This window comes from Gopherus evgoodei, chromosome 1 (assembly GCF_007399415.2).
Source record: "Gopherus evgoodei ecotype Sinaloan lineage chromosome 1, rGopEvg1_v1.p, whole genome shotgun sequence".
Classification (NCBI taxonomy): Eukaryota; Metazoa; Chordata; order Testudines; family Testudinidae; genus Gopherus; species Gopherus evgoodei.
The window spans coordinates 295,201,714-295,490,071 of NC_044322.1; the positions used below are offsets into that span (position 1 = coordinate 295,201,714).

At 42.6% G+C, this 288,358-nt stretch overlaps 2 protein-coding genes and 1 long non-coding RNA gene across 17 annotated transcripts; 2 read left to right on the forward strand and 1 right to left on the reverse strand.

The window, feature by feature from the left end:
• The first annotated feature begins 25,924 nt into the window (after positions 1–25,924).
• OSBPL8 (oxysterol binding protein like 8) lies at positions 25,925–231,164 on the forward strand. 13 transcript variants are annotated; one of them, XM_030548675.1, is made up of 26 exons: positions 25,926–26,116; positions 34,562–34,622; positions 37,481–37,619; positions 92,047–92,155; positions 117,945–117,981; positions 125,885–126,022; positions 165,253–165,323; positions 173,537–173,617; positions 175,691–175,792; positions 177,427–177,630; positions 186,123–186,207; positions 189,338–189,509; positions 196,855–197,092; positions 198,796–198,980; positions 207,557–207,638; positions 208,309–208,407; positions 209,898–209,994; positions 210,569–210,667; positions 212,353–212,450; positions 213,134–213,223; positions 216,535–216,671; positions 217,108–217,293; positions 218,929–219,016; positions 219,419–219,524; positions 220,194–220,299; positions 226,059–231,164. In XM_030548675.1, exons 4-26 carry the CDS (start codon positions 92,114–92,116, stop codon positions 226,192–226,194), a joined length of 2,679 nt encoding a protein of 892 aa, XP_030404535.1. In that variant the 5' UTR covers positions 25,926–26,116; positions 34,562–34,622; positions 37,481–37,619; positions 92,047–92,113; the 3' UTR covers positions 226,195–231,164. The 13 variants fall into 13 exon arrangements, with proteins under 13 accessions (XP_030404542.1, XP_030404535.1, XP_030404539.1 ...); XM_030548679.1 differs by having other exon boundaries at positions 25,926–26,101; XM_030548683.1 differs by lacking the exon at positions 117,945–117,981.
• Positions 165,613–184,641, reverse strand: LOC115644402. Its single transcript, XR_003998490.1, has 3 exons — positions 184,561–184,641; positions 165,709–165,715; positions 165,613–165,622 (listed from the first exon to the last, which is right to left on the reverse strand). It is a non-coding gene; the product is annotated as an uncharacterized LOC115644402 (long non-coding RNA).
• Positions 231,165–233,744: 2,580 nt separating the features above from the next.
• On the forward strand, positions 233,745–238,215 carry BBS10 (Bardet-Biedl syndrome 10). Of its 3 annotated transcripts, none has more exons than XM_030548687.1 (2): positions 233,745–234,039; positions 236,003–238,215. In XM_030548687.1, exon 2 carries the CDS (start codon positions 236,004–236,006, stop codon positions 238,041–238,043), a length of 2,040 nt encoding a protein of 679 aa, XP_030404547.1. In that variant the 5' UTR covers positions 233,745–234,039; position 236,003; the 3' UTR covers positions 238,044–238,215. The 3 variants fall into 3 exon arrangements, with proteins under 3 accessions (XP_030404547.1, XP_030404546.1, XP_030404548.1); XM_030548686.1 differs by lacking the exon at positions 233,745–234,039 and adding an exon at positions 234,605–234,845; XM_030548688.1 differs by lacking the exon at positions 233,745–234,039 and adding an exon at positions 234,605–234,845 and having other exon boundaries at positions 236,504–238,215.
• The last annotated feature ends 50,143 nt before the right edge of the window (positions 238,216–288,358 follow it).

A 288,358-nucleotide genomic window follows, 5' to 3' on the forward strand; every position in this document is an offset into this window, starting at 1 on the left:
GTACAAAGCGCCAATGAAGAGGGTCTCCGTCCTTTTTAGGAGGCTTTTTGACAGGCAGTATAGGGGTGTTACAGGGAGTGCGCTGAGGGCGGACTAGCTTTTGTGCAATGAATCCCTCGATAATGGGGCGGATGCCCTCCCGGGCTTCCAGCGACAGGGGGTATTGAGGGACTGACGAGGGGGTTAAGGAAGGCTTTACCTGAATCCTTACGGGCTCTGCCGAAAGGAGCAGGCCAACATCAGTGTCAGAAATTCCCCAGAGGGTTGGAGGCAAGTTAGTGAGGTCAGGGGAGAGAGAGGGGGGTGTTTCCCAATTACCCTGAGTAGGGGCCGAATCTCCTAACACTGTCATCAATAATCCTACCCCTTCAGGAGTGCAGGTTAAAGTAGCCTCAAGCTTACAGAGTAAATCCCGGCCCATCAAAGGGATCGGACAAGCTGGGGAAAAAAGAAAACGGTGAGGAAAACATTTATCAGCATAAATAACATTCAAAGGCAAAGTGAGTCCCAGAGACTGTGGGTTGCCCTCCACCCCAGTTGCAGTTTTAATCTCAGAGGATAGCCAGGGAGAGGGGGCATGATTTAAAAGAGAGAAAGTAGCCCCAGTATCAATGAGGAAAGAGACAGGCAGTCCCTGGACTGAAAGGGTTAAACGAGGCTCTTTGCTGGGAGGGGAGAAAGTGAGAAAGAAGCCGGCTAAAGACATTAAGGAAATAAGACCATCACATTGTTTGCCTTCGCCCCCGGGGTACCGTCATTGAGGAGGCTGAGTTTGCTGCGGCTGCTGCCCGTAGTTGATCCAGGCCTGGGGAATGGGCTGAGCTGGTGGTGCAGGGGTGTATTCCTCACTTGTGTAAGCATCTGCGGATGCAACCAGACCCTCTGGGCGTCCCCAGGGGCATTCACGTTTAAAGTGACCGGGCTGTCCGCACTGAAAACAATTTCCTGATGGCTGGGGTCGCCAGGACCCTCTTCCCCGAGCACCCTGGAATCCCCTGCCACGGCCACGGCCTTTGCCTCGAACACCGCCGTGAAAAGCTAAAGCCATCAGCTTATATTCTTCCTTTTTCTCTTTCTTTTTACTACTTTCCCTTTCTTTCTCCCAGGCAAAATCAGCTACGTCCAACACTGAAGTGACTGACTCACCTCCCCAACCAGGGCGAAACTTTAAGAAGTAATCCCTTACAGGGGGCACCGACTGATTCACAAAAAACGAAATAAGAGTAGGGTGGTCTGCTTCTCTCTCAGGATCCATCTGAGTGAACATTCGGGCCCCCTCCAATAGCCTCGACCAGAACTTTCTGGGCGGCTCATCAGATTCCTGCTGAATCTGCATGAACTTAGCCTGATTAGGCGAGCGGCGAGCCATTTCCTTGAGTCTCTCTAACAATCGCTCTCGATCTGTTCGCAGCTGAGTCAGCCTTGGCTGAGTCCAGTCTAGGGGATTCCAGCCAGTGGCCAGATCCCGCCTATCCATCCAAGTAAGATTAACTGCATTGCTATCTCCCCATGTCCTTTCTGCCATCCACAATCTACTACGTTCCTCTCCGGTCAAAACTCTATTTAACAACTGATCCACATCCGTATAAGTAGGATTATAACTTAAAAACAATCTTTCTAGAAGTTCTATGATCTTTCGGGGATTTTCCCCAAAAGACCCTGACAACCGTCCCCACTCTTTCAAATCCCATTCTAGCCATCCTTTATATTCCACAATATTAGCATGTTGTAACCGTCCATCATTGCCCATATAAGGTTGATCGTGCACCTGTAAAGGCATCTCTCTAACTATACTTTTATTACTCGCAAGAGATTTGACGGGGACATCCTCTGGGCTATCCTCGGGGGGGGGCATGCACCCTGCTGTATCTGCTTGGACATTAGCCTAGTAACTACTCCTCCCGAGGTTTGCCCCTCCATTTCCTCCTCATCCTTCTGCAGAAATTTCAATCTGGCATCCTGCAGATTCCCCTCTGCTACATGGAGAGAGTCCCCCTGCGGAGGAATAGGGGCAGGTGCAGAGGGGACCAGCTGACGAGTCAAAACACGCCGTGGTCTACACCCTTCATCGAAATAACCTGGAGGGGGTTCACTCTCGGGAGAGTACCTGACTGCCATAATTTTTAAAGATTTCCACAGCTCTGCTGCTGTGTCCCAACAAAACCAGTAACATAACTGTCCCGGATGGTCTTTTTCGATCTGGCTCTTTACTCCTCTTAAGGCAGCCTGTTCGAAAGAGCCATACGAAGGCCACCTCATCTCCGGGTCGGCCAATACCGCGGTATACCCAGTCCAATTCCTTACACATAGTGTGTACAACTTTTTCCTAGACATTCCTGTCTGTACTGGGAGTTTCCCTTCATTCCATAACTTATTTACAATCCCCAACGGACTCTCAAGAGGCACGCTAGTCCCTTGACCCATGGTGTCTGACAGGAGCCCTCCAACTGGCGTTTACCCTGCTGTCCAACACACGACCCCTCAATATTGAATTGGCAATTCATATATGAGTGGTCTGACCACTGGACAGAGGTACCGCACCAGAAGGTATCCCGGACGAGCCCCCAAATTGTTAGGTAAATAAAGCAAGTCCTCACTCACCTCTCCAGCACCCGAGTTCGTGCGGAGTTGGTATGGGGCACACAATTCTGTCAGAGACCAGACACCAATGCGTTGATCAACGGGCTCACGCTATCCTTAGCTCTAAAAGCTTTAGATTAAGTGTGGCACCTTTATTAGGGGTGAGCATCAGTATTTATACACAGAAGTAAACAAAGTGATTAACAAAAGATAATGGTCATGCATAATCAATTAAGATTTTACAGGAAAAGCAAGTTAACAAGTAAGTGCATAGAGATAAAGGCTAATGGCTACTTGAGAAAGGGGGTGTCATGAGTAGTTTGCAGGTCAGTGTTTTGTTCAAAACGGTTCAGGAAGGATTATGCAGAGACAGCCAGTCTGGGTGTGTTTTGGCTCCCCAAAGTTCACCAAAAGTTTAGACCCAACACCCACTAAACTTTACCTCCCCAAAACAACCACTAAACTAAGCAGGCCAGATAGGAACAATCCATCAAGGAAATGTATTGAAACAGTATCAAGTTCCTAATTATCCTAATTTCAGAGATGCACTATAACATTCTATTTGTCTTCTCCTCTATTGCTGCTGGAATATCAGTTGACAGGAGGGATGAGGAGTTCATTTCACCATCTCTAAATGGTAGATAAATGAGCCTTTTAAAACATTTTGGTTCTAAACCTGGGGATGCCTCTATTTCTCCTAATAACATTAGTTACCGGAGCCACTTTAGCAAGAAGGGTATTTATCTAGTCTACCAGGCCTCCCGACTCCAATTCAACATCCGAAAGCATCATTCTTTTTGTTTGTTTGTTTGTTTGTTTGTTTGTTTGTTTCCAAGATGATTTCACTGTGAACCCCTGTGTATTACAGTTCGTATTTGGTGAAGCTGCCCAATTCAAATTAAGCAACATTTTCAAGCTATGTGCCTAATCTTGCAAGGTGCTAAGTAGCCTCGATTGCTTAAAAGCAAGCATAAATCCCAGCCCAGCATACTAGCCGTAAAAAAATTATTCCAACTGTGCATTTTATTTGAGGTAGTTAGTTTCTTCCAATATGTTTAGTGACAGAAGAAAGTATAAAAGTAAGTAAGAGCCATCACAACTGGCAACTTTCATGGTAGTCTCAGTAGAGGCCAAGGAATGAATGAATGAATAGCAAAGAGACATACAGTACAAAGTTCCTACTGTTGTGAAACTTGCCCTCAATGCAGATGTTTGATGTCCTGTATTAACTCTGGCAACACTTCTATATGGACATTTGTATAAAGTTGTTGATATGGAGACCAATCTATCCTTGCCCCCCTAGAGATGCCTGTTGGTTAGGAATGAGGCACACTACTGGGGCAGTTTGGGGAAATGTGTATGTTCACTGCTTGTGCTGTAGCTATTCTATTTTGTGACTCTGGCAACTTTCATGACATCTATATTCACACAAATAAAAATTAAAAAGGAAATAAAGGCCAGATATTTCCTGTGATACAAGTTGTGATGCTCATTTGAATGCCCTGGCAGATTTGTATATGAGCAACAACACCCAGACAACTTCAAACTAGAGCTACAGAACACAGGAATGCAACATAGAGGAATGACAAAAAGTCCCCTGTAGCCAGGCACACTGGAAACTGCGTGCATCATCTATTATCTGTGCTATTCACACCTATTAAGCATGTGCCAAAATAAAAGAAATACTTTTCAATCTGTCAAGGTTGTGAAACTAGATTTTAACATGTGTGACAAAGACCCAAAATAAGAGGCAGAATGAAAAATAACAGAGAAAGGACCTCAAAATTACATGGATTGAATGTATTTAATATGCATGAAGTTTTCTGCAAATTCAGCATCAATAATCAGACTTCTTAATGTCAGTAGTCTCAGTAATAAATGGTCAGATAACACTGGATCTCTGTGGAATAAAGGTAAAAATAGAGGAAACTTGAATAAGTTGTCTTTCAGTAATTTGAAATTGTTTCATACCCTTGTGACAGGCTGGAGACCACATAATCATGTGTAGGTGGGCAGGGCCATCCCTTTGCATCTGAGGGGGGCTGCGCCTCCTTGCAATTTGGGTATGCTAAAGCCTTCTCTAAGAAGAACAAGCGTGGGGGGATTAGTGATTCAAAAAGGGGTCCATCCTTCAAGCGGGGCAGGCCACACGCAGTCTGGGCTCTGGCTGATGACCAGGGCAGGGTGCAGCTATCTATTCATCCAGCCTTTAGGCAGGGCAGGGCAGCCACAGGTTAAGGCTCTGGCCTGTAATCAGGAAGAGCTGTCGTACCAGTCAAGTACAGGGGCTTAGATAGGGGGTTGAGCACCATACAGTCTCGGGGGCTCAGATATGGGGTGAGTGCCCCATGCAGTCTATTGGGGTTAAGCAAGGGGTTGAGCTGAAGAGCACAGGCCTCCTGGCCTACAGAGGGAGAGTACAGAGGGAGGGTTGGGTGGCAGGGGGGATGCAGGCCCGCTCAACTCCACCATGTCTCAACCCAGGGCCCTATCAGTGGCAGAGCAGTCCACCACTAGGTCAGCGTGGATCTGTTCGCAACACATTGACCTGGTTTCAGGCTCACTCTTCACCAGACTACTGCCTGGTTCCCCTCGGTTGCTTCCTTCTCTCCCCCTCGGGCTTACCTGGATGCAGGAGTCATCCTCAATATCCTCTGAGTAGACTGCCAAGGTTAGAGGTAACAGCTTCTCTGCCTCAAAAGCGTTGGGGCTCCCTGGAAGCTCACACTGGTCCCTGGGGCAACAGCAGTTCTCTTTGGTGCTTGCCTCCAACATCAAGGAACACATCTATCACTTTCAGTGGCTTCTTCCCAAATGAGCAGCTGGGCCAGCCTTTTATATTTCGGCTTCCTGTCCCACCCCTCCGCTTCTGGTGCGTGGGTCATGACCCTCCTGGCTCCTCTCACCTGGTGGCCTTTGGCATTCGCCACACAGATGACATGCCCTTGCAAAAGTGGGTGGAATCCTAATTTGACTCCTCAGAGCAAAATAAAGATTTCACCAGAACTGTGAAAGGAGCTTTTATCTTCATCTGAATTTAGGGTGACCAGATGTCCCGATTTTATCGGGACTGTCCTGATATTTGCTTGTTTGTCCTGCATCCTGACCGATGTTCGGTGGGACACTGGACAAACAAGCAATTTTGCCCTCTGCTCCCGCGGAGAGGAGGAGCCCGGAGGGTCTCTCGCCCCCCCAACTCTGCCCCGTCCTTCCCCCATTGGATCCCTCCCCAAAACCCTGCCCTGGCCCCACCCCCAGACCCGCCCACTCGCAGCCCCATTGGATCCCTCCGCAAATCCCTGCCTCCTCCCCAAGCACACTGCATTCCTCCTCCCTCCCAGGCTTGTGCTGATCAGCTGTATGGCGGCACAGGCGCTGGAATGAGGCCCGGGGAATGCAGCGGAGTGCAGGGTGAGTGAGTCTGGCCTGGCCCTGAGCTCAGGCAGGAGGGCGGGGTGGTACCTAAAGGGGCAGCCCCGGGTCCAGCCTGGGGAACCAGCTCCCTTTATGCGCCCATGGGTGGGGGTGGGGGAGCAGCAGCTGCCCACGCGGGGACTCCAACGAGGCTTCACCTCCCGCCACGTGGAGGCAGCAGCAGCCCTGTTGGTTCCCCTGTGGGACCCGAGCAGGATAGGGGGGCTAGGGCCTGCTGCCCCCACTCCGGGGCCGCCCGTGGTGCTCTGCGAGACAGCTGGGCTTGGGCTGGGCCCGGGCACACTCAGGGTGACAGGATTGTGCCGCTCTGCAGGGCAGGCTGTAGGGAAACCCCCACCCCGGGGCGGAGGCAGCAGCAGCCCCATTCATTCTCCTGCAGGACCCGAGTGGGACTGGGGGGCTGGGGCCTGTTGCCCCCACTCCAGGGCCGCCCGTGGGATTGCACCAGCTGGGCACCTTCCCCTACGGGGGGAGGTGGAGATGAGGCGAGCTGGTGTGGAAGGAGGGCTCTCTGGCGGCTTTTTTTTTCCTCCACCGTGCGCCCCAATCCCCCTCCACGTCCCTATATTTCAGTTTTGTCATCTGGTCACCCTATCTGAATTAATGGAAAAACATCTGTGAAATCAAATCAAATATGACACCAGACTATTTATTACAAAATCCCCACGGCATTAAACGGATAACAACACTGAACAGAGACATTTGTTTGATGTTCTGTTTTCAGTAATTATTTGCCCCAGGCCAAGCAACTACAGGATAAGTGTACTTCACTCTACTTTCCAAGGAAGTACGAAGGGTTTTCTTAAAATAGCAACATAGGAATTGGAGGTTTCGCTCTCTTATCAAAGGCTCCCTCTGGTAAAGAACTTTGATTAATTACTTGGCATGATTCTTTTTGACCTCTGTAATGGTTTGGGCGGGAAATATGTCTGTATACAACTTACAAATTCCATTTTGGTTTTATAAACAACCTGTTTTCTTACAACTTATGACTGTCTTCTTCCCGTGCTTCTTGTGTTAAGTAAACAGGGGAGTGGTCCCAACATATCAATCTATGAATAAGTCAATCATTAAGGACTATCAGCATCTGAACAGCTCTTATCTAGGAAGATCAAAGGCGTGACTGCATCCTAGAAAAAAGCCAATAAAAGGTATTACTTTACAGACCTTGTATCTGTTTTCTTCTAAGGCTATGTCTATGCTAGAGAGTTTACAGCTGTACTGTACTGATGCCACCAGTGGTTTCCCCAGGAATTGAAATTGGGGGGGGGGTGTTCGCATTTACGGGGGGGTGTCAGGACCAATGAGATAAATAAAAGAGAGATGAATAAAGTAAATGTTTTGTTAGGATTATGCACATTTAACATAAGAATAATGCAAGTTACACCAAACACATAACAGGGCTAAATTTCTAAAAAAATATACATTTAAAAAAAAGGATTTAATTTAAATTGACTTTTGAAAAGTAAGCCATCATGGGGTAAGAGGAAAGTCCTCTCATGGATCAGTAACTGGTTAAAAGATGGGAAACAAAGGATAGGAATAAATTATCCGTTGTCAGAATGGAGAGAGATAAATAGTGGTATCCCTGAGGGGTCGGTACTGGGACCATTACTGTTCAACATACTCATAAATGATCTGGAAAAATGGGTAAACAGTGAGGTGGCAAAATTTGCAGATGATACAAAACTATTCAAGATAGTTAAGGCCCAGGCAGACTGCAAAGAATTACAAAGGGATCTCATAAAACTGGGTGACTGGGCAACAAAAATGGCAGATGAAATTTAATGTTGATAAATGCAAAGTAATGCACATTGGAAAGCAATCTCAACTATACATACAAAATGATGGCATCTGAATTAGCTGTTAACACTCATGAAAGATCTTTGAGTCGTTGTGGATAGTTCTCTGAAAACATCCACTCAATGTGCAGCAGCAGTCACAAAAGCAAACAATGTTGGGAATCATTAAGAAAGGGATAGATAATAAGACAGAAAATATCATATTGCCTCTATATAAATCCATGGTACGTGCACACCTTGAATAGTGTGTGCAGATCTGGTCACCCGTCCTAAAAATATATATATTGGAATTGGAAAAGGTACAGAGGTGGGCAACTAAAATAATCAGGTATGAAACAGGAGGAGAGATTAAAATGACTGGGAATTTTCAGCTTAGAAAAGAGATGACTAATGGGGATATGATAGAGATCTACAAAATCTTGACTGGTGCAAAGAAAGTGAATGAGGAAATTTTATTTAATCCTTCACATAACAGAAGAACTAGCAGTCACCCAATGAAATTAATAGGCAGCAGGTTTTAAAAAAACAAAAGGAAGTACTTCTTCACACAATATAAAGTCAACCCAGGGAACTCTTTGCCAGGGGATGCTGTGAAGACCAAAACTATAACAGGATTATAAAAAGAACTAGATAAATTCCTGGAGAACAGGTCCATCTATGGCTATTAGCCAGGATGGGGAGGGATGCAACACCATGTTCTGAGTCTCCCTAGTCTGTTTGCCAGAAGCTGGGAATGGGCAACAGGGGATGGTCACTTGATGATTCCTGTTCTGTTCATTCCCTCTGAAGCACCTGGCCTTGACCACTGTTGTAAGACAGGGTACTGGGCTATATGGACCATTGGTCTGACCCAGTGTGAGCATTCTTATGTAAAAATTAATAATAATAAAAATGTTTAGTACAGAAACTTCCCAACATAATGACCTCCCAAGATAACAACAATGTGAGATAACAACCTTGGCAAATAATGCATTTAAAAAATCTTGGCCTACTAGGAAACATTTATTTAAGTTTCCATTCCTAGTCACAAATCTAGCATTCTGGAGCAAAGTGACTAAAATATAGTCCAACAAACAAATGTTTATTTAACATGCTCCTCACTTTTCCCTCCACTGCACTCCACCCACCAGTGTTGTCCTTGGTCAGCGGAGATTCAGAATTTGGAGGTCCTTTCAAGTGAGTACACCTGCCAGGTGGGGGACAAGAAGGCACCTTGCTTGTTCCTCCAGCTACTCACTGTTCGATCTGGCCACGTCTGTTCGTTGTGCCACCGTTCACTCCACCACTCTGTTGCCAATGGCCCTGCGCAGTCACCTTCGGCTGCCACCTGCCACTGTGACCTCTGCGAGTTGGGCTCTTGAGGTTCCACCAGCTCTCAGTGATTTCAGCTGAGCTCTCAGTGTGGGAACCTCGCTCGCTGCTAGTGCAGTCTGGGCTGTCTCTTACACAAAAACACTGTCCCCAGAGGAACACTGTCCCCACAAGAGGACTAAGCACTTAGACCTGATTGTCAGTGATTTCAGCTGCAGTGGTCACTTAACAGAACAAAAGACTCTCTATGGAGCCTAATCAGCTCTGTCTTTAAACAATGGAGAGGGACAGATCCCCACCCTCTCTCTTGATGCCTTCAAATCACCACAGGCTAAGTACAGTTCTACTGCCCTTTACTCATACAATAAGAACAACATTTCATCCCCCATTCCCCTCACATTTAAGTGGTTTGTAACCCAACCCCAGCCAAAATCTATCACTTGGACAACACAGCGCTGTTTGCTGGATACCTAGGTAGATTATGTTTGAATGTAAATATAATCTGGCCCTGAAGCCTTTCCCAACAGCCCCAGCTCATCACTAGCTGTCAGGGAGAGCTCATTTAGACTTTGCTTACAAATCATCATTTGAAATTATTAGGTTGGCCAATATCACCAAAATGAATGCACTGACATCATAAAAAACAACAGCTGTATAAGGAAGCAAGGAAGCTAGTCTATGTTCATACTTTTAAAATCTATTATACTTTTTCAGATACACATTTTATCATACACTCTATAAGCTTTTAAAGTGTGTATTAATGTTTCAGTTTAAATTCAGATTTCCAAACAGTCACTAAATTGGTATGTAACTAGCTCACAAAACTTGGGGGGGGGCGTATACCCCCCCTGGGAGGGGTGTAGGGAAATCACTATGTGCCACTGTAAGATCTCTCGTGTAGCTGCTCTCTGCTGACAAGAGAGAGCTCTCCTGTTAATGTGACTAATCCACCCTCAACAAGCAGTGGTAGCTATGTCAGTGGGAGAAGCTGTGCACACTACCACTTATGCCGGCATAATTTATGTCACTCAGGAGGGGTTGATTATTCACACTCCTGAATGACATACATTTTGCCGACAAGAGTAGTAGTGTAGATATAGCCTAAAGTCATTAATAAAAGCAGAAGGCTAAGAACTGATCCCTCTAGAAATACTGTTCAATGATAATTCTAAATTTACAGTTACATTTTTATACCTGTTAATTAGCCAGATTTTAATCCACTGAATGTGTGCCATGTTAGTTTTATAATATTCTGTTTTTTTAATCAAAATGTCATCTGGTACCAAGAAATCTAACTATGTTACCTTAACACTCTTACCTTTATGAACCAAACTTGTGATCTCATCAAAAAAAGATATCTGGTTAGTTTGGCAGGGTCTGTTTTCCATGAACAATTGTTGATTGGCATTAATTATATTATGCTCCTTTGATTCTTTATTAATTGAGTCCCACATCAGCCATTACGTTATCTTGCCTAGGACTGATGTCAGATTGACAGGCGTGTATACCTATCCCATTCACCCTTTTTAAATATTGGCACAATAGTTTTTTTCCAGTCTTCTGGAACTTCCCCAAGGTTCCAATATTTTAAAATGGCTAAAATAAGTTACTTCTGTTTAACATCTTCCTGAGATACTAGTGGAATAGAATGAGTGCTATCCTCAGCATGTGATGAGACTATGTCGTTTTTTTCCATAAGATAGAAATATTTATTGAACACTTATGCCTCTTCTACTTTAATATTGATTATTCTACTATTTATATCTAGTAATGGACCAGTACCATTGTCAGGATTCTTTTTGTTCCTAAAATACTTAAAGGAAACTTTTTCTTATTGTCCTTATCTCTGCTGGCCATAGATTTCTCTTTATGATCTTTGCTTCCCTTATCAGTTTCTATAATTCCTAGCTTCCGATTTATAGTACTACCAACTTCTTTTTCTTCCTTTATTTTTTTATATATAATTATTTTTGTAGCTGTCTGCACTTCCCTTCTAAACCAGATTGTTTTTTTTTTAACCAATGTGGCCTTCTTACTTAATTGTGGGATTGTGGCTGTTCGGGCATTTAGTAAAATGTTCTTAAACAATTCCCAATTATGATTCACATTTTTCTGATTAAATTATTCCTCCTAGCTGATTTGGCTCATCGTTTTCAGCCTTGTGAAACTGCCAGACCTGACTAGACCAGCGGACCATCTAGTCCAGTGTTCTATCTCTGACAATTCCACTTTATTCTGAAACATCGGGTACTGGCAAGAGTTATGAAACAACCTGACTATATGGATTGTTTTTTCTACTTCTTGGTAGTTAAAAGTTGGTGTATGGTCTGAAACATGATTGTTTATATCCCTTATAAATGTTTTATCTTATTCTCTATAACTGAGCATGTTCTCATAATCCATTTGCCCACACAACAAACACTAATACAAGGAATTCTGAGAAAGTGGGCTATCCAGATATGCAGTCCAACAACCAAGCAACAGGAGGTGCAGGTGCACTCAGTATCTCTGTTGCCGAACACTTCCTCTCAGCAGGATTATCTAATTAAATACCTACTGGAACAGCTAAATATAATCTGACAAAGTGCAGTCAACTATACATGAGAAATTTGAAGCTCTGCACACAAAAATGGGGGCTTTTGCTACAAAAGCTAATCGCACTTGACAAGAAAATGGGGGCAACAGAGAAACATGTGGAGATGAAAATTGTCTCCCAGGACAACGTGGCAGTTGACAAAGTGGATATTAAAAAGTAGTTGTCAGACAGGAGCAAACTGCAGATTGCAGAAAGGAACAAGCTCAGGCATAAGAATATCTTAATGCAGAGAGTGCCTGACAATAAAGACCTATTCGACCTGGTATGTGTTTGAATCCCAAATTCCATCATATCCTAGATAATCAAAAATGATGCCATGGAGTAGGGATGCCGCATTAGACACAAGGAAAACCAGAGCCAGATGAAGGGGGAATGCTGTTTTACAGCATTCTCAGATGCTGATGCCTGCAATAGACGATGTTAGCAACTGAGCTGTCTGTAGAATAAAAAGTGACCTAGTGTGGAGGAATTTTCCGTATTCATTTTCTTGCATCTTAGGCTATGTCTGTACTAGAGATCTTACAGCAGCACAGCTGTACTGATACAGATGCACCCCTGTAAGATCTCCCGGGTAGCCACTGTATGCCTGTGGGAGAGAGCTCTCCCATGAACATAATTAAATCACTCCAACAAGCAGCAGTAGCTATGTTGGGAGAGTGTCTGCCGCTGACATACTGCTGTACACACCAATGCATCTGCCGGTGTAATTTTTGTTGCACGGGGTGTGTGCGTGTGTGTTTTTTTCACACCCCTGAGTGACATAAGTTATACCAACAAAAGTGCTAGTGTAGACATAGCCTCTGACAACACACAGGAGAAAACAATTAAATATTCCAAAAAACAATTCCATAAAGATAACACTATAAGTCAGGAGAAATAGAAGATAATGGCATTACTTGTGATTCACATGGGTGGAAATTAGAAAAGACTCAGACCTAGTGTCTGCAACTCACCTTTCTGGACCAAATTCTACTTTCAATTACTCCCATACAAACATACTGACTTAGATCAGAATTTGGCCCAGAGTTTCTCATGAAGATTATCCCTTAAGCATGAGTTATGTACATGGAATCACATTATACACTGGTCCATGATGTCAGAACTGAGCAAATCTTTTCTGAACAGAACACAACTCAGCGGGGCACTACTGGCAACCCTAACCCTCCTTTTGTTATTACTTACTATCATAGCACCTAGGAGCCCCAGTCATGGGCCAGGACCCCTTTGCGCTAGGCACTGTACAAATAGAAATAGGATAGAACCTAGGAAGCCTAAGTCCCAACATAGTCTACTGCTGTCAATAAAATAGTAATATTAACCATTCACAGAACATGTTAGCTCATGGGGAGAGGTCTGTGGTATGGCTCAGAATACTACAGTGATGAGCATCCTACAAAAGCTTGTAATCACTAGACATTTTTTCAAATAATACTTTAGATAGCCAATAAAAGTAATAATTCTGGAAGTAATATGTGCTTTAATTAAAACCTGTAATTCTGCAGATAAGAATACCTCTCTTTGATTAGTTAAAGCACATGGTAGGAATCAAATGTATCATTGATGTAAGGTGGGTGCAGTTCCATGGGCTTCAATCAGAACCTGCCCACTTATGCCAGCTGTGAATTTGTCACTAGATACGTAATGTCATAGTGAGCAGTTGTCACTACTACACCAACATTTATCAGATACAATTATTACATTTACATCTTTCATTGGGCATAATTGAAAAAGTACAGACTCAGTCCTGCAAGGTGCTGCATAAGTCTTACCGAGGACTCAAATGCATTCAGCACCTGCAAGAAATGTTCAGCATCTTCAGGATTGAAACGTAAGTAATTATAAAAGAACATTGTCAAAGGATCAATATTTCCTACTCTGAAAATAAACTTGCCAGCTCTAGGTGATTACATTTCTCATAGTTTCCTCTGCTTTGCCTCAATTATGTAGCAGTAGCTTTAGGAGACTATTATGCTGTGTTAATGTTCCATTGACATTATCTCTAATTCTGTTGCTTAAATAATAAAAGTTGAAAGTCTGAATTTTCTTTCCTCAATACTTGTTTCTTATAAATATGTTTTTGAAAAAACCCTAAAATGTATTCCTGAGTACAGAAGATTTCTTCTTCTTCTCAACAATCAGAACTGAAATGCTAATCAGCTACTTAGAATATTTTTTCATATTTAGAAAGAATAGATTTTAAATGTCTTTTAATAAAGCTTCCCTTAATTAAGCAATGGTTCTCACCATAAGATGTCCACAAAGGGAGATAATTCACTTTGACAAGAGTTATATACCAGGGCTTTCTCAATGTAGAGCTTTAATCTGTAAGGTCACCTGCAGTCTAGTGGATTAAGGGTAGCTCTGGGAAGCAGGAGACCTGGATTCTATTGGTGACTCACTGTTGCCTTGCTTTGAGACACTAGACAAATCACTTGCAGCCATATTTTCTAGGATATCACCCTGCTTCAGTCTGAGGTGTTCAGAAAACTGTGGAACTTTTAAACTCATGTATTGAGCACCCATGGATCCTGAAAACATGGTCACATATCTAAATGTGCAAGACAAGTGGGTGCCAAAGACATTGCAGACCATCTAGGTACAAACTTGTCTAATGGACACACTCATATTTATCCATGCCACATTTGTTCCCTCTTCCTAAATGTCACAAATAAGCCCCTGATACCCTTACAGCACTCTCCTAGCACTCCAGTACCCCACATATGTGGACACCTGTGGTAGAAGGGGACAGCACACAGAGCCCAATATCACCAACCATGGCCAGAAATCCTAATAATAAGTGAGGCGGTGTAGACGTCAGTTCATATGGTATGATGAGGTGATGAAATATTAAAGCTGGTTTTCATAGTTTTTGCCATAATTTTGAAAACCTGGAATGTGCAACAAAAGATATTATGATAAAGAGGCTCCCATATGGCAAGGGGAAGAGACCAGAATACTGTTATATTTTAAGTGTATACTCTCACCATATTGTGCCTGACATTCTTGCCTACAGATTTGAGACCCCAGAACATTCTGATATAGGATAGGTAGGGCCTTCCCCCTCTTATCAGTGTGAGGTGCAGAAAGATGGGCAAAATATTAATAGAGGCCTCCATGGCAGCATTTCCTTGTTCCATGCTCACTGTGGCATAGATACATACCAGAAGGACTGGGACATACCTCCAGACCCTACAGTTCTAATCCAACCAGCCATAATAATGTGTGATCCCCATATAGGATGTTCATTGGGTCTACTGAGAACTGTGCCTATGTCACTGATCTGCAGGGTCTGTGCTACACCCCAGATTTTAAACAGTCTCTTGGAGTGACCCTGTTAAGTGCGTGTAGCAGGGTGGTCACCCGCTCCGGCCCTGAAGAGGTTAAAACAGCCCTGGGACAGGGCTGCCACGGGGAGTCAATATGCTAGGCTGATTGGGGAGGCAGTCACAGCTGGGGATACACCCCATTCAGGCCACAGCTGGCCCTATAAAAGGGCTGCTAGTGAGGTGCTCAGGTAGACTTTCTCTCTAGCCTTGGAGGGAGAAGGACCGGCCTGCCTGGGAGCTTAGGGTACAGGGATTGGAGCAGGGCTAGGGAAAGGCAGAAGGAGCTGGGGAGCTCCAGCCTGGCAACTCCCTAGGCCAGGGATCCCCAACATGGTGCCTGCCAGGGCATCTATGTGTGCCTACCTACTGGCCGCCGTACAAACAGCTGCCAAAATGCCATTGATTTTCGGTGGCATTTTGATGGCGACACCTCTTGATAACGCTACTTCTCGGCAGCATTTTGGTGGCAATGCTTCTTGGCGTTGCTGCTTCTCACCGGCATTTCAGCGACTGCTTGACTGGCAGCTACGCTCCTTGGTGGCTAGTTGTCTGGTGCCCACCACACGGAAAGCCAGAACTGGTCTGGTTGGTCTGGTCAAGCTAGAGTCATTCACCAGCCAAGCTATAGCAAACTCTGTTTTCAGGATCTGTCTCTCTCTGACCTCAGTCAGTCCCTGCAGAGAGGCAGCTTCTTCCAGAAATTATCGCTTTTTTCTAGTCACCTCCCAAGTCCTTTGTTCTCCAGGTAGGGCCAAGCTGAGTGCACAATCCCTGCTAAGGCAGGAAAAAACTCCTTCTGGGTCATTGGTTACTAGGGATCAATGTACTGGTGATGAAGGCTTTCCGTTTTCTTCTTGGGTTTTCCTTTGATATAGGTGAGCGTTGACCAGTCCTTTTAATGACCCATTTAGTGTGCTCAGATAGCTATGCAGCACACATACACCTATGGCTTTTGGTCTGCCCTTAGAGCAGACTTCATCCTGTTTTCCCCACTAAGTAGCAATGCAAAGTACAGGTGGAAACTGAAGCATAACAGGCTTCATAAACATATTACAAAACATTCCCACTTTGTTACAGCCTGTGACTGGATGTACATGTCTGCCAGTTCCTTGATTATTTGCAGTGTTGTTGTAGCTATGTTAGTCATAGGATACGCTGCTCTACAGCCAAAATGCTTCTGAAATAAATGTAGTCCAACTTTACTAATTCTGGGTCACTAAGAACAAAAATGATGCTTAAAATTGTTGATTGGCTCTAGTTTTCAAGATATGCTATTGAGTCAGTATATACAACCCTTGACTTGGGAATGGAGGAGGATAAGTGAGCTATAAAGGGAAGGGATTTCAATTTAAACCAGAAATGATTAAAATACATCTTTGACTGGATCTATGAATAAATCTATGACTGGGTTTGGACAGCACTTGCTTTTTAGGCAAAACAATGAATGATGCAATCTGAAGCTGGTATTGCATCATACATGATATGAATTGCATCATGTTATTCCTAGAAGTTATGGATGATGCAATCATAACGAAGCTTACATCACTCTGCTGAACAAATTGCCCTATATCAGCTCTAGAAATCATACAGTGTCCTGCTCTCTTATTTGTCAGTGTTTGATTTTGCAAAGGGACACATTTCTGTTTAGCCAAAGTGAGCAGCGATGCCTCGGACTTGTGTGAACAGTGCAGATAACTTCTGCTATGTTTGTGGTGAAGTGACTTTTGCATTACAAAAGTGCAGTCTAACCACTATGATTAAGAAAGCCTATCACCTTTATTTTGGCTGCAAAATTGGAGATCAGGACAAGAGGTGGGCCCCACACATATGCTGCAACACTTGTGCAACAAATCTTCGCCAGTGGTTGAACAGGAAAAGGAAATCTATGCCTTTTGCAGTGCCAATGATTTGGAGAGAGCCAACAGATCATACCAGCAATTGTTACTTCTGCATGGTGCCTCCAGTTGGGAAAGGTGTGTCAAAGAAGAAAAAGTGGACTGTGCATTATCCAAACATTCCATCAGCTATACGCCCAGTACCCCACGGAGAAGGACTGCCGGTTCCTGATGCACCAGAATCATTCTCACTTGAGTCAGACAAGGAAGAGGAAGAGGATGAAACTTCTGGCCCTGAACCATCAATGTCACAGGACCCACATTTTCTCCCATCCTCCTCCTCTGAAGCACACCTCATAACACAAGGTGAACTGAATGACCTTGTCAGGGATTTGGAACTACCCAAGAGTAAGGCAGAGCTGTTGGGCTCCAGACTACAGCAGTGGAATCTCCTGGCAGGCTATCAGGGCAAATGGAGCCCATTAATGCTTGCAGACTATTGCTGGACAGTGACAAGAGATGCTCCATTGAATGAATACAAGAGACAAGCCAAGAAGCGCCGAGTAGACACTGAATAGGACTAAATTATATACATAATAGTTTTTTGCCTTTTGTTTCATAATAAATTTTATTTATCTAACCCTTTTGCTGATTTTTAAAGTGTTACATAAACAGGACAGGTGAAATATTATCATGTGAAGCAACCATAAACACATGAAAAGACCTAGGTTTACAATTTATGATTAAAACTCTACTATCTACACAATATACATAGACATAAAATGTAAAAACTTAAATATCTTAGAAACAGTAGCTAAACAGTTGTGTTAATTATCATATTTGAATTCAGCACATCAAAATACATAATAAATATCCCATTTTATCTCTGAAACAGACGACTTCTCAAAAATTGTAGACCAGCGATATCAGAGAGACAAGGTGGGTGAGATACGGCAGCGTCCAAGGAGGCAGTACCACCTCCACCCACTGACCTTCCTCAGCAGACCACCCAGGCTGTTTGGGTTGTGAGTGGTGGGGGTTCAGCTCAAAAATTTTGAAAACTGCTCTTGGTACAGGGAGTACTTAGAGCTCTGTGTGTGTGTGGGTGGTAACTCAGGGTAGAATGAGGGGGTAGCCAGAGCTGGTTCTAGAGTTTTCGCTGCCCCAAGCAGTGCACCGAATTGTCGCCACGGGCGGGGGGCAGTCCGTGTGCCCTTAGGGAGGCAGACGTGTTTCTGCAGTGGCAGCAATTTGGCAGCAGCTTCTATGTTTAGCTGAAGCCACCGTGGACAGCTAAACATAGAAGCTGCCACAGAATTGCCGCCACTGCGGAAATGCACCTGCCACCCTAAGGGAACACGGACTGCCCCCCGCTCATGGCGGCAATTCGGCGCGCTGCTTGGGGGCAAAACAACAGGGACTGCCGTCTCTTACAGATTGCCGCCCCAATCACCAGCTTGGAATGCTGGTGCTTGGAGCCGGCCCTGGGGGTAGCTAGGGGCTGTGTGCAGGTAGGGGGGTATCTCAGGGTGTAGGGGGTAGCTAGTTGCTGTGTACAGGCAGGGGGTATCTCTGGATGCTGGGAGGGGGTACCTAAGGGGCTGTGTGCAGACAGGGGGGTATCTCAGGGTTCAGGGAGAGAGTAGCTAGGGGCTGTGCAGCAGGAGGGCTCTCCTGAGGTCACTGCTCCCCAAGGACTCTGCCAGTCCCAGAACCAGGTCCACCTGCCTGGGCAGCTCTTACCAGCTGTCTGAGCTGAGGAAGAGCCACAACCCTGGGCACCAGCAGCAGGAGATGGAACAACATGGCTGCCCACTCCATGGCACAAGCCAGAGCAGCAGCTGCCTGGACTGCCCAACTCCAGCTTCCTGTCTCTGACCTGGCCAAGGAATGAGACCTCAGGGGCAGGGAGAGGACGAAGTGGGGGCATGTGGAGCTGCCCTTGGGACTGTTCTGCTCTGGCACTGCTGGGATGGGGGCAACCAATGCTCAGGGCTTCAGCCCCGAGGCTCCCCTCTTCACCCCCACAGTGTGGGAGACCAGGACGCCCGGCTTCAGCCCCATGGTGGGAGGGCCCCGGGGCTTCGAGCTTCAGTGTTGGGGCTCAGGGTGTCAGTCCCGTGGCCAGGGAGGCAGCAAGGCTCAGGATCTGGGTTCCAGCTGCAGGGTCCCACAGCTCCCCTGAAAAGGCTCGAGGCACCCCCAGAGGGCCACAGACCCCCAGTTGAGAACTGCTGGTTTATTGGACCAATTTCTGTTGGTGAAAGAGACAAGCTATTGAGCTTACACAGAGCTCTTCAGGTTCCAGGACTAGCTGCTCCAAGAAGCAGTCATTTAAGGTGTCAAGAAACTTTATTCCTGCATCCCATCCTGAGGTGACATGTACCCACTCAATATGGGGATAGTTGAAATCCCCCATTACTATTGAGTTTTTTATTTTAATAGCTCCTCAAATCTCCCTGAGCATTTTACCGTCACTATCACCATCCTGGTCAGGTGGCCTCTCCCTGACCCAGCCCAGCCCAGGCCCTCCAGAATTGCTGCGTCCTTGGTTGCCAGGGAAAGAGTTAGTGTCATCTGCGAACTTGCTGAGGGTGCAATTCATCCCATCATCCAGATCATTATAAAGATGTTAAACAAATTTGGCCCCAGGATCGACCCTTAGGGTACTCCCCTTGATACTGGCTGCCAGCTAGACATTGAGCCATTAATCACTACCCATTGAGCCCAGCAATCTAGTCAGCTTTCTATCCACCTTATAGTCCATTCATCCAATCCATACTTTAAATTGCTGGCAAGAATACTATGAGAGACCATACCAAAAGCTTTGCTAAAGTCAAGATATATCACATTCACCGCTTTCCTCATTAATTGTCACCTCAGGATGGGATGCAGGAATAAAGTTTCTTGACACCTTAAATGACTGAGGTAGATAGGCTGGAGAATAGGAATAGGGTCCAGAGTGACCTAGACAAGTTGGAGGATTGGGCCAAAAGAAATCTGATGAAGTTCAAAAAGGACAAGTGCAGATTCCTGCACTTAGGAAAGAAGAATCCCATGCACTGCTACAGGCTGGGAACCGACTGGCTAAGCAGCAGTTCTGCAGAAAAGGACCTAGGGATTACAGTGGATGAGAAGCTGGATATGAGTCAGCAGTGTGCCCTAGTTGCCAAGAAGGCTAATGGCATATTGGGCTGCATTAGTAGGAGCATTGCTATCAGATGGAGAGAAGTGATTATTCCCCTCTACTTGGCACTGGTGAGGCCATACCTGGAGTATTGTGTCCAGTTTTGGTCCTTCCAGTACAGAAGGGATGTGGACAAATTGGAGAGAGTCCAGCAGAGGGCAACGAAAATGATTAGAGGGCTGGGGCACATGACTTATGAAGAGAGGCTGAGGAACTGGGGTTATTTAGTCTGCAGAAGAGAAGAGTGAGGGGGGATTTTTTTAGCAGCCTTCAATTACCTGAAGGGGTGTTCCAAAGCAGATGGAGCTAGGCTGTTCTCAGTGGTGGCTGATGACAGAACAAGAAGCAATGGTCTCAAGTTGCAGTTGGGGAGGTCTAGGTTGGATATTAGGAAACACTATTTCACTAGGAGGGCGGTGAAGCACTGGAATGGGGTACCTAGGGAGGTGGTGGAATCTCCATCCTTAGAGGTTTTTAAGGCCTGGCTTGACAAAGCTGTGGCTGGAACGATTTAGTTGGTGTTGGTCCTGCTTTGAGCAGGAGATTGGACTAGATGACCTCCTGAGGTCTCTTCCAACCCTAATATTCTATGATTCTGTGATTCTATGGTGGGGTATAATTGGTTAAAGGATTGTTTTACAATATGTTAGGATTGGTTAGAAAATTGCTCAGTAATATTTTAGTAAAATGAATGGTTAAGGTACAGCTCAGCAAGACTCAAGTTTCACTGTATAAACTGAGGTCCAAAAGGAAGTTCCTTGGAACCAACTCCAGGACACAGCCCCAAGATCAGAGCTGCCAGACCGCAACACTCTGCTAATGACACAGTGAAGAAGCTGGAGCCCCCCAGATGACCTGATCCTGACTGGCCATCAAGGAAAGTTCACTTGTCTTATTGGGAGTGGTAAGCATAGTATGCTTAGCGTGTGCAGTCTGTTTTGAAGATTGTTAATAAATAGAGGTTAAGTAGGACATTACAGTGTAAGGCTTTTTCACTGGTAAAAGACCCTGCAAACCCACAGAGTGTAAGGTTACACCTGAGCCCTAGGAACAGGGCGAGCATGGGTGCCTAAATTAACCAGGTTACACCTTGAGCCCTATGAACTGGGTAAAGATGTGTGCCCATAGCGTCTGTGAGTAACAGAGAATTTATGCGGGTAACACATTCTGAGAGGCAACATAGCTGAGTGGGCAGGATTTGTATCTGCTGTAACGGAAACCTGGTTTCTAGTCCCAGAGCTTACTTTATTTGTGAAATGGATGGAATCATAGTTATCAGTCCCAAGGGTGGAATATGAGGCCATGGTCAATAATAAGGGCTTTGAGTTGCACCAAAATATTAACAGTTGCCAGTAGACGATGACTTAAACTCATGCTCTGTCCTCCTGGTTCTTAGACTACTGTACTTTAGATTAAAGCAGAGGTCTCAAACATGCGGCCCGTGGGTCGCATGCAGCCCATGGAGTTATTTTCTGTGGGTCACCGTAGGCACTGACTCCACCAGCAACCAGGCTCCCCTCACCCCTTACCCCCTTTCTTTCCCTCCCCTCAAGCGTGCCATGTCCCCAATCCTCTGCCTACCTCCCAGCACTTCCCGCTGCCAAACAGCTGTTTAGTGGCACTTACGACTTTCCCGGAGGGAGGAGCAGGGACCCGGCGAGCTCAGGGGAGAAGGCACGGCTGGGGTAGGGTTTTGGGGAAAGAATAGGAATAGGGGCAGAGAGGAGGTGGAGTTAGGGGGGACTTTGGGGAAGGGATTGGAATGGGGGTGGGGAAGAGGTGGGGCAGGGGCAGGGCCTCATGGACTAGATGAGCAGTCTGAGATATGAAGTTCAGCATGTATGATTCTTTGCTGTGAGTTGTTGGGAAGAATGTTTGTTAAAAGTGGTTATGTATTTTGTATGAATAGTTACTTTAAAAAGTTCCTGCTATTACAGCTATGTTGATAGCTGTTAGTGTAGGTCATCATCAGTGTTACTGATCACATAAGGAATAGTTACAGGTATTTATATTTTATTAAAACTCCTCTTCACATTACAGTTTTTAAAAAGTTCATATATTGACTTTTAATAGCATACTGCATTACTCTTCACTTTTTTCATTTTTGACTATACTTTTGTATCATTGTATGAAAAGGTTTCAGTGATGCAGCTCTCGGGACAATGTACTAGTTCTCTTGTGGTCCTCATGGTGATCTGAGTTTGAGATCCCAGGGTTAAAGGGTATTTTGTGAGAGATGTGGTCAGGCTCTCTTATTTAGAGGAGTGTGTGCTGGGCTGTAGCTAGGTGGCGGGTGGAGCTGTGAGAGCCCAAGGGGTGTGTGCAGGGCTGTAGTTGGGAATGTTATGGCTACAGGAGCCTGTGGGGTGTGTGCTAGGCTGTAGCTGGGGATATTGTGGCTGCGGGAGCCTCAGGGGTATGTGCAGGATGTAGCTTGGGTCAGTGCTGGATTAAGGTATAAACTGACTAAACTACAGTTTAGGGCCTCGGAATATGAGGGACCTCTAAAACATAAAAAAATGACTCCATTTTAAATTTTATCATAATCAATTGATAAATAAAGGAGATATGCGAAAAAGAAGATTCTCTCTAAATACAGGCATTTTTGTCCAAATATCACAAAAATATACACATCTGGCTACACAAATACCCTAACCCTACCCTTCCCCTTCACTAATTATTCATTACTGAAAGGAGGGATGCCAGGGCTTAGAAGAAAATGACAATTGAACTTGTAGAATTAGATTTCTACGAGTAAGTCTGCTATCAGTCTGTGAAAGCAGCTTTTTGTTGGCCAGCTGCTACTGGTAAAATTCTGACCACGCCTTCATAATTTATTTAAAGAAATGCATAATCTCACTGCCGATAAAATTGTAAAAAATGTGAGGTTGGAGATCGCAGTGTCATGAAACAATCCTGTCAAGCTCATACTTGTATGTTAGTGTGGTCTTTCTTATTTTGATCTGTACACACGTACAATTGTGTATTTTAGGGCACACTCTGCTTTCTGCTTTGTGCACTATCTATGCTTTATATGACTTAGTTTGCAATTAATCGTCTTATGGCCTTGAGTCAAGTGGATCTTGAGGAGGATAAATTTGTGTTGGCTTCCCTATGTCAGTTTTGGGAACCTTCACAGTAAATATCAGAGAGTGCTGAAGAAAGGATAAATAGAGGTTTTGAGAGATGTGAAGGCAGATATACATAGGTATAAAATATTTCTGAATACTTGTTGAGCAAACTATTTCAAACTATGTGCATATATGATTTATAGGCTATTAAAGACTAGAATATTCATTATACTGCTTGAATATGGGCTAGTGTTTCTCACTTTCTCAATGCTTCTCTAGAGATTACCATTTTTTTCTGGTAAATTCTTTCTCTCTCTTTCGTACATATAGCCTGTTGTCACTCTGTGTGTCTGAGGTGTTTACTCAGATTAATTAGTGGTTCTGGGGGAGACAGAAGAGAAACGAAGGCAAAGAGAGATGTCTAGAAAAAAGCCTGGGATTTTCTGCTCGGTGGGTTTGGAGCACGCAAGATATTATTTTATTATAGGTAGTATGCTATGTAAAAATTCTTATATAGACTTATAAATCACAAATCATATGCATAATACATTGTATTTTTATAGTATGAGAAAGAAAAATCCCAACAATTCATTGTTTCGTAGAGAAAATTAAATCAGAATAAACATTTGTAAATATATTTTATATATAGTCTGGATAAACTTTGTATTTCCCTAACAAAATTAATCAAATGTTTTTTCATTTATTCATATGAAAAGAAGGATCACTTTCTTTATTCATGGTGTAAAAACAAAAGATATATCCTCTCTTGTTTTCATGTGAGAACATAGACAAAATAGCACTAACTTTCACACAAACATCCTGGTAAAATAACACAGGTTTTTGGCAGACATATATATTAATAAAAATATTATTATTGTATAGATATATAAATCTCAGTATTTTTTTAACTGGTTTCAATTAAAACTTTCTGCTATTAATTTTAGTACCAATATTAGGTAATTCAGCATAACCTTCTATAAGAACAAAACAGATCAATTTATTGGAAAAATACAAGCTGCATACAATTTTCTGACGGTTTGCTTATTACCTCAGTGTAATTTATATTAATATAACTAATAGCTGAGCTTTAAGCTTGTGGGTTATCCGCATCCTATATCTTATATTGCCTCTTGTATCCTCTATTGCCATCTTATATCCTCTTAAGAGTCTCATTGCGTATTAAGACAAGGAATTCCACAATTTAGATGCCCCAACAGAGAAGAAATATTTCCTGAGAACTCTTCTAGTAAATTGTATTATTTACTGTATTTTTTTATTTTGTATTTTTTTATATTGTATTCTTTACTTCTATGTTACTTACATACAAAATTAGTTCAAAGAATTGGTCTAAAATTCATTTTTGCTTTGTCATCCTTACAGAGGGCTGCTGGAAATGAAGATTATTATTCTATTTTTACAAGTTGATCTTTGTATATATGCAAATATAAAGCTTTTGTGTTTATATATTCAGTGTCCTTTCTGTGAAAATAATAAATTCATTTTTTTTTATGGAATAGGGCCTCTTACACTTGACATAGTTAGGGCCTCTGAATGTCATAATCTGGTGCTGGCTGGAGATGTGAGAGTGTGGAGCTGTGAGAGCCCAAGGGGTGTGTGCCAGGCTGTAGCTGGTGGTGTTGTGTTATGGGAACTGGAGGGGTGTGTACCAGGCTGTAGCAGAGTGGAAAGGCTGCAGGAGCCCGAGGAGTGTATGCAAGGCTATAGGAGGGTGGAGGGGCTGCAGGAACCTGAGGGCTGTGTGCAGGGCTGGAGCTGGGATAGAGGGAGACGGAGGGGTGTGTGCCAGGCTGTAGCAGGGGGAAGGGGCTGCAGGAACCCAAGGCGTGTGAGCAGGGCTATAGCTGGGGGTGTTGTATTCTGGGAACTGGAGGGGTGTGTGCCAGGCTGTAGCAGGCGGAGGGGCTGCGGGAGCCCGAGGATGCATGCAGGGCTGTAGCGGGGGGTGTTGTGTTCTGGGAACTGGAGGGGTGTGTGCCAGGCTGTAGCAGGCGGAGGGGCTGCGGGAGCCCAAGGGGTGCATGCAGCCGGGCTGTAGCGGGGGGTGTCGTGGTTGCCGGGCCGCGTGCCGGGCTGTAACAGGATGTTGTGGCTGCCGGAGGTGCGTGTAGGGCTGTAGCGGGGAGTGTTGTGTTCTGGGAACTGGAGCGGTGTGTGCCAGGCTGTAGCAGGCGGAGGGGCTGCGGGAGCCCGAGGGTGCATGCAGGGCTGTAGCGGGGGGTGTTGTGTTCTGGGAACTGGAGCGGTGTGTGCCAGGCTGTAGCAGGCGGAGGGGCTGCGGGAGCCCGAGGGTGCATGCAGGGCTGTAGCGGGGGGTGTTGTGTTCTGGGAACTGGAGCGGTGTGTGCCAGGCTGTAGCAGGCGGAGGGGCTGCGGGAGCCCGAGGGGTGCATGCAGGGCTATAGCAGGTGCGTGTAGGGCTGTAGCGGGGTGTTGTGGCTGCCAGGGGCGCGTGCCGGGCTGTGTGTGGAGGGGTGTTGCGGCTCGGGAGGCCGAGGGGCGCGAGCCGGGCTGCAGGCAGGCGCTGGCTGCCGGGTGGGGGTGGGTGCGCTGCTGTCCTAGGGAAGCGCAGGCGGAGGAGGGGACCGGGGCTAACGGATCTGCTCGGGCGGGGCGAGAAGCCTCCTCCGGAGCTGGCCTCAGGCCGCGGACCTGTCAAACCCGCACCCCGCCCTCCCCGACTCTGCGCCAATGAGTCCGGGCAGGACCCGTCACGTGCCCAGAAGGGGCGTGGCTGCGCATGGGCCCCGCCCAGCTGGTCTGGGGCGAGGGCGAGGGCGGCGCGGCTGGTGAGAGAATCAAACAGCGACGCTGCGCCGCGGCGGGGTGCGGGGACAGGAGCCGGAGCGGGGTAGAAGGCGTCCCGGGCACGACCTTCTAAGCCGGCCAGGGCCGCGCTTGTCTTTTCGCCGCACGCGGGTAACGGCCGGACGCTCCCAGGTGCCGCGCGGGGAGGTGAGCGCCGCGGTCTGGGACGGGCTGCCCGCCGGGGGCGGTAACTGGGGTGGTGCCGGGGTGCCCAGCCTGTGGCCGCGGCTGCGGCGACTCTGCTGCGGCTTCCCCCAGAGGCTGGAGTCCGCCCCGGTGCTGCTGGGCTGCGAGCGAGCCGGCCCCGGGCTGCTGCTGCTCAGACCCCCCCGCTGCCATGGCGGAGCCCGGCGCTGCCCGCACTGCGGGGGTCCCTCCTGGCCGGCGCGGCCCCCATCCCCACCGTGTCGCTGAGGGGTCCGGGAGGAGGCAACGCGGCCCCCGTTAACTGCCTTCATCCCCGCTCAGCCGCGAGAGCCCGGCCAGGGTCGCGCTGCGGCCAGAGAAGCGTTCGCCTCTGCTGCAGCCCGTCCCTGCGGGCTTTCACCCACCGCGCCTTTGTGTGGCTGTTGCTTGTTCGCAAACACTGGCCGATCTTAACTTCAGACTGTTTTATCTGCCAAGGACGTCAGAATAACCAACTGGGTGGGTAAAATTGTTGGGATTGGGAGGGATGATGTAGCTGGGGTTGTGGAATTACGCTTTTGGCAGGAGGACTGGGTGGGTAAATCACTAAAAACTGGAACACTTTACTTGTTGAATCGCATGTAGAAGGTGGTTAGACCTGTGGGGAAAATAGTTGAGGGTTATGTGACTTTGCAGGTGGTATCATCAGGGGTGGTTGTCCCTTGAAACTTAGTATGGTGCCTCATTCAGTTTTAGGTTAATGTATCCGCTCAAATACATTAAGATCTGATAATCAGGCTAAGAAAATATTTTGCATGTTTAGAGAAAATGAAGAGCAGTGAATTGTCATGCAGGATGCATCATCATCCCAGACTTAATGAGCAAGGCATATTTAAGCTGAAACTAGGAGTCAAGATAATGTAGTAATATGCCCTTTTAAAAATACATAACACAGTTTTTTAAAAACCTAGTTTTCTCTGTTGTCAGTAATCTCCTTTCCTTAGTACTGGTCAAAGAGTCACCCTATTAACTGTTTAATTCCCCCAGTGGAACAAAACTTAAATTTCCCAAGCATTATAAACTGTTGTATGTCACCACTGACCCTCCTGTATATCTATTAGAAATGTGAGTCCATTCTTCTTGAAAATCAGTCTTTCAAACAGACAAGTATGTTTAATACTTAGTAGCTTAATGAAATACTGTTAATCTTTTAATTCTCAGTCCAGTTTGCAGTAGCCTTGTAATATTTGTTTTAAAATTATCTGTGTAAATCAGTGTCCAGGAAAACTGCAAAAAACAAACACCCCCCGAAACGTCAACACCCACGCAAACAGACAAATAAACCTTCCAAAACCAGTGTTCTCTAAACGTAGATTTAAAAAAACAAACCTTAAATGGGTTGAACCTGTCTCTTTTTATTAGAAAGTCATCTGCTTATGCACCTCTACCTCGGTATAATGCTGTCCTTGGGAGCCAAAACAATCTTACTGTGTTATAGGTGAAACCATGTATATTGAATTTGCTTTGATCCGTGGGAGTGTGCAACCCCGTGCCCCGGAGCACTGCTTTACTGTGTTATATCTGAATTCGTGTTATATCAGGTTATGTTATATCGAGGTAGAGGTGTATGTGGACTAATATGTGGTATTTAAAACAAAACATAAAGCAGTAAAAAATCTCAAAGCATAATTTTTCATGAGAGGGCTCTTTTGGCTGAAAGCTTAGATGTTTTAGTTTAATCCCTGGAGATAAATTAGAATGGAAATTAACACTTGGCATATCAAAACCTGATTTGTATGGTTGGGTCCCAACTAAAACTCACTGTGATGTTAACCTCATTTTTATTCTTGTTAGTCTATCAGATCTTTGAAATAAGGGCTGTAACAGTTTTTAAAAACATCAGCTGTTGGACAGTTGTCTGCTCACTACAAATGTTGTGGTGAGGATGTATTTAGTTCCATTCCTTTGCTTTCCTTGCCAACTCAGTTCTGGTGAGCTGGCAGGAATCTGAAACTGATAGCCTTGCTTCCTTAAGCACAGGGCTTAAACCAAAAACAAACACACGTTCACTTCAGTGACCTGTCACAGCTTTAGAAAATACTATAGGAGCTTCTCTGAATCCAATGCAATCACCTGGAGATGTGCTTTCAGCCATGCACTAATTTTCCTAAAAACTTTTTAGCTTCTGCTGTAAACTGGTTTGCCACATGCCTATCTGATATGTACTGTGCAGTATTTTAGTCTTTAAAACGTACAGTAGCACTTGACAAGCAGGATTCTCGTCCATCTTAATTCATTGCCTATTAAAAATGCTTCTAGCTGGGGAGACGGGAAGTGTTGCAAAAGGATGTTGGATGCTTATTACCATCTGTGGTTATGGTCACTTGTGAGCTGCTAGGCTTTAAGTCAGTGATACTCAGACTGGGGCTTGGGAGCTGCAAATGGCTCTTTGCAGCATGTAATATATTAAAACACTGTGATTGGTTAATAATTAAATCAGGATGCTTTTACAGTAAAAGCTTTGTTATCCAGCGTGTTGGGGGAATGGAGGTGCAGGTAAGTCAAAAGTTCCGGTTGATTAAGAATTATACTTACCAATGGAAAGAGGGGAATGTGGTGCGCAGGCTCTGGGAGGGAGTTTGGGTGCCGGAGAGGGCTTAGGGCAGGGGGATGGTGCTCACCTCAGGCGACTCACCACAAATGGCGACATGTCCCTGCTGCTTCTAGGCAGAGACATGGCCAGGTGGTTCTGCATGCTGCTTCTACCCCTGCAGTTTCCATTGGCCATGGTTCCTGGCCAACGGGAGCTCTGGGGGCAGCGCACAGAGCCCCATAGCCATTTCTCCACCTAGGAGCAGCAGGGATATGTTGCCAGGTAGGGAGCCTGCTGGCCCCTGTGCCAACCGGACTCGTAACGGATATCAGAAATGCTAGTTTCTAGAACTTTCTGGTTGTTAAAGTGCAGATCAACACAGCTTTTACTGTACTGTGTTGTTAACCAGTTGTAGTTGATAAAATAATACTTGGTCAGAATAACCAAGAAAATAAATTAAGAAATATATATAAAAAGTAGTAAATGAAACAGTGAATTCACGCTATTGTGACTCTCTTGGGTAATGTTGATTGCTAATTTGGCTCCTGAACAACTGAGGTCTGAGTATCACTGCTTTAGGTAGTTAAGATGTGACAGAATTCTTTTGGAGAAAAGAAAAGCTAACTGAGAGCTGTAAATAAAAAGATGCTTAGACAGCTAGATCCAAATGACAGCAGCAAATGGACCATTTTTCCTGCTTTTAACCATGGGTTGCAGGGAGACTTTCTTAAATTGGGAATGAAATATCTCAATTTTTTTGGTATGTTTAAAAGCTTTTCTGTCTTCTAACTTTCAAAGAGTGTCCAAGGAAACATTTTCCCACCGCATACTATTTATTTGTCAAGGATCCTTTCACTTTTTTAGCAACTCTGAAACTAAGAACTTTTAAACAAAAGTTAAGGAAAATACTATGCATAAAACCTAAAATCCTTTTCTCTTTTTTGGTGAAGGTTAACTGGAGAAAAAGTTCATGCTCTTCTTATATAACAAAGGCCCAATGAATATGTTTTTTTAATCTTGCTTGTTTTTAACATATTCAGGTCTTGTCTTCTCTGGAAGGCTCTCTGACTCTTGGAGTAGTTGAAACTATGAAATCCCTAGAGTCAAGAGGGTGAAGGCTGAGTAACAGAGGATTTTTAAATCTTCTTTTGCACGTAATGTTCTCTGTGTGTGTTGTGCTGTTTAATTTCTATGCTTTAAAGACATGATCCAACTCCCGTTGACTTCAGTGGGAAAGATTGATCAGGCTGAAAGTCTGGCATAAAGTGCAGCCAGTTTGACTATTGTGCACCTAACCATGTTGTTGCTATTTTATACACTATTTCTGTAGGATGTGAGTCTCCAGGGAAGTGATGATACTAATGTTTTGAACCACATATTGACAAAATGTGATTAAGAGCAAGCCACATTATGCAGGATTTACATATCTTGGCATTCAGACTCTCTCTGCAAGAAACCTTTCCCCCTCATGTCTAAAAATTAGCTGTAGTTATTGATAGAAGAATACAGGTCTTCCTGCTCTCAGTTTTAAACTAAAGTTTACAAATACAGCAGACCAATTGTGTTTTTCATGATGGTCCATGCACCAGATATAAACACACATGTGTATATATATATGAAAAACATTTACTACAACAGAAATGCCTCCGAGAACTTCTGTACTGTGTATTCTGGGAAACAGCACTCCTAAAATGTTAATCCTTGACAAAAACTTGTGATTACTGATTCTTGGGTGAGATGCTACTGAAGTGTTCAGTACTCTGAATATATTAGGAAGGGCTTGAAAAGAGATTATGAGCTTGATCGCTAGTTTGACAATCTCTGACTTTTTCACCTTCACTTTGTTTCTCTGTTTCCCCAGCTGTGATTTCTTTCTATCTTGTGCAGTGTATGTGGCTGTCACTTTAGGCTAGAAGTCACAAGGGCTTTCTAATTCAGGCCCTGTACTCTCCTGCTTTTGAACAGGGAAAAGTCTTGATAAAGAAGGTAGATATCACTATTTGTAAAATGTGTGCTAACGTGCTGCTTTGCTGTGGCAGTAGACTTGTTGTATGAACCGGAATAGCCTTCACGTAATATGATTGGTCATTATTTTAACGTAATGGCTCTCTCAGCGTCAGAGGTAGAGAAGATTTAAAAATAAATGAGCTAGGCATCATGAAAGGAGACAAGCAGAAGGGAACTGTTGTCTTAAGAAAACAAGAATGAATAATTTTCTGTAAAATACAGTATTTATATTGGTTAAGTGTTGCAGTAGTTTTCCGGGAATACCCACAAAGTACTTGATGCTGTGCAAACATAAAATATAGTGTTCCTTCCCCCAAAGAGCCAAAAATTCAATAGTAAGTTTTCTACTTCATTAATTACTTATCAGAAAACATTAAGTTTCTGCAAATAGTCTCTTTAAGAAGTGCTGAGAGAGAGAGCTGTATCTGGAACTCATTAAAAGGTATATTTGCATGGCTCCTATGTTTACAGGAAATAAAAAATTAGAGGCTTTGCAATTGTGCAGTTGCAGGCAGTCAGTGAGATGAGGTGTGGGGGATGTGCAGAGTGTTTGCTTTTCTAAATGTCAAGCTGAACAGTTTCTTTATTGAGTAGTACTAAATTTATTTTCTGCATTCTGTGCACAGATTTGCTCGTGTTAAATCAATAAAGTTTTTAAGTTTTAGTCCACTCTAACACATTTCTAGTCTGATTATTTTTAACAGAAATGGTGTATGTATACCTTACAGTGTAAACAGTATTGGAAGATTAGGAGTTGGAGTTGCCAGAGGCCAAGGGCAAGATTAGTCCTGGTGTACAACCCAGAGTCTCACTTCCACATAAATAGTGTGTGGGAAGGCGGCACGCTTTAGGATTCCTACTTGAGAACTGTCTTTGTATCCTGCTTGGTTAATTCATCTCTTGTAGCAGTCTTTGGCTAATTAATATTAGGTAGAAGCCCTTTTTGCTCACCTCCAACTGTTTAAAGAGGATGTGGTTTCACTCTGCCCTCAAAACCCTAGAACTTCCTGGGTGGTGAAGGGAAAAGGAAGAACCCAGAAAAGGCTGATGGAAGGGCAAAGGAGGAAGCCACCCTCAGCTGAGAGGCTGCAAGATGGCCTCTGCTGCTCATCCCTTCTTCCTCCCTATAACCACACCCACAGCCAGGAAGCTCTGGGGTTTTGGGGGCAGAGTGAGACCCATGAGTAACTCCTGTGCCCGCCTCTGTTGGATAACTTTTCTAACTACTGGTAGAGTGAAATTGACAGTTGTGATCAGTAGCAATGAAAATGACTATATTTGTTTTGTTTTGCTGCTTACTGAGAAAGGGGTATGCAACTGCTGAAGCACTGGAGCTGTCTTCTTGTAAATCTTTTAAACAGACAGCACTGCATCATGGTGACGCTAGAAGATTTTCTTTACAACTGTAAGAAATCAGAACTAAGGCCCAGATTCTCAAAGGTAATTAGGCTCAGATCCTCAAAGGCAGGCACCTGTGCTGCTTTTTAAAATGCAAGACTTAGTTATGTAGAAACCAATTGCTTTAGGCCCTTTCTGTTCTTGTCCCCTCTCAGTTCGGGGCGAGGGGGAGGGATTCTTGCTGCTGGAGAGTAGACTTTTTTTTCAAATTGAGGGCAAAAATCTTTGCCTCTTATTGGAGAGAGAATACCACCAGTGTTAAGCCTTGCTTAGTTTTATGAATGACACAAAGCATAACCTTTTGGACAGTGAAGTAATCTCTTCAATCATACGATTTCATCAGTGAAGACTGAGTAGAAGAAACTTCAGTTATCAGCATTTAAAGCAAATACTTGGTCAGCTCATGGTAACAGCATGTTAAATACTTTTCCAGCAACTTGGTACATGTTAATTTAGACCTCATCCACATTTAATTGTAGATTGACCTAGCAATGTCAATCAGCGTGTGAAAAATTCACACTCCTGAGTACCATAGTTAAGATGACTGAGCCCCGGTGTAGACATGGCTAAGTTGATGAAACAAGTCTTCTGATGACCTAGCCGCCATCTTTTGGGGAGTTGGATTACTTACATCGACCAAAAAACCTCTTCCATCAACATAGGAGGCATCTCTGCTATCAGTGCTACAGCGGCATAGCTGCTGCTATACCACCCATAATGTAGCTGTGCCCTTAGCCTTGTAGCTTTATACCGACAACCAGAGTCTTGCTAGTGCACTTTGGTGTAGTAGATCAGTGACTTTGAACTCTTCAGTAAAGGAGTACGGTATAGATAGGACCGTACCAAATTCATGGTCCATTTTGGTCAGTTTCACAGTCATAGGATTTTAAAAATCATAAATGTTATGATTTCAGCTATTTAAATCTGAAGTTTCATGGTGTTGTAATTGTAGGGTTCCTGATGCAATAAGGAGTTGTGGGGGGAGTTGCCTGGTTATTGTGGGGGAGGTTGTGATACTGCTACCCTTGCAGTATCACCCAGGTCTGAAGGCAGAGCTGCCGCCAGCAGCAGCAGCACAGAAGTAGGGTGGCAATACTATACCATGCCATCCTTTGCTGTGCTGCTCTCTTCAGAACTAGGCCGTCACTCAGCAGCTGCCACTGTCCGGCTGCCCAGCTCGGAAGGCAACAGTGCAGAAGTAAGGGTGGCATGGTATAGTATTGCCCTCCTTCTGTGCTGCTGCTGGTGGCAGGGTGCTGCCTTCAGAACTGGGTGCCCGGCTAACAGCTGCCGTTCTCTGGCTGCCCAGCTCTGAAGAAAGCACGGAAGTAAGGGTGGCAATACCATTACCCTCCTAAAATAACATTGTGACACCCCCCCCCCACAACTCCCTTTTGGGTCAGGACTCCTAATTTGAGAAACGTTGGTCTCCCCTGTGAAATCCTATAGGATAGGGTAAAAGCACACACAGGACCAAATTTCTCCAGTGGGGGAGACCAGATGATGTGTTTTTCATGGCTGTGAATTTGGCAAGGCCATAATTATAGAAGCTCTTGGGGTGGAGAAGAGGGAACAACTAGTAGTGGTTCACAGCTAGTTTTTGATGTAGAGTGCCTGGGAAAGTGAGGAATCAGTCCTGGCTTTTGGCAATGAGGAGGCAGCTTGGATTCTGGTTCTGGATGGTAAAGAAATCTTTGTTTCTTCTTACCTCTAACTAGGTGGGAATGTGGGTTTTATTTTGCAGTAAACTTCTTACTGCAGTCTACAGCAATTGCTCCTACATGTAATAAAAAAGACACTTCTGTTTTATTCCCCCTGACATTTTTAGCAGGGAAATAATTATAATTTTTGGTATCTAAACTGTGCAGCACGTAACCTGTGTAACTGATCTTGCATTTGTTACCTTCACCTCATCCCCTATTCCCTCCATTTTTAATTGGATTCATAAGCCATTGGATTCATAAGCCTTTGAGGGTAGTGACTGTTACTGTTTGTGGTTGTACAGTCCCTCGCACAATGATCCTGAGCGGTGTCTCAGAGTGGTACTTCAATACAAATGCTAGTTAATTATATATGAATAGGAGCAATTTTTATTTTTCTTTTCCAGACCTGTTCATTCTGCCTGCAGACATGTGCAGATGCTACGGCATTGGTTGGCTTACATTGTGAAGGTTATTTTATGGTGTTATGGAATAGGTTTTTTTGTTTGGTTTTTTAAAGAATCTTAGATTTAGGTGCACAATTATGTTTCTGTTTATGTAGCTGCATAGCTGCATGAAACAGAACCCTAGGGTACTGTTTCCATTCTAACTTCACTCACTGACTTTTAACTTCCTCAGACAAGTTACCTCTGGGTTGAAATTTATTTGCTTGATCTTGGAGCAAAGGTGAATCTTATATTGGAAAGATTTTTAACAATCAATACAGCCACTCTTAAATTATAGGAGTACTTTTCCTATATATTACAGGAGATGTCTTCATGGTCACATAACTAGAATTGGAGAAGGGACAACTTCCTAGCTGGTTGAAGTAAGTACTTCAGATTTGAAGAAAACAGGCTTAGTGTTTAAACTACATATATTTAAAGCTGACTAGAAGCTGACATACCTTCCCCAACCAATGTATAATAAAGCCCAAACTATAGTTCTGTCCAAATCTCTTTTTCTAAGGACTAGCTGTGCTAACTTGGAGAAGATTCAAAAATAGGATCAAAGTAACACAAAACACTCAACAACCAAGTGAGGTTTTTACAGCATTTAGCGCATGGGCAGAGTAGAAGCACCCTTCCCCTGAGTAGATTCTCAAGTAGATTCTCTTGATGCCTTTTTGATGTCCTTTCAAGCCCTCATGAAGGGTTTTACTTGAACATTCATTACTTCAGGGGGAATTTTGCAGCACTGTGCATGCATAGAATTCACGTGCTGCTCAGAATTTTTTTTTCTCAGCAGAAAATATTCTGCCAAGAAGTGCTGCAGTTATGCCTTTTGCCCACCAAGGGCACCAGGACAGTGAGCAGCTGCTCCCAAGCAGGAGCAGCCCCAGCTACAGATAGGGAAGAGAAGAGGCCGTATTCCTCAAAGCACCCTGCCCATGGAGCCAGGTCAGGATGCAGGGGATATGGGAGGATGGACAGCATGGGGCTGCAGGGTGTGTGCGTGTGTGTGTGTGACAAACTGGGGTTCAGAATGGCTAGTGAGGGGGATGACAGGGGCAGGTGCTGAATGGAGTTGCAGAGACATGGGGATGGGGTGGATATTCCTGACTGAATGAGAGAGGCTGGGGTCTGCATCGGGGAGGCTCCCTAACAATCCCTCCTACCCCCTCTCCCTCCTCCCCCAAAAAAACAGCCAACCTTTTCCATACTTCTCCCACTGACACCCAGCAGCCCTTCAAACCCCAGGCACCTTCACAGCAATTACTCCCCTCTCCCTCAGCTCCTCTGTTACCCTTGACTCTCCCAAGTTTCAGAAGCAGTGCAAAGAGGGATGGGAAATATGTTTGTATTGTAGTTTAAATAAATTATTATTCAGAGTTCTGTATTAATATGCCTTGTAAGGAATCCGTGTCAAAAAACATTTCCTCAATCTTTTTTTGTTGCCTGTATTGTTACAGACATGCTTGCTGACAGGTATTTTGAAATAAATTACCAAAATAATTGAAACTGGCATGATTATATTGTTATTTTTACAAATAAAATATAATATATATTTTTTGTGTGTGTGTGTGCAGAATTCTCCCCAGGAGTAATTCATCTACCCTCCAACTGAGCTGAGACTAGTCCTTATGTATTTCTCAAAGGCAGTTGCCTGATTCTGTGGTCTCATGATTGATAGACTCATTTCCTTCTTGGCAACTAAATTTCCCAGAAGGCCTATTCTGAAAGGGCCCAAGCACCTAAATGTGTGTGATACAGGGCCTTGTTACACTGATCTCTTTTGTGTATGTATATTAAGAGATGCTGTTTCTTTTTTTAGTATATAAATGTACTCCTCAACAAAAGTAGTTCTTTTTTCTTAAAATGTAGGAAACTAAAACAAAATAGTGATGCAGAACCATGAGCTCAAGTTAGGAAATTTGAAGAGTTAGTGCAGCAAGAACTATTAACTTGTCCACATTGTGCTTTTGTAGTGACTTCCTTGTTTTTGTTTTGTTCAGTCTAAACTGTAATTATTGCTATATTTATTCTGTGCCATAACTTGGTCCCATTGTACTTCCTGTATATTTTTACATTCAGGTAAATATTGTAATACTTAGAAGCTACCAAAACCTGTGCTTGATTTCTCAACCTGAACACTATCTTAATGCTGTTTCCCTTTAAATAATAAATTTCACGTGTGTGATACTTCAAATAAGGAAGCTAAAAAGGCCTTTTATTTAGACACTAGTTGACTCTAAATTAATACCTGCCTTCTAACACTCATAAAGTGACTAAATGATCTTTTGTGCTTTGAAGAGGTTCTGTTACATCCAACTTGGGTACAAATCTTGTTAAGAACTTAATCCTAAAAAATCGAAGATCAATAGAAACTACTTTCACAAAACTTGTGAAAACCTATTCTAATGGGAAGCTTTTATTAACAAATGTTTCCTGCACTGTCAGCAACTTGACAAAAATTGTGTGGGGGGCATGAAACTAGAAAATGGAACTTGTCTTTTTTTTGTTTATAGATAATTAGCTTATTTTCCTTGCCAGAGCTCAGAGAAATGTGAGAATAAATCTACTGAAAAATAATCAAAATTTCAATATTTTAAATATCTTTGATGTAGTAATACTGTTACGGGGAACGTCTTACCTTAATGAGCATTCATTCCGATACTAACATCTTAATTCAGCTTATTGCTCAAATTCAGTTTTTTGTATTACATTTATTTATCTTTTTATCTGAATTGAGTCCTCTAAAAGCAATGTATGACTCTGCTTATAGTGATCAGAAGATGGCAAACAGAGCCAATTGCACTTAGAACAATCTCTGAGAATTGTATAGTGAAGCCTATAAGTCAGTCTGTTGTCTTATTACTTGTTGGAAAGATACTTGGCTGAATTCCAAGGAGAAATATAGTTAATTTTGATAAGAGTCATTATAAAGCAATTAGTTGTGGAGGAAGTTGTGATTGGTTTTGTTTACAGAGTGATCACATACTTCACATATTTAAACAAAACTTCCACATATGGACTAAAAAGTTTATCTATAACAGAACTTCATCCATAAGTTAAGAATGGCACTATTTTAGTTTCACTGACAAGATAAATATTTTTATGGAGAAAACATGGACAATGTTTGGTGAAGTGACCTCATATTTTGATGAATATACCGAAGTAATCTGTCCAAATAGTCTTCACCAGTCTGCAAGAGTTTTGATGATTTGTGTGTTTGGATTCACATCAGGATATTCGAAAGTCAGCTTCCAAAGACCACCAAACTTGGAAATGCCTGTGTACTGGTATGCAGATCCTTCATAAGCCTGTCCTTGTTCCACACTTGGAGTAGACCTCAAGGAGGGGAGCAGAGGAACATCTAAGTCAAAGTGACGATACATAGTGACATATAACTGTGTTTTAGGGCTGAATGTCTATTTTGTTTTTCATGGGTGAATATTAAAGATTTAATTGATATAAGATTTCTTTCTGTCACTGAAAATGGTATATATCACTAGCCTGCCATAACCACTGAATGTTAGCCATAAAAACCTGTTTTACCACTATTTTCCACTCCAGGGAAAAGCCTGTAAATTATCTTTCAAGGCTTTGTCTACACTGGCACTTCATCGGAAAACCTTCTGTCTTTCAGGGGAGTGGAAGTTTTTTGTCGCAGCTGCACTGCGTGGCTTTTAGCAGTGTGGCTATAGTGGCACAGGCGTGTTGCTAAAACTGGGTAGTGTATCCATACCCTTAGCCAGTGCCTGCTTGTGTCCCCACTTTGCACCCATCCACTAATCTAGTACAATCTTCCTTCATAACCTGTGCTCAATTAACATGTTTACTCTCTCTGTCTCTCTTTCCTGTCTTCTGCTTTTGTTACTCTTTTTCCCTCCGCATCTTGTTTTTACTGTTTATTATTGCCCCCCCTTTTGTTTTGTTTGCTTTTCCCCCTGCCTGTTCCATTGCTCATCAGAAGCCGATATGGTGTTGGGATAGGTTAGGGAGTCCACTGATCACTCTAGCACCAGGACATGAGCTCTCTTAAGAGAGTTTGTTACAAGACAGATATGCATCTACTCTTACAAACCTGAACTGCAGTTGGAACGGAAGGTGGCTTTCAAGAAGCTGCATTCTCTTACCCACAGCATGCGTTCAGTGAGAAGTTTAGTGAACCATAAGAATCATGTGACCGCCTCCCCCCCACCCCCCGCCAACTATCGCTTTGCTCCTCTGCCTAATACCCATACCGCTCCTGTCCACAGCCCGTTTCTCCTTGAACTGGTGTGTCCTTGCCCTGAGTGCCCAGATTACAGGTTGAGGAAATGTGGCTTTAACTGACGGTGCTTGAGGGAAAATTAAGGGAAAAATATAGCCAGCTCTTCTTATTTTTGGTTTTGATATGACTTGGTGTCTGAGCCATTTTAAAATCACTTAGTGATATGAGGCAGTCTGGCCTTAATAGATGGAATTTTACTGAGAGGTGTACCTTGGTACTTCATAAGAACAAGTAATTTGCTTTTTAATGTGGACAAAATAGTGATGATGCTACTTGGACATTAAGTATAAGGGGGTAGCTGTGTTAGTCTGTATCCACAAAAACAATAAGGAGTCCAGTGGCACCTTAAAGATTAACAGACTTATTTGGGCATAAGCTTTCGTGGGTAAAAAACCCACTTCTTCAGATTCTTTCAGGTGCCACTGGACTCCTTGGACATTAAGGTTCTGAATCTCTGTAAACTGCAGTTTTGTTCCACAGCTGTGGAAATTGAAAATGCCTGATGTGCTGTACTGCTGAATGGTGCTGTGAGAATGAGTTCAGCATTGTTTTTTTCTCTAGAGAGCTGTTCCTGCAGATAAATAGTGTAGCCTGAAAATAAATACTTAATATGTCTAGAAACTCTCTAGTCTTTGTGTCTGAAAGGCTGCATGTCAGCCTTTTTGTAGTAAGAGAACAGTCTCCTCATAATGAGTGATGTAAGTGCCCTGCTTTCTAATCTGTACAGTGAAAAGCAACCACAAAACCAGGATTATTTGTGGTACTCTTCAAATTGAAGGAAGATCCTTTCCATAGCTGCGTTTTAACTGAAACACTTTTAATAACTTATCAGTTAACAAGAGTGCAGTATGATGTATATTATTGAAGCATTCTGCTGTGAGTCAGGACTGATTTTTTTTTTTTAATCTATTCCTTGTTTTTGTATCAGTGGTCACATTTGACCGGAGTGACCTTTTCAGTTTGAAGTCAAGGGAACATAAATATATCTGCCCCTACCATCTTTTGGGATATCTACCATCAGTGCAGCTCCAGCTAATGTAGATGAGGCGCAGGTGTTTTTACTGTTTCTTGTCTAATGAGATAACACAATGGTGATGCTTTTGCCCTGTACATATCTCCTAAAAAGCATCAGAATCTATTTATGCTGAACAGCACCTACTGCACCAGGTTTCCTACAGAAAAAAAGTAGCTTGACCAGGCTATTTTTAAATTAAATGCTAAAATATGGATTTCAGAGCCTAACTGCAGGTACTTAGCTTTGGAAGTTTATGCCATTAATCATTATTTACAAAGGTCTTTTTAAAATTAATTGCCAATCAAGTTACTTTTTTTCTGTAGAAAACTTGATGGAATGGATGCTGTTCGGCATGATTGTCACTCTAATGCTCTTACAATTGCCAACTTGCATCAACAGAATTAGTTTAAACGAAAAGGACAAGTTGCTGTGATTCAAGGATTGTTGAAATTATTCTTGTTAAAAATAGAAGATGTGAAGCTAGAAGTTAGTGAGCCAACATTGATATGTCAGATAGTAGGCATAATCGATGGACAAAATAGTGAGGGGTTTGGCTATTCCACCCAATCACTCAAAAGAACAGATGGAGGCTACTGAAGCAAGTTTCATCATCATGGCTGCCATCTCCACCTTTTTCTCTGACCCCAGGCCTCCTTCATCCTGATCTTGAAAAATCTCCTTACTAGACCAGGCCAGAGAGAGGGAGCAGGATGACATCACCACCGTACCAGCTCCAGCTGAATCCTAACCACCACCTGGGATGAAATGACTTTAACATCAGCAGTAATAAAAAAAACTGATGCCATCTAAGAGACTGTCAGACAAGAGTTTTCCCCTTCTAAAACTCTCTAAAGCTAGAATGAGAGGAAACAAATGTTAAAATGAAAGCCTTATTTAACACTTTACATTTCAAATGCTTTAACTGTATCTTTAATAGGCTTAAAGGGTTTTTATTGGTGTGTTTGCAAGGTACTAAGCAGGCAGAGATCTCTGTACCAAACCACATATCTTGTTTAAAACTAATGTTGGACATAGGCTGGGTTATGTTAACAACATTTGCCCACTTATTTCACCTACATTAAAATATTATTCCCATACTTTTATCTTCTAAATGCTCTGGGTTTCAGGAAAACTCACTCAACCCCCATCACATGCACATGCACAAAACTGCTCTTTATATTCAATAGCCAAATCCTCCAAAGTCTCAAAATACTGTGGTGTACATTTACACAAATATTATGTTTTAATAAAATTAAAACTAAGCAGTTGTTAAAATACAGTGTACTGATATGTTATCCGTGCTTTTTTATTGTTTACTTGCTAATAGGAAAAATTCTGTAATCCACAGCTTCCCACTAGGACCTAGAGGCTCTACTATAATTTTAGAACAATAACTTCCAAAGTAGGTGGCAAAATATGGTGGTATTGGGACTTTTCTTTTCTTATCCCAAATAACTATGAAGAGGCATATTCAAGAGCCTTTGGGCTACCAACTGTGGTGATACGTTGTGGAAGGAAGAACAAAATATATTCCATTCCCTCCCCCTTTTACCATCCCCTCCCCGTTAAAGGGTATCCACACACCGATCCATTTAAACAAGTTTCTTGTGAAACACAAAGAGTAACTTTACTTAATATATAAACCAGGTGTTTACATTGAGCAAAAAAGTACCAAGATACACAAAAATAAGCCAGTACTGCAAAATGGTGCACCTCATTTATTGAATAGCTAGGCTGAATTATTAATCCTGATCTTAACAGAATTTGCTGCAATATTTCACATACTGAAACCAACCATTTTAAGAGCTCTCCACTTCAGAGTCCACTAATTAGTAATGTTCTACCATAATATCAAACTAGAATGTTTTTTTTGACTAGAACAACCTCCACTTCAGGGAATGATTTGCCTTGATTGGAAAGGCTCTTTGTGGTAGGTTAGTTTCCTTGATGTAAACTAACCTAAATGGACCATAATGCCTTTTTTGCTAAATGTGCTTAAAAATAACTTTATCTATGCTTTTTTTAATTATATAAGCGCTGAGCGATTACCAGAAGGCATCTCATGATAAATTAAAGACTACAAGAGTGCTAGTCAGGGAGAGCTGTCTTATTGTTGGTTTTACCTGGACTAAAGATAAATAATTTAATTCATACTTCTATTTTATACACAATTGTAGAGAATTACAATAAAAATCAAATATTTATGAAGCATGCTGTAGAAAAAATAATTCGGCACACAGACGTCTTTGTAAATATACATACTCAAGTCTTTTCTTTGGATCCCTGAATTCCAACCCTGGTAAAATTTAGACCTGTGAGCTGAAATAAGCTGTATAATATTACTGAATTTTTGTTCGCACCAATGCAGCTGCACAGTTGCTAATAAATGGGTACAAAGTGGGCTAATGTAAAACAGCATAATTAAGATTTGTCTACGTGCTAGTTCAGGGTGTTCTTATATCACAGCTGCTGTTACAGACAACTTAAATAAGACCTCTGCCCTGAGGACCACAGACTAGTTTAAACAAATACTTAGTTTAAGGGATGTGAACAATCTAATGACAAGACACACAGAAACAGGTTTAAGAAAGTAGGACTTTGTCCACACTCAAAATCTGTACCATTTTTAACTACACTGGCACAACTGCCCTAGTGAGGACACAACTGTGTGGACCCAGGTATACTGGCGTAGGCACTTCTATACCAGTATAATTGCACCCACAGTAAGTGTTGTACCAGAATAATTATTTTGTTTAAATAACAAAAAGTCACGCCAACTGAAATAGTTGCAACACTTTAGTCAAGAAATCAGCTGATCAAATTTAACCAGCAAGTGAGCTGTAAATACCAAATATACAAGGCTGTTAAAACAAGAGTAAATGCTTTCAGAAATGTCAGGATAAAAATTCTAGGAAGACACATTTGATATATTTTTAACTGCATGATGCTAGAGGTGTTAACTAAGTTGCTGTTGATATCACATCCAACTGGATCATTCTACAAAATATGAAATCCAGTGCTTACAAGTTAGCATAAAACAGAACATCTGAACTGTTATCGGAATTACTTTAGGGCCTTATCCTTGTTCGCTGGAGTCGCTGAAAATTGTTATTTCAGTGGGACCAGGATTTAGCCATTAGAATGCATATGTCCATCTTAGAGTTTCAGACTGTCGCTGTCAAGGTATGAAACCCCACTCTGAACCTTAGCATCCAAAAGATGGGGTACCTGCATGAACCCCCCTAAGCTTAATTACTAGCTTAGAAATGGTAGAGCTGCCACCACCCAAAAATATAGTGTTTTGGGGCACTTTCTGACCCCCAAACCCTTCCCTGGGGACCCCAAGACCCAAAGCCCCTTGGGTCTCAAAACAAAGGGAAATTAACCATTCCTCTCTTCTCTTCCTCCCAGATCCTCCCTTCCCTGGGTTACACTAGGAGATCGCTGTGATTCAACTCCTTGAATCTTAAAACAGAGAGGAAATCCACCTTCCCTCCCTTCTTCACTCCCTCTCCCAGACTCTCCCTGAGAGAGAGTGAGTGATACTAACAGAGAGAAATCAGGTTTTTCCTCCCCCCCCCTTCTCTCCTTTCTCCCATCAATTCCCTGGTGAGTGCAGACTCCCTCCCCATGGGTCTTACACAAGATTAAGAAAACAATCAGGTTCGTAAAAAGGAAAACTTTTAATAAAAGAAAGAAAAAAGTAAAAATTGTCTCTGTAAAATCAAGATGGAAAATGTTACAGGGTCTTTCAGCTTATAGACACTAGAGAGAATCCTCCCCCCAGCACAAATACAAATTGCAGCAAACAGAGATACAATTCTTTCAGCAAAATACACATCTGCAAAATAAGAAAACAATTAAAAGCCTAAACTGCCTTTCTAACTGGTACTTACTACATTGAACAGAAGAGGCTGTTTCAGAAACTTGGAGATATCTGCTTACATGTCTGGTCCCTCTCGGAACCCAGAGAGAACAAAGAAAAAACCCAGAATGCACAAACAAAGGCTTCCCTCCACCGAGATTTGAAAGTATCTTGTCTCCTGATTGGTCCTCTGGTCAGGTGTTCCAGGTTTACGGCTAGTTAACCCTTTACAGGAAAAAGAGACATTAACTCTTAACCATCTGTTTATGACAGTTGCCCATCACTATAGCATCCAAGCATCTTCCACATTAAATTAATAGTAATAGCTGAAGTCCCTAGTAGATTTTATGGAGTCTATGGTGGTTCTTTCTTTTTCAGGAGTACAGGCTCTGGTTTTGGTTTTGGTTTTGGTTTTTGGGGGCAGACGGCGGTTGTCAGTCTTGCTATAAAGGAAAGGCTTTCTTGAAAAGCAAAGTTTTGCACAATATTTCCTAGAGATACTGTCAGATGCTAGAGTTGCCTTATCTCCTTCGGAGCTTCCTTCCACACCCAGATCCTTTCTGAGAATCCCTTGTCACAAACTTTATCCTGGGCTTTTTGACCTGCATTCTCTCAGTTTGGTCTTTAGCACTTCTGTGGCTCAATCCATTATTTATTCTAAAGGTTAGGACCAGTGCCTTAAACTGACAGCAGAAATCCAGTAGAAATCAGCAGAGGGAATAAAGCACAGGCCTGAAGAGCTTATGACAGCCTAAGCAGCGAAGCAATGAGCAAAATGCAGTCTAGTCAATCACTTCTTCAAAATCGAGCCTACTATATGTGGGAAACACAAATACACTTAAGTCCATAGGTACCCTAAAAGCTTTCTCTAATACAATTACTATTACATTGTTCAGGTCTACTGTTCAGTTTTAGTACAGATTGAAGAGCTTCAGATTTCTATTGCATTCTAATTCTTCTCTGATCTAGCAACAGCTATCTGTGGAAGTTTTTGTAATCCATTTCCCATTACTTGCAGTACTGTAAGTTGGAGCAATATGTATTTTCAACATGGTACACCACATAGAATTTATTAAATTTGCAAAAACAACTGATTTTATAGGGTTGCTCTAATATGTTTTATAAGATTGCTTTGATGCAATGTAATGTGGTGCAGTGAACAGATGAATTTTTGTGGGCACTAATGCCTCTCCACACATTTTCAGTTAATTTTAATTGAAGATGTATAGCTACATCCTCTGAACTGTCTTGAAATCTCAGATATAATTTCACATCCCCATGGTTCCTTAACATTTGAAAAGGCTTGACATTATGTTGCATTATAACATCTATGAATGGGAATCTGTCAGGAAAATCATAAAAACTAAAATGGAGCCATGCTATTCAATAATGGAAATCTTCTGTTCCCAGACCTTTCAAAACTACTCAAGATAAACATGGGATTGCTTCTGTTTAGAGCTGACTTTTTCATCTTAAGCTTTCCCATCCTTTTTCCTGCAGTTGCAGTAATAGAAATAAGTAGCTAATTTTCCTCTGACTAGAATGACAGGAAAGGTTTTTTGCTTTTTCGTATTAGAGGAAGTGATCTTTACAGATAACATTACATCAGACCTAGTTTCCAAATTACCTGATCATGTTTTGTTCGTTTAAAATAGTTTGATGCAAGTTGTTTGTTTCTCTTTCATACCTTTCCCCATCAACATTTGTTGTTAGAGGTCATTGTAACATCTTCTCAGCTTTATGAACATCCATAGCACAATTAAACATCCCCTTGGCCCATGCCAGCTGACTCAAGCTATACACAGGCTTTTAATTGCAGTGTAGATGTACCCTAAGACTGTAAGATCTAAGGCCTGGTCTACGCTACGCGTTTATACCGAATTTAGCAGCATTAAACCGATTTAACCCTGCACTTGTCCACACAACAAAGCCCTTTACATTGATATAAAGGGCTTTTAAAACTGATTTCTGTACTCCTCCCCGACGAGGGGAGTAGCGCTGAAATTGGTATTGCCATGTCGGATTAGGGTTAGTGTGGCCGCAATTCGACGGTATTGGCCTCTGGGTGGTATCCCACAGTACACCATTGTGACCGCTCTGGAAAGCCATCTGAACTTGGATGCACTGGCCAGGTAGACAGGAAAAGCCCCGCGAACTTTTGAATTTCATTTCCTGTTTGCCCAGCGTGGAGCGCTGATCAGCATGGACTGTACGAAAGATACTGGATCTGATTGCTTTGTGGGGAGACAAATCTGTTCTATCCGAGCTCCGTTCCAGAAGACGAAATGCCAAAGCATTTGAAAAAATGTTCAGACAGAGGCCACAGCAGGGACTCAACGCAGTGCTGCGTGACAAGTGTAACGGAAAGCCAAAGAATCAAATGGACACTCATGGAGGGAGAGAGGGGGGACTGAGGACTGCAGCTATCCCACAGTCCCCGCAGTCTCCGAAAAGCATTTGCATTTTTGGCTGAGCTCCCAGTGCCTGAAGGGTCAAAAACATTGTCCCGGGTGGTTCAGGGTATATCTCGTCAATTTACCACCCTCCCCCCCCCCCATGAAAGAAAAGGGGAAAAAATCGTTTCTTGCCTTTTTTCAGTGTCATCGTATGTCTCCTGCATGCTGCTGGTAGACGCGGTGCTGTGATGCTGAACAGCAGCATCCCCTCCCCTTCCTTTCCTGATGGCAGACGGTGCAAAATGGTGGAAAACCATCCTCCTCATCCGGTGAGTGCTCCTGGCTGGCCTCGGTGAGGTCGGCCGGGGGTGCCTGGGCAACAATGGGAATGACTCCTGGTCATTCCTGGTAGACGGTGCAAAAGGATTGAAAACCGTCCTCCATCATAGCAACTGGGGGCTGAGCTCCATCACCCCCCCCCTTTCATGTCTAATGAAGAATCTGAACTGCCTGGATTATCATAGCAGCAGGAGGCTGCCTCCCCATCATGTTATCTCATTAAAAACTCAGTGTTTCTTATTCCTGCATTCTTTATTACTTCATCACACAAATGGGGGGGACACTGCCATGGTAGCCCAGGAGGGTGGGGGAAGGAGGGAAGCAACGGGTGGGGTTGTCGCAGGGGCAGCCCCTAGAATGTCATCATCATTTCTGCGGGATTTCTGGGGCTCTGACCCGGATCGGCTGTGCTCCCTGGTTCTCTAGTACACTTGCCCCATAATTCTAGGCAGGACTGACTCTATTTTTAGACAAAACATAAAGAAGGGAATGACCTGGGGAGTCATTCCCATTTTTGTCCATGTGCTTGCGGCCCACCTCAGCGAGGCCAGCCAGGAGCATCCATGACAGCAGCAGACCGTACAAAAGGACTGATAACCGTCATCGCCAATTTCCAATTGTGAATGGTGCAAAATGACTGATAAACGTCATCGCCAATTTCCAATTGCAGACGGTGCGATAGCTGGTAACCATCTCTGCTACCTTACAAAGGCAAATGAATGCTGCTGTGTAGCACTGCAGTACCGCGTCTGTCAGCAGCATCCAGTACACACATGGTGACAGTGACAAAAGGCTGAAGAGGCTGCATGGTTGCCATGCTATGGCGTCTGCCAGGGCAATCCAGGGAAAAAGAGTGCGAAATGATTGTCTGCTGTTCCTTTCACGGAGGAAGGATTGAGTGACGACATTTACCCAGAATCACCCGCGACACTGCTTTTGCATTGGGATCTCAACCCAGAATTCCAATGGGCAGAGGAGACTGCAGGAACTATGGGATAGCTACGGGATAGCTACCCACAGTGCAGTGCTCCGGAAATCGACGCTATCCTCGGTACATGGATGCACACCGCCGAAATATGTGCTCAGTGTGGTCGCATGCACTCAACTTTATACAATCTGTTTTAAAAAACCGGTTTATGTAAAATCAGAATAATACCCTAAATTGCATATCAGATTTCGGGATTCAGGAGTAGCGTTTAGGCCTAGTCACTCTTCAGAATTCTCATGTGAAGTCCACGGCAGCAGTTTACAAAAACAAACCCTAAGGAGCCACGTTACCATCATTTATTGCTGCTCCTACAGCGGAGAGACTAGGATTTCCTGCCCTTTCATCTATGGATTTTTTTTTTTCTTCCCTCTTAAGTAGCACTATGGAAATTCCTTCTTTGGAAGGTTCTAAAAACCTACCCTCAATAAACAGGTACGGTTAGCAGTAAGGCTGTAAAAGAACTGCCTTGATTCAGGTAGAATGTACATTTACCATGTTGCTGGATAGTCAGTGTTTTAATCTGAGGCACTAAGTGGGGGATGGTGGGAGACAGACACAATCTGTTGTCACAGGACAGAGAAAAGTACTTAATTGAAAAAAGTGATGTAACTTTTCAGCTGAGAAATGGTTTGAACTTCAATTAGAGTATGCTTTCATGTCGAAGTTGATGTCCTTCACCCTTCTCCCCCCACATCATCATTATTGAGCCTTTTTTATGGCCCTCTACTTGCTGTTGTGCATTGAATAATAAAGTTGGAAGTGCTCATCTCCTCCTGATTTCTATCTGTTTTGCCTGGAATGAGTCATTAGCTGAGTTTCCCCAGTTGTTCCCTTTTTTCAGGCCTTTAACAAGTTAAATCAGTGTACATGTAATTTCCTGGCTCTGCTGTTTTGGCTGGCAGGGGCATCTGACTCTCGTTGCTGTATCGGTCTTCAGAAGAGTGGGAGTGATCCAGACTCTGCGTTTTTCTACTGTGTACTTTCTCCAACCAGCAGCTCAGACTCAGCATTGTTTGGGACTAACATGTCTTCCTTCTAAAGGGTGGCATGTTTGCACCGAGGTACTTCTTTTGAACACCTGGTGCTTTTCTGAAGTGTAGTTTGGTCTCTTTAATCTTTTCACCATTGTATGATAGATATCTGCCTCATAGAAGGAGTTCCAAGGCACTGCTGAGGAGAGAGGTTGGATGTATTCATTGACTTGACAAAAAAATAATAATTTTTATGGGGATAAAGGGAAGTAGTGTGAATGGAACAACTGATGTAAACTACCAGTTAGCATTTCCTAATTTAACATAGTCCGAACTGTGTTCAGATTAATGTACCTTGCTGATTTTTGAAGGGTTTTAAATTACATGTTATTTGCAGAAGCTCATTAGAAGGAGTTTTCACAAGATTGGGCAGCGCAACTGCATATCAGTGTTTACAGTGGAAATTATTTTCTATAAACCTTTAAGTTAGTTTGCGCTCTATTTTGGAATCTAACTTAGAGGCGATCCGTATTTAAGTATCTATATTGTGAGCGGCGCACAGAACAGGAAATTAGGATAGCTCGTTTTGAACAAAAGTTTGAACCTCAAAAGCTTCCAAACTAAACTAAATTAAGGTTTTGCTATATTGTCTATTATGCCTCTGCCACGTTGCATCCCTGGTGTTTCAGCTCTTAGGGTTTTGAGTCTCACAATATTTTGGGTCTTTCTGATAGCCCCAATTACTGTAGTCATGTGAATAAATCAGAATCTCTGCTTTCAATTAAAAAACATTCTGGACCTCAAGACTGCAGAGAGAAGCTGGAAAACATGGATCCTAAAGGCTCAAATACCAGAAGGCACATAAAAGGACATGAAAAGTTGTCTTTTAGAAGTGTTATGACTATTTTTTAGGGATTGACTTGTGATTTTTATTTATTTATTTATTTATTGGTATACTTGACGTTGGCAACACTGCTTTGCATAGTTATCAGGAATTACAATTTTTTGACATGCCATTTAGTAAGGTGGAAGCTGAAATTACGTAATTTGATCTGAAATGTCCATAGACCCTCAGTTTGTGCTACATTGGTGGGTGGAGTGGGGAGTGTTGGCTGATTTTTCTTTTGCTGGTAGACAGCCCATAGGACTAAATTGTTGATGAGCATGTATCTTTCCCAACATGCTGTATAAGTGCACTCTAGGTATTATGTAAAATGCAAACCTCTCTCCTTTTACATGGTCTGGTGTTGTTGACTTTAAGATAACACACAAGATCAGATGAAACCTTCTCTCTAAATTAGGCTGCTTGTAGAGTCCCTCTGTTAGGTCTGCTCATCCCAGATCCTTGATGGTGTAACAAGTCATCTGCCTCAATGGGTCAGGAAAAAAAAAACACTCCATGCTTTCCTAGCAAGTTGAATACCTGCTATGCAGATGGAAAGTCCCTGGCAAACACTGCCAAGCTGTAACAAGGGCTTTCCTTATCTTGTACTTTGAAGATACAGAAATGAGCTCTGTTTATCAGTAGTCATATGAGCTGCAAAACAAGAAATGAAACCAAATAGAGTGTTCAAATAAGGCAAATATCAGCAATCTATTCACATAATCTTTTCGTTACTCAGTTCTGTGAATACTTCCCAGCATTGCTAGGAGAGAAACAAATCCCTTCTCATTATAAAAGAGGAAAAATAAATACAGATGTTCAGTACTAATATCCTAACTAAATTCAATATAATAAAACATACTTGCCAACAGAAAACTAAAAAGAAATGCATAGCTATTGTTGAAATTGTCTTCCTTATTCATTCTGTAATTATAGGTGCATTTTTTTTCTGTGTCCTTTTTCGCGAGTCTGTTATGTCCTAACTGTGTAGTTCACAGTATATAGTAAAGCCCATTTTACCCTTAGTTCATGTCTTCTGGTTTAGTGCCTCCTTAAAAGTAACTTGCCATGATACACACCAGCCTGTTTGTTCTCATTCAAACTGTATTCAAAACATGGGAAAAAGTGTATGAAGAAAAAATAGCTGTCTAGTATGCTACCTCATCCAAACATTGTTTGTGCAACAGCACTGAAAAATGCTCTAATCCCAGCTGTATCGATATTGTGCATCAGGTTGCTGCTGCTGATCCAATAAAAGGAATGTTAAAATATTGTATGTGGTTCACCCCCAGCCATTAGAAGTTGTTCCTTGATTCCACGGATCAAGGTGTCTGCCCACGCCCCCCCCTCCTCCAAACATACACACACTTCAGTGAGTGGGCATGGCTCTTTGGGTAAGTAAATGATGGAATAGTTCTTTTCCTTGGTGAATAGTCATCTACAATTTGAGTAGATAATGAACAAGTCACTTATTGCAGTGTAGTTTAGTGTTAAGAGCAGAAGATGTCGGATTTCCTGGGATCTGTTCATCTGATATCTCTTTCGCTGATTCACTCTCAGATTAAGCTTGATTCATCTACCTCAGTTTTCTGTTTCTCTTTCATGCATGGGTATTGAGGGCTGAACTGTATCTGTGAAATGGCTGTTTCCTCTAATGAGAGCCATCAATTGCAGAGTACAGTCTGAGTGGGTGGCCTGCTCAGCCCACTTATTAATGGATTGCCAGTCACAGAGAGGAGAAACTGAATGGACATGGAAACTGAACTAAATTCACCCTTGGAACATGATCCACAGAGAACAATTGAAATTCACTTGTGAAACATGGTATGAGTTTGCACTGTTGGTGATCCAGCTATTTTATGGATTAAAAAGACTACTTCAGTCTAAGTGCTATGAAACAAGAATGACTTATAAGCGCTTAGTTTAGTATCAGCTGCTGTAGATATTTAGCATATGGATGGCTTTTCCATCTGGTTATACAAATTTTATTTAAAACTGTGGAATTAAGAACCTTTGCTATGCAAGAGGCAATTTAAGGTAAGTGCCATATATCTGTTTCAATATTGCCATTCACTTCCAAACTTTCATGGGAGAAAAGTAAGCCAACCAGAATATTTGTGTTATTCCAAAAAATAAGATGTTCACTTCCTGAAGGATAGCATCAATGTAGTGTATTCAGTTTATAGAGAATCATTGATGACAATGATATTTGGATTCCTCTTTAACCAAGTTCTTGTGACTACTACTCTGTCAAAAAGAAATTGCTCTCACAAAATAGCAGCTAGTATTCTTAATACTGTAACTTGATCTAAATTGATCTTCTGCAAGCTGCATTCTGTGCTTCAAAATAAAACAGTTCAGATGGCAGGAATTTGAGAGTATTGAAAAACAGTTTCTAACATAAATTCTAGACTTCTGTGATGCAAACTCAATAGGAGTCTACCCTTTCATTGAGAAAAGGGGGTTAGTAAAACTGCAAGGTAAAACGTAACTTAATCCTACCTATCAAGTCATCCTTTTGTCAAACCTGTAAAGTTCAAGAAAAGATTGAAGCTTTGGGAGAGGATTTTGGTTCATAAAGGTTTAGTAAAATATCTATTATTGCCACTTCAGCCTAGTTCAGGCTTTCCTCATAGAAAGCATTAGTGTAATGCCATCCAGAATGAATATCAGGTACTGAAAGACTTTTGCTACTGCTTTGGCTCCAGGAGGCTCACTCTGTCCACCTTCCAATAATAGATATGAACATTCCTTCTTTAATAGATCACTGATAATGCTTCTCAGTAACTTTGTTTGAAAATCCAAAATATAACTGTTACCCTATTAAATGTAGACATACTGTAAGAATCTTAAATGCAAAAAAATAGCATTAGTAACTTTATTGTTTAGAAGCAGTTTTTTAAATTATTTTTTAAATTGTGGGATTCTGACTATCCTTTAGGAAACCGAGGGTGTGATGCTAGTTATGTGGATCTCTGGTGTGGAAAACATACAGAAATTTTGTGCTACTCATAATAAGCTGAAAGTTTTTAAACAGGTCTCCATCAAAAGTGGTCTAGGAGGTTTCCTCCCAGTGAAATGGTTTTGAAATATTTGATGATTTGGGCATTTAATATATTTCAGTGGAAAAAATAATTGATGTTCAGGAGTACTTTTTAGAACTGCACTAAGTCTCTCATACCGGAGATGACAAGCAGTATCCCAAGACGGTAAAATTATCCCAAAACTTTCTTCAGTTTGTTAGTGGAATTTTAAGGGGTCCCTCAAAAGCCCCATCAGCATACATCTGTCACCACTTAAGATGCATAATATATGATTGAAAGGTACACACTTCATAAAATTTTCAAACTTTCTTGAAAGAAGATAATAAATCTCTCCTCCTCTCAGCATCTTCCGTTGTGACCTTACTTTCCATGTTGATGCTCCACCAACTTATTAGCTGCTGGCTTGATCTTATTTTCAAGCAAAATTGCTCTCTTGGGTTCCTTCTATCTCATTTAATGTCACTGACCTTAGCCCAGTGGTAGGCAACCTATGGCACATGTGCCAAAGGTGGCACGTGAGCTGATTTTCAGTAGCACTCATGCTGCCTGGGTCCTGTCCGGGGGGCACTGCATTTTAATTTAATTTTAAATAAAGTTTCTTAAAAATTTAAAAAACCTAATTTACTTTACATACAACAATAGTTTAGTTATAAATTAGACTTATAGAAAGAGACCTTCTAAAAACATTAAAATGTATTACTGGCAAAACCTTAAATTAGAGTGAACAAATGAAGACTCGGCACACCACTTCTGAAAGGTTGCTGACCCCTGCCTTACCCTTTCATAATGTCCAGTCTATCAGCGTCCATGATTTCTTTGTCACTCAGTTCTCTCTTCATAGATTTCCCGTCAGTCACTTGAGTAGACTCAGTTGTCCACCACCCCTTTTTCTTCCACCTTTGACTCTGTCCCCTACTGTAAAGTCTGTCCTATTAACCTGCAGACCTGGCTTTTGTCCAGTATCTGATCTCTGTTTCTGCTTCTGTTTGCTGCCGAACATCTCTTGGGTAATCCAATGACCATGCTGACTTACTCCATTACAGGTTGGTTCTCTCCACCTTCCAAACTCCTATCACCCTGACCAAAACATACTATTTCTTTCTTGTTGAATCCCTCGGCCATAATCTTATTTGCAGCCTTGATTTCTAATGCTCTTGCAGCCTCCTTTCACTGGGCAGGATCTTGTGACTTCATAGCAAAGACAAGCATTCTCCCTTTAACACGTGCTCCTTTCTTACCACCCAACCATGTGATCTCCTACTTTCTCTGGCAAATTGCAAATTTACTCTCATTATCAAAATGTGGACATGCCCATATGACACCTTAAATAACTAGCATATGAACAAACCAAACTAGATTATCTAGGCCTTTTTTGGTAGGTGCTTTGACAGTTTTGAAAATGTCTGTCACCTTATGAATTTCATTTTATTTTGTATCACTTGTATCAACCTGCATCGATTAGGGACCCCATTTTGTACTTGATCATACTTTGTTCTGTGTTGAGAGCCAGTTTGATCTGCTATATGTATAGCTTGTTTGTGCTATATAATAGTAAAGCAGGAGAAGGAGAGGGCATTTCTCATCTTGTGAAATGCTAATGCAGGAGGACTCATCCAGATTGCTCGCTCCAAGAACTACTCGCTTGAAGCTGATGTGCTTTATCACATGAAACAAAGGTATTGTGCATGTGAAGACTTGATTGTGGTGGCCTCTCATGCAGCTCCAGAACACTGGACATGCTGCACAAAGGATGCCATTTTTAAGAACATGCTGCTGTGCACTCATTGGCATGACTCCACCCAGATTCAGTGGGCTTGAAATTATGGGAGCAGAGGTTGAGTCCATTACACCAAACTGGCGACTGTCCACAAGGAAGGACACAGCTGAGGCTTTAATAAGTGTGGGGTACCATTAGAGAAGGCTGTCTTGATTTTAGTTAGCTAAAGACTTAAATTAGCCTGGTCATGCACAGATCGTCACAACTGAAAGATAGATCTCCCATCTTTTTAATGCTAAGCTCATACAATAAACATCAGAACATTTCTTTATATTTTAATTTCTTTTCAAATATCCTGTTTCCCTTCTCAGATGAAGTGATTTGTATTAATTTAAATCTACTAGCCCAGTTTTTATGGTTGATCAGGTATGGTTGTACATCTGTTGGTCTAATGTGATTCTCTGTTTCCTTGGCAGTAAATAAGATGACATGATTAAGACTTTGTTCTCTTAATCTAAGCCATTATGTTATTTACTTCTCTGAATATTTTAGCTGAAGACTTGCTTTTTCAGTTCTGAACATAATTGTTATATCTAACTCTGGGTTAAGATAAGAACATGACTTGTAGAAAGTGAAGAACTGAACACGGCATTTGGCGTGCCCTGTGTGATAGTTGTTTGTTAGGAATTAAGTGTATGAAATCAGCGAGAGGCCTCCTTGAAACATTACAAGGTGAGCATTTTCAAAAAGAGTTAACTATCAAGCCTGTCACAGTAAGTGAACAAATGTATTCAGCCAGTAAACACTGCCAGAAAAAAAGCTCTCACGTCATGCCGGTTCATTATGAAATAGAAATAATTGCCTGTGAAACGTCGGAGAACTAACTAAATTACAAATTATTTAAACAGAGTTCACTATGTTTGACCTTCAGTCAAATTGCAAAAGCTGAGGAGCAAACTAATGCCAAGGTAGTGTAAGAATGTTGAAAGTAAAATTCTAATTTTAGTCTAAAAAATTAGTTTTTTTAATTTGCCATCTTAAAATAACTTACAAATGGGTTCATGGTCATTGCACAGGGGAAAAAGTAGAGACTCTGCTGTCTTGTTTCTGAATGTTCAGCCTTGAGGAAGGAAATGTTATTACTTTGTTTTCAGTACAAATGCTGCAAATATCTTCAAACTTGAGATCTGGTGTCATGTGAAATAATCATGATTAGTTATTGTGTGAAAGGATTGATACATTAATTACAAAAATTGTTCAGAAATCTTTTGTCATTGTGACACCCTCCTGTGTTGAAATTGTAATGAAGAGACATTTGGATGAGGAAGGAGAGAGAGTTCACTGCGTCTCCTGCTCTCTGGGCTCACTCTAATGGCTCTGAGAATTCCAATCACTTCTTATATTTAACCAGCTTTGCCTAAAACATAAATATTTTAATGGGAATGTCCATCCTGAAGTGGAGGATTAGAGTAAGGGTGGAGATAGGTGCTCAGGAATAGATTTTGTTTTTTTTTGCACCAAATGGAAGAGTGTGCTTAATCTTTAGCTATGTTCACAGTGTTTGAATTTGATGTTTAAGCAGCTCCTGGTTGGAATTCATATGTCATGAAGGGTTTTTACAAGTGGTTAGCAGCAAAACTCATCAAACATCATGAGGAGTCTACTACTCTTCTGCAAGGGTAGACTATTAAGTTGATATTTTCCATTACTTAGAGGGATAATAGTTGAACAGTATACTAAATGTCCCAGCTGCAGAAAAAATATCCAGTTGCAAGATAGATTTGTAACTACTTGCCAGAATCTTCCACATATGTGAAGAACTTGACAGTAGGTCAGGTTTTTTTATATTTTGTGAGTAAGGTTGTGTAACTGGCTCAGAGTCTGAAGCATAGGTGACAAAATGAAGAATTTGTATTCTTGGAGAAGCAAAAACAAAACTCAGAGCAAATGACGAATATCCAATAAATAGCATTTGAACATTACGTGAAACTTTTCAGTATAACAACAGTTGGCATACCAGGAGTTTCACAGCTCACCCTTGGGCCTACATAATCTTCTCCAAGTAAACTGTGCCACTAGTGAAGCATCTCTAAAGTTGTACTTAAGAATCAAAGGGCACTTGATTTTGGGAATTTATTTCCAGAGTGCACTGGTCTCTCTGAGTCTCCATATTATAAGTAGCAACAATACCTATAGCTCCATTAGAATTACTCCACTGTGATCCATTAGAGAAGAGGATGGAAAGAGGCCAACTAGAAAAGACAGGGAGTTCAGCTCTCACCAACATGTTTAGTTCATTGTCCTGTTAACATATGTAGTATAGAAAAACAACCTCTTACAGCAGCATGAGTTTTCTGAACACTTTTGTTCTTGGAAGCCATAGCTATCTGTGAAGGAAAGAGGAGAAGGAACCTCCTGCTCTACAAAGTCATCTTCAGAGACCCTTAAAACAAAACGGTGTAAACACCTTTAGAAAGTGCCAGTGGCTGTATCACAAATATATATTTATGAAAACTAAGTAGTTCATGTTATGCCCTCCAACTTGTTAGGTAATAACTAGAAGAGGCATGTAACCCTTCATAAATGTTACAAGCTCGCTATATTAGTCTCTGCAAAGTGTGCTTCAGTTCTGTTTGATGTGTGCTGTCCCAGGTGATGAAAAGAATATTTACTACAAACACCCACAAATCCCCAGTGATGTGTATGGAAGGTAAGACTTGAATTTCTGCTCTTCAGTTGATCTTCTGCTAAATTCAGAAGCCCTTTTTCTTTAGGTCCAATTGATATAGACCAGTGGTTTTAAAACTGTTTTTCTGGCAACCCAGTTGAAGAAAATTAATGCCTGGAACCCAGTGGAGCTGGGAATGAGGGGTGTGACTACAAATTTGTTTTTGTTTGTAAGCAGTTTGTTGACAATACTCCATTCTGAAAAATAATATCACAGGAATGTAGTATCTTGCTGTCATAAACAGATAGTTAAGGGTTAATGTCTCTTTTACCGGTAAAGGGTTAACAAACAGTGAACCTGAAACACCTGACCAGAGGACCAATCAGGAGACAATTTCAAATCTCGGTGGATGGAAGCCTTTGTTTGTGTTTTTTGGGTTTTGCTTTGTTCTCTCTGGGTCCTGAAAGGGACCAGACATGCAACCAGGTTTCTTGCCAATCTCCCTGCTACAGTCTCTTATATATTCAGAATAGTGAGTATTAAGTAGAAAAGGCGGTTGTAGTCTTTTGATTGTTTTCTGTATTTGCAAATGTGTAGTTTGCTGGACGGATTTTGATTGGTATTTGTGCTGGGGGGAGACTTCTTTTTAGTGTGTTTAAGCTGAAAGACCCTGTAATATTCCATCTTGATTTTACAGAAATTTCTTACTTTTTTTCTTTCTTTTATTAAAAGCTTTTCTTTTTAAAAGACCTGTTTAAATTTTTTCCCTTGTTAAGGCTCAAAGGAACTGAGTCTGTACTCACCAGGGAATTGGTGGGAGAAGGGAAAGGGGAGTGGGGAAGGAAAGGTGAATTTCCTCTGCGTTTTAGATTCACGGAGCTTGAATCTGTCTCTCTCTCCAGGATAGCCCAGGGAGGGAAAGCCTGGGAGGGGGAGAGAAGGGGGAGAAAAAAACCTGATTTCTCTGTGTTGTGATTCAAGGAGTTTGAATCACGGTGATCTCCTAGTGTACCCAGGGGGGGAAAGATCTGGGAGGAAGAAAGGAGGGGGAGGGGAAGTGGTTTATTCCCCTTCGTTGTGAGACTCAATAAAAGAAAGGAAAAAAAAGTAAGAAATTTCTGTAAAATCAAGATGGAATTATTACAGGGTCTTTCAGCTTAAACACCCTAGAAAGAAGTCTCCCCCCAGCACAAATACCAATCAAAATCCGTCCAGCAAACTACACATTTGCAAATACAGAAAACAATCAAAAGACTACAACCGCCTTTTCTACTTAATACTCACTATTCTGAATATATGAGACTGGCAAGAAACCTGGTTGCATGTCTAGTCTCTTTCAGGACCCAGAGAGAACAAAGCAAAACCCAAAAAACACAAACAAAGGCTTCCATCCACCGAGATTTGAAAGTATCTTGTCTCCTGATTGGTCCTCTGGTCAGGTGTTTCAGGTTCACTGTTTGTTAACCCTTTACCGGTAAAAGAGACATTAACCCTTAACTATCTGTTTATGACACTTGCCTCTAGTAGTGACCATTTCACAGAGAAGTGAACGTTCCTCTCTATCCCTGTTTAGTGCAAATAATCAAATATGCAATTATATTTATTGCTCAGGTGATATAGTGTATGCTATGAATCATGAGACTTGATTACTCTTCTCTGAGCTTACAGATTTATAAAAGTTAATGATGAAAGCTAGATAACTTTGACCAAGTACAGCTGGTTAAGTACATAGGTTGCTGACATTTCCTTTTTTAATCACTAAATTTAGTGTCCAGAAACATCACTGAATTATCATTGGCCCTGTCTTCTGGGACAGAACCAAAAGGAGTTCTGTCGCAGGGGAAGTGCACCCTGTCCCCTTTTGGGGCGGGATGAGGGTTATTTCCCCACAACTGAGTCAATGTGATCACCCCTTGCCCCTGGCCTAGGGGCTAAAGTCAATATGACTCCCCACTCTCAGGGCTGAGTGACCCAATATGCAGAGTCAATTTACCTGCCCTCTTCAGCAGGGCTGTGCGACTTAAGGGCCCCAGTCAGTAAGTCTGCGTGACCTAGTGACCAGAGTCAATATAGCTGCCTTTTTCAGCAGTGCTGTGTGGCCTAGAGACTGGTTGGGGGAGTGGGCCACTATCTAGGGGTGTGGGGCGGTCAGGACCTATCACTGCTCCACTGGGTCCCAGCTCAGGGCCTTGGCAGTGGCAAGTGCGTTTGCCACTGGGTTAGAGGGGGATTCATCTGAAACACGCTGACACCACCTGGCACACTGAATAATTCCTCCCGAGCTACTTCCTACCCTGGCCTTGGCGTAGTGGTCATGGCATCTCTGAAGTCTTCGTTCTTCTCCACTTGTGCAGCTTTCAACAGCTTCATCTCTCATTGGGTGTCTGCAGAAGCTTGGGCATTTGCCTGGGTCTCAATGTCTCTGGCTTCTGCCATCCGGGGCCTCAGCAGTTTCCAGGCTGACTGCGGAGGAGGGAGGATGCATGCTGGGCGCTCCAGCCTAGAGTGAGCTGAGCTGCCCCCTTTATGCCTGGTCTCCAGCTGGAGCATGCCCAGCAGAGCCGAAGGAGTGTGATCTCTTTGGCCCAAAGGGTGAGGTTAACCCTTGCAGTACCATTGCAGGGCAAGCATGCCCTGTCACAGACTCTTATTTTTACCCCTTTATTCCTGATATTTTTATTAGTCAAAGTTCTTCAGTGAAAAGCTTTTACAATCTAATTTTTTGAGGTATGGAAGGGAGAAAATGGTTGAGACTTATAAATCTCAACCAGTAATCCTAGGATTTTTTCAGTTTCTTACGTGCAAATCCTGCTGTGTCACTATTTTGGCTGCCTTTCTCTGGACCATATCACAGCTATTGTAATTTGTGCAGGGTGAACATAATTGAAATCCTTATTTCAGAAAATCCAACAACCTCAAGATAGTAAATCCTCTCATTTCACAGATTTGTTTATCCATGAAGTGATTTCAGTTCTTGCTGTAAGATTAAAAGGGATGCTATTACGTTAAATATTTTTGTGTGATCTTTATTCCATGTTATTGACTCTAGTTAAATAAGATCCGGTAGGAGTCAAATTACTTTCCTTAGAGTCTCAAATGACTGCTCAGAATTTGTTAAAGAAGGATAGAATAGAATGATAAAATACTACATTTAAATTGGGATGCATTTCCTATGGAATATGTTTTAGAAAAAATCCATCTTGGGCTAAGAATTTGACAGTGAACTGCATTATGGTAAAGAACAAGTTAATCATGGATGCAATAGGAGTAATGGAAGCCATTATATTAACATTTGAAAATATGACAACATTATGTATTTTGGCATGATTGGTCAATCAACTCAATTTCACTCAGGGCTGCAAAACTAACAAAAAACAAACACAAAATCCACAAACCCTGGGTTTCACATGTTTACGTTTAATAGATTATTTTGATAGCTCATGGTCTGCTATTTTTTTTCAAGTGGTGCTCAGCTCCAGTAGTTTCCAGTGAGGTTAATATACCTTAACTTCAGTGTACAGAGAATAGTTTAAAGGCCGTGTCAGTTGAGAGTGTGTGGTTTGTTTGTTTTTTGTACCTCAAAATCTGGCCCTAAAATTTTACAAAGTCGTCATGGAAGAGCTTATGTTCTAAAGGTTCATGGTCACGCTGCCTATACTCATTGCATTTAAAAAATGAACAAACTTGAACTGGATACAAAATGTCAGGATTAACTTTACTGGCCTACATTTTCAAAAGTGACTACTGATACTTTGGGTTTCCAATATAGACATCTTAAAAGGAGTCTTAATTTCAGAGCATGGGTGCTCAAACTCCTGGAAAATCAGGCCCCTATAAGGTATCTCAGATTGGACACCCAAAAGAAGTGGTTGCCTTTGGAAGATCTAGAACACTGTATTTTTGTGCTTTCTAAGTCTGATTTACTTACTATGGTCCCTAATCACTAGATTCTATGCATTCATAGCGCAACTGAGAAGAGAGGAGGACTAATAGAACACATTAGACATGTGGCATGTGAGATTTGCCAAATTGAGTAAGAGATGTAATATGCACAAGGATAGAAATGCTTGGTATAGCACAGTTTGAAAACCCATGGTCCTAGCAATCCACTCATTGGATTTAGAAGCATGTTGAAGATGTTGCTACTGATACCAGAGTTGAACGGTTGTTAACTTCCACGCCTTACTGTAAAGGACTGATACACTTTACTTGATCTCTAAATGCCAGATTTTAAAATCAAAATGCAAATTATGATGTATGTAAATGAAAGCATAAAATCATGACACACTTAGTAGCTATGGTATCAATACTAGTCACATAAAGTAACTTTAAGCTAGTATCTAATTTATGCAGTAAATACAAAAAGGGAGTGTTATCTTTTAAGTTTAACAAAATCTAGGAATTTCTCTCTGTTTGTAACTCAGATTATTGTAGAGGAATGTGACAGTGGTATAAGTAAAGGAAGAAATAACAGTTCTTTTATGAATGCTTAAAAACGTCTGTCAAAGAAGGCTAAAAACTGCACAATTTGTCTGACAATTGGAAGAGGCTCCTTTTAGACCTGTTCTTGCCTCATAATTATATAATGCTACATTTCACTGGGGAAAAACAAACTTTTGTGCTATGCCTGGGGCTCCATGGTCTTCATGTAGATTTGTCACATTTAAAAATAATAATAATAATAAAAAATGTTGCACAATTTCCCAAACTTGCAAAGCCAAGGTCTCAAAAGTTAGGAAATGTCAAAGGTTCTCATGCAACTTTATACCCTCTTATATGTTTGCATTTTGCTAGTCTTCCATTCAGTGATCATGTTACTGTTTTTTTTTTGTTTTTCCTCCTCCATGAATGTTCAGCCGGTTGTGAGCAGAGGATCTTCAGATTCAGAGCACACGCTTTTCCACTTGAGCTAAATGATTAACTGGTAACAGAAATGTAGACTATTATCCTCTGTATCAGTCCCTAGAAGGGGATCTTAAATACGCATTGCCCATGAATTGTGGAATGCTTTGGTATTGGGATTCTTGGCCTCCATTCCATAGATTCCAACACCAGAAGGAACTATTGTGATCATCTAGTCTGACTTCTGTATAACACAGGCCATGGAACTTCCCCAAAATAATTTCTTTGGAACTGGAATATATCTAATTCTAGGCTTTGGGAGCAGAGTGTTTCCCAGTGGTTACAGAAGATAGCTAAAGTTCATAGCCTTTTGGAATGAAAGAGCCACGCAGATTTGGCACAAACTTTGTTCTGATCTTTTAGAGGCCTGAGTCTTTTCCCAGTTCTGCCTAAAATTATCTTTTGAGCAATCTCTGATAATTTTTTATATAAAAAAAGAGTAACTGCTTTTCTCCTAGAGGTAGGGATATGAACACTTGGCCTATAACTTGGACCCTACCAAATTCTCGTTCGTGAAATACACATCATGAACCGTGAAATCTGGTCTCCTCCTCTGTGAAAACTGGTCTTTTGTGTGCTTTTACCCTGTACTATACTGGTCTCCATGAAATCTGTGTTTCTCAAATTGGGGGTACTGACCCAAAAGGGAGTTGCAGGGGGCTCACAAAGTTATTTGAGGGAGGTCATGGTATTGCCACCCTTACTTCTGCACTGCCTTCAGAGCTAGGCCTGGATGGTGGTGGCTGCTGACTGCTGGTAAGTGCAGAGGTAAGGGTGGCAATACTATACTATGCCATTCTTACTTCTGCACTGCTGCCTTCAGAGCTGGGGGGCTGGAAAGTGCCGGCTGCTGACTGAGGGCCCAGCTCTGCTGGCAGCAGTGCAGAAATAAATGTGGCAATACCATACCATGACATTCTTACTTCTGTGCTGTTGCTGGCAGAGCTGGGCTCCTGGCCAGCAGCCGCCGCTGCTCTCCAGTTGCCCAGCTTTGAAGGCCATGCTGCCACAAGCAGCAGTGCACAGGGAAAGGTAGCAGTGCCGCAACCGCATCTTCAACATCTTTGTGATCTGCCCACAACTCCTACAACACTGTGAAAACACTGTGAAAATCCAATGACGGTGAAATTGACCAAAATGGACCATGTACTTCGTAGGGCCCTATCTATAATATTTCTGTGCAGTTCGCAACCCTGACCACTAGTCATTGGAAGAGGTGTGACCAAAACCATAGTGTCTTGGCTCAGAGACCAGAATACCTTCTTATGTGCCAAAAGGGGTTTGTGTATAACTCTTACCCAGTGGAAATGTGGAGCAGGCTGCCCCAATGTGTGTGTGTGTCATATGAGGACTCTCGGGAGGCCTTCATTACAATAATATTTATGACTACTTCAATTGGACAAATGAAAGTGAAACATTCTTGATTCAACCTCTTAAATTTAAAGACTGAATTGCATAGGATACAGCATGACTCAACACACAGACGTGAAATTCCTATGATTCTTTGGCATATTGGTTCTACAAAGGATGATGCAGCAGCCTTAAAAAGGACAGGCTTGGATAATTCATGCTAAAAATGTAGGTCTTGTTAAATCTTTACAAATCTTAACTTTTAAAAAGTCTGTAAACACTTCTATTTGAATCACAAACAGTGGAGCACTGTGCTAGTATACAAGAACCTAGAAGTGAAATTTTAACTAGGCAAGCAAAGTAAGTGTAACTGTAAATTTAGCAAAAATGGTGGAAATTACACTTTCTAAATCTTTTGATTTAATAATCCATGATGCTAAAGGCTGGCAAGGTCACTTTATGTTTGTAACTGTTAGTCCATTTAAGTAACATTTTCTTGTTTTTTTTTTCCCTATTACACCGCTACCCCACTCTAAAGCAGCTATGAGGAGCCAAAAATCCCTACCACGTTATAGCTGAAACCCTGTTATATTGGGGTAGGGGCGGCAGGGCTCTGGCCGCTGCGGGGAGCCCCAGGCCCTTTAAAACGCTGTCCAAGCCCCGCTGCCGCAGTCCCAGGGTAGTGGTGTCAAGGCTGCAGCGGTGATTTAAAGGGCCCAGGGCTCCCAGCAGCAGCCAGAGCCCCGGACCCTTTAAAGCGTCGCCGGAGCCCCATTGCTATTGCTCTATACGCGAACCTGTGTTATATCGGGTTGCGTTAGCCACGTACTTTTAGGGGCGAAAGAAAAATGCAGACCTGTTATTTACCAGGCTGCACGTGGCAATAGACTGTATAGGTAAGGGATGCAAGGAGGATATGGGTCACGATGCAAACTGCAGGCATGCACACAACTAAAATTAATTAATTTAAAGTTTTATTAGGGATAGTTACAAGGGGTAGGGGAGCAGCGTATGATTAGCTAATAGGGTTAATGGAACTTAAAACATACAATGGCTAAAGTATTTACTATCAAACAATATTTATAAACAAAGATGTAGTAAACCATATTTATAAACACAGATGCAGCATTTAGTAATAACCAATACTTACGAATACAAACCAACTCATAACGACCGGCCAACGTAGAAACTCTGCTTGAAACACGTGAGCTGAGAGAGGCTTCGAGGTGATCAGGCTCGGTTATGGGTGTGCACAAGGTCCACAGGATTCGTTTTTCTTTCTCCTCTTCTGCCTGCACATGGCAGATCAGCCTAAAATACCCACTATGACATCATAGAAGTGTCATAGGGGACGGGGCCCAAAAACTGTGTGTGTTCGTTTCTGATTGGTACAAGCAAAGTTTACACCAAGTAGGGGAGCAGCTGCCTGAAAGTCTGGCTTCGCCCCCAAAAGGTGAGGAAATGCATATAGTTCAGAATGCGTTTAACACTGAATGACAAAGGAAGAGGCCAGGGCAATATCGGTATGGGCAAGTTTTTTAGGATGCAGACAGGGACTTATCTTAACAGGCGGCAGAGCTCTGGCTGCTGCGGGGAGCCCCAGGCCCTTTAAAGCGCTGTCCAAGCCCCGCTGCTGCAGTCCCAGGGTAGTGGTGTCAGCGCTCCAGCGGTGATTTAAAGGGCCCAGGGCTCCCAGCAGCAGCCAGAGCCCCGGACCCTTTAAAGCGTCGCCGGAGCCGCACTGTTACCGCTCTATACGCGAACCTGTGTTATATCGGGTCGCGTTATAGTGGGGTAGAGGTGTATACTTTTATGGTATTTGATTTCTGTTTTTTCCCCTCTACTGTGGGAATCTATTTTTGTTCTGAAAGTCCTAGAAGATAATTTCCACAATATTTGCAGATAAATTCAACTTCAAAGTCTGCTATTTCTCACTTCATCATATTTTTTAATCTACAACAGGAAGAAGCTGCTGAATTGCACACATTAAAGACAAACTTTAATGGGTCTATATGATCACAATGTTTCCTTCTGGCTATGTAATCTATGAATTCCCAACTAAATTGTATTTTATTGCAAAGTCAGTATGCTGCTAACATGTAGTGTTGTTTGTTTTTTAAATCCCATGGTTAATATGCATTCATAGATTAAATCAGGTAAATTTTAGATTTCTAAGCCTTTCTGTGTGGTTTTGAACTTGCATTATCTTCCCATCCTAAATAACTTCAGTTACAGCAAGCTGTGCATGATGTTGTTGGCTGCATGTGTGTGTTCTCTTGGTGTGCTGTTCCAACTCTGGCCAGGTAGCCAGCTCAGCAGACCTTGGTTGAATTGTCCAGAAAGACCAGAGACTCGGTTCAGTGGTGAAAATGCTTGGCCAGGTTTACTGATGACAAAGCATTGCACTTGCACCTGGCAGACTCTAGAGGCATGCTCGTGATAATGGACTCAGCTTAGTGAGCTACAGGATCTTCCGCTTCCCCCCTAGGCTGGACAAAGACACTCATTTTGCGACCCCTCTTTTATGCACTGTTACAAACAAGTTACAAATGCCCCCTCTGACTTGATTGGTTACCACCCTTTACATTGTGCCTGTTGATTTGATCAAAATATCTCTATCCATCACCCTGTCATCCTAACCTTAACTGTGAGGGGTCAGTGTGTCCCTATATCATCGTCAGGAAGTATATTTATACAGTAACTTTGTATTGAGGTGTTTTGGTACCACCCTTCTAAGAATGTGTTTACATGAATGCTTAGTGCCTAGGAGTGCTTGCGTTTTTGCAATGCCAGCTCTGTTCTTGCCAAATCCATATACTGACTCTTGCTATCTTTGCTTTATATCAGCAGGGCCTGACTTTAGTTTGGGCCTTAGGCCTTGTACCAGGCCCCATGCTTCAGGCTCTCTTTCTACTACACATGATAAAGAGAAATTGGGAACATCTTTACTGGTAAACTGAAATTTTGGCAACACTTATACGCTATTAATGCAGTGATGTCCTTCTGAGGGCTGGTCTACACTACAGCTGTAAGTCAACCTAAGTTTTATGCTACTTTAGTAGTGATTGCTTTGTGAAAGTGTTCACCCATAGGTAATTGGCCTTTTATCATTTTCGTGTGAGAGTTCATTTGAGAGCGTAAGTGCTCATCTGATTTTACCCACACAGTTTCTATTGGGGCATTTAATGCATTGTGTGAGGTATGCCAGGTGTTGAATAGGCATAGGTATGACTCCTGGATCTTGAAACGTGTGTTGTGTGGGTTTTGATCTTTTGTAGCAGTGGAGATATGTCTACTGGTTTGCATTTGTTCTGGCAGATGTTTTGACACAGTGTCGTAATTGGGAACATTGTCTACTAGTTCATTAAAAGCTATTAAATTGTTTTCTCTGTGTCCTTTTTCTCAGATATTTTTTCATTTTAGTGAATTGAATCTGATACTAGTACTGTTACAGGCATCTATTCCCAGGCTTAAAATAGTAAAAGCGCTGCCTCTTTCCTTTTATGCTTTCACTCTACATTCCACAGCAATGTCAGTCAAAGGAGAAGGGAAAAAAAGTCTTCGTTTTAAAAGAACAGGATTGGTTTTGTTTTGGTAAATGTTACATGCAAAGGAAATTCAAATCTGTATTTAGTATCTCTTCTTAGAACTGCTCATTCCACTCTGACATTAGAAATGGAAAGAACCTATTCTTGCACCTATCCATCCTGTCTGTGGAAACACCATTGTTAACTTAACTTCCTTTGTTTGAGGAGTTTGGCCAAAACATCTATATTTTCTTCTGTTCGGCTTGTCCCCTTAGTTGCATTAGCTTCTCATCAGTGCTTTTATTACTTACAGACAGCTCACAAACCTATCATGATAAGAACCAAAGGAAATATTAATTGGTCTTTATCCATCAAAATACAGATCATTTTCTTGCCTTGAGATATTGACAAGAACCTCTTAATTTCTCATGCTAATCATTGTCTAGGTGAAAATGAATTAACTAGGTAGAGAAACTTTCTTATTTACTTATTTATTTTAGTTATACTATATAAGAATTGGGAAAGAAATTTCAAAGTGCTGCTGGCGTCAAATGAAGGCTCCTCTTTTGAATGAAAATTGTGTCACCCACTTATCATAGATATAGAACCTTTACCACAAATTGTTGCTACCTGTCACATCATTAGAATTTTCCCAGTTTCAAAGTCTTATTTAAAAATAACTAAGAATGGAAAAAGTGTGTGACTCTAAATCAGGACATAGTCCCAGTGTTCCAGAGTGGAGTTCCGGGGGCGGGGGCAGGACTTTTTTGAACATTTGTTAGCCGTTGAAGGAAGGAACATCAAGGTAATCACTTTTTTCCAAAGAGCCTGTATGAAAGTTAACTTGTATATGAAGTACTAGCATTACAAGATATTAATATCTATTGTAGGTTCCACTCAGTGCCTGCCTAAACGTTTGATGCAGACAAGGTACTATCATTCTTCCATTACACTGTTTAATTCTTTCCACAAGATAAGCTTGAATGACATTGTAAACCTATACTGGTTTAAGATCCCCAAGCAAGGAAGTTACTGCAGTCCATGATTATAATCAAAGGAACACATAGTCCTGCAGATATGTAGCTTTCTAGAAAATCCTTCCTATGTCTAGAAAAAAAATAACCACAGATAATAAGATTTTACTAAATGTGCATTTTGAATGTAAAAACAAAGAATTAGCCCCATATGCAGCTTCATCTGCATGTCGCTTCAAAAAATTACTGGCTTCATCTGGTTTGGAAAATGCAAGGAGATGCCCCCAGAACTTATACAGTAATGGTTAGGAATTTCCTGTAAGGTACACTTGTTATAATAGCAGGCATCTGCTTTTCTTGAATTTAAGTAAAAATAACTTCACTCAGTTTTCAGTCCATTTTAAAGGGATCTTCTCAAGCCAGTTTGAATTGATGTATCTCAGACTTTCCAAGAATTGCATTGGTGCCAAGGTATATTGCATGTACTATTTTCCCTTGTATGCTGAACTTACAAATCTGATAACTAAATTTGCTATGATGGGTTGCTTTATAAACTCTTGATGGCTATTGCTAAAAGTTCCATTATTCTTTAGATATTCAGATTATGGGCCACATTTTGTTAGAGAAATAAGATAGGTTTACTGATGAGTCAATGCTAGCATCACTGACTGCATTTTAAAAATAGAGTAGGGAGCAAAAGTAATACCATTCCCTGGTACCGCTATGGGTATTGATAAAAATTAAAGATGGTAGATGTGAAGTAACTAAACTACATATTTTAATGTTTTCTAAGTATCAGTGGATTCTTGTCAACAGTTACATTTATACATTTTTCATGGTCTCTTAATTTTAATGCTGCTTATCTTAGTTTTTTTTTTTATAGTGCTGCCCTTTACTGTAGCCCCTGAGCATCTTCCATATAAAATCAATAGCAGTGGATTTCATGGAGTCTCTGGTACTTCATTCTTTTCATGTCGGAATTCTGTTTGGGATAGTCTTTTTTTTTTTTTTTTTTTTGTGGGGGCGGGACAAGGAAGAAAGAGGCAGAGTTAGGGTCTTGGGAATAAATAGGGCATTTGAACTCTGTCACTAAGGGCAGTAATTACTGTGGTGGCTGATGTCCACATTACCCTCCTTCTGTCCGTGGAGTGTGTCCTTACCAGGAGTGCTTTCACCGAATGAAGAGGGGCAGTGTGGGGGCTGACAGCTGGGGCTTTCAGCTCCGTGCAGCTCCCCGCTGGGAGGCCAGTTGCCCTCTGGGCTTCTCACCTTCCTGCTCCCAGCTGCCCAGGTCGTCTTGTCTCCAGAGGGGAGATCTGCTCCAGAATCTGGTCGGCTGCCATGCCTGGCTCCTCCCCAGCCTGGAGAAGCTGGGAACAGTCATTAGAGGGGAAGTCTGGCTTCACCCCTGTAGCCCTTGACTGAAGCATATGCAGTCAGTCTAGTATCTCATAGGAGCTAAGAGGCTCAGGCATGCTTAGTGAGGCTATATTGTCAGCAATTTTAGCTGTTAAGCTTTAACAAGTCTCTACTGAGCATGTGCAAACTTGTAACTTGGGCAGATATTCACAGGTTTGGCAAATGGACCGTCCCTGACATTAAGGTAAAATTTCAAGTCCTTGCTCCAAAGAATGTTGGCAGTGCTATATCTTTTTAAAGAACAGGTCACTGGAACTTTAACACTTAAATGCATTTTTTTTTCTCTAGCCTGTGTTCCTGGAAATGGCTGAACTATTTGGGCTGAGTTTTTTTCCAAACCAATTCTGCCTGAGCCAAATAAGCTGACATGGAAAAATTCAGCCTGAATGGTTAGAGTTTGCCAAACTGATAAGCAGCTGAAAACAAGGTCTTACAATAGGAGGTGTGGGGCAACCTTAATAGGTGGTGCTACCAGCTCCATCTACAATATGTTTTGCATTACCCAGAACGCTGACAGTGTTAATTGACTCTGTTCTGGTTTGGTTTGTTCCCCACTGTTCTATTTCTAGTATAGATTTACTTCTGATATTTGAGCTTTCCTCCCAACCACACTTCTTCTAAAAGCTACTTTGATAACTCCTAATTCCTTGTTACTTTTTAGGTTGATAAATCACACCGTGAATATTATAGAAACTAAATTTAACTAGTAAGTAGAAGGTACTTTACCTAAAAGTAAAGATTTTATTTCTGCATTTGGTTATGATGGGTTTCTTCACAGCTTGGGTTTTTAATATTGCTTTATGTTGCACCTAGCTTGTTAGATATAATTTTACAAAATTTGCTGACTTAGAATATAATCTTGTACTGAAGTATTCCATGAATTTGTTAATTATGTTGACCTCGGGTAGCTTGTGGTTACTAGCCATCTCTATTGTTCATGTTATAATTCTTATCTTTAAGTAGATGATTCGAGAAGACTTCTCTTGTGGTTGTATTCTTTACTTTCTGGATATGAAATTGCCTCTTTCATAATTTAGAAAACCTATTGATCCATTTTTAGCTGCATATTTTATCAAGTAGCTGTCTGAGTTTGAGCTCTCAGAGTTTGTACAGAAACTTTTCATGACATTTAATTTCACTCTTGGAGAAGAGGGTATGGGGTCTGTTGCAGTTCTTCTTCGAGTGCTTGCTCATATCCATTCCAGTTAGGTGTGCGCGCGCTGCATGCACGTTCGTTGGAGATTTTTACCCTAGCAACACTCGGTAGGCCGGCAGGGCGCCCCCTGGAGTGGCGCCGCTATGGTGCCGAATATATACCCCTGCCGGCCCCTCCGCTCCTCAGTTCCTTCTTACTGCCCGTGTTGGTCGTTGGAACAGTGGAGCGCAGCTTAGCTGATCACCACCACCACCCTAGCAATTCGCTCGTTTCTGTTGTATTTGTGTGTATAGTTCGATTTCTATCAGTATAGTTAGTGTTTAGTTGTTAGTTCTGTAGTAGTTATTGTAGATAGTTAAGAGGGATCGGGGTCTAGCCCCTTTTTCCCTCCCCCGGTACCGGGGCCCATGCCCGGTTCACCGGGCTTCAAACCGTGCTCGGCCTGTCATAGGCCAGTGCCCACAGGAGACCCTCACGACTCCTGTCTTAAGTGCCTGGGTGAATCCCACCTGACGGACAAGTGCCGCATCTGTAAGGCATTCAAACCACGGACTGAAAAAGAACGGGACATTCGCCCAAAACAACTACTGATAGAGGCAGCGTTGACTCCCCAGTCCTCGGCACCGTCAGCGGGACCGGGAGCAAGTGCCTCCTCGGCACCGGAGCACACTCCAACAGCGAAGGCTCCTCGACATCAGCCATCACCGGCTCAAGCTTCTACCCGGCACCGTTCGCTCTTACCACGGAGCAAGAAGCACAAGCCTCCTGCGGCTGCTATATTTACACCGCAGTCTGAGCACTTAGCCAAGTCGGACCACCCGGCACCGTCAACTGCTGCGGCACCGACGTCCTCCGCACTATTGATTCCAGCCTTGCTGGAGCCGTCGAGTCCGGCGCTCACCAGCTCCCTGGCACGCGCCATGGTTGAGCTTGTCATGCCCTCCACTCGGGAGACGTTTTCCACGGCACAGGACTTGATTGCCTTGATGGACCCTGAGCTGCCTCAACCCCCGGCGCCGCTGGTGCGGGTTCCTCAGTCTATAGGCAAGCCGGCTCTCATGAGACCTTCTTCGCCCGGTACCACAGAATGTCGCTGGTCCCGACCAGGTACCGCAGGCATTCCCGGTCCCGCCATCAATCCCAGTCCTGCGGCCGCTCGCAGTCCCAGTACTGTTCCCCATTGAGGTACTGGTTGTACTCGGGGCACCGCTCGAGGTCTCAGTCGCTGTCCAGATACTACCGGCACCGCTCCAGATCTCGGCACCACTCACGGCACCGGACTTCTCGCAGCCGATCTCGGCTCGGTGATTCCAGGCACTGGTCGACCTCCCGGCACCGCGCTGGTCGCAGGTCCCAGTCCCACCCCCGGCACAATCACCACTCTCGGTACTGTTCTCCAGCACCGCGTAGAGATGGTTCGAGTGGACGCAGTGACCTACATCAAACGGTCTCCGCTCCCCCGTGGCCGTCTCGTCATCCGTCGATCTCCTCCCATGCAGACGCTGCATCATACGGGGATTCGGATAACCACCGGGGACCTCATCAGTGGCCCTTTTGGACTCCTTGGGCCTACCACCAAACCCAAGGTGATCCGCATATACCATCGCGGTCCGGCCCTTCTGAACATTGAGTGCCAGAGACCACAGTGAGCAGACCTCTCCCACCGGCTATGGAGGAATCTCCAACACACGTGCCAGACCCTCAAGATCTGCTGCCTCAGGACATCCCCCAAGACCAGGAGTCAATCCAAGACCCACTGGTTCCCGGGGTTTCATCCTCTTCCTCCCCGGATGAAGCGGTGGTGGGGACGTCTACATCTGGACCGCCCCCAATCGAGCTCAGGTCACACCAGGACATTCTGCGCCGCGTTGCCCTCAATATCAACTTGCCTGTAGAGGAAGTTCCTGAGGTGAACGACCCGGTTGTCAGTATACTGTCGGCGGAGGCTCCAACCATGGTGGCCCTCCCCTTCATCCGCTCGATACAGTCTAGAGCGGATACCATCTGGCAATCCCCGGCATCCATACCGCCCACAGCCAGAAGGGTTGAACGTAAATACATGGTGCCCTCCAAGGGGTACGAGTACCTGTATGTTCACCCCCATCCTTGTTCATTGGTTGTTCAATCTGTCAATGAACGGGAGCGCCATGGCCAGCAAGCCCCTGCTCCTAAATCAAGAGAGGTCAGGCGAATGGATTTGTTGGGGAGAAAGATCTATTCCGCAGGAGGCCTCCAGCTCAGGGTGGCGAACCAGCAAGCCCTCCTGAGTAGGTACAGTTACAACACCTGGGAGGCAGTAGGGAAGTTTGTAGAGCTCGTCCCGCAGGACTCCCGCCAAGAATTCACAGCTCTCCTGGAGGAAGGGGAAAAAAGTTGCGCGGACCTCCCTCCAGGCCTCGCTGGATGCCGCCGACTCGGCAGCTAGAACCGTCGCCTCTGGGATTGCCATGCGGCGCATATTGTGGCTGCGAGTGTCAGGCCTGCCACCTGAGCTCCAGTACACGATACAGGACCTACCCTTTGATGGCCAGGACCTCTTCTCCCAGAAGACGGACCCTCGCCTACAGAATCTGAAGGACAATCGCGTAATCATGCGTTTGCTGGGAATGCATACGCCACAGACTCAGAGACGATCTTTCTGGTCGCAACCTCAGCGCCCCTACCCCCCACCTCCGCCAAGGCAAGGCTTCACCAGAAGGTGAGGTCGTACCTCTCGCAGATGACAGTCTGGACGTCAGGGGGGTAACAATGCTGGTCCCACCAAGCCAAACTTGGGCCCAAAGCCAAACTTTTGAGGGTGCACCCGAGAGCACTGTACCAATGACCTCCCAGGATCCCTTTCAGTTCACCAACTGCCTTGCCGCATTCCTCCCTGTGTGGTCCCAGCTGACTTCGGACCGTTGGGTCCTCCGCACGGTGGAGTCTGGCTACCGCCTTCAGTTTATTTCAACCCCTCCTCCCCACCCTCCCTCCTCGTCCCTCTTCAGGGACCCCTCTCACGAGCAACTCCTTCTGCAGAAGGTTTCGAGGCTCCTTGCGTTGGGAGCTATAGAGGAGGTTTTGGAGGAATTAAGGGGCAAGGGGTTCTATTCCAGATATTTCCTAATTCCCAAGGCAAAAGGGGGCCTCCGGCCTATCCTGGACCTGTGAGGACTGAACAAATTCATGAGAAAGTTCAAGTTCCGCATGGTGTCCCTGGGGACCATCATCCCTCCCCTGGATCCCGGAGATTGGTACACTGCTCTCGACATGGAGGACGCATATTTCCACGTCGTGATTTACCCTCCGCACAGAAGGTACCTACGCTTTATGGTAAATCGTCAACGTTACCAATTTGCGGTCCTCCCCTTTGGCCTCTCTTCGGCCCCTCGGGTATTCACGAAGTGTATGGCAGTAGTCGCCGCCTCCCTCCGCTGTCGTTGAATACACGTCTTCCCATACCTCGACGACTGGCTTATTCGAGGGACCTCCGAGGCTCAGGTCACCGCTCATGTAAACGTCATCAAGGGCCTTTTCACCCATCTAGGCCTGATTATCAACCTGGACAAATCCGTTCTGCTACCTACGCAGAGGATAGAATTCATAGGGGCCATGCTGGACTCCAATCGTGCATTGGCCAGCTTGCCCCCACAGCGCTTTCAGACTATAGTCTCACTTATACAGCGACTGAAAAGCTTCCCAACAACTTCTGTCCGCACCTGCTTTGGCCTCCTCGGTCACATGGCTGCGTGCACCTTTGTTACGAAGCACGCGAGACTGCGCATGCGTCCTCTCCAGACTTGGCTCACCTCAGTCTACCGTCCACGCAGGGATGCCATAGACATGATAATCACGGTTCCACCAAACGTTCTGGGCTCCCTCGACTGGTGGATGATGTCCTCCCTGGTGTGTGCCGGTCATCCGTTCCATCCGCCACAGTCCTTGGTGTCTCTGACAACAGATGCTTCTTCTCTCGGCTGGGGTGCTCACTTAGGGCACCTCTGCACCCAGGGTCTTTGGTCCTTTCAGGAGCTGGCGCTTCATATCAATGTCCGCGAACTGAGAGCAGTCTGACTGGTGTGCCAGACCTTCCAGCATCACTTGCAAGGCCGTTGTGTTACAGTTTTCACAGACAACACAACGGCCATGTATTACATAAACAAGCAGGGAGGGACGCGATCTTGCCCCCTTTGTCGAGAGGCGATGCGACTGTGGGACTTCTGCATAGCCCACTCGATAGACCTGGTAGCCTCCTTTCTCCCGGGAGTCCGGAACACTCTAGCGGACCACCTGAGCAGGTCCTTCCTGTCCCATGAGTGGTCCCTCCGTCCGGACATCTTTCTTTCAGTATTCCCGAAGTGGGGCTTTCCCCAGATAGATCTCTTTGCATCCCGAGAGAACAGGAAATGCCAGGTGTTCTGCTCCCTGCAGGGTCGCTCCCCAGGCTCCCTCTCTGGCGTGTTCCTAATTCCCTGGGAAGGGCGTCTTCTTTATGCCTTTCCACCCTTTACCCTAGTCCACAGAGTCCTGCTCAAGCTCTGCAGGGACAGGGACAAGCTAATCCTGATCACTCCTGCGTGGCCGAGGCAGCACTGGTACACCATGCTGCTCGACCTATCTCTGGCGAACCCGATACCTCTGCCATTCTACCCGGACTGGATAACGCAGGACTTCGGCAGGCTTCGCCACCCGGACCTGCAGTCCCTCCACCTGACAGCATGGCTGCTGTCTGGCTAAACCAATCCGAATTGCGCTGTTCCGCCCCGGTGCAACAGGTCCTCCTGGGAAGCAGAAAGCCTTCCATGCGGGCGACATATATTGCCAAGTGGAAGCGCTTCTCCCATTGGTGCACCCAGCGTAACCTTACTCCCGCAGGCATATCGGTCCCCATTATCTTAGACTACTTATGGTACCTCAAGGAGCAGGGCCTGGCGCTCTCTTCGGTAAGGGTACATCTGGCCGCGATTTCCACCTTCCATCCTGGGGAATCCAGCAGTTCGATCTTCTCTCACCCTGTAGTTTCCAGGTTCCTTAAGGGCTTGGAGCGACTCTACCCTCCGGTTAAGCGCCCTTCCCCTACCTGGGACCCCAACCTTGTACTAGCTAGGCTCACGGGCCCTCCCTTTGAGCCGTTAGCCACATGCTCGCTGCTGTACCTCTCCTGGAAGACGGCCTTCCTCGTCGCTATCACCTCGGCCAGACGAGTATCGGAGCTTCATGATTTGATGGTAGACCCCCCGTATACGATCTTCCACAAGGCCAAGGTACAGCTGCGACCGTGCCCGGCTTTCTTTCCCAAGGTGGTCTCTGCCTTCCACATTAATCAAGACATTTTCCTACCAGTCTTCTTCCTGAAGCCGCATACATCGCGCTGGGAACAACAACTACATACCCTGGATGTCGGCCGGGCCCTCACCTTTTACGTTCAGAGGACCAAACCCTTCAGACGCTCGCCTCAGCTATTTGTAGCAGTCGCAGAGCGCATGAAAGGCATGCCTATCTCTTCCCAGAGACTGTCATCCTGGGTGACTTCCTGTATCCGGACATGCTACGACTTGGCCCGCGTTCTGACTGGCCATCTCACCGCCCACTCTACTTGGGCTCAAGCCTCGTCTGCCACTTTCCTGGCCCTCGTTCCCATTCTGGAAATACGTCGCGCAGCTACCTTGTCTTCCATCCATACTTTTGCATCCCACTATGCACTGGTCGAGCAGTCTAGAGACGATGTCGCCTTTGGCTCAGCGGTCTTACATTCCGCAACGTCTCGCTCCGACCCCACCGCCTAGGTAAGGCTTGGGAATCACCTAACTGGAATGGATATGAGCAAGCACTCGAAGAAGAAAAGACGGTTACTCACCTTTGTAACTGTCGTTTTTCGAGATGTGTTGCTCATATCCATTCCAGACCCGCCCTCCTTCCCCACTGTCGGAGTAGCCGGCAAGAAGGAACTGAGGAGCGGAGGGAATGGCAGGGGTATATATCCGGCACCATAGCGGCGCCACTCCAGGGGGCGCCCTTCCAGCCCACTGAGTGTTGCTAGGGTAAAAATCTCTGACGAACGTGCACGTGGCACGCACACACCTAACTGGAATGGATTTGAGCAACACATCTCGAAGAACAACAATTACAAAGGTGAGTAACCGTCTTTTTTTGTTTTTTTTTGTTTGTGTTCAGCCTCAAGTTTTAGCGCCCATCATATTAACATATGTTAACTACACAGTTAACACACCAAGTACAATGCACTCTAGTACTTTTGAGATCCTTTGATGGGAGGCTCTGGAATTTCTAATACTAATGAATTAAACCTCACAAGCTACTTTTGTCCAGTAAATCGTAATTGATGTGGCCCTCAAAGTAGTCTTGAGAAGAGAAATCAGTTTAACATTAATCTCTTATCAGTTGTATGAATCTATACCTGTAAAAAGCTAAGCCTGTGGATGAAATCAGCGAAGTTTTGTAACTTACATTTGCTGAGAGTACTTGGGAACTGCAGTATTGACAATTCTCACTATTTTTATCAATCTCTGAAAGTTGAATAGTTTTTTTTAGTGCCAGCTCCTGTAGAGGGGCAATTACATGAGGTTGCTTTTATTTTAAGGAAAGTTGGTTTGTTTCTTGTCCTTGTGGTTTTTGAGAAAAGCTTGAAAATGTGAACTCTAAAGTTTTAAGAACCAGAATGCCAATAAGAATGCAAAACTTAAAAAAAATTAATCCAACTCTTGAATGCATATGGTGTCAGTACTGAAACTGACATATCTCAAGTGACTCCAGGATGTTTAACAGAAGCTACTAAAATTAGATATTTTAAAACCAGCCGGTCCAGATAAATTGAATCCAACAGTTTAAAAAAGCTGGCTGAGAAGCTCAGTGGACTGTTGTTGGCTTTTTTCTTTTATTTCCAATAACTTTTAGAACACTGGAAAAATTCCAGAAGACTAGAAGGAAGGTAATCTGGCACCATTATTTAAAAAGGGTAAATGGTTTAATCATAGGGCTGTCAGCCTGACATCCATGATAATAGAATGGCTGATATGGGCCTTGATTAATCAAGAATTAAACGTGGCATTAGTTATATTATCCAATCAATATAGACTTATGGAAAATAAATCTTGTCAAACTAACTGAAATCTTTTTTTGGATGAGATCACAAGTCTGATGAAGGCCAATGTGTTGATGTAATATACATAGACCTCTGTAAAGCATTTGACTTGGTACTGCAGGATTATAGTTTAAAAACTGTAATACAAAATCAATGTGACATGTTAAGTGTATTAAAAACTGATTAACAGACCAGATCTCAGAGTGTTTGTAAACAGGGAATCATCAAACAGGTGTATTTCTAGTGGTGTCTCAGAGCGATAGGTTCTTGGCCCAATGCTATTTAATGTTATGGAAGAAAACATATAATATCACTTCTGATAACATTTGCAGATGATACAAAGCTTGGGGGAGTCGTGGCTGGAGGGAGGGAGAAGTCATCTTTGGTTTACTCTTTGTGTGCAGGCTTACCTATCAAGATTGATATGGAACAGTTTTTATTTGTGCTGGTAAGTCTACAGACTTTCTTTATTGCTCCTGTTCTCCAAGATTTGAAATAAAGTGATCCTGAACACTTCTGTACAAACTATTAGGGAGCTCAAAAGCAGACATCTGCTTGCTAAAATATGCAGCTAAAAATGGATCAGTGAGCTTTCTAAGTTTCAAAAGAGACTTTTTTTTTTAATTCAGAAAATAAAGAATATAACTACAGGAGAAGTCATCCTGAACCTACTTCTTACAAGATAAAAACGAAAACATGGATAATAGAGATGGCTGGCAACCACAAGCTGCCTGAGGTCAATGTAATTAGGAAGAAGTTCATGGAATACATCAGTGCAAGATTATATTTCGAGTCAGCAAATTTTGGAAAGTGGAATCTAGCTAACTACGTACAGTAGAACACAGTATTAAACTCCAAAACAGTGAAGAGCTGAAAACTCAAGGTATCCTAATCAATTGTAGAAATAAGGTATTAGATTTAAATATGAAGGCCAGATCCTAACTGTTTTAAAGCAGACTTAGTTTTCTCTATCTCCTCATTAACAAAGCAGCAGAACTCCTTTTGAACTCAGACCATGCTCTATAAAGTCTAACAAGTGCCCTTTTGTTTGTTCTCAAATATGCAAAAACCATGAGAAAATTTATGTCACTATTCAAAAGTTATTCTGGGCCCTAATTAAAATTATACTGCGGAGGTAGAGTTGGGCAATGAACCTTTCCTTTGAATTAGACTTTCATTTGAGAAGGGGTTTGGATTGGCAGGAAAGCCCATGTACTTGCCAAAAAAACAACGTAAGACAGCTCCCAGAAATAGGTTTGCAGGCTGAGACCTTTAGTCTTGCCTTTAAGTGGACTTGGTAGTCCTGGGATGCTTTAAGTCGTACATCCACAGGGGGAAGGCCTTCAGTAGGTTTGGATTATATTGGCTGCTTCATTGTTCCTCCTTCAAGCAACCTATCCTGGTAGAAATGTAGGAGATCTCGCTTAGAGTAAAAGTTTAATAAAGTAGCAGCTACTTGTCCAAAAGATCATAGTGCTTTTCTGCACTTGCTGGTTACTTGCCATTTGCAAAGGGCTGAGTGAATTATCTAGACCATGCAGGGTCGGATTAACCTTTTATGGGCCCCAGTGCCAAACATATTTGTGGTCCCCCATGTAGTCATTGTGGGCTCCGAGTGTGGGCCTGGAGCAGCAGTGCCATTGGTGTTATGGTATACCCGGTACTGAATTTCAGAGACATTTTTCATTTTGATCACACACCTCTGCATGATTATATGCATTGCCATACACAGCTCCCTGAGCCCCCAGTTATTCTCACTGAGCTGTATGCCCATGTGGGTTTATCAGTGGCCACAGTGAGCAGAACTTTCATAGTGATCAGGGGAAACTCCCCACAGGTTTATCTCCTTTCTCATTCAGACCTTCTATAGCCATGTCTCCAGTACCACCTGTAACGTGCTTAGATGCTCTGTAAGAACGAGGCCCACACACACTGTGAGTTATTTGGCTTTAATGAAGGTAAAGTGACACATTCGCAATGGGGACCTCGGGTGTTGCTGTCACTTTGGCGAGGAACCCAGCACCGAAGCTCAGCTCGTCCTGGGTTGGAGTCCAAAGGCGGGACCGGGAGCATACAGCTATATAGACACAATACAAAAGCAACTCATACATATGCAAAAAGGGACTTCCCACAGGCTATGTCTGTCCCTTGGCCAAAGGCCAGGGACTGTCCATGGGCGGTGTACGCCCTTTGGCCTAAGGCCACACAAGCTAGTTTCATCCAGTTAAAAGCAAGTTATAACTGACATGCCGAGTCCTACAACGACTGGCCACTTAGCAAGCAGGGGCTTTCCACAAGGCCGCCGAGAAAGCGAAAATACCCTAGCTAGGCCGTGACACAGTCTTCCGCAGTCCCCTACACCACCCTATGTCACCGTTACTGTATGTGGTTCTGGTCTCAGCTAATAAAGTTCCACAGCCAGCAGATACTTGTTCAGTTCTGACAGATGCCTTCATCAGCATCCATCCTGCTATTTTAGTAAGCCATTTGCAAACACGATTTCCCCAAAGAGAGGACTTAGCCACTGGGAACCTGAAGTCACTAGCCTTTCTTCCTCTGCTCCCATCTACATGCTCATCTACTACCTGGTCACCACCACCTCTCCCCATGGCTGTTTCCCTTCTCCCCTGCAAGCCTGACCTGCTTCCCTTGACATTCCTTTCCTACAGGTGACCTCTGTTCCTTGAAGTTAACTCCGGTTTCTTTATCTGCTCCTATCTTAGCGGCGCCCATAGTCATAGAGCCACCTGCAGCTTCTCTGGCTACAGCCATGGGGCCAATTGCCAGAGGCCAGCCTTAGTCTTATTTCCTTTTTTATGTTAGAAAATTGTGAATGAATAATTCATTTCTTACTAGATAATTAACTTGTGATTTGTGTCAAACTCCCTTTGGATAGAAATTTAAAGTCAATGCACAAAAACAGCACTTAATTTTTAAAATTTGTCCTGTATTTATTCAACACATCAAAAATGTATCAATCATGTTTTGCATTTATTAAACAAAGGAAATATTACCTGCTTAGTGAATTGAACTGGTTGTTTGTGCTCACCATGCCTGTCAAGGTATTAGAACTAGTAAATCTCATTGTCTCATACCTAGTTTTTATTAATAGATCGGAAGAGGAAAACAACCAGAGGTGAAAGTAAGCCAATCTTGCCGGTATGCCATACTGCACTGGCTTCCCCAGGCTGATGATTTAAAGGGCCTGGGGCGCCCGGCAGCGGCTGGAGCCCAGGGCCCTTTAAATTGCCACCAGAGCCCCTGGGTAGCTGTAGCTACTAGTCTAAGGAGGGGTGGCAATTCCAAGGTTGAGCATTCTTGAAACTTGCAATGACAGCACTGTGGACTCTCAATCATCAGCGCTGGCCCTAGGCAGCTGCAGACTCTGCAGTTAGGTACTTCCTTCCTTGAGGTATGTAAGTTTATTTAAATCACAGGTACCTTTTAGTGGGAATTGTTTAGCTGGATTATTACACATGCAAAAATTCCAAGTTTCTAAATATTTGCAGGTTCTGGGACCATAATGTACATACATGTAATATGCTGGGGTACCCTTAAAGCGTGAGAGGGAATGCTTAGACTGTCTCTCACCAATTTTCCAATCACACAGGGAGGGTATCCTGTCTGCTAGCAGCTCATAAACTAAGGGTCTCACCCCCCAGGGCACTCTCACAGGAGAGATGAACGAGGATGGCCACGACCCTTCTACACCTCCCTTCAGCAAAGAGCATTGGCTAGTCTCAGAGAGACGGCGCCGCTTACTCTTATTACTTCCAGTGAGATGGTGAGATCAGTCGGTGGCTCATACAGAGAGGAAAAAGGGGAGGGAAGATGGGTTCACGCTCTCCTAGATCCAGGCAAGCCCCTCGCTTGACGATGCCAGGCAGAGACAGCCCACCTTGGGTCAGAACTTTTTACCGATCCCCTAGGTGGAGTTACCTGACTTGCTTTAGAGCAGGGGTCGGCAGCCTTTCAGCAGTGGTGTGCCGAGTCTTCATTTATTCACTTGAATTTAATTTTAAATTTTCGCGTGCCAGTAATACATTTTAGCATTTTTAGAAGGTCTCTTTCTATAAGTCCTATAATATATAACTAAACTATTGTTGTTTGTAAGTAAAGTAAATAAGGTTTTTAAAATGCTTAAGAAGCTTCATTTAAAATTAAATTAAAATGCGGAGACCCCCGGACTGGTGGCCAGGACCTGGGCAGTGTGAGAGCCACTGAAAATCAGCTTGTGTGCCAACTTTGGCACGCATGTCATAGGTTGCCTGCCCCTGCTTTAGAGTATTTCTGGTCACAAGTCTATGACTTTGCAGAATACTTTGGGTGTCTTCCGGCAACTCTCATTCACAGTGGTGTACATACACACACCAAGGCCTTTGTTTTTAAATACCATGATGCATCAGTGTTTTTTAAATTATTATTTTTTTAACCTGAGGGTGTCACCACAACCCCTCTGTCCGGACTGAACACACCTGTGTTTTTGAGGGTGTTACTACAACCCCTCTGCACCTGTGCATTAACCTTGTGTGTTTCCCTTATGCATTAACCTTGTTGGGGGCAGCCAAACTATAGTCCTCAGTACCGCATACAACTACCTTATTGAGTGTGGCAAACTAAGTCCTCAGTACCACTTCCAACTAACCGTATTGAGGGTGGCAAAACAGTTCCCCAGTACTGCTCTGCATCTGATCTCGCTGCACAGTCAATAAGATACTACAACAAATCCACCCAACACAATTTTTATGCATAAGCTTCAAAAATTATAAACTGACTGCCAACTATTCCCTGCTGTCTCTCAACCTAACTCTCCTTAACTAAGGAGTAGGGGTATGTGGAAGGTAGTATAAGATCCTAAATCATTAACATATGCAGGGTCATAAATTCAGGTTTTGTCAGAATAAGTAAACTGCCTAGTAAAAATATAGTGTATTGCATTTTGTGTCTAAGGTACATGTGTTAATGATATGAAATTGCAATCTGTGCTTTTAGAAACCAAATAATTTCTACATAGCAAAATCTTGAGTGGCGTCACAATGCAGTATTATTTTGTTAGCCTTTATCTTTCTGAGACCTTATTTCATCAGCAAGAGTTTGATGTACCCATATTTCATTGCTTGTACGTTTTGAAGACTAAAAGCAATAAACAAACTCCTTAAAACGTAAAGGAGTCATTCTAGGGTTGAAATTTATGTGGAGGGTTCTGTGTAATGTGATTATGCAGCTGCCAGTTTTCTTTTTCTTGTAAAATTGGGCTAAATGAAAGCTTAGGATTTTGTAGCATAAGTCTATAGCCCTTGCAGTTGTGAAGGTAACCCAACAGTGCACAGTGTAAACCAATGCTGTGTTACTTGCAAATAGCTTAGAACAGTAGGTCTGGGTGTCGTGACAGAGCTACTTATCTCCATTGGATACTGGCTCCAAATTCCAACCAAGGATACTTCAAACGTTGACATTGCTTCTTTGATCTTGGCAGAAACGTCAGGCTAATACTTCACCATTGTTGGATGTAAGCTAGTTGCTGTCAGGGTCTTGCTGGTGTGGAGAATGAAGAATTCTCTATCTCGTTTTGCATAGAAGTGGAGCAAGTGATACGTTGCTTCTCTCCAGGGTACCAAATTCCAAATGCCTTTTGGTTCCCAGAAAACAGAACCACCACCTACACCTTTCTCGCTGTCCAAAGCCCCATCTGCCAAAACCTCAGTCTTCCCACTTAAAGCCTCTGCAATGCTATTGTGTTTTAATACAGAAATGACAGTTGGGGTGAGGTAAGGTGGTGTAGTGCAAAATGAAATTAAACTTAAATTTAATATTAACAAGAAAAACTACACATTGCACCATACTGGAAAGGAGCAGCAGCAGTGGGAGAGGGCTTATGGGAAGAGAGTCACCTAATGTAGAGGTCCCCGACACACACAACACAGATCTAAATTACATTGTCAATACATATATCTGCCGGTCCCACAGTTTTATTACACCCTAGTAACTTGGGGGAAATTGGAGAGTCCAACTGTAACTGAGATGTGTTGGGCTCCTGACCAAATAGTCACAACTAACTGTGGCAATTTTCAGTTTTAATAGTTTTCAGAATAATAGTTGAGCCTCTTTGGAGTGTGAGAATGCAAATTTTACTTATACAAGAAATAATTCAAATGTTTCTTATAACTGAAATAACTTTTTTTTTTACCTAATAGTTAATATTTAATAGTCTCTTGCATAAGGACCTCATTGTCATTGTGATTAGCAACAGGTCATTCCCAAAAGGGTACTGAAAATGCTGTTTACCTTGTGTGCTCAAGGTCTTGTCAGTGATGAATACTGTACGTTCTGAGTCAGACATCCACTATTGTTGGATAACGAAATATTTTTACAAATTTATGAATATGAAAAGACTGCTTTAAACATATATGTAATCTGGAAAATAATGTTTTGTATCACTTTAAACATTTTAGTGTTTTAGCAAATATCTTCAGATAGCTTAGTACTGATGAGTAATACAATAACAGCATAAAATGGTAGCTGGAGATAGAGATAAAAGTGTTAAAGAACAAAATTGTCTTCATGTTTCTAAAGAGTTGTTGGGGGGAAATGGCAATTCATTTTTCAAAAATGAAATTTTGGTATTTTGTTAATCTGAATTCCCTGTATACTGTGTTTGAGAGCGCTTCAGCACAGATGTAACTTCTGGAACTGAAGCTGCTGAAAGATGCTTCATTTGTCAATGAGTTGTTTTTCACCTCAAGTAATTTAGGATGAGTTTTTATTTCTGTTAATCTTTTAAAAATATTTTTTTGCCTTCTGCATCACCTTGAGTTGATTCCTTGTGACCTTTCTGTGTGTTGGGAAATATGAACAGTGTGCCTTTTTAAAGGAAAAGTTTTTAACCAAGTACTTCATATAGATTTTCAATACTTCAAACAATAACATTAAAACATGAAGTTGCCACACTGTCTTGAGTAATCCAGCTATATGGCATATCACTGCATCATTTTTGTAAGATCATCCTTAATCCTGTGATTCTCTAATAAAGAGCATTAGTCTTGCAATTTCTAGCCACAATAGAAGCTATAAGAGTACAATGGCAATAGTAACCCATGACTTCATTACTTTTAAAATTTTCTCTGTTTAATATTGTGATGGATTTATTAAAATAACTGAGTTTTTTACACGATTCCTATAGGAATTTTAACTAATGCATACTGTAGTTTTATATAACTTTAAAACAAAAGAACTTTACGGAATGTTCTGATACTGCCTAATAATTGTTCATGTTGGAATTTCTGTCCTTATGTATAGATGTGCTGATACTGTCTCAGATTACATAATCTTGTACACTATCTCTCTCTCCCTCACACTTGGCCTCAATTTCTTACATACATTAAACAGTGAATGGGGGTCCAGAGCAGTGTTCCCTCTAGTTTTTTGCACCCCTGTGCGGAATGAATTTTGTTATGTGCACCAATACGGAGGTGATGTGTGACACGTCACCTCCATATTGATGCACATAACAAAATTCATTTGGTGGGGGTGAGGCCGGAGGGGTTTCGAGTGTGGAAGGAGGCTCAGGCCTGGGGCAGAGGATTGAGTACAGGGATGTAAGGGCTCTGACAAGGGGTGCGGACTCTGCAGTGGGGCTGGGGATGAGGGTTTGGGGTGCAGGAGGGTGCTCCAGGGTTACGGCAGGAATAGAGAACTCTTCCCAGCACGCTTGCTCTCTTTCTCCTCCCCGCCCCCAGAGCAGCACCTGGGCTTAGGGGAAGAGGTGCCTCTTTCCTCCATGGCAGCACCTGGCCTGGGGCTGCAGGATAGGTACCCCTTCCACGGCCCCAGCAGATCCAGGCCAGGGCCGGATTTAGGTCAGGGAAGGGGTGCCCCAGCCGTGCCTGGGGCCGGGTTGCACTGCGCCTGGGGCCGGGTTGGCAGAGGGGCACCTTAGCCATGGCAGGTCACCGGGTGGGTTCCCTGAGCACCTGCGCAGAGTTAAATAGGCTACTGCATGGCTCCATGGCCACGCAGCTTACAGGGAACTTAGGTCCAGAGCAATTCATGTCTGTTCTTCTTCGAGTGATTGCTCATATCAATTCTAGTTAGGTGTGTGTGTGTGCCGTGTGCCCGGATGTCGGAAACTTTTTCCCTAGCAGCTACCTGTCGGGCCGGCTGAGGAGTCCCCAGGAGTGGCGCCAATATGGCATTCTATATAAGACCCTGCCGGCTCTACCCCCCTTCAGTTCCTTCTTATCGTCTGTGACGGTTGTTGGAATAGTGGTCTCTTGTCTCATCAAGTGCTCCATTTATCCCTAGCTTCTCTTATCTTGATTGTCAATTAATTGCTATTAGTTAGCGTTAAGTGTTTCCTATAGTATTAAGAGTAGTTTAGTAGTTGAGAGCAGTCCCCTCAACAACTTCCCTGCTGGGCTCTGGGGCATGCCGTCCCAAGGCTTCAAGCCTTGTAACCCTTGGAACAAGCCCAAGCCTATGGGTGACCTCCACGATTCCTGTTTCAGGTGTCTGGGGGAACGCCATCAGGCAGACAAATGTAGAATCTGTAAGGCGTTCAAGCCTCAGATGTGAAAAGAGAGGGAGATTTGACTCAAGCAACTCCTCGTGGAGTCCGCTTTGCGGCTCTCTCAAGACTCGGGCCCAAGTGCTTTGGAGTGGAGTGCCCCTCCTGCAGTACCGTTTTCGGCACCACGGAAGATCCTGCGCTCATCTCGGGACTGGCGATCTCCCAGGCCCCAAAAATGCCCATGTTGGCACCGCGCTCATTCCCTGGTTACTGGGAAAAAAGCAAGCCTTGGAAGGACTCCCTGTTAGGGTCGAAGCAGTTTTCTCAATCCTGACCCAGCAAGACTCTAACCAGGCCTCTAAGCAGGACAAGGCCGCCAGGCCCAGATCTGCTCATCCCAGCCCTGGGACGGTGAACAAGGGACAGTACAAGTGGAAGAGATCACATTTACGTTTCACACTGGATACCTTCAAGGCCACCAGAGGGCTCATCGAAATGACAGCTCTGGTGCCTCCAGCCCCAGCACCGGCTCCTGAGTCCGATACCGTCCAAGGGTAAACCGGTGATGTTCGGAGTGGCAGCCCTCAGACCAGCATCTCCACGCCGTTCCAAGTCCCAGCACCGCCACAGATACTGGTCTGACTCACAGCACCAGTTAGACTCGCAGTGTTGATCCTCGGAGCCGTTCCCGCTCGAGGTCGCTATCAACTGCTGGGTCATAGTCCCGCTCCAGATCCGGGTCATGATCGGTGACCTTGCGGCACCGTTTGGACCAATGCAGTGTGGAACTCTGATCCCCATGTCGACTGTTGCACTGGCCCCCGGCCTGCCACCATGCTTCATCATGGCATTGGTCGCCAGAGCGCCGCTGCTCTATTGCCTGGCACCAGTCGCAATCAGCCTCCTGGCACTGATCCCCATATGACCCGCGCCTACCAAGGGACTCAGTGTCACCTTTGCTTCACTCGCGCACTGCTCCTCCTTGGCCGTCATGATCTTGTTCCCCTTCTGGCAGGTCGGAGAGAGCTTCAGAGTTCTCGGACATTCCCCAGTCAGGCCCGGGGAGCCTTAGATCCCTTAGCACCCAACTGTCAGCCCCAGTGGCAATTTTGGACCCTCTGGGCATATCACCAGGCCCAGGGCGCCTCCTCAGATGCCTGGCCACCATCAGGATTGAGCGCCCAGCCCTCTGAGGCAACTCTCAGCCGCCCTCCTTGTCGTAGTAGAATTCCCAATTCTGGACCTTAGTGTCCAAAATATGGGTACTAGCATGAGTTTCCCTAAGCTTAATTACCAGCTTAGGTCTGATACGCTGCCACCAATCAGGAATTTTCCAGGGCCTGATACCCTCTTGTCCCCCCAAAACCTTCCCTGGGGACCCCAAGACCCAGATTCCCTGAGTCTCACAACAAAGGGGAATAAACCATTCCCTTCCCCCTCTCTTCTTCCTCTCCATCTTCCAGCTGACTGGTCACTGGGTCGAGGTGGGTTACTGGTGAGGTGGAAGAATAGGGCGTCTGTGGCTTTCCTTGTGCTGTAGGTGGGGTCTTTGGCTGCCCTCAGTTGTAGGGTTTATTGTCGGTGTGCCCCCTGGGGTATTCGCTCCCCTTGACAATAGCTTTTTTCTTTTCTGCCACTTCCATCCATTTGGCTCCAATCTCCCCCGCCTCGATTACCGTTTTTGGTTTCCCATCTAGGATGTACCTCTCTGTTTCCTCAGGAATACCATCTAAGAACTGCTCCATTTGTATTAGGAGGTGCAGCTCGTCCAGATTGTTAACCTTTGTTCCTGATAGCCAGGCTTCATAATTCTTTGCAATGTGGTAGGCGTGTCGGGGGAATGACACATCTGGTTTCTATTTTTGGTTTCTGAACCGCTGACGGGCATGTTCAGGTGTTATTCCCATTCTGTATCTGGCCTTGGTTTGAAAAAGTTTATAATCATTCATGTTTTCCTTAGGCATTTCAGCCGCCACCTCTGCTAAGGGTCCACTGAGCTGTGGCCTCAGTTCTACCATGTACTGGTCTTCAGAGATGCTGTACCCAAAGCAGGCCCTTTCAAAATTTTCTAAGAAGGCCTCAGTGTCATCATCTGCCTTGTAGGTGGGAAATTTCTTGTGATGTGGAACAATCATTGGCACAGGGTTGTTAGGACTGGCGGGAGCATCCTGCCTGGCCTGCGCCAAGTCCATTTCATGCTTTCTCTCTTTTTCCCTCTCTTCACTCTGTTTTTGTTGTTTTTCCAGTTCTCGTTGGTGGGCTGCATCTTTGGCTTCTTGTTCTCTTTTATGGGCTGCCAGTTTGATGTTTTCTTCCCTTTCTTTCAGCTCCACCTCTTTTTCCCATTTGTTGCCTGTGGTCTGCTGCTTTGATTTGTTTCTCTGCCTCCATTTTTGCCTTGGAAGTCATGGTTCCTGTTTTCTTGTGTTGGGGTGCCCTCTGCTGGTTTACTGTCTGAATTACTGTTCCTCTGCTGCCTGCTCTGTTGCTAAGCAACAGAGTGTTTCTAACAAGCCTTCCTGAATAAAACTAGAACAAAAGGAAAACCCTCATTTGCATGTGTGTTCTGCTGGTGTAGTTGACTCACAGCTGGAGTTCTATTGTCTAACAAAAGACCCCTGTTAAATTTAATGGCCCTTGCCTGAGGCCATTTCTATGCACAGCCAGACCGAAGCAAGGAAAAAAAAATCACTGGCTGTAGGTTTAAAAAAAACAAACCCTTCTCTCTGCTTACAAGCAGCTAACAAAGAAAAGAAAATTAATAATTTTACTGGCTTTTGGATTCTACTATCCCAACCGCTGCCAACATGTCATAGTATAATTCCCAATTCTGGACCTTAGCGTCCAAAATATGGGTGCTAGCATGAGTTTTCCTAAGCTTAATTACCAGCTTAGGTCTGATACTCTGCCACCAATCAGGAATTTTCCAGGGCCTGATACCCTCTGGTCCCCCCAAAACCTTCCCTGGGGACCCCAAGACCCAGATTCCCTGAGTCTCACAACAAAGGGGAATAAACCATTCCCTTCCCCCTCTCTTCTTCCTCCCAGCTCCTTCCCGCCCTGGGAACACTAGGAGATCGCCTGATTCAACTTCTTCAATCACCACACGGAGAGGACTGTTACCTTCCTCCTCACCCAGAGGCCGTACAGATTCAAGCTGCGTGAATCTAACACAAAGAGAAAATTTATTGTTTCCTTCTTCGCACCAATTCCCTTGAACCTTAACTAGGAGAAAAAATTTACAGGTCTTACAAGCAAAACTTTTAATAAAAAAGAAAAAAAAAGGAAAAGGTTTATCTCTGCACTTTAGATGGTAAACAGTTACAGGGTCTTTCAACTTATAAACAATAGAAAGAAACTTTCTCCAGCAGAAACACAATTTAAGCTACTTCCAGTAAGTACACATATGCAAATGCAAAAAAAAACAAATTAAAAGACCGCCTTTTCTTACTCACAATTCTGAATAGATAAAAGACTGTAGCAGGGAGATTGGCAGAAACCTGGTTGCACCTCTAGCCCCATCCAGGACCCAGAGAGAACAAAGCCAAGCCCCAAACCCACAAACAAAGGCTTCCCTCCACGAGATTTGAAAGTATCTTGTCTCCTGATTGGTCCTCTGGTCAGGTGTTTTCAGGTCACTGTTTGTTAACCCTTTATAGGTGAAAGAGACATTAACCCTTAGCTATCTGTTTATGACACTCCTCCAGACCCAGACCAACCTGCGGAGCCAGCACCTGTGGTGCCAGGCGCCCAGGAGGAACCACCCGTGCCCTACCAGGAAACTATCTCCGCACCCCTTCCAGTGGAGTTGTTTTCATCCTCCCCGATGAGTCTGTGGCTGGCACGACCACATCTGGTCCATCCCCGAAGGACTTTAGTTCTTTAAGGACCCTATTGAGGCATGTGTCCCTCAGTATGAACCTCCAAATTGAGGAGGCTGTGGAGGAGGAGGAGGACTCTATGATGGACATTCTAGGCCTGGAGGGGCCTTCCAAGGTGGCTCTCCCAATGAATAAAACCATCCAGAACAATGTCAAGTCTCTCTGGCAAACCCTGGCCTCCATCCCTCCCACAGCTAAGGGGGTAGAAAGAAAGTACTTTGTCCCCACCAAGTGTTATGAATACCTTTTTACTTACTCTGCCCCATACTTGCTTGTGAACGTGGTGAATGCCAAGGCAAGGCAGGGCCAACAAGGACTTGCTCCCAAGTCAATGGAAGCTAAGCAGCTGGACCTTTTTGGGAGAAAAAATTATTCTACTGGGGATCTCTTGCTGCAGATCACTAATCAACTAGTAGATGTCATTCTGGTAGCTCCTGCTTGGCTGCATCAGTGTTAGTACCTGTTCCTGCTGGACCTGTCAGTCCCGGCTCCCCTGCATCTCCCTCTCAGTGCTGACCTCATCTCTTAGAACCACCGTTGTCTCCTGCACCCATACTTTCAGTCGCTCCACCTCACGGCCTGGAGGATCTGTGGCTAAACCAGGCTGAACGCGCCTGTTTGGACTTGGTAAGGCGGGATGTTTCTCAAAAGTTGCAAGCCGTCAACCAGGCTTACCTACGAAACTAAGTGGAAAAGGTTTTCCAGCTGGTGCGCTCAGCGGCAGGTGCCCCCGCTTCAGGCTCCAATTCCGTGCATCTTGGACTACCTGATATTCCTAAAGGACCAGCACCTAGCCTTTGGATCCCTTAAGGTCCACCTCGCGGCCATCTCTGCGTTTCACCCAGGTGTGGCCGGGTGCTCCGTGTTTTGCACACCTGGTTGTGTGGCGTTTCCTCAAAGGCCTGGAGAAAATCCATCCTCTGACGAAGCCACCCGTGCCTGCATGGGACCTTAACTTGGTCCTCTCTTGCCTTATGGGCCTTCCCTTTGAGCCGCTGGCCTCCTCTTCCCTTCTCTGTCTCTCCTGGAAGGTCGCCTTCCTAGTGGCCATCACTTCTGCATGTCGGTGTCCTAACTACGGGCTCTCACATGTGAGCCGCCCTGTAGTGTCTTTCATAAAGATAAAGTTCAACTAAGACCTCACCCGACCTTCCTACCAAAAGTGGTGTCCCGCTTCCATCTGAGCCAGGATATCGTCCTACCCGTTTTCTACCCAAAACCACATGCTGACCTTCGTGAACAACATCTCCATTCTCTTGATGTTCAAAGGGGACTCACCTTCTATAGAGACCGGACAAAGCCCTTTCGTAAAACAACCCAGTTGTTTGTCGCCATTGTGGAGTGGATGAAAGGCGCCCCGGTTTCCTCTCAGCAAATATCTTTGTGGATCACCAGGTGCATTCATGCTTGCTATAACCTGGCAAATGTCCCTCCGCCTGCTGTTATGGCTTACTCCACAAGAGCTCAGGCGTCATCAGCTGCCTTCCTGGCACACGTTCCTCTCCAGGAAATCTGTAGGGCTGCCATGTGGACACCTTCACGTCCCACTGTGCCATTGTCCAGCACTCTCAGGATGATGCAGCCTTTGGCAGAGTGATCCTCCAGTCTGCGGTTCCTTGACTCTGAGCCCATCTCTGAGGTAAGGCTTGGGAGTCACCTAACTGGAACTGATATGAGCAATCACTCTAGGAAGAGAAAACAGTTACTCACCTTTCTGTAACTGTTCTTTGAGATGTGTTGCTCATATCTATTCCATTCCCACCCACCTTCCCCTCTGTCAGAGTAGCCGGCAAGAAGGAACTGAAAGGGGTTCGGGCCAGCAGGGTCTTATATAGAAGGCCATATTGGCGCCGCTCCAGGGGCCTCCCCAGCTGCCCGACGGGTAGCTGCTAGGGAAGAAGTTTCCGACATCCGTGCATGCGGTGTGCGCACACACCTAACTGGAATTGATATGAGCAATCACTCAAAGAACAACAACAGTTACAGAAAGGTGAGTAACCGTGGTTCTGGGTTTTTTGGTTTTTTTTGGTGTGGGTTTTTTTTGTTGTTTGTTTGTTTGTTTGAGGGTTATACTGTGGTGTGAGCTAGCCTGGTATCGTAGCACCCTTTCCCTGTTCCATACAAAACATTGCATCATATATGGGGAATAAGGCAGTGGTCCTGAGGAAGGGGATGGAATGATCCTGTGTGTCTTTTGACTGGAACCTAAAAAAACATGAATCCAGTCGCCAGGTCGTCCAAAAATAGCACCGTAAGTGGCAAAGTCGCTTAGTCTGTGCCTCAGGTCTGTTTAGGCTACTGCTTAAACTGTAGTGGAGATTTTAAAAATTCATAAAAATTTCTGACTAAATTGAGTGCTACAGAAAAGCTTATAAAAGAAAACCGTTCCTTGTTCACTGTAGGGTTTAGATGTTGCTCAGTAATTGAGGCCTGGAGCTATACATTGAACTAAGAGGATGTAAAAAGATACAGAAGAATCTAGTTTTTGCTTACTGACTGTTGTTTATTCACTGGCTTTTGGCAGCTTTATACCTTGAATGAGTGTGATCCTGTGGGGAAAATGACGTTATATTTTAAGACCATCACAATGCATGTGCAAAATAGGCCAACCTTAATGTGATCATTTCTTGAGTTTTGGGCTCTTCACTTTGCAACCTTAATTTTCCTTTAATGTAGGCCATTTGTACAGGTAGTATGTGGAATCTTTGAGGAAATATGATATGAATGGCATATGGCAGCAGTTAAGTCATTATTTTTTTGGACACTGCTCTAGTGTATTATTGTTAAAGAACACTAGTGATATCTGGTTGCAGTGTTAATTAATTTCAGCCACTGATGATTGATTTGTTCTCTTCCAGGATATGCAGGTTTGCAGCATGGAGGAACTCTAATTGAAAGAAATACTGAGACAAGGCCTCTTCCAACATGGAGACTGTTTTATTTGAAGGGGAACCCGACAGAACTTCGGTGAGTAGCGTCAGTGTGATTGAACATATTCAGATTAAATTAACGTGGAGGGTTTTTTTAGGATCACTGATGTTGAGTTTGTATCTAAAATTGCGAGTACTTTTTGGTCAATGCATGTTAAAAGTAAATTTTATATCCTATCAGCGGGGGGAGAATGTACCACTTGTTAAGTAGGGCCTGCCTGGTTACCTTGTAGTAGTACTTTTCACTACCATGGAAGAAATGTTTGTTTCTTGGACTTGGTACTCACTATTAGGGGAGGTAAGGTAGTAGAGGGCATTCCTGTCAGTCTCGCTGATCAGCATATGAGCAGGGCAGACTAGCTTTCTTTTTCCAGTCAGTGATTGTTAACTGAAGTGCTGCTTCATGAGATATTGGGTAGGCGGAATGGTAGGGATTCCCAGGACTTCTTCAAGGACAATGAGTACTTTCCATGGAGGATTGTAAGCTCTCTGGGGCAGGGACCATGTCAACTTCCATACTGCACCTAGCATTGTGGGGCCCTAATCACTTTCCTTCAAAAACAAAGTAAAACTCATTTAGATTTTTTCCTTTCTTTAGTGAGAATAAAGGAATGCTTAAATTAATTCAAGAATTTTTTTTACTTGATAAAACTTTTTGATCACCAATGAAAGCAAAAAGAAAATCTTACAGCAGTATATGGGCCATAAAAATAAGTAATATAAATCAGCTGTTTTGCCAGGACATAATCAATAATATGGAAAATGTTTCTATCTGGAGATGAGTATAAAGTGAGCTACTTTACAGCCTGCAACAATGTTGGATCTCTCTTTGCTCATTCAAGAATTACAGCGAGGAGGTCGGTGGCCCCTTTAAAGGCTAACAGATTTATTTGGGCATAAGCTTTGTGGGTAAAAAACCCACTTCTTCAAATGCATGTGGATACAGACTAACATGGCTACTCCTCTGATACTTGACATCATTCAGAATTGAATTGCTCCCTGGGAGAGGGTACTCTCCTTTCCAAGGCATTTGTTCAGACCTTATATGTCAGATGTCAACCACAGTATAGGGCCCGTTTGAAGAAATTCCCTGCTCCTCCTCCTCCTGTGGTCATGGTACCTTATTTGCAATGATGAGAATCCTGCACCTTTCCTCGGTTATCAACATTTAGCAAATACAGAGATAAAGGTAAACTGGGAAGCAATGCAGACAACTTCAAGTGTGTGGTGTTGGACCTCCGTGACATGCTTTAAAAATGAGATATATAGGGTAGGTTTTTCTAAGTTCATTAAGGGTACAGATACACTATCCTGTGGTTTGGACTGTGGGGGTGTCATAGTATAATTCCCCAATCTGAACCTTAGAGTCCAAAAGATGGGGTACCAGCATGAATTCCTCTAAGCGTAATTACCATCTTAGATCTGATAAGCTGCCACCGCCCAAAAATATAGTGTTTTGGGGCACTCTGGTCCCTCCCAAAAACCTTCCCTGGGGACCCCAAGACCCAAATTCCTAGAGTCTCACAACAAAAGAGAATAAACCATTTCCCCTCCTTTCTTCCTCCCAGATCTTTCCCGCCCTGGGTACACTAGGAGATCACCGTGATTCAAACTCCTTGAATCACAACACAGAGAAATCCAAGTTTTTTTCTCCCCCCCCAGGTTTTCCCTCCCTGGGCTATCCTGGAGAGAGAGACAGATTTAAGCTCTGTGAATCTAAAACAAAGGGATTCCACCTTTCCCCCCCTCCCTTCTCTCTCCCTGTCTCCCACCAATTCCCTGGTAAGTACAGACTCATTCCCTTGAGCTTCAACAAGGGGAAAAAATCAAACAGGTCTTAAAGCAAAACTTTTAATAAAAAAGAAAAGAAAAAAAGTAAAAGTTGTCTCTGTAATTTAGATAGTAACAGTTACAGGTCTTTCAGCTTATAGACACTACAGAAAAGCCGCCCCCCAGCAAAATACAATTTAAAATACTTCCAGCAAAATACACATTTGCAAATACAGAAAACAATCAAAAGACTAAACTTGCCTTTTTCCTGGTACTTACTAAAATTAGAACAGAAGGGATTTTTTTCGGAAAGATTGGAGGAATCTGCTTACATGTCTGGTCCCTCTCAGAATCCAGAGAGAACAAAGCAAAACCCAAAAACACAAACAAAGGCTTCTCTCCACCGAGATTTGAAAGTATCTTGTCTCCTGATTGGTCCTCTGGTCAGGTGTTGCAGGTTCACTGTTTGTTAACCCTTTACAGGTAAAAGAGACATTAACTCTTAACTATCTGTTTATGACGGGGGTGTGAAGAGCAGTGCACGCCAAAGTGTTGTGCTGTAATTCCCCCAGGTGGACCCTGTGGGAACGAACTAAAAGTTTCCTGGTTTGCGTTAATGTCATCCTGTTTGAATAGGACAACGTTAATCTGAACTAGGAACCTTTTAGCTCATGCCCATTCAGATCACAAGGAAGAATTATAGTGCAGCACTTTGGTGCACACTGCTATTCCCACTCCCAATGTCTGAACTACAGGGCCAAGTAGGCAAGCCATAAATCTAAAATGTTGTGAATTCTCCTTAGAACTGATGTTAATGTTAAGTACTCTTTTTCACTGTTCAGCATTGCTTGCCAGATTAATACTTACAGTAGTAATTAAGTTTGACAAATGTGTACCTTGATTATAGGCGGAATGTGAAGTATTTCATGTTTCTATTTTATACCACAGCTATTGCGTTAGAAGTGTTTTTCAAACTGTAAGCACAATTAAGGTTCTCTTTTGGGGCCAAAACCTTGTCTAAGTACAGTATCTAATTTTCTTAGACTACTAAACATTTTAGTTTAACATTGCCTGAAGCTTTTGATTTGCTTAAAGTATTTGAAAATTAATACAGAAATATTACTACTGTATTTAGGATCAGTACAATATTTCATTTTCTTCTTTGTTTTGAAAATCCTTTGTGCACAAATACCCAACATCTTACAAGTTTTGTGTTTTTGAAAGCTCTCCTGCCAGAGGAATATGAATAGGGTTGCCAACTCTCTCGGATTGGCCGTGAGTCTCCAGGAATTGGGCTCAGTCTCCAGGAGGCTATTGGAAGCCAATCTAGGATATTGTAGGCCACTAAAAGTCTGGCAGAGCAGTGGGGCTAAGGCAGGCGCCCTGGCGCTCCATGCAATTCCCAGAAGCGATTAGTATATCCAGTTAGGCACAGGGGCGTGTAGGGGATCTCTGCATGCTGCCCCTTCCCCGACTGCCAACTCTGCAGCTCCCGTTGGCTGGGAACAGCGGCCAATGGGAGCTGTGGGGGCACATGGCAGGGGCACATGGAGCTGACTGGCTGCCCCTGAGCCTAGGAGCCAGACATGCTGGCCACCTCCCAGGAGCTGCCCGAGATAAGTGCCACCCGGCCAGAGCCCACAGCTTACATGCCTTCCTGCACACACCCCAACCCTCTGCCCCAGCCCTGAGCCCCCTCCCGCACCCAAACCCTCCCAGAATCTGCACCCCAACCCCCTACCCCAGGCTTAACCTGGACCCCCCCCACACACACCTCTTTAGCACCCTCCCAACCTCCTGCTCTAGCCCAGTGAAAGTGAGTGAGGGTGGGGGAGAGCAAGTGATGGAGGGAGGAGGAGATGGAGTGAGTGGGGCAGGGGTAATGGTGTTTGGATTTGTGTGATTTGATTAGACAGTAAGAATAATATGGCAAGCAAGTGTGGGTAGCCTAAACCTGAATTTATCTCCTAGAGCCCCAAAAGAGAGGAAACTTGCTGAAGTATGCCGTGTAGCTGTGTAATATTGAAGGGTTTGTGTAATGGGAGCCAGAAGTAATGAGGGCTTTTTTAAAAAAAATTCTTTCACTTAATCTTCTGTGCTGTGACCTGGTTGATTTTGTTCTAGTACTGGGGAAAACAAATTATGACTGAAATTTTCTATTGCCCGAGTCACATAGTATTGTATTTCCCTTCTTCAGACTGGAGAGAATTCTCCCTCCGTACAGGAGCCCTGGATTGCCATGGTGCTCTAAATTGTACGAGCTGATACAGGCTGAACTGCTGAGCTTTTCATAGGCTTTTGCAGATTCCTGTGACTTTCACATTTCTTGAAATCTGTGGATTACTCACAGGATCCAGGCACAGGCTGGCCTTCAACTGATGCACGTATTGACTAGGATTCTGTTCATTCATATTGGGATGTATTCTAGAGCAGAAGTTCCCAAATTGGGGCCCATGGGCCATTTACTGGCAGTCAGCAGAGATCTGTCTGGTTTACATTGTGCTGGCTATTCTTATTTAAACTGAGAAAAGAACAGGTGGCAGGGGTGTAAAATCATATAAGAACATAAGCATGCAGTGTGATTCTTTTTCTTCAAAAGATGAACCATTCTTGGAGTAAAGATGACAAAAAAATACTGCCTAATACTACTTTCCCGCATAAGCAATAGTTGTAGTTACCAGAGGGGGAAGTGATCAGTATGATCACAAATGTGCATGGGAAAGTAGCTCATGACTCAATTTCTTTTAATATTTAGTGTATACTGTGAGAGTTTTAACTCTCCAGCTCTACAGTTCATGCCCTCTGCTGGTGAGGGAGGAGATCTTGGGGTAGGACTGGTGGCAGGATCCCACTCATGCTACAGCTCTGCTGTTGGTCTGTAGCAGAAGGCCTCTCATGTCATCCACCTAGACTCAATTGCTGGGTTGGTAGAGAGCAAACGATAAGCTGTATGCTTTTGTGGCTTTTAGAGTATGGCTTTCTTGTCCAATTAAAGTCAGTTTGTTCTGTGCGTGCGTTTGGAAAATGGGGAAGCTCATAAGAACTAGTAATTTAGTTAGAAAAAAACACCTATACTAATTCTCCTAGCTGTTCTGGTGATGCAATTCTCAAATTCTCAACTTTAATTCTTGCTTCAGAATAGTTTGGTTGTAGCTTGCGTATTTGGGTGGTGGTATTGAAATGGGTGATCAAGAGGGCACAGTAATATCAGTTTTTCACATGCGAATCTTGTTTCAATTTTGGAACCCTCGGAAACACTTTTTTTCCTTTTGTTTATCCCAAGCTTTGTTCATGGAACTGCAGAGAAATATCTTTAACTTCTCTTCCCATAAAGTAACTTGGTGCCTCTGATGTTGAGTTGGGGGTTCTGTAAACTGTTGTCCAAAAATCTGAACTGTGATTTTGCATGACTCGTGTGTGGATTGGCTGAGCTTGCTTTTAGAAATAAATTTTAAAAGTAGGAAATGTTAATATAAAGGAGTTTTTTTTTGTTTTTTTAAGCAAGTATCAAAAGACATACACTGAGACTCTGCTGTTGTGCAACCCACATAGTTAGTTTTAAACATCCTAATCTTCTGTTCTCGATGATGTGTTTTTATTTCGCACCTTCTTCCTCATTGTGGATGATTTAAATGGATTCTAATTTGAGCATTCTTTAGCTATATTTTGAGTGTTTAAATGAAGATTAGGTGATGGTGGTGTGCCTTCAGAATCTGGAGTACTGCTAGGCTAAAACTTGCCTATGATCATTAAAATTCAATCAGCTAAAATCATTCCCAATTCTGAACTTTTTTGTTAGTGGTATTTATAGTAGCACAGGGGGTCCCCAATATAGACAGAGGTCCTGTTGTGCTAAGCGCTTGTCATAAACAGATAGCTAAGGGTTAACGTCTCTTTCACCTGGAAAGAAGTATCTGAAGCACCTGACCAGAGGACCAATCAGGAAACAGGATTTTTTTCAACTCTGGGTGGAGGGAAGTTTGTGTGTGAGTTCTTTGTTCTTGGGTCTTCTGTCTGCCTCTCTCTCTCAGCTATGAGAAGTGATTTCTGTTTCCTGCTTTCTAATCTTCTGTTTCCCAGTTGTAAGTACAAAAAGATCAGATAGTGAGTTATATGTTTTTTTTTCTTTTGTATTTACATGTCTATAGTTGCTGGAGTGCTTTAAATTGTATTCTTTTTGAATAAGGTGTTTATTCAATATTCTTTTAAGCAAATGACCCTGTATTTGTCACCTTAATACAGAGAGACCAGTTTTATGTATTTTTCTTTCTTTTTATATAAAGCTTTCTTTTTAAGACCTGTTGCAGTTTTTCTTTAGTGGGGAACTCCAGGGAGTTGAGTCTGTACTCACCAGGGAATTGGTGGGAGGAGGAAGTCAGGGGGAAATCTGTGTGTGTTAGATTTACTAGCCTGACTTTGCATACCCTCTGGGTGAGGGGGGAAAGAGAGATTAACTCTCGGTACTTCTGTTTTCCAAGGCTGGGAACGGGGAGGGTGGAATCCCTCTGTTTAGATTCACGGAGCTTGCTTCGGTGTCTCTCTCTAGGAACACCTGGAGGGGGGAAGAGAAAAGGTTTATTTCCCTTTGTTGTGAGACTCAAGGGATTTGGGTCTTGGGGTCCCCAGGGAAGGTTTTTGGGGGGACCAGAGTGCCCCAAAACACTCTAATTTTTTGGGTGGTGGCAGCTTTACCAGGTCCAAGCTGGTAACTAAGCTTGGAGGTTTTCATGCTAATCCCCATATTTTGGACGCTAAGGTCCAAATCTGGGACTAGGTTATAATAGCGCTTCACATACCTCTAATAAGACAGTACCTGCCCTGAAGAGCATACAAACTAAATAGACACAAGGTTGGGGAAAAAGGAAGTAGTATTCCCATTTTACATATAGAAGAACTGAGGCACAGATGACTTTCTTTCTCTCCTCGTAGTTTTTTCTTGTAGAACCATAGGTTCAGTATTGCAGCTGTTCAACAACTGCAGCATAACATAATGTTCTCCAGGTCACATGCAGATATTGTGTGCTATGTGTAAACTGACCTCTCCAAGTAGGGTTATTGTGTTATAATTTGAAATACACTGACCAAGATTTAGCAGTGGTCCATCACAGGGGTGGTATAATTTACTCAGCATGTAAGAGATTGGGGGTTGAGGGGGCGGGAAATTACACTGCAGTAAAAGATTGTGGGATGATAGACAAGATAATAAAAGTGATCGTCCAACAAAAAATAACAGATTTTATTTACACTGGAACAAACAGAACTGGACTCCACCTACCTACAATATTTAATATATGAAGTATATAATTAAAAACCTGATTCAAATACATATACACACACACACACACACACGTTCAAATGTGTGCGCATACTAACTTACTACTAAGTCTATTTAACTACATATAGACTCATAGACTTTAAGGTCAGAAGGGACCATTATGATCATCTAGTCTGACCTCCTCAACAATGCAGGCCACAGAATCTCACCCACCCACTCCTGTAACAAACCCCTAACCTCTGTCTGAGTTATTGAAGTCCTCAAATTGTTGTTTGAAGACCTCAAGCTGCAGAGAATCCTCCAGCAAGTAACCCGTGCCCCATGCTGCAGAGGAAGGCAAAAAACCTCCAGGGCCTCTGCCAATCTGCCCTGGAGGAAAATTCCCTCCTGACCCCAAATATGGCCATCAGTTAAACCCTGAGCATGTGGGCAAAACTCACCAGCCCGCACCCAGGAAAGAATTCTCTGTAGTAACTCAGATGCCACCCCCTCTAACATCCCATCATAGACCATTAGGCATACTTACCTGCTAATAATCAAAGATCAGTTGCCAAATTAATTGCCAAAATTAGGCTATCCCATCATACCATCCCCTCCATAAACTTATCAAGCTTAATCTTAAAGCCAGATATGACAGATATAATCCTCTAAATTAAAAAAAAATCTATCTCTGTGTGCACAGGCTATTATCTTATAGGTTGTTGTTTTTGGTTCAAGGTTCTCCTTTCCCCAAATATCTCACTGAGTGCTGTCTAACACGAAGTCAGTCTCTGAGTCTCAAGCACCTCTCATGACTTCCTGAAGAGATGGTCTTGACTCCAGTGATGCTTGCTTGCTGGAGTGCATGTTAGACCAGACCCATTGGATCTGAAGGACCTTTGGTTCTCTTGTTCTGGATATCTGGGACAACATGAATCAATGATAGGAGATGACTAGATCCAATGATCAGGAATATTAAGAAATGGATGCTCAAGAACACGCAATTAAACACATACTGACATGACCAGCCAGCTGTAAACTGATGGGATCTTCTCCTGCACATCTGTTTGTTGTCCTGCCCAATCTCAGCCTCTCCACTTATTCTCAGTTTCTGTCAGTCCTAGTTTCTCTGTGCCACTCTAGCTGCTCTCTCCCCTCACCCTGTCTCTCTCAGGTTACTCACAGACAGTTTCTCTTAAACTCTCCCTCAGGTTCTTCCTGTCTGCCTCTGTCCCTCAAATGTTCCCCCCACTTCTCCTCCATCACTTCCCCTCCCACTTTCACAGATAGGGCATCACCTCTTCTCCGTAGAACAATGACAGTGCATTCACCCTATATCATATTTCTCCATACAAGGTTGAGTCCCTTAGTCTTATTTACATATGCTTTAATTGTAAGACACATAACTTCCAATATTTCTAAGATGTCATCAGAAGTGATCCACCATCCGTAGCTGCTGTTCTGTTGGGCCTTTATGCTGCCAGTGTTGCACTGCACCGTAGACCTTATACAGTTTATCTCGGAGTGCACAGACTTGGAATTTCATGCAATTTATTAATTCAAAAATCAAAATATCCTGGTTTACAGTAGCCTCTTTTTCTGAAACTTCCCACTGTTTCAGCTTCCATGGCGCTAGCAGTAGTGGGAGTACCAATGTAGATAAGAGACTGGTAGCCAAGTTGTCTTTATCACCATCTTGTGTAGACCTACTAGGAGCATAATTGGCCTGAATGGTGGTAAAAGTGCGTGTGTCACAGGCCATCATAATGCTGGTGGAGCTGAAGTGGGACTAAGAATAGTAGGAATTATTTTGGAGGAAAAAGCTACTGTTGACACAGTATGTTTTGAATATGCAATCAATAGAGGGAATCTAAAACACGTGCTATGTACTGGTTGCTGAGAAAGTAATGGACTAAATTCAAATGTATGATGCTAGTTTAAACTCTGATCTAGACATGAGTTCTGCTTGATAAATCAGTCCCGCTTTTGTTTTTGTTTTGTTTTTGATTTTTCCCTCCTAAGGCTGAGTTGGTTATCCTACTTTGTCCCAGTGTTTCATTTGAGTAAGAACAAGATTATCTGGGGGGGAATAGCTCTGTGGTTTGAGCTTTGGCCTGCTAAACTCAGAGTTGAGTTTTCAATCCTTGAGGGGGCCATTTAGGGATCTGGGGCAAAAATCTGTCTGGGAATTGGTCCTGCTTTGAGCAGGGGATTGGACTAGATGACCTCCTGAGGTCCCTTCCAACCCTGATATTCTATGATCTTAGTGTAGGGACAGATTCAGTCTTAAGAAACACCCTTCCTCTATATATTCTAGAGTCCCTTTAACTATCTGCAAGGCTCTTCTGCTTAAGACAATTTAATCTTTGACCATTATGATCTTTTATTCATCTTTGCCTTTTTGAGGTATACATTTTTCCTTTTGGCAGGGTGGCTGCATCTCTGAACAACTCTATTTCTGCATTGTTCAAACATAAATATAATTCTGGCCCCAAAATGTAGTTTAAATGATAATGAAAAGAAAACTTACTGATGATGTGGGAATAGGAATAGGATGAAAGTGTAATTTCCATGGAAGCAGATGTTTTGCTGCTTGTCTTTATTCTAAAAATAGACACTTTTTTTAGAATAAAAACAGCAATTGAAGCAGATAATTCCAGATCTGAGGAAGTGACGAAAGGCTAACTGAAAAGTAAGATCTGAGGAGGAATTGGCATACAGAGAGAGGATGTTTGGGCGCAAGAAAAGACATTATTGCAAGTATGAAGGAGATAAAATAAAAGCAGTTGGCCTACAGGCCTTAGACATGGAAAATAAGAGGTGATAGCTTGCCAGGCAGGTGGGGGCAGAACTTAAAGCCTTCAAGTTGAAGAGAGTTTGAGGTTTGATGTGGAAAGAAGTCAATGATAAGATTTAAGGGAAAGGTGACACAGGTGAAAGTGGTGTAAGACAGATGATTTTAGATTTAATATTTTGGGAGAAATGAAAAGAGTAGTGAGGAGGTATGTTCACAAGTCCGGTCTTGTGTGCACCCTTGAATGTAGTGGATACTTTGAATTGTGTAAAGATTGAATGTAAGAAGTTTGGGACAGTAATGTGCAGATGAGTTATTTGTTTAAAAACTTCTAAGAGAGTAAAGGGGGGAGGCAAGGCATATTTTTTATGTTCATGGCACTTTCTTTTAAATATTGACAGGAATCTGTTGTTCATCATCTAGCACACAAATGTATAACTTGCACACTAGGTAAAAGGTTTTTAAAATAAAACAAGAATGTTTTAGTTCTGACTGGAAAACTGTTCATCTGTTAATTATTTGTATATTCTTGTTGTTGTAAAGCAGAAAGCTATCTTAATATTGCCTCTATAGAACTGTGAACCAGTAATGTAGCTTAGGTTCTTCTTTGTTGTCTAACAACTTCTTGGGTTGAATTTTCATATGTAGCTCTTATGGAGGCAATGAAGTATGGTAAAGTATCTCTAATCTTACCTCTTTCCCCTCCCCACTGTGCCCTTCTACTTGAAATTGTTAGTATATTAGTCAAATGAAGCAGTACTTTGATTATATTTGGCAAACTTTAAGAACTTCAGAAAATCTTGTAACTGTTCTTCTTGGGCCATTGATGGGCTATACAGAGAATCTGAAAGTCTGGACACGGTATCGTGGGAGTGTGCAACCTAAATTATATCAAAATGTAATCTTATTGCTGACTGGAAGAGCTGTTTAGAACAGAAACATTTTGTTTTATGTACAAAAAGCCCTTCTATGAAAAGAACAAAACTTTTTATCTGAAGCAAAGCTGTGTGCTGTATGAAATGTAAGCTTTCTTTACCAATCTTCGATTTGTACAATAGGTGAAACTTACTGTTTCACTTTCACATCAGGGATGGTACTTGGCCCTGCCGTGAAGACAGGGGACTGGACTCGATGACCTTTCAAGGTCCCTTCCAGTTCTGTGAGATAGGTATATTTCCATATAAATTTGTCATTTTAAAGGGTAGAATATTGAACTGTGGGTTCTTCTTCGAGTGATTGCTCATATCCATTCCAGTTAGGTGTGTGCGCCGCGCGTGCACATTCGTCGGAAAACTTTTACCCTAGCAACTCAGTGGGCCGGCAGGTGGCCCCCTAGAGTGGCGCCACCGTGGCGCTTGATATATACTCCTGCCGGCCCACCCGCTCCTCAGTTCCTTCTTACCGCCCGTGTCGGTCGTTGGAACAGTGGAGCGCGGCTTAGCTGACCTCCACTTCCCTAGCTACTCGTATTTCTCGTATATAGTTATGCAGTTATAACCCTTTTATATATATATATTGTATAGTTATACGTGTTTTCTTTGCTAACATGGTTAGTTTAGTTAGCGGGGTTCAGGAAGCAGCCCCTTCCATGATCCCGGTGCCGGAGCCCATGCATGGCTCACCGGGTTTTAAAATGGGCCCGGCCTGCCAGAAGCCGCGGCCGAAGGGAGATCTACACGACTCCTGTTTGAAGTGCCTCAGGGAATCACACTTGACAGCTAAGTGCCCCATTCGCAAGGCTTTTAAGCCGAGAACAAAAAGGTGCGGGACTTTCACTTACCCCTCCACCTTGGGCGCCGAGCGATGTTCAAGCGGTGGGCAGAAGCGCCTCCTCGGCACTGGACCCCGCCGGTACTACCAAGGCCTTTCGGCACCGATGTCGACTCGGCACCGCTCCCTTCTTCCGAGGTCGGGAAAGCCTACGATTCCTGCTGGTGCCTGACGGCTCCCCGGCACGCGCCGTGGTTGAGCCCCCTGCTCCTGCTGCTTCCGTGCCACCTGCATCGCAGCCAGAGAGCTCGTCTAAGTCGGATCGCCCGGCACCGACACCTGCTGCGGCACCAACGACGTCGGCACCGTCGATCCCGGTCCCACAAGGGCCGTAGAATCCGGTGCCTGATGGCTCCCCGGCACGCGCCGTGGTTGAGCTACTGCTCCTGCTGCTTCCGTGCCAACGGCACCGCAGCCAGAGAGCTCGTCTAAGTCGGATCGCCCGGCACCGACGACGTCGGCACCGTCGATCCCGGTCCCACAAGGGCCGTAGAATCCGGTGCCTGACGGCTCCCCGGCACGAGCCGTGGTTGAGCGACTGCTCCTGCTGCTTCCGTGCCAACGGCACCGCAGCCAGAGGGCTAGTCTAAGTCGGATTGCCCGGCACCGACGCCTCTGAGGCACCGACGACGTCGGCACCGTCGATTCCAGTCCCACAAGGGCTATTGAATCCGGTGCCCGACGGCTCCCCGGCACGCGCCGTGGTTGAGCTTATTGCTCCTGCTGCTTCCGTGCTGACGGCACCGCAGCCAGACAGCTTATCTAACTCGGATCGCCCGGCACCGACGCCTACCGAAGCTCTGACGACCTCGGTACCGTTGATCCTGGTCCCACGAGGGCCGTCGAATCCGGTGCCTGACAGCTCCCCAGTATGCACCGTGGTTGAGCCTGCTGTTCCCTCCACGCCGGAGACGTTACCAACGGCAAGGGCTCTCAGTGCCATGACAGAGTCGATGCTGCCTGACCCCGACACCGCCGGTGCGGGTAATACAGTCTCTTCAGGTGACCGTCCTCTGTCAGCACAGCAGAGCGGCACCGTTCATGATCACGGTCCCGCAGACACTCCAAGTCCTGTCGGCACGCCGGACACCACTGGCAGTCCCGGTGCTGTTTTCCTCATCGGTACTGGTCGCACTCGCTGCACCGGTCGGTATCCCGTTCGCCGACCCGCTATCGGCACCGTTCCGACTCCCGGCACCGCGGCAGGTGCCTTGATTCCTGTAGCCTCTCCCCGAGCCTCGAGATCTCGGTCGACCTCCCGGCACCGTTCTGGTTGCGGGTCTGGATCTCGTCCCAGGTACCGATACGCCTCCCGGTGCCGGTCCCCGGTGCCGAGTTCGGCAAGGTCCGAATGAGTCAGAGACTCTGCCTGTGCCTTCTTTTAGTACCTCCATGGCCGTCCGGACACGCATCCGTGTCATCCCATATGCGCAGATTTTATGCTCAGGTCCACGATTCTGATATGATGGCCAGCGGGCGCCAGCCCCGAAGCCGAAAGCGGCTTGGCGAATGAACCTGCTTGGCCGCCAGGTGTACTCTGCAGAGGCCCTGCAGCTCTGGGTAGCAAAGCAACAAGCCTTGCTTAGCTGCGATAATTATAGCACCTGGGTGAAGGAGTTTCTCCCTCAAAACTCCCACCAGGAGTTCGCTGCCGTCTTGGAGGACGGGGGAAAGAAGGTTCCCAGAGCGTCCCTCCAGGCCTCGTTGGACGCAGCAGACTCTGCGGCCAGGACTCTGGCCTTGGGTGTCGCCATGAGGTGCATTTCATGGCTTCAGGTTTCATACCTCCGGCCGGAGCTGGAGTATGCCAGTCAGGATTTACCCTTTGCTGGTAAAGGCCTCTTCGCGGCAGAGACAGCCCCAGGCTGCGAAGCCTGATGGACAATAGGGTCCTAATGCGCTCTCTCAGCATGCATACGCCAGCGACCAAACGCAGGCCTTTCTGGCCCCAGCCGCCATACTCTGTACCTAGCCAGAGGCAGAACTCTGGCAAACGGCAAGGCCAAGGTGGTCGCAGACGAACGTCAGGACCCCTAAAGAGCCAAAGTCAAGGTCCCTCGCAATTACCACTGGGACCGAAGACGAACCTTCCAAGGTTCGCCTGAGGGCGGTGTACCAGTCACAGGCCGGGATCCCGCTTTCTCCTGGCGTGGCCCCAGTTACTTTCAGATCGCTGGGTCCTGCGCACGATGGAGCATGGGTACCACCTTTAATTTGCTCCAGCCCTGTCCCCCTTCAGCGGACGAAAGGGGCAAGGGGTTTTACTCCCATTATGCCCTAGTCCCCCACTCGAACGCAGGTCCCAGACCTTCCTGGTCCTGCACGGACTCAACCGGTTTAGGATAAGGTTGAAGTTCTGCATGGTATCCCTGGGAACCATTATTCCATCCTTGCCTCCTGGGGGCTACTATGCCGCCCTGGATATGAAGGACGCGTACTTTCGCAATGCCATCTTCCCTCCGCACAGGAGATGCCTCCGCTTTATAGCCAACTGTCAATACTCCTGGTTTACGGCCATAGTCGCCACCTACCGTCGCTGATGTCGGATATGCGTTTTTCCGTATCTGGACGATTCGCTTATCCGAGGAGACTCTGAGACACAAACCACTCAGCGCGTGGGCATCGTCACGGTCTTATTCACAGATCAAGGCCTGATGATTACTATAGAGCAATCCACTCTGGTTCCCACGCAGAGATTGGGCTTCCTAGGGGCTATCCTGGTCTCCTACCTAGCCGGAGCCTGCTTATCACAACTGCGGTTTTAGGCGATGGCAACAATCATCTGAGGTCTGAAGGCTTTCCCAACGACCTCGGCTCGTTCTTGTCTCAGTCTCCTGGGTCCATGGTTGCCCGCAAGTTTGTAACCAAACACGCCAAGCTCCGCCTCCGTCCTCTCCAAGTCCGGCCCACCTCGGCGTACCGCCCGGACAGGGAGCCAATGGTCATGGTAGTCACCGTTCCCTCGAACACCTTAGGCTCCCTAGAGTGGTGGCTAACTCCCTCCTTGGTGTGGACAGGGATGCGGTTTCATCTGCCCCAGCCCTCACTGCCCCTGACGACGGACGCATCTTCTCTCTGCTCGAGTGCTCATGGCCACCTCCGAGCTTAAGGCCTTTGGTCTTCTAGGGAGCTGGCATTCCTCATCAATGCCCCAAAAATGAGAGTAGTCCGCCTGGCGTGCCAGGGGTTCCAGTGGCAGCTGCGAGGCCGTTGTATCTCGGTGTTTACAGCCAACACAACGGCCATGTGCTTCATAAGTATCCAGGGAGGGACATAGTCCTCCCCCCCTTTTTTGTCAGGAGGCCATCCATTTCCGGGTCTTTTGCATGGCACACTCGATGGAGCTGGCGACGTCCTTTCTCCCAGGCGTTCGGAACGTCTTAACTCTTTGACTCAGCAGGTCTTTCCTGTCTTACGAGTGATCACTCTGCCCCATGTGAGGCGTCCTGCTTTCCGGAAGTGAAGATGTTTCCTCACACAGACCTGTTCGCTCACCGCGAGAGCAGGAAATGCCAGGTGTTCTGCTCCTCCCAGGGTCTCTCCTCGGAATCGATCTTGGACGCGTTCCTGATGCCGTGGAAAGGCCAACTGCATTATGCCTTCCCACTGTTCCCACTGGTTCATTAGGTCCTGCTCAAACTCCGCAGGGGCAGAGCGCGCATCATCATGATCACTACAGAGTGGTCCAGGCAGCACTGATATACCACGTTGCTCGGCCTGTTGGTAACAGACCCAATTACCCTTCCACCCCACCCAGACCTCATCATTCAGGGCAACGACAGGCTTCGTCACTCGGACCTGCAGCCTCTTCGCCTCACGGTGGCTGCTGCGTACCTGAGTCGGGGGTGACAGGCAGCCTTCCACCTGCTCAACGTACCGGGCCAGGTAGAAGCGTTTCTTCTACAGCTGCAATACGCTCGATCTTGCTCCTGCTGAGGTCTCGATCCCCCTCTATTTGGCCTGCCTCTGGCCTTCAGTGGCAGGACCTGGCGGTATCATCGCTGAGCATACGCTCAGCAGCCATCTCTACCTTCCAGCAGGCTAAGGTGGACGTTCCGTGTACTCACGCTCTATGGGTTCGAGGCCCCTCAAGGGCTTGGAGCGCTTGCACCCTCGGGTGCGCCGCCCAGCCCCAACCTGGGACCTCAACCTAGTCTTGGCCAGACGGGTCTCCGAGCTCAGAGCTCTTACGGTGGTTCCGCCGTACATTAAGTTTCACAAAGACAAGGTGCAGTTATGACCGCACCCGGCTTTCCTCCCTAAGGTGGTTTCGGCCTTTCATGTTACCCACAGCTCAACGCAATGGGCACAACCATTGCACTCCTTGGACATCTGTGGAGTGCTCGCATTATATTGTGCTGACAGAACCATTTCCTAAGGTGCCCCAGCTCTGTCCCGGTAGCGGGCCACAGAGAGGGCTTGCTTGTTTTCCTCTCAGAGGATCTCATCTTGGGTGATGGCGGACATCCCCACTTGTTATGATTTGGCTCATATTTCCCCAAGCCAAATCACCGTGCATTCTACCAGGGCTCAGGCTTCATCTGCCGCCTTGCTGGCTCTTGTTTCTACCCACGAGATCTGTCGCGAAGCTCCATTGGTCCTCGGTCCATACCTTTGCTTCGCAGTATGCCCTGGTTCAACAGTCAAGAGAGGCTGTAGCCTCTGGCTCAGCAGTTTTCATTGTGCCACATTTCACTCCGACCCCACCGCCTTTGTAAGGCTTGGGATTCACCTAACTGGAATGGATATGAGCAATCACTCGAAGAAGAAAAGATGGTTACTCACCTTTGTAACTGTTGTTCTTCGAGATGTGTTGCTCATATCCATTCCACACCCGCCCTCCTTCCCCACTGTCGGAGTAGCCGGCAAGAAGGAACTGAGGAGCGGGTGGGCCGGCAGGAGTATATATCAAGCGCCATGGTGGCGCCACTCTAGGGGGCGACCTGCCGGCCCACTGAGTTGCTAGGGTAAAAGTTTTCCGACGAATGTGCACGCGCGGCGCACACACCTAACTGGAATGGATATGAGCAACACATCTCGAAGAACAACAGTTACAAAGGTGAGTAACCGTCTTTTTTTCGTTATTGGTATTCAAGTTGTATAATCTGCTCTTTGGACAGTTGTTGGTCTACCATGAAAAAGCAGTAACTTTTCCATAAAGATTACAGGTATGTTACTGTTTTAAAGCCATATTTTGCTGCCTTGCCAAAATCTATTATGTCAGCTAAGTTTGAAAAATGTTAAAACAAGTCTTGAGCTTTTTACAAAATCTACCAAATTTAGGTCTTTCAAACGGGGGTTTCTGACAGAGGTCACCACACAAAATAGACATTTTCAAAGTTGCAAAAGCTTTCTAACACTCTGTATTTATTAAGGGGGGACGGGAGGGGTGGTGGTGGTGGTGGGGGAGGGATATGAAACTTAGTTTACCAAACTCTCCTAAGCAAGATTTTTATCTAAGATAGCAAAATTTAGTTGCATGAAGTATTAAGTCTTGCATCTGCAAAGAGAGGAAAATGCTAAAGATAACCAGGTTCCTGTGAATTCATCAAAGTACAACAGAAATCCTAATTTTTCATTTATAAAATCTGAGGTGAGCACCCTACCTTCTCCCATGCAGAGAGAGCTCAAAATACAACAGGATTCTAGGGAGGATTGTTACTGAGGAAAGGGCTCACAAGTGAGGCTGCTTGACAGGCTGTGTTAATGACTGAGGCCATGTCTACATCTAAAATTTTGCAGCGCTGGTTGTTACAGCTGTATTAGTACAGCTGTATAGGGCCAGCGCTGCAGAGTGGCCACACTTACAGCAACCAGCGCTGCAAGTGGTGTTAGATGTGGCCACACTGCAGCGCTGTTGGGCGGCTTCAAGGGGGGTTCGGGGAACGCGAGAGCAAACCGGGAAAGGAGACCAGCTTCGCCGCGGTTTGCTCTCGCGTTCCCCGAACCCCCCTGCAAACCGCAGGGAAGGAGACCTGCTTGTTCAGTTAACGCGAGAGCAAACCGCGGCGAAGCTGGTCTCCTTTCCCGGTTTGCTCTCTCGTTCCCCGAACCCCCGAGCAAGCAGGTCTCCTTCCCTGCGGTTTGCAGGGTGGTTCGGGGAACGCGAGAGCAAACCGCGGCGAAGCTGGTCTCCTTTCCCGGTTTGCTCTCTCGTTCCCCGAACCCCCGAGCAAGCAGGTCTCCTTCCCTGCGGTTTGCAGGGTGGTTCGGGGAACGCGAGAGCAAACCGCGGCGAAGCTGGTCTCCTTTCCCGGTTTGCTCTCGCGTTCCCTGAACCACCCTGCAAACCGCAGGGAAGGAGACCTGCTTGCTCGGGGGTTCGGGGAACGAGAGAGCAAACCGGGAAAGGAGACCAGCTTCGCCGCGGTTTGCTCTCGCGTTCCCCGAACCACCCTGCAAACCGTAGGGAAGGAGACCTGCTTGTTCGGGGAACGCGATAGCAAACCGGGGAAGGAGACCAGCTTCGCCGCGGTTTGCTCTCGCGTTCCCGGAACCACCCAGCAAACCTCAGGGAAGGAGACCTGCTTGCTTGGGGTTCGGGGAACGCGAGAGCAAGCTGGGGAAGGAGACCAGTTTGATTACCAGAGGCTTCCTCAGGTATGCTGGGATACCTGTTTATTCCACGGGAGGTCAAGAAAAGCGCTGGTAAGTGTCTATACTTGATTACCAGCGCTGGATCACCAGCGCTGGATCCTCTACACCCGAGACAAAACGGGAGTACGGCCAGTGCTGCAAACAGGGAGTTGCAGCGCTGGTGGTGCCCTGCAGATGTGTACACCTCCTAAGTTGCAGCGCTGTAACTCCCTCACCAGCGCTGCAACTTTCTGATGTAGACAAGCCCTGAGACACAGCAGCCAGTGATTGGAGAAGTGGTGTTGATCAGGAGGAGATTGCAGTTATGGGGAAGAGGAGCTGTGGGCCAGAAGGGCAGGAATTGCTGCCATCCCCCAAACAGCTGCAACTCGGATGACTGTTGCTTTCTGGATTTGCAGATGGGATGGGGGGCGAACAGGAGTACTTTGGAGGAAAGAGGGTTTTTCCTAAAATGTATAGAGGGACTGTCATGGATAGACAAATCTGTAGGAAGTTAGAGTCTCCCTAGCTTTTTTGCTCCCTAAACTTATGTCACTACTTTAAACTAAGGAAATTCACTAGGCAGACTTTAAGGTGGAGTTGTGATTGTGACCGCACAAAGCTACCCATAGTCATTGTGCTCTTCCTGACTGTGGGAGTTTAAATGCCTAAATTCTAATACTAGAAAACCAGGAAATTTAGAGATAAGGGCACCCTGTCCGCCAATATCTTTTACAAGAATGTTAGGCACAACATTAAAAAGTTTTCAGTGTGTACTTGTTCTGTTAGTATTAGAACTTCATGGTCCACTTTGCTGATACAAATAAAAGGGGTTACCCCAAGATTCCCTGGAAAAGAGCCCCTTGCAGGAGGTGCGGAGCCTGTTCTTGTTGCCTTCCACAGGAGACCCTGGTACCAGGAATGGGACAGAGCGGCTAGAGCATCAGCACTGAGCTAAATTCCATTGTCACTCTTCAAGTCTTACCATTCCAGCATTTTTTGTGACCACTAAAGATCAAATAATAGAAATGGTTGATAAACACTGATCTACATATGCTATTTAAATCTGTCTGAGAATCTAGTAAATGCAGTTTGGGATGATCACTTAGGTTCAGGTGCAGCTTTGGTGGTAAGATTTTGATATATATGCACAGAAGGCTACAATTACAATACCATGAAATTTCAGAGTTTAAATATCTGAAATCATGAAATTTATGATTTTTAAAATCCCATGACACGGAAATTGACCAAAATGGACTGTGAATTTGGTAGGGCTCTATTAATAAACAGTAGTTTGCAAAAATAGCCTTAATTATTGACCTCTGACAGTGAGATGATCCTTTTTTAAAATAAATCCTTTAACAATGTGATTGTGGGGTAAAATTTTCAAAAGCAGCTAAATCCTACTGGAAGCCCAATGGGACTTAATCACTGGAGTGACTCAGGTGCTTTTGAAAATTTTACCTTTTGGTCTTTATCTTTCTGTTATATACAGGCAACATAATTGTTTTTTTTATTAGTGGACTATGGATATTAAGTTTACATAGGTATGCATGCTTAATCATGAACAGTTTAGGTGAACAAACAGCAACTTAACGATGAGCTTAAAGAGTCTTGTTTATAACAAGCATATATATATTAAACTTATTTTAATGTTTTTTTTCTAAAGACTTGCTCACTTATCTTAGAAAATTAATTATTTATTGGAAAATATTGAATACTCCTTTTAGATTCTGGAAAGGAAAATGCATGTTTCATACTGTTTTATGGCATTTTGTGAAGTATTTGAGTACTGGAGAATTTTGCTGACTAAAAGTGAGCCCATGACTGATTCTGGATATGAAACTTTCTGTGGTTTGATTTGTGGCAACACAGGACTCAGTTCTTCCTCCTTGCTCTGACAGATGACTGCCAGTTGCTAGAGGTCCTTCTTTTGCTTCGCCAGTTTGGATTTCTGCCTCAGTCAGAGCAACATACAGGACAGAGGCTGTCTGATGCATCTGTGCCTATTAATGCTCCATGATCTAGCTGGCAACAGGGTACTCTTGAACTTTGTATCTCCAGCAGGGTACCTCAGATACTGCCACACCTATGAAAGGGGTGCCTATTTCCATCCTTATATGGTGTAGCCATTTTGTTTTTCTCATGGGATGTAGAACAATTTTTTTGGCTAGTTTGTCCAGAAACCTAGTTAATATTTCCTGCAAAGAATTTCATCAAAGACATAATCTCTGGATCCCTGAGGGCTCAAGCTTTCCCCTCTCTCCTGTTGTGTCTGTTTCTGAATGTGGTGACCTTTTCCAGCTTATTCAAGTTGGAGAATTAGATTCTATATATACAAATTGAAATCCTCCTCCTCTGATTTATATGGAGGGATGGGACTGAAAATACATACGGGCAATCAAGTTTTCTGAAGTAGTCTTTAAGATCTTAAAGACTATCATTGTACACCTTATTCATATGCAAACTTGCACTGGTTTGACTAATTAAACACGCATTTTTAAACCAATTTAGGTAAATCTTTGCAAGCTTGCATATAAATAAGATGTACAATGATAGTTTTTAATATCTTAAAAAAAACATTTTAACTAAGGTTTAATAAAGCCGTTTTCCAACAGTTATAGTAGACTTTGTTGGTTTAGTTTGTTTTTCACCTACAGAAAACTTCAACTTTTCATTTGAAAAAAAAAAACAAAAACCCAACACCCTCCAAACGAATCATTTTTAGCCCAAAACTCTAAACATACATAAAAAGAAGAGACTTTATGTGGATCATGTTTAGTTGAAACCCAAGTTTTCTGGCTGAATAAGTTTTTGACTGACAATTTCAAGCAGCTTAATATCAACACACAAACTTGTACTAGTTTAAATAACTTTTAACTGATACATGTTTGTGTGAGGACATTTGTGTTACCGGCTAGTATTTGAATTCAGGATCACTTACCCCTGCAACATTTGGACATTACAGGTTTCCTAAAGTAATGTTTAAAACTGCCACTTTTCTGTATTGCTTTAGCAGATACTCAATCTTCTTTTGCAGGAAAAATCCATGACAGTAGATCTTGACAGGCTTAAAATCTTTCCTTTCATTTTTTTAAAATGTCATTCTTAAGGTTACATGTGTATTCTGTCAATGATTTGTGATTTAATGATTTAAAAGTATATATTTTTAAATTTAGTTCATAGTACATATTAAATAGTTCAGTTCTTTTTTCATCAAGAGCTTATATGTTTTTGCTATATATCCTGATCACAAATGCATCAAACTAGAAAGTAATTTCGCACAGCAAAACAAGTAGTAGGTCTAATTTTAGGCTTACTAGTCTTTAAAATGAGTTTAAACTTGAAGGAACGACTGTCTAAAGACTTTTGTGTGTAATCAGTGTCTCTAGTGACAGCTTTTCTGCTTTTTGCTGCTTTTAAACTTGCATAGTCAAAACAGGGGTAGGAGAAGAAGATGGTTTCTGTTTCATCTTGTGTATCAACAGAAGTGCTCAACCTGTGCAAATTCAGTGAAGGTAGTGGGACTTGCACAGGTGTTATAGGGGCCTAATTTGACCACTAAAAGCTTTTTTACTGGTGACCATGTGAGAGAGAACCAAGCTTGACTCTGAGTGTAGGTTGTTTGCAGAGATGGCAATTTAAATAATAATAATAATAATTAATAATAAAATAAAATTAGCATGTTTAATATAGAAATCATGGAGAGAAAATAACATAGAATCCCTGGTGCTATTTTCACTTTTACCTGTATTGACAGTGTTTACTCAGAAAAGTCTTTCCTGACATTTTATCCCTCTAGGAGACTTATTAGTGCATATAACCTATTTCAATATGGACTCCAGATGATACATGAAGGATCCTGTGAAGTAAACAGAGGTCTTGTGTCCAGAATAGATCCTGAAAAGAAGCTGTCTTCAGTTAAGACTCTAGATTATAAATATATACTTTTGTGTTGTTAGGTATAGATGCAGTGTATAATATCTATAGTTTAGGCTGGTGCTTGGGCAGTATGGAATCTAATCTCAGTATAAACACTGTGTTTATTGGTGAAGATCAGGAACAGTGTTAGACTTGTTTCATCCTATAGCATAGGTGCTCTTTGTATCAGTCCAAAGGTTAACCATACAGTGCTAAAATATTTATATAAAAGGCCTTAATCATCTCAGGTGACAAGCTCTCCTGCTTTATGCTGTCTAATTCTGATGATGTTACTTGGTCAAAACAATACTTGAAAGGAAGGTAGTGGTGTCAAGACTGCTGCTGTGCTTTTTCACTGTGTATTTCACCACTATGAGAGAGTACAAACCATTTGCAGGGGTTCTCGCAACAAATTTTTTGGTGGCTGCAGAGTGTGGCCACCAACTCTTGCTGGTGGCTGCACGGACACTTTATCCTAAAATACTTGATTAACTTTAGGAAAAACAAATAAATAGCACATATATACATCCACATCATTGTAATTTATTCATGTAGGGTTTTTTTTTGCAGACTGAATAATAAAAATATTACTGTGAGAAGTGATAGTTGTATGTTTGTTAATATCACTTTTCTCAGCAAGTCCCAGGAAAAATTAAGCCCTGGATGGGGGACAGGATGGGGTTGGAGGTGGAGGCAGTGGGGTGATGGAGGGTTGATTGAGGGCCAGGAAGGCGGTGGGGTCCAGGAGTGATGGGGAGAGGGGCATGGATGTGGGGCCAAGAGAAAGGAGGCTTGGTGGTGAGCCCCGCAGCTGCGCGGCTGGAGCAGGGTGTTGGTGCCCATGGCCGGGGATCAGTGCCCATGGCCAGAGCTGGGGGCAGGAGCTGCACGGCTGGGGAGGGGGCCAATGCCTGTGCCCGGAGCAGGAGCTGCATGGCCGGGGCAAGGAGTTGAAGCCCAGGGACAGTGCCCACCACCACGAGGCTAAAGCTAGCACCTGCTGCCACATGCCTGGCCATCAGCGCACAGCCGGGGCCAGGGATCAGTGTGGGGATGGGGCCAGTGCCTGCTGCCATGCACCCGGAGATCGGTGCCCACTGTGACATGGCTGGTGCTATGAGTCAGTGGCCAGGACTGGGGATCGGAGCATGCAACTCGGGGTTGGTGCCTGGAGCCAGCAGCTGCCGCTGTGATCGGGGCATGGGGCCAGCACTGTGTGACCAGAGATGGGGATTGGAGCCTGCCGCTGCGTGGCCAGGAGTTGGAGCCTGAACCGAAGCCCCATGGCCGAAATCCAGGGCTCTGTGGCCAGAGCTAGGGTTCAGTGCCTGAAACCCTTCAACCAGAGCTGGGTGTTGGCGCCTGAAGCCCCTTGGCTGGAGCCCTGATCTGCGCAACCAGGATCCTTAAATCCTGCCTCTGGAGCCTGCCTCCCAACCACCGCAGGGCTGAAGCAAGAACCTCATTGCCCTCCCACGCTGGTAGAGAACTCCCTGTAGTCCTGCAGCATTGTACCCCACCTGTCTCCAGGAGCAGTGCAGGGCTGCACATCCAGGAGGAACAGAGAAGGAAGTGGGAGGAACAGAACCTTTGCCTCCCCCCCATCACCACTCAGGAAGCTGCTGTGGCTTGCCGTATTTGAGAAATGCTGATTGATTAGGAAGCTTAAATTGCAGAACCCTCCCGACCCTGCATGCTTGTTCATTAATACTTTGTTTCCCACCTCGCCCAACTCCTCCTTTTGCTTTAAAGCTCTTAGTGTGAACTGGCAGATGTAGCGGAGTGGTGCTGATCAGGAAAGGCTTGGTGTTCTGACTCATTATCACACTGAATTAATTCTTACACTGTTGCTCTATTACTGCATGCCTCTCTGCTGTTTTGTTGCTCTTGGAACTTAATGTAATGTAATCCCATTTGCGATAACATGTATTGTGTTCCCATTTTAAGTATGCTATCATACTGTATTATGCAGTTGAAGAGAAACCAACTTGATATATGTCCAGTTTTCTTTAAAATGAGTTTGATACTACTTTAGTCCCGATGTTTTCTTTAACTTTGGGGGTTTTGCAATCACATTCCCCTATTTAAAAACATGTTCTTTCTCTCACCTGATACTCTATGAAAGATCCAGGCAAAGAGTGAAACTAACTAGCTGACTAAACAGGAGAAACTGAAATGGACTGTACAGAATGTCCTTCCAAATGCACCCAGTAAACAGAGTGAAGAATTTGAAGTTGTTCATTTTTTTTTTTAAACTGATCTTGTTACAATAGTAACAACGTATTCAGACTGAACTGAGTATTACCCTCTCCAGGGCAGCCAAGTGGCACAGGAACCCCCATTGCTAAATAGGGACATGGCCGTGTTCTCCAGGAGGCAAGAGATTCCTTCTGATGCACCCTCACAGAGTTGGGAGCCTTGGGGGGGTGACATGGGGTCATGTTTGCTAACATGGAGGCAAACCTGACACCTTTTTTTAAAATATGGCTAGGGTTTGCCATCTCAGTGAACATTGGGTAGGGTTTTGGTTGGGCTTTCCAAAGCATTGGATTTTATAGGTTTTTTTTTTTTTAATTTAAAAAATATTAGTCAGATGTGCAACAGTCCTGTTTAAATCACACACACTAAACTAGACTAGGAAAGAGCTAAAATTGAAAAGATAAACTATAGCTTATCAGAGGAGCAATTGAGGATATTTTTTCCCTGATAGTGGGCGTGTCACAATGCTCATTTTATCCTTGATCCCAACATTTATGTCTCTTTTAAAATGGTAAGCAGTTGGGGGCAGGGATGGATCATATCTTGTATCTGTACAGCCCCCAGCCCAAGTGGTCCTGATCCTGACTGGAGCTTTGGATACTAATGGAATATAAATGATTATATTCGTTTACCCCCCAAATTATACCCCATCCAAAAAAGATGAGGTGGAGTGAGCTGTTACTTTATAAGTACTCCCTCCTCCTGCAGTGATTACAACTATATATAGTTCAGTGGCGACTTAAGTGGGGAAAATTTGTGATACAGCTTACAGTTCTTTGGAGATGTACTAACACAAATGCTGCTTGTTTAACTCTTCAGTTTCCATTGTTTGTCTTGTTTTCTACACCGGAAAAATATGTTGTGTGATGGGTAGCTGTACTTAATAAACTAAAACACTGAGGCCTCTAAAATAATAATTTTGCATAAACGGTTATGGTTGGCTGCATCATACTAGTGGGTGCAGCACATTTAATGCGCTTTTAGGAATGTTTGTGTTTACATGTACAATTTGAGAGAAACAATTTTTTCTTTTAGATGGATTGTCCTAGAATCCTAACTCTTTCATAGGACATTGTGGTTTTCTGAAACTGATTTAATTACAGATCTTGACATGTTCTGTTGTAATGAGTTTTGTGAACTCTAAATTTCTGAACATCTTTCAGAAGACCTACTTTTGTCTGTCTAAAGAGGGATATTAGCTGCTCACTAACTGTATCCAAGCTAATAATGGCTTCCTATATGCATATTTGTCAGTTTTGTTGCTTCAACATTGTTTTGTTTCTGAACTGTTAAGTCCTTTTGAAGTCTTCCCTTAATATTGATGTGCATGTTGTATTTTAGTGATAAACTAACTCTGTTTTCATTGTGCTTCCTCTTTCCTTTTGCTGCTGTTGCTGACGTCTCTGCACATTTTGCTTCTTCTTGGCCTGGACACTTTTTTTGTTCGCTGTTCTTCGTTCTCCAATTGCATTGCACATGCAGAATCATGGTGAGATCAAAGACTCTCTTGGACCATCAAGTAAGTGACTGACCTCTTCTCTCAGATGTTTGGGCATATTAGTCAAGGTCACCATCTTCTTGTGTGAGCACATGGGTCAGTGGACGTAACACTAGGGTTTCATGTGTGTTACAACCTAATTGAAGAGATGAAATAACAAGGACAACAGTTAGAGAAATACTTTATTCTGCTTGTTGGTCTTGTCCATAGGTGTTTGTTAAATTTAAAAGAACAACCATAATTCATAGGAAGTGTTGTTGTTGTTCTTCAGTCATGGCTAGAAAAATATGAGTCCTTTGAACATTCCACCTGGAGTTGTGAAGATAAATATTTCCATTTTAACACTTTAAAAGAAAGGGTTGTCTTTTCACTCATTTGTACAGTGCCTAACACAGCTGGGCTCTAATTGGAGTTGGGGCCTCCAAGTGCTACTGTAATATAAAAAATAAAAAGGACACAGAAAATAGTGGTTTAACAGGTAGAAGCAGCTTGTTCTATTTACACCTATCTAGTACAGTGATAGGGCAATGTTTGCTTTCAGTACCTTGTCGAATTACTTTTAATAAAAAGCCCTCTCATGTACTGAAGTGTGAATAAAAAGAGGTATCACAGCATGCAAGGGAGACTAGTTTTGGATGCATTTTTACTAAAATACCATTTAATAAAAAGGCAGTGACCTGTGGGAATACTACTATTAGAAACTTTTCAAATCCGTGTGAGGTTTTGTATATTGCTTTTTTCTTCAAAAAGTGAAATGAAGTAAGTTATCTACTGCTGAAAACGATGTACAAATACTGTTATGTTGAGTCACATGCAGATGGGTAGGTCAGTTTGAATTTAGTTTAAGGTGTTAGACAGACTTCCTTTTTTTGGTGGTGTCACCTTTCTGTCCCTCACAGAATTTTCTTCTTAGTTCTTGTAGCATCACCAGCTCACCATTCTGGTCATGGGCTAACTGCTGCCTCAGTTTATTTTCACTCAGTCTGGCTCTCCCAATTTTGTAGCCTGGTTTAGTTGCTGTGGTGATTTGGCCCTCTGGCTAAATCATGAACAAAAAATTTCATTCTTTCCAGGGTATCCAAGTCAAAATAAACACAAACCAAAATCTTCAGCTAGTCTCAAGCTAGGCCCACCCGCCTTCCTAAAGGTCGATCTTCTCAACTGATCTTTTCCTGGGGTTTTTTGAGTCTTGCCTTGCTGTCTACCAACAGCAACTCCCAGGGCTTTCTACCAGGATTCACCCCTGGCATCTGCTTTCTCTCCATCCCACAATGCCTGTTTGTCAGACGACTTTGCTTATTTTGTCCAGGGGTGGGGGAATGCAAGCTAAGCGTGACACAGATGGGTTGTACCCGTTAGAAGAACTGTCCCAGGATGACTGGTCCTTTATGATTCATAGATTCCAAGGGCAGAAAGGGCCATTGTGATCACTTGGTCTGATCTCTTGTGTGACACTTCCCCAAAATACATCCTACAGCACGTCTTTTAGAAAAACATCCGATCTTGATTTAAAAACTGTCAGAGAGAATCTACCATGACTCTTTGGTAAATAAAAGGGCTGAAACTGGCAGTGAAAGTTCCCAGCAAAGCTTCCACATGACAGACTGGAGACCTTGAGGCTGTTGAATTTGTCTCCTTGAAAGGTCCTATTTTGAAAAAATATCTTTTGAGCATGAGGTCAGAAGTTTAGATTTTCAAATCTCATGAAGTTTCATTGAATGTGCATCGTGAAGAGATTTGGCCAGTTGTGTCATATCCTTTAACCTGAAGTTGAAAAGAGATGTTTATGTTGAGGATGGGGGTTCTATTTTCTCTTTTGCTTTCAGTTAGAAAAAGTGTTTCATTTCTAAGACTAACTACCTCAAGGTGTCTGTGGGCCATGTTTTATCATGGCTTTTTGTTGCAAGATGACAGCTCTTCAGTTCCATTGCCTTGAAAGGCCTCCACTCCAGAGACCACTTGTAGAAAAATGGAAGTTGCTAAACCAGAGACTGGAACACTAATTACTTTAGCTCAAATACTTTGGAGAGCCAGTACTCATTTCTTGAATCAGTATACTTTTCCATGCACTAGTCCAGCTTCAGTGAACACCGAGGGAAAATGAGAGGATTTGGAGTTTGCATGTAGTTTATACAGCAGATTTCATACTGAAGATGAGACAAGTCTCAAATAAAGGAAAATCAGACTCTGAGTCTTGAGTCTGATTATTATAAGGGACTGTTTGGTGGCACTAAGTACTGGAGGCTTAATCTTTAAAGGACATGTTCTAAGAAGTTATGTATTTAAATTGCTGCTGATTAATGCATTAGGCACTTAAGTAAATTTAAAAAAAAATACTTCAGTTAGGACTCTGCCCATTGTAAGCACAGTGCTGTTACCTATTGAGAGATGCAGTGAAACTGTCAGATACATATTTTTTTTAAATAAGTTCAAATTACTGATGTCTTATTAACACTTGTTCTCTGATATTCAGTTACATCTCTAGTTTTCATTTCCCATCTCATGAGCTACAGACAGTGGTACAAGAGATCTCTTAAAGGTTTTGAATGAGAATTTTATGTATTTTAAATTACAGACTCTGCCTGATACAGGCTGGAACTGGAATGTTGATTAAATGTGGAGGTTTGGGATTCTGATATATTAGTGTTCACTGCAGTGAAGCCTTTCATATATTGAAGCATTGCAAACTCCTGTGATGTGATATCTATTGAATAGCATAGTATCTGGTTTTTCTCTTAAATCCCTAATTCGTAGAGTCCTCTTTTTTACTTTTTTAATTAAAACTGAGATTCTCATGTAAAGTAAGTTTCTAACCCTCATAGCTGCAAAGAAGAGCTTAAAATGTTAAATACCAGAAGGAAAATAAAAATAACCTAAAATTTAATTTTTTTTTTTTTAAATCTCATCCTAAAAATCTTGTTTTTAAGCCAATCTCATTACTTGCCTTGGGCAGGCCTTCATGCTTTTTTGAGTGCTCAGGATTGACAATGCTGGAATAGGATTTTACTGGAATCCATTGTGGTATTGAGTTTCCAATGCATTATATTAAAGATCTCTTACTATATTCTCAATATGGAAACAATTGAAAAGGTAACTTGCCATTTCAGATACTTAAAATAATTTCCACTGCAGAATCTGTGCAAATTTGACATAAAGACTCTAATTTGTAATTTTTCATTTCAATTCTTCATTTCATATCTTTTGTTATTGACTTGCTATGAACTAGCATCCCAATAGCTGAGCAGAAGCAAGTGTGAGGAAATGGAAAAAGGTAAATAAAAATGTTCTTAAAACAGTTGTTGGCTTAGCCTAGTGGTCTTACTGGTATTGGAATGTTCCCTTATATGGGGATCAGAGCTTAAGACCAGAACTTAGTCTCTTACTCCACATCGGCAAGGACCTAGGTGTGGCACTCTTTGTATCCGGTGCTGGGGCCAGAGACATAAGTTGAAATACTATCTATCGAGTAGGGGGAGAGAATGATATTGTGATGAAAGCAATGAACCTTGACTGGGGAAATTCAATTCACAGCTCTGGCAGAGACTTGCTGAATGGCTTTGGGTGAGTTATTTAATCTTGCCATGTCTGAATTCCCCATCTGTGTAATGCTTTCCTATTTCAAATGGATACTGTGAACATAATCCAGTGTTTGAGGCACTGGATGCTATGGTGTCCAAGTAGGACTCAGAGTTAATTAACAGAATTGTAGTTGGAGCTCAGTTTTGAAATGCTTCCTAACATCCATATTAGGGCCCTGAATCCTGTAGACATGAACTTTTTGAGTCTGAGTTGGTGTCCAAATATACTTACAGCTAAACTGAACTAGCATCTCTTTTGAGATGCTCTCAATCTTTATATAGTCAGTATTTAAAAACTGTTAGGGGCTTGCCATCGTAATGGGGGCCACCATTCTTTAAAAGGTGGATATTAACATTGTTCCTTGCTTAAACCGATGGATAAGCAGATTCCCAAATCTACAATATGTTGAAGGAAGTTCCTCCTGGCTTTCTTTGATCGCTGGTACGCTATTTAAGGGAGCTGATATTTCCTGGTTTTGGCCATTGTTTTGATGATGCTCTGATCCACCATAACTCACCTTAACAGGCTGCAATGAAGGTGTGAATTTTATTTAGATAGTCTATGCACTATAAATAATGTTAGACTGCTTCTGCTTAAATAGTATTAAGCTTGAGGTATTAAAACTTTCTAGGATAGTTGATATCATTATACAGCCATACTGTCTTAGGGAACCGAAATGTTGTACAGGGCTTAGTGGGCCAGTTAGTGGACTATATAGCAGTTTATATTGGACAGGAGTGTTCTTTAAACTAGGATTTACGAGCTCATAGACACTTGAAAGTACTATTTAAAGCTTAGTAGTTTTCATTGATTCTTCAAAAATACAAGTTCCAAACTGCAGGAATATTCGACAGCTCATTTCGTGAAAGGATCTTGTCCTGTGTACACCCTTTAATTTTGTTGTAATGCCAGTCCTTCAGTGCAAAGCAGTAAAAGGAGTTGAAATAAATCAGTTCAGTGTCTTCAAAATGAGGTCATATTTTTAATGGTAACATTCAGTTTAATAGCATAATGAACACTCAGCGTTAATTATTCCAGCGTTAATTATTCCAGAAACTGATTTTTGTTTCCTTTCCTAGCACTCTTATTCCTTTTTAAACTCAAAATGATTACTTTGATTCCAAACATCTTAATGGCCTGTTTCTGGCATTTTTCCATTTGCTTACTTTAGTAAATAGCTTTTGAAAATATTCATTTTGATTGTTTTAAAATTCTTGCTCTTTCCATTTAAAGTGAACTAGGCTGTTTCTTAAGTGTTTTCAGAAGAGCTTTGTACCAGTTAGGATTCAAAAGATGCTTGGGTAGTGCCCCACACAGACATATAGGGCATAATTTTACAGAGATGCTCAAGCACTTGATGCTCCTATTGACTTCACTTGGAGTTGTGGATATACAGCACTTCTGAAAGTCGGGGGGGCCTTAATAAAAGCTACTTGTAACAGAGTAAGAAGCTGATGCTCCCTTTGATCTTGCATAGAGTAAATGGCTCCATGCTATCATCTGGCCTGCTTACCAGGCACATGCCAAAAGGAGAGCCCACAGTGATTAGAGGGAAGGTTTGGGGGTTTTCTGGAATAGACAAGACAGATGATTCCTAGCTTGTGCTTGCTGTATTACCTGCAATAGGGGCAGAAGTGCACCTGCACTGAAAACTTTCCATTCACTTCTTACTGTTCTATAATACTGTGCTGACAAATACCATTGGAGTTTAACAACTTTGAACTCCTTTCTCTTCTGCTGATCAAAAAAGTTAATCTGTAAAGCTGAAAGTGAAGTGCCCACTCAGTTGAAGAGGCCAATGTTAAAGCTTCATAAGTGCAAATACAGTTAAAAGACAAGTCCTTGCCTTGAAGCACTTTTATAAACTAACTTAAACGACATGCATCCGACAAAGTGGGTATTCACCCACGAAAGCTCATGCTCCAATACGTCTGTTAGTCTATAAGGTGCCACAGGACTCTCTGCTGCTTTTAACTTAAACACATACACTATATCACATAACTGTTCAAAAGGAATAGTTTGCAAATATTGTCTCTGTGTGTGTGTGCCATCACTTTCAGTATCTTGACAAGGTGAACTTTGCAGTGACACTACAAGACTGTGTATGTTGAGTATATGGCAAACTTTAAGCTTTCAACAGGGTGGGTGGTGGTAAACTTTTCCTTAAAACATGATTGTTTTTACTGTTCTGTGTATTAATGAGCCATGCACTATGAGGGATTAGCATTCTGAGTTACTTGTGACAACTAATCAAGAGTATTCCTCATTATGTCTTAAATAAAAACTGAAAAGCACCAAGTACTACATCGGTTTTAAAAAGTTAGGAAAAGTTAAAAATATAATACTGGTAGTATAAGTGCCCCAAAAGAGGTTCTTGGTTCAGGTAAACTTACTTTGGCAACACTTTGTGCACTGTTACTTTGATATTGTGTTATAAGTAACCAATTAATACTAAAAAGCTGAGTGTCTGTCCTCCTTTGGAGTACATGTGATTTTGATTGATATGTGTACACTGGACACACAATTGGAGGCAATTTGGACATTACAATGTCAAAATTGGAGAACTTGAAGTGCTTTTGCTTCCAGTATTAAACAGAAACCAGCAGAGGGCATTATAGTTGTGTACATGGTGACTCTCTTCAAATTGTCAGGTACTCCACTGCATGTAATAGCAGAAATGAAATTGCAGCTCCATTGCAACAGTACGAAGGAAGAGATGTGAAAAACATAAAAGGCTTTTTTGACTGAGTCAAATGGCAGGAGAGGGGAATTATCTTTCAGAATTCTAGTTTTTAATTGCTTATTTGTTATATACTTCAAAGTTGCTGTTTTAAAACAGATTAAAATATATTTTAAAGAACAGTGTCATAATTTTTTTTTAGGACTGTTCATAATCCACCAAAACTCTAAAGTGAAATTTTGTTTCCTTTATAGATCTTCTGCACCTTTGCATTTTGCTTCTATGCTGGTTTATAGGGTGATTGACTACTGACCTGCCAGCACTGATACGTTTCGATCTCTTGAAAAAGCATTTGATTTTAACCCTACTCTTTCCTCCTTCCCCGGTCAGGGGGAGGGAGACGAAGTGCTACTGTTTCACCCAACTTTCCTGATCAGCAGGTCACATAAGTGTTTGTAGTTTGTCCAGAATAGAGCTATAAAGTGGGGACTACTACTGTCCTTTTACTCTTTATGCTGTCTTCACTGGTCATTGCCACCTTTTGTGGAAAAAATAACTTAGTGATAATAATAATGAAACAAGCCATCAGGCATCCTTGGATTGTCATGTCTGGAAAATTAAACTCCAAACCTGACGTGGTTTAAAAGTACAGTTCACAGGCCCAGCCTGAAGAGACGTGGAAATCTTAAGGCATGGTGAAGTCTGCAGCCAAGGGGCTCATCTCTTCTTATTTTTGCAGCCTGCCATGTGGTGACTCGTTGAATTAGGCATCCTTTGTAATCTCCAAGTTTTCATTTTGGTGTTTGTTTTTCCCTCTCCTTATTTCATTAGTTATGACTACTCATTCCAATAATACCCACAGTGTGCCAGCCACTGTACTATTACAGAAGAAGGGAACAGTCCCTATCCTAAACAGTTTATAGGTGAATACAAGTAAAGTGGTCGGTGTTTATTGGCCACTGTTACTACAGGATTTACATTCTAAAGCTTTTTTAAAAAGATGTTCAATTTTCCCCTCATCCCTGCCATTGTTTGAAAACTTCATGAAGGAAATTTCTATTTTTATTCACTTCTGCTTTTTAATCTCTCTCCTTTGCTCCTCTGCCCATTCCCTCACCAGAGGGCTACATGCTTCTTATAGTAACGTACATCCATTGATAGCTTTTAGGAACAAACACGTGGTTCTGCAACAGAGCCACTCGAGCTGGCGGGTTGCAGCCATGGCCTGTGCCATACTAAGGATTCCCAGAGACTGGATCCAGAGGGAAGCTGGATTTCAAGAAGTGTCTGTCTCTCTCTCTCTCTCTCTCTCTCTCTCTCTCTCTCTCTCCTTCTCCCCCCCCCCCCTCCACCTGCAGGAGTGTGTTTTGCAATGGATTAGAATAGTGGATTCCAGGCCACATAGTTTTCCCGATTCCCAGTACTCTTTTCCTCTGCTATACTTCACTCTCCCAGACCATTGTCTATTCCTAACCAAATCACTGGTTGGGAAATTCATTAGCCTGTTCAAGAGGAAAGAGCACCTGTGGGTTTGAAAATGAAGATCCCAAGGATTTAATCTGAAGGGCAGATTTGTAGTAATTAAAGATTATTAAATTGCTGTCATTTATTTCTTTGTTATGCATTGATTTCTATAGTTGCGTGACCATTCTTTTTATGTTCCAGCTGTGGTAACAAACAGTGATGAATCACACCTTCTGACTCCAGGAAAGATGAGCCAGCGCCAGGGGAAAGAAGCACATCTCACTCCAACCAAAGATCTACTCCAGCCGACGCTCAGTCCAGGAACAGTCCACAGCCATGGTAAGAGACCTCTACTTCTATTACTGAAGGGTTTAAAATATTCCAAACTTGCCAGTTATTACCTATTCCAACTCAGGCATCAAACATTAGTTCAGTTCTTGACCAAATATTGCTTTTAAAACTGAGGCTTCAGAAAAAGGAAACTTGTCTAAGTACCCTCTGGAGTAAAAGCTTCCAATATAATTAACTTAAATTTATTCTGTTAGCCAAAGCATATTGTACGGAATTCTTCATACCACTAAAGTAAAAGTTGTTAATTGCACAACAGAAGAGGATTAAAGTGTAGCTCATGGCACTGGTTTACATAAAGTATACATTATGACTTGTGGAGAAATATTCCGTATTGTGACAGTGAATAAAGGTGACCGCATATAATCTTGTAACTGCTATTTATGTCACATCTAAGCATTTTATGCAAGACTGTTTATACAATACATTTGTAAAAGAACTTCAAGAAAATATAACTTGATGCAGAGAGGTTTATTCATCATCAATTATACGGAATGGCATGGCAGAATGTAGGCCTGTTCTTGAAAAATCTAGTGTATAGATATGGTTATTTTTGTCTGTGTGATAAGATATTTACACTTGTTACTTAAGGCACAGCATGAGAAATATATCCCTTTCTGAGACATCCTATGCAAGCTCAAATGCTGTATTTAATCTTATTTTCCTGCAGATGGAAACATGAAACATCCCAAGCACTTCAACTAAGCCAAACTGTTTTAGGTAAAATATAAAACAGATTTGTTAACTTCAGAAAGATAGATTAAAGTGGTAGATATAGGAGTTCAGAGCTAGTTACCAAAGAAAATAAAAGATAAGCGCACAGTCTAAATCTTAACCTTATTGCATTAAGCAGTATTTAGATCAAGCAGTTTTCACCCCACTAGATGTTGAAATTCTTAATACATAGGCCTGTCTTAATCAAGGACCAGTCTTCTCAGTTGCAGTTTTTGTTTTCTCAGTGTTATTGTTACTTCCAGCATAGGTGGGGGAGAAGAAAGGTGAAGGCATGCTGCCACTGTTCCCTATTTTATATCCTTAGTCCATTTTCCTAGAAGACACTTGTCCAGACATGTCCTGGCAGTTTTTGCTGAGTCAATGAGTTGGGTAGTCCCCTTGGAGTGGTCTTGTGCAACTGTGTCATGGAGTCAAGCAGTTCCCATTGTGTGGTGCTTTCACAACTGTCATTGAATTGTAAATCCCTTTATTACAATTCCCCTGCTGATTGATGGTCGTTGACCACCCTCCTGGGTGGTGGTCCTTTCCGTGCCACTAGCATATTTACAACATATTTTTGTAACAACCATACAGCAAAATCTCATAACATACACACTAACAATATACATATTTGGATGGAACAATGGGGTTCAGCAGATCACGACCTTTCATATACCTTACATGGCATGCCCTGTATGAAATATTACAACCACATATGAATGATGTATATGGAGGTTACAGGGTGCCTTTTTGAGGTACAGTGTGTTACACATACCTGCCCACAGACAGGTTTCAGGCAATGAATGCCATCGTATCTCACATCATGAACGACCTACATGTACCGCTCAAGATATTCCTGTCTCTTCAGGGCCACCTAGCTATATTACCCCTTTCCACTAGGCTTCATCTTTACTGCCTCCAGACGTGGCTCCACTCCATGTACTCAGCGAGCCATCACTCTTTGGATCTCAGGCTGAAGATTCTGGTACTATTGTCCCTGCTACGGTGGATCGCAACTCTCTCCCCCCTGTGGGTCATGTGCTGCTGAGGGTTTCCTTTCTTCTCTCCTTTCCAAGCAAAATTATTATCACAGATGCTTCCCTAATAGCCAAGAGAGCCCATATGGACAACTGCACAGAACAAGGCATGTGAACCCCTCTTAAGTCCAGGGTGCACATCAACATCCTGGAACTTGGAGCAGTGCAAAGGGCGTGCAAACCATTTCTCCCACTCTTTCAATGTCATCATGTCAGCCAACACCGCCACCAGTTTTCTATATCAACAAACAAGGGGGAGCAAGAGCCCCCATTCTCGCACAGAAGTGGTCAGGCTCTGGAACGGGTGCATCACACATCAAATCGCCCTATCTGCAGCTTACCTCTGGGAACACAGAATGTGTTCACGGACTTGTTCAGTAGACACTTTGCAAGTGACCACGAATGGGAGCTTCACAATATGGTGCTGGGCAATATCCTCAAACTATGGGGAATCCTTGTCATGGACATATTCACTTTTCAGACCAACAACAAATGCACCACGTACTGCTCCAGAGAAGGCATTGACTGTCATTCCCTGGGTGATGCTCTTCTACTTTCGTGGTCAGACCAATTCAACTACGCATTTCTTCCACTGCCACTTCTACCTCAATTTCTCCTCAAAATCCAGTGATACAGGATGACTGTCATCCTCAGGGCCCCTTTTCAGCCCAAACAGTTCTGGTTCCCCAGTTGCCTCCGCATGTCCTCTTATCCCCTGATTCCCATCCTGAACTTTCCTGATCTCCTCACCCAACTTGGTGGCACCCCAGTCTACATATCAGGATGTGGTAATTCGATGGGCACCTACTCTAGAATGAGCATGCTCCTCGGCCGTACAAGACATTCTCTCTAGCAGCAGGAAGGACTCCATTAGACAGTGCTACCTGGCGAAGTGGAGGTGCTTTTCCTCTTGGGCCCAACTTAAAGGAGTTCCACAAGAAGAGGTGGAAATCCCCTGATTCTGGACTACATTCTATTCCTGAAGTCATTGGGTCTCACCCTCAGCACATTGACTGACCACTTGACTGCAATTAGCACATTCTATCCACTAGTGTAGAGGGTTTTTCTTTTTACACACCCTAGGTTTTGTAAGGGCCTACTCAGAACCTTCCCTCTCTGCCAAATGGTCACATCTCAATAGGACTTGAATTTGGTATTCTCAGTTTGAATGACACCCCTCCTTCTGGCCCTCCCCTCCTTCCCCCCCATCACTGGCAATCTCCTCCTTGTCCCTCCTTCCCATGAAAGTTACCTTCCTGGTAGCTATCACTGTAGTGAGGAGAGTTGGCAAACTCTGTGCTATGATGGCAAACCCGCCATTCACAGTGTTCCACAAGGGGAAAATCTCCTTATGTCTACACCCTAAATTTCTACCAAGGTGATAACCCAGGTTAACTAAGTTATTCACTTACAGGTTTTCTTTCCAGATCCACATGCCTCCACGCAAGAATGTCGGCTCCATTCCCTCAGTTTCAGGCATGTGCTGACCTACCTTCAGAGAATGAAACATATAAGGCCTGTCGACTATTCACTGCAATAGCTGAGAGACTCTGGGGACAGGCCATCTCCACCCAGAGACTGTCTCCAGGTGGATTTCTGACTGCATCAAACTATGCTACCAGCTGTTGGACCTGCCTCCCCCTGCAGGGATAAAGACTCACTCTCCTAGAGCGCAAGCTACCATCATGGCCTCCCTCCAGAGCATCTCTCTCACAGACATAAGTAAAGCAGCCACGTGGAGTTTGGTGTACATCTTTACGACACTTTATGCCCTGGTGCAAGACTTGGCAGTGGATGCTTCATTTGCTTCAGCTGGTAACGAAAGATGATAGGAAGGCAGAGTTGCTCAGTGTCTACTTTGCTTCAGTCTTCTCACCGAGAAAGAACACGTGACCAGATGACTTGCAAAGTTATCATAGACAATAAAGGCGAAAAGATGCAGATGAAGATAAGTAAAGAAGATGTAAGAGATCTTCTGACCAATTTGAATGAATTCAAATCAGTGCAGCCAGATGCTATTCACCCAAGGGTACTGGAGGAATTAGCTGAAGAAATTTCAGAACCATTAGCAATAATATTTACAAACTCATGGATGACAGAAGAGGTGCCGGAAGACTGGAGAAGGGCTAACATAGTGCCCATCTTTAAAAAGGGGAGAAAGGAGGAGCCTGGAGACTTTAGACCAGTCAGCCTGACTTTGATACCTGGTAAGCTAAAACATGCAGTTTGTGAGTACTTGGAGGATGAAGGGATAATCACTATCAGCCTGCATGGATTTACCAAGAACAAATCCTGCCAAACCAGTTTGGTTTTCTTCTTTGACAGGGTAACTGATTTGGTGGATATGGGGAATACGGTGGACACACTATATCTGAACTTCAGCAAGGCTTTTGACAGTCCCACATGACGTTCTGATCAGTAAGCTGGAGAAATGCAGGCTTGACAGAACTACTGTTAAGTGGATCCATAATTCGTTAAATAACCATAAATAAAGAATAACTATTAATGGAATGATGTTGGATTGGAGGGAGGTCTCAAGTGGGGTTCCACAGGAATCTGTTCTGGGTCAAGTGTTGTTAATAAAGATGTGAAATGACCTAGATGTAGGAATAGAGAGAATACTGATCAAATTTGCAGATGACGCAAAGCTAATGGGGCTTACCAGTACTTTGGAGGATAGAGCTAAAATTCAGAGGGCTCTTGATAAATTGGAGAACTGAGCTATAGACAAATGTAAGGTACTACACTTAAGGAAGAAAAAGCAAATGCACAAATACTGAATAGGGGGAAACTGTTGGCAGCAGCATTCTGAGAAGGATCTGGGAGTTGTGGTGGATCAGAACCTCAATATGAGTCAGCTGTTGCAAAAAAAAATGCAATTTTGGGTTGCATTAACAGAAGCATAGCATGCAAGTCCCGGGAGGTGATAGTACCACTCTACTTGTCACTGGTTAGGCCTCAGCTGTTTGGACTCATGGCTGGACTCAGCAGTACTGTGTCCAGTTTTGGTCATCAGTGTATAGAAAAGCTGTAGAGAAACTGGAAAGAATCCAGAGGTGAACAACAAAGATGATCAGAGGGATGGAATGCAAGCCATACAAACAAAGGCTGAAGGAACTGGGTATGTTTAGTTTGGAAAAGAGGAAATTAAGGGGGTGGGGGTGGGGTATGATAGTGGTCTTCAAATACTTGAAAGGCTGCCAGAAAAAGGATGGAGAAAAGTTCTTCTCTCTTGCCACAGAGGGCAGGAGAAGAGGCAATGGGTTCAAACTACTGCATAGCAGATATAGATTAAATCTTAGTAAAAAGAAGAGTAGGACAATGGAACAGACTGCCTTACGAGGTTGTGGAAACTTCTTTACTGAAGGTTTACAAAAGGAGGCTGGCTAGCCATCTATCTTGGATGTTTAGACACAACAAATCCTACATTTTGACAGGGAGTTGGAGTAAATGATTCTTGCAGTCCCTTTTAACCCTATGATTCTATTTTGCACGGTGGTCCTCCACACAACCCTTCCATCATCATCTTTGCACTATCCACCAAGTTAGGTACTGTTTGTCAGTCTCCATCAGTGGAATACAATAGGGACCATCACTTGAAGAAAAGGAGCTTAGTTACCTGTAACTGGAGGTTCTTCGAGAGCTATGGTCCCTAGCTGTATTCCATTTCCCGCCCTCTTTCCTCTCTGCTGTGGATCTCTTAGATTTGTGGTGAAGGAGAACCATGCATGGACCAGCGGATACTACTTACACACCACACTCCTAGAGTCGGAGAATTTGAATGTGTAACCCTCTGTGGAATACAGATAGAGATGACATGTCAAAAAATCTCCAGTTGTTGGTAAGTAACCTTCTCCTTTGAGACACTAAATGAAGGTGTCAGGGAATCGCCCGAGTTTCTGTATAATAGGCCTGTGATGATTTACAGCTGTGTGGAGCAAATAAAATATGAATTGTGTGTGTTCAAGGTGGAAGTCATCAGTATGTGAGACTCATTTATTTCTTCCCCTCTCCTAGCCCCCAAAATGCCATGAAGCAAATAGCAGAATTTTTTAATCAAGTAATGCAAATTTAAGTAGTTCCGTTCCAAGGAAGGATGACTGTGATACTTCAGCATATTAAATGTAGCTCAGGAGCCTTCTGTAGCATTCCATCTGTTGCTATGATTTAAAAGAAATTAACAAGCTTCTGAGAATTCCCTCTCTCTAATGGATGGATATCCTGACATCCATTCTGCAAGCATTAAATCCACGGGAATTCTTATAGTTGTGTGCAACACTGATTCTTCTAGAGGGTGAATTTTAAGATTCTCCCAGCTTGCCAAAAGTGTGTTTTGAATTGTTAAATTCATGCCATTCTCCTTGGGCAGTAGTGACCTCCAATGTGGGACTTCACTTGGATTGTCAAGTGGTCACTTGCGTTTTACCCTAAATTTTACAGGCAATATATATGACAGCTTCTTCTGGGGTAGGTGCTGTAAGTTACTATCCTCTCAGTCCCATTTACATGAATAGGTCCTGCTGTAGGCATCCTGCTATCTGACATGACAAAGTATATTAGAGAAGTCTAATTTCTTACCTGTCAAGTTTCTAAGTCCTTCTTTTACAGACAGACAGGTTTTTTTTCTTGGACTCCCAGATCTTTCTGCAGTAAATCTGTTGCCAATCGAAATCTGACAGGGTCAGTCTAACAAACCTTCCTGAGCGTATTATATCCCTTTTGTCTGAAATAGCCTGAATTTTTGTTGACGTTCAAAGGACAAGTGTTCAGGTTCTTGGAGAAGGTAGAGCGTAAGCTTCCTAGATGCGGCAGAGAAAAATTTTTGTAGGTGGCTGGCTGAGTTCCTATCAGATTGATCATTTATTGCTGTTGAGATTTAATTATGTTAATAGTGTGTTGGGATGGGTTAGGGTTATTGGATTATTTAAATAAAAATATTCTGCTCTTAGTTTGCTGTATTTTCATCAGTTAATTTTGAGCTTTCATTATGTTTTTGGTTTCTCTTTTTGACTACATGGGTGGGAAAAAGTCAGTGTATTTGGGAAGAATTCAGATGACACTTGTGAATTCAGCCAAAAATAACACTGACTTACTACTTTGTTCTGTTTAGTGTTTTCCCAAGATTTATTTTACTATGGTCTTCTGCACTACTGACTGCTAATTATGGTATATTTTCTAAAAGCTGCTAATATTTCATTACAGCATGAGTCAGGAGTTCGTACCTGTTGCAGTCTATTATTTAGGAACAGTCGTGCTATAAAGTGTCTAACTTTAATATTAATAAACCTTCTAAACAAGTTTGTGGTGGTTCTTTCCTTTGCTGTATCCTTTTCTTGACCAGCAATGCAGTACCTGTATATTTAGCTTCCTAAAATGTTTTTTTATAAAGCCCCAAATGTAACCATTATGCCTGATGACATAGATGTGGTCAAGCATTCATTATGTCCTTTACTGGCTGTGCTTTTGATCTCCAAAATAATTGAGACGAGTCTGTAAATTTAAAAAAAAAAAAAAAAAAAAAAAAGAAAAGCTTGGAAAAGATTTATAAAAGCAATAGGCTAGATCATACTACAGTAATCATTTCATTGATACTCTGTCATCCCTCCTATTGTCTCATCTTGTGCTTATATAAGTTTTTTGAGGCAGGGACACTAATACAATGGGGTCTCAATCCATTGTTGGTGGGTTTTTTGTGCAGCGACAAAACAAACAAGTTACTTTAGTGTCTTAATTCATGCAAATGAACTGACTAATATGGGTGGTTAATTTAGCCTGTTTTATTATTTCTGTAAACTTCTGTAAAGATGTGAATTCAGTGCTTCTGAAATTGGTGTATTGGTATCCCTGGTGACTTAAGTCTTCCTATACTTGCTTAGAGACTAGGTAAAGTATAGGGAGGCCTCCTGCTGTCCTCCTAATAGGCTTCAGTCTTAGCATAGTTGGACTTCTGAGTAGTAGTGCAGTCTCCAGGCTCAGTCAGTCCTTGGCCAGTCTGCTGTCATGGAAGTTGTGGTGCTCTTCATGATGTGAATGTTGTAATAATTGCCTTGAAGTGACAAAATTGTCTGAACAAACCACCACCGATTAATTTTATAGCACTATGCAAAAATTCTACTTGTTCACCTACACAGAGCAATATCTAGAAGTAGAAGTAAAATAGCAGGATTGACCATTATGTCCAGTAAGTGACTTCCACTCAGGTAGAAGTATCCATTTCATGAAAGCAACTACAGGATTTAGTGCTTTCCAGCTACCAGGAATGAATTAATGGAAAATGTTAAAAACTGCTAAATGATTACTTCTTGATCCAGTACTTTTACCACAAAATCTAAAAGCCCCAGTAGTTTGTAACATGAGTTTTCATAAATGCTGGAACAGCTTGTTTTGCTAGTCAGTGTAATTTAATACAGTATCACAACTCCTCTGGGGTGTACAAATTAAACTGATTTGTAAGCTTTAACTCCTGTGAGCTGTGCAAAAGCTTATTATTTTTATTATTTAATACTAACAGCCCAGTGCCACCGAGGGATTGTGTGTGTGTTTCTAAATTCACTCTGTTCAGAGGTATTTAACGTGACAGTGTCTCTTTAAAACTATACCCCAAGGTTCTTTTAAATAAAAGGCTCACAAAAACAGACCAACCAAATTTCCCATCACTTTTAAAAGAAAAAATCCTGTGGAAAGTATCTAGTCAAACATTTCTTATGGCTATTTGCCATCATCACTGCACTTAACTAGTTATCAGATGAACTTAATTGTCTCAATAACCAAGTGAAACTGACTACTTTTTGCTTTTAACATGAGAAATGCAGAAAGCAAATGAAATGTAATTTATATTTTAATTTACTTTTGCTGTTAGGTATATTTGTAACATAAATGAAAAATTAGGATGGGATTTTCCAAAGACCCTAACTGGTTTAGGAGTGCAAGTCCGATTGAAAGTCACCCACGATGCTCTGAAAATCCTATCCTTGGTTATTTTTTAAAATAGGGGATCATAACTTGACACATTGCTTTTTAAATAATATCTAGAGTATACAAATATATAAGTAATGGGCACAATATATAAGTAATATATAAGTAATGGGCTTCAGGTTAAATGTAAAATATTTGCAGGTAAAAAGTACAATAAATTCCTTGTTTTCAGTCCATGGCGCATATTGCTAGAAAATTATAAACCACTATGCCCAGAAACAATTTTATCTGTTCAAGATTTGTGTAATTTTTTAGATGGCTGTGCCAGCTGCAATGTTAATATTTCCATGAACTTGCAATATGAAGTAATGATTCATGTATCTGGAGTAGTTTGAATTTCAAAAATGAATATTTCATATATAAATATTCATCTAATGAAGTACAAGTGTTAGAAATAAATTGTAATTGCAGTGAAGTTGACCTTAAGGAGGGTGATATTCTGTGATGGTACTACAAATACGTGTGTTCCAAAAATAGCATTTGCTTCCAGATGTTTGCATTTGCTCTGACTGACCTGAACTGAAATTCTTATTCATGGGATTTTTTATCATCAGGACTGAGATGTACAGTAGAAAGGAGTGAAATATGGCTAGGTACATTATTCCTATAAACGAAACACTTTTAGAAAACATAGCAACGTCTTTACAGTCATCTATTGGAGGTTCAGTATTTGCTAGGCTAGCTGACCAGTGGCAAGCTAAATAAATTCAGTGAATTGTCTGCCATGCCAAATGTTGCCGTTTTTAATTGTAATAAGTGTATTGTCAGCGTGATACAAATTTTTATAACTAAAAATGGATAGGGTGGTAGAAGTTTTGTTTGAGGCCTGTTTTTTGAAGTAAGCTTAGGAATACTTTGACTAATTACCTATTCTAGTACCATAAAAGTAAGTTTGTTGGTCATATAGCTTTTGCAAAAATGAGAGGCTGAACTAAAGTAAAAGATATGCAAATATTTTATTTCTTATGCATTTTGACCTGGTGTTTTGCAGGCCTTGGGTGGAATACAAATATAAACTTTTAAAAAGAAATTGAGCTTTTTAAATATCCTGATCTTAGCTCTAGTATTTCTAACCTCATGCAATGCTATATCGTAGCACTAGAAATAAATCTACCCTAATTTGTTCTAGATTTAATTTCAAGCCCTGGTTTACATCTCTCAGGAAAGAGTAAGGGTAGAAGGGAACCAGTCACACTCTGAATCACTAACAAGAAAACGGAAAATACTGTAAATGGAAGTGGTCATATTATTGTGCTAGCTCTTGCCACTCTGAAAACATCAACTTGTTTGTCTTAAAGTACATCTTGAGATACAGCCCTGTCATGGTATAAACCCCTACTCTGAACCTTAGCGTCCAAAAGATGGGGTACCAGCATGAATTCCTCTAAGCTTAATTACCAGCTTAGAACCTATAGCGCTGCCACCAACCAGGAATTCTAGTGCCTGGTACACTCTGGTCCCCCCAAGACCTTGCCTGGGGAACCCCAAGACCCAGACCCTCTGGATCTTAACACAAGGAAAGTAAACCCTTTCCCCCACCGTTGCCTCTCCCAGGCTTCCCCTTCCTGGGTTACCCTGGAAGATCTGTGATTCAAACTTCTTTAATCTTAAAACAGAGAGGAAAATCCACCTTCCCCCCTCCTTCTCTCTCCCCCTCCCAGACTCTTCCTGAGACAGAAAGTAATCCTAATACAGAATGAAAATTAACCTTTCTCTCCCCCTTCCCTCCTTTCTCCCCACCAATTCCCTGGTGGATCCAGACCCAGTCCCTTGGGGTCTCACCAGAATAAAGAAACAATCAGGTTCTTAAACAAGAAAAGCTTTTAATTAAAGAAAGAACAAAGGTAAAAATTATCTTTGTAAATTTAAGATGGAATATGTTACAGGGTCTTTCAGCTATAGACAGTGGGAATACCCTCCCAGCCTAAGTATACAAGTACAAATTAAAATCCTTTCAGCAAAATACAAATTTGAACTCCTTCCAGCCAAATACACATTTGCAAATAAAGAAAACAAACATAAGCCTAACTCGCTTTATCTACCCAGTACTCACTATTCTGAACTTATAAGAGCCTGTATCGGAGAGATTGGAGAGAAACCTGGTTGCATGTCTGGTCCCTCTTAGCCCCAAGAGTGAAAAACAACCAAAAACTAACGGCACACACAAAAACTTCCCTCCCTCAAGATTTTGAAAGTACCCTGTCCCCTGATTGGTCCTCTGGTCAGGTGACAGCCAGGTTTACTGAACTTGTTAACCCTTTACAGGCAAAAGAGACATGAAGTACTCCTGTTCTATTAACCCTTAACTATCTGTTTATGACAAGCCCGCAGTGACTAAGCATATCTTCATATATTTGAAGTTTGGATGGTAGCTTTAAAGAAATAACATTACTTAATACCAGGTTTTGTGGGGTCTTCTTGTTTTAAAAAACTGATGTATTGCAATTTTTTCTTGACAGTTCCTTACATGAGAGTTGTTTTAAGTCAACTGAAAAACTGTTTTGTAAGAATGATTATAGTCCAACAAGAGTAGATGAGTAAAGTGAGTCTGCCAAGTTTAGTAACCTCTAGCTTTCACTTGCACAGAATTGTAATGGTGCTTATGGGCACTTTTTTATTAATTGGTACTTAACATTCTTTGCAGTAACTAAGGTAAAGTGTAGGCTTTAGATGAAGCTCATACCCACTTGACTACTCAGAGTACAGCATGTGTTTTGCTTCAGCTTCCTCTAGTGCAGTGGTTTTCAACGTTTTTCATTTGTGGACCCCTAAAAAAATTTGAATGGAAATGTGCACCTCTTTGAAAATTGTAGACATAGTTTGTGGACCCTGAGTTGAAAACTACTATTCTAGTAGTTGATTTAAGAAAGTTAATATTGGCATCAGTTAGCCTTCCTGAAACTTGACTATCCTCTATTCCTTTAAGTGCTTTTCTTTAAATTTTCTATCAACCTCATTTGGTTAAAATGTCAAAAAAGACACAGTATTCTCTGTGTAACCTAATAGCACCTATATACGGAAGGGACTATCACCTCCACTTACTCTGTGATCCTTTTGTATATGTAACCTGAAATCATACTTGTTTTTTCCTCTGCCATACCTCTTTGTAAGGTTCATCCCTAAACCTTTTTTCCATTACTACTATTGGAGTACTTTCCCCTCCATTCCAATATTATTACTTTTCCGCATTAGCACAGTGTGGAGGTTACACTTGTAAAACGCCTGGCTTAAATTTAGCTAATATTTCTAAATAAATTAACAGAGTAAACAAGAATAAAATCTAAGTATTCCCTGGCTGGCAGTAAGTCATTGCTAGATAGGTTCAAGAAGCTACCAGATAGACAGGAGTCTTTCAGTGGGGGAGAATGAACATGTCTAGAGACTCCAAAGATCTGTAATGCTGGGGAAAAAAGTTTAGTTTTTTAAAGAGGAAGGTAAAAATCTGAAGATGCTAGTCAAGCAGTGACTTTTGCAGTTCTAGCTGTTGAAAATTAATTTGGTACTCAGTGCTTCTTACACATTGTGATCAGGACTGTGGGCAGACTTTTAAAGGTATTTAGGATCCCAAAAATGTAAATAGTTACCTAATGGGATTTTCAGAAGCACCTAGGTGCCTAACTCTAACTTCCCTTGATTTTAGTGGAAGTTTAGGCACTCTGGTGCTTCTGGGAATCCCATTATGCTCCTTATTTAGGAGCCCAGTGTGCTTTAACAACATACTTCTGACCAAGGAAGAGGAGGTAGCCACACCTCCCTGCATATCCTTGTACAATAGGTCAGGTGCATATAACAATTCCATGTAGAAGCACTTGTGAAAAGAATGGCACTAAATGAAGTCTGTAATGCTAGGTTATCTAGGGATTTGAAGAAGAACAGCAAGGTATTTTGCACATGTTAATGAGGAACACCTTCCATGCCTGAGGGTTAGCAAGGAGGTGTGTGCAAAGTTGTTTGCTTGGAAACAGAGCAGGAGTACTTGTGGCACCTTAGAGACTAACAAATTTGAGTATAAGCTTTCGTGGGCTAAAGCCCACTTCATCGGATGCATGTATTGGAAAATACAGTAGGAAGATATATAGAGAACATGAAACAATGGATGTTACCATACACACTATAAGTAAAGTGATCAGTTAAGGTGAGCTATTATCATCAGGAGAGAAAAAGAACTGTTTGTAGTGGTAATGAAAATGGTCCATTTCCAGCAATTGTCAAGGAGATGTGAGGAACTGGGGTGGGGGGAGGAATAAAGATGGGGAAATAGTATTACTTTGTGTAATGTCCCATCCACTCCCAGTCTTTATTCAAGCCTAATTTGATGGTGTCCAATTTGCAAATGAATTCCAATTCAGTAGTCTTTTGTTGGAGTCTGTTTTTGAAGTTTTTTTGTTGTAATTTTGTGACTTTTAGGTCTGTAATCGAGTGGCCAGGGAGATTGTAGTTTTTTCCAACTGGTTTTTGAATGTTATAATTCTTGACGTCTGATTTGTGTCCATTTATTCTTTTACTTACAGACTGTCCAGTTTGGCCAATGTATACGGCAGAGGGGCATTGTTGGCACATGATGGCATATATCACATTGGTAGATGTGCAGGTGAACGAGCCCCTGATGGCGTGGCTGATGTGATTAGGTCCTATGATGGTATCCCCTGAATAGATATGTGGACAGAGTTGGCAGCGGGCTCTATTGCAAGGTTAGGTTCCTGAGTTAGTGTTTTTGTTGTGTGGTGTGTGGTTGCTGGTCAGTATTTGCTTCAGGTTTAGGGGCTGTCTGTAAGCAAGGATTGGCCTGTCTCCCAAGGTCTGTGAGAGTGATGCATCGTCCTTCAGAATAGGTTGTAGATCCTTGATAATGCGCTGGAGAGGTTTTAGTTGGGGGCTGAAGATGATGGCTAGTGGCGTTCTGTTACTTTCTTTGTTGGGCCTGTCCTGTATAGGTGACTTCTGAGTACTCTTCTGGCTCTGTCAATCTGTTTCTTCACTTCAGCAGGTGGGTATTGTAATTGTAAGAACACTTGATAGAGATCTTGTAGATGTTTATCTCTGAGGGGTTGGAGCAAATGCGATTGTATCGTAGAGCTTGGCTGTAGACAATGGATCGAGTGGTGTGGCCTGGATGAAAGCTGGTGCAAATACTCACCATATCCAGCATGTAAATACTTTGCAATGCCAGCTACACTTTCTGGTGACATTGTAAATAAGAAGTAGGCAGCATTATCTCCTGTAAGTGTAAACAAACTTGTTTGTCTTAGTGATTGTCTGAATAAGAAGTAGGACTGAGTGGACTCATAGGTTCTGAAATTTTACATTGTTTTGTTTTGGAGGGCGATTATGCAACCAAAAAAATGTACATATGTAAGTTGCACTTTCATGACAGAGATGACACTATAGTACTTGTATGAGGTCAATTGACACCTACTAATTTTTATCATTTTTACAGTGCAAATATTTGTAATAAAAATAATGTACACTTTGATTTCAGTTATAACAGACTATAATATATTTGAAAATGTAGGAAAACATCCAAAATATTTAATAAATTTAAATTGGTATTTTATTTAACAGTGTGATTAAACCTGAAATTAATCACAATTAATTTTTTTGAGTTAATCATGAGTTAACTGCAATTAATAGACAGCCCTAGTAAATATACTAATGCTTTCTCCAGTCTAGCGTAAAATGCCAGATGATGGGACTCCCACCACTTCCAGAGGTAGATTCTCTAGGCTAAGATAATTTGTCAGTAAGTACTTGCTGATACTCAACCTACGTTTTCCTTACTCGTTCCATTATCTTCCCTGTTATAACCTTTTATATCTCCAGAATCATTCCTCCAACTGTGGCTTTTAGACTTTCCTTCTGAAAGGCTGTCTCGAGTATGTGTGCTTTATATAATTTATGCATTTCTTTTTTTGTTTGCCAAAGCCCTTGCGGAATTCTTGGGCACAAAAATAGGGGGTTGTTAAATGGTTTAAAAACACACTTTACAGGCTGTTATTCCTTAGTCTACAAGTTGTTTAGTTATATGAGGGATTTCTGGGATGTTCTATTATAGGTGAATCAAGGTTAGCCAGAGTGTTATCTGATTATGCCATTTCAGGAATTTTTTTTAAAAAAGTGAAAAGATTAGAGAACCAATTAATTAATTGGCAAATAGTGTAAATAGTATAATATATAAACTATATCAAAGGAAGGTAATTCGCCCCTTATGTTTGGCTAATCTCTTAGGCAAACTGGTTTTCATAACAAAACAAAGAACTGAGTTTGTCCTGTGTTCCCTGAAGAGATAAGACAGAAGTTGCTTAGAGATGAAATTGCTACTAATCCCTAGAAACAATACACTACTCCCTCCAGATCAGATCTGAAATCCACATCAAGAGACCAGCATGCTTGATCTCTGTTCTTTGAGATAGGGTTGCAATAGACAGTTCTTTTAGATTTTCAAAAATTAAACGGAGGTAGAAGAAAATTGTTCCCAAGCAACGCAACCTGAGATGATTTCTAACCATTTTGTGTTCTTTGGGGGTTGTTGCAATGTCTTTGAGTATTCCTTCTACCTCACCCGAAGAAGGCAATTTTCACTTTTGTCATATTTTGTTCCATCTCATTCTGATGTTACCTATTTACTTCACTTTTGCTTCATGTCTGTGGCATTCATTATGCTCCTTAAATTAAGTCAGGACATAATAAATGCTACATGCCCCTTATCCTATGCCACTCCAAGAATCATTTAGGCAGAGGGAGTATGGAGTATTGCTGGCCCATACCCATTAGCGCTGTGGTCTCCAACCTTTTTATGCCCAAGATCACTTTTTTAATTTAAGGGCAGCCCAGGATTTACCTTGTCCCTTCCCTGAGGCCCTCCCAACTCATGCCATCCCCCCCGGTGTCACTTGCTCTCCCCCACCCTCACTCACTTTCACTGGGTTTAGGAGGTTAGGGAGGGGGTGCGGGCTCTGGGATGGGGCCAAGGGATTTGCAGTGTGGAAGGGGGCTCTGGGCTGAGCCTGGGGCAGGGGGTTGGGTGAGGGGTGCAAGCTATGGGAGATATTTTGGGTGCAGGAGGGGGCTCTGGGCTGGGGCAGAGTGTGGGGGTGCAAGAGGGAGTGTGGGCTGTGGGCTATGGGAGGGAGTTTGGATGCAGGAGGGGGTTGGGGCAGAGTGTTGGGGTACAGGAGGGATGAAGGTGCTGTCTCTGGGAGGAGGGGTCAGGGCTGGGACTTGGGGTGTAGGAGGGGGTTCAGGGTTGCTGGCTCTGGGAGGGTCTCAGGGCTTGGGCTTGGGGTGTGGCCTCCCACCAGGCAGCAACTTACCTCCAGTGGCTCCCAATTGGCAGCACAGCGTGGCTGCTGCTAAGACAGGCTTTCTGCCTACCCTGGCCCCACGCCGCTCCCGGAAGGGGCTAATGTGCACCTGTGGCAGGGTGGGTGTCACGTGGCTCTGCACGCTGCCCATTTCTTCAAGCATCGCCCCACAGCTTCCCTTGGCTACAGCTCCCTGTTCACGGCCAGTGGGAGCTGCGGAGGCAGTCCTTTCCAACAGGAGCAGCAAACTGAGGGAGACCTCTGTCCCTGCTGGACCACACTGGCTGCTTCCAGGAGCGGCGTGGGGCCGGGGTAGGCAGGGAGCCTGTCTTAGCAGCAGCTCCACTGCACCACCGGGGATCGCGATCGACTGGGAAGTCCTCTAGGATCGGCCCATCGATTGCAATCGACTGGTTGGTGACCACTGCATTAGCGGATCTCACAAAGTATCTGAGCTGTCTTAACCTGTGACAGAGCAAAAGTCCTGATGTATTTCTTGAGCCCAAAGCTTGTTACAACATGTGTTGCCACATAAGCCCCCGGAGAGAAGTCCTGAACATATTAATTACCTTTAACAATGAAATGAAAATGTCACTTTAAAATCTGCTTCCTCCTGTTATTGAATAGATATGGCCTATCTTTCATAAGACACAGGGAATGTGGTTAAATGAGTCTGCCATATGGAATTTAAGCTTTCCTTGTAGGACCCTTATTCATGAGTAGTCTTGCTAATTTTAATTGATAACTCATGTGAATAAGGTTCCACTGACATTGAGCCCCAAACCATTAATTTTAATCTCTATATTGCCTAATTAAAATTTTTATACATTTTTCAAATTTTGTTTTGAGATTGTCTTTTAAAAAATATTATTTTGGCAGCATGCCTGCTCTTCAAATAGCATACTCTATTAAAGTCTAAATTAATGGGAATCCCCTTTGTGTATGTGTAAAGGCATTGTATTTTGGAAACAATATTCCATACAACAGAGAGCTGCTGCTTGTTAAAATTACATTTACATATTTCTATATGGGTAGCACCTTTGCAGAGACATAAAATATTCATGGGACTATGCTTTAAGAGGCAAGTGTATCAGATTAATGTGAAGGAGAAAAAAGCTTTTCAACCAAGCTTTCTTTGCAAGTAAATCTCAGCAAAGCTGACCTACTTGAACCTGAACTGTTGCCCTGGAATTTCGCAAGTGTTGTGAAGACCAAAATTATTGAAACCTGAGTAGTGAACAAGTCTACACACTTCTTCTGCTGGGAGGAGCTGAGGGACAGTGCAGTTGGTGAAACACAGGGATACAAATATGTACAAGCTGCAGAGAGCCTTGATGCAAATGCTTGTACTATAATCAGAAGTATCTAAGGAGTTATGCTTCAGCATAAATTGTACCTGGTTTGGAATTACTAAATGGTAGAGGAGAATATTTGGCAGGAGTAAATTGGTTTTCCCTTAGCAGACTATTAGCTTTGCTTTCAGAATGAATAGCATTGTGGCTCGGATGTCTGCTTTGTGACTCACGCTGGTGTCTGAAGGCAAGTATACCTCTAAAAGAGCCTGTTGATCCGTAGGAGAAAAATAGACTTCTCAATTATAGTGGCTTTTAAACTAAATGTAAAATATGCATGCTGTATAGAAACAATTTTGATGCATCTGACAGCTGCTAATAGTTGATTTTTTTTTTCAAACACTTACATGATACATACTGCAGATTCATGTGGGTAACGTGAAATTATTTACAGATCTATTTTTGAGGAAGCCTGTTAGGTAACATTGCATGGTAGAATTGTCAGACCATATTCTTGTCAGAGACTTAATTGCTCCAGGGCTATTTCCCCCCACACCCTCGGCTTTTACGGTGTTGATTAATTTAAGGTCTCTGTTTCAGGAACTGAAAGAAATGTTTTGCCTTTCTTTGTTTTTTTTTATTTTTTTATTTTTTTTTAAGTATGGGTATTGCATAAGAGAATCTAAGCTGTGGCTGCTGCTGCACCAGTAGTAGCATGTCTTGATTGTATACTGAGCCTATGTGCTATATAAGCTAAGAATACTCTCTGAATGTAGTGTAAATTATTTAAAAGTTCTAATTTGCTCCGTAAGGGTATTCAGTCTGTGCTATTGATTTGGAGCTTAATTTGCATGCTTAGTATTAATACCTAATTCATCCAGAGAGCTTTCTTCTTTTTTGACCAACTCATGATTTTTTACTTGTAATTTTTTCTCTTATAAGAATAATTTTTTGTTAAAACCTAACCTTTTCTATAATGTGTTGCTGTGCTGTTTACATACAAAGATCTTTAGATTGTGTCCATCCTGTGCACTCTGATTTAGTTCCATCCCAAGCAATCTTATAAAAGAATGTCTTAAGGAGAGGGTTGTGACATATTTTTTCAGCTGGCTGAAAATAAATTTAAAAATCGATTTATTTCTAAAAAGAAAGCCCCAATTTAATTGCAAATACATATGGGGCATACATTGTATTCTTCAGAGAATGTCTTCAGTAGATTGCAATCTTCTTCACTATCTACTTTTTTCAAAGTAATCCTTATTGTACCCATTTCAGACCATCAGGTTTTTCTCCTCTGATATTCCTTGTTTTGTATAGTATCATATTACCTTATTTTTCTTCTATAAATGATGTATTAAAATCAGAAGCTTGCTTGCATGACACATCTATAGTTACTGGTAAAAAGAATCTGAACAGTGTCTTATGGGCACAGATGCATTCAGGATATAGAATGGTTATCACACAATTCATATTGAGTCATCTCCCACTCCCTCCTGTGAGTTGCCAGCAGATACACTTGGTTGTTTTGTTGGAATTTTGTAGTCTTGTCTCTTAGACTTTACATGGGGTGCGTAAATACATGGGGTGCGCAAATAATTGGGGTGACTCTGCAGGCATTAGATCCTGACGCTCAGGGATCTAGGAATCCTTTTAAATGCTCTTTGAATTTTTTAAACCAATTCTAGAGGTGCTGGCTTAGTAAATGTGCATTTTCCAAGTGATGATGGCACTTGCTGTGATTGGCATTCTGAATTTGTTCTGATGTGTTTAAAAAATAAAATATAAAAAATTTGCAACTTTTAAGCAAAGTTGTCATGTAGAAGATGGCCAGAATCTGAGCATTTACCACGTTGTCCATAGTGCTAAAGTGTCCCTCTCAGCAGAGGAGGCTGGTGCTGGTTGTGGTAAATTGAAAGGGTTTTTTAAAATTTGGGAGGCTGAACATATTGAGACCAGAACATTCTGCTTTTCTAGCTTGTAGACTGCAGAACACATCTTGTACTTCTTATTGTCACAATATGGAGTCTGCTGAAATCTGGGCCTGGAACTAAGGCATCATAGGATGGAATGTTGACTACACTACAGGTGTTAGTTCCCATGTCCACCACAGTATAACAGCGCTGCAGCTGTATCAGGCACATTTTTTAAAATTTCCCTCTCCTTCCTCACCCAAGTGTACTACACTGAAATGCTGAAGCTAAGGGACACACATAAATAAGAAATACAGGTAAAGTTCACAAGTAATGAGTGTGATGCTGAAAAAAGTGGAGCGCTATTAAACACTTGTGGAAAATCCTACTAATAAATCTGAAGATTGTAAGGAATATAGGTTAGTGAAGTATAAGAGAAGAGAAAATGAAAACATGAAGCTGGGGAATCCACAGAATTCTCCTGTACTTCAAATAGTATTTTTATGCTGGATACATATGTTACATGTTAGTTCCAAAGAAAGCATCATCTTTGGTCAAAAGGGACATTTTAAAAACAGCAGACCAATAAGTGAGATTTTTCCATCTTCATGCTGAGTTAAACTAAGGGCAGTTGATTAAAATATGTGATATACACCAGTGGTTCTCAAATTAGGGCCGCTGCTTGTTTAGGGAAAGCCCCTGGCGGGCCGGGCCTGTTTGTTTACTTGCCACGTCTGCAGGTTTGGTCGATTGTGGCTCCCAGTGGCCGCAGTTCACCACTCCAGGCCAGTGGGAGCTGCAGGAAGTGCGGCCAGCACATCATTCAGAATCACCACTAAGCAGAAATAAACTCAAATACATTAGAATTCATTTGGAAATGTCTTAGAAATTTCTTACTTGTGGGATGAGCAAAATGGACAGATACAGGGAAAAAACAAAATATTTAGATGGATCATTTCTATTTGAAGGCTTATGTTGGAGCATTTCGAAGCATGTTTGACAGTAAAGAGCATATGTCTCCACTTGCCTTTTGGCTGTAGAATTGCATCTAAGCTGTGCCATGCTTCCAACTACTAATAGCATGACTTGGTTTAGATGGCATGGTTCAAGCCAGTCATAGACATATGACATTTCATTTTTTGGTTAGTAATGTGAATGCACTGTGCTACAAAAACATTACATTCCTGCCTGCCTCATTCATTCCACAGTGAAATTGTGCAGCTGTTACCTAGAATGATTTAAATCATTCTCAGACTATTTTTCCTTTCAATTTTAGAGAAAATTAAATGAATATCAACCCCTTTTTCAAAAAGGGAAAAGGTTAATGAGGTAGTGAAATGGGGTCACCAGAAGTAAAAGGTAAAGATAGGAGATCATAAAGGAGTAGTATCAAGAGTCATGTCACAGTTTTACCATTTAACAAGAAATATAAATTTTATTGTGGCAAATCAATGAAGTATGGCAGTTAATTGGGATAATGGGTATGAAAACTTGATCTTTGTATGTTGCTGAACTGAATCATTCAGCATTTAGCAAGGTTCTGGCACACTTAGCATTCATGTTATCCTTGGGTATTTTGGAGCTGTGGTTTCTGTGGATGGCACATGAGTTGGGTATTTCAGTCACAATCCTTCTTTAATGCCTGCCTTGCCTTTGGCGTGTGCTAGAAATTATTAGGCTGTTAAGAGGACTGAGCATTATTTCACAGTTCACAGCATCACAGGGAGTAGTAGAGCTACAATTATTTTTCTAAATCGAAAGACATTTTTATGTGCCACATACATACTTTGCACTGTTACAGCTCCGTTTAACAGCCATTGTAGGGACAATAGAATACTGCAGGCTGCTGTGTTTAGGTGTGACCCAGTGAGACAATGTGACATGAGGATGCTTAGCACCCCTCAAAATGGGAGTGACTGAGCATTAATTACAAACTGTTTTATCATTAACTTGATTTTGAGAATGGCTTCCTCCAACGAAGGAGAAATAGCCTTTGGCCACGTCCAGACTAGGAATTAAAATTGATTTTAGATACGCAACTTCAGCTACGAGAATAACGTAGCTGAAGTCGAATTTCTAAAATCGAGGTACTCACCAGTCTGGACGGCGCCGCATCGATGTCCGCGGCCCTCCGTGTCGATTCCGGAACTCCGTTCGGATTGATGGAGTTCCGGAATCGATGTAAGCGCGCTCGGGGATCGATACACCGCGTCCAGACTAGACGCGATATATCGATCCCCGAGCAATCGATTTTAACCCGCCGATGCCGCGGGTTAGTCTGGACGAGGGCTTTGTGTGAGGAAGGAACCCAGCTGAGCTAACTGTATATTTGTTTCTTTTGCATTGTCCAATTAAAATGAACCAGGTTTTATAATGACTTTTGTCTCAGATGCTGTATAGTAACAAAATGGAACCAGCAGAAAAGTGCCCAGCAGTGAAGAAAATTAACTTGTGGGAGTGGATGTGTTTAAAAAACTAAACTGCTTAGTGGTTACTGACAATTTGAATGGTGTTGATTGTTAGGTATGGGAAACAGGAGAATTGGCCATATAAAATCACTGGTAGGGAGGGTAGGGAGAAGGAAAAGGATTGGTTGCTTTACGTGCCATAGTTACAGCAGGTAAGGTTTGGTTCATCAGGTTACTACTATAAGGTCAGCTCAGAGTTCTTAAATGGTTTTTTTAAGTGAGTTTCGTCCTCCTTTGGTTAGCTTGGCTGCTTCCATTGAAGTCTTAATTTTAGGTTTAAAAAGGTGATTCACTGAGCTGCTAGTCTTAATTATATTTATCGGCTGTAAGTGTTTCTGCATTAAGCAAACATTATGGTTCTTTTTATTTTTGTGGAGGTTATATTGTGTTACTTGTTCGTCAGAAATGTAGAAAGAAAAAGTTAACAGAAGGAAAAAATTAGAATAAAATACTTGCTTGTTGCATGAAGTGTCTGATGGCTTAAAAATCAAAATAAGCAATAAGAATTCAGGTCAGTGTTAAGTTAACAGAAAAACCATCAGGTAGGGTTGTAGGATTGATTATTAAAAGTTAACTAGACAGACATTAAACGAGCCTGATTTTCAGGAAGTTCTAAGCACTTGCCGTCTGAAAGCCAGGCATCTCTAATGTGTGTCCAGTTAGACATTCAAAAGTGGAAGTACTTAAAATCTCTATTCTTTTAAGAATGCTTAAGCCACTACTAGTTTTCAGAATTGATATACGTTTCGTGAATTGTTAACTGTTAGCAAATGGGACTAATCCTTTGTTAACATGTAGACTTAAAAGGTTTATACTGGATTATTGTTTGGAGAGACTATCAAAATGCATCTCTCGCTTTGAATTGTAGCTTTTATTTTAATTTAGAATCCACAGTAATCATAGGTGACAAACAGTGAATAGCAGGAACCTAAACTAAAAGTAGAATTTAATCACTGTTATATAAAATAAAGCGTTGGCTCCCTTTTCCAGTACTCATGGTAGCATATTTTGAAATGAAGTGTCAAATAGGAAATCCACATTACTACATTAGATCATGAGTTGATCTTTGTACAGTATAAGTTTGGGGCCTGGGAGACAAGCAGGCAGCGGAATCTATTTAACAAATCCATTTGAAACCCTAAGTAATGACAGTTGCCTAGTGCCCAGCGAGCAGTGCTGAACAGCAGCCTGACTTGAGATATACTGATTGAATTAAATGTGAAATATTGCTGAAGTAGGATGGTGATTGGGGGGGAATATCCATTCCACTTTCAGCTCATTAAAAGAATCTGCAGCAGCATAATTTGAGCCTATAATGTCTCTGTTTATTGCTGATTTTGACATCATCTGGTATCTCCTCACATCAGAGTGTGCGTATGTATGTCCTTTGTGTCTGTTCCCTTTGGATCTTACTAATCAGAATGTGAGGTAAAAGTCTGTTACTGCAACGTTCTTGTTCCAACCAGCTAATGCTAACCAGCTGTCTGAGTGAACATAATCCTTACACAGACCATCTAACTCATGAAGGAAGAGGGTCCACTGCGACGTAGGTTTTCTTCATGTGCTGGGGTTTCGCCTGGTGTGTTTCCTGCACGATCTGATGTCCGAAAACTTGTCCGGAATGCTTCGTTTGGAGGATACAATGAAATATCTCCTGTTTTACCAGGTTTGTTTTGTCTCACTCTTGCTCAGTAGATCTTAATCAAAACAAAAAACAAAATTTACAATCCCAAATCCATCAATTTAGGTGAAAGCCCTTTACTAAGATGTTGGTATTACAGTAACTAGAATGAATATTCCAAACATATTTCTGGATGAAATCGGATTGTGGGAAGATATGTGAGTAAATAAACTAGCTTGTTTCAGAAAGAACATAAGTGTGTCTGCCTAAAAGGGATTCTGTGCATGCTTGATAGAGAATGTGGTGCTTTGTTTTGATTTGCATACAGGATGCAGTTTTTTGCAACTGAAAAATTATATGATGGGGAGAGAATATCCCCAAACGACTCTTAAAGTGAGAGACAGAGGTTTTTAAACTGTGTAGTTTTTAACAGCTCCATGGTAACTGCTGCAAAGTTCACACACAATTTCAGTGGTCTTGCTTAGAATGACAAGTCAAGAAGCTGAGTTAAGGCTAAAGTTTTATTCTTAATCGCAACCCCCCTCTTTCAGTATCGCAGAGGTCTCCAGTAAATGACTTTATATAGGGTGGATTGAATCTCATCTGGGTCAAACATTTTGACCTGTTCTGATAGGTGAAAGTGTGCATTGAAAAGTGTTAATTAATAATAAAATAATGAGTTGTGGTGGAATTTTAAAAAACTTTTCATTGTACGTCTACATAAGTGTGATTCAAATCAGTATTAATGGGCGTATAGTCCTATATTATACTTTAGGAAACTTTAGACTTTAAAAATTCTATTTCCAAGCATTGTCAGTCTGAAGTGCAATTCTGCTTTGAAAGTTGCAATGTAAGAATGGCCATTCTGGTGGCGGGGGTGTGGGCGTGAAACATTTAATTTTGTCAGGTTATCTCCATAGAGCCAGGAGAGCTGGAAGAGGAAGCTATTTCATTCTTTGTTTTCCCTCAACAGAATAGCTGGCTAAGTTGCAGTTACTTTCATCTGTGTAAATCCATAGAGGATAGTTGGGTTGCTGAATGTCACTGAGGGGCAACTTCTTAACACTCAAGTTATGCCAGCTGTCACTGATGGCCTGATTTTGCTTGCAGAACCTTTACTACAAGTGGAGGTAGACAAGAAGAAAAGAACACAATAGGATTTCCCAAGCCTAGGCTGAATCTGCAGGGCTGGAAATTAGAGAAATCCGCTCTTACTTATAAACCAAACTCATACGGTAATCAGAGAGACAAGAAATATGGACCACGGAGCACCATTTTAAGTCTTTTTGTCTAGAGTAGGACTGCACATTAAGTGTTATCTTTGACCATTACTTCAACAATAACTTTTTTTTTAAATACGACAAATGGAAAAGATGGGTCCTACTTTGATGAACTAGACCAGGGGTTCTCGCAACAAATTTTTTGTTGGCCTTAGAGTGCAGCCACCAACTCTTGCTAGTGGTTGCGCTGACAATTTTTCCTAAAATACTTTAGGAAAAACAAAATAAATATGCACATATACATATCCAAATAATTGTAATTTATTTATGTAGGGTTTTCTTCAAACTCAGTAATAAAAATAATTTACATTTGTCTCTATTCTTTACTGGACCTAAACAGAACAGAAACACAAATAAGGCACTTTGCATGTTCTTGTCTTTTTGTTGTTGTTTCTTTTGCTTTTTTTGGTTATGCTTTCTACCCTTCCCCCCAAGACTTGCTAACTGGTAAGTCTTCTGCTGTGATAAGTGATATTTATATGTTTGTTAATATCACTTTTCACAGCAGTATTACTCAGCCCTGGGACAAATTAAGCCTTGGATGGGAAGGAAGGCAGTGGAGCCCAGGGACAGTGGCAGGGTGTGGTGAGCCTGGGCCAGAGCCTGCCACCGTCTGTATGGAGCCCGAAGTCCAGTGGCCGAAGCCTGCCTCCACTCCCCCTGGGAAAGTGGTGAATTCACCAGCTCTCTGCACCTCCAGAGTTTGTGTCTCTGGAGGTGAGCCAGGGTCCAACCACTGCTGGCAGCCCTGGGAGAGGGCCACTGCTTTGCATCCCCACCTCCCTTCATCAAACCCCAAGAAGCTGTGACTGCAGTAAAAGGCACTGGTGGCCACATGCAGCCACGGTGACTACATTTGAGAAACACTGATTTAAGAAGTCTGTGAGAATTACACACACAACGGATTTGTACCTTTATGAAGCTCTTGGTATGTCTTGTGTAAATACCCATTTAGGTAATGCATCTACCTCACTTGATGGGATAGCCTTTCGATTTGTTATGTAAATAGCTGTTTATGCATACATGGAAAACACCTGGTATAAAACAAGCATATGTAGCTAAAGTCCTGAGGAAATGCCTTGGGGGGGAAAAATAGTTACTGTGGACTTAATTCATTTTTTCAAAGCAAAATCTTATTTAGAGAAATTAGTAACCAAAGTTGTTGTTTTTCATTATACAGTTACCAATTTTATTTTACTACTATAGCTTGCTGATCATGCAACACTTGATACTACTTGGTTGTGGGGAAACACCCAGGAGTTGAGTATTCACACTGTAGCGTTTGCCAGTGTGTGCTTCCTGCATTGTTCCAGACAAAACCTGTTGTTCCAGAGCTGAATATGCTGTTTCCCTTCTTTGTCCCATGAGCCTTCTCCAGTGCTGCTACCTTCCCTGAAGCATAGCTCATATAATTCTTTTGAGAGTGCTTAATTCTTCAGTTCAGATTATTATCTTTCAAAGCTGTTTATTGCATCCACTCCTCAAGTTAACCTGCTGCTTATCTTGATGTGTCAAAGTTGACAGCCTTGTCACTCAGTTGACTTTAGATGATCTTCCTGATTTCTTCATTTATGCTTTCATTTTTGCATTGGTGCACATATGAATTTCAGAATTAAAAACATCATAAGTGACAGTTCTTCTTCGAGTGCTTGCTCATATCCATTCCAGTAGGTGTGCGCGCACCGTGTGCACGTTCGTCGGAGACTTTTACCCTAGCAACACTCGGTGGGCCAGCAGGGCTCCCCCTGGAGTGGCGCCGCCATGGCGCCGGTTATATACCGCTGCCGGCCCGCCACTCCTCAGTCCTTCTTACCGCCCGTGTCGGTCGTTGGAACTGTGGAGCGCAGCTTGCTGTTCTCCACCTCCCTAGCGATTCACTCGTCTTCTCTTATATTGTATATAGTTCGATCTTTCAACTGTAGTTAGTTATTGTTATTTAGTAGTTTTGTTTGGTGTACTATCGACGCTGACTCCCCAGTCCTCGGCACCGGCACCGAGAACAACTGCTTCATCGGCACCGGAGCATACCTCTTCAGTGAAGACTCCGAGTCACTGACCTTCTCCGGCACCAGCTTCTGCCTGGCACCGCTCACTCTCACCTTTGAGCAAGAAGCGCAAGCCTCCTGTGGCTGCAATATCCGCACCGCAGTCAGAGCGCTTAGCCAGGCCGGACCGCCCGGCACGGCCGTCTGCCACGGCACTGACTTCCACTGCACCATTGATTCCAGTCTCGGAAGAGCCGTCGAGTCTGGTGCCTACCAGCTCCCCAGCGCGGGCCATGGTTGAGCTTGTCGTGCCCTCCACTCTGGAGACGTTCTCCACGGCACGGGACCTGATTGCCTTAACGGAGCCTGAGCTACCTCGACTACCGGCACCACCGGTGCAGGTCCCTCAATCCACAGGCAAGCCGGCACTTGTAAGACCTTCTTCGCCCGGTACCATGGGACTTCGTCGCTCTCGGTCCCAGTCCCGGTCCCGCAGACGCTCACGGTCCCGCCATCGATCTTGGTCCCGCGGCTGCTCGCAGTCCCGATACCGTTCCCTGTCGCAGTACCGGTCATACTCGCGGTACCGCTTGAGGTCCCAGTCGCCGTCCAGGTACTACCGGCACCGTTCCAGATCTCGTCATCACTCGCAGCACCGTGCTTCCTGCAGCCGATCTCGGTACGACGATTCCTGGCACCGGTCGACCTCCCGGCACTGCGCTGGTCGCAGGTCCCGGTCGCAATCTCGGCACCATCGAGGCTCTCGGCACCGCTCCCCGACACCGCGTAGGGATGGTTCCAGTGGACGCAGGGACCATCACCTCACGGTCTCCGCCCCGCCATGGCCATCTCATCAGCCATCAATTCCCTCCCATGGGGAATCGGACAATCAGCAGGACCCTCATCAGTGGTCCTTTTGGACACCTTGGGCCTACCATCAGAGCCAAGATGCCCCACATCTGCCACCGCGCTCTGGCCCTTCTGAGCATACGGCACCAGAGGCCACAGTGAGCAGACCTCCTCCAGTGAGTACAGAACATCTTCCAGCACAGGTCTCGGACTTGCAAGAACCACCCCAGGACGTTCCACAGGACCAGGAGTCACTTCAAGATCCATTGGTCCCCGGGGTCTGTTCCTCTTCTTCACCAGATGAGGCAGTAGCGGGGATGGCCACATCTGGACCACTACCAATCGACCTTCGGTCACACCAGGACCTCCTCCGCCATGTCGCTCTTAACATAAACCTACCCATGGAGGAAGTTCCTGAAGTGGAAGACCCAGTTGTCACCATACTATCGGCGAAGGCTCTGACAAGGGTGGCCCTCCCCTTTATTTGCACCATACAGACTCGGGCAGATACAATCTGGCAAACCCCGGCATCCGTACCATCTACTGCCAAGAGGGTCGAACGCAAATATATGGTTCCATCCAAGGGGTACGAATACCTATACGTACACCCTCCTCCTTGTTCGTTAGTAGTCCAATCCGTCAACGAACGAGAGCGCCACGGCCAACAAGCCCCTGCACCTAAATCGAGGGAGACCAGGCGCATGGACTTGTTGGGAAGGAAGATCTACTCCGCGGGAGGCCTCCAGCTCAGGCTGGCGAATCAGCAAGCCCTCTTGAGTAGATACAGTTATAACACCTGGGAGGCAATAGGGAAATTTGTAGAGCTAGTCCCGCAGGATTCCCGCCAGGAGTTCTCAGCTCTCCTGGAGGAAGGGAAAAAAGTTGCAAGGACCTCCCTCCAGGCCTCGTTAGATGCTGCTGATTCGGCAGCTTGAACTGTCACCTCTGGGATTGCTATGAGGCGCATATCGTGGCTGCAAGCGTCGGGTCTGCCACCCGAGCTGCAGTATACCATACAGGACCTACCCTTTGATGGTCAGGGCCCTTTTTCCCAAAAGACGGATCCTCGCCTTCAGAGTTTGAAGGACAACCGCGTGATCATGCGTTCTCTGGGAATTCATACGCCGCAGACTGAGGCGATCTTTCCACTCACAACCCCAGCACCCCTGTCCCCCACCTCAACCAAGACAGGACTTCTCCAGAAGGAGAGGCCGTACTTCCCGGAGACGCCAGTCTGGCCCACAAGGGGGTAATAACTCCGGCCCCACCAACCACCGGCGGGACCGAAGCCAAACTTTTGAGGGTGCGCCCGAGAGCACTGTACCAATTACCTCCCAGGATCCTTTTCAGTTCGCCAACCGCCTTGCCGCATTCTTCCCTGCATGGTCCCAGCTAACATCGGACCGCTGGGTTCTCAGCACGGTGGAGTGTGGCTACCGTCTTCAGTTTATTTCGTCCCCTCCTTCCCACCCTCCCTCCTCGTCCCTCTTCAGGGACCCCTCTCACGAGCAACTCCTTCTGCAGGAAGTTTCGAGGCTCCTTGCTTTGGGAGCTATAGAGGAGGTTCCAGAGGACCTAAGGGGAAGAGGGTTCTATTCCAGATACTTCCTAATTCCCAAGGCGAAAGGGGGCCTCCGGCCCATCCTGGACCTGCGAGCTCTGAACAAGTTCATCGCGAAGTTCAAGTTCCGCATGGTATCCCTGGGAAACATTATACCCTCCCTGGATCCCAGAGATTGGTACACTGCTCTCGACATGAAGGACGCATATTTTCATATCGCGATTTACTCTCCATACAGAAGGTTCCTTCGTTTCGTGATAAATCGTCAACACTACCAATTTGCGGTCCTTCCCTTCGGCCTCTCCTCAGCCCCTCGAGTGTTCACAAAGTGTATGGCGGTAGTCGCCGCCTACCTCCATCGCCGTCTAATCCATGTTTTCCCATATCTTGACGACTGGCTTATTCGAGGGACCTCCGAGGCTCAGGTTACCACACACGTAAACGTCAAGTACCTATTCTCTCATCTAGGTCTGATCCTCAACCTAGACAAATCCATTCTGCTTCCTACGCAGAGAATAGAATTCATTGGGGCCATGCTGGATTTGAATCTTACAACGGCCAGTCTACCTCCACAGAGGTTCCAGGCTATAGTCTCCCTCATCCAGGGGCTACAAGCCTTCCCAACAACCTCTGTCCATACCACCCTTGCTCTACTCAGCCACATGGCTGCGTGCACTTTCGTGACGAAGCACGCAAGTCTCCGCATGCGCCCTTTCCAGACTTGGCTTGCCTCAGTTTATCATCCGCGCAGGGATGCCCTGGACATGATAGTCGCGATCCCACCAAAAGTGCTGGACTCCTTCAACTGGTGGCTGACACCCTCCTTGGTGTGTGCCGGTCGCCCGTTCCACCCACTGCAGCCTTCAGTGTCTCTAACGACGGACGCTTCATCCCTGGGCTGAGGTGCACACCTAGGGAACCTTCACACCCAGGGCCTTTGGTCCTTGCAAGAACTGAGTCTGCATATCAATGTCTGCGAACTGAGAGCGGTCCGATTGGCGTGCCAGACCTTCCAACACCATCTACAGGGCTGTTGTGTTGCGATTTTCAAGGACAACACAACGGCCATGTGTTACATAAACAAACATGAGGCACACGGTCTTCCCCCCTTTGCGAAGAGGCGATGCGACTGTGGGACTTCTGTATAGCCCACTCGATAGACCTCGTAGCCTCCTTCCTTCCGGGAGCCCAGAACTCTCTCACGGACCTGAGCAGGTCCTTCCTGTCCCACGAATGGTCCATCCATCCGGACATCCTTCTTTCTGTATTCCGGAAGTGGGGCTTTCCCCAGGTAGACCTATTTGCCTCCAGGGAGAACAGGAAATGCCAGGTGTTCTGCTCCCTTCAGGGCCGCTCCCCAGGCTCTCTGTCGGAAGCGTTCCTGATCCCCTGGAAAGGACGTCTTCTCTATGCCTTTCCACCCTTTCCCCTAGTCCACAGAGTCCTGCTCAAGCTCCGCAGGGACAGGGCCAGGCTGATCCTAATCACTCCAGCATGGCCGAGGCAGCACTGGCATTCCATGCTGCTCGACCTATCCCTAACGACTCCGATACCACTGCCACTCTGCCCGTATCTTATAACGCAGGACTTCGGCAGGCTTTACCACCCGGACCTGCAGTCCCTGCACCTGACAGCGTGGCTGCTGTCTGGTTGAACCAATCCGAGCTCCGCTGCTCTGCCCAGGTTCAACGGGTCCTTTTGGGAAGCAGAAAACCCTCCACGAGGGCGACATACCTCGCCAAATGGAAGCGGTTTTTTCTTTGGTGTACACAGCGTTCCCTAGTTCCTGAGGCCGTTTTGGTCCCTATTGTCCTGGACTTCTTGTGGTACCTCAAGGAACAAGGCTTGGCACTCTCTTCAATAAGAGTGCATTTAGCCGCAATCTCCATCTTCCATCCGGGGGAGTCGAACAGTTCCACCTTCTCTCACCCGATAGTTTTGAGGTTCCTTAAGTGCTTGGAGTGCCTCTACCTGCCGGTTAAGCCTCCTTCCCCTACCTGGGATCTCAGCCTTGTCCTGACTCGGCTCACGGCCCCACCCTTTGAGCCGTTAGCCACTTGCTTGCTGCTGTACCTGTCCTGGAAGATGGCCTTCCTGGTAGCTATCACATCGGCCAAACGGATTTCGGAGCTCCGTGCTTTAATGGCAGACTCCCCATGTACGATCTTCCACAAAGATAAGGTACAGCTACGCCCACACCCGGCTTTTCTTCCCAAGGTGGTCTCTGCTTTCCATATTAATCAAGATATTTTTCTACCGGTCTTCTTCCTGAAGCCGCACGCATCACGCAGGGACCAACAGCTTCACACCCTGGATGTCCACTGAGCCCTCGCCTTTTACATCCAGAGGACAAAACCCTTCAGGCGCTCGCCCCAGTTATTTATAGCAGTGGCGGAGCGTATGAAAGGTATGCTTATATCTTCTCAGAGGCTCTCATCATGGGTAACGTCCTATATCCGGACGTGCTATGACTTGGCCCACGTCCCGATTGGCCGTCTCACCGCCCACTCGGGCTCAAGCCTCGTCGACTGCCTTCCTGGCGCACATTCCCATCCAGGAGATATGCCGCGCGGCTACCTGGTTGTCAGTGCATACGTTCACTTCTCACTATGCGCTCGTTGCGCAATCAAGAGACGATGCCGCCTTTGGCTCAGCAATCTTACATTCCGCAACGTCTCACTCTGACCCCACCGCCTAGGTAAGGCTTGGGAATCACCTACTGGAATGGATATGAGCAAGCACTCGAAGAAAAGACGGTTACTCACCTTTGTAACTGTTGTTCTTCGAGATGTGTTGCTCATATCCATTCCACACCCGCCCTCCTTCCCCACTATCGGAGTAGCCGGCAAGAAGGAACCGAGGAGCGGCGGGCCGGCGGGGGTATATAACTGGCGCCATGGCGGCGCCACTCCAGGGGGTGCCCTTCCGGCCCACCGAGTGTTGCTAGGGTAAAAGTCTCCGAATGTGCACGCGGCGCGCACACACCTACTGGAATGGATATGAGCAACACATCTCGAAGAACAACAGTTACAAAGGTGAGTAACCGTCTTTTCTTACATTTTGAATCATAATGGGTTTGGTGTTGGTATTAAGTAGGAATTAATTTCTTTTGTTTTTTTTTTCCCCTTAAGCTTCCTACATGTGAAGGTTATTTGTTGTGAAATGCAAAATCAGCATATGAAATGATGCCCGTCTTCTTTTCTACTACAAGATTGATTGCAGGGTCTACTTGCATGTGTAGCATGAGAAGAAATGAAATTAACATAGTGATGAAATGCTTCATTTGCAAGGTTTAAGAGGTTAAACTCAAATTCAGTTTTAAAATGGCACCATATCATAAACTATGTGCCAAAGATTACCTTGCTTAAGCAAGGTAATGACTAATCCTTGCGCTTTTTTAAAATCAGCTTTCTGTAGAGGGCAGAAGAAATATACTTTCTGGAGGACTTGTTTAGTCAAGAAAATATTGTCTTAAATGTACAAACTAATATCTCCTCGTGTTCTAAATAGATTTTTAAAACATCAGAGCTCTTGGTTATCAGTTTAATTAATATGTAACTACTAAACTCTGCCTGCTGTTGTATAAAAAATACTGTCTTGCAATCAGTTGGGTCTCATTTAAGTGTGATAGGACTGTCAGTTATTAAAAAGAATAGCCCTAATGTTTATAGTAGGCACTAAAATTAGCACCTGAACCAAAACCCATTGACTTCAGCGAGCTTTGGATCAGTCCCTTGGTGAGTTTATAATCTGAGGGCCAGAACCTGGCCCATGCCAAATCTGCTTTGTTTTGGTCTGGTGGAGAAAAGCAAATTTAAATATTGCCTTAGTGGATTCCCTACAGAGATCCCACTAGTGGTGTATAGCCTGAAACCACTCACCACTCCCCTCCCCTTACAACTCTCAGAATATGGCCTACGAGGGAAGAGGCTGTTGGGAGTGCAGCAGCGCCCTGGCCACTATTCCTGGCTGCTGTAACAACCCCTTGGAGATCATTGCAAGCTAGGCTTAGGTTAGAGCAGCTTTTACCTTATCCTGGGGGTGAACTTGACCCTGCTTTAACTTGAATCTGCTTTAACTTATCCTGGGGGTGAACCTGCAGCTCTGAGATCAGGGGAGAGTTAAGTTTGTCATCTTTACCATCTTTGCCATCTGGTACTGTGCTAATAAGTATATCTCAGCCAGACCCAAGGATTGGTCTCATAAGCACAAAGTGGGATGTGATTCTTAAATCTGAATTGATTCACACATTGGGACAGAAGAACTCAGAGTATTTTGTTCTTAGCATTATAGTTTTTATATTGAAATGGACACAAGGACTTTTAAGGCTGACACATCTGTCTGTGCATATCTTCTTCTTTTGAAAGATATACTTTAAGTTTCTGTTTAAACAGGGCTCAGTGTGCAGAATATTTAAGTGTACTCAAAAAACCAGTTACATGAAAATGAAAGAAGAAATTAAAAAGATGAACTGAAAACTGTCAGTGATTGATATGAGAGCTTGAGACCTGGGTTAATTTTAAACACTGCTTCCAGCCCCTCTGGCATTGTCAGTTCCAACCTCAGACAGTGACCTCAAATGCATTTTGCCTTAGCATTTAGTACCACAAAATGCAGATTTCCAGTGCCTTAAGGGCTAACAGAAATACAAATATAGCAATAACACAGAGCATTATGTTCAAACAGATGGATCCTCCTCTGTTATGCCGTGTTATCTCCGTCAAGATTTTATATGCATGTATAGATAAATTCACAGTGTATGGCTGATGGAAAAAACAGGTATATTTTTGTCTACAATAACAAAAAACTAATATACCCTCTAACACAAATTGTTCAGGAAGGTAATAAGTCAAGGGAGCAGCTAATCAGAATATAGTATCTATTATCTATTATCTATAGTATCAATATATTGACTACAGAGTTTTGGCTAACAAACAATTTTAGGGTTATTTTGGTACAAATCTTCTTGAATGCATTAGACTACTAGTGCTTCTGTTAAAATAAGCTTAAAATACACAGATGCTTCCATTGTATGAGAATACATGGCAAAAGTAGTGTTTTACTATATAAGGCTGTGACTAGGTTGGGGTAGAATACTGCATTTTATATAGACCATTTTCATAACACCAAGGAGAAAAATCTGAAGAATATATTTATATTTAGTAGAAGTTTTAAACAGCTGCCTTACTGTTGCTGGAAAAGAGAACGCCAAGGCAACACAATGCTGGGAACACAACTATGCAGGGGTTTTATTGGTAGTGGAACAAAGCTCTTTACTGCAAAGGTTCAAAATCCGGGACAGTGTCTTAAATAGCAAGCAGAGTACAATAGTTTTGCTTTGGTTAATTTTTAAAGTTTTTAATTGTTCAATAGAATAGTAATGGTTTGAAACAAGTAATACAAATTAATTTGATACAACTGAACACTGAAGAGAGAAGAAACCTGAAGCATGAAAATGGAGTTCAAATATAAAAGGTTACAGTGGATCAGATAGCATCCTACTTTCCTGTAATTCCTCATGTCCAAATTGATGCATGCAGTTTTCATTTGTGCCTGGTGTAGCTAATTAAATCTATGGAACGCTTTAGGAAAGTTTATTGTGTGTGTATATGTATGTATATAAAATTAAGTTCTTAAAGCTGTCATCCTTTAACGGGAAGCTGTGAATTTATAGCTGCTATTCTCTTAATCACAATTTTTGATGTTAAACGTTGTTAATTCAACATATTATGTCTTTTTGTAATTAAGATAGTCATTTTCTGTCTCTTTCTCCATTAACTTTTCTGCTTTAACATCCCGAAATGTCAAAACTTAAACTTAAAGGTGGGTGAGGTAATATCTTTTATTGGATCAACTTCTGTTGGTGTCCGAGACGAGCTTTTGAGCCCAGAACCTGAAGAAAAGCTCTGTTTAAGCTCGAAAGCATGTCTTTCTCATCAACAGAAGTTGGTCCAATAAAAGATATTACTTCACCCCATCCTGTCTCTCTAATATCCAGAGACCACTATGGCAACAGCACTGTATAAAACTTAGATTAGTCTCTTATTCTGTGTGTACTGGATAGAAATATGTACTTGTCTAAATTGTTGCTTTAGTTGAGTGACTTAGAAAATTTATTTTGGTTGTCTTAAATTTTCAGGAAGCTGGGTTCCTTAAATTTTAAATTATGTGCCTTCACAGTCCATATCAAATATCTAATTTTTTTTTTTATTTTTTTTTTAAGGCCAGAAGGAACAGTTATCAGGAGTGGCAAAAGCTCCCTTAAATACAGGTGGCAACTTGTGCCAGAACAGTAGCCCTCACCTCTGTGCCACCTCTTCTCTCTTCCACCCCACCCCATTGTTTGCCTTTATGGCATAGCCTTCCCATTTCTAAAAATGATGGGGCCATGACCTTGCCTCCTCCCATTCTGGCGCCTCTGATCATTATGATCTAGTCTGAGCTCCTGCACAATAGATCATAGAATTTCACCTAGTCATTTCTGTATTGAACCTAATGACTTCTGGTTGGACTAGAGCATATTGTCTCAGAATGACATCCAATTTTGATTTAAAGACTTACAGTATCTGAAAATCCACTGTGTTGACTGGTAGATTGTTCCAGTGATTAATCCCTCACTGTTTAAAAATGTGCACCTTATATCCAGTTTCAGTTTTGTTTATCTTAAACTTCCAGTTATTCTATCTTGCTGTGCTCTCTTATTTTAAATTAAAGAGCCCTCTACTACAATTTTCTCCCAGTGTAGGGATGTACACACTGTGATCAACCTTCCATTTAACTATTGCTGTTACCTGGGCGCTGCACTCCATGATCTAGTGGCCAGGATGAGTTGTAAATGAAGGGTTTTAATAGCCTTCTGTGAGCCACTAATGGGACGATATACAAGGAATACAGTTGTCTGTGCACAAAGAGTATTTAGAATGTGATGTCCTTTTAAATTAGTACCCAAAAGGAGTAAACTTATTTTTAATATACTGAAATGTGACACCCTCAAAGTTAGTTGACAAAAATGTGAATTTATGTTTTTGGCTACCAAATCAGAACAGAGAGAACTATAGCAGTTCTTGCATAACTTGGACATTCTTTATATGAAATGATTTAGGGCAGTGGTTCTCAAACTTTTTTTCGCGGACCTCTTGAAAATTGCTGAGCGTCTCGGCAAACCACTTCATGTTCTTTCCGAATGTTGTTTGTACCATTAACTGACAATTGTAAAGTTCTTTGGATAAAAGTGCTATATATTTTAAAAAAAAACCTTTAATTGTTTTTTTGTTCTACAAATAAAAGCATACAACTCATATGTTAATATTGGTAGTCTTACCTTTCTAATGTGATGGATGTGTCCTCTCTCCCTTGCTGCAGCAGCCCCCAAGCTGGAGCTGGGAAGGAGAGGAGTTCTCTCCCTCTCCCTCTCCCCCACTGCAGCAGCCCCTGATCTGGGCCTGCGAAGGAGTGGGGTCTCTCCCTGGCAGCCCCTGAGCTGGGGCTGGGGAAAGTCACCTCTTTCTTTGGCTGCTGCAGCCTTGCATGTCTAAAATTCCCTCCACCCCCTCTTCTCACCTCACTGCCTCCATCCTCCTACCTCCTGTTCCCCCCAGGCCACTACCTCACCTTACATGTATGTCTTGTGCAGGGTCCTAATTAGTGGAGCCATGCCTGCATGGCTTCATTAATTAGGTGAGTGGCCCTTCATTCTGTTTGTGTGCAGCCGCCCAGGCATGCACCTTAGAAGGAACTATCCATGGACTACCTGAATGGAGCTCGTGGACCACTGGTGGTGCATGGACCACAGTTTGAGAACCACTGATTTAGGGTTTCTCGTCAAGTTAGTTCCCATTTGAGGTTATTTTTTTGTCATGACTCCATGAGGAAATTTCTAGAAATGGATATTTGTGCTGGATCAGATCATTAAATGGTATCTGATATCTTTTAGGCATCATAAGCCCTGGAAGGATGCAGATGCTGGGCCAGAGATGGGGTCTGGAAAATACTGGTTTCAAAATGATTTTACAAAAAGAAAAATTGTCCAACTTTACGGTAGTGGGGGGGATGGGACAATCTTCTTTTAGAATATGTATTGGGGGAGGGGAGGAGGAATGAACTACCCATCTTCTTGAGGGAGGAAGTCTATTTTTTTCCACAGGACCTTCCTATGTACCAGTGTCTCCACAATTCCTAATTCCTATGGCAGTCCTTCAGCCTGCAGGAGAGGTATAGCCCATTGTAGTAATTACTACCCATGCAACATTTCTGTCTGGTAAACTAGCTTTCTTGTGGCCCAAGACTTTATGGTATATTTGCAGTCAAAATGGTGCAAGGCTTTTCATCTGGCTGGGTCTATTCTGAGGTATGTTCTTTCTGAGGTGACCTTTAAATTACCTGTGGTGTACCTAGGTGGTATAGTAACAGGTATATTTTGATATACTGAAATATATGCATCAGGATTTTTTTATTCTTGCACTGGAAAAAACTGTTCCAACAAAATGGAGCACTGGTATAATCTGTTGCAGCATCTCATCACCTGCGTGGCATTGACTTCTTCCACTACTTTATACTTAGAACATTTCATGCTGTAAAAGTGAAGTGTGCTATTGAGTTGTAGATTGACAGCTTTGACACTGATAAAAGCCCAGTGTTATTGCATAACTTATACACACAAAATATTGTAGATACAGAGGAGTGTCAACTTTTGTTTAATTTGTTTTAAAGTTAATATTGTATATATCGCATACATCATGTTGGATTCAAAATGTAAGCACATGTTAAGATGTGAAGCAATCTTTAATCTGGAGAAGAGCTACAAAAGGGCAGTTCCATCTATGTTGTGTGTGCACTTTCACATATATTAAACATGTCAATTTACTGCTTATGTACAGTAGTTTGAAATATTTTAATGACCCTGACAAGGGAATTGGTGGTTTTTTGTTTTCCTCCTTGAATTTATATCTGAGACACCAAATAGCTAATAAGTTCCAACCAAAGTCTGGGCGGTGACACAATCTCACTATTTGGAATCTTCATTAGCATAAATCCTGGAAGGGTGCAGGTGCTGGTCCAGAGATGGACTTTGGAAAATACTGGTTTCTGTTCAAATGAAAAAGAAAAATTGTTCAACTTTGCAGTAGGAGGGAAACTGCTTTTAAGGATTTACATTTGTCCAACTGTTTGCTATCATCATTAGTACAGGTATATTATGCATTTCAGGTGTTCATTTGGTAGTGAAAATTGTGACGTTGCATATTATTTTAATTTTAACCCTTTAGTCTGAAAAATTCACCTTTTTTCAATTAAGTTTTCCGTGCTTGCCTATGCCTAAAAGTTAATTTAAAAAAAAAATGGAGCAAAATATCTTTGGCCAGCTTTGAGTCAAGTTTTCTTGTTTTCTTGTTTCTTTGTTTCTATTTAAAAACAAACAAAAACCAAAAAAAACAACCTTTTTTCCAGTGCCAGGAAGTATCTGGAACCTGTAATTGCATGTTTTGTTTTTTAAAAAGCAACAAACAGTGAGGAGTGTCTATTTAGTTTGAAAAAAGTCAGTTCTGATTTAATATTTTTGCCTGTTTAAAACGTGTACTCCATGTGCACAATATAAATCTTTGTGGAGTATAGAGGTGCACATTTGGTGCAATATTTATGGTGTATGTGTGAGCAGCTCAGAATTTCAACACTTCTAAGTCTGAAATGGCAGTTGGGAAAATTGTATATTCACCTCTACCTCGATACAACACTGTCCTCGGGAGCCAAAAAATCTGACTGCATTATAGGTGAAACCGCGTGTTATTGAACTTACTTTGATCCGCTGGAGCGCGCAGTCCCGCCCCTCTCGACCCCACCCCCCGAGCACTGCTTTACCGCCTTATATCTGAATTCATGTTATATCGGGTCACATCATATTGAGGTCGAGATCTAATGTGAAATTTAAAATATGAATAAATACACAGAATATATTTTCAGTGAGGAAACTAATTTTGTTAGAAACTCAGAAGTAGCTGTACAGCAAGTGATATGTTGAAACCTCAGGATGTATTTTTACTAAGCAATGTTATTTAATCACATTTTATAAGGGCAGTGTTTTTTTATTTTTTTAGTTTATTTGCATCATTCTAGATAATGACCAGACAAGTAAAAATTGCTAATTTATGTTTTACTTTTCAAGAGCCAGATAACTCATTTGAATACACTACATTTTATTTTATCATATTGCAACAATATCATCTTCTCTTTTAAGGTTTTGATAGAGGGAAAGATGATGTGTCACAAAGTAAAGAAGATTCAGCACATTCAATGTCAAAAAGCAAGGTAAGAACAGCCAGCTTTCCAAAAGCTGGTTTTGAAATATGCAATTACACACTGGAGTTGTTCCATGCACTGGGTTTAAATGCAAGTGTATTTAGCCACAGTGAGTGCTAATCTGGTGGATTGCTGTGAAGACGTCTCAAGAGAGAAGGATTAAATATTATTAAAAGCATAGTGTCTACTTTATTAGGGTGACTTTAAACATAAACCTACAGTGCAAACTCAAGAAATTAAGTTATAGTTTCTCACGTCGTCTTGTTAAAAATCTCATTTAAAAGATGGCATCCCTTAACTTAAATCCACTGTACGTTTGGGCAGCACTGGTGTTGATATAGAATGTGAACTTCCAGCCTTTTGAACTGTAGGTGATAGTGCCATTGATTGAGACATAATATCTCCTAATGGGACAAGTTGAGGGTTGTGAAAGAATCTTCAATGGGAAAAGGGTGTGTTTTCCAACAATCATTCTATTTATATGTAGTTTGTGTTTTGAGATACGAAAGTATTTATAGTTTAATGTTGCTATTTAAGAGCATGAAATAGTCATTCATGAGTTCAATATGAATTCCCATTCCTGTTAAGCAATGAGGGCCTCCTAGGAGGTGCAAAGTGCCATCATCTCCCATGGCAGTCAACAGTCTACTGATCTTTAGTATAAGAAACTATGGTCACTGGTTTCTTTACATTCATTTTAAAACTAGAGCTGGTCGTTAATTTTTTGACTAAACGTCTTTCATTAGAAAATTGTTGAAGTCGAAACTGTTCTCTGGAGTACTCAGTTTTGATTAATTTTGTATTTCAAAAGAAGTTTCAAAATGATCAAAACTTGTTATAACTTTCTGCGCAAAACAAAAACCAAAGTCCAATCTCCCAGCCTGAGTTTATAACATCAAAGCATCATTTACACAGCTACTTTTAGTCTGCAAACCCCGCTTCCGTAAGTCTGTAGACCTGGTCTGGGAGACTCAAACCTCTTAGCTTAGATCCATTTGACTTAGAGCCTAATGAGTTATTCATATGAAGGTTTTCTGGAACTTGCCTCGATATTGTAAGATGTGGTATTTTTACATCAGACATTTTCTAAGAGTTTTAAGAAATTCACAGATTTTGGCCTAGGACATCTTAAATGTGGAAGGTAAGTGTACTACTACAAAGAACACACTACTGCCATCTTCCCTTTTTTTTTTTTTTGCCTCACAAGTTATCAAGGCTAAATCCCCACCCACTCTGGCACTTTGAGCCCAGAAGGTGGGGGCCTGCAAAGATTCTAAAAATTAATACTTGCCACTCCAGGCTTGTATTAAACTTCCAAGGTTACAGCTTTTTTCTGACCTTCCACCACCCAAATGTGCAAAAAAGCAAAAAAACAACAAAAAAACCTTGGACCCCGGAAGGAACACTTGGGAATTCCTCCCTGTGGGGTACCCTAAAGTCATTTCACCCCTCTTCTGGGGAAGAACTGAAGGGAAAAAAAAACACAAAGGAAATTAGCAGTAACCGCCAGCTAATCAAACAGCATATGCACAAACCTCTTAGGACACCAAAAATCCAGTCCTGTTCTTAAAAAAGGTAAATTTTATTAAAAATAGAAAGGAAGAAAATACATCTGGAACTTAGGCTTTTGCTAGATTTTTAAAAGAGCAATTCCAAAAATTAAGCACCCAAACTAGCCGCCCTGGGGGTTTAGCTTAACAATTACAAGCCAACAAAAGCATCGGGTTAGCCCAGAGGAGATCCACAAGCCAAAATAAGAAATAAGCCTGATCGTCTAACTTAGATGTTCCCTATCCAAATTATTTTTTCTAGGTATGGAAGATACTTTTGCATACCTGGTTCAAATCTTACACAGCATTCCTGCTTTATAGCATCACTGCTCTGTGTTGCTCCAGCCCAGCAAACAGACCAAGGGAAAGTTTCTTTCCCAATTTTAAAAAGTTCTAGCCTTCCCATTGGCTCTTTTGGTCAGGTGCCCTCTTTCCCTCCCCCCCTCCCCCAACCTGGGGGACTTTTTAACCCTTTACAGGTAAAGCAAGTAGAGAACAGCTACTAAGAGGGATTTTACAACTAACTGGCTGGCTGGGTGTCCATCAAAGGGAGCAACCTGCCACCCCTCCCCCCCCCCCCTGCTTCATTACCACACAAGTACTTTAAGTTTGCAATCTATGGCTGCAGAAATCTTGCATTTGAAAAACCTGTACTTGTAGACACTGGTGTAATATGAGGTAATTTTTATTTGTGATGCTTTGTGACCCCCTAATTTTGCTGTTCACATCCATGCTACAACTTCTTGATCAGGGCCTAAGTGTCTAATATGTAGGTCTGCCTTTGGTGACTCTTATGTGTTTGGTTGCACATGAAGTTTTAATGTGAAATAATGGCCATCAATATCTTTCTAATCAACAGTCTGTAATGTATATCTTTGATTATAAAAAAAGGGAGGGATTTTGTACAACATCTGTATAAATAAGAGTAAAGAACTACTGCAGGGTTTCTCAAATGGGCCGCCACTTGTGTAGGGAAATCCCCTGGCAGGCCGGTCTGGTGTGTTTACCTGCCCCGTTTGCAGGTCCAGCCGATCACGGCTCCCACTGGCCACAGATTGCTGCTCCAGGCCAATGGGAGCCGCTGGAAGCAGCGGCCAGTAAGTCCCTCAGCCTACATAGCTTCCAGCAGCTCCCATTGGCCTGGAGCAGAGATCTGCGGACAGTGGGAGCCGCGATTGGCCAGACCTGCAAATGGGGCAGGTAAACACATCGGCCCGGCCTGCCAGGGGCTTTCCCTACACAAGCGGCAACCCTTGTTTGAGAAACACTGAACTACTGTTTGGTCACTGAATTGAAATGAATGGTTTTTATCGATGAGATTTTTCTGACAATTTTTTCTCAGGGCATCTCTATAAGGACAAAGTGAAAGCTGTTTAGGTACCTTAACTCAGTGTTTCTATTCAATGGAAAAATCCCCCCATGTTAACACAAGGTTAAGGTTGCTTGATAGTATGTCGACCCCTTGTAGAATGTTGAGTTGAAGGAAAACTCAGACTTCTGAAAACAAAGAAGTTCACAGTTAAGATTGCCATGCAACTTTAACTCTGCCCTTTTTCGGTAATGCCTGCTGCCAACCCCACAATTGCTATCTATTCACTCTCACCCACTGGATTCCATCTAACATTATTAAAGGGAAAATAGGTTGCCCACATTACCTTCTGTCTCTTCTTCTGGACTTGGCAGTAGCCAAGGGAATTATTGGGACACACTGTAGGTGCAGTTAGTGTGTTAACTGCATTTTCTACTTTTCAAAAGTTTGAGTTGTCCTCAACATTCTGCAAGGGACAGCATCCCACCAAGCAGCAGCAGTCAAAAAAGCTGACAGTGTTAGGAACCATTAGAAAAGAGAGAGGTAATAAGACTGAAAATATCATAATGCCACTGTATAGGATGCCCACACCTTGAATACTGCATGCAGTTCTGCTCTCCCCATCTCAGAGATGCATTAGAACTGGAAAAGGGCAACACAAATGATTAGGAGTATGGAACAGCTCCCACATAAAGAGAGATTAAAAAGACTGGGCCTGTTCAGTTTAGGAAAGAGATGACTAAGGGAGGGAATAGTATGGAGAAAGTGAATAAGGAAGTGTTATTTACCCCTTCACATAATATGAGAACCAGGGTTCACCCAATTAAATTAATAGGCAGCAGGTTTTAAAACAATATACAGAGGTATTTCTTCACACACAATACAGTCCACCTGTGGAACTCATTGCCAGGGGATGTTGGAAGGCCAAAAGTATAACTGGGTTCAGAAAAATAATTGGATAAGTTCATGGAGGATAGGTCCAGCAATAGCTTTTTACCAAGATAATTGCCCTGTTCTGCGGGTTTTTGATTAACTTATATTAACTGAAGGGTGAGTTCACAGTCATCAGTCTCAACGAGGCCTTTGATTAATCTAATGATTTGTGCCTCTCAGTTTACTAGTACAAGGCAGCAGAAGGAAACAGGATTTTTTGGCAGGCCATCTGTAACTTGGGAACCACTTGGTCGAATTACCTCATATTTCAGTCATTAGCACTACCCCCCTTCCTCATGAGGCAGACCAATTTTAAAAGCAATCAAAATAATCATTTGGTTTTAGAGCACTCACAAGAGTTGAACTTTAAAGCATATAAACTGGTGGGAATGAAAACCCTTTACCTCAGTAGTTCTCAAATTGTGGGTCAAAACTCCAAAGTGGGTCGCAACAACATTTTAATGGGGTCTCTAGGGCTGGCATTAGACTTGCCTTGAGGCTGAAGCCAAAGCTAAGGCCCCCCTCCCCTTCCCAGGCCTACCTGGGGCTGAAGACGGGGCTTGGGCTTAGGCCTCAGTCCCCCCTCTTTTGTTTTCAAAGTGGGTTGTGGTACAATGAAGTTTGAGAACCGCTGCATAGCTGTTTTTTCTGTACTGGTACAGGCACACTGCAAAAGCCACACATTTTCTTAAATACTGTTCTCAGTTTGGGTCATCCACTATGTAGTGGGGTTCCATGAACCTGATGTAACACCTGACAGATTGTGCCACTGTTTTGACTTGAAGCATAGTCATAGTTTGATGTCTAGCTCTGGCGGGGGAGAGGGAGAAAATTCTTGGAAAATGGCTGTTTTTTTCAGGGCTTATCTCTGGAACCCCTGGCTCAAATGACTCCCCCCGCCCCAGGTGCACAGAAATCTTAAATTACTTCAAAGAAATCTAAGCATGTAGTTTTTAGAGGATTTAGGAAGGTTGACCTTTAAACAGAATTTGTGATACAGCCCTAACTATCATGCTGCTGTTGCTTACTATATTATCTACATCACTCTGATCGAGTGGATTTATAGCCTATTTACACTGGAAGAAAAGGGCAATTTGTGGGAGAGAATATGACTTAAGTATTTACTCATAGATTATTCTCTGGTATGGAGGATACCCTCTATTCTTCATGCAAAAACAAAAGGTTGTTTAAATTGAAAAATTCAATGCAACCTTAATTATGGAGTTGTTATGGAATTTCCATAATCATCTTGCAGGTATTACATTCTTTTAAACGCTTTTGCCGTGGTGTAGTATCCTATGGCTATTATTCCTGTCTCCCAGCCAAACTGTTCTGTAGCTGATGGAATAGACTTGGAATTCTGTGATGTCATAGTTGAGAAGGCTAGACCATGTCAGCCTTTGTTCAGTCATTAAGCTCTGACTCTGGATTGCTTCAGATGCAAAACAATACATTCAGTTCTAGTCCACACTCAGTTTGTATTGGTCAGGGAAAAGGAGAAAATACACTTGGTCATTATCCAGCTTCTTTATGTTCACAACAGTTGGTTGGTCCTGAAGCTTCTGAGCCCTCTTTTTATTCTGTGATTTTTTTTTAACTGAGATTCTCTAATTTATAATTTAACAAATTACTGATCTTTGTATATTAATCCAATTTATTTTCTCATCTTTCCATTTCAGGTTCTTACTCTTGTTTTCCATCCGATAACTTCAGTCTTTCTGTCCTTTCCAGTCACTGTCTTATCTAGACCTCTGTACAGCTGCAATAAGGAGACAAAAGATGTTTTCTTTCCCCCATTAACACCTCTTTTTTCACCTTCAGTTTTGCAGTAGCTGTTGGCCTGACTTTTGATAGGAATCAACGGCTCCCTAGACTTCAGGATAAGCTTTCAGAGATGCAATTGGCTGTTCCAGCTACAAAGGCTAAGTGGTAGCCCTAAGCATGGACTGGGCCAGCAGTGATGAAAGTTACTCACCACCCAGTACAAGGAAGGTACAGCATGTACCTCACTAGGAGTTGCAGTTGGCTCTTTTACAGTGTTTCCTGTTCAAAATGTTTTTTCCTGTCATTTTTTAGATGTGAATTTAGTGCTTGGGAAAGGTGCTGGGTTGACATCCCTGGAGTTTAAAGTCTTCCATTTATCTACTGAACAAGTTTCCCATAGGCAGTTTCATCACAATGCTTTTCTAACAAACTTCTGCTCTTGCATGGAGACCAAGTTTTCATAGTTCTAGGATTAATGTGCACCAGTGTGGGGTGCCACACACACATTTACATTTCAGATAGCATTAGATTCCTTTTAACAGGCAATCTGAAAACTTCAAAGTGTTGTTTTGAGTTGTGTTCCGTTATGCCTTGCCTTTTGGCTTCTCCTGTCTCATCTCTCCTCAAATGCTTGAAACAGAGTAATTATTTCTTCCCCTTCATCCAGTGCAATGAAAGTACTTGAATCCTTATCACTGAATAGACCAAGGATTCACATGTCCGGTTGTGTATTTAGAGTTTAAATCTAAATTTTATTTTGTTCTGAACAGGCTTCTAATAGAAATGAACAGTGCTCCCTTCCCTCTCATTATTTCATACTTGCACTTTTTAGACTCAGTCATTCCTAAGTGTTTCGGAAACAAACTTTTTGAGAGAATAAACTTTGTATTGGAATTTTAGATTTGAAACTGGACAGCTGGCTATTTGAAAGGCTAAATAGAGTAAGAGGTTGCTTTCAGAAAATTGTCCTCTAATTTATATTGGCATCAAGAAGGTTGTATTGGTACATGGGCATTTTGCTACAAAGCAATTCTTGTCAATCAGGGTTGTTTTGGTGCATAGAGAAATAAATCTCTTTTAAGTTTATTTTTAGGTTGGTAGGCAATAACTACTGAACAGTTCCCAGTGGTGATTCACTGGATTGCAATAGTAATGACAAGTGATAAATTGTAACAGCACAGCAGACTTCCCTTACAGATGGCCAGTTGCCAGTCTTTGGCTGGATCAGTCAGTGTCCTCTTCCAGTTCCCTTTCAGCTAGTGGGCAACAGATAAAAGATTCCAAGATTGATTCTTTTTATGACATGACCAAAAAAAAATCATGTTATGATAAGTCAGCACATTGCCCAGCCATGAATGAGGACTCAGGTTTTATAAGCAACCTTGAGTCCCACTCTCCAGTCTGGTGGCACTTGGGTGCTCTGCTGAGATATCTTGATCTTCTGGAGTTTGTAGGAGAGGGGAAAGCAGTGACTGAACTCTTCTTGAGCAATCGTAGTCCATTGACTCATGGAACAGATTTAAGTCTAGTATGGTCTGAAGAGGTTGCATGAAGAGCTGAGCTCCTCCCAATTTTCAATTCCTATGGTCCATCTTTAAGCCAAATAGAGCATTTAAAAAAAAAACAAAAAACCATTCAGCCGGAGACGACTCGTGTCTGCCAATAGGGTGGAGGGTGGGAGGAGATTTAGGGCAATCGGCTTCAGCAGTGTTACTGAATATGCTCAATCTGTGTGAGCATGCTCAGTAGAAGCCATATAGAAAATGGAGTGGGGGGAGAGAACGTGACCCCTCTTCTGCTGTTCCTCCCTGCCCCCTGCAACAAATTTACTACATGTAGTTGAGCTGTTTCTGGAGGATTCACTTGCAGGCTCTCTCAGTCCTTAAAGTAACTGACAAAAGCAGGGGTCTCAAACTCAGTTTACCTTAGGGCCAGTGCCAGTCCTCAAATCCTCCCAGTGGCCCAATAATGTCACTGAAGATGGTGTTCAGAAAAGAAAACGTTTATATTGTATTTTTTATTTCGAATTTCTTAGAAATAATAAAACTGTCATACAACTTTATACAATTCTTCGCCTGCCAGAGAGTTTTTAGTGCTTTCCAGACACCTGGCAGCGCTTCAGTTCTGTCAGTTTTTTGATGTTTGGCCTCAATAACTGAGCAGTTGACACCGTCAGGATTGTAGCAAGGTGTGCATCAGATAGCTATGTTCGGTATTTTGACTTGTTTGTATTCATTGTGGAAAAAAGTGATGTTGCCTCCATGGCTGACTGCACGGCGACTAGTGATGCTACTCTGTCCCTCTCCCCCAGCCAACAGGAGCTGCGGGGGGGAGGCGGTACCTGCAGCAGACATTGCTGGCAACGTGTCTGCATGTGTCTCTCCTCCGCGGGCCTTAGTGGGGAGGTTCTTGGGCCGCAGATGGCCTGCGGAGGAGAGACACATGCAGGACTTTGAGGACCCCGGACAAAAGTATAACTCTGTACATAGTTTTTGAATGAACCACGTTGTGAGAAATTGATTTTTACTGAAGGAAATGAAAGGAAATGGTGAAGAGCTATAGAAATATCTGTGCGCATCACTGTTTTTGTCTGAGTGAAATATTATCCTAATGTGTCCAGGTATCTATCAGCAATATTTACTTATTCTTTATTTTGTAAATTTCAGTCTGAATCCAAGCTTTACAATGGCTCTGATAAGGACATCTCCTCTACTTCAAGCAAGCTCACAAAAAAGGAGTCTCTTAAGGTGTGTCAGTTTCCAAAATAATTTAACAGCTTGAAATTTGACCTTCCAGTCAGCCCTCAGAAGCTAAATAGGGATAAGACCTCTCAGGTAGAGCCCTGCATGGGATTTTTTTTTTTAATCGAGCTCCCATGCTGCCCCGCAATACCCACTCCCTCATTGTTTTTGCATTTTTTGTTCTGCTCCCACCTGCAAAAACCTTGGATCCCACAAGAGAGACAAATTCCTCCATGCTACTAAAAAAAAATTTCAATTAATATATTGTACACCTCTACCTCGATATAATGCTGTCCTTGGGAGCCAAAAAATCTTACCGCGTTATAGGTGAAACAGCATTATATCGAACTTGCTTTGATCCACCAGAGTGTGCAGCCCCACCCCCCTGGAGCACTGCTTTACGGCGTTATATCCGAATTCATGTTCTATCGGGTCGCGTTATATCAAGGTAGAGATGTATATATAAAAAATATTCAGACACAATTTTTACCACTGAAAGAATAAAACAAATATTGCTTAAACCTTGTAAAAAAAATACTTTTAACTCCTGTCATAATAGACATCAAATCTTTCTATCTCTTGCTTAATTTTAAGTATTAAAAGCTTTATTTAAAAAAGAAAAACATGCTCTACATTGCTGAATTTCTATTTGACAAACTGATGAGAGATTTAGTGTTTTCCTGCAAATTACTGCAGTCTGGTTTTGTTTATGTCCACCCAATCCTGCCCACAACAAAGTACAGTTTACCTGCTCCCGCTATTATGGCAGCGGGTCCTTTGGGACCTGTGGGTTCCCAGTCCTGCTGCTATGCTCCACTCTAACGAATATCTAAGACCATTGCCTCATGATGATGCTAAGGTGACTTTTTGTTTCTATGGTGCAGTCTTTAGGATCACGTGTAAAATGGGAAGAGTGCCACTTGTTGAATCACCAACACTGTCTTGTGGTACCAGTGTTTTCCTTGTTGGTGTTCCTCCATATACTGACAAGATCAGACCCTACAAAGTTTAAAATCACTACCAAAGGTGTTTAGCACAGTATTTTTCAGCCTGGAGTCGAAACCAAAAAATCTTAAAAAAAAAATAAATAAATAAAAATTTGATTTGAACCCAGAACAATTTTTTTCCTAACTTTTCAACAGATTTGTTTTGACTCAATCAAAACATTGCCAACTTGAAAATAATTTTTTTCTGTCTTTTTTTATTTGTTTTCAGTTTTTGTTGCAATTTGGTTGTGTGGCTATTTCACCCTTTTTTATATATAAATTGGCCAGATTTTGAAATTGAACTGTTCATTTTGAAATGAAAAGTGAAAACAAAGTAGTCCAAGATGAAACATTTCAAAATGGTCAAAAAGAAACATTTCAACTCTTGAACGTTTTTTTTTCGACTGAAACTATTTGCCAAATTTCAAATAGTTTTGGTTCCTGAAAAATGCAATGATGAAAAAGCAAGTCATTGAAGAAACTTTACCCAACTCTTGAGGTGTTATAGCCACAGACCGTAAAGTGGTCGGCCACTGTGAAAGGAAAATGGCATCACTGAATTTCTACTGGAAAAGAAAATAAATAAAAAGTAAATACTTTCATATCCCTCTTTCATTATTTTTCAATATAATGGACATTTAAACATGCATACCTCTCCTAAACCCGAAATCTGCACAATCTTGCCAGTGTATGAGAACTTGAAATTGACTACTAATTGATTATAAATAAAAGTGAAACTGACTGGTCTACTTGCCTTTCTGATAAGGAGCAATGAAATAAACAATAAAATGGTTAAAAATAAGTGACTTGAGTTATTTAAAAAAAAATTTAAGGTGATGTTTGTAACATTTTTTAATTTGACATTAGAAGTGACTTGTCTTGAAACTGAGCAGGGAAAAGTCTTGTTTGTTCAAGATAAACATTCTTCCACATTTTAAAGCTGCTTCTTTGTCTATATTGTTATAGGTTGAGCTTTGCACCTTACAATTTTCTTGAGTTTTGTTAGTTGCAATGTTTTTTTTTATTGCTCTGACTTGCCTTTTCCCTGTGATTTAAAATAGTTTTTACCATCCTCTATATTTGTTAATTACAGGTTCAAAAGAAAAATTACAGAGAAGAGAAGAAGAGAGCGACGAAAGAATTGCTTAGCACAATCACAGACCCATCAGTTATTGTTATGGCTGACTGGCTGAAGGTCAGAGCTTGAGTGTGAAACCTGAGTTGAAGTTGTAGTAGCTGCCTGGTGTTTACTACCAAAATAGAAAAGGCTCAGAATCTTAGTGGATTGCTGATTAATGTTTTTCAACTAGCAGAGCATCTATTAATTGCAACCCAGAGGCTCCATGCTTGAATCCTAGGGGATAACTGAGGATAACTGGCTGTTAATTACTGCAGTCGCCATAGTGACATTGATCTAATATGTACAGCAACTAATTTAAAAAACTTTTTGGGGTGATGGGTTTTTTTGTACTTGTTGATTTTATACTTGATCATAGAGAATTCCTTAATTTCTGTTAGAAGTCACAAAAGGAAGGTCAGTAACCGTCTTAGGTATTTTAACACAAGTTCCTTCTTGCACATCTCTTCCTCTTTTTTTCTTTCCTCCCATATGAAATAGCTGTAATCCTAGAAGCTTATTTCCATAGAAGAGATGAGAAGTTCATCTGTCCCAAACAGTGGGCAGTACCACTAGTGATAGGGCATTGCAAAAGCAGTGTGGGTACTTTCACAGAGATTAAACTAAATGGCTTATCCATAAGAGGTAATATTTACCCTGCTCATGGAAAAGCCTTACTAAATAGAAAGATTAAATCAATACTACGAGGGTCAACAAATTGGTGTTTGGTCAGCCTGATAGGGAGGTATAAGTTCTAGAGTGACCAGAACTTAATCACAAACATCCAGACCCCAGATATTCGAATCCAACGAATCTAAGAACTCTTGGTGGTGCACAGGAGGAGGTGCTCTTTCAGATAGCCAGTGAGCCAAGTCAGATCTGGAATTTTTATATATCTGTAGATTGGTTGGAAATACCTTGATTTCTATTCAAAATCAAGTATTAAGAACTCTGAGACCTGTTATGACCTACCATCACTAAGAGTATGTCTGCACAAAAAATAAAAACCTGTTGCTGGCCAGTGCCAGCTGACTTGGGCAAGGGCTGCGGGGATATTTCATTGCTGTGCAGACTTCTGGGCTCAGGCTGGAGCCCAGGCTTTAGGACCCTCTGACGTGGAAGAATCCCAGAGCTTGGGCTCCATCCTGAGCCCAGAAGTCTGCACAGCAACAAAACAGCCCTGCAGCCCGAGCCCTGTGAGCCCGAGCCGGCTGGCATGGGCCACCCCTGGGTTTTTCTTTGTGGGGAGGAAAACCTTAAGGAGGCAATTGCATTCTGCACCAACTGTATCTTTTGAGTTGCATTCATAGCAATTCTATTCAAAGTCTGTTATAGTAAACCCATATGTCATGCATAATATTGCTAATGGTAAAATACGCTCTGGCCATGGACACTCCTGGGGAATCCAGAAGGAATCAGGTATCCAGAAGTACTTCCAGATTTTGAACCAATTTGTACATCGCTTGCATAACAAGGGTAATACTCACCAGCCCTGGAAGGAGGAATCTGCATCTAAACATGTTTCTTCCACAAGGAAGGAAAGAACACTGTTGTAGAATCAACGGACTTACTTTATTTTGGGTAAAACTGTCTATTGACTTGGATTCAATTTTCCTTTCAGCAGGAGGGGGATGACTTTAAAATTTATTTTTGACTTTATGATATTTATTTTTAATTGTCATGAACTAAACCCAATTGTTAATATTTTGTAGATTCGTGGTACATTGAAAAGCTGGACCAAACTGTGGTGTGTGCTGAAACCAGGAGTATTGCTCATTTACAAAACCCCCAAAAATGGCCAGTGGGTGGGAACAGTGCTCCTGAATGCTTGTGAACTCATTGAGCGGCCTTCGAAAAAAGATGGCTTTTGTTTCAAACTTTTCCATCCCTTGGAGCAGTCCATCTGGGCTGTTAAGGTTAGTGAACATCCATTCTTTAAGAAGACATTACAGAATGTGTCTATGTTCCCAGCATTGAGTAGAAGCAGCCTTACATTTAAGAGGCAATACACTTTTCTATATAATCATCAGTGTTATGTCTTCTAGCTATTCTTAATTTAATTCTGTATTAATACAGTGTCTACTGCTGTTCTTTTCATCCAAAAAAGTAACTATGTGACCTCTGTGATTTATACTTGGTAGATCACATGTTGGTTACATGAATAGATTAATCTTTTGGGGAGCACTTAGAAATAAATAGGATGCTATAATCTTTGCTGAAGAGCATACACTGTGTTTCATGTAATGTCTTGCTGAAAAGTCTTTCATTCAGTATTTATAAATAGCTATTTCATTTCTTTAGATTTGATACTTGAGTAAATTAATAACTGCATACAAAAGCACTTGTTTTAATTACTTTTGTGCACAGCAGTAATGATGGAGACCATGTAGGTATTTGAAGCTTACATATGACTCTGTGGTGGTGATCATTTGAACAGTAGAAACCCATTTATCCAACCCTCCCTTAACAAGCTCTCCACATTTCCGGAACAACTTGGACTCGAGGGCCAGAAGCGGGCAATCTCTCCTGTGGACACTAGATGGCGGTGTATCATCACATTTTTCCCATTCTCTGGTTTATCCAGAGTTTTTTGATAATCTGATCTGGCCCTGGTCCCAATTAGACTGAATAAACAGGGTTCTACTGTATTACCTTACCTCCTAACAGCCCTAATAATGGATGAGGAATTTATTATACTTTCTGCATCTGACACACAGATGCAAAGTATCTGTGCAGCTGTTTCATGTCATGTTTCATTGGTGATGAAAATGATAACTTTCTTCTTCATTAAGTTCAGGCAGTTAAAGTAACATTTATTCCAAGGAACTGTTGTCTGTTTGGAATCTTATCTCTTCTTAGTATGAAATACTCAAAATATTAGGTTTTTTTCAAATTGGTTGTAAATTTACTTTAGTCTAAAACCACTTACCGTACCAATTTCTCATTGTTTGTTTGCTGCACGGTGATTTTCCCCATTCCTTTCCTAGCTATATGTATTTTGTGGTTAATGTGACTTAAAAGTTGAATACTTTATATGCATCTACATCATGAAAGTTGTTAACAGCTGTTTGACTAGGGTGACCTAGTTGTGCAGAAGATGACAAATCAGTCTTAGGCTGAGATCTGCATAAATCAAGCCTATATTTCATAATTGCTTTAACATTATTAAAGGTAGATCAAATTTTAAATCCGAATAAGTCAATATTGTCCATTTTAAATGTGCTGAGGGCTATTGCGGCATTTGTTCGTTCTGGTATGGCTATGTACAGTAGAGATTTATTAGTTTTAGTTAGAAGTCCTTGTTAAAATGAAGTCTTCTTCATATAGTGTCCTATCTCCCTCCATCAGTAACAGCAATCTGCTAGTGAAACTATAGATCCTGTGGGAGGCAAACTTTCATAAGGATAGCAGCCGGTAACTTTACTCTCCAATAAGCTTTCACTATTAGGCTCACAAGAGAAAAAGCTTGTTTTTCAACAAAGAACAAGAACGTAAGAATGACTATACTGGGTCAAACCAAAGGTCTATCTAGTCTAATGTCCTGTCTTCCGACAGTGGCCAATGCTAAGTGCCTCAGAGGGAATGAACAGAACAGGAAATCATCAAGTGATCCATCTCCTGTTTCCCACTGCCAACTTCTGGCAAACAGAGGCTAGGGACACCATCTCTGCCAATCCTGGCTAATAGCTAGTGATGGACCTATCCTCCGTGAATTTATCTAGGGTTTTTGGAAATCTGTTATAGTCTTGGCCTTCACAACATCCTCTCATAAAGAGTTCCACAAGTTGACTGTGTGTTGTGTGAAGAACTCCTTCCTTTTGTTTGTTTTAAACCTGCTGCCTATTAATTTCATTTGGTGACCCCTAGTTCTTGTGTTATGAGGAGTAAATAACACTTCTTTATTTACTTTCTCCACACCAGCCATGATTTTATAGGCCTCTATCATATCTCCTCTTAGTCATCTCTTTTCCAAGATGAAAGATCCCAGTCTTATTAATCTCTCCTCATTTGGCAGCCATTCCATACCCCTAATAATTTGTTGCCCTTTTCTGAACCTTTTCCAATTCTAATGCATCTTTTTTGAGATGGGACGACCATATCTGCATGCAGTATTCAACATGTGGGCGTACCGTGATTTATATAGAGGCAATATAATATTTTCTGTCTTATCTATCCCTTTCTGAATGATTCCCAACATTCTATCATCCAGTTAGGGAACAGGAACAATACAGTGTAACTTCTCTCCGATCGCAACTAACCAACACATCTGCAACAGTGAATATCAACGACTCTCAAAACTATTTGCAATCAATCAGTACGTTTTTAAAAAGTATCTAATGTTTTCAGAAAACTGATACATTATAGAAAATCATAATTTACAAGCAATTATCAAAAAAGTTGATTTGTTCAGTTATTCACTGCAAATTACTCGTTCAGTTTTACTCATTGTACTTTGCCTGAGCATCTAAGCATATCACCACCTTTTTCATACCAACAGTCCAGTCTTTATCCCTGAACGATAGTAGTCTGGTACAGAGTAATTAATGTATCTAGTATAACCCAAATTAGAGTCCAGGTAACTTGTCTCACTGACAGACTTCTGGCCTCAGACTGTAGTCTTGCCACCTTAAGATTTTACACATTACCACAATATCCTTCCCCATAGTTAAGGCATTTTCTAGATCACATACTCATATTGCTCATAACATCTAGGATCTGTGGTGATCTATACTTGGAGGATTGACAGTTCTTCCTGCATAAAAAACTGTGTGGTTTCTTTCACAGTCTGACTGGTAACTCCGTATCTTATGATGTCCTTCTTGCCAAAAATACTCTTCATAGACCCACCAATACCTTTTGTCTCAATTCTGAGCACTTTCTCTTGGGGAACAGTTCTTGTTTTTAATCTCTGTAATAGGAGTTCAGAAATTCCTGGCTGTGGTTGAAACTAGCACTAGCCTGTGTACATTGTTTCTTTAACACTGACTGTTCCATATTATAGCTTCTAAAAGTCACTGTCGTCATCTTTGAGTGATTGTTATATTCCACTGTGGTTTACACATGTGCATCAAGCACCCAGAGCTGGAGAATTTGCAAGTAATGTCTATCGACACCCTTACGTGCACCCTGGCTCACTTCGTGCCTCCATCTGAGGGGATAAAGGATGGGGCATACCGACCGTCTCTCCTGTTACTTCTCACCACATTGTGGTCTGCTTCGGAACCTCCAGTGTCTGTAGCTTCAGCTTCATCCTAAAAAATAAGAATTAGATTTAGCTTTGTAAAAATTGTTAAAACTATTTACAGTTTGATACAGTTTGCATCCCTACCTCCTCTAAAACCCTCTACTCAGTACTGCCTCTGGGGACCACTTTCATGAGAATATTCTTAAACAAGAGATGGACTCCCTATTGGGGCGAGAAGCGATAGAACACGTCCCTTCTCAATACCAAGGGAGCAGGTTTTACTCAACTTGCTTCCTGGTACCCAAAACAAGGGTGGTTGGAGACAGTCCTCGACCACTGCCATTTCGATCACATCGTTTGCAAACTCAGATTTCACATGGTCATGTTGGCATCTACAATCCCATGTTTAAACCAATCTCAGCTTGGTTTAACATAGGCTTGTTGCATTTCCTCTCCACATTGAGGGGGAGGCGAACTGGATAATAAATTCATACTGGTCAGGGTATTGACCAGTTCAGGATGCTACAGCTCTGGGGTCCTAGTCTGGGAAGCTGGTGGTTATTTTGGCTGTAGCCTCTCTTTTCTTGGTTTATGCAGTGGCTGGTCAGAGAGCCTGCATATAATAGCAGCTGAGTGTGTCCCTACCTGTGTGAATGCTGGAGGAAGTGTAGGACCAGGAGTAGGTCTGCAGCTTGTCACAGCAGCCCAGTGGGAAAAGAGGCCAGGCTGTTGGATCAGAGGGCTCAGTGGTACCCCAGTTCCAGGTGGCACCCCGGGGGAACTCCTCACATCTATTCCCAGGGTGATGCCCTGCTTCTTCCTTGGTGGGATCAGTTCAATTATGCCTTTCCTCTGCTACCGCTTCTACCACAAGTTTTATGCAAAATCTGGCAGGGCAGAGGTCATCTTGATCTTCCCTTACTGTCCCCAATAGTTCTAGTTTCCCATCCTCCTACACATGTCATCCCGGGTACTAATCATCCTCCCAGTGTTTCCTGAGCTCCTGACCCATTGGAACAGCAAGATCGAGCACCCTGATTTGTGTCCGTTCCACCTCAAGGCTTGATATTTGGATGGGTATCATTGTTAGAATGTTCAGTTGGGGAGTGAACCTAACCCAGCCTTGAGAGACATTCTTTCTAATATTAAGAAGGATTCCATTAGAAAATGTTACTTCTGAGAGGATTGTACGCCATATAATCACATCAGTTTCAATTGTTTTACAAGCAGCAACTATTTCAGAAGGTGCCTTTCCTTGATATCTGTAAAGTGGCCACTTGAGGCACTGTTCATGCATTTGCAAGACATTATGCCCAGGTGCAGGACTCCTCTACTGATACTTCCTTTGGGACTGCAATCCTCCACTCAGGTCCACCGTCTACATCAGGGGTCTCAAACACGCAGCCCACAGGGCTATTTCCTGTGGCCTGCCAAGCGGCCCACGCTGCTGCCCCCCCACCCCAGGCCTACCTCCAGGCCAGGGGTGGGCAAACTACAGCCTCAGGATTGCCCCCCTCAAGCCGCTGCCACCCTGGAAACCGAAGCCCTCCTGCACCCCAGCCCCCTGCCCTGAGCCCCCTGCCTGCACCTCAACCCCCTTCCCTGAGCCCCTGATGCATCCCACACCCCCGGCCCTGAGCCCCCTGCCTGAACCTAAACCCCCTGCTGCACCCCAATTCCCTACCCTGAGCCCTCTGCCTGCACCACACACCCCTTCTGCACCTCAACCCCCTGCCCTGAGCCCCCTGCTGCACCCCACACCCCAACACTCTGCCCTGAGCACTCTGCCTGCACCCCACACCCCTTCTGCACCTCAACTCCCTGCCCTGAGCCCCTGCCAAACTCCTCATGCACTCTCTGGGGGCAGGGAGGGGGTGGAGTTGGGATGGGAGACTTCAGGAAAGGGGTTGGAATGGGGGCAGGGAAGGGATGGGAAGAGGTGAGGCCTAATGGAAGGGGTAAGTAGGGACAGGGCTGGGGGCAGTGAGGAGTGTGTGTGTTAGTGATGCGGCCCTCAGGCCAATGAACTAGCCCTCATGTGGCCCTTGTGGTCATTTGAGTTTGAGACCCCTGGTCTACATCCTCACACCTTCCTCCTACTTCAGTAGTGCTTGTGAGTCACCCACGGTGTAATACAATAGGAACCATCACTCAAAGAAGAGGAGGAAGTTACTGACCTGTAATAGAGGTTCTCACTTTCAGGTGACATTGTAAACAAGAAGTGGGCAGCATTATCACTTGCAAATGTAAATAAACTTGTTTGTCTGAGTGACTGGCTGAACAAGAAGCAGGACTAAGTGGACTTGTAGGCTCTAAAGTTTTACATTATTTTATTTTTGAAGGCAATTTTTTTTGTACTTAATTCTATATTTGTAAGTTCAACATTCAGGATAAAGAGATTGCACTACAATACTTGTATAAGGTGAATTGAAAAAAATTTTTTTTCAGTGCAAATATTTGTAATAAAAATTAATATAAAATGAGCACTGTACACTTCATATTCTGTTTTGTAATTGAAATCAATATATTGAAAATGTAGAAAATATCCAAAACTATTTAAATAAATGGTATTATATTATTAACAGTGCAATTAATCACGATTAATTTTTTTAATCACTTGACAGACCTAAATAAACTCTAAACAAATGTTTTAAACAACTGGAATTTTTAAACAGTGCTATTCCTACAGATATTTCTATTCTGTCAAGTGTGCTTCAAGGATAAAAGACTGAAAACACCACTCAAATGCACACTCTACGTAGGTATCTTTAGAGGAATTTTAAGACAACCGATAGGTAAAGGGGTTTGCAGTCATGGTTGTTTTGCAGTTAAATCTACTGTCAATCAGCCTAATTGATAAGAAAACCTGTTTGGGTGTTGCGGGGTGGACTTCGCCCAATGAATCTAATGGGAAACTGGTAAACTAGAAGAAGGAATGTAAAAGCAAGAAGTTTTGAACAAAAGCAAGTGAAGAGGAAGTTAGTGGCCTGTAATGGAGGTTTTTAGAGATGTACAGTCCCTATCTGTATTCCATTGTGGGTTATGCATGTGCACTATGTGCCCGGAGCTGGAGAATTTGAAAATAGGTCAGTTGGTCCATGCATGTGTCTTGGCTCACTTCGAGCCTCCATCTGAGGGCATAAAGGGTGGGGCAGACCAACCATCTCTCCATTTCTCTCTCTCCTGCAAATCAGAGAAGATCCAAAACAGAGAGGAAAGAGGGAGGGAAATGAAATATAGAGGGGGACCACACAGCTTGAAGAACAGGCATTCGCATGGCATTGTTGTAGCCGGCGTTGCAAGATATTTGTGCCATATGCACTAAATATTCATATGTCCCTTCATGCTTCAACCGTGCATCCATGCTGATAAGGGGTTCTGCTTGACAACCTTCCAGAGCAGTGTGGACGACGCATGTTCATTTTCATCATCTAAGTCAGATGCCACCAGAAGAAGGGTTGATTTTCTCTTTTGGTGGTTCGGGTTCTGTAGTTTTCACATCTGAGACTTCTGAAAGCATGCTCTACACCTGATCCCTTTCAGATTTTGGAAGGCACTTCAGATTCTTAAACCTTGGGTCGAGTGATGTAGGTATCTTTAGAAATCTCACATGGGTACCTTCTTTGTGTTTTGTCAGATCTGTAGTGAAAGTGTTCTTAACGTGCTGGGTCGTCATCTGAGACTGATATAACATGAAATATATGGCAGAATGCAGGTAAAACAGAGTAGGAGAACATACAATTCTCCCCCAAGGAGTTCAGTCAGAAATTTAATTAATGCATTTTTTTTTAACGAGCATCATCAGCATGGAAGCATGTCCTCTGGAACGGTGGCCAAAGCATGAAGGGGAATACAAATGTTTAGCATATCTGGCATGTAAATACCTTGCATTGCCGGCTACAAAAGTGCCATGCAAATGCCTGTTCTCACTTTCAGGTGACATTGTAAATAGGAAGCAGCCAGCATTATCTCCCATAAATGTTAACAAACTTGTTTGTCTCAGCAGTTGTCTAGACAAGAAGTAGGACTGAGTGGACTTGTAGGCTCTAAAATTTTATGTTTTGTTTTTGAGCGTAGTTATGTAACAAAAAAAAATCTACATTTGTAGGTTGCACTTACATGATAAAGTACTTGTATGAGGTGAATTGAAAAATACTCTCGTTTGCCATTTTTGCAGCGCAAATATTTGCAATAAAAAAGAATACAAAGTGAGCACGTCAACTTTGTATACTGTGTTGTAATTGAAATCAATATATTTAAAAATGTAGAAAAACATCCTAAAATATTTAATACATTTCAGTTGGTATTCTATTGTTAAACAATGCAATTAAAACTGCAATTAATCACGATTAATTTTTGTAATCATGATTGGGTTTTTTGAGTTAATCGCATGAGTTAATTGCGATTAATCAACAGCCCTAAATTTAATTTGAGATCTATATCTGGAGCTTTGCATCCTTTGCCATCGCGTCCTGTTTGGAGACAGAGTGGCACACTCTCCTACTGATTCCTCTTGCAGAAGGCACTTGGAATCTACAGTGAGGGGAGTCATAGAAGTACCTAGGACAGTTAGGAACCTTGCCACCTACTCATAAGTCTGGTTCTGGAGGGGAGGAAGGTACCTCCACCGTAACCTAACTTCAGGGAGGAGGCAAGGAAACAAGGTAAAAGCGCACAGGGTGCTGCTGACAGATCAGGTCATAGAAGTTATTTGCCACAGCCAACTAAAGCCTCCAGTTTATTCCAGTTTGTTTTTTAAAATTAATCTGAAGACCTTTCTCTTTAAAGTGTGGTTCTCAACTCAACCCCATTTAAAATAAGTGTCTGAAGAGGAAAATCCAATGAAAGGAGGCAACTCATCTACAGAACCATATCTTCATTAGTTGTTGCTGTGAGTGACATTAGAGCTTCCTGCATTGTAATCAGAGGCGGTTCCAGGCCCCAGCACGCCAAGCACATGCTTGGGGCAGCATGCCACGGGGGGCGCTCTGCTGGTCCCCGGGAGGGCAGCAGGCAGGCAGCCTTGAGCGGCATGCCTGCGGAGGGTCCGCTGGAGCCGCGAGACCAGCAACAGGCAGAGTGCCCCCTTCGGCATGCCGCCATGCTTGAGGCGGCTAAATGTCTAGAGCTGCCCGATTGTAATTAGCTTGTTATTACAACAAAGAAGCATGAAACAGCTGATTCAAAATAATGTTTACGGGTGTTGTATTCATATATTTCTAGGGTCCTAAAGGTGAAGCGGTTGGTTCTATAACTCAGCCATTACCCGGCAGTTATTTGATCATCCGAGCAGCTTCAGAATCAGACGGTAAGTAAATTTCTTGTTTAGTTTTTATTTTTCATTTTTAAAGTGCTTGCTTATTAGAGATTCAAATTATTCCATTTCTCTTGTACAGTGTGTAAGAGCATCATATTTGCAGATCCGTAGTTCAATTGAACGTGCTCTTTTTATTAACCCAGTATATTAGATAGCTGTAATGCAAACATTTTTATTTCATATCATGAAGTAACTTTGCAAAATTTTAGTAGTTATAAATGTTGACTCCTTTGAACTAAACATTTGAACCTACTTAAGAGACTAACAAAACTGTCTTGTAGAAGAGGTGTTAGTCCATATTAAATGCCAAATATCTTGGAAGATTCTAAATTAGAAAGAATTTCAAAAGACTGTTGTGTAACTTTGGTGAGCAGCTGCTATTCAACTGCACTAGTTAATTAACTTAGCACTGCAGTATACATTTTATACAGGTCTTATTGTTGAAAGGATTATGGCCAACTTAAAATCTAGTAAATTTCAAGAAATGAATGGTAATTTCATGACATAGTTGTCCTAAGTTTGCTTTCAGTTTATTTGGTTTTATGATCAAATTCTTATTTTTCAAAATGCTTTTTGCTCCCTTTTTGCTATTGAAAGATCCCAGAAAATTAACCAAACATGGGAAATAGTAAAGGTGGCTATACATAAAGTATTACATTGAAAAAAACCACAGGTTTTTCTGTGATCTTTCAACTATGATCTTTGGTTTAATCTATTAGAGTTCTTTGGGTGTATCAACAAAACAGACAGAAAACAGAGGAGCAATAAATGGTCAGTTTTCAAGATGGCAAAAAGTTAATGACTGGACGCCCCAAGGTTCTGTTCTAGGACTGGTTGGTGGTTGATCCCTTTTTCAGAGCATTACCAAATTGAAGGGCAAATTTTGCATGTGACAGAATTATTTACGTTAGCCAAAACTAGAGAAGGCTGTAGGGAACAGCAGAGAAATCTAATAAAGTTAGGTGACAAAGCACAATAGCAGATAAAGGTCATTGCTGTGAATGGAGAAATGGTACATTGGCAGGAATAATTTGAACTAATCAAACATTAGCTGGGGTCTGAATTATTTAGTCAGAGGGAAAAGGGTGGTGTTATTGTGGACTACATGGTGAAAACGTTTCCTCGGTATAATTGTAAACTTAAAACGTAAGTATGTGTAAAGAATGGAATTGGACATTTGCTGATGTGTTTTTGTAAGAAGATGCCTTTAAGAAAGTACTGAAGTTTTACATATTCATAGTAAGGAACAAAAATATTGCAAACAGGGAAGGAGAATTCAGTACAATTGACACTCCATGCTTGAAAGTTGAGTTTGATAGAACAGAGAAATACTAGAGAGCAAAATAAATGCTTTCAATATAGTAACATTTTCTAACTGCTTAAAGTGCATATTAGGTCAGGGGAGCAGGAGGATAATGTCCTTCTGAATGAGGTGGAAGGTTGGAGATGAAGAGTGAGTGTCTGCATCCATTGGCAGGCAAAGAAGGGAGGTGGCAGTCTGCCTCTATCAGGGAAAAGATATATCTGCTGTGGCTTCTTCGTTTAAAACCAAGGCTAAGATTTTGTCTCGGATACTTTTTGTGTGTTAAAAATTCATGGAAGCCCATGACCTGTCCATGACTCTTACTAAAAATAACTGTGACAAAATGGGGGCGGGGGTCCATCGCCTGTTGAAACGGATCTTTAATGGTCCATGGCTGGGCAGATTGTTACCGGTACCAGTGAAAATTGAGGTTCAATTTGCTCATGTACAGCAACTTATTTGAGAGAGACTCACACAAGCAATAAAAGGTTATGTAATACGTCCTCCTAATAAGCCTTAATTCCCCAAGCATAAACCCTCAATAACTATCTTGGCCCTACACCGTATCCTGACTGGCAAACAAAGCAGGTAGAGCTACCAGTCCTAGATAGAGACTTCTCTCTTCTCTTTTCAAGTACTTGGTTACTCCGAGGCCCTCTGGTTCAAAAGTCCCACAGACATCCCTTGTAGCAGAGTGTTGGCTACCCTAAGACCCTCTATCTTACAGCGTCACAGACCTGTTCAGATGTTAATTGGAGAGCTAACTAACTAATTAACTCTGCATGTATGGTATCCTTAACATTTATACACGTTGCTGTCAAAGGAGTCATGTCCCAGAAATATGCCCTGTGGGTGTTTCATTACTGGTTTTTCTAATTAACATTTTAAAGGGGACTGCAAAATAGACACAGTCCAAAGATTAGTTGACGTTTACCCTCTCATCAATCACTCACTTGAGCTCTTAGTGTGGTGCCATCTTAAAGGGTCATTTTGACCCTGGTCATTCAGTACCAAGCTCACTGATAGCGTGTCTTCTGCATTTTCTTTACTTTTGTGAGCTGGCCATCCGCTGACATGACCAGAGTTCCAAGCTGAAACACACACAGATAGAGCCTCTGATTAACAATTCAAGTGCAATTTCAGCACACTCAGTAAATTTCCTTACAAATGGTCTGATGTTAAGAGAGCCCTGCTCCCAGAATCCTCTAGCCAGTTCAAACATACCAAGCCATACAATACTCATGTTCACCACATTCATTCATATCAATCACAGTAATTCACAATAATAATTTGGCACCATCGCAACATCACCCATCGCTGCTCTCGCTCGCAGCGGCTGGGAGCTCTAGAATCTCCACCACCTCACAGAGGTTTGGAGGTCTGGGGCCGGTGGCTCAGACCTGCAGGGTCCCCCACCGTGGCTCAGAGCTCGGGGGCTGGCAGCTGAGAGCTCTGGGGCCCCTACTGGCTGACAGCTCCGGCCCTGGGGCTGAAGCAGAAAATGTCACAGGGGTCTCTGGAAGTCATGGATTCTGTGACCTCTGTGACATAATCATAGCCTTAGTTATAATGTTCTGGTCTATGACCTTGCCAGTCCTACCTTGGAGTCCCTTTCACATCTAGACAGGGAGTACGTTATTTTTATATTTTAGGTCTGGAATGATATTAAAATCCAAGTCACCTAACGTCTGTGGAGTAAGTGTGCATTTATTATTCTAGTATGTGCCTTTCAAAGGTAAGGTATGGGGGGCCCAAAATAACTCATCATTGTGAAATGAACAATATAAAATTCCATTACTAACAAGCATCTATCTTTAGGCAGGTGTTGGATGGATGCTTTGGAACTGGCTTTGAAATGTTCGGGTCTGCTTAAACGTACGATGATTAGAGAAGGTAAAGAGCATGACTTGAACTCTTCAGCAGAGAGCACACAGGTTTCTCTCTATGGCTTATTGCGTGCTAACAACTTACACAGTGCAGAAAGCTTTCCGTAAGTAATCAAGCCCTTAATTTTATTCTTTTAAGAAAGTTACTAAAACCGGTGTAAAACTCTTAAATCATTTAGGCAGATCTTTGAATTTGAAATGGTAATATCAAAGTGGAAACCTTAAGACTGGAATTCCTTTTGCCTCCTAATGCCCCTTAAAGATCTGTAATTGTGTATTTTTTTAAAATGTAACGTTTAAACTGTGCAGATGTGGATTCTTTACTTGATGATATTCAAGTAGCCCTGTTTATTCTTACTTATGGGTACTGTGTTTCCTTATGGTGCCTTGTGGTAGAACCATCTTATAGCAGTATTAGCTGGGGCACTCTTGTGCCTCCCTCAACCCCCCCAATGTCACACCATGTCAAAAGCAAGGCTGTATAGAGGGTGGAACACCCTCACCACCTCAGTCCCTTCCAACCACATGCCACAAACATATGTGAACCTCTCTGGTCTCTTCAGAGCTGGGTTTTTTTCTTCTTAGATAGTTACTGTTGATTTAGTCAGTGTTTCTTTTTCAGTTCTGTGATATGGTAGAAGTGAAGAAGCTGGGTTTTAAGAGGTGCATTTCCTGCCTAACTGTCTTCCCGGTACACAACGACCTTGTGCAGTGCCTTAAGTGCTTGGGAGAAAGACATTTGTCTTTTGATTGTTTGATTTGTAGGACCTTTACTCCCAGAGCCCACAAGGACAGGGAGACTTACCTGCAGCGCCTACTGTGGAAAGAAGCTTTCAAAGCCAGATCCTCTGGTTCTGAGCAATCCTCCAATCCAAGGTTGCAAAGGCCAGTCTCTGCCTCTGTTGTTCCCTCCAACAAAGGACCGAAGGATTCCAAGAGGCTGCATCCTGAGTTGGGACCAGACCCAATCCCTGTGGCTTCCTCAGTTAAGATTCTGAGATGACACATGACCAAACTGAGGGCCATGTGATCGGATAACACTGCCCAGTTCCGGAAGAGAGGCCAAGACTGTTGCTCCACCCTTACTGGTGCCATACTTTGTCCTCACACCTTTCTAATCCTGAAGGAACTCATGTGGTGGTAGGACTAGGATCAGCTTCAAAGTCCACTTACAGATGTAGGAAGATGGAGTCCATTGGTGTGCCAGAACCAGGGTAGGTAGTGCCTTTGGTGCTGACAGTAATGACACTGAAGAGAGAGGGTCATAAAGACAAAGTGGCCACAGTGAGCAATTCTGGTTCTTGGCACAGGCATCAGAGCTGTCAGATCCATCTGATTCAGATCAGGGCACTACGGCTGCAGAACGCAGACTTGTTCAGCCTTTTGCGTCAGTAGCAAGGGAGATGGACTTGCATGTAACACTGGATTTGATATCATCTCAATCTTCAGATCTGTAGTTTGGTTCCCATTTTGGCTCCCATTTTGGTTCCATCTACATCCTCAGTTCCAGAGAGTTCAATCATCATGGCAGCCTAGGTTCACCTTGTGATGCCGCTGCACGTCTGATCCAAGAGTGAAATGCAAGAGCTCTTAGAGGAGGCATGTTTCCCCAACTCGAAGATTATCATCTTTTCCACTGTCAGGAGGAGGAGGCTAGAGGGCATCAAGGTCCCTTGCACAGATCCTCTTATGCTCCCTCCTCCTACGACCCCTACAGGATCTTCACAAAAAGCTGGCTCCTTATATCTTCTGCAAGTTCTGTTGTCCCTGGCTCACTCTATTCCAAATCTAGATTTTTACCAAGAAGGAGATAGAGGAAGAATGCAGAGACTGGCAGAGTTTTTACAAAATGTGTCTCTCTGTTGTGGGGGCTCATCTGAGGAATCAGGGTATTTTTGTTAACCCTTGTTTAGATGACTGGCTACTGAAGGCTTCTGCAAATGAAGATCTGTTAAATAGTCTTCATGACTAATCTCTTTTCAGATTTAGGGTTCTTTCTCCACCCAAAGTCGATTTTCTGCCCTTCACAAAAGATCCTTTTTATAGGCGCTATACTAGACTCCATAGAGGGGAGAGCTTTTCTGCCAGAGTATAGATTTATCAAAACAAGTCAATATTTGTTAAAGATCCAGAGAGTAAAGTTTTTCTTGGGTCTTATGGTAGCCACTACTATGTGACGCTGTTTGCCTGTTTGAGAATGAGATCTATGCGGCAGTAGATGCCTTGGTCTACAGACTAAGTTGAGACAGTCTTCAGTTGTTGATACCCATGCCTTAGAGGATGATAGTGTCCCTAGACTGGTGGTCAGTCAGAACAGATGTGCTCAGGGGTGTATGGGTCCAACCTGGATAGTGACTTCAGACGCATCAACCAAGGGCTGGGCATATGGGAAGGGTGTATCTGAACCATTTGACAGTTCAAGGGCACTGGTCTTTTTAGCAGAGAATCCTGCACATTTACATGTTGAAATTAAGAACTGTTCCTCTGGCTCTCAGATTGTTCCGTTACGTGGGTGGTAATGGACAGTACATCAGTGATGTATTACATCAGCAAGGATCCTTTCTCCTGTGTGGAAAGGCAATAAATCTGTGGGATTGGTGTATTCATTGTGACGTTAGTCTGTCTCTCTACATATAGCGGGGAACAGCAGATTGTTGCAACCCTAAAGTGCACGCTTAAACATGGGTTCTTTATGGCCAATTGTCAGTCCATAGCCATTTTGTTTTGGTAAAAGGACAAGACGGTCTCCATTTTGGGTCAGATTCTTGTTCCTTAAAGGACAGGAAAGCCCCAAGGTGTCGTGTGCATAACCCTAGCGTGCTGGGTGTACCCTGTGAGCCGTATACAGACATGTAAGCATGTCTCAAACAAAGAAGTAATGTGCTTGCCAAGTACAGCTTCTGCTGACGTAGGGGGTTCCTGCTCGGAACCTGGAAGGCGAAGGAGCTAGGGAGCCAATCCGGTATCAACACACGTAAAAGGGAACCAATCTGAGACTGACACGAGTAAAAGCCCCCAGACAAAACTATGTCTCATGCCAGAATTGGGAGGAGCTCCCGCATGTCAGCTGAGAGGTCTGATCACCCTTTCAGCCAGGGAATATCCTCCGAATTTTGCTGGCTTGGGTCATGTCGTATTAAACAAGACCACTTCCCTTAATTCGCTATGCAATCAGTGTTTATGCTGCTGGTCAGCTGTTTCTGGAGTGTGGTATGTATTTTGTAATTTCTGCAGTATTCATTGTGACGTTAGTCTGTGTCTCTACATGTAGCAGGGAACAGCAGATCATCTTAGCAGAGGCACCTCCCAGATTCACGAATGGTCCATGAAGGCTCAGTTGGTTCGGACTGTATTCTCCAGTTGGAGTCAACCAGATGTGGAGCTATTCACAGCAAGAGTCAACAAAAAGTGTTTCCTCCTTTGTTCCAGAGTGGGCAAGGACAGTCAGTCCCTGTTGGATTCCTTCCTTTTCCACTGGCGGGGAAAGGCTTGATGTATGCTTTTTCCCACTTTTCTGTTGATCGAAACAGTAGTGCGGATGATACTAATTGCACCAGGTTGACCATGTCAGCTGTTGTTTACCAATCTCCTTCCACTGTGTAATGGAGTTTTTGTGTGTCTTCCCTGATCTCCAGTTTTACTGTCCTACCCGGAGGGCAGGAGCTTTCATCTGGACTCAGTCTCTTCACCTGATGGAGTGGGCGATCGGACTTTTGACTCTTTCTGCTCCTGAGCAATCCATATTCTTCATCTTCAGGATATACTAGTTAATTGTAGAAAACAATCCACTAGAAACTGTTAATGTCTAATGTAGTCCAGATTTCAGGCATATCTCTATTTATCACCCCCATATCAGCTTCTGTGCCTTGTGATCTGGAATACTGAAAGAATCAGGGATTATCTAACTCACTGTTAAAAGTTGACTTGGCAGCCATCTCTGTGTATCACAATCTAGTTGTTGGTAGATCACTGTTCATTGTTTGATTAAAAGATTTATGAAAGGTTTATCAAATGTGTATCCCCATTGAGGAACCTGTCTCTTCTTGGGACTTCATTTTGGTGTTGGCCGTGCTGGTGAAACCTTTCAAACCCTTGGCTTAATGTTTTTTCTACTTCTTATCTATCAATACGGGTTTCGTTATTGCCATCACAAGGAGAGTGAGTGAACTGAAAGCCCTTATGGCTGACCCACTTTTCACTTCTTTCCCTAAGGACAAGTTAGTTCTCAGACCTGACCTCAGATTCTTAACTAATGTGTCTGATTTCCACATTAATTTGCCAGTTCTTTTCCATAGGCTGCACTCTAAGAAAAGAGACTCTGTCCTATGTACTTTCCATGCCCAAAAGTCCCTCGCCCATTACTTGGACAGGACTAAAAGTTTCTGTAAATCCTAGCTTGTTTGTGTCTTATGCCAAAAAACAAATGGTGTATAAGATTTCTTCCTAGACTAGTTCTTGGTGAATTACACAATGTAGTGCTGAATGCTACATGCTAGTAAAAGTTCCAGTGCCTGTTGTGATTTGACCACATTCCACCAGAGTTGTGGCTTCTTCCTTTGCCTATTTTAGGCAGATGCCAGTTGATGAAATTTGCAAATCTGCAACCTGGACTTCAGTGCAGATTGTCACTAAGCACTATACTCTGGATTTGTCAGAGCAGTGCTTTAGTCTCTATTCAAGTAGGACTCTGATCAGGTGTTCTGAAACTCATCTGGAGGCAGCAACAATCTATCTCATAGTTGGGGAATATGCAAAGCTACTTGAAGAAGAAATTGAGGTTACTTTTCAGTAACTGGAGTTCTTCGAAATGGCTCTGTATATTCACACTTCCCAACTGCCTTCCCCTCTCAGAGTACTTATTTTTGTGTATCTCTGTCTTTCCAGTGGAAGGAACTGAGGTGGTGAGGGTGCTCCGCTCCTATGTAGTCTCACCCTGAGTGCGACATGAAAATGAGGGGTGGGGCGCAAGACTGCTCTAGCTGGCATTGCTAGAAGATGGTTCTACTGCAAGGTACCACAAGGTGGCACAGCACAAGTAAGTGTGAATATGCAGAGGCATCCCAAAGAACTCTTGTTACAGGTAAGGAACCTTCGTTTCCTTTAACCAAGTTTCTCACATCCATTGTTTTCTAGAGAACTTATTTCATTTTCTCCAAAATGCGCACAGTCCTGTGTTCAAAAATAGGCAGTAAATGTGGACTCCAATTGCTGAAATACTGCTGTTTAATCCCTCTTGGAGCCCTCTCACTACCCTTTGGGTTGCTTCATCTGAAGGTCAAAAGTTTAATTCATCTGACATAAATTGCTAGATTTTTGGCTTTTGTACTATAGGTGGTAATTTGAACAATAATATTATAAAGTCATTGATACACTTTGACCAACGCTCAACTTTTTGGGTGACCAGACTGATATATACCCTCATTTTCAAAAGTGAATGATGGAGTACAAAAGCTGTATGCCAAAAACCAAAAGGCAAAATTTCTCATGTTGCCTCTAACACTCAGTGTACAATAACTTCCTAGACATGATTCAGGGCTGAAGATGCTTTGGGACAAAGATTCCAGGAAGATGATACAATAAACTGGTTGGAAATAAAGTCTTAAACAACCAAAATAGATCAGTGGTATTTCCAAACAGCAAGGCTCTTATTTTTGAACATGGAGAATCTTAAGTTTTATACAGAACACAAAGGAGGGCATGGACAGAGTCTGCTTCAAAAGAATTTAGGCCCAGATATTTAAAGGTATTTAGGTGTAGTTGCACTCAGCATTGCAACACCTAACTGATTTTCGAAAGGGATTTAGGCCCAGATTTTTAAAGGTAATTGGTGGATTTAGGCGCCTAAGCACCTAAATCCCTTTTGAAAATGAAGCTTAGGTTCCTAAGTTGGTTAAGAGATCGCAGTGCTGAACATAGCAAGGCCTAAATGCCTTTAAAAATCTGGCATTACTGTAAAATTTATTTTTAAATTTTTTCTCTGATTTTTTCATCATATATCTGGTTGATAGAGGATACACATACAACACTGGAAGAACTCTGAGCGCTGGAACTCTAGTATGTGTGTTTTGGGAGTATACAGTAGGCACTCCCAGAACACACACATTGGAGAAGGATACTTAAACAATCTTGCTCTCAAGCGTGAGTGCACTTTATTTCTGTTGCCCAGAATGTCACCTCACTTCTGGAATCTTTGTTTCTGAGTGTTAACTTCATTGGAGCTACTTAAGCGGTCAAAAAGCTTATAGTGACAACCAAGAATACATCCATTATCAATCTTTATCTCCATAATTTTCCCTTTCCCACCACATGAATCAGAACTCTACCTGAGAAAAATGCCATCATATGTGCAGCCTGGAGCAGGATGTTAGAGTTCTGCCATCTACTCCAGGACATGTCATGAGAATTCTGCTCCCTTATCTTCCTTTTGTGGGAGGATTGTGTTGTTGCTCATCTCCCCAATGCAGGATGCTGAACATTATGCCATTATATGCAGGGAAGTGGGTGAAGACCTGCATTTGGAGAAATACAGTGCAGTTGCCTCTGAGGGGACCCCTTGAGACTAGGGTGAAACTGGGAGGAGGAGGAGGAGGCCTGTTGCGTCAATCCTTGGTTCATGGCCCAGTCCATTGTGTGTGTGTGTAGAGATTATCAAATAAGCCCGTGAGAACTCATGGAACAAGTACTGCCCTCACTCTACTGGCTCCTTTCAACGAATATATATGATCTGCCTCCAGCTGGACACCCAGCTATTACCCAGAGAAACATTAGTGAGATGGCATTTCATAGAATTTTGCAAACGTCTTCCCTTGGCCTTTCTTTTAAAGTTATGCAGTAGCTACTCCAACACTTGACACTTTTGAAATGCAGTTCTCAGCTATGTAAGCTAACTGGACCATAGATCTACCTGTGTATGTATGTATGTATCATACAAATATAAACAGTCTTTAAAACCCACTAAAAGTAGCTAGGTCACTGTTAGGCAATCAATCATACATATTGTTTATACACAAAATAGTGAGGGTTGTAAGGTAAAACCTGTACGAGGACAAAATTGTTGTAGGGTTGGTAATGAACTTCATAGTTCAAAGCAAAAGCAAACCAAACAGATTGCTATAAAAGTTTCAAGGAAGGCTCTTCCTTGTGATCCTTTCTTATTGCAGTGCTATCCGTTTAATATGGCTATCAGATATTGGTATTGACACGCCTGCATTAAATAAGTTCCTGATTGGAGGATTTCAGAGTAGCAGCCATGTTAGTCTGTATCCTCAAAAAGAACAGGAGTACTTGGGGCACCTTAGAGACTAACACATTTATTTGAGCATAAGCTTTTGTGGGCTACAGCTCACTTCTTCGGATGTTGGTTTGAGGATGTTATTCATCGTTGTGGACAATTTGAAGGAAAGGGACTGTCACAACATTTTAGATTTATTTTCTGTGTATTTGTTGTAGATTAAATGATAGTGAAATTGAAAGGCATCACTTTAAAGATCAAGACGTGTACTCTGACAAATCTGATAAGGAAAATGATCACGATCATGATGAGTCTGATAATGATGGCCTGGGAAAAAGTGAAGAAAGTGACACTGACACATCAGAGCGACAGGATGACTCTTACATTGATCCAGAACCTGTTGATCTTATCAGGGAAACTACTTATATGGAACAGATTCATGAAGAACTTGGAGAGGTAAATAATGTACTCTTAGCAGTATTTACCTTATTTCCAGATAGCAAATTGACTTAAGAGTTTTAGACATCAAATTAAATGTCATTGGAAAGTTGCCTTGCAGTATTGGATTTAGTACTTTAAGGAGACTTGTGAAAGTGTGACTGCTCCCCCTCATGTCCCTCTATTCGGGGGCAGCTCCAGGCACCAGCATGACAAGCGCGTGCCTGGGGCGGCAAGCCAGGGGGGAGTGCTCTGCCGGTCACTGTAGGGCGGTAGGCAGGTTGCCTTCGGCGGCTTGCCTGCGGGAGGTCCGCCGGTCCCGCGGCTTTGGCGGACCTCCCGCAGGCAAGCCGCCGAAGGCAGCCTGCCTGCCATGCTTGGGGCAACAAAATACCTAAAGCCACCCGTGCTTCTATTTAACAGATTCCTGTTCACCACTAGTCATGTGGCTGAGCAAGGGACTTTGGAATACTCCCCAAACTTAAGGGACTGATTTTACACAAAGTGCCTCCTGCAGCAGAAGTGGAGTCCAGCTGCTTGTCCTTTCATTTTTAGTGATTGGTTTACATTAGCTTGGTTTCAAGGCTCTCTTCTCAAGGAAAAGGGCAAGAAACTTAGTTATTAAATGAAGTAAAGAGGTTTCTTTACATTCTAGTTTCCCACTTAATCAGAAAGGCCAGTAGCCACAAGATTTGCAGGGCTCAGAGGTTGCTCTTGTTGCCTTCTATCATTTAACAATTTGTTAAGTTGATCTTCATAATGGCTCTGACGAAGCTTCTGCATGGCAAAGCTCCACCTGCCTTTGATGTCCTGAGCATTTGTGTGATTAAAAAGTAGCAGTCACCATAAAAAAAATCACCAGTGCTATTTGAAATGGTAACACTCTGAATCTGACTTGTTTGAGCCTCCCGTGTGTTCCTGTTCACTGCTAGAGACTTTTTTTTTTCCATAGTAGCAGGGAATGAATAAGATGTCAGATGATGTTAATTTCTAGTCTGTTAACGCTGCTGTTACCGATTTCTGCTCCAAAGATAGTTGAACTTCTTTTAGACAAAACCCACTACTAGCTTTTTGGTTTTTTAAATTGGAAATAAGGTGGCTTCTTCTAAAATCCTGCTTTCATTTCTTGAAACACTCTTGAAAGGAGAAATATCTTCCTTTTCTTCTCCTAGTCTAGCAGAGTCATCTGGAGATGTGTAGATGGGAAAGAGAGAGCATCCTCTTGCTGCTTCTAGAGGGAGGGAGGTGTATGGAAGAGTGCTGGACATATCAAAAGGTGGAGGTGAAATGGACATATTCTTCATCAGCATTCAAAATGAGAAATTGATTAATGTAACCAATGGCTCCTGGCTGGTGCATTCACTGCGTGTGAGAGAAAAGGGAAAAACATAGTTGATGGCTGGGAAAGGAACAGGCTTCTGACCATGGTCCCATCTAGAAGGCTCTCTTGATATAAAATGTAATATAATTATTGGGGCAAACCCAATTCCTAAAAAATAAATTCTATATAGCATATCTGAAATGCTGTGTTAATCAGGTAGCAACTTCTCAGAATGCCTCCAATGGGGCTAGTTCCCACACTCCTGCAGGTAGTTGGCTAGCCACCATGTATCCTAAACCAAACTTATTATTTGTCCCAAATGTGTGTAGTTTTTTTCATATAGTATGTTGAACTGTTACTGTGTCTTTACTTTTTCATCAACATTTTTTCCTGGTGGAAGGCAGGGGAAGCTTGTCAAACAGAAACCGTGTCAGAGGAGAACAAAAGCCTGATCTGGATGCTGTTGAAACAAGTCCGTCCAGGAATGGACCTCTCCAAGGTTGTACTGCCTACGTTTATCTTGGAACCTCGTTCTTTCTTGGACAAACTCTCTGATTACTACTATCATGCAGACTTCTTGTCTGAGTGAGTTAATTCTTTTGACTTTAAAAATAAATTTTATTAAATAGTGAAATGGGTTTGCAAGGTTTTCTATCCATCCTGGTTAAAGTGAAGCAGAGAATGCTGAATATCTGAATGCTCATCTAACAATGTATTAAACATCATGTTGTGGGATTTCCTTGGCTTATTGCTTCCTAAAGCTTATAAAGTATATCTCAAAGGCACAGTTTCCTGGTCAGAAATTGATAATTTCTCTGACAGAGAAATATGCTTGTCAGTGCTACTAGAAACAGAGGATAGGAACCTTTGGAAACATCTGTTTTCCTATGCTTTAAGAAGTAAGAGCCAGTTAGTGAAGGCAAAGGAAATTAGATTTCCTAGCTATATACAAAGCAATACCAACTATGTAGTCCAATTAAAGTGTTTTGTTAGCTATATGAGGGCCTAGATCAGTGATTCTCAACTTATTTACCATTGTGGGGTGCATCCAATACTATCTGTATGGCCCTGAGAATGTCACAGGAGCCGCAGCTCTGTGCTGATTAGGCCACACATTGAGAACCACTGGCCTAGGTGAATTCACTTGATTTATCTAAGAACCAAAAGGAATAAGAAGGACCTAAAATGGAATGCTTCACTTCAACTTGGAGTTCTGTGAATTTCTAAAGCAGTCTTCCCAGATTGGAGAACTGGATGGATAAGATTTTGCAGTGTATGGGCCTAAGTACTATATCTTTGCAATAACCATGCTGCCCAGAATTGGACATAATTGGCTTTGCAAAAGAAATAGTTTCCCCCTTGACCTTCGGCTTGTAAGTGAGGGAAACACACAGTTCTCTCAAGAGCCAACAGTTCTCCAGTCTGTTCTCAAGACTAGATTTTCTTGTTACTTTATTGTTTTGACAGATATTTAATAATAAATACAAAAAGGGCTCTACTTCACCCTAGAATCCTAAAATGGGGATTACATTACATGGATCAATGTCTGGATCAACGTCTGTCTACAGCAGGGGTCAGCAACCTACGGCACGTGTGCCAAACATGGCATGTGAGCCAATTTTGAGTGGCACACAGCTGCCTGCCTCGGTCTCGGCCCCCAGCTGCACTCAGCCCCACCGCTCTCCCCTGCGCAGGCAGAAGCTTGGTTCTTCTTTGAGTGCTGTTCCTGTGGGTGCTCCACTCTAGGTGATGGTGCGTCCCGGCGCTGTCGATCGGAGATTTTTGGTAGCAGTGCCTGGTTTGGGCGCACGCACCCAGATGGTATCTCCCGTCTAGTTGGAATCTTCTTGAGTGCATGCGTCCCACACCCTCCTCAGTTCCTTCTCAACCGTCCTCGGCTGAAGACGGGACTCGGGGCAGTACTACCTTCTCTTCCCTGGTCTCTATAGGAAACAGTAACAAAGAACATAGAAATAATTATTAGTTACATCCCAGTTGTTTCCCTTCCTTTAGTGTAGTTAGTTACTTAGTTTAAAAAAGAAAAAATCCCTCAGGCTTGTCTCCCGTTGAGACACTCTTCTCGGCCATCTCTAATTTATAATGCCAGGAGCTTCAGGATTCAAAAGGCGTATTTCCTGTCAGGAATCCATGCCACGGACAGATGGGCACTCATACTGTGTGAAGTGCCTCCCTTGCACAAGCCTCAAGTCAAGAGCTTGTCGCGACAGGGGTCTGCGGCTCAAAATGCTGATGATGGAAAATCCTTACAGCCGCTTTCGGAGATGGGAAAGGTCAAACCTGCTCCCACACACGCCCCAGCCAGATCAGAACCGGTGGGCAGCGTTGCTTCACCCTCCCTGGAGCGGAGGCAAGAAGCAGAACAGTCTCACAGGCGAGACTTTAACAAGGGTAGGGGGTCTCCCGCGACATCCCTACCCTCTGTGCTGACAGCACCAAAGGCAGGTGCCTCAGCTTTTTCTAATGCCTCAGCCGCAACTCTGACAGAGCGCAGAGGCAGAGACCTGACCTCCCATGTCAGGAAGGTCCTTGTGGCTCCGGTCCGCTCGGCACCGCAAACGGCCGCGCTGCCGGCAGCGCGCTCCTCCTGGGCCCCGCAAACGGCCGCGCTGCCGGCAGCGCGCTCCTCCTGGGCCCCGCAAACGGCCGCGCTGCCGGCAGCGCGCGCCTCCTGGGCCCCACAAACGGCCGCGCTGCCGGCAGCGCGCTCCTCCTGGGCCCCGCAAACGGCCGCGCTGCCGGCAGCGCGCTCCTCCTGGGCCCCGCAAACGGCCGCGCTGCCGGCAGCGCGCTCCTCCTGGGCCCCGCAAACGGCCGCGCTGCCGGCAGCGCGCTCCTCCTGGGCCCCGCAAACGGCCGCGCTGCCGGCAGCGCGCGCCTCCTGGGCCCCACAAACGGCCGCGCTGCCGGCAGCGCGCGCCTCCTGGGCCCCGCAAACGGCCGCGCTGCTGGCGGCGCGCTGCCCCTCAGCACTGCAAACGGACGTGCTGCCGGCGGCACGCTGCCCCTCAGCACCACAAACGGCCGGGGTGCCGGCAGCGTGCTGCTCCTCAGCACCGCAAACAACCGCGGTCCCGGCAGCGCGCCTCTCCTCGTCACCAAAAACAGCCATAATGCCACCAGTGCAATCCTCCCCTGCAGGGAGAAAGTCTCGGTGCCAACGTTCATCTCCCCCCTCCGGGCACCAGTAGCAGACCCCCTGCAGGGCACCTCCAAGCAGCCTGCAGCACTACTGTCACTTGCACTTTCTCCTGCTAATGAGCTAGAGCAGAGAGCAGGCTCAGCTCAGCCCAGGGAGCAGGAGCAACAGTTTCTCATTCAATGTGACCTTTCAGTGCCACCTGAGCCTCACTCTCCACTCCTACGTAGACAGGGCTCATTTTTTAAACCACTGCTCTCTCCACCTGAACTGGTTTCACTGACGGTGAACTTGATTTACAACAACAAGCGGAGTTCTCCCCTCCTGCTTCTCCTCCACAGGCACCTCTGCCACCTCAGGTCACGGCTCAAGGCCACCAGCCTCAGCTCCCCTACTTCGCCCCCCCATGGGCAACAGCTGGGTTCTCCTACCCTATGCCTTGGCCTCAGTGGCACCCTCGGCAACATCCTCCTACTAGTCATCCTCCTTCTGTGCATCAATCTCCTGCTCCGTCCACTTCTAAGGTGCCTGAACCCCCTCCTGAGTATGCAAGTTACGCACCATATCTTTAACTTTCCATTAGCCCTGGAAGGAGCCCTCCGCCTCCATGGGCCGTGGATGACTGTAAACAATTTCAAGAACTTTCAGGAGGGTGGCACTCAGTCAAGATATCCCCTTTCAAGAGGTTCAGGAGATGCAACACAGACTCCTCAGAATCCTTCAACCGTCTGCACCCTCAAAAATCGCGCTCCCTATAAACGAAGCACTCCTGGAGCCGGCTGACACTCTCTGGCAAACCCCAGCATCTTTAGTACCAACTTGCAAAAAGGCCGAACGTAGATACTATGTCCCTGCTAAGGACGCTGACTTCCTATTTTTTCATCCACCACCGAACTCCCTTGTCATGGATGCAGTTGCACAGAGGACGAAACAGTCACAATATCGACCCACCTCGCAAGACAGGGACCTTAGACGCCTGGATGTCTTGGGCCGCAAGGTTTATATGTCCTCCACACTACATTTCAGAATTGCAAACTATTCTGCTCCCCTCGCCAGTTACGACTTTGATAATTACACTAAATTTTTGAATTTGCCTCCTACATTCCAGAGGATATGAGAGCAGACTTGAAATCAATCCTGTCTGAGGGCCAACTGATTTCCAGAACAGCCCTACAGGCATCTCCAACATGGCAGACACAGCAGCCTGTACAACTGCAACTGCTGTGGTTATGCGCAGATCCTCATGGCTCTCTGCATCTGGCATCCCCAAAAAACTGCAGACCAAAGTGGAGGATCTCCCTTTTGATAAGGACAAACTTTCTCCTACCCTCCTACTTTTCCCCATCCCTCTTCAGGGACCCTTCTTGCGACCACTTACTTCGCACAGAAGTGGTGTATCTTCTGCAACTAGGTGCAATGGAACCTGTGCCAACGCAAAATCAAGGGACAGGTTTCTACTCCCATTACTTTCTAATTCAGAAGAAGACCGGAGGATGGAGGCCTATACTAGATCTAGGCCGACTGAACAAATTCGTGAGGATACAAAGATTCAAGATGGTCAAACTGGGCACAATAATACCTGCACTGGATCAAGGGAACTGGTTCAGAGCCCTTGACCTACAGCATGCTTACTTCCATATATCAATTCATCCAGCTCACAAATGCTTCCTATGATTCGCGATCGGTCATGACCATTTTCAATACAGAGTTCTTCCTTTCGGACCCGCCACAGCACCGAGAGTCTTTTCCAAGACTCTAGCCGTGGTCGTGGCTCACCTCCGCAAACACGGGGTCACGCTGTTCCCGTATTTGGACTATTGCCTTATCAAGGGCAACTCCTATGGCGAGACACTTCAAGGTACCCGTTTCACCATCTCCCTCTTTCACAGCCTAGGCCTCCAAATAAACATCCAAAAATCCACTCTGACACTTAAACAACAGATCACGTTCATCGGAGCTCATCTCGACTCAATCCAGAGCAGGGCCTCGCTCCCATATCACAGATTCCTCGCTATCACGCAGCTCAAACACACGCTCTCTATTCATCCCAGGACACAGGCAAGACTTTGCCTACAGCTCCTTGGTCACATGGCAGCCACCGCCTTCATGGTTCACCATGCCAGGCTACACATGAGATGTCTCCAGGGCTGGCTCAATTCCAATTTCAAACCCAACAGACACACCTTAGGGATGCTGCTAACTCCTCCTCCCAATGTTATAGCTTCCCAGCATTGGTAAACAAGTCCAGAAAACCTCTGCACAGGGGTTTCCTTCCAGCAATGTTCCCCAACGCTCATGCTCACCACGGACACTTCCCTAATCGGTTGGGGAGCGCATCTAGGGCGGCACAGGGCACAAGGCCGGTGGTCCACATCAGAGACGCACCTACACATATAAATCTCTTAGAGCTCAGAGCAGTGAGGTGAGCATGCCTTCACTTTCTTCCCCTCAGAAAGAACAAATCTCTTTGGGCCTTAAAAGACAACATAGCATGCATGTACTACATAAACAGACAAGAGGGAACCCAATCACATTCCCTTTGCATGGAAGCCATTCAACTATGGAATTAGTGCATACGACATCGAATACAAATCATCATTTCCTACCTACCAGGCTGCCACAACACTACTGCCGACGCACTCAGCAGGCACTTCCTGACACAACGCGAATGGGAACTGCACCTCGCAGTACTCCAACAGCTCTTCTCCCTCTGGGGAAGCTTGTCAATAGATCTCTTTGCCACAACCTAGAATCAAAAATGTTCCGTTTTGCTCCAGAGTGGGACTGCATCCCTAGGAGATGCATTCCTCATCCCATGGAACAACTCCCTCCTGTACTCCTTCCACCAATCCCTCTGTTACACAGGGTTCTTTGGAAGATTGCGGACGGCAAGGCCTGGGTCATCCTTATTGCCCCGGCTTGGCCAAGACAGATGTGGTATCCCTACCTACTCTGCATATCCTCCCGTCACCCACGGGCTCTCCCCAACAGGCTAGACCACGTTTCCCAGGACAACGGACGGGTTCTTCACCCCAGCTCCAAAAACTCCACCTCACAGCATGGTTCCTTCATGGTTCCAAACCCATGAACTAGCCTGTTCCGAGCAAGTCCAATATGTCCTCCTCACAGTAGGAAAGACTCCACTCGTAAAACCTACCTGCAGAAGTGGAAGCGTTTTCGCCCCCTGGTGCTCATGTAATCACTTAGCACTCAATAATGTGACCCTCCCTAACATTCTAGACTACCTCCTGAAACAAAAACAGGAAGGACTTTCGCTCAGCTCCATCAAAGAGCACCTGGCGGCGCTTACCACCTTCCATGACCTATTAGACAGTTATTCATTCTTTACTCACTCCACCGTAAAACGCTTTCTCACAGGCCTGCAAAATCTCCACCCTGAAATTTACCCAACAGCAGCTGCATGGAATCTTACCCTTGTTCTTCATGCTCTCATGAAACCTCCATTTGAGGCCTTGGCTACCTCCCCTCACCTTCATATGTCCACGAAGGTGGCTTTCTTAGTTGCCATAACATCAGCAGGGAGAGTTGGTGAAATGAGCACCCTGATGGCCCACTTTCCCTACACTATCTTCTCCAAAGACAAAATCACTTTGAGACCACATCCTAAATTTCTTCCTAAGGTGATATCGACCTTCCACCTCAACCAACCTATATACTTACCTACTTTCTATCCCAAACCTCACAAGACTCTGCAAGAGGCAACCCTGCATACTCTCAACGAAATCGCCTTTTATTTAGACAGGACCAAACCATTTCGTAAGTCCCCACCACTCTGTTTCCATTACCAAAAGATCGAAAGGTACGGCTATCTCTAAACAACGTCCATCCAAGTGGATCTCTGACTGCATCAGATCCTGTTACCATGCGCAAAATCTTCAACCGCCCGAAGGCATCATTCCACTCGAGCCATGTCGACATCCGTTGCCTTCCTGCACAATGTTCCCATTCCTGACATCTGCAGAGCGGCTATGGGGTCATCTGAACACAAGTTTGCAAAACGCTATGCTCTCACGCAAGACACCACAGCAGACACCATAGTAGACCATACATTACTATCTACAGTACTCACTGCCGCATCTCCAAAGTCCCACCAACCATAGTGGGTACTGCTACACATTCACCTAGAGTGGAGCACCCACAGGGACAGCAGTCGAAGAAGAAGAGAAAGTTACTCACCTTGCAGTAACTGAGGTTCTTCGAGATGTGTGTCCCCGCCCTCCTCCCCTCTACATTGGAGTACTAGTATGATGCTCCACGGTAGAGAAGGAACTGAGGAGATACAATCTGGGTACGTGTGCCCCAACCAGGCACTGCTACTGAAAATCTCCGATCGACAGCGCCGGGACGCACCGTCACCTAGAGTGAAGCACCCACAGGGACACACATCTCGAAGAACCTCAGTTACTGCAAGGTGAGTAACTTTCTCTTCTGCGGCAGCCAAGCTTCCACCTCCCCCCGCTTCTTCCCCCAGTATGATGAGTTCCTACCCCGCCCTCTTTCGTCCCTGCGCCAATCAGCTGATGGCCCTAGCGAGGGGGAAGGGGAAGCACGGAAGAGTGCACACAGCTCCATAGAGGAGACAGAGAGAGGTAGGGACGGGGCCTTGGGGAAAGGGGTGGAACAGGGCGTATCCCTTCCAGCCCCCTGCCATGAGCCGCCCAGCCCTCTGCCCTGACCCCTCACACACACTCAGCATTCTGCCCTGGAGCCCCCATACTCACAGCCCTCTGCCCTGACCCTTGAACCCCCACACACACCCATCCCTCTGCCCTGCACCCCTCCACACTCAGTCTTCTTCCCTGCACTCCCTACACCCCCCAGGCCCTCTGCCCTGAACCCCACCCCCACCCAACATATATTCAGCCTTCTGCCCTACATCCCCACAGTCCCATCCCTCTGCCCTGAACCCCCCCACACACACACCCAGCCTTCTACCCTACACCCCCCCCAGCGCTCTGCCCTGGTCCCTGAACCGCCCCCACCCCAGCCTTCTGCCCTAAACCCCCTCCCCCAGCCCTCTGTCTGACCCCTGATGCCCCCCCCCCCCGATCTGGGGTCCTGGCCGCAGGCCCTGCTCAGCCCGCTGCCAGTCTAGGTGAACAGAACCCCAGACTGGCAGTGAGCTGAGAGGCTGGCAGCGTAAGATCAGCATTTTAATTTAATTTTAAATGACGCTTCTTAAACATTTTGAAAATTTTGTTTACTTTACATACAATAGTTTAGTTATATAATATAGACTTATAGAAAGAGACCTTATAAAAACATTAAAATGTATTACTAGCACGCAAAACCTTAAATTAGAGTGAATAAATGAAGACTCGGCACACCGCTTCTGAAAGGTTGTCAACTCCTGGTCTACAGTGTTAAACTATATTAGAAGGGAACAAAAGTCCATAAAGGAAAACAAAATATTTATCTGAATTTCAAGAAGCAAACCAAGCTTTTTGATCATACAGTGTGCATTTTCTTGTATTCAAGAAGCTTATTGGGGTTCAGTTTTGATAACTTTCTCCTTGGACCTCACTAGTCTGACTAGCAGCAGTATCTTCCCATCTACAATAGGAAAAGTTTCCAGTGAGATACTTGGGAAGCAGTCTCTTGGTAATACTGTCAAATCTTTAAGAAGCATGACTTTATTTTTGAAATTTGGCTGCTGCTTGGTCAACTGTATGCCAAAAGCCATTCTTTACCCTTATTCTGAGTACTTTCTAACTATGTCCGTTCAGTTACCAGTGGATCTGATAAAATTATTTGATACATATAAATTAAAATATAGGTGTGACTTTCAATTTCCCATGTGTACTAATTCAAAAACTTGTTACAAGATCTATTTTCTGGTCAATAGATAATATAATATATAATCTAAATTATATTATGTAATTATAAATTATTATATGCTGCTAGTAGATAATAATGGTAGAAAATCTATGATGTGTCTATTTCAATCTTATCTTTCATCCTGTAACTGTGTCTTGTTTCATAGGGCTGCTCTTGAAGAGAATGCTTACAATCGTATGAAGAAGGTAGTGAAATGGTATTTGTCAGGATTCTACAAAAAGCCAAAGGTAACCTTTTGCATCTTCCTCTGCTATTAAAGGATCATCTTAATGTTTAGTTATTTTAAAAGTAATATATACAAATACGAAGCTGTCTCTTACATTTGGACTCAAGCCATGGTCGAAATGGACTGCACTTAATGCCCATTTTTGGCAATGAATGTTGCAATATGCATTTTCAGATAAATTGGGCAGTTCCTATATTCTTGATAGTCGTGCTCTCAGTGAGGTGCATCAATCTCAGTAGGAAATTACGACCTGGATTAGATAGCAACATTTTATACTTGGCCCCCTACTTGCCTCTTATTACTTCTTCTTTCTAGTAGTGCTGATGGGAGGAGTATTGAATGACACACAGCTTGCCTCTGCTTAATTTCAGACAGATGGAAATGAGTGATTAAACCAGTTCTCCCACAATAGCCCAATGCTCTATCCCGTATCATAAAATGTACACAGAATGAGAAGATCTCTGAAGTATTAATGAGAACTTGTTTCTATGCTTTGTCCCCCAGAATTCATGGGGTTATCTTCAAAAATGGACTCTCTCATACAGTATAGTCTAGTGTCCTCTGCTCTTTTTTTCGTTTACGTTTGATAATATTAATTCAATTTTCTGTAAACTGTTTTGCATTTTCTATGATTGTATTGTCTGATTGAAATCTCCAACGTTTCTGTTCAGGGACTAAAGAAACCATACAATCCTATACTTGGTGAGACTTTCCGCTGCATGTGGATTCATCCCAGGACAAACAGCAAGACTTTCTATATTGCTGAACAGGTATTAGCAAAATAGGTTTTGCTATTAATCTGACTTTTTAATATATGCCAGCAGTTAGTTAGTTTTTTGCGTTGCTTTGTTGAACAGATAAAATAAGCATATTCTGTGTAGTCATAGTGACCCCAATTTGGCAAGGTACTTAACATTTTTGCATAACACACCTCTACCCTGGTATAACGCTGTCCTCGGAAGCCAAAAAATCTTACCGTGTTATAGGTGAAACCGCATTATATCGAACTTGCTTTGATCTGCCGGACTGCACAGCCCTGCCCCCCCGGAGCACTGCTTTACCGCATTGCATCCAAATTCGTGTTGTATCAGGTCACTTTACATCGGGATAGAGGTGTATATTAGTATTCCCAGGGCTCCTTAATACTGGCTCAGTAGCTAGCTGAATCTGAACCAGTATTTAAGAAATGATTTGATGTCTTTGCTTGAATGTCTGTTTTCTTAGGGGAATGGCTGCTGATTTTGGGAGTGGAGGGACAGAGTTTCACTCATTGTTCAAATAATAGTGTTTCTTAGGTCATCTTCTCAGGGAAGTCAATGTTAGTCTCCTATAGGGGCTGTGCGGTATTATCATGGAGGAGAAAAAGTTTTGTCTGTGAATGTATTACTGGCATGTTGATCCTCTGTCTCAGAGCCCAGCCACAAATAGGGTTTCTAAAGGCGCAGAGGGAAACTAAGGGATGGGTAGAAGAACTGGCATATTTATACCCTTGACTTATGGACTGTTGGGATTGAGTAATTGTGCACATATTCCTAACTGCTACTCAAAGATAGTTCCTTGACCATATGGCTAGGCACCCAACTCTTACAGTGGGGCTGTAGTGAGACAGTACTATTAAGTAACCTCTAGTCTACTGGCTTCTCTTTCTGAAAAATAAAATGGCAGCTAGCTCTGGAACTTGGCAGAGGAGGCAGTAAAACAACTGCAGTCAGTAGGCCAGGAAAATCCAAGTATATGGTACTTCTTCTCCAAGCTGAGGCAGAAAATCTGGGAACTAGGACACTCAGACCAGGCAAATGCATGATTCCAGCTAGTGAGACAATTCATGTGTTGTAGGCTTTGAGATTATTTATTAAAGAGTAGTGGTGCTTGCAAGGGACAAACAGTGCTATGTACGTGAAAAGTATTCAAGAAGTTCTGCTGACAAACTTGGTCTTTAATGGTACTCTGGATTTTTACTAGACACAGGTGGTTATACAAGAAATTTCTTAAAGATAATACATGAGACACTTATTTTTGTAATAGTCTAGCATTTGAAATTTTCTAGTTACACTTTGAATTCAGTAAGGATGTTGACTTTGATCAGAGTATATATTTAAATATGTCTTGATTTCTATCTATGAACATTTCCGATAGATGCCTTTCTTTGAATTTTAAATACATGTGCACTTTTGATATGTGCTTTCAGTAGCTCACTTATTAGAACAAGAATTATTGCAACACTTCAACTGCTTGTGTTCAACTTTGTTGCATTCAACAGGTGTCTCATCACCCTCCGGTATCTGCCTTCTATGTTAGCAACCGAAAGGATGGGTTTTGCCTTAGTGGTAGTATCCTGGCCAAATCCAAGTTCTATGGTAAGTTCCTTGTGCTTTTTTATGTACAATGGAGCCCCGATTATCCAGTCTAATAGGGATCAGGGCCAGATCAGAGAACCAAAAATCCAGATAAACCAGAGAATGGGTGGCTGGGGCTCCCACTGCCAGCCCCGGCTGGCTGGTGGTTCGGTAAATATGGAGTAATGGATAATGGAGTCGCGGTTAAACTGGGTTCTGCTGTATTATTGCACAAGGAATCTGTAAAAAATTGGAAATGCAATTAGATGTTTTTATTAAATAAATGCAAGGAGTGCCTAAAATTCTAAGGATTATTTAAACAGAGAAACTGCTTTAAAAACTTTAAGCATCATTTACAAAACATTAAGAATCAACTCACTTATTGGCATCTCCTTCCTCCAAATAGAAGGCTTTGTTATAGATACTATATTTTGTAAAGGGGATGCTCTACAGCATATGGGCTTCAGTATAAGGACAGAATGCAACATAGGATGACCCAGTCTCTTTAATCTATTGCTCACTTACTGGGAAATGCTGCCTATTGTCCATTGGCTTTGAAAAATACATAGTGTAATTTGGTTTCCTTATCTTTCAGGGAATTCATTATCTGCCATATTGGATGGAGAAGGTCGACTAATGTTCCTGAATAGGGGAGAAGATTATGTAATGACCATGCCATATGCACATTGTAAAGGTAATTTTTTTCCCTTATTCAGAAGGTGGAAATGTTACAAAATTAGATGTTATCATAAGCTGTGGATCGGCTTGAGTTAGAGAGACTCTACTCTGAAGTGAAGTTGTCTGAACACGCAAAACATTATATCCAGGTTCTTCCAGACCTGAAGAAGAACTCTCTGTGGCTCGAAAGCTTGTCTCTCTCATCAGCAGAAGTTGGTCCAATAAAAGATATTGCCTCACCCACCTTGTCTCTCACGCATAACATTGACAATTCTCTAATTCTGTGCTTCCACATCTGTTATTAGACCAAGTACACTTTTGTGGAGGTACTCCTAGCTAGTGCTGTATTTTTGTTGTGGTAACTTTTGAAGAAAATCATGTGGCTTTAATGACAAAAATACATAAAGCCACCTGGAATTGCAATAAAAGTAATTAATGAAGTCAAGGATTTGGGCCTATTTTTTTGTTTGTTTGTTTTTAATAAAAGAAACAAACCAGTCAAGCTACACTATTGCTACCTCCTAGAGATCTTAATATTTTAAACCAGTTTTCAAAAAGGGGTACCTAGTTACTATTCTGATTTTTACCCCGTTCTAGATTTTCTTTCTTAACTTGGTCTCATCAGGGAACATAAGAAATTATACTTCTTGCTGTGGCTGAAGTGTTTGTGCATTTTTTGTTCAAATACTTATCAACCATACGTACAAAAATGTGCTCACTCCCCATCTTAATTTAGCCAGATTTCATTTCATTCTTTCACTGTTAAACCAGCCCTTGAGCTTGTGATCATAAGATACACTGCAGTGCAGCATTGGGGGCAGGGGCAGGGAGCGGTTGCTGTTCTTCAGCTTAAGTATTGAACTAGTTGTTTAGCTGCTTAGCTGGAAGTAAAAGATCCCTTTGAGACTCCCCAAAATAGTTGAGGATGAACCATTTGTCCTGGCTAACATTGTCTATGAATTTAAAAATGTCAGTGTTCCATTAGTGAATATCAAAAAGTCTAACAGCCAAGGGTATATATATGATTGGAGTACAGTGGACTAGTGTCCATGTGCCTATAATCATTTCACTCTCTGGGAAGTGAGTGCTTTTTATAAAGCTATTTGGGCAGGCGCGGAGTGTTGTGGCGATGTGAAACAGTACAAAACACTTACATTCAAATGGAACTAATTTTAACACAATTTGCTGTTTATTCCAGTACGTATATTCTTTGGCAGAGACTGGCCAAGTGTCTGCCATAAATGCTGCCACTTGCGTGTAAGACATTGCAATGTAGCAGAATAGTGTAAACAGAATTAGCTCCAGTTAGCTAGATTTTGGAAAGCTTAGCTGTGCTCTTCTCACTTCTTTCCAGGAGATTTTTTTAAAACTTATTTCATGCCAGAAAGGGATGAACTTTTGTATGGTTCTGTAACAAACATATATAAAATGTATTATGTAATGTACTAACATCCACAGAGTAAAGGGCTGCACATAGTCACGATTAGGGGAGATCCCTAAGAGAGATAAACTGGCTCTTGTGGCTATTCCTTTTTCCACCTAGCACCAATAAACATTCATTCTAAGGGTTTGGTTTGGTTTTTTTTTAAACAAGAATTTAGCGCTTGTGTGTATCTTGCTCAGTGATCAATAGAAAGCAAATGGGTGTTGTAGGGGAACTCTGTTTGCATGTTATGTAAAACAAGTTCTGTTTTCCTGCAGGAATTCTTTATGGCACAATGACTTTAGAGCTTGGGGGAACTGTCAACATTGCATGTGAGAAAACTGGATACAGTGCAACAATTGAATTCAAACTAAAGGTAAGAGGGCTCTGTATGTGGGCACAAGGGGAATTAAAGATAATAGAAAAATGGATGTAGTTCTTACAAGGTCACTAATCAGATTTTCAGAGTTGATATTGATTTAACTCTTTTCTTGGAAAATGTATAGCTTCTTCATACTAATTGCTGTATATCAAGCTGTGTTAGTCAAGCTAATCACAACACAAGTGATTACAGTACTAAAAGGAAAAGCATCATTAATAATCTACATTGATCATTAAGCAGAATACTCTTCTGGGTCCAAAGGTCAAGACTTGGGCTCTGACCTTAGCACTGCACCATCACACTGATACAGTGCTGTTGGATGAGTCTAACGGATGACACTTTGGTTTAAATATCTCAAAATCTTTTCTCTCTGCCCAAGTAAAATTCAAGGGACATCCAACCCTTTAGATCAGTCAGGGATCATGCCAATGTTTTGACCAATAGTCCTTATGTTAATAAAACTGTTTGAGCATAGCTTTTGAGAAATGATAGGATGACTGAACAAGAAGTCATGGGTTCAGCCTTAACTCTTGGATAAGATAGCCATGCGATATATTATTTTAAAGTAACTTTGGCTGTCACACCAGAGATTTCATAATTACATGTTTTTGTCCTAATGTTTGACTTTACTCTAACATTATCACTCACTAAAAAAATTAACATTTTTCTTTTTGTAGCCATTTTTAGGCAACAATGACAGTGTTAATCAAATATCAGGAAAAATTAAACTGGGCAAAGAAGTTCTGGCTACTTTGGAGGGCCACTGGGTGAGTAGTGAATGCATCTATAAAATAAACTATTTCTGTTTTGCTAGTAATGACAAGTAAATAGCACTCTCCCTTCAAATTTGTTGTAAATTCACTTAGATATAGATCTATTTCATTTTGGCCGTAAACGCAGGCACTTATAAAGATGCAGCTCATGATAATAGATATCTTACTATATATACTCAGCTATCAGGAATGACTCTGGAATTTAGATAATGCTGATTTTAAATGACCCTCTTGTTTTTGTTAGTTTACTTTTGTTACTGAAAGGGGCAGAGTTGGACGAAAAGGGTGGTAGTGCTTTTGTGAGTGACATACAGTGTTAATGAAAAAAAGAAATCGGTGACATATATGGCACGTACACAAAGACGTAATATATATCCATATATAATGTAAGACAAACTAAGAGAACTAAAATGGGGGCGGGAGGGGAAAGGGAACTGAAGTAAGAGCCTGGCATGGATTTACTGGGGACTCTGAAAGGAGAAACTGAGGCAGACACAACTGTTGTGCTGAGGCCTGCTGCAGGAGGGCGTTTAGGACAGGGTCGTCCTATCACAGATAGCTGGTAGGGACTCCAGTAAGTAGTCAGCTTTCAAAAAATATACATATGGACTGTCAAATGACTTAAAAAAAAAACACAATTAATGGCAAGATAAAAAAAAGTTGTGATTAATTGCAGTTTTAATTGCACTGTTAAATTAAAATTGGTATTCTATTACTGTTTGTTATAAATATTTTGGATGTCTTTCTACATTTTCAAATATTGATTTCAATTATAATGCATAATACAAAGTGTACAGTACTCACTTTATTACTATTTTAATTACAAATATTTGCATAGTAAAAAAGATATTTTTCAGTTTACCTCATAGAAGTACTTTGTTTGATCTGTGGTCTTGTAGTGATCCTGAAACTCTGTAAGCGTACTCTGGCGCGACTGGCAGGATTCATTTGCTATTGGTCAGTTATCTATAGCACAAGAACTGGAGGCGAAAGCATGTTTTAGTATGTAGGTGGTACTGCAGACTTGAAGTACTTTGATGGTATTGGAACTCAGCTACAGATAACTGTCTTTTTATCCAGAGAACCATCCAGAAGATTTTTTTTTTAAATAAAATTCCTATTCAAAAGACCGAAACTTTTTGCTGCTTTGCTCCATTAATTTTTGCTGATATTTAATCACTCCAGATCATGAGAGCACATTAGAACTGTGCGAATTTCCACTAAATGATGAAGTACAGTATGTCAAGAGGGTCAAAACAGAGGTGTGCGATTAATTGTTTAAAAAATGCATTAATTTGTTTAGTGTTAATCGTGTGTTAACTGGGTTTGATAGCCATAAAAAAAGTAATTCTATATTTTTAATTTGCACTTTCATGATAGATTGTGCTAGAGTACTTGTATGAGACTAATTGAAAAATACTGTATTTTTTTTTTAGTGCAAATATTTGTAATAAAAAATAAAAATTAAGCACTGTACACGGTATTCATAAACAAACTAGGGAAATGCAACTGAGATGGAGCTACTATAATGTGGGTGCAAAACTAGTTGGAAAACCATTCCCAGAGAGTAGTTATCAGTTGTTCACAGTCAAGCTGGGAAGGGCATAACGAATGGGGTCCCGCAGGGATCAGTTCTAGGTCCGGTTCTGTTCATTATCTTCATTAAGGCAAATATAGTGCCCATATTTTAAAAAGGGAGGAAAGAGAACCCCGGGCAATTACAGACTGGTCAGCCTCACTTTAGTCCTCGACAAAATCATGAAGCAGGTCTACAAGGAATCCATTTTGAAGCACTTGGAGGAGAGAAAGATGATCAGAAACAGTCAACGTGGATTCACCAAAGGGCAAATCATGTCTGACCAATCTGATTGCCTTCTGTGATGAGATAACTGGTTCTGTGGATATGGGGAAAGCAGTGGATGTCAGATATATCTTGACTTTAGCAAGGCTTTTGATACATTCTCCCACAGTATTCTTGCCAGCAAGTTAAAGAAGCATGGGCTGGATTAATGGACTATAAGGTGGATAGAAAGCTGGCTAGATTGATGGGCTCAATGGCTTGATGTCTAGTTGGCAGCCGGTATCAAGCAGAGTGCCCCAGGTGCTGGTCCTGGAACTGTTTTTTTTCAACATCTTTATTAATGATCTGGTTGATGGGATTAATTGCACCCTCAGCAGGTTCGCAGGTGACACTAAACTAGGGAGGAGCGGTAGATATGCTGGAGGGTAGGGATAGAGTCCAGAGTGACCTAGACAAATTGAAGGATTGGGCCTAAAGAAATCTGATGAGGTTCAACAAGGACAAGTGCAGAGTTCTGCACTTAGGATGGAAGAATCCCATGCACCGCCACAGGTTGGGAACCAACTAGCTAAGCAGCAGTTCTGCAGATTACAGTGGATGAGAAGCTGGATATGAGTCAGCAGTGTCCCCTTGTTGCCAAGAAGGCCAATGGCATATCTGTATTAGTAGGAGCATTGCCAACAGATCAAGGAAAGTGATTATTCCCCTCTATTCAGCACTGGTGAGGCCACACCTGGAGTATTGCATCCAGTTTGGTCCCCCACTACAGAAGGGATGTGGACAAATTGCAGAGAGTCCAGCAGAGGGCAACAAAAATTATTAGGGGGCTTGGGTACATGACTTTACAAAGAGAGGCTGAGGGAACTGGGGTTATTTAGTCTGCAGAAGAAAGAATGAGGGGGGATTTGATAGTAGCCTTCAACTACCTGAAAGGGAGTTCCAAAGAGAATGGACCTAAGCAGTTCTCAGTGGTAGCAGATGACAGAACAAGAAGCAATGGTCTCAATTGCAGTGGAGGAGGTCTAGGTTGGATATTAGGAAACACTATTTCACTAGGAGGTGTTGAAGCACTAGAATGCGTTAGCTAGGGAGGTGGTGGAATCTCCATCCTTAGAGGTTTTTAAGGCCCACTTGACAAAGCTGTGGCTGGGATGATTTAGTTGGTGTTGGTCCTGCTTTGAGCAGGGGATTTGGATTAGATGACATCCTGAAGTCTCTTCCAACCCTATATTCTATGATTGTGCTATGTAGTGCATCAAAACCTGACTGAAATTGCCTCACACATTTAATAATCTACATTAGTAGTAGTAGCAGAGGCAAGAAAATCTGTTTTTGAACTATGACTTTTGAGCATTCCCAGCCAGGTGTGTCAAAAGGGAATAATAAATTCTTCAGGTGCAAAAAGTGCTGTATCCAGGATTCCTCAGGTTTGTTCTCGCCAGCTTTGTTTAAGGCTGCAACAATTTTTGGTAAGTAAAGTAATTAAAAATGTTAAACTTTACAGGACAGTGAAATTATTATTAGCGACAAAAAGACAGATGTTTCAGAGACCTTCTGGAATCCAACATCTGAGATCAGGCAGCGCAGATTAACAAGATACACAGTGAAATTTGACGAGCAAGATAACTTTGAGTCAGAGAAGTAAGTTCATGAACTATTAGCTCCTTTTCTTTTAGTTAATTACATAAAGGAGAGCGTATATGCTGTTTTGACAAATAAAATATGGAAGAGAGCATGAACTACTGGGTAAAGCATAGGATTTGGAGATGGTGATTTGGATTTTAATTCTGATTATCCTGAAAACTTTTTTGTGAACCTGAGCAAGTCACTTACCTTCTCTGTGCTTCAGATTCCCAGTCTGTAAAATTGAGAGAAATAACACCTTTAAATGCAACCTTATTTACAGAAGTTCCAATGTCGGAAAACTTGAATAAAATAAAACTGGCAAACACAATGTAGTAAATAGTAACTTTATAAATTGATCATCAGTCTCATTTTACCTCTGTCAAAGCAATATTTGTAGTTATTTCTATCCTCCTGATTTTAATTCTTTCACCCTATTACATTAATTTGCTAGACTTTGGCAACAGGTGACTCGAGCTATAACCAACAAAGATCAGACAGAAGCTACTAATGAGAAATGTGTTCTGGAGGATGCTCAGAGAAAGGCTGCTAAAGAAAGGAAACTGAAGGGTGAAGAGTGGACCTGCAAATTGTTTGAACAGGATTCAGTCACAGGGGAATGGCACTACAAATATGCAGAGTGAGTGGTGGAGTGTTTTGCTTGCAGTTTAAACTATTCTACATTTTTTAAGGTGTTACATAGAGAACTTGTTTTATAGTTTCAGGATTGAAAGAACATGAAAATGTGGATGAGTCCACACTTGTCCATGTGGTATTGAGTAGTCTTAAATCTCTATTCATCTAAAGCCATATCCACATTACAACATTAAACTTACTGTGTAAACTGGCATGGGGTTGGCTTTGGACGTGGTTATTATCTACGCAAGACATGGCTGATGTTCAGTTAAGTAACTGATAGTAACAATTTGCTGCTATTAGAGAGACAGACTGGCTTATGTTTTTTTCTTCTTACAACTAATTCAGCATGCTTTTTTGACAAGTGGATGATACCCCCTAATTCTTCCTGTGTAATCAGTTTGGCTGGTGTCATCTTCCTAGTTCTTTATGCATATGACATCCTGGAATGCATTGTTCCACTTGCTGCTGGTTGTGTTCTGTGGGCTTGTTCTCTGAACGCTTGCCTTCCTAGGCAATGCAGAATATCCAGATTTTCCCAGAATGGGCTGATGCACAGTTGTGCAGCCTGGTAGATGTGGACTTGAAAACATAGCTGTAATAGCAGAAAAGCTGTTTGGACATAAACTGCACCATGTAACTTGTTATTGATAAAGGTGACTTACGCAGAGAGGCTCCGAAAACACAGTTGCAGCATGGATGGGTCCACACAGCTCTCTTCTCCTGACAAGTGTGACGCACACTGAGTAGCTCACTGTTAAAGGCTTATGGTGGTTCCGTGCATCAGAAGGTGGAGGTGTAAATCTGCTAGTATACAAACAAATGTGAAACTTGAGTCCAGTCTTGGCATTGATCCACATCCTCAATTCCCACTGACTTGCAGGGAGTTCAGCAAGAAGAGCAGTGGCAGAATTGAGTCTTTTACCAGTAACAGTTACCACAGGATCAGCATGCAACGTCTTTTGTCCCTTTTTCAATTGGAAGTATTAGTTTGTACTAAAAATGGAAAAAAGTAAAATATCCAGGGATATTACAACCATATAAGAATGTAGTAGTTCTGAAACCAATGTTATATCTAGCTTTGTGCTGACAGTTGGTTCCAGAGCTGTATACCTTACTGTGAACTCTGTTATACATAACAAATTTTCACAACCGACAAAAATAGCCTTAAAATTTTCTACACACCATATAAACTAGTGTTTTACCTTGTCTGCTCTTTCAAAGAGACAGAGTAACAAGATTTTTCTTCCCCAGTTCCAGAATGTGGTAGGTTTATGTATCTCAGTCTTAGGTACTGGCATAAAAAAATGCTATCAAAATTGAGTGATACTCTGGCTGGCATTCTCAATAGCCAGGGTAGGGATTGATCTGTGCATGGAGACTGAGTTATCACATCATCTCTGGGTGTATAATCCTGCCAAATCAGAAGTGAGGCACATCAGTAGGGTAATATGAAGAGGCTTACATCACTTATGCCCATTCTATACTTATCCTGTGGGGAGCTGTGAATCTTTTGGGTGTCTTACTGACACCTTTCACTCAAAAGATTTGCTTGAAAGCTTTTGTCAACTTAACAGAAAAATGAAAATGCCTCTAATTTTTTATACAGTAACACTGTGTTCATTCTGTTTCTGTGTAGAACCAGACCATGGGATCCACTGAATGATATGATACAGTTTGAAAAAGATGGTGCCATCCAAACAAAAGTCAGGCATCGGACACCAATGGTACGTTCTGGCTTTGTAATTGTTCTCAGTAAACAGTGAGGTCAGACACTTGCAAATGTCAAGTTATAAATCTAGAATTCAAAAAGCACTAATGTGGTTCTTCACCTGTGTCCTACAAAGGTGTAGTTCAGTTGGCCCCTAGCCTCTCACTCTCCTGCTGTTCGCTATGTAGGAAAACTGACATAATTGGATAGGTATTGAAAGTTACATTACCTTAATTCCACTTACAAAAAACATCCACGCTTATTTTAATTAGTCTAATGTAAACCCTCCAAAACCTCTAGGATATCATTTTCAAATATTAACTCAGGCTTCTAACACACAGCCATTATTAAAATAAAACAGCTTTTTCATCAAAATGTTTGATTCTGTGCATATAAGTATTATGCGTGTGAATTGCAGGTTAGTGTTCCAAAAATAAAACGAAAGCCAACCAGTCAGTCGAAGAAAGGAGAGTGTGGATTCTCTTCCCCAGAACCTGATAACCAGGACTCCTCTGGAAGTGAAGGTAGGATAAGCTGCATCTGTTTGGCAAATTACATTGCTTTTCTGTTCAGTTAGACTGAGCACTGCTACAGTACAGTCATGCATTTACTTTCCTATTCTTTATTATCCCAAGATATTTGTGGTATAAAATAACTATTGGAATATGATAAGTTACAGTATAGTGCATTATTACATGTCTTCATAGAAAGACAAAAATGCATAGCACAAGAAAAGCAGGTGCCCCATGGTGTTACTAGTGAGATATCTGAAACTTTCCTACGTTTATAAACATAGGGCTGTAATTTAAGTAGGCTTTACTACTATAGTTAGTACTTGTGGTACTACTACTGTGTTCGTTCACTTGTAAACAAAAGGATTAGTCTTTGCATTAAGAAAGCAGCTATTTAAATATATAGCTCAATAGGTTTACGTAAGAATGAAATGTGTAAATAATTGTTGGCACTGTTTTTATAATCTTAAAACTTCTGTACTCAGTTGAAAAAGATAAAACACTTCACTTGTGGGCTTCCTGGGATATAAGCAACTGGAACAAAGCTTTCAGCAGGACCCCAAATTGGAGAATTTCACCTAACTGTGTTTTCTAAATAGTTTTATCATAGGATTAAAGAAGTTTAGATTTGGATAAAGTAGTCATTCTAACCTATTGCATCTGTCTGGCATATCTTCATAGCACAACTACTAAAGCATAATACAAGAATCAGAAAGAAAGGGGCAGACCTTGGTGAACTACAAAGTGCCATTGAATCTATAAAAGAAACACAAGAAGACATTAAGAGGTAATATTCAATGATGATATTTTAAAATAGATTTTAGCGCATCAGGCTTGTTCTGTTTGAAATAAGCTAGGAATATAAACTGTTCTTATTTAATCTTCCTTCACTGGTTTAAGTATAAATACATCAAAACAGAAACTTCTGCTAAAAATTGACGTTTATTGTTTTTGTCATGAATTCTGCTTTGTATAATATACTCTGGAATAGTTCAAAGAAAATGATACTGCTGCTTGTAGTGATGCAGGTCTCACCCCTGCGGTGCCTCCTACTGGTCATCTCTGGGAATTAGCATTTCCAGCCTCCAGAATGTCCTCTGCAGGCCGGTATCCTGCTGCTGCTTGGCCCCCATGTCCCTCCCAGGACTTGGGTGCAGGGCCAGTGCAAGGAAGTTTCGTGCCCTAGCCAAAACTTCCACCTTGCTCCCACCCCAGCTAACCCCGCCCCCCTGTGGCAGCTAATCACACCCACCTGCCCCTCCCACCCATTGAAAGCCTTCCTTCCATGGCAGCTAACCCAGCCCAGGGAGCACCCCTGTGGAAGCTAACACCGCCCTCCTCCACAGCAGCTAACCCCGCAGGGGGAGCCTCGCCTGAGCTGGCTTTTAGGTGCCCTTAACCACTAGGCACCCTAGGCAGCTGCCTAGTTTGCCTAAATAGTTGCACCGGCCCTGCTCGGGTGCCCTGTTATCTGGGGTGCTGCCCCCTGGTCTCAGGGTCTGTGTTTTTAATTTGTTAGGGGGGTTGCACTCAGAGGATTGCTATGTGAAAGGGGTCACCAGTACAAAAGTTTGAGAACCACTGCTCTGTGTGGCCTTGGACAAGGCCCTGCATCTTGGGGAGTTGCCAGCCTGGAGCTCCCTAGCCCCTCTTGCCTTTCCCCAGCCCTTCCTTATTCTAGGTACCCTGAGCTTCTCAGCAGCCAGCCCCCCGCCCCCCCCCGAAAGCAGAGAGAGACTCTGCTCCCTGGTCCACTGCCCTCTTATAAGGGACAGCTGTGGCTACTTCCCCAATCAGCCCAGGTTTTCCCCTACCACAGCCCTCTCCCAGGGCTGGTTTAAGCCCTTCAGGGCAGGAGCGGGGTTACTGCCCTGCTACACTGCTCTAACAAGCCTGATTACTTCATCTCAGATTCAGAAACTGGGTAAATACAATGATTAATGCAGATCAGCTTCACTGTATGTTTGTCAAATTACAAGTAGGTTTACTGGAAGTAAATAGCATGGGAATTCCATATTTAGCACAAATTTTGGGTCACTGGATTTTTTAGTATTTCCGTTGTTTTCTGGAGTATTTTTTTTAAAGTTTCTACCCCTTCCATACGTGAACCAATGCAGTGTTGTTTTTATGATACTGCAGAGGGATTTTACCTAATTCTTATCATTAGCATATTAACTGTGAAACCGAAGGATGACTGTTTAAAAGTCAGTATGTTTACTAAAATAACCAGTAGTGAAAAAGTTAAGAGAGCGCTCGGGAGCCCAACTGCATGCCATCTTATTGCATGATTGGGTCCTAAATGTCCAAACAAATATTGAGATTTATTTACTTGTTGGACTTAAGTGTAAAGCTATTGCAGGAAGAGAGAGGCAGAATCTCTCTGGGGATTTGAAGTTTACTCAGGGAGAGATGATATGGAGATAGCTGTTAATTTAAGTGGGAATGAAAGAGCTCAAGGAGGGAGAGGAATTTAAAGAACGATAATTTTAAAAAAATAGACTGAAACTTTTGGGATGGGAAGAGCCTGTACAGGAGAGATGGGCTCCACCTAAGCCAAAGTGGAACCAGGCTGCTGGCACTAAACATTAAAAAGGTTGTAGAGCAGTTTTTAAACTAGGAGATGGGGGAAAGCCGACTGCTGCAGAGGAGCATGTGGATCGGACACAGACTTCTCTTAGGGGAGAGTCTGATGATAGAGAATCTCCAGGTTATAGTCAGGAACAAAGGATGGAAGAGGATAATGTAAGGGCCGGATCAGAGATAAACAGTCACATAAAAAAGAAACTGGCACATCAGAAAAGGGCAGACAAATAAACAAGGACAAGTTTTTAAAGTGCTTGTACACAAATGCTAGAAGTCTAAATAATAAGATGGGTGAACTAAAGTGCCTTGTGATAAAGGAGGACATTGATATAATAGGCATCACAGGAACCTGGTGGACTGAGAGCAATCAATGGGACACAATCATTCCAGGGTACAAAATATATCGGAAGGACAGAACAGGTCGTGCAGGGGGAGGAGTGGCACTATATGTAAAAGAAAATGTAGATTCAAATGAAGTAAAAATCTTAAGCGAATCCACATGTTCCATAGAATTGCTGTGGATAGAAATGTCATGCTCTAATAAAAATATAACATTAGGGATCTATTATCGACCACCTGACCAGGACAGTAATAGTGATGTTGAAATGATAAGGGAGATTAAGCTATCAAAATTAAGAATCCAATAATAGTGGGGGATTTCAATTATCCCCATATTGACTGGGAACATTTCACTTCAGGACGAAATACAGAGATGAAATTTCTCGATACTTTAAATGACTGCTTCATGGAGCAGCTGGTACGGGAAACCACAAGGGGAGAGGCAACTCTAGATTTAATCCTGAGTGGAGCGCAGGAGCTGGTCCAAGAGGTAACTATAGCAGGACCGCTTGGAAATAGTGACCATAATACAATAACATTCAACATCCCTGTGGTGGGAAGAACACCTCAACAGCCCAACACTGTGGCATTTAATTTCAAAAGGGGGAACTATACAAAAATGAGGAGGTTAGTTAAACAAAAGTTAAAAGGTACAGTGACTAAAGTGAAATCCCTGCAAGTTGCATGGGCCCTTTTTAAAGACACCATAATAGAGGCCCAACTTCAATGTATACCCCAAATTAAGAAACACAGTAAAAGAACTAAAAAAGAGCCACCGTGGCTTAACAACCATGTAAAAGAAGCAGTGAGAGAGAAAAAGACTTCATTTAAAAAGTGGAAGTCAAATCCTAGTGAGGCAAATAGAAAGGAGCACAGACACGGCCAGCTTAAGTGCAAGAGAGTAATAAGAAAAGCCAAAGAGGAGTTTGAAGAACGGCTAGCCAAAAACTCCAAAGGTGGTAATAAAATGTTTTTTAAGTATATCAGAAGCAGGAAGCCCGCTAAACAACCAGTGGGGCCCCTTGATAATCGAAATACAAAAGGTGCGCTTAAAGACGATAAAGTCATTGCAGAGAAACTAAATGGATTATTTGCTTCAGTCTTCACGGCTGAGGATGTTAGGGAGATTCCCAAACCTGAACTGGCTTTTGTAGGTGACAAATCTGAGGAACTGTCACAGATTGAAGTATCACTAGAGGAGGTTTTGGAATTAATTGATAAACTCAACATTAACAAGTCACCGGGACCAGATGGCATTCACCCAAGAGTTCTGAAAGAACTCAAATATGAAGTTGCGGAACTGTTAACTAAGGTTTGTAACCTGTCCTTTAAATCGGCTTCGGTACCCAATGACTGGAAGTTAGCTAATGTAACGCCAATATTTAAAAAGGGCTCTACAGGTGATTCCGGCAATTACAGACCGGTAAGTCTAACATCGATACTAGGCAAATTAGTCGAAACAATAGTTAAGAATAAAATTGTCAGACACATAGAAAAACATAAACTGTTGAGCAATAGTCAACATGGTTTCTGTAAAGGGAAATCGTGTCTTACTAATCTATTAGAGTTCTTTGACGGGGTCAACAAACATGTGGACAAGGGGGATCCAGTGGACATAGTGTACTTCGATTTCCAGAAAGCTTTTGACAAGGTCCCTCACCAAAGGCTCTTATGTAAATTAAGCTGTCATGGGATAAAAGGGAAGGTCCTTTCATGGATTGAGAACTGGTTAAAAGACAGGGAATAAAGGGTAGGAATTAATGGTAAATTCTCAGAATGGAGAGCGGTAACTAGTAGTGTTCCCTGAGGGTCAGTCCTAGGACCAATCCTATTCAATTTATTCATAAATGATCTGGAGAAAGGGGTAAACAGTGAGGTGGCAAAGTTTGCAGATGATACTAAACTACTCAAGATAGTTAAGACCAAAGCAGACTGTGAAGAACTTCAAAAAGATCTCACAAAACTAAGTGATTGGGCCACAAAATGGCAAATGAAATTTAATGTGGATAAATGTAAAGTAATGCACATTGGAAAAAATAACGCCAACTATACATACAATATGATGGGGGCTAATTTAGCTACAACGAGTCAGGAAAAAGATCTTGGTGCCATCGTTGATAGTTCTCTGAAGATGTCCTCGCAGTGTGCAGAGGCAGTCAAAAAAGCAAACAAGATGTTAGGAAACATTAAAAAGGGGATAGAGAATAAGACAGAGAATATATTATTGCCCTTATATAAATCCACGGTATGCCCACATCTGGAATATTGTGTACAGATGTGGTCTCCTCACCTCAAAAAAGATATTCTAGCACTAGAAAAGGTTCAGAAAAGGGCAACTAAAATGATTAGGGGTTTGGAGAGGGTCCCATACGAGGAAAGATTAAAGAGGCTAGGCCTCTTCAGCTTGGAAAAGAGGAGACTAAGGGGGGATATGATAGAGGTATATAAAATCATGAGTGATGTTGAGAAAGTGGATAAGGAAAAGTTATTTACTTATTCCCATAATACAAGAACTAGGGGTCACCAAATGAAATTGATAGGTAGCAAGTTTAAAACAAATAAAAGGAAGTTTTTCTTCACACAGCACACAGTCAACTTGTGGAACTCCTTACCTGAGGAGGTTGTGAAGGCTGGGACTATAACAATGTTTAAAAGGGAACTGGATAAATTCATGGTGGCTAAGTCCATAAATGGCTATTAGCCAGGAAGGGTAAAAAATGGTGTCCCTAGCCTCTGTTCATCAGAGGATGGAGATGGATGGCAGGAGAGAGATCACTTGATCATTGTCTGTTAGCTTCACTCCCTCTGGGGCACCTGGCATTGGCCACTGTCGGTAGACAGATACTGGGCTAGATGGACCTTTGGTCTGACCCGGTACAGCCATTCTTATGTTCTTATGAGGGAGGGAGGAGGACGGGGGAGCTTGGTTGCAATTTTTCCCCATGGGTGCTCCAATCCTGGAGCACTCATGGAGTCGATGCCTGCCTCTCGCTTGTGTCCTTACCTGAATATCTGGACAAATGGTGTCCGAATCGTACATTGATTGGGATGGGAGACAAAGGGTTAAATATTGGGACAGCCCCAATTTTATTGGGACATCTGGTCACTCTGTTTGGCTGGAAACAGTGAACTGCGGCCACTGGGAGCTGCGGGGGGCCATGCTTGCAGACGGCCAATGTAAACAAAATGTCTCACGGCCCCTAGTGGATTACCCTGATGGGCTATGTGCCAAAGGTTACCAGCCCCTGATTTAACTGAAGAAAATATGTTGACTGGTATCTGTTGAACATGAAGGAAAATGCAATACTTGACCCTTTCTGCTTTGCTGTATTCTTACTTGCAGACTCCAAGGCCTTCAACAAATATGAGGAGTTTAGGATGAGAAATGTTAGTTTCCTGCAATTTTATTTCTCATTTGAGGTCTTTTTTTTTAATTGAGTTGATGTCTTGATATTGTGTCTCTAAAAGCCCAGTAGAATTACATCAATTAACCATTTCTCCAAAAGCTGACAAAAAATAGCCTCTTGATATTTCATGGTGTTCCTAACAGAAGTCAGATAATGTAAGAAACTGTTTAAATCATCTTGATGTCCACTTAAGAGAGTTTCTGTTTATATTTTATAGGGATATTATGGCTCTACGGAACCGTGTTACTTCAAATTCACCACCACTGGAAAACAATTTCTTGCAGCTTAAGCACTATGTCTTTATTTTTCTCATGGTTCTGGTGCAACTTATCATCAATTTTGTGTTCAAATAGAAGGTCTGAACAAAAGACTCTTTGAACTGGAATACTTACTGGGACCATATTTTAAGTTGGTTTAGGCTTTAAATGATGCAATATTATCTAAAAGAGCCCTGTAGTTAAAACTTAAAGAACTTCACCTCAAATCTTTATGTGTACATGGATCAAGATCTGTCGTATTCCTGCCTAGCCAGTTGAAGTGGGAAATGTGTAAGTGCCAGTACTCTCTTGCTCTTTGTATATGCCTCACACAAACACAACAATAGCCTTCTATCTGTAATATCTCATAGGCTGTACTAACAAATTTCAGTACAGACAATGTCAAACTCAAAATTCAGAGATCTATTCCTCTCCCAATGGGGACATGTATTGTCTATTGATGAAGATAAATTGAGAAAAGAACAAACAAACTTAAATTAACAATTTTGTAACAAAATAAATTCTGAAGTAACCAGCTTTACTATTGTATTGAAAGTACTGTATGGTGAAATGTGTTTCAGATCAAACACAAAAAATACGTTAGTAAGCACTATAAATAATAAGAATTGGCTTAATGCAGAGTTGAAGACTTTACCTGAAATCGTTGTGTTTTAGTGCTCTAATTTGGGAGGAGGTTTTTTCTAAATATATGGCAGTATTTTAATTCTAGATTATGGTGGTGATATACAAAGCACTAGATTTTCATGGTTGGCCACTTCAAACCTTTTATTAAAAACACTGGCTTACGTTGTGCATAGAATGAATTGTACAACTGTACAGTACCCATAACGACTACTATGTTAATGGTCCACCAACATTTCCATTCATAATGTGTCAGGGATTTATAACTATGTAGTTAATTTTTTCTCAGTTTACTAAACTTGAATTAAATTGTGTGGCCACTTCAAATAAGTTGAAGAAGATAAAGACTACTGCTATCAAATGGTTTATTTGATATTTCTGTAACTCAGAAAAAAATATTAACATGCACATCTGTGTTAAGTGTGAAGGGCTTGATGTTAAGTTCCAAAATGAAAGGCAGTTTAGAACTAAGAGTTCAGTCCTGCTATTAGATTACCACTGATAATTTTATAAAATACACAGCAACAAACCTGAGCTGTTTAAGAGCAAGATGAAGCCTAAATCTTCATTAAATTCCCCCTTATTGCAGCATATACACACCATGGAACTCATCCCGATATTCCACAATTGGACAAACTAATAATATAGAAGTTGGACTTGGATTTTAAATGTGACTTTTTATTCTAACATGGTTTTCCTCTGAATTGGTATGTTTCCAAACAACTAATTTTTTTTAAGCAAAGTTAAGTTTGGATACCAGCATATACAGGGTGAGATCTCCCTTCCTCCTCCCTCCATTTTGACCCATTTACACAAGTTAAGAGGCTCTAGAATCTCAAGTTCTAGAAGGGGAGACCTTCCCTGGTGTAGATGCTGTGGAAGACAGCCATAAGGCTGTTTTCCAAGAAGCCCCTATCAAGTCTTGGCATATTAGGGGGCAGGGCCACAGCACTGCAGAGTTTCTGGGCAGTGCAGTGGCTGATGCAGCAGCCTTTCAGGAATGCTCTAACTTAAATAGGCCCCAGGGCTCTCTAGGTAACACTGTGGGCCTCTCCTGCCCCTAGAATAACCCATGACTGGCAGAATGCAATGGTGTTTTAAAGCCACCTTCCCTTGTGCTGAGAGTCCTGTGCTCTACCAGTCTCATCCAGTGTTATCTAACTAAATTTTACTTGCATTTTGTGCTTTATCTAACCAACTTTTCTCTTCCTGTGTTCCTAACATACAGTTTTCCCCACTCCTTTATTGCCCCCACACGAGACAAATTTTACTCTTTAAGCATCCTGCTTAAATTTGGTAATTCTCCACCCCTTGTCATAATGTAGTTTTGTCTTGAACCATTCTCTATAGCACTGTTCTTTAACATGACTATAATATAGACTGGTGTTGTGTACACAGGCACAACCAAATTCTTGTAACTTGGTTGGAACACTGTCGTGTTATGCCTTGTGATTATGTTTTTAAAATATAGAAAGAGCTTTACTGTAAAGAGGAAAGAGTTCAACACAATAAGTTCCTAATAGAAACTAAAGGTGGCAGCCCTATATAAAAGGTTAGCAGTCATAACATAAAGGGTGGGTTAAAAGATGAAAACAGAATGTTGTAATACTGATTTGACACTGCCAGCATTCGAGAGATTGTCATTACACCACTCACATAGAGAGATCTCTTATGCAGATGTGTTCCAAGACCTGCAGTGTAGTTGGTATACTCATATAATTTGTGCTATACATGACAGGGACACATAATACATAGGCAAATGTGAGAGCTCGCTAGCACTACACCAAGAATTTGGGCAGTAATATTAGATCCCTGAGATATTCCTACAGTTTTTGTATGTTGAACCTCATATTTGGTAATAACTTATCTAAATTTAAAATGAATGTTTGTTAAAAATGTCCATCTTGCTCAGTATTTATGGGTTTTACTGTTTTTTTCAAGGGCAGTTAAGGAGAAGCCCTTTACAGATATATTTTTAAACTGACTTTAATTTAGTATTGATTTGCAAGCATATATAGAACTGCATATTTATACTCACGCTGCCATTGTATAGGTCAAAATATTGTAATCGCTAGCTGACGATGTTTTAGCCCACATCAGAATACTATGTGCACACCATATATTCCATATTTGAGATCCTGCCCACTTCAACTCTTGTGTTTTGCATATGCATATACTTGAATAAGATTGAGCTAGACAAAATGCCCTTACTTACGTACAAGATTTTTTTCTCCTCTCTCAATATGCTGTTAGAGCCTGACTATCTAAGATATAAGAGCAGCTGGTTTAATTCCTGTCCCAAGAGGCAAGAGTACTTCATGAAATTTTTTAATGAAAAAGTAAAGCAACAGGTCTGCTCTTAGGTGTATTTATTACTCATATTCTAAAAAGCACATGCACTGAAAGCCTGATAATTCCTATTTTGCTCTTCTTTGTATGTAATTCCCTTATGTGAGCAGAAAAAGGAATTTATTGCCTGATTTTTAGGGTAAGGTTGATTACAGGCCTGGTTTGTAAAGCCTTTTCTTAATACATAATTAACTTCATATTTAGCCATGATGTGTAGTTGATCTTGAAATATTATTTACTAAAGATTATCAGTTTTCTGCACAGTCATAAAAACTCTGCTTGTACAGTTTGCAGATATCTGAAGGCAGTAGCCTCTTGCTAGTTTTTAATATTTAAAGCAGAGCACTTGTTTTCTCACTTGATTAGATTCTTTATTCTTTTTTCTTGTACAGGAATTAGGAAATATTCTGAACTGATGGTGGTTGCCATGTGTTTTTTGATTGTTTTTTAAAATGCACTCTAAGCCTTTAATTTGCCATTTAACTACTGTAGTTAGGTATAATTGACCTACAAAGAAAGTAAGCGTCATGTGAAGAGCATAGTTCCAGCAATACATAATGTTTCTTGTATTTCATATGTTGGTTATTTTTAAAATAGTTTGCATTATTTATAAGGGTACAGCTTGTCTTTTTTTTTTTTTTCCTCCAGATTAAATCCTGAAAACTTCATTTTATTGTTGTCTTGTAAGATGTTTCATGGATTTTACAGTTCAATGCTCTTCTGTGCCTTTGGGAAATCCTTGTCAGTTTAATGTTAATGAAACAAAATTTGGATTCAGTATATTTGTCTAGCATAACTTGGTGGTAGTTTTTCTTAAAAGCCATTATTTCATCACCTAGTTTTCTTTTTGTAAACAAGAATGCTGTACCCTTATGAAAGATTGACTAATCATATTTCAAATATATCCTGAAGTCTTTGGACATCATTGAAAATAGTCAGATATTTCTGAGTATTATAAACAGTGCCTTCTTGATGGATTTCACACTGTTTTGAGGTGTATAAAAAAAACTTGTCAAATTTGTGCCATACATACAACTGACCTTTTGTGGGGGCTGTGTTTTTGAAGACTACCTTTCTCCCTTCATCATATTTTTGAAATCATTATATAAAAATCTATCCTTCCACTTCTATTTCAGTTTTCTAGAATTTCTAGCTAGTGAGCAGTGTGTCTGGTCTTTGCTTTTTTGGTCTTCCATACAATGAAGCTGCAGTACTTTGTTTGTGATATTATAGAAATAGCCATAATAAAAGTTTAACATCACAGACAGATTATTTTGGCTTCATTTTGTACTTGATTAAATTTAATCGAGCAATTAACTGATGCAGAGAAAAAATTGAGGGGAGGGGAGATTTTCAAGGGCACAAAGGGCAACAAGGCACCCAACTCCCATTCATGTGTCTTGAAAATCTTCCCCTTAAGCATGTATACCTTTTTAATTATCTAGCCATTTTGTACAAACTACAAACCAAAGGTATATTTAACTGCATGGGGAAAGTGCTCTTTAAAATACATAGCTTGCCACTATTATCTAATTCTTCATTTTTCTCTAGTTTCAGAACTTCAGGTAACTCAGACTAGCACATTTTTATTCACTTTTTATTATGTTACATATTGTTTGAATTTTTGTACTGTTACATTTTTTTAGAAAATTGAAAAAAGGACTGTTATACAAAAGCTGTATAGGACCAGTGTTTCATTAATCCCATTCACAGAATATGGAAAGAGCCAGATCCCATGACAAAAATGAATGTGAATGTATGTACTAAAATATTTATATAGGAGAAAAATCCTTTATTCCTGTATGTTTTGTTTCTGCATATATCATGTTAAAATTGCTTTAGTATAGTATTGCAAAGGTTATTTAGAAAAACATGATCCATGTAGTGTGATAAGAACTGCTATGGATTCTTTAGGAAGATCCACAAGTTGTGACCATATTGCATGCTTAAATGTACATCTGAGTTCAACATTTTGTTAAATGGCCATTTGTAAATTAAAGCACTACCACTGGTCAATAGTTTTGTATGACTAATGAATAGAATAAAGAAATGTCACCAACAGCATAAGCACAGTATACTGAGTCATGTTTATGTGTCCGACACCATTACATTTAAACAGATGGTAGGAATGGTACTGAAAGGAACACTTCGGATTGGTTACAGAATCATTTATCCCTGGGTTTCTGTCGCTCCTTATTTACTTTATATTTCTGGTTTCTGATTACAGTTTTAGTATTTGGTCTGCCTACGGTATCTATTGTAGGTGTTTTACTATGGTAAGAGTCTTGCAAAATGAAGCCTCTGTAAAGAGATCTCTGGCAATTTAACTTGTACTGTTTGTTTATTTGTTCTGCTTCTGCTAGGATATCATGTTCTCATTTTGATTAAAATTTCCTCGGGGACCATGTCTTGGCACTTAAGTAATTAGACCAAATATTATAAATTATGTAGTAGGCTACTTTGTGGTGGTTTTGCTCATTTGGTGTGAAGGTTAGTATTAAGATGTTGCGGTGATTTTACATATATTAGGGCTGTCAAATAATTGTTTTAAATAATCTCAGTTAATCATAAGATTAAAAAAAATTGTGAGGCATCACAGTTTTAATTGCACTGTTAATAATAGAATACCAATTTAAATTTATTATAAATATTTTTGGATGTTTTTCTACATTTTTCAAATACATTGATTTCAATTACAATACAGAATTCAGTGCTCACTTTATATTATTTTTATTACAAATATTTGCATTTTTTAAAAAAGAAATTCACCTCATACAAGTACTACAGTGTGCTGGTTCTCAACCAGGGTTATACATACCCCTGGGGGTATGCAGAGGTCCTCCAGGGAATACATCAACTCATCCAGATATATGCCTAGTTTTACAATAGGCCACATAAAAAACACTAGCAAAATCAGTATAAACTAAAATTTCATTCAGGCTGTGATAAATGAAGGGGGCGGGGGCAAGTAGCTCCCTTTGATGGACACCCAGCCAACCAGATAGCTGTAAAATCCCTCTTGGCAGCTGTTCTCTACTTATTTTACCTATAAAGGGTTAAAAAGTCCCCCAGGTAAAGGGGTGGGGGAAGTGGCACCTGAACAAAAGAGCCCAATGGGAAGGCTAGAACTCTTTAAAATCAGGAAAGAAACTTACCCTTTGTCTGTTGTTGTTGCTGGGCTGAAGAGATAGGCAGCAGGAATGCTATGTAAAGTTTGAACCATCAGATCATATCTAGAACTACTTTTAAGAACCCAAATATGCAAGTAAATTAGGAATGTTTAGGCAGATGCGATTAGGTTTATTTCTGTTTATTTTGCAAGGTTTGCGGACTCCTCTGTGCTAACCCCAGATGCTTTTGTTTGCTTGTAACCTTTAATCTAACCCCCAAGAAAGTGGGTGCTTAGTTTTTGGAATTGCTGTTTTAAAATCCAGCAAAAGCCTGAGTTCCAGATGTATTTTCTTCCCTTTTGTTTTTAATAAAATTTACCTTTTTTTAACAGGATTGAATTTTTGGTGTCCTACGAGGTTTGTGCATGTTGTTTGATTAGATGGTAGCAACAGCTAATTTCCTTTTTCTTTCTCAGCTCTTCCCCAGAAGGCGGGGTGAAAGGGCTTCAGGGTACCCCACATGGAGGAATTCCCAAGTGCTCCTTTCTGAGTCCAAGGGTTTTTTTTTTTGCATTTGGGTAGTGGCAGCATTTACCAAGCCAAGGTCAGAGAAAAGCTGTAACCTTGCGAGCTTAATACAAGCTTGGAGTGGCAAGTATTAACTTTTAAAATCCTTGCCAGCCCCCACCTTCTGTACTCTAAGTGACAGAGTGGGGATTCAGCCTTGACATGGATTTTACAGCAAACTTGCTGGGTGGGTGTCCATCAAACAGAGTAACCCCCCACTTCAATTATCATATATATAAAATGTGTGTGTATATATAAATAAATAAAATAATACAGGAGTGGGATGTGTTAAGTTTTCATCACTGTGCTTTTTGATGGAAGGAACTTGTGTTTTGCTTGAGACTGCACCAAAAGCTGTGGTCCTTTAGATGTATAGATATCCTGCTGCAATCCTATAGTAGTTCTGATCTGCAGCCATATAGTGGAGTGTTCCTGTGTGTATATTGTATTTGTTAGTTGTGTCCTTTTGAGTAGTTTGTAGTTGACTTAGCTCTATTATCTTGAGATGCTATTGAATTCTATTACTGAATAGTTTTGGCAGTAAGTTAATTGGGAAGGACTTTGGCTGGGGCTGTGGGCTCTGGGGTCGAGCTGGGACCGAGGGCTTGGTGCAGGAGGATCTCTGGGCTGGGACGGAGGGGTGTGGAGGATGGGAGGGAGGTCAAGGCTGGGGCAGGGGTGTGGGAGGGGGGCAGACTCTGGGCAGCACTTACCTCAAGCAGCTCTTAGAAACAGCAGCATCGCCCTGCTCTGACTCCTAGGCAGAGGTGCTGCCCTGGCCGCAGGTACCACCCCTACAGCTCCCATTGGCTGCAGTTCCAGACCATGGGGAGCTGCGGGGGCAGCACTTGGGATGGGGGCACCATGCAGAGCCCCCTGGCTGTCCCTACATGTAGGAACCAGAGGGGGGACATGCTGCTGCTTCCGGGAGCTGTGCAGCCTGGGGAAAGGCCTGCCCCTGCACCCTGGCTGGAGTGCCAGAGTGGGGAAAGCCCCTGACACTACTTCCCAGGGCCTGATTCAAATGTCTGGAAGGGCTGGATGTAGCCCCCAGGGCCATAGTTTGCCCACCCCTGACGGTAGGGTGTGCATGGCTTATGCCTTGTAATAAGAGGGAAAGCCTGCAAAGCACAAAGAATGCTACTGCTATGGAGAATGAAATTAATCATGGTCCCTGTCTACAGGGCACAATGTAGCCTGTTCCTATCTGGCTGTGTTGCAAGTGACTGCTGAGCACCAGGAAGTGGGACAGAACCGAGCCCCCAGGGAGAAGGTAAGGAAGGAACAGCATCATCCTAGGAACCCTGGCCTGTATTTCTGAAACAGGGCCGGCAGCCGGGCGCTCCTTCCGTCACGGGGTTGCCAACGCCAAATGTCCAAACACTGAGTCACGCCCCCCAAAATCCACTACTTGTAGAGGCCGCTTTAGAGTTGCCCTCGGCGTGAGCCTTGGGGCTGCACGTGGATCACGGTCCCGAGAGCTTCCCCACACTCGGCAGCACCAGGGTCTGAGTTTTTTAATCAAAGAAAACTGGCCCCCGCCCCCGCGTTAGAGAGTCAGGGCCTGTCCCCGCCGCGTTACCCCAGGCGCGCCTGCCCAGCGCGGGGCTCACACGTGCTGTGCGCGAGGCGGCAGCAGGCGGGCAGGCCCACTGGAGCCCGCTCCGCGCTCCCCCACGCGCACCTGCACGCGCCATTACCGATCGGCCCGGCTCAGAGCGAGGCTGCCTCCGTCGGCGGCCGCGCGCGCCTCTGGGAGAAGCGGCACGAACTGGAAAAGGCGGCAGCGGGCTCGGCCCAACCGTTCTAACCCCTCCCCTTTGGCACGTTACCGCGTTCAAACGTGATGGCGTCACAACGCCTCAGGACACAGCGGCGGGCGGTTTCAATGGCGTCCGCGGCGTCCCTGGACTTGGGGCGGCTGGTGCAGGAGGCCGAGGCGCTGGCAAGCGCGGTGCGGGGCGCGCTCGGGCCGCGCGGGGGGCAGGTGCTCGTGACCCGCCCTACGGGAGAGACGCTGCTCACGCGGGACGGGAGGCGAGTGCTGGAGGCGCTGAACCTAGGCCCGCCTACCGCCAGGTAATCCCGGCGCGGGTACGTGCCTCGCGCGCCCGCTCCGCCCCGCCCGCGCCTGCCAGTGGCTTGTGGCTGCGACTCCTCCCCGCCGTGAGCGGGCCCGGCCTGCAGCGCCGCTGTGCGGGTCCCGGATGCCCGGGCCGCAGCCGGGCCCTGAAGCTCTGGGACTTCCCAGGGGGCAGAGTGGTGGCGACTTGTCCCCTCGCAGCAGCCGGGAGAAGACAAATCAATGGAGCAGCTGCTCCCCCTGGGCCGAGACAGCACAGCACCTTGTGCCAGCAGTTCCGGGGCTTCCTTACACCCCTTTACACCCAGCTTCATCCTCCCCTCCGTGAGCCCGGGGCTGATGGGAACGATACAGTCCGCTCCCTTGCCCCCGGCAGAGGCCAGGGCCCAGGATCCTCGCCCTTCACAGCACCTGGGGACAAGGAGGAGTTTGTGCTTCTCGCTAGGATGCTGTGGCCTTTTGCTGTCACTGGTGCCTGCCTGCCTCTTGTCTACTTCTGTGTCTGGCATGTCTTTCAAGCTCTGGGCAAACCTTTCCATTTGTTAAAATGACAGCTGGGGAGAACTCGCAGTCGGTCATGAGTAAGACTATGTTTTAAGTCATAGCGAGTAAATAAAAAATCACAGCCCGTGACCTGTCCATGACTTTTACTGTATACCCCTGACTAAAACGGGGGGGGGCTGGCCTGGGGGCATCTGGGGAGGGGGGATAGAGGCAGGTTTCCTACTTGGCTCCTGGGAAGCAGTGATCTCCAGCTCCTAGCTCCTCGTGCTGCTTCTGCTCTGCTCCCAAGACCTTCTGCAGCTCCCACAGGTTGGGAACTGCAGCCAATGGGAGCTGCAGGGGTGGTGTCTGCAGGCAGAGGCAGCATGTGGAGCTAGGAGCTGAGGGAGGGGAGTTCCTGTTGCCCTTGTGAGGAGTCCCCCCAGTTAAGCATTGCCCAGAGCCCCCCACACACACCCAAACTCCTGCTGCTGGGGGTCGGGGGGGGTTGCAACTTCAGTGACAAACACGGAGCACGAGTCATGAATTACTAATATTACCTGTTGACAAGTGAATAATTGAAACACTTCTTTGTTAATAAATTGAAGCTATTGATTAAAATTTGTTGGTAAAAGCCACCCTTAATTTACTTTTTCTTTTTTTCTACCAGAATGATAGTAGCTTGTGTCTCCAGTCACCAAAGCATGACTGGAGATGGTGCTAAAACATTTATCATCCTGTTGTCCAAATTACTCAGAGGACTTCAAGCAATTCTTGATAAAAGAGAAGGGTCTCCATTTTGTGAGGATCAAAGGAGCAAGAGAGATCAAAAACATTGTCACAGTCTGAAGCAAATATCTCAGTCTCTTTTGACATTTCAGACTCACATATTAGACCACATCATGGCACAGGACCTAAGAAAACATTTTCTATCTGCTTTTTCTAGCTGGGAAGGAGAGATAGGTAGGGACACAATGGAGTCAATATTAGAAGCTTATTTTTGTGGAAGAATAGGAAATAGTCATCAGAAGCTTCTTTCCCAATTGACTTGTGATTTCTATTACAGGTGTATACCTTTCATAAATGGTAAAAATGAAATGCTGGATTTGGTGAATGAATATTTTGTAGAATTGCATTCTGCTGTAACAGGTCTTCCTGTTTCAAATTCCAGGATCTTAGAGGGACTTGTTCTTCACAGAGATTTTGCTGTGTACTGTCCAGCAGATGGTGACATAAGACTGTTAATTGTAACGGAATCGATCGACTCTGCTCTTTCTCCGTCTGGTTTAGAATTTGTTGTAAATGCAGAAGTTCAGTATCAGGCATCCCAAGTCTGGATTACAAAAAGAACAGAAGCTATAATGAAACACTTGCAAAATAACAATATAAAAGTGTTATTGTCAAGTGTGAAACAACAGGAAATAGTTATTTACTATGCAAAAATAAGTGGTATATCTGTTGTAGAGTGTTTATCATCAGAAGAAATCTCTCTTCTTTGCAGGACCACAGGTATCTCACCTTTTATACCTACTCAGGACAATATATGTAGTGAGATCTCTGAAACCATGATAGCAAAATTTTGTCAGCCTCTTGTACTTGGCTCCAAGAGATATGTTCATCTTGGTTTGACAAGGACATGTGCCTTTGAGCCTCATTGTGTAATATTTTGTGGACCAGTGCATGGTGTCACTGAGCAGCATGCCTCTGCTTTTCACGGAGCATTTAAAATGTTACAACAACTATTTAAAGCAGTTGATCTGAGTGACGGATGTGAAGCACAACCTGAAAACACAAATAATACTTCAAAAACTGTACATTGTAGTTGGCAACAGTCAGCTACTCAACAAAAATTCATAATGGAGAATATTTCTTGTAATAGGGAAAAGGTCTATGACCAACAACTGAAAACATCTATGGCTGAAACAGAAAAACAGTTTATAGACTCTTCTTCATGGGTAGATGAAAATCCATCATGTAATCAAACAGACTTGCAAAAATCTTCAGATCTAGCCATGCCCCTTGTAAAATTAGAGAGTGATTTTATGTTTTCAGCTCTAATTGACAGAGGTAGTTCTGTAAAAGAGTTACAGAAACCACCACTGAAATGCAAGCATCCAAGTGAAATGTGGGTAATGAATAATAGTGAGCCAGTTGTCAACTACCAGAGGATTTGTAATGATGCTATGACAGCTATAGAAAACACCAGTGTGTCCAAACAGCTGGATGCTGCTCAAGAGTATTGGAAACCAGGCAATCCTATAGTTCCATTTAAGTATGAGAAGAGTTATAAACACACAGTCCAAAGTTACACCAACTTGGTCATACAGGCAGGGTCAGTTTTGCCAGTTGGAGGTAACTTTGAGATCCTGTTACATTATTATCTCCATTCCTATGCAAAACAATGCCAACAACCAAAAATAACTCTTATTTCTACTGTAATTGCTGATGCATTGCTAAGCATTCCAAAAATCCTTTACAGGACAACAAAAGAGAACAGTTTCACTCAGGTTTATTTCAAAGCCACTAGTGCACTTCAAACTAAGCAGCAGCTGCCCATGCATCAACAAGGTCTAGAATCGGTGTATTGTAAATATCAATTAGTAGCTTCTGTTCTTCATTGTCTTACAAAGCTTCTCACTGTTGATTTAATAATTGGTATTAAGAGACCACCTCAAAAGACTGAGGTTAATGATTCAGAAGATGATTTATGAAAACAACATTTTTGTTTCTCCTATGTTGTTACTGGAAGATTTTGATTCAATTATATTAAGCCAATGATATTACTTTAGAAACACTCAAGGCTGGCTCGAGGCACCAGCTTAGCAAGCAGGTGCTTGGGGCGGCCACTTCGGAGCGGGGTGGTAGGTTCAGGTATTCGGCGGCAATTCGGTGGAGGGTCCCTCACTCCCGCTCAGAGCAAAGGACCTCCCGCTGAATTGCCACAGGGGCAGCAAAACCCTTGAGCCAGCCCTGGAAACACTGCTTTTAATTTAAAACCTTTATTTCCAATTTATCTATTTTGGTATTAAAGGTTGTGACCCACCCTAATGGATTTTCCCAGGAAAGACACAGCTAGCCAACTTTCCTTTGAAGGACACGGATACAGCCCTCTGCCCAAGAATAGGCAACAAGCAATAAATAATTCAAAAACAAAAATACTTATTAGAAGTGAATAGTTACAGTAAAAGAGTAAAGGTAGAGGTAATAGAGTTACAGTATAAACATGAAACGGCGTGGCAAATAGACACAGCCCTACAATTACTGTTTCAATTAACTACCAGATATAACAATATGATCCATGAAACGGCATGGCAAATAGACACAGCCCTACAATTACTGTTTCAATTAACTACCACATATAACAATATGATCATTCACTTTATACCTTATAACAATATCTATTACATATACCAGTTAGGGCTGTCAAATCATTAAACAATAATAGAATATCATTTATTTAAATATTTTTTGATGTTTTCTACATTATCAAATATATTGATTTTAATTAGAACATAGAATACAAAGTGTACAGTGCTCATTTTGTATTTATTTTTTTATTACAACCTAATACTGTAGTGCAATCTGTTTATAATGAAAGTTGAACTTACTGATTAGCATATGCTAATTAGCCACTTGTACAGAAAGCTCCTCCTTTGTCCCATAGACATCTATGGACTCAATGCAGCCTTATGGGGTTTTTCAGCTGACCTTTGGATGAGCCCTAGCTACTTCCTATCTGGACATCCCGTTGGTTTCTAGGTATGATGTATTCCTATGGGGTTTTGCTGAGTCATTCCCCACAGGAAGTGATGCAATAATTTGCCTTGACTGCATCTCCCCTATTCATTTCTGTGGGCTTCCATGCATTCCTATGGGATTTCCCACTACATTACCTAATTCTATACTATAGCTGCCATTACTGTATTTTTTAATTTAAACTATTCTTAATTTTTTATTTAATTAAAGTTTTATTTTTAAAACTAATTACTATTCTAAGCATGTCAAAGGGTCCTCACACTACCACCAGTCATTTTATATTCAATTATGCAATTTAAAATTTTGGCAAATTTAAACCCTTTTTGAGGTTTTTCTGGGGATTTCCAGTTTAGGGCAAGTGAGGCAAAAATCTTTTGTCACAATGTGTTCTGGTCAAGTCTGGATGCCCAAAGCTCATTGCAAGGACAAATACTTCTTCCTGTAATAGAAAAGGAAGAAAAAGCAGATCATTGCAGGTTTGTATTGCTGTTGAACTCAGCAAAGCAATTTCTGTTATTTTATCATGCAGGTTTCAAACACAAGCAAATATAATAGTATGCATTTAGGGTTAAATTGATTCTGGCGCTGTGCACTATATTGTGGAGGTCTTGAGATTCACCATTGGGCAGACTCTCACACCTCATTTTTCATATTTAAATATTTATGCAAACTAAATGTGAATTTTGGTTTCCCTGGCAAGTTACCTGTGGCATGTGCCATCAAAACTTTGCAAATCTAAAAACTAGGTTTAACAATTGTTTAAAAAGTCAAAATGTCTCTGTAATTTATTGACCTTCATAAGGAGTTGAATTAAATATGATTTTAAACGCTATATTGTGTCTTTGTATATATTTTCCCTGATTTTTTTCTGTCAACTATATTCTTATAATCCATTTCACATCAATATTTTGACTGTTAAGATAGCCCTCCGTAGACTCTAGGCCACTGTAGTCTATTCCTGTAAATGACTGTCTGGCTGAATATGGTATGTAGAATTTCTATTCTTTATCTAATAATTTTGATCATAGTAGCAATAGTAGGAAGTAAATCCACATTATGACTGGCCAACATTTGATCTGTCAAATTGATTTTACATGGTATTCATGGCTTCCAATATTTTCAGCTGTTCTGGTTTATGTTCTCGTGATGTCACTATAAAAATAGGCTGAGTGTAGGAGAGAGGCTGTACTATTAAACTACTAAACATCTTTTCAAACTGTTGATCGTCAATTTTCTTCAAGTTTCTCATTCTAAAACTTGAAGATTAGTTTTAACTTGATGCCTTAATTTACCTGTTTTTTTAACTGTCTACCATAGTGATGCATGGAGGAAAGAGAATACTGAGTAAATGGGCAGCTGCAACTGGGGGAAGTGATCATATTTGTACCCCTAGTAATAGTATTAGGTGTCAATACTAATATCAACAGGGATTTTATAATCATTAATTTGAAGTATTATGGGAAATTTAAAAATCTCATGTTGTAAACGTACTTTTCTCTCTCGTCAATAACCACTTTCATGATTAAAACTGAATGTCAGGTTTCTTCATTTTTTGTGCTGTTTGTTTCCCTTTTACATTTTTCTCAGTATATTCAGTGGTGATTGATTGAAGTCTTTTTCATTTTCAGGTCCTCCTACTGCTGTATTTTGTTTGCAAATACAGTAGCAAACTTTATTTAAATACAAATTTCCATTGGAATTAAAAAATCTTGCCAAAATTTCTATTAATTTGGATTTTGTAAAAGTTTGTTTTACAGCATGTGAATTTTAAGCAAAAATTGGGTTGATACTGTACCTTGAACTTTAGGAAATTTGAGAAAAAGTTAAACTGAAGCAAAAAAAAAAGTTGCTTAAACATATTGTGGTGATAAAGTTGAACTTTTTGTTCTTAAAAAAAAAAAGTGAAGCTCATTGTTTTAAAATGTGCCCCAAGCGTACCTTCATGTTTAATGAAGTGGTAGAGCCCACAGAGATTACAGGATCCAACATGCAATTCTCCATTTTGACCACGTCATGATGGGAGCTACAGTCTCTGGGCTAGACTGAGTAAGATGAGGACAGGGCAAATGACACCATTTTATGCACATTAGTGTAGACCATAGGCTCCAGTAAGTTGCCAGTGCAGCTCTCATTTGGGAAAAATGTGGATGATGCCTTGTTCTAACACAAGAAATATCAACTGTAATGACTAACAATTTTTTTTTTTAATTTAGGACCTAGTCCTGCAATCATCTCTATTTGGGTGGACTCCTGAACTTGATTCATTTGAAAACAGTGGGTCCTAGTGTAGGCATAAGTGTCTGCCTTTACAGTTCTCAAGGCAGGCTAAAGGTCTAAGTTATCTTTGGCTAGCATAGTCACTTGTTTGGGGGTGGGGAGGTTAGAAGGAAGGGCTGGAAGAGGATCACTCTGGCATCCCGCTGTTGCTACAAAACATAATTAGGTGCTTGAATACATGATGATGGGTGCAGTATAAGTAGAAATCACCATTCTAAAAGACCTTGAATTACAGAGAATTGTATGCCGCTCACCCAGCATGCTTCAAGGCCACTCTGAGTACCTTCTGCTGGCCTTCAAGCTGCCATCTTGAACTTGGACTCTGTGTATTAACCTGATACTAGATTACTAAAACAGCCTAACAGGTATGCAGGTTCCTATGTATCTTGTGGAAACTGGTCCACAACCTTGGTGAAGGACACAAAATCTGCAGCCCTCTGAAGCTTCCACAGAATAAACCATTTACATTTTAAAGTTTGAGTTTTTATTAAACATGAAAATAAGTAATACAATCAAGTCTCTGTCCTCTGATGTTATTTATGTTGACATTCAATTTATTTTACACTGTTGTAACATTTTCAGTTTATGAACCACAGATTTTTGTATAGATAAAGGAAAATTGTACTGTAGAGTATGAAGGGTCTGATAGCTGGATAAAAGAGTAGTTAGGATTCCTGGCACTTAGGGAAGTAGTTTGGGATTAGCTCATAACCTATCATTTGCCCCACAAGATAAGAAAAATATAATCCAAATCATTTTATCATGGTTAAAGCATTAAGGCTAATTAAGAAGTTAGCAAACTTGATGTCAGGTGTAAATAGTCTGTCTTTGTATACAAAAGTTATATGGGAGAATTTACAAAATAGAATGATATACTGTCTCTGTGCCTCAGTGGGTCACATAGCTGAGGATGCCAGCTTCAGGAGAAACTTCTGAGAAACAGAGCAGACTTACTCTAGACTGGTGCTTATTCTACCATTAGATATACCATGCCAGTAACAAACATAAAGGTCTATCTCACTACACTGGTTAAAATGAAGTCAAAAATTCAGTTTCCTTAGGCATTCAAGCATTTATTTCACCACCCAGACACAAGACTTTATGATGAGTGGTGATAGAAAAACAATTTAATCAAACAAAGGGTTCTACTGATCTCAAGAGACCAGCCACATAGCCAGATCAGTATTGGGTAAGATCTGAGTTAAATAATCAGAGTGCTGCCAATTCTTTAGTAACTAAAATCTAAAGATTTATTTATAAGGAAAAGAAATGGAGAGTTAAAACGGTTAAGGAAATCATATACATACAAGTAATTGCAAAATTCTTCTGTCAGGTTTGAAACTGATGGAATAAACTGCTAGTCTGCAGATGTGTCTCTGGAAATTACCCAGACAGCTTGGAGATCATCAGTCATTGTTTAGAGCTTCCTTGTTACAAACCCAGTTCAGAGAAATGAAGCAGGAAATTAAGACAAAATGGAGATGTTTCCAGAGTCTTTTATATCTTCTCACAATCTCCTGTGGATGGAATTTTACTGTCCCAAACAAAGCTCCCAGTCTCAGATTGTGGAAAATGACAGGCACAGCTGGCCACGGCTCCAGCTGGGAGAGCAGGGCTGCTTGCCGCACTCCGGCCGCGGCTCCAGCCGGGAGAGCGGGGCTGCGGGGCAGCTTGCCGCACTCCGGCTGGGGCTCTGGCTCTCAGTGCGGGGCCCTCTTAGGCGCAGGGCCCGATTCCTGGGAATCAGCTGAATCGGTCTAAAGCTGGCCCTGCACATGTCTTTACATGCTTTGATGACTCACAGGAGCAGCCATTGCCCATATTCTTTCTAAAGTGTCCACAGGAAGATTTGCTGGACTGGATGAGTTTCTTCTGTGTCCCATTGCAAGAGTTTATTTCCTTTAATGGGCCATCAACACAAAGCTATCTGGCTTCATTGTATATTTTACCTGGTGGGTATTACCCCAGGAACAAACACATTTGGGATACAGATCTATAGCCAATGTTCATATCTTCATATATAAAAATGATACATGCATATAAACAGGATAATCATACCTGGAAAATCATAACTTTACATCGACACCTTACATGATATACTTTGTTGCAGTTGTATAACAGTGGTAGCAACAATGATATACATAGTCACATTTCAATCATGGCATCACAATACCATATAATTATTTTAAGATACCTTACCACTGATTCTTTCCACCGTTCCCTCAACATCTAACCCTGCTTTATTGCATCTCTCACCACTGAATGCCAGTTAAGTTGGGTATTTGAATGTTACTGCTCTTACTTTGGGAACCATTTTTTTTCACGTTTGAACTACTAAAGACAGCTGAGAGCATGGCACTCATTTTGTGAAGACAGGGACACAACTCTTCCAAGAACAACACTAGTTCTCCTTTCTGGATTAGCCAGTGTGAGGCACTTATCCAGCATATGACTATTTCATTTTCAGTCCTAGCATTATGAGTATTTTGTGCCTATGTTCCACAGGCTCAGGGAAAAGAAAGGCATTAGTCCAGCCTTCTGGGATGCCACCAGGTTCACCTTCTGATCTGACTGTTTCCATAGTAGAATCCTCTGCATTCTAGATCTGTGGTTCTCAACCATTTCCATACTGTGACCCCATGTTAGAACAGAAAAATGTTTTGAGACTTCCCACCTTCTGTATACTCATAAAGGGAGGATGGTTCCGTGGCTGTAACTCCTCAAAACCTGTCTGAGACATTCCATGTCCTAGATCAGGGCTAGTGTTCTCCACTGGTATTTTCTCCTTGAAGCTTCTGTTCATCTCCACTGGGTAGTGTGGCACATTTTTAAGTGCTCTAATCTGTGCTGGCAGAGGACATTCACTTCTGCACACATGTGTAGCAGGGTGGACCTCTGCTCCTGCCCTGAAGGGGTTAAAAACAGCCCTGGGAAGGGGCTGTGGCTGGAGAAAGCAGTCTTTAGGCTCGGCTGAGATGGGGAAGTGGCTGCAGCTGGGGCCATGCCCCAAACTGAGCAGCGGGTCCTCATAAGAAGGCCAGGGGAGCTAGAAGCAGAGAGTCTCTCTCTCTGGCTGTAGAAGAAGAAGGGCCTGGCTGCAGGGAGCTAGACAAGGTACCTTGAGTGGAGCAGGGCTGGGGAAAGGCAGAGGAGCTAGGGAGCTATTGCCTGGAGAGCCCCAGGCTGCTGCCTAGCATTAGGCCAAGAGGTACTGGGGGTTGCAGGGAGCAACCCAGGGGTAGGCAAAGGTAGCAGGTCCAAACCCCTTTGCCTATGATGAGTGGCTGATACTGCAGTCTGCTCCAGTGAACAGGGGCTAGGTGGAGACTGGGCAGCAGCCATTACTGAAGTGAGGTGGGGATAGAGGGTGGGGGTCCCCTGGGAAGGGGGAACCCTCAGAGAAAGGGGTGACTGCTTGGGGGCAGCACTCCATGTCAAAGGGCACCGGGTCCATGGAGGGATATGGGGGGCTAGAGGACAGGTGGATCACCGGCCTGCAGAGGGCGCTCTAGAGCTGGAACCGAGCTAATTCCCAGAAGTAACCAGCAGGAGGTGCCGTGGGGGTGAGTCAGCCTGTCTACAATGTGATTTCTTAAAAAAAATATGCAAGAGTTTTTTAGCCACATATCAAGTAGCATGATAAATAAAAGCCACTTTTTGAAAATGTGGCTCATACAGTAAGTCCAGGAACTGAAACTGTATCTCCTGAAGGTCAACAGTCAGGATGTGATGGGCTTTTAGGCTGGCAATAATTCAATTTTTCAGTGTTGCTGTTGGGGAGTTTTTCCAGTCTTAACATATTCATGGGTGGTGTGACATTGCACCCCATATTCATCATAGTAATATTATATGATTGTCATAATCATGATGCATTTTGTAAAAGATAAGTCATGTGAGGTACCACTGAAAACATTTTTTGCTTAATATGATTATCCTATTTGTATGCATGTATCATTTTTTGTATCTGAAGTTATGAATCTAGATTTGAAATACAGATACATAAATCAAGTTATACCTGGGTGATGCCCACTAGGCAAGATGCTTTCAGTCTAGATCGGTGTTTCTCAAATGCAGACACCAGAGCCTTTTCTTGCAGCCACAGTCATCTGGGCTGTGATTGGGGGCAGGGACACAAAGCAATGGCCCCTTTCCCAGGGCCTACAGAAGTGGTTGGGCCTTGCCCCCTCCAGAGACACAAATGCTGGAGGTGCAGGCAGCTGGTGAATCCCACTCTCTCCGAGGGGTATGGGAGGCAGGCTTTGGCTACAGGGTTCAGGCTTAGTCCATGTGATGGCAGGCTCTGGTTCCAGGCTCTGCTGGGCTCCACTGCCTCCCTGCCCACCTCCCCATCCAGGGCTTAATTTGTGTCAGGGCTTTCTGGGGTTAAGTAAGTCTGCTGTGAAAAGTGATATTAACAAACATACAAATATCACTTTTCACAGCAGAACACTTACCAGCTAGCAAGTCTTAAGGGGAAAAAAACATGCAGCCAAAAAAGAAAAAAAAAATGACGAAAAGACAAGAACATGCAAAGTGCCTTGTAGCAGGGTGGACCCCTGCTCCTGCCCTGAAGGGGTTAAAAACAGCCCTGGGAAGAGGCTGTGGCTGGAGAAAGCAGCCTTTAGGCTAGGCTGATTAGGGGAAGTGGCTGCAGCTGGGGCCATGCCCCAAACTGAGCAACAGGGCCTTATAAGAAGGCCAGGGAAGCCAGAAGCTTGAAACTGTCTTTCTCTAGCTATAGAAGCAGATGGGCCTGGCTGCAGGAAGCTGGATATAAGGTACCTGAGTGGAGCAGGGCTGGAGAAAGGCAGAGGAGCTGGGGAGCTCCATCCTGGAAAGCCCCAGGCTGCGGCCTAGCATTGGGCTAACATGTACTGGGGGTTGCAGAGGGCAGCCCAGGGTTAGGCCAAGGCTGCAGGTCTAAACCCTCCTTGCCAGTGATGGATAGGCTGATACCGCAGTCTGCCCCAGGGCGTGGGGCTAGACAATGATTAGCAGTAGCCATATACTGAGGCAAGGTGGGGGTTTCCCAGGGAGGGGAGACCCTGAGAGAATGGGGTTACTGCCAGGGGCAGCACCCCATGTAAAAGGGCCCTGGGTTCAGGGAGGGACACAGGGGCCAGAGGACAGATGGATCACCAGCCTGCAGAAGGCTCTCCAGAGCTAAATCGAGCTAATTCCCAGAAGATACCAGCAGGAGGTGCCGCAGGAGTGAGTCCACTTGTCTACACGCCTTATTTGTTTCTCTTTTCTTTAGGTCCAGTAAAGAATAGAGAGAAATGTAAATTATTTTTATTACTGAGTCTGAAAAAAACCCTACATAACTTACAATGACTTGGACATTGTGTATGTGCGTATTATTTGTTTTTCCTAAAGGTAATCAAGTATTTTAGGAAAAATTGTCACTGCGGCCACCAGCAATAGTTGGTGGCCACACTCCAAGGCCACCAAAACACTTGTGAGAAGCCCTGGTCTAGATATTTTCAGAATGGTAGCGGTGTTAGTCTGTATCAGCAGAAACGAGGAGTACTTGTGGCACCTTAGAGACTAACAGATTTATTTGGGCATAAGCTTTCATGGGCTAGAACCCACTTCATCAGGAAAATACAGAAGGAGGTATAAATACATGAAAGGATAGGAGTTGCCTTACCAAGTATGAAGTCTAACGAGACAATTCAATTAATAACAGGATACCAAGGGAGGAAAAATAACTTTTGAAGTGGTAATGAGTGGCCCATTTCAGACAGTTGACAAGGAAGTATGAAGGTCTAGATAGTGAGTGGGAAAAGGCCTATTCATGGTAATGAGCCATTAGGGAAAGCAATAGGCCTTACAAGTTGTTTATCTCCCACCTGGTGAGCCTTCCTGAGAACACTCCAGACAGCCTGTTTTATATTTAAAAAAAAAAAAAGGCTGCTATGACTCTACAAGGACATTTGACCAGGCTACATGATTCTGGACTCCATCTTGGGATGTCAGTATTTTTCCACTACCAGTGTGAGAACCAAGTTTTGAAACAAAGGGTTCCCTCCATATGATAAATCTATGTAAGGCAAGGAGTGACATCATCTGTTCTTCACTCCCCACACAAGATGATGCCTGGAAACACCTGAGAAACAAAGACTGAACTGGTGGAAGTCCTGGACCCGTGCTAAAAGGATTTCTAGCCTGTGTATGAAAGACTTGGAGATTTCAAGCTGTAAAGCAAGTGCAGCTTGTCCCTTAAGATTCCCCTAAGAATCTGCAGCCTGCTTGTATCATCAACCAGCGTGAGAATTTGCTAAGACATATCCTAACTTAGACTTAGTTTGTTTTGTTTATTTACTAGGTAATCTGCTTTGATCTGTTTGCTATCATTTAAAATCTATTTTTTGTGGTTAATAAACTCTTTTGCTTTATCTAAATCAGTGAGTTTGAGTGAAGTGCTTGGGAATCTTAGCCCAGAGAGGCTGTTGCATATTCCTCTCCACGTTGAGGGGTGGGGTGAAATCTATGAGCTTACACAGGACAGTTCCCTATGCAGCTCAAGATGGTATAATTTGGGGTTTATGTGCCAGAGGGTGCGCATGCCTGGTGAGCTGAGAGTTTCCTTGGTTTTAGCCTTTCCATTGTTGGTTTGTGCAGTGGTTAGTCAGAGAGCCTGCATGTAACTGCAGCTGGGTGTGTCCCTTCTTGTGTGTGTGCTGGTGGAAGTGTAAGACTGGGAGCATGTATGTAGCTTATCACAGCAGCACAGTCTGAGAGGGAGCCCATGCTGGTGGATCAGAGAGCTCAGTAGTACCCCAGTTCCAGGCAGCACCCCGGGGGAACCTATCACAGATGGTATTGGACATACTTCTAGATACAGTGACACACAATTTCCTGCCTCTTTTGTGTGGTTAACTTGCCCAGGTCCTCTTTTTTTGGCAGGTGTGGCCATATAGATTGCTAATGGGGACAGATGTCTATATGGACTATCATAGAACCATCTGATGATTTATAAATGTACTAAATGGCTTGAATATATTGTTACTGATATATTGGGGGGCTTTTTCTCCCCCTCTTTCTTCTCAGAGCAACTGATGCACAAAGAGTTTTGTCATGCTTGGAAAGGCTGATGGTTAGAAACTTGACTGATCATTGTGAAAATGTGTTACTGGTCTGAACAGTAGGCAGCTAGTGGAAGTTTTCAGTAAGAAAGAGATGACAGTGGAAAATTGTGCTCTTCTTGCTTGATGGAGAAAATTAAGGTGCCTACAATGGTGGCTGTGAAAAGGTCTGAAGTATCCAATCTAATTTCATCCTCACCTTCATGCAGATGTGCCTATATGGAACAACCCACATTTGAAAATTGGGAACAAATCAATAATTTGGAAGATTGTCAGCAGGGGCATCATATGGATTTCCCAGTTAGTCATTGATGAGAGCTTTGTCTCTCTTCTAATGCAAAAGCAGTGCTATGGCCTGCCACCCTCAGCATAGTGTCCATACTTACGACTAAGTCCTTGTCTACGCTACAGAGTTTTGTTGACACAGGTTATGCTGACGATCAAAACCAGTATAATTACATCACTTGTGCATGTTCAAACAATGCTCTTTCTGTCGGCAGAGCACAACCACAGTTGGTGCTCTAGCATTGACAGTGAGAGCAGTGCACTGTGGGTATGTATCTCGCTGTGCTACTCACTACCTTCTGCAGCCAGGAGTTGTGGGAAGGCAGAGTAGATTGACCACGCACTTATGATGCATTGCAATGTCCCATGACGCAGTTTTTGCTTTCCCATCATTCTGTAGGCTTCTGACAGAGTTTCTGCAGTGGGGTGATAGATTTCACACACAACCCAATTTTGGGCTAGGACTGTCTTGTGATCGAGTGCTTCTCTGTGGTATTGCAGGTGCTTGTTGATTACTGACATCAATGTGGGCTGGTCCAGGAAAGTTCATGACACATCTTCAGAAACACAGTTCTGTACAGAAAGCTGCAAGCAGGGACTTTCTTTCCAGACCAGAAGATTCCAGTGGGGGATGTCTAAATGCCCTTAGTGATCTTGGGAGACCCAGCAAACACCTTACTCCAGTGGTGGGAAATCTGCAGCCCGTCAGGGTAATCCGCTGGCAGGCCACGAGACAGTGTTCACATTGACCATCTGCAGGCATGGGTGCCCACAGCTCCCAGTGACTGCATTTGCCATTCCAAGTCAGTGGGAGCTGTGGGAAGCACCAGCCAGCACATCCCTGTGGCCCGCACCACTTCCCACAGCTCCTATTGGCAGAGAATGGCCAACTGTGGCCACTGGGAGCTGTGGGTGGCAGACAGTCATAGTGTAAACACTATCTCACAGCCTGCCAGCAGATTACCTGATGGGCCAGCCGCAGGTTGCGCACCACTGCCTTACTCTGATGGGTCATGAAACCTTACATGGGAAACCTGGACAGTAGCAAGGAGCCCATCAACAATAGGCTAAGCAGGTGCAGAATGGCCATAAAATGCTGGCACTGCCTCTGTGGCAGGTTAGACCTAAATAAGGAAAATATTCCCATGGTCATAGCACCTGCTGTGTGCTCCATAATATGTGTGAAGCAAAGGATAGAAAGTTTCCCCCAGGGTGGAGCACGGAGGTGACTGATTTTTTGAGTGCCATTAGAGAGGCACAAGCAGGACTATTTAAATCAGGGAGGATTTGAGGCACTATTTTGACAATGAGCACCAGTAATGTCTTTCTATACAGCACACTTCCATGTTTTAACTTGCTACCTTTCATGAAAAGTTTCATTCCTGACCATGATTTGTAGTCACCAAATGATCGAAATTGCAACTGTATCTTAATTCCAGCAGCAACCACCGTGTTTAGGAGACAAATAGATTGGTTATCTTTCAGAGAATGTTTTTATTGAATACCAATGAACAACACACACAAGCCTCAATGAGAAGGGAGATAAGGGAAGGGCAGTGTAGGCTCTCATAGCTGTCTAAGTCCAGCTATTGTTTTGGAAAATGTCCAAAGGGGTGGAGTGAACAGGGTCAGGAAGTTGCAAGGAATGTGTAGGAGGAGTTTGGGAAGGCCATGGAAAGCATAGGCCGCAGTGGGGGCTGAGCATGCATTAAGTGTGCCTGCAGCATGATTGGGGACTTCATCATCTCTGGTTGCTCCTCCATCACTTTTTTATCATGCACTCCTGGCCCATTAAAATTCACTCCTGGCTCTCTTTTCTGTCCTGTCCGTCTGTTTTCTCATTTTCTTTTAAAGTCTCTCTCCCTGCTCTGTGTTCTTGTTTTTTTTGGCCTCTGAGAATTGGAGCACCTCTCAAAATATGTCCTCCTTGGTTTCTTCCTTATCTGGCAGAAGTGCTCCGCTGGTGTATAGGGGGGTCCCCTGAAGGCCACATCTGCATAAACAGAAGAAACAATAAACAGAAGCATGATTGTTAGTGCGCACACACAGCATCGAATCATTGTAGTAAAATAAATCTTTATTAAAATACAAATCTCATTGTTCCTTGGCAAGCCCACATCTTGGTGAATGCTGTAAACATAGAGAGTTCAGCTGGGAAGCGGCAGATGCTGGGGCACTCAAGATGGAGGAAAGGGTCTTGGTCATTTTTTTTAAGGGGATCATTGCAGGAGACTCAGAACAATATTATAAATTCTGCCACCACTTTCCATATGCAGAGGTCATTGAAGCTGATGTCTCACTCCTAAGGGTAAGTCAGGGTGCATTTCCTGCATGCGTGTGGCTTCAGACTGGGTTTTTCTGCTGCTTGCTTGTGTGCTGCTTTGGTGCCCATACAAATGACTGCTGATTAGGACAGGAAACTGTCCTAAAACAGATAAAGGAACAAAGCAGTTCTGCCAAGCAACCTTCAGCAGAGGATTAGTGAGTACCTGCAGGAAAGTTTCATAGAGATGTCTCTGGAGGATTCCCATATGAACTCTGTGCATTAACACACCGTTCCACTGCACTGTTTAGCCGCACAAGGGAATGTGAAGCACATGCAAACACAGCTAGTTGTGTACATTTCTATCCCTTCACCCACTTCTAGAATATACAAAGCATAGGGCAGCTCTACCTCATATAACTGAGCAGCATCAACTCAAAAAGATCACTTACCAGAGCTCTTCTCTCCTGCATCATGCATGCCAGACACAGACTTCTGGGACTGGCTAGACCCCACTGGAGTGGAAAAGAGGTCCTGACTCACTGCATCACCGGACGACCCTGCCATCTGCTCCACATTGTCCTCCAACTTGATCTCCTTGTCTACTACTTTGTCCTCTAGGTTGAGTCTGCTGTCCACTGTCTCCAGCCCCACCCAAGTATCCACAGGGCTCTTGGCAGCAGAGGTGGGGTCACGGCCAAGGATGGCATCCAGCTTCTTATAGAAGTGGCAGGTCATCAGCACAGCAACATATGATGATTTGACTCCCTTGCCCTCTGGTATGCCTGCCTCAGCTCCTTTATCTTTACATGGCACTGATGTATGTCTAATTCATAGCCCTTATCCAACATGTCACAAGAAAGCTGACCATAGGTATCAAAGTTTCAGTAGCTGGAGCGGAGCTGGGACTGCACAGCCTCCTCTCCCCACAGTGCCAGCAGATCCAACAGCTCAGGTATGCTCTGAGCAGGAGAGGAGAAGATGCCTGTGTAGCTGGATGCAGCGGAGTTCGAACTGCTGAACAGGGTGGTCAGGATGGGCATTGTGGGACACCTCCTGGAGGCCATTTACAGTGACATAACCAAGTGCAGTGTCTACACTGACATTTTGTCAATATAACTTTGCTGAAAAAGCTCTCATCAATGTGGCTTTATTTTGTCGGCAAAGCAGGGAGTTTTGTCAGCAGAAGGAGCATTGTAGTGTTACACCTTTGCCGTTTTGTCGACGAAAACTCACTTTTGTCAACAAAACTTTGTAGTGTAGACAAGGCCGAAGACGCTTGCTTATATATCAGCTTGGCTCATACATCCTAGGACTTCCAGAACCCCAGAATTACTAGGAGCTTTAGAAATACTTCTTTAACTCCCCAGGCCCACATCCACTGTGTATGCTTTATTAATAAAAACTCAATGGATTTTTTTTTGTGACAACGTGGGAAGGGGATTTATCACAGTCCTTAGAAAACTGTCAATGACAGAGCATGTTATGTAATGTTAAAAATGCCTCTGTGGATCTCGGGTTAAGCTAGATACAACAGAAGATTTTATTCAGAATGACAGGGTACCATAGAGGTTGCACAAGATAAGGCATTATCTAACATTTCTTGGCATAATACCATAGGACTGTTCAACAGTCAAGCGACCATGGAAAGAAATGAATTTAAGGTAAAATGGCATTTGACTTCAACAAGCCAAACCTCCACTGAAAATTATGTCCTAGGATACTTACCTGCTAATCTGGGTTTAACTCCATTTCTGAGCCTGTGGTTTTTGAGGGCTGCAGTGATCACCGGATGGATGATTCAAGAAAAATGGAAGAGTAGAACAGAGGTATTCGGACCTGTCTGTGTTGCAAAGAAAGAGAGAATAGTTCACCACTGTAAACTAGTGATGTGAATTAGAAGAAATTTGGATGGTTTCTAGATACATTTTGGATAAAAAACCTTGACTGCTTGATGAATGCTAAACCTCCATTGCGCCTAATCTGCCCCTCTTTTTCTCTCCAACTGTCTGTTCCTTCTCTATTCTACACTATCCACCCTATTCGTGCATGTCTTCTGTTTTATTACTGTAACCCCCATCCGAATGTGATATGTAGTATTGTAACCCCCATCCTAATGTCTGTGTAGTATTGCCTTGTATTTGTGCAGCTTTGACAAGTTGTAAAATGACATAACTCTGTTGGAGCTCCCATTAAATGTACAGTATTTGGGAACATATTCAACCTGTAACTTGGCCTCCTTTTTGTATTGTCTGTTTCTTTACAAAAAATCTATAAAATTCATCACAAAATAGTGGAAACTCTCATTTTTAGTACTGGTAATTAGCATGATCTCCTGTGTTCATGTTTTAATATATTTAAATCTAAGGCATATTTGCCTGTAAAGGTGAACTTTGATCATATTTAAGGTACATGATGTCAAAGATATTTTTGACAAGACCACCTTAAGAGAAAGCAGAGTGGTAAATGAGACTGCTGTCTGTCTTATATAGTATTTCTAATGTGTATCTGTTCAGTATGAAACATTCTCTGTATCAAAAGTCAAGGTGTGTAACAAGGATTTTGTATTGTTCTACTATTATCTTTTACAACATGCTCTTCCAGTGTCCCCAATGATTGATTAATCAGCAGGGAACCTAAAAAAGGCCAAATTCACTTCTTGCATTTAACTAGGTGCAACCCCCTTAACTGGAATTGTATCTACTTTTACCTGCGGCAAATTTGGCTTTTATTACCTGAGCAACGAGGTTGTTGTTAAAGGCAGAGACCATAATTTTCTGTTGGCTAAATGTATTTTTATATACAACTTAAAGGTTAATCAGACCTATTTGTGGCATCTTTCTGGTAAGTTTCTGTGCAACTTCTTGTTAGTTGGGCACGTATATTCATATGTTAAACTAAAGAGATTTGTGTTGGCTGAATTAGCTGCTCTTCAAGTCTGACAAATACAATCTGTTTGTCTTGATTAAGAGTGAAGTCTGTGTGCTATTGGTATTTGCCAAACTGGCTATATACAAGTAGATAAAAATCAACAAGATCTTGTTTGTTTGTTTATTAAATGTAGCTCTTGCAATGTGTTGGCTATAACTAACATGATTAAAACATTTGGGTAGCAATTTATATAAGGCAACATCTATATTCCTCTGTTAATGACTATAAAAAGGGATTTTCTGTGCTACAAATATAAATATCATTTTCCCCTGACTTGAAACCAATGATTTTCAGGAATAACCAGGGCATTTTAAAACAAAACATAATTGGTAGCAACAGTGAAGTTGCTTTAATACAGGATTATATACCTGTTCTATAAGTCAAAAAGAGACAGCACTAGTTCCATAGTCTGAACATATGTGATCAATCTGGAGTGGGAAGTGTTATTTAGTATTTTATTTGGTTAAAACACTATGGCAAAAAGAATACAAAATAGTTCTGCAACAGAAAATGCTGGTTCAGCAACCAATTTATCCCACATGAAATCACCAGCAGATAAAATAACTGTTGCATTGAAGCTCTTATTCAGTGCAGGATTAAGGACACATCAGTAACATTGCTTTCCACGTGGCTTCATTCTACCCTGCCTAGATAAAAGCTCACGGTATAACATTATATCGCCATTTTGAGGGGGTTTTTAAAAAATATTGTCTCTTAACAGAGCAAACCACAGCCTGATCCCTTATGTGGAGAGTTGCTATTAACAAATCTAGCAGGACACATACTCTCTTTGCATAATAATAATAAATATCATTAATAACAACAATAGGGTTTAGGAACTGACCTACATTTTAGTCAGAATCATTTTCCAGACAGAGCATCAGATTAAACATTACTTCACAAAAAGTAACTATACTGAGTAAACACATGGCGGATTTTACTGCACTGGAGAGGAAGACTCGTATTTAAGAGTTATGTCCAGGCAGGTTTTAACATAATAGTCATGTCTAGTAACATAGATGAGGATTATGTTTAGGCTTTAGGGGTAATGAAGATAATGGTTGAGGATAGTGGACCCTGTTCATGAGGCAAATGTGGATAGGATCCTTTTCATAACAATATAAATATTAACTCAGTGCCTTGAACACACATGCAATGTTGGAAATAGTTCTATATTGCTGTGAAAGTTTTGATGTATTATCAATTTCCAGTCTATTAGAAGCCCATTTTATTAATGGGTTGTTGGGTTTTGGAGGGGTGGTACTTTCCTTTTTATTCTAATTAACCAACTGAAGGCAGAATCTAATTCTTAAGGGCCTAATCCTGCAGCTGTGCTCTCATTGATATCCGTGATAGTTCTTAATGCAAAGCAGCTGCATAAAGAGTGAACTGTCTAAACCTGAAGGAATTTCAGCCTTGATTTTGACTTTTCCAGTGGTGATTGACTGGTCAAAGCAGGTCTGTTTCAGTAACTTGTTGTTCATAGTGTAAAATATAACAGTGCAAGTCACTTTTTAAAATGCTCAGGTGATGTAATCTTCTAACATGAAACACTTTTGTTTTTATAATTGAACAAAACTATGAAGATTCCCCATAGTGTATTTTAATCTTGTATGTCAGGGTGGTAGAATTACCTATTATTAAGGTTGCCCAACACTTCCCATTATAGGACCCTGTTTTCAGTTGCTTATAACTTTGCCTAAAGTTCTATTTGAGTTGAAATTTTCCCCGCCAGGTGTGTCTCAGGCTTGCTTGCTTATTTAATTTCAACCAAAATGTTTTAGCTGTTTCTGAGAATGAGGCTAGGGGAAAATATATTGTGTTGCCCTTGTTAAAATTCTGGTGACCTTTGAGAAGATGTAGTGCCTCCATGCTTTGCTTTGGAGCTGGGAACTGAAATTTGGCAGGAAGTGACCTGTGGCAGGGATGTGCCTTTATCATCCCTATGAAATCTTCCCAAATAGGGCTTACATTATAAGCTGTTGAAAAATTTCAGTTTTCATGTACTCAGTAGAGACTTACTAGACCTTCACAGCTAAAATATCTGAAGATTGTCTGGGGTGGAGTGGGGGAAGAGGGAAACTGATTGGGAGTGAAGGTGATTAAAACTTGTCTCTGTCACCAACAGAAGATGATCTGATGAAAGATACTATCCTCACCCACCTTGTCTCGCTAATATCCTGGGACTGACACAGCTACAAAACCACTGCATAGTAACACATGCATTCTTAACTATGCTTCCGCTCTGCAATTTTAAAATTGCCAGTCCTCTTTGTCAGGTGGCCCTCTGATCAGTCTCATCACACGATCAGTCCCCCACCATGTGGTTCACTGCCTAGTTACCAGTCCACTTGAATACACTTTTTTTTTTTTTTTTTTTTCTGGGAAGTAACCAGCTCTTTGTCCAAGGGGGTTTCTATGTGACTAGAGGATCATCAAGGTTTAACAACCTTCCATCGTTAAATTTGTGTTCCTTGGAATTTCAGTTCTGCATGAATGTAAAAAGAAAATTGAGAAGGCAGAGAAGCCCCACCTTCAAAATGGAGTTTGTAGTGTGACATACAGAGAGATCATAATATTAAACTGGATTTTATAAATGGTACCTAAAAAAAAATTCCCTGATGGTACTCCAGGGTGTCTACAGGCCCTGCTGATCAACTCCTCCCCCTCCAGAGGTGCAGCAGGGCTAAGGCAGGCTCCCCTGGCTACACTCTGCTCCTGGAAGTTGCAGCATGTCCCTGCAGCCCCTGGCTGGGGTGGGAGGGGCAGGGGGCCTCCATGCGCTGCCCCTACCCTGAGTGCCAACTCAGCAACTCCTGGCCAATGGGAGCTGCAAGGTGGTGCCTGTGGGCCAGGGCAGCACACGGAGACCCCCCTGCCTAAGAGCTGCTGCCAGAGAGATGTGCCTGGCCACTGCACCCCAAAACCCCTGCTCCAGTCTGGTGAAAGTGAGTGAGGGTGGTGGAACATGATATGGATATGACATAACTGAGATATACTCTATGCAAGATGGCCTAGTGAGATATCATTGGAAAGGTTATGATATACTGAATGTCATGATCCTATTTGTATGCATGTATCTAAAGTTAGGAATATGGACTATGCAACCATTACAACTGGGTGTATATTGGAAAGACAATCACCAGATAACAGGCCATCAAGAAGGAACAACAAAACTATGAAGACACCTAGTCTCTCTCCCTCCTGGGAGGCATCTAGGGATGTAAATGTGACATTACTGGGTCAGGTGGTCTCGTCACCTGATGCTAAACATTACCTGGGACTTCTTGTAACTTTCCACTAAAGGGAAGGGGGGCCAAGTTTAGGAAACCAAGGATTCCTGCCTTATGTAAATCCTATTTAAGGGTGGGGAGGAAGGCAAACAGGACTCCTCCTCCTCCATGGCTGTCTGCCCAAGAAGAAAGCAACCTGAAGGGAAGGCACGGGGGGAGTCCAGACTGAGACAGCGGTCCAGTCTGAAAAGTATAACTAGAACTCTGAACCACAAACTTTGCAACCTGCCAGAAATAACATTTAGGGTAAGAAATTACATTTTGTAACCTGTTTCTTAAATATATTGAGCTTACCTTTTGTCCTTTGGTTTATTTTCTCAGTAATCTGCTTTGTTCGGTCTGTTATCTCTTATATTCACTTAAAATTCACCCTTTGTAATAAACTTATTTCTTGTTTATAACATAACCCTGTGTGTATGATGCATAAGTAAAGGACGAGAGGAAGTGTCATGGTATAATTTCCCACTCTGAACCTTAGTGCCCAAAAGATGGGGTACCAGCATGAATTCCTCTAAGCTCAATTACCAGCTTAGTACTTGTAGCGCTGCCACCAACCAGGAATCCCAGTGTCTGATACACTCTGTTTCCCCAGAACCTTGCCCGGGGACCCCCAAGACCCAGACCCTCTGGATCTTAACACAAGGAAAGTAAACCCTTTCCCTCACCATTGCCTCTACCAGGCTTCCCTCCCTGGGTTACCCTGGAAGATCACTGTGATTCAAACTCCTTGAATCTTAAAACAGAGAGGAAAATCCACCTTCCCCCCTCCCTTCTCTCTCCCCTTCCCAGACTCTTCCTGAGAGAGAAAGTAATCCTAACACAGAGAGAAATTAACCTTTCTCTCCCCCTTCCCTCCTTTCTCCCCACCAATTCCCTGGTGGATTCAGACCCAGTCCTTTGAGGTCTCATCAGAATAAAAGAACAATCAGGTTCTTAAACAAGAAAAGCTTTTAATTAAAGAAAGAACAAAGGAAAAATTATCTTTGTAAATTTAGGATGGAGTATGTACAGGGTCTTTCAGCTATAGACACTGGGAACATCCTCCCAGCCTAAGTATACAAGTACAAATTAAAATCCTTTCAGCAAAATACAAATTTGAACTCCTTCTAGCCAAATACACATTTGCAAATAAAGAAAACAAACATAAGCCTAACTCGCTTTATCTATCTAGTACTCACTATTCTGAACTTATAAGAGCCTGTATCGGAGAGATTGGAGAGAAACCTGGTTGCACGTCTGGTCCCTCTGAGCTCCCAGAGTGAACAACAACCAAACACTAACAGCGCGCACACACAAACTTCCCTCCCTCAAGATTTGAAAGTATCCTGTCCCGTGATTGGTCCTCTGGTCAGGTGACAGCCAGGCTCACTGAACTTCTTAACCCTTTACAGGCAAAAGAGATATGAAGTACTTCTGTTCTATTAACTCTTACTTATCTGTTTATGACAGGGGATCACAGGCTGTGCATACCTTCCTCCACATTGAGGGAGGAGGTGGATTTCATAACATATCTTTGGGTCTGCTCTCCAAGGGAGATAGACACCTGAGTGAGCAGGGAAGTCTATTAAGCTGAGCCTTCCCAGAACTGATCTCAATGTCCGCTTCATTCTGCAGTTTGGTTTGGCCCTGTCTCTGTGTGTGCGCTGGAGGAAGCTTAATAGCTTGGCTCAGCAAGACAGGTAAAAAGGGTGCCCAGGTTGGCATAACAGGCAGGCTCAGTGGTATCTCAGCACATCAGGTGGCATCCAAATGGGGGCAACCTGTCACAGCCTCAATGCTGAAGTTCCTAACTTTAGTCTTTAGGGTTCTAGGTTCTCAGCCCAGCCCTAGATGTCTCAGGTTGGGAGCCCACAAAACTGAGACAACCCTAAGTTAGTGGGCATGTAACAATTTTGTCCTTGATCGTGTCTCAATTTTCCTTTTTGCAAAATGGGGAAAACAGTACTTACCAGTTTTAGAGTTATTGCATATTTTATTCTGATTTTTCCTTGTGAATTTAATAGGAAAACTGAGATTTTGATGAGACAAAAGTGAAAGCTCCCTTGTATTAAATTCTTCTATTTCTTTTCATGCTAGTTTTGAAAATCTATATAGTAGGGTGTAGTGGGTAGTCACCCCACTCCTGCCTGGGATGGTTTAAAGCAGCCCAGGAGAGGGCTGTGGCAGAGAGAAGCTGGGCTGATTGGAAAGCAGCCACAGCTGTAGTCATGCAATCAGGGCCCAGCTGGCCGTTATAAGAGGGCAGGGGGCCAGCAGCACAGATAGTCAGTCTCTCTCTCTCTCTCCCTCTTCCCCCCCCCCCCCTCTCTAGCTGTAGAGGGAGATGGACTTGGTTGCAGGGACCTGAGTGGAGCAGGGCTGGGAAAAGGCAGAGAAGCTGGGGAGGCTCCAGCCTAGCAGAAGGCCAATGGGTACTGGGGGTTGCAGAGGGCAGCCCATGGGTAGGCAGACAGAGCAGGTACAAACTCTCCTTGCCATTGATTGGTTTATACTGGAGTCTGCCCCAGGGAATGGGGGCTAGTTGGTGACTGGCAGTAGCCCACAACTGAGGCAAGGTGAGGATAGAGGGTTGGGGGTTCTCTGGGGAGGGGAGACCCTGAGTGAGGGGTTACTACCAGGGGACAGTACTCCAGATAACGGGGCACCAGGTCCGGGAGAGCCACAGGGGCCAAACAGCAGCGGGACACTGGTCTGCAGAGGGTGCTCCAGAGGCTGGACAAGCTAATTCCCAGAGACAACCAGCAGGAGGTGCCACAGGGGTGAGATCCGCATCGCTACATAGGGATTCTTCCTCCAGTCTTTCATTCCATGATATCTTGCAAAAAACTAACCAAAGAAAAGACAGCATGAGGAGCTCTTCCTTTTCTTTGGATGTGGCTATATACTTGATTCATCAATCCTCGGAGCCATTAACCAGCTTTTGAACTCTAAGCAACTCAGAACAAACTGTAACTAGAATATCTGGCATAAACAAGCATCCAGTAGGAACATTCCCATCTGTTGTTCTATGTGTTTGCAATTGTAGAGAAACATAAACAATTACACTTGAATTTCCCTTCTGCATCTGTGTGTTCAGAAGAATGCTCTGGTTACAAAGATGAGATGTGATTTGGGGGTGGGGTAGAAAGACCCATTGCTATAGTCTAAACATAGCAGCTTCTCCTAACGCTTGTAAAGAAGCCCATTTCAGGGGTTCATGGACCACCAGCAATTTGTGGAGTCTTTCTCAGAGGTCTGCAAAGAGAAACCAATCAGGGAGGGACTAAAGTGTTGACCATGAAAGGATTTTTCTCTTGCAAGAATAATGGATGCTGTAAAGAGGACATGGATCCACTTTTTTTTTATTGTTCAACAAGGTCAACAGTAACATCCTTAAGATGCGCTGTAGTAGAAAGAGAGAGCCTGAGGGGTTGCAGAGGGCAGCCCATGGGTAAGCAGAGGCAGCAGGTCCAAACCCTCCTTGCCAGTGATGACTGGTTTATACTGGAGTCTGCCCCAGGGAATGACAGGGAATGGTGACTGGCAGTAGCCCACAACTAGGACTGTGCTTCGTCAACAATAAACTGGCCGAGTGTTTTTGGTACTAAATGGCTTTTGTGCTTTTCTGGGGAAGTTCTGTCAGAGCCTGCTGTACAGGCTATCTGCCCAGAGCCAGTGCCGCATGCAGAGAGAACATGCACACGCAGCCAACAACTGACGACATGTGGGGACCAGTTGTTACCTTCTACAAACCTGTTCTATCCACTGTATCAAAGGTGTTTTCGAAATCTATAAAGTTCATATATAGCAGTGACTGCCATTCAATTGACAGTTCTATGGTGATATTTAGGGCTTACTAGTAGATCTAGACATGATTTCTCCTGTCTGAACCCTGTATGTACTTGTAACTTTGAATCTCCTTTCTTTGTTATGTGTAAATTCCTTACCTGGTAGTGACAGCAGTTGAATGCCTTTCCAGTTTTTACACTGACTTAGGTCTCCTGTCTTTAGCAGCTTTACTATATGACCCAATGTCCACTCATTTGTTTCCCCCCCCCTTTATCTTTTGTAAGAGGCCTATCAAAATGCCTCCTGTGTTCAAGTCTGCCTTAAGAACATCCATTTTAATTTGATCTTTTCTACTTTTTAACCAGTTGACTGCCCTTTCTATTTCTCCTTGGGTGATAGATCCTAGTTCAACATCCAGATCTTCTTCCTCTATGTCTGAGTGATTCACCACTGACTCACTATTCGGTAGTTGACTAAAATCATGCCTCCATATATTTGTTCTGATGTCTTCATTGTTAAGTTGCCCTCATTCTCTTGAACTGGTTTATTAGACAGTTGTCAGGAAGAAAAATAAATACCAGTGAAGTCTTCATGTCTTTGTGCTGCAGTGGTCTATGCATCTGTTGCCATTTTGATTATAAAGCCTTGTTTGTCTTCCTAGCATTCTTTTTGGCCTCTTGGATCTTTGAGATATTCCTCATGGAGTCACTGTGTCTGTGTTCTAGTTCTTGCTTGATTTAGTTCATTCAATTTTTTGAATCTTTCTTCTATTTTCTGCCATATATGCTCAGGTGACCATTCACTGTGATGTTTTTTCCTGAATCCCAGCACTTCTTCACAATTTAATGAAAGATTCCTTTAATACTTTCCATTTGCCTTCTACTGTTCCATCATCTTCATCTTCAAGCACCTAGTATCTATTTGCTAGCACAATTCTAAATTCTTGTGTTGTCATCTCTTTTAGCTTGGTGGTGCTATAACGTGGACATGTCTGTTTGTTCAGAGCTCTTGTTCTTATTTTCATTCTCAATTTAGCTACCACTACTACATGGTCCTAGAAGATTTACTACCACCATTAAAATAACAAGAAACCCATGACTCTGATCTGCATAATACTCTCATTTATCTCTGGTCTTTATTATTTTATTTCTGCCTTCTCAGACCTTCCAAGGTAATTTTTTGTAACGGCATAAGCTCTCTGGATCCAAACCAAAGTCCTGGCTTTATGCAAACAACCCCAGATTTTGGGATCTGGATCCATATTTTTCAGTTTCAACACATTGATCCTAGTTTACCTGAAAGAGTCCTATAAAGATAGGTAGTATGTTCTTTCTGATTCAGTGCCAGTATGTAAGTGCAGCCATCGGTGGAGTCAGATCTGGTTTGCATAAGAAATACTAAACTGGCATATACTGTACCACTTCAATTTCTGTACCTCCATATATCTGGTGCATCTTCTATCTGTTCTAGAAAAATATTCAGACATTTTGTGTGCACCTAGGCAATCTTTCAGTTCTGACTTTGGACCTTAACATAGCTCACCCGATACAGCATCCTAGACTGAGATATGATTGTACTAAAATTATGATGTCATAATCCTGACTATTGCATTGCTAAGTGAGAAGGAACTGAATCTTGTGCCACTAGCTACTGAAGCTGAAGCCTTAATTTTCTGCTACAATATATTGACATGTTGATATTCATAAAACAAAGGGGACACACACAACATATTGTGGTTTAAAATCCAAACTCTGTAGCAAAGGAAGCTCACTGGAGAGCCACACTGTTACGCATTATGCAGGTGACATTAAATGTCAGAACAGTGATGCAACTCAGAAGTGAGTGTAGCTTTTTTGTTGTTTCTTTTGGCTTTGCCATGACCAGGAGACCTAGAATTACCTACTTCCATGGGTTATGAATAGTTGGAATGCTGCCTTTGCTTCACTAGATGCAGAAATAAGCCCTTTAGAAGGATTTGTCTTGAAAGATTATAAACATTAAGATGAGGAAAGAGGAGCCTTAAAATTCCACATATACTGTGGGGGGAAAAGTGGGGAGTTGGCTTTTTTTGGTTTGGGGTGGGTGTGTGTTTTAACAGGCACTGTCCTTTAATAAAATTCATTCTTCAGGGCAGAATATCTCCCAGAGAACAGGAATTTAAAGGTTCTAGGATTGTTGGATGCCTTGGTAATGACAAGACTGAAGGCTAAGTGCTTGAACCTAAATTTGAAGGCTCTCATTGACTTCTATGGACTTTGAATTGGTCCTTAAGTGGCTTAATTATTGCGCTTTTCCCTTGTTACCCTGACTTGATGTTAGGCTGTAAGATTAATTTATATATTATGTGCCAAGGTATATTAAAATACTTTAAGATAGTAAATAGAAGCTATTAAAGCTGTAATGCAAGTAGGGAAACAAGAATTTGTATAATAACTGAGGTGGGCTTGATAATCGAGGCCTATTAGGCTAACTATTAAAATGATTAATAGGCCCAAGTAGCAAAAGAGTTAATATGACTGTGTAACCTAATGTTATGAGATTTAGCAATATTTTGCAGTGAGTACCTTGTGTTACACACGTACACCACAATAGCATGAAATAATGGATATTTGGGCAGGGATTGGGGGGTAATTTGTAGTATGTGTAACCATGAGGTTAACCACATTAATGTATTGGAAATCACTGGGAAATGTATTAACAGAGTATTGGTGCAAAGAGCTTATGTCAGCAATCAGAACCCTGATTATGGGTACCCAGATTACCAAAATATGGTCATGGATATGTGAATGTATGGAAAAGGGAGTATAAAACCAGGTGCACATATGTTCACAAAGTGGGACACTAGGAGCGAATGAGTGGGCATCCGTTCAAAACATTGTCATCTCTTGCAGTGCGCTTGACTGACTCTGTGCTTCTAATGGCCTCCATAAACTTGTGAATATGCACAAGGTTGTAACTGTCTTTTTATGGGGATTGCTTTATCTTGTACCAGCCGAAGGCTACACGATCCAGAGGGTCGTTTTGCTGTACTTTACAGACTATACCTTAGTTTCTTATTGTTTTGATTACACTTATCTGTACTAACTAAAGCTCATAAAATCTGTGTGCGTGTCACCAATCTCAAATGCAAATAAAAGTTTTTACGTAGTCAGCTGAGTGGTGAACCTGTTGTTTATGATAAATCCATTTGCACCCTAAATTAATCCAGGCTGAAACCTGCTATTGTTACATAAAGCTTCCCTAATCAGGTATCTAGGGATTCATCTGGCCCGAGGGAATCTCTTAATACCATGATACCAGCATAGCAAGCCTAGCACCACCCCTCTCTGGTTTCCTGCTCCCAGTGTATCATGTGGAAGGTGACTTGGCCAGAACACTTCAAATTTTTACCTGAAAATTATTTATTATGTTAGTGGGTGTGGGTCTGTTGTGCTAGGCACTGTACAAACACAGTAGCAGGCAGCCCTTACTCTGAAGACCTTTCAATCTAATTTATGTGCTTGTCTCTTTAAATTTTGCAATGAGAAAAGCCTGTCTCACAGCCTCCTCTATTCTTCCTGCTTCCTTCCTGGCCTCCATATACAGTACATCATCAGCCTCTTCTTGATGTGCTGTAGCTATTCTGGAATGCCATAAGATGTAGCAGGGGAGATGGCCACCTGAGGACCACAGGCTGTCTCGAGTGTTCTCGGGTGCTCTAAAGCAGCAGGTCCTCTCAACCCTACGCTCAGTTCAGCTCAGCTACCTCTATCTCACACTGTCACAGGATAAAAGGAAACCCTTTTTGTGTCTTTACCCAGGATGCTCTTGCCTTCCCAAATCAAATGCCTGAGAAGGTATAAAGAATGCAATGTTGAAATTCTTGAAATGTTATCAAATGCTGAAGGAGGAACATGGAGCCCTCAGTACCTGAACTGAAGTCCTCACTGATAGGCCCCCAAATGCATTTATTTGGGGGGTGGGGATTTTAGGTCTGCAACTGTATTCTGCTAATGATTTGGAATGTAAAACGCAAAGGTGTTGCAGGGTATTTTAAAAAACCTTTTTTATTTGCATCCCTCAAAGTATTAGACATCGTCTTGTCAGGGGAAATTACAGAAGGAAACATTTGCATAGATATTTCAATTTAAGGGTAAGATCAGAAATATAACTGTCATAAAAAGAGCAACCTTGAAGAAAGTAGGGAGCTATTTTCTGATTTTTTCATATCATTGATAATTTAAAAGTAGATTTCTTTTTTAAGCATCTCATTTTTAATTCCCTTTTTAAAACTTTTTTTTTTCTTTATCTCTGGTCACCAGCAGCTCACATTAAAGTATTTTGTCTCATGCAGGCTGCTGCTTGTTTTAGCCTCCTGCAGACCTCTAAAGTGTAGATAGTACAATCATATTCAGATGAAGTTAAATTCTAAAATGTAGGGCACAAGATATTTTGGTTTTTTTTTTCTGCTTTTCTCATGGTTGTTTTGATAAGGGTGTTGCTAATGAGTTCTTGTCTATATGCTCACAAATATTTATACAGATGCAAGCAACTTGGACTTGCCATTGGCCAGTCAGGTCATATATTTACATAATCTTGCCACTTTATCGTCAAGATTATGCATCAGTCTGGATTCTGGGGATCAGATATAGGCAGGAAGCTGGGATCATATTTCATTAGTATCTAGGCAGCCTGCTTTTCAGCCTTCATATGTTCATCTAAGACTAAATAGCAGCACAGGAAATACCATATGAGCTACAGATATAGCCAGATATCATTGACAGTATTTGGGGGAGGGAGGGGATGAAAGAGGAAAGGAAACAGGTCATGCAAATTAGAGATCATGTCTGCTGCTCCCTAACAGGGGAAAGCCAACAAGAGTATATACTTTCTCACTGTCCTATAGCAGATTATATTAAAGCTACTTGGTTTAAAAATCCCACTCCTGTTTTTACCTGCTATTGTTACAAATAGCCCCTGAAATTACTATAATTAAAGTAGATTAAAGAAAAAAATCTTTAAGTTTGTCTATTTGACAGCACCTTGTGAACAGTCCATTGCATTGTTTCCCCTCCATAGTTAGTCCAGTTCCCCTTTGGTTTGTGTGGGTAGTTATTTGTTCCTGGTATTGCCCATCGTGTACTAGCTCGTTTTCAAACATATGAGAAAACACAGTCCCTACTTCAAATAACTTAATAAATGCACACTATTGGCTGAGGCTCTTAGAGGCAGGTGTAGAACCTGACATGTCAACTAATTTTTTCAACACTGACAACTATTCAGGCTGATGTTGGCCCTTTAACTATGTTGTTTGTATTACCTAAGAAATAGTCTACATGGATCCATTATCAGCAGGGTGTGATGGTTCTTGGGGTACCAAGGAGTGTGAGTCATCTTGTTATCTCCCGGCCTCCAGCAAGAGGGACACTTGCTTGTGCTTAACTGTCAGCTTCCTGACACCCCAAGCCTGTTAGCCACCCACTCCATCTCCTCCAGACTGTGCCAGCCCTTACTTTTGCCCTGTAGGTTAACAATAGCTGTACCTCAGTCTCCAGTCCTCTTTGAAATGTTCCTCTGTAGTGTCCAGTCCGATCTCCACTGAACACTCACAGAAATATGCTTGCTCTTTATAAATATATCAGAGGGATTAATATTAGGGAGGGAGAGGAATTATTTAAACTTAGTACCAATGTAGATACAAGAACGAATGGGTATAAACTGGACACTAGGAAGTTTTAGACTTGAAATTAGACGAAGGTTTCTAACCATTAGAGGAGTGAAGTTCTGGAACAGCCTTCCAAGGGGAGTAGTGGGGGCAAAAGACATATCTGGCTTTAAGACTAAGCTTGATAAGTTTATGGAAGGGATGGTATGATAGGAGAGCCTAATTTTGGCAATTGATCTTTGATTATCGCCAGATAAGTATGCCCAGTGGTTGGTGATGGGATGTTGGATGGGACGGGATCTGAGTTACTGCAGAAAATTATTTTCTGAGTGCTGGCTGGTGAGTCTTGCCCACATGCTCAGGGTTTAGCTGATCACCATATTTGGGGTCAAGAAGGAATTTTCCTCCAGGGCAGATTGGCAGAGGCCCTGGAGGTTTTTCGCCTTCCCCTGCAGCATGGGGCATGGGTCACTTGCTGGTGGATTCTCTGCAGCTTGAGGTCTTCAAACCACAATTTGAAGACTTCAGTAACTCAGGCATAGGTTAGGGGTTTGTTATAGAAGTGGATGGGTAGGGTTCTGTGGCCTGCTTTGTGCAGGGGGTCGGACTAGATGATCACATTGGTCCCTTCTGACCCTAGAATCTATGAATCTAAATACCATGTCTGCTGTCCCCAAGACACAGTGTAGACACCAGGTTGTAAGATTCAACTCAGGATCAGAACACAGCACTGAGATATATATGTATAATAAAAAAACACATTTATTATCAAAACTTCGAGAGAGAGTGAGCAAAGATAATGGAAACAAAAGATTCACATATAAAAGAAAATCATAACATGCTTTCTAGAGACTAACCTTAACTGACTAATCTCCTGTCAAAGGAAGCCTTATCTCACCCAAAGTCTTTTGCAACATCTTCCACCAAAGTAGGCAGAGATCTTGTTTTCATGAATGTAAACGCACTGTCCGTTTACTTCCTAGGAACAAGATAAAGTGATGTCTTTTTGTCTTCTACCAAAATTCATTGTCTGTACACAGACAGTAAGCCATTATGTCACTTGTTTTTCCTGTATTCTGCTTCTTCCCTGTTGATTTCACATCCCCCATTGAATCTATATGTACATGTGCAGCCATTGGGTTGGCTTACAATACTTAATTTACAGTTGACAATCACAAGTGACAGAAACCTTGTTTGTCAACTCTGCCTATATGTAGACTTTAAAACACATCTTCTGTATAAATACGATTCCTTACATATTATCTGTATGTACATTTCACAATGTTGTTAATGACCAGCGTGACCCAGTCCTCAGATGACATTCTTTGAACCGGAATATACCAGGATGACGATATTCTTGTAACTCTATAGTCAGTTGTCATTGAGATGTTTCTGGGTCTCACAGGGTCTTTGGAAATAATAGAGCAGCATGATATTAAGGGAGATTGGTTTATAAAAATAAGGATGAAATATGTAGCCTGCGTATTAATATTTTTACTAACAGAGTTTTAGAGCACAGCCTGCAACTGATGGTAAAAATTTGAAGGGGCGGGATTCTGATCTCATTTTCATGACAGTGAATCTGGAAGCTGGCAATGGAGTCATTCCAGATTTGCACAAGTGTAAATGAGATAAAATAGTTGCCTCTAAAGTATATTTTCCTCTCAGTCTTCGTGCCTAATCTTAATTAGCCTCTTGATATAGATGGGTAACTCCTATTGCCTTTAGTGAGTTACACCTGCTCATCAAGGATGGAACAGATTTCTGTTAATGGCAAACTATATTAATGGAGTGTAATGCAAAAAAGCTTAAGAATTCTTCAGATCTGATTTTCCAGGTGTGATGAATAAATACAGCATCTATTCCATGGAAAATCTGAGTGAAGGGTATTAGTAATTCATGAATGATCTGATCCATTTGTGAGCTCTAAAGTCCAGAATTCACTGTAGCAGAGAGAACATCAAACAAAAAACCCAACTGACTGTCATGCATTTAAAACAGGGGACTAAAGGCTTAATCTTGGCTAAAAAAACCCCCAAATATTCACTGTGATTTAGTGAATGAAACGAATGGATGAAAAGGTTAAAAACTCACTAGGAAATATGTTGAAAGAGGAACATAAAAAGGCAGAATTACAACTAATGCAAATACAAAAGGATTACAGATGACAGTGAAATTGGGATCTGTAACAAAGCTGTTCATAGATTTCAAGATTCATAGTGATCATCTAGCCAAGAGGTCCCCCTAGGAGGGTGCACCCTCCTACGGGGACACAGAGTAACATTCAGCGCCTGGCCAACCCCCACAGGGGAAAAGGAGAGAGTGATTCCCAGCCCTACTCCAGCCCCAGCCATGGCCCTGGCTCCCAGACTTGAACCTGTCCCCATCCCCAGCCTTGGCATAGCTCCACACCTGGCTGGGGGCCCGACTACTGGCCCTCACCCCCAGGATCCCCACAGCTCCATTCCTAGCCCAGGGCTGAGGCTGGGGGCAAGCTGAACCCCAATGCAGCCCAGCAGCAGCTCTGCTTCCACTCTTGCCCGCACCCCCAACCCCTGGCTATGGCTCCATCCTTGTCCCCACCTGTAGCTGCAGCCAGGGCCATCCTTAGGATTAATGGGGCCCTACACAGTATTATTAAACCGGTGCCCCTATGCCGGATGGCAGCCCAAGCTCACAGCCTGGTGGGGGAGGGGGAGGAGGAACTTGACAGCAAAGGATAATGAGATGCCCAGCCTGCCTCATGGTGGCGGAGAGTCACAGGTCCCCGCAGAGACTTGCATGCACTCTCCCTCATGCAGAATGGACATGAAGAAAGTACCTAATTAAAAGCACTAAAATTTGGGAATAAAAAATGTCAGTCACAGGTTTTTTGATATGCCCTGAAGTTTGTCAGAGATTTATTTGCAAAAACTTCATAGTAAGGGTGAGTCAGCTGTCCTGCTGAATACAACATTACATATAATAGAATACATGATGCAGCTCTTCTCTGTTTTACATTTTCTTCATCAGTATTTCTAAGTTGAATTTATATTTTAAATGTACTCAAATCTTAAGCCAGCATTCCAGATTACTACATATTTAACTCACTGAAACAAAGACATTCTTTTAAATTTAATCAGAGAGGTTTAGTGTGTTCATAACAATGTTCATTGCTTTTAGAAAAAGGGAACAGTAATTTACTTTGTGTGATCTCCATAACAAGAGACATGGTTATGAAATTTCACCAACTTCAAAAAAAAATGTTTCCAAAGATTTTAGGTATAACAAGGATTTTGTCTTACTAAGGTACTGATTTTGCTGGAGGGTTCTTTTCAAACTAGTTTGTTGGATAGTCAAGAAAGGGAACTCTTTGTCCAGCTATCTGGAAGGGAAGGACTGTTGTTCCTTTAAGGGCTCTCTTCAGTGGGGAGTGGGGGGAGAGGTGGTGAAGGGATGGACAGAAAGGACAGGAAGACTTGGAAGCACTTTTTTTTAACTATAGTAATTAAAATGTGTATTTTAGATAAGGGAGGTCTTTTGAAGGATTTATTTAAAAAACTATGTGTGAAGATCCACACATTTAAGGCTAAAGATGATTGTGCATCTAAAGCTCTATGCAAGCATTTTTTAGAAATGTGATTTTATAATCTTCACCAGCTCACTAATGAAATATTTTTAAAGCAAATTTTAAACTAAGGTCCTGTAGACTGACATGTTCTGTGTAAATATTACATTAATGCACAACTGTTTTTGTCAGTAAAGTCAGAAACTGACAGTATAAAAATTTATTTGGGCATAAGCTTTCGTGGACATCTGATGAAATGGGTTCTAGTCCACAAAAGCTTATGCCCAAATAATTTGTTAGTCTTTGAGGTGACACAAGGACTCGTCCTTGTTTTTGCTGATACAGACTAACAGGACTACCACTCTGAAACCTGTCAGTATATACCTTGGGGTTGGCAAATGCCTGTTAAATGGCTTTATTACCCCTTGAATGTCTCTTTAACAGTTTCAATGTTGTGCTAATAGGTCTGGCAGGCTGGAGGTTTTTTCACTTTTAACTACTAGATTCCTTCCCAAGGAAGACTCACCAGGCTAGAGCAGCCATCTGTGGGAGCCTGCAGGAAGGGTCAGAACAGGGATAGGAAAACAAGCAGTGGACACTAAGACCCAGTGGTGCCCCAAATTTTCAGGTGCCCTACGCAGCTGCCTATGATGCCTTTGCCTAAGGACGGCCCTGGCTGCAGCCCAATCTCTGCCCCCTTACCCCTGTTTGCTCATTTCCTGAACATATTCTTTAAGTTACTATGTATGTCTCTATTAGTGCCATTTGCAGAATTCTTGTTAGCAACTTACTGTGCACATGTAAGAGATGATTTCCCAAGGGAATGTGGTCCAGTAGAAGATATTGCCTCTCCCACCTTGTCTCCCTTAATTCCCAACAGAATTTCTTCACATTCTTCAGATGCCAAAGAAGACAAAGTGCAAGTAAGTGGTTTTCAGTTCAGCAGTTCTGAGTGCCAAAATAAGTACTGGACCTGTTTCCTTAACAGGTAATGGTTGCTCTGATAACTCAAGCCAATTTTCAAAGTTTACCTTGGAGCTAAGAGCCACCTGGAGAATATTTAAGCTCGGTGTAAATTTCCTTCGTGAAGTTGCATGCACCAGTGAACAGAAACTTGGAATGAAGTGTGCAAGGCACTGTCAAGCCAAGGCCATAGGCAGTAGTATAATAGTACTGGGCTTCCACCAGAGGAAATTTTTGCTTATTATTATGCCCCACGCAGGTTCCAGGGCAGCTGAGGAAGTGGTATCTGCTATTTAGCTTCCTGGTTCATCAGTAATCAATGGGGACTCCAGAAAGATTACTGATGAACCCTTGAGTGCAGATACGGTCTCCTCAGCCGCCCCGGAAGCTACATGGGGCATATAAAAAGCTCAGGCTCTTCAGGAAGAGCTTTTGCTTTTCCTGCTGGGTGTCTTGGAGTCTCAGGAGGGGAGGTGTGATGCAGCTGAGGTGACTTGGGCTGGCCCAGGGCCCTCTGGCAACAGGGGGATGGGAGGTGGGGAGATTCAGAGTTCTGGGGTCCGGCCGCAGGGGCCCTCTGGCAGGGGGATGGGGTAGAGCCCGGGTCTAGCTTCTCCAAAGTGTGTGGGGGGGAGGAGGGGTTCCTCCCACTGCCCAGGCTTAGGGCTCTATTCATGGATACTTACAGTATTGAGGTAGGCTTCCCCCTCTGACCTCAGCATGCAGAGGCTAAGCAGTGACACACACATCCCATGTTTGCGATACAGGAAGCCCTCCTCTAGCAGGAGACATTTATAGTCAGTGTTTTATTAACACAATTATTTTACAATTTCTTCTGTAAATTAATGGTGTGAATTTGATTCTCATAGCTATAAACCAGTGCTAGTCCTCTTAATTTTTTTAAACACAGTACAGTATATTCAAAGCTATACTAGACCCTGCAACGTGTATTGGTGGTTAAACCTTTTCACTCACGGTATTGTTATGAAGACTGTACATACGGTTACAAGGTGTGCTCAAGCTTTACCCATACAATGCCAAAAAAATTAATATGACTGTATTTGAATGCACTAGATATCTAATAAGCCGCAGGATCGTGACCTTTAACCGTATACCAATCAGTATATGTTTCATTTCTGAATGTACAGTGAAGACATGTTGTTTACTGAGTTGCCATGAAGTAAAATCAGTAGCTATACCATAAATTACTATTCTTTCCATCAGAGTTAATGGATAGTTATTGTGAATTGTACAACAAAAGAACTACTCCCACTCATGACCCTGAAAATTGAACATTATCTCTTCACAGTATGACACAGAAACGTCCGCTGACGTTAGCTTCAATCACACACAACCTTTTCCACCCAGGCCACTATCTCAAAGCACTACTCCCTTTTTAATCCAGCCTCTCTTGTTTATTCAGCCTAGCTTGGCTGTAATGTGATGGTTCTGGAAGTTGTGAAACTATCCAGCTGCACTTTCAAACACGAAGGAAGAAAGAGATGTTTGTTCATTACCTTCCGCTGTACAGTACAAATAAGCTCCCTTGCTTTTTGAAATGTGTTTGGAGCAAATAACTTCAAGACTGATCATACACCTGAAGAGAAACAGAGGTATGAATCAATCCCAGCAGGAATTTATTGCTTGGTGTATTCCAAAGAATTAGATGTTATCTTTTAAATACTGCACAGCATTTTTCAGTGGCTCTGTAAACAGCTTGCATCAACGCTGTACTTAGAATTGAGGTCAGAACTTCATAAATGAGCAGTTACTAACCAGCATGAGAGGAACTAGGCCTTCCTCTTGCTCAGCTGAGTAAAGAAAGTGACTTACCACTGCTGGAACTATGTATCTTTTTTTTTTACTTTATCTTCACTAGGAGAAAAGATGTATTTTTTTTAAAACTCATGTTAGCTATGCCCATCAGCAAACATGTTAAAATTACAACTTGTTTTTCTAGCCTAGGATTTTAACTTGTTAACTAATATGTGTTGGTAACACAGGTTAAAAATACACATTTTTTTCCTAATGTAGATACAGCCTTCAAGTTTGAAGGCCAAGTACCCCAGCCTTGGAAAATTTTAAGAGCAGTTTTTGCCTTTTATCTCTAGGTAACCAGTTTAAGGCCTTGATTTTGCTCTAGTTTCTGCTCATATGATACCCTGTGTATGGGTGTCCCATGGAAAACAAAGGGACTCTGTGGAGGAGGAGGAGAAGGTCTATGATAGTAAATTTTGATGTAATGTTGGGTTATAAAACTGGCACAGGTCAGTTAACAACTCAAACCATCAGTCAGTGACATTATTAGAACAAGTTATGTCCCATTAGCTGGCACCCACAACTGTTTCATGGGAACTGAGAGCAACTCACTGGTTCCTATCAATATTGCAGGAGTTTGTCACTGGACTGACGTAGCCTGTGATATTTTAAATGGACACAAACAAACATACTACTCATATCTTTGGCCTTTGATTCCTAGAGACTCTTTGCTTTGGTTTAAGCAACAAGAATTTGGCCAAGAAGCGTCAGAATGGTGTCACACATAAAAGGTTAATTTAAACAATAATTTTCCATTTCTTCGAGAACAGCCTTCTTGTACTTCCATTATCATTTTACTTTCCTACCTGTGTCTTTCATTTGTCTCTACATTTCAGAAAAACAATTTCGTCCTTTCCTTAACACCAGTTACCTTGGCTGCGTAATAATCATCTAGGGACTGTGCTAGCCCAACAGCCAGCTCGTCTTTGAACACAAACCCAATTACTAAGTGAGACATTTACTGTTTGAGGTTCTTTTCTCTCCTCAAGTTGAGAACTGAGCTGTTGCCAAGCATTGAAAAAATATTTTCTTCAAGCCCTTATCAACTTCTGGGTCTGCCTCGATTGGAGACAGGAACAGCACAATCATGGCAACTAGAAGAGCTGTTTCTGACCATCTTATTCTTAACGTATGTTTTAGTAGACTCCCTTGGTTTTTTCTGATTATAAGACGAATGTCTTTCTTTCCTACAGCTCTTTCTGCCCAAGGAGCTGAAGACACTTTACAGAAGTTAACACCCATGTGACATTGGCATGTGTTGTATTCATTTTACAGCTAGATTGATAAAGGTACAGAAAAGTTTGTGACTCGCCTGAATTCTGTGAGTCTTAGTCAAAGCAGGGAACAGACTCCATCAGCCCTAACTCCCCAGCCCCTGCTGTCAGGGCTCATGCTACGTGCTTTCTCCACTCCACATTGCTGCTTCATGCAAGGGAAGATTTCTCAACCAACACTTGTTTTCTCTCAGATTTTAAAACAAAACTAAGAACCTCAGGAGCCTAATGCAAACAAACCTGAAACCACATTATATGGTGAGGGGAGGGGAGGAAGGGTGACTGGAGGCATTTTGCCTCTCTCAAGCACAGTGCCTCCAGGAGAGCAGCCACTACTGCACCCCACTGCCCCATCCCCATGTGTCCCTGCACCCCCAATTTTATTCAGCCACTGCCCAGTCTGTCCCCATCCCACTAGCCCCCCCTTAACCCAAGTCTATGACACCCAGAAGACCCATGTGCCCCACACTATCTGTCTCCCCATATCCCATGCCTCCTGACCTGGCCAACAGATAGGGTCAGCTCCAGGTTTTCTGCTGCCCCAAGCGGTGGGTGGGGGGGAGGAAAGCAGATTGGTGGCAGTGCAATTGTGCTGTTCCATTCTTTAGCAGCAGTTTGGTGGTGGGTCCTTTGCTCCCTCTCTTCCTCTTTGGCAGCACTTTGGTGGCAGCTCAAAGAGGAAGAGAGGACTGAGGGACCTGCTGCCAAATTCCTGCTGAGCCTGGGTGTGCTGCCCCAAGCACCTGCTTCCTTAGCTGATGCCTGGACCAATCCCCAGACAGATTTTTGCCCCAGATCCCTAAATGGCCCCCTCAAGGATTGAGTTTACAATCCTGGGTTTAGCAGGCCAATGCTCAAACTACTGAGCTATTCCTCCCCCTCAAAGAGAAGTAGATCATGCAAATCTGCTGGGAAGCATTCTGACATCCGGGGGCCTTACAGGGAATTGGATTCACAGCAGGGAACATAACCTCGATTCAAATGAGAGGGAGTTTCTGATTAAAGTGTTTCTGATAAAACTCTGTTTTCTGTATTTGTGCTGTGTGTTGCCACCTTTTAATGTAGTGAATTTAGGACAAACATCACCTTTCATTAACTTTTTGTTTTAGAGCTGCTGGTGATCCAAGGCATCCCAGTCTGCTTTGCTGATGAGATACAGGAAGTCATGTGCACCTCTAATCACAACACTGATCAACCTAGACTTTTGAAATTCCATTAATCACAAACTCTGTTTTATTCCATGATTTTTGTCCTCTTCTCCTAAATGTCCTGCTACATATTTTAAGCTACTTATCACCCTACCCCACTTTAAATCGTAAGTTTAAAGGAGGAAAAAAGACTTGTCCAGTCTGATGTGTAAAAGGAGGCTTGTGCTTTTCTTAAAAGGGTGTTTTTTATGTTTGTTTGGTTTTTTTAATAATATTAGCAATTTAGGTCCTGTGTAACCTGAAATACTCTATAGTTAATAGAGAACTAGTGAAATGACATAAGAGTGGAGAGAGTGTAAGTTCAGCAACTGAGAAGGGAGTGGATCTTTATTCAGACTGTTCAAAACTTCATACTTTGTTTATACTTACCTGCTGGAGAAAGAATGTATTGGTTTAAAAGTCAATATCCTTCCCCTTCAATTAAGGTGTGAGAAGAGAAGCAGCTCCCAAGTGCTTTTATTTTTTTGTGGTGAATCTCCATGATCTCTAGAGTTCTGATGTTGGCATTAGTCAGGAGTTGGGGAGTGAATGGGAGTTAGAGCACATACTTTGAGTTAACATGAATGTTACTGCATGCTATTAAATGAATAATACCAGCATGAATAGGCATCAGAGTTTGAGAGTAACTATTTGCATTGAATGACAATCAAGCTTTGAGGTGTCTTTTTTTCCTAGCTGGGGTGGGCAGAGAACAAAAGTTCTATTCACATTCCCATGTTTTGGACGAGTGCCATTGAAATGAGATAGTAAAATTAAAGTAATTCCCTAAAGTCTGTTTGCAAAGGGGAGATGGTCCCTACCCCAGGGAGCTCATGCCTCTTTATCTTCTTTATTAGTGTCTATAGGACCCTGGTTTTAGATTGGGATTACTAGGAGCTAGATCAGAGACGACCGACGCCTGCCGAAAGTAGGGGGGAATCAGAATGAGGGCAGCTGACTTCAGCAGAGTTTCTGAGCATGCTCAGTCCACATGAATATATTCAGTACAAGCCAAGCAGCAAATCGGGGGTGGGGCGGAGAGATGTGATCCTGCAATCCCTCCAGCCCCCATGTGTCGCCTCAGATGATGTTGAAATGAAAACGACAGGTACCATTTTGTGTGTGTATTGCAGAGGTCAGAAATAGAAATGCTGTCAAATTCTTATTTGATGTGATAACTACATAAGGTTACCCCATTTTTGGCTGACCTTATTCTAGTTCTTTCTAGGAGATCAATTCAGGTCTAGAAATTTAGGGCCTACTTTGGCAAACACATATGCAAGTGAATAATTTTATTCACATTTGTAGCTCTGCTGAAATCAATGGGACTGTTTGTGTGAGTAAAGTTATGTTTGTGGGATTGGGCCCTTATGCCCTGCCCTTGCTGCCGTTTAAGTCAGTTAGCAAAACTTCACAAGAATAATATAAACAAGCAGTGACTAATTTGGTAATAAGAATTTCCTAAACCTACCACTCTATTGTTAGGTTGGCCTACAGCAGGCAAATGTACTTAACTTTAACAGGAAGTTGTTACATGGTAATCACTAGTACTTGTTTGCTAGACTGATAATTTAAGACTGACGCCTCTCTATTCCATATCCATCATTGCAGGCCTCTAAGACCCTGAACTGATCAGTCTGCTTTGATAACTCTGCTCTTTAAAACGCTCTTGTTTACACCAATCATATTCTCCCAGCTCTGCCCTATTTAACGATCCCTATCTCCCGCTTTGGACATTGGTGTGAGGCATTTAATTTTGAATGACTTTGTTGAGGATCCAATAACATATCTTTTGGAACAAGGTTGAAGCCTAAGTTTTTCCTCAGGAAAATGGGAAACGTTGATCCTGATTCTTACAATGGTGTAAATCAGAAATAATTCCACTGAAGTGAATGGAGTCACATAGCTGCCTATTATCTATCTGTGGCCTGAAACCAAAACTCTTCCTGAAGGAGTGGAGTAGGCATTTCGTCTCTTGCAGACTCATGGTAGATTGTGTGATGTTCACTGACAGCTGACCCAGCAGACACCAGATGGAGAAGATTGATGACTTTCATGGATAACAACCTCTCAAATGGGGCAGAAAGGAAAATCCAGATACATTTAACTTGTCACTGAGACAACCACTGATAAATATAAATAGAAGGCAGCTCTAGTATGCTAGTAATGACATGGGAAATCAGGCAAACGCCAGAGAAACCATGGTAATGAATTCTTCCACCCCAATCTGATTTTATATTGCTTTGCTAATTACTGTTTGAAGTAGCAGTATCATGGCTGGCAACTGGTCATCTGTGAAAGAGGTCCACTTTTAGGAATTTTGGAAAATGGGTGGTTTAACTTTTTTTGGAAAAAAAGCAACAAAAAAACCTTAAACTTCTAAGCTGCCTGTGGAGAGGTTTTATTTTTCTTTTCACTCTCTCCCTACATTCCTTCTAGTCCTCTTGCCTTGCTGCTCCCTTCATCTCTATCTATCTCACACTTTCACTTGTCTCTTGCATGACAAGTAGTTGTTGTACTCTGCGGACTCCTACCTTGTAATTGGTTTCTTCTTTCTATAAAACTGCACACAGAAGACAGCTAATAAATAGAGGAACAATTCTCACAAATTGCATAAGAATGGGTCAGGAATTACATGTATTTAGGAAAAAGTTACAAGTGGAAGCTATTTGTCTTTTGTACTTGTAATGCTAAGAGAACAGTAAAGGATCTCAGAAAGACACACTCTCATTGGATCTGCTGTTTGCTTTTAATAAGCACTACACAATCACGGTGTACCAATAAACAGCTTGGTCAAGCCACACAGGAGCATCCATTAAAATTGCTGTGACATCTTCAAGTCAGATACCACAAATAAGAGGTCTGTACAGAAGGATTCTGAACAAATGGATATAAACTGGTCATCAACGAGTTTAGGCTTGAGATTAGATGAAGGTTTCTAACCATCAGAAGAGTGACATTCTGGAACAGTCTTACAAGAAGTGTCACCTAACAGGCTTCAAGAGTGAGCTTGATAAGTTTATGGAGGGGATGGTTTGATGCTGACTACAATGGCATGTAGCTATCTGTGACTGCTAGTAGTGAATAACGCCAACAGCCAGTGATGGGACACTAGATGCGGAGGGCTGAGTTACTATATAGAATTCTTTCCCAGGTGTCTGGTGTTGGGTCTTGTCCACATGTTCAGGGTCTAGCAGATTGCTATATTTGGGGTCAGGTTCAGATTGCCTGAGACCTTGAGGGTTTTCCACCTTCCTCTGCAGCCTAGGGAAGGGTCATTTGCAGGTTTAAACTAGTGTAAATGGTGGATTCTCTGTAACCTGAAGTCTTTAAATCATGATTTGAGGAATTCAGTAACTCAGCCAGAGGATTGGGGTCTATTACAGGAGTGGGTGAGTGAGGTTCTGTGGCCTGCAATGTGCAGGAGGTCAGACTAGGTGATCAGGATGGTCCCTTCAGGACTTAAAGTCGGAGAGTCTATGAACACACTATATGCAGAGCTCACAGTGCGTTGCTGAATGAGGGGAATGGCTTCTCATCAGAAAAACCATAGGCAGTCCCAGTCATAATAGTAGAACACTGCCAAGCACAGTGTTCCCAGAGTCTGCTACCAGAATTTGCAGGGTTAGGCAGGCTGTGTATAGCATTTGAAGAAAGGAGCAAGCACTTGCATGCTTCAAACAGAAATGAAAATGGCAAATTTGGTTCCATTTTGCCTACTTTTTGCAATCTTTCCCATTAGAATAAAAAATAAATGTTTTTATTACATCCTGCAGTAGTACTCTCTGTCATGGTGTGCTAGACAACTTCGACACCTCCATTCCAAAAAAAAAAAAGGAGAGAGCCAGACATGAAGAATAACTCATTGATCAAAGGGCCATAAGATTGTGATCTTTGAATTATTTGTGGCTGTGATATTTAGACTTCTTCGTAGATGGTTTGTTATATGCACTTCCTTCCTTTTTGTAGGGTTAACTAAATGTATAATGCCTTGTCTTTTGACATCATATTTCACTGCAGGAGGCTGTATGCTACTAGATATTGCATGTCTAAAGATCATTTGACTTTCCTAGCACAAGTGTGAAAGTCATTCTGTTGAGGATCTAAACATTCTCAGTTGTGGAACTAGTGCTCTGCCTTTTCAAAGGGAACCTCTTCTCATCAACGATGAAGAATAACACTTCCCAACAATGAGATGACCTTTCATAGGACATACCGCTAACCCCTGGTTAACTCTATGTTAATACTTCTTAATATCTCCTGTGGAATAGGAGCAGCGATGGGGACATGGCATCTACTGTAAAAGGAAGAGATAAAGGCGAGGTGGAAGCTCTAGAACGCTTTCACCACGACATCAAATCCTACATCACTGCTGGTGCAAGGATGGAGGAACATGGGAGAGTTAAGCTCTTTGGGTCAGGGACTCATTTACTGTATGTTGGTATAGCACCTTATACTATGGGGTCCTGACCTGGTCGAGGCCTCTGGGCGTTACCCCAATATAAATGTTTAATAATAATCAGAGCAGATACCTTGGCATAGGCCTCCTGACTCTTTGCGAGAAAGGAAAGGAGCCACAGCTACCACTATTCTGAAACTGACTATTCATAAATCATTTTCCTTCATCTCCATTGTAGTTACCACAGGACACTTTAATGTTGGAAGCTGGTAGAGTGGATTAGCTCGTTCAGTAACAGACTGCCTGCCAGCCAAGTTTTCCTTCTCAAATTTTTGTTATAATAAGAAAAACAAAATTTAAAAAATGGTTTTACATCCATCTAAAATAAATGGAGGCGAGGAGGTGGCAAATGACTATCTTAGGGTACAACTATCCTATGGTCTGAGTAGAGAGCTAAGTCTTGGCTCAACTGGAAATTAAAAAATATTAATCCTTCCTGTCCCATCACAATTTATTTGCAGAAAATGTAAATCTAAATGAATGACTTAAACCCAGATGCTAAATCCTCTTGTAACATTTGTAGGTTTAATTAGCGTCCTGCAGTTCCTATCTTTGAAATACCTGAGTTGGAATATCTGTTAACTTTCTCATTCCCTGAACTGCAGCATCTTAGCTATACTGACATTTTATGTCACCACTTTGACACACTCTTTAAGAGTTTCTGTTTGGTTTAATCTTGCTACTTGATGTTTTTTTGCCCATAAATACCAGTTCCTGCATGCAACAGCCTGTTACTTACTCCTGAGTTTATGATAGGAAAGGAGTTTGGAGTTAGATAAGTTGATCTCTGGCATAGCTCTGCTAAAGCCACAGGAGTTAACACTAGGGTTATACTTGGCCCACTGTAATAATTTGGCATGAGACAAAGCATGCAATGTATCAATGTTGACATTAAGCCAAAAAGATGATGTCATTGCTGCATTACTGGAATCCCTGCTGCAGCATGCGCTGATCGCAGAGAAAGCTCAAATGAAGAGAACAGTGTCTTGGTTTGCTAGTTTAAGGGGGATAAGCACATTTTTAAAGAACCTCCTCTCTGATGCATTCCAGCAGTAGTCATGTACCAAAATAATTGACAGAAGCCTGCAGATCAGATCTGAACAGCAGCAAAACCTTAACTCTTCAGTGAAATATTTGATCTCCAAAGTGGTGGGATTGTAGGACTATTGATCTATCAGTTCCAAAACAGAGGGACATAATTCTGAAAAACTAAATGCTTTGAGGGTCAGGTAGGTCTCCTTAACACATATATTTCTTCTAGCTGTGAAGATATGTTTGGGATTTCTCTTAAAACAATAGCAGAGAGTGTGGTAGGAGTTGTGATAAGGGTGCGATTGGGGAAGGTTTCAAGCAGAAGCTCTACAGTGAAGTAGAGGTGGAGACGGTAGCTTTAGGGATAATTCTTTATTCTAATTTCCTTATTCTAATACTGCATTCCTTTATTCTAATAAAGATTGTTGTTTTGTTAGAAGAAAGCAACTCCTTCTGTGTCTCTCCGCAGTTGTCAGAAGACACTAGTTTCTTGTTTCTTCTCAAAATCTCCTGACCCTAGTTACGTGATTATGCTAAAAATCTGAAATCTCTAGATATGTATTTTATGTTGTCATCTGTTTCTTTTTACTGGTTATCTCTCCTCTGTTTATAGATTTCTCCATTCTCATGGAGACAATTAGTGTCTAGTCTTTCCATTCACACTGACACCAATGGAGTTCTAATGGATGCTACTGCAGTTTGAAGAACTGGAGTATTTGTGGCACCTTACTCCTGTTCTTTTTATGGATACAGACTAACACGGCTGCTCCTACAGTTTGAGAGTCTTAGTCAAACTGACATCAAAGCACCTGTCTCCTACACTTGCATAGTTCCCCAGTAATCAGTTCTGCGTAAGCCTCTTCTCACTCAGCATTATATTGGGAGGAATATGAATATTGTAATGTTATTTCCCCTTTTGTCTATGCCACTTGCAAATAATAGCATGAGTTGAACTTTGCAGATCTGGTCGAGAAAGGTTAGTGATCTTATTCTGGCAAGTGGATGCATTCTAGAGAACAAAACAGAGGGAGGAGTGAAGTGAGGGAACCTATCTTAAGGGCTCATGCAGTGGACTAAAAGTGTGTTTGTTGTTGGACAAATGTATTACAGGATTAACCAAGAATATTTTCTGAAAGTAGACATGCTGCAGTAGAGCACAACAAAATTCTCCAGCCAGTGAGTATTTTCTTCCTGGCTGATCAGATATCCTCATCTTGCCATTAAAGAATAAGGGCTAGATTGTGCCTTTAGGCACAGCTCTGAGTAAATGGTCATGCAAAAATAGCACCATCCCAGGAGTAGCCCTGGAAACCATTGTGCCTCAGATAGACACCTCTGATTCTCACTTCCCTCTGGCTTCGGAGCAATAATAATTTGCTGCTGGCCTTTACTAGAAGAAAACTGACCCCTGGTTGTCAGCTCTGCTATAGTGGCTGGTACTGAAGTGAGGAGATGATCTTCCACTCACTTGCTTGGAGGGGTGGCGAGTGACTGAGTGCACAGCCACCCCTCAAGGTCCAGGTAGGCTACTCAGCGATGTAAGGGGTTTTCTTACTCTCCTTTGCTCCCCTGCATGGGTGTATAGGGCTAGATTGTGACTTGAACTAAATGTGTACAATAAAATACACAAGTGTGCCCTGTGGTCTTCCACCAGCTATTTCACATGGCAAATGATTGCTGTAGATAGTTGTACCTACAAATGGCTTACAGTAGGGGGAATGGTGGGAGCAGAGCAGCTTCCCGCCCTGCTAAATGATGAACAAGAACTTCCCCTCATCTCCCTGGCTTAGGTAAGGAGTGCTTCCCTGATGCTTCCTTTCCTTGCTGGCTGATGCTGTGAGAACTGATCTTGTTTCAATCTACTTTAAACACTTCCGACAAATATGCTGCTCATTCATTTCTGCGGATCTACTGAACCTGTTGTGCGAAGGACTTCAATGGCCTGCAAGAAGTTAGTTAGTTTTTAGGTCACAGCTTCTCAAACATTGTTCCAGTGTTTTTACCTTAAGGGACCATGAACTATAGATGACTTTGCTGACATATATTTCTTAACTTGGAGTCATTTCTCCACCCTTCCCCAAAACAAGTGGGGGGAATATTGTGCATTTTGTGGCTGGGCAGACTGTTAACTTGTCTCTTGCTGGGTCATTTCCACATAGTAGAATGATCAATATACCAAATAACTGATTTGCTTTTGGTTTTAAATAGAAAAGTTTAAGAAAAGAAAAGAAAATATCCTGATTACATTTCCTGATCTTGCTTGAACCACCAAGATCAGAACCTTTCCAGGGAGGGCACCTCAATAATTTGAGAAGCACTGGTCCAACTGATTTGAACAATAATTGGCCATTAAACCTCCAAAGGAGAATTGCAAAGGAATACTTTACATGCATCAAATCCTTCGGTACCATAGGTTCTTTGTTCCTCTTTTTAAACTAGCAATAAATATTCGATCTGTGTCTTAGAACCTCACAGTTTTAACTCATTTACCTTTTGCAAATGATAAAAGTGATAGTAACCTGCTTTATGGATCTCAAAGAAACTGTAAACATGCAGATTAACCAGAATATAGATTTTAGTGTTAGCTTCCATGTTTTATGCACCTCCTCTTTCCTATACAGTATTTAACTATTTCCAAGTCCTTGCTAGTGGTTTCCCTAGCCCTTCCCTAGCAGAATCTGGGAAACTCCTTGCTTTTTTTGTCTCTATTATGCATTCCCTCTTATATTGTGCATTCAGTCCACAGACTCTGCAAATTAACACCCTGATTCTTCAGCAGTCTCCATCCAGGCAGCCCCATACACCCTCACAGAGACCTCAGTGGGTCACAGGACCTCTGCCTGTGGTGCTCATTGAAGGGTGTTAACATAGCACTTTATTTCATTAAAAAAAATACAGTTAACATTACAAGGGCCGCAGGTAACCGTTTCAAATGCACCTCAGTATAATTTTCCAAAGCGATTTAGGGTATGTCTACACTGCAATTAGACACCTGCAGCTGGCCCATTCTAGCCAACTCAGGCTAGCGGCTGAGGAGCTATTTAATTCCGCTGTAGACATTCGAGCCCAGGCTCCAACCATGGGTGTTTAATTGCCGTATAGACATATCCTTAGGGGCTTAGCAGCAAAGTCTCTTTGAAAGTCTTAGGCCCTTAAGTGTCTAAGTCACTTCTGAAAATAGGACTTGGCTCCAAAGTCACTTAAGCACTTTTGAAAATTTTAGCCAGCACCTATAACTGTTTTGAATGAACTACAATATCAGGTCCAATCAACTACACAATGTTGACTGGCTGCACCGATCACCATTTGTTTATCTCTGGCCTCACAGGAGAATACTAGTTATCCTTGGATTTATGTTCCCACCTACATTTGGTGCTGGCTGAAGTCCTTCATATAACAATACAGACTAGAGTCATATGGAGTGTGGATTCCTCACTCAGTCTTGCAACCCTTCCTCATGTGAGGAATTCTTCCATAGCTCCAATGATACAGAACTATGCCAGGAAGTAAAGGATTGCTTATGTAGGGGTTACAGGTTGGGGGGCCTATATGCTAGACCTTGTCTTGGTTATTCTGTTTTATTACCTATATTGAAGCTAACATTTAAATCGGATTAGAGGTGGGCTCAGCCAACTCAGAACTGCTCAGGTATACTACCCTGAATATAGTTACTGTACATGCTCATGGAGTTATTATTCCTGAGACAGTTATCAGTGTTATATCATGTTAGGGTGACCAGAGAGCAAATGTGAAAAATCAGGACAGGAGTGGGTAGTAACAGGAGCCTATATAAGAAAAAGACCCCAAAATCGGGACTGTCCCTATAAAATTGGGACAGCTGGTCACCCTGTATCATGTTCACCATGGTATAACAGAAATTAAGGGCACCAGTTAGGTACAACAGAGCAATCTACAGCATATAGCATTAAACTGCTGGTACTGCTAGGAATACCAGCCATAGTATCAAGATATCAGTGGTTTGAGCATTGGCCTGTTAAACCCAGAGTTGTGACTTCAATCCTTGAGGGGGCCATTAAGGGATCTGGGGCAAAAATCTGTCTGGGGATTGGTCCTGCTTTGAGCAGGGGGTTGGACTAGATGACCTCCTGAGGTCCCTTCCAACCCTGATATTCTGTGATATAAAAACAAGGTACAAGACAAACCTTCAGTCACCCAAAAGTTTAGCCAAACCAATGTATCTTGAATTGTACTCCTAAGGCTGCTACGGGTGGGACACAGGGAACTATGCTGAGTGAACCTGAGCATCTGCTCAGTCTAGCCCACGGGTCAGCAATCTTTCAGAAGTGGTATGCCAAGTCTTCATTTATTCACTCTAATTTAAGGTTTTGCGTGCCAGTAATACATTTCAACATTTTTAGAAGGTCTCTTTCTATAAGTATAAAATATATAACTAGACTATTGTTGTATGTAAAGTAAATAAGGTTTTAAAAATATTTAAGACACTTCATTTAAAATTAAATTAAAACAGAGCACCCTAGACCGGTGGCCAGGACCCAGGCACTGTGAGTGCCACTGAAAATCAGCTTGCTCAGGAGACTCTGGGCTGTATTCAGATGGGAGTACAAGGACGTCAATGGAAAGAACCTTATTTGGTCTGACTTACTGCAGTGGCTCTTGGGTCCCCAGCATGATGAGTCATCTTGTTACCCCCTGCCTCCAGCATGCAGAAATGTGCTTGTCTGGGTGCCAGTTCTCTAACACCATTAGCCTTTTAGCCACCCAAACACTCTCCTCTAGGCAATGCCAGCCCTCACTTTGCCTTGCAGGTTGACACTAGCTGCACACCAGACTGAGTCCATTTGAAGCGTTTCCCTGTCGTGTCCACGCCCTTATCCACTGAACACTTGCAGAACTACCAGGTCTGTGTCCCGAAAAGAACAGTGAACACTCCTGCTTGTATGATTCAACTCAGGCCCAGCACTTTGTTCAATAGCACAGCACTTATTCCTGTTTTCATTATAAATTAGGGCTATCAAGCAACTCAAGAAATTAATTGTGATTAATCGCTGGATTAAAAAAAATTGAGATTAATCATGCAATTAATTGCGCTGTTAAACAATAAGAGAATACCAATTATTTAAATATTTTGGATGTTTTCTACATTTTCAAATATATTGATTTCAATTGCAACACAGAATACAAAGTGTACAGTGCTCACTTTATACATATTTTTATTACAAATAGTTGCACTTTTGTGTTGGTATTTTTTCAGTTCACCTAATGCAAGTACTGTAGTGCACTCTCTTTATCATGAAATGTAGAATTATGTACAAAAACACCCTATATTCAAAACTAAAACAATGTAAAACTTTAGAGCCTACAAGTCCAATCAGTCTTACTTCAGCCAATCGCTCAAACAAGTTTGTTTAAATTTGCAGAAGATAATGCTGCCCGCTTCTTGTTTACAATGTCACCTGAAAGTGAGAACAGGCGTTCACATGCCACTGTCGTAGCCAGAATCACAAGAATTTACATGCCAGATGTACTAAAGATTCATATGTCCCTTTGATGCTTCAACCACCACTCCAGATGACATGCGTCCAGGCTGATGACAAGTTCTGCTTGATAATGATCCAAAGCAGTGCAGACCGACGCATGTTCATTTTCAACATCTCAGTCAGATGCCACCAGCAGAAGGTTGATTTTCTTTTTTAGTAGTTTGGATTCTGTAGTTGCTCTTTTAAGACTTCTGGAAGCATGCTTCACACCTCATCCCTCTCAGATTTTGGAAGGCACTTTAGATTCTTAGGTCTTGAGTTGAGTGCTGTAGCTGTCTTTAGAAATTTCACATTGGTATCTTTTTTGAATTTTGTCAAATCTGCAGTGTAAGTGGTGTTAAAATGAACATGTGCTGGGTCATCATCCAAGACTGCTATAACATGAAATATATGGCAGAAAGTAGGTAAAATAGATCAGGAGATATACAACACTCCCCCAAGGAGTTCAGTCTCAAATTTAATTAACAAATTATATTTGAACGAGCATCATCAGCATGGAAGTATGTCCTCTGGAGCGATGGTCGAAGCATGAAGAAGCATATGAATCTTTAGCACATCTGACATGTAAATATCTCGCAATGCCAGCTACAACAGTGTCATGCAAATGCCTGTTCTCACTTTCAGGTGACAGTGTAATTAAGAAGTGGGCAGCATTATCTCCTGCAAATGTAAACAAACTTGTTTCTCTTAGTGATTGGCAGAACAAGAAGTAGGACTGAGTGGACTTGTAGGGTCTAAAGTTTTACATTGTTTTAGTTTTGAGTGCAGTTATGTAACAAAACCCCCCTTCATTTGTAAGTTGCGCTTTCTTGATAAAGTGATCACACTACAGGGCTTGTATAAGGTGAATTGAAAAATATTATTTCTTTTGTTTCTCATTTTTACAGTGCAAATATTTGTAATAAAAATAATATACAGTGAGCACTGTGCGTTTTGTATTCTGCATTGTAATTGAAATCAATACATTTGAAAATGTAGAAAAACAGCCAAAAATATTTAATTTCAATTGGTATTCTATTGTTTAACAGTGCCTCCCTCCAAGCTTCAGGGATCATTACACCTTCCCTCATAAGGTATTTGTGAGACTCAATTAATTTATGATTGCAAAGTTTGCTGGGATATGCTAAGGGAAAGTTCTGCAGAGCCAGAGGGCCAGACCCTCCACTGATTTAAATTATCATACCTTTTCACAACATGCAATAAAAAATTAAAGCTTAATAAAAGAAAAGCTCATTCCTCCCATCCCCAAAAAGCAAGTAAATTACAAGTGATTTTTTCTTTTCCTTGTCTAAGTGCTCTGTCAGTAACACTTGCCTTCATGAAAATGTTTTAGGAATTAGGGGAGAGAATAAAGCTATCTCTTGTCACTCTTCCACAGTCACTAAACAGGCTGTCATGACCCTGTACAGAGCAGGAGGAAAGAATGATCATGAATGATCCCTTCTGGCCTTTGTCTGAGTCTCTGAGCCTCTCTGCCATTCCACTTAAAATTTAATTGGCCAACCTGTCAGTACATCATAAACGCAGCTATTGACATCATCCAATTATGGGATCAGTTCCAAAGTTCTAAAGAGAGAGTCACGCCATGTACATGAACTGTCATTTTTTTTCTTGAAGAGGAGCTTTCACCTTCTCCACTCACAATCTGTTGTGTAATTAACTCTGATGTCACAAATACAGCAAACTGTGTAACATATCCCATGTCACGAAGCTGCCAGGTAACTGTGTCAAAGTTTTGTAATCAACCCTGTCATCCCTGACACCATGTTACATGCCCGGTTCCTCATCTGCATCAGCGTTCCGCATAGCTGTAAAGCATCTTTTTACTCCCTCACTTCCTGCAGCTACCAGGGGCTGGTCCAGCGCCTGGCATAACAGAGAACATCCTGAGAGGCTATTCTACAGGCAGGGATCATTGACTC

Coding starts and splice junctions, on each gene's coding strand:
- BBS10 (XM_030548686.1), top strand. CDS start 234,613: ATGGCGTCACAACGCCTCAGGACACAGCGGCGGGCGGTTTCAATGGCG. Junction 234,846..236,002: donor CTAGGCCCGCCTACCGCCAG/GTAATCCCGGCG, acceptor TTTTTCTACCAG/AATGATAGTAGCTTGTGTCT.
- OSBPL8 (XM_030548675.1), top strand. CDS start 92,114: ATGGAGACTGTTTTATTTGAAGGGGAACCCGACAGAACTTCG. Junction 186,208..189,337: donor AGCAGCTTCAGAATCAGACG/GTAAGTAAATTT, acceptor ATCTATCTTTAG/GCAGGTGTTGGATGGATGCT. Junction 209,995..210,568: donor GGCCAAATCCAAGTTCTATG/GTAAGTTCCTTG, acceptor CTTATCTTTCAG/GGAATTCATTATCTGCCATA.